Here is a 252,453-nt window from a genome sequence, read left to right on the forward strand (position 1 = left end):
TTTCTTATCCTTTGGGAATTATCTATCTTTCACCTTCTGACTAGCTCCCAGAAACTCCAGCCATTGTTACTCCACCATCATCCCCGCTAATGTTCCCTTCCAATCAGCCTTGCCTCTGTAATTCCCTTTACTCCATAGTAATACTGATTCTTGGTAACTGATGTTATGATCACTTCTCCTAAGGGTTCCTTTACCTTAAGTTCCCTAATCAAATCTGGATCATTATAGAAGACTGAATCCAGAATTGCCTTTTCCTTAGTGGGCTCAACCACTAGCTGCTCTAAAAAAAGCCATTTTGTAGTCATTCTACAAATTCCCTCTCTTGGGATAGAGCAGTGTTTCCCAACCTTTTTTAGCCCAATGCCTCCGTAAAGTACTTTCATACCAGCCAACACCCTCCCTAAAGCACCTTCATACTTAACAATGCCCTTAGGCACGATATACTTTCCAGCTCCACCATTGTGTAAAAACATGTCTACCACATGCTAACATGCGAAAAATGATTCTGCTTTAATTTTTTATTTGTCTTTAAACTTAGCTTACATACTATCTGTGCACTGTACAACAGCTTTGATATTAATGTGGTTTTTAGCAAGAGCTGAAACTTCTGGTTCAAGTAGTGGGAGCAAAAGCCTTAAGTGTCCACATGTAACAGTGTCCAAGGAGTTTCTATTTTTTGTGAGTATGTAGTTCACTGCACTGAAGCCTCTTTCAACAAGGTAGGAGGGTAGGAATGTAATGAAGAGCAGCTTGGCTCTTCTCGGAAGACCAGGAAACTTATCGTGCCCCCCCCCCCCCCCCAAGGATCTTGACTGCCCTTGATGGCTTCTATTTTCCTTGTTGCCCCCTTAGGACATGTAACCGCCCCCATTGGGAATGACTGGAATAGAGCAACAACTTGATTTTCCCAATCTACTTACATATTTAAAATGCTCCATGTCTATGGTAGACCTTTTTTCATGCCTTTTCTATCTCCCATTGTAATTTGTACCCCATATCCTGGCTGTTATTTGGAAGCCTTTATTTAACTCCCATCAGGGTCTTTTTTGCCTTGTGGTTTTCTTAACTCCACCAACAAGGACACTATGTTTTATATTCTATCTCACCTCTTTCCATCTATCAATCCAGGGAGGTCCTGCTTTTCAGTTTCCTACATAATTCCCTGTATTCTCTCTTATCCTTTTTCCTATCTATGTCGTTAGTAACGAGACTTCTGGCTGTTCACCTTCCTCCTTTAGAATGCTGCGGATCTGGCTGAAGTCGTCCCTGACCCTGGCAGCTGGAAGATAACATACCATTCAGCTAAAAATAAAAACACAAAATGCTGGCAGAACTCAGCAGGCCAGACAACTCCTGATGAAGGGTTTCGGCCCGAAACGTCGTCACTACCTCCTCCCATAGATGCTGTCTGGCCTGCTGAGTTCCACCAGCAGTTTGTATTTTTATTTATTTCCAGCATCTGCAGATTCACTCGTGATACCATTCAGCTGACTCTTTTACATCGACAGAATCTGCTGTCTGCTCCTCTAACTATGGAATCCCCCAGCACTTCTCTTCTCTTCCCCTCACACTTCTCTTCTTCCCTCCTCTCCTCTGAGCCACAGAGCCAGACTCAGACTCTGTGTTGCCTCAATTTTTGAATTTGGAAATTTTCCTGATTATCGTTGAAGTTGTCGAAGGTTAGTCCTCACAGGTATACTTCCACCACCCACTAATGACAGCATGGGTCAGAGGCATTGTTAGTCATAGTGGATAGCAACAAAATAATCTGAAGAAATAACTTAGCTCGATCAATATTGATGTTTCTTAATTCATGAGTTTATATGTCAGTATATTAAGCTCCACCTTTTGAGAAATCTAATTGCTCGGTTCAAGCATTGTAATAAAAATTTTCAAACAGATAAGTGTTTTTCTTGAGTGAGAAAATCTAAAGTAGGGGTTCCCGACCTTTTTTTATGCTATGGACCCCTACCATTAACCGAGGGGTCCATGGGCTAAAGGAAACATGTCCTCCCTTTATAGTTTGCCCATACCTCTGACTGAGCTAATATTTTCTTTGTTTTCTTAACATTGCATTGCAATGAGTTTTGGGATGTTGGAGACAGATGGGCACAGCTCATATCCCTCTTTATCAAAAGGTATCATCTCCTTCTTGCACCTTTCCAATTCAACACAGTCAAGACATTTTTGAAGAAACAAAGTCCGAATCTCCACCCAATTTCCTCTAGTCACACTGAATTCTACTGCAGTTTCTCTTAATGTAAACAGACATTGCCAATGATATCCTGCTGACGCCATTGATTTTCAAAAATAAATATAATGTTGTCATTGTCAAAGGAAGTGTACAAATCGATTCAGAAGATAGTTTTTCAAGATTTGAGGCTTTGTATGGCAACTGCCCTGCATGTGACTGCAAGAAAGCGCAGAGTTCTGGTCACAGCTCAGCTCATCTCGGGAACCAGCTTCCCTTCTGTGGACTCTGGCTATACTTATCATAGCCTCGGTAAGGCAACTAGCATGATCGAGAACTCCACCCACCCAAGATATTCTCTCTTCTCCACTCTCCTCCATCAGGTAAATGATTCAAAAAGTCTGAAAGCACATATCTCCAGGCGCCAGGGCAGCTTCTATCCTGCTATTATCACACTCTTGAGTGGACTTTTTATAAGATAGACTCGACCTCACAATTGGCCTCATTTTGATCTTGCACTTTATCATTTACCTGCATTGCACTTTTCAGTAGCTTTTACACTTTATTTTGCAGTATTATTGTTTTATCTTATTCTAGTTCAATGCACTGTGTAATGATCTAATCCATATAAACAATATACAAAACAGGCGTTTCACTGTAACTTGATACGCGATAATAATAAACCAGTATCACAGTCAGCTGAAGTCACTGCACAAACTGGTCAATGACACAGCTTGGATGCTGCTCAATGAAGCCAACTCAAGCCACCATGTTAAAAGTACACAGTGAAACGACTGTGTAAAAGACGAATTGTAGAGCACTATGCTCAGAGGAAAATTAACTTTCTTCTTATTTGTATTTTAACTTGCAGAGCACCATTTTTACTGAATTGATTGATTTGTCGCAATGGATTACCCATACTTTTGGAACAATCTGCCAGATTTTTCAGGTCTGGAGATAGCGCAAAGAGGCTGAGAGTTATGTCAGCCACAGGAAGCTGCAAACATATTTTCACATTTATAAGCACAAGTGCAAATTTATTTCATGAAAATACACACAAAATACCAAACATACAATCACCAGCAGCTGGTAACTGCTTTCTCCAATTGCTTTTTCTCATTTTCCATGAATTGAATTCATTGCAAGATATCAAGGACCATTTTAACTTTGGCTATGACGTGAAATCAGCTGCCCCTTATGCATATCCTTCAATTTTCACTTTTATTGACTTGTGTAAATGAAAATCAGGAGAGATGTGTAACAACAGTCTGAACAGCAAACTGTCCATTTTACACCATTCCATCTGGTTAATTCTGATCTCATTAGAAACACTGAATAAAAATGTACATCCACTGACAGACTTCTAAAAATATTTGATATGTTCTCTGGATCACAATTACATAACAAATTTTAAATTGTTTAAAAGAACATTTTAAAATATAAAGGGGTGCTAAAAATATATACAAAAGTGAGTCAAACATTGGATATTTCACTGATAAAAACTGAAGTATAATATCGACAGGTTTAGTCATTATGTGTGAGAAATCAAAAATACAAGTTTCCATATTGACAAACCCTTCAAGAGACTCGGGTCTTCAACCACTTCATTAATTTGTATTTTTTTGTTCATCACCTCTTCAACTGAAGACCAATGCCAAGTCTCCTCTTAACCGTTTAACAATAGTTGTTTAGATAACAGTGCAAAGCTTTATTTATTCGCGAACAATATCTTATACTTCTACGGAGTATTGAAAATGATCAGCGATTAAAATGCAATTAGAAGAATTAAAACTTTGAATTAAGCCACACATTTCACAACATAATGTTTGTTCAAGGTTAACTGACACACTTAATTTGCAAACAGTATGTCATGTCTTCAATAAAACTATATTTCATAATCTCAAATGGTTGACATATATAAAAGAAATACAGAAAGTGTATCAAAGGTTTACAAAGCTCTAAAAGTACGTAATTACTTGCATCTTGGGGGAGAATGATCTTTAAAAGTCTAGAAATGTGATGTACATTTTCCTTTTAAGTTTGCTGGAGAGCAACATATTTACTTTTTCAAGGGATAGCTTCTGACTTTGCAACAGGATTACTAATGGAAATAAAAAGGAGCTTAGTTAATCAATTTGTGCATTAATTAATAAAGATGTGAAGAGGATGACAATTTGTCAGATTAAGGATCAAAATAGCACTATATGTAAGTAGGTTGTTACTGAGAGACATTCCATTGAAAGCGTGTAAAAAGCTATGCCGATGTAAAGAGTTAATCCTGTGGAAGTATTGATAAATATACATGCAATGTTCAGTTTATACTATCACCACATTTTAATATTTGAATTGGCTCTGACAAAATGATCATGGGCAGAAGTTATTCTTCCAATACAATTTTGCTCTCCACAAACTCTGGTTTTGTTTGAGATGAAGGAATACTTTACAAATAAGATAATCAAGTTATTGGTCTCTGGGAATGCTTAGCTTATAAAAGTGACGATTGATATACAATAAACTACAAGGTTCCTAGAGACCGACTTTCCAATGTGGTGAATTTTGACATCTAATAATCTGTTGGAAATTCTTTACAACACCAATGACTTTAAAGCAAATCTTTTACAAGTAATTACTGCAAGTACCAAGTAGGTCGGTTATATTACAGAAGTTCTATCCTTTTCACTACATTTGACCAAACACACTCTCTAGTTGACATGCATTCAGATAAAGAGGATTGAGTGCACTCGGGCATCAGCAAAGCATTACTTCTGGTCACCTCCAATAATCAAATAAAAACCATTTTACAATTCCCAACTATAGGGCTTATAGTCCACCTGTGTTCCTCTATAGATCATCAAATCTTTATTTTTCTTAAATGTGATAGGATACTCTGTCTTGACCAACTGACACACTGTAACAACCAGAATGGATAATTAATCAGTTCCATCCTCCTTCTAAAGATAATTGCAGATGTAATTGACTCATAAATCACATTTTGTTTTAAACTGTTCAGTTCAACAACTCTTCAACCATTGAGAAAGAGGAAGATAGAATCCATTTTGTATTTTGTGTTATATTCAGTCCACGCTATAAATGGTCTATATGCTAAGTGCCCACTTTCTAAGGTACTCATTTTCCAGTTTCTTAATGTTCTCTCCATGTGATCTCTGATGACTTTGGGGAACTCAGATGTTGAGCAGGATCAGCAAGTTCTAGAAGCTTCGGACAGATTAGCTTTCGCTCTTTTCTTGTATCTCCTGAGATCCAGAAGGTTGGTTTGTTGTCTGTGTTTCTTTTTCAGCATCCCCTTCTAATAAAGAGGAACAACAGTTTAGAGTTTTTAAAATCAAAATAAACTTTATTTATAATATAAAGATATTTACAAGAAGAAATCATGTAAAATTTCTTTCATTCTGATGTTTAGACAATTACATTTTTTAAAACCAATAGCACCGTTGCCACTCATGTGGCCCCCTGAAGTGGTACCCTACTACTGTAATTAAGTGTCTTTTTCACCAAACCGGCCCCTCCCTGTCCAGTAGCAGAAGAACCCAATACTGTTTTCCTTTTGCACAGTAGGGGAATTAAGGGTTATGGAGAAACGGCAGGTAGGTGGAGATGAGTCCATGGTCAGATCAGCCATGATCTTATTGAATGGCAGAGCAGACTTGACAAACCAGATGGCCGACTCCTGCTCCTATTTCTTATGCTCTTATGTTCCCAACCGAGCCCTTGTTCAGTTTATCCCTCAGCATGTACTCCTTTAGCCTAGAATCCACCAGTTAGCAGTAAATCTTTTCATTCGCTGCTGAAAGGATTTAACCTAGGAAATAGATTTTCACCCATTATGGTGTACAATTGGCCAGTCCCTAATCACATTACAATAAAACGGGAGGTGGAGAGGGAGGGAAAGAAGTTCATGCCATCAAGACACTACATTTTATAGGTGACATCTACAACACTAGTACTTCCCTATAATTTCCCACTTTTTCCTAACCCCATCTCCTTCCATCTCCACCTCCTGCAAAGTTCAGGCACACACTGATCAACTCTCAATGCATATTCACAGGTTGATTTGCTTGAAAGCAGAAGCAGCCAGGAACAGGAGGAGGCAACAAAATGGAAAATTCTCATAGGCAAAGATGTCTCTTTAGAATGGAGGAAGATGTCCTTGAAATGTCCTTCTCCTCATATGACTTCTCCAAAAGCGAGATCACCTTCAAAGTTCAAGGTAAATTTACACGCAAAGGCTGACCAATGTGCAAAAGAAGCCAAACCGTGCAAATACAAATAATACTAATAAATAAATAGCATTGAGAACATGAGTTGTAGACTCTTTGAAAGCGAGTCCATCGGTTGTGACATTCATGTGAACAAGATGTAACTGAAGTTCAGCATTGAGGTGAGTGAAGTTATGAGATTTGTCAATCAGTGAGTGAAATTTTGGAGTGTATTTATAAAGTGAGAAAAAAATAACCTTTCAGTAGTATTGAAGTGATGAACTCAATGGATTGTCCTCTGTTTCTTTGCAGCTACCAAACAAAATGACCATCACTTTTTATAGCAATCATGTGCAATAAAAATCAGACCAGGAAAGATCTCTTGTCCCATTCTGTAAGATTACAGTTACATTTTTGGGTTAATCTGACCCCATAGACTGGTAAGAAAGACAGTGGGACTCATCAGTCAACCTTCAGCACACCAGCTAGTGCACCATCCCAACATCAACTGCATGGTTGTGGATTTGAAGGTTTTCAGAGATCCCTGAGAGATAAAAGTCTCTGACAGCACGAGGAGACAACTTGCTCAAACAGCTTCAGACATCTTGGGGTGATTAACAAAGTTTTAGACAATGTTCGCTCTAAGGTGTGCACACAAAGGAATTTAAACTGTCACCCTCTATCCTGTTGGCACGTTAAATATATTTCACGATGGTACAGAATCACATTTCCTGTTTCAGTTTCTGATGCAGACAGTGTTGACAACGTGGAGGTTGCAACGATTTGCCTGCAGATTTTATAACTGGCTTTTTATACTGTTTTTATTGAAGTGATTATTTAGTGCATACAGGTCGTTGTCACTGGGCAAAAAAATTGCACAGCACAAGACTTTTGAGCACACTGGTCATTACAAATTAGAGGGAACAGTGATTATAGACTACTTGCCGAAAAGGGGTTTGCTCTGACAATTTTCTGAGGACTGTAAGGCAAGGGAAGGTAGGGGGAGGAATTGGGAAGAGTGAGGAATATGGAGGGGAGGTGGTGTCTGGAGAAAAGAGAAGAAGAGAGAGGTCGAAGGATGGAACAAAGAGCTAAGCAGGAGGAAGAAAGAGAGAATGGGGAGAGGAAGGGGGACTAGAGGGAGGGTGAAGCAGGACACAGAAGAAATGAAGGATCTCCATGCATGACAGCAGGCATCCATGCTCTTGTACTATGATCCATGTCAAAATCAACTTAACTAGAATAGAAGAAAATCATGCTTCTTCTTAAGAGATCATCATTGAAGTAAATATTAGAAGGAAGATCAAACCAGAAGTCCATCTAAATATAGCATTTAACCTCTAGCCTCTTTATTTAACAAACCCTGATTTAAAGACCAAATGTTACTAGAGTTTTAATTCTGAACTTCTCCACCAGTTTACAGTGATCACTCTACATGTGTCTTCAAAGTCTGCTGCCCCCTCATGGCCCAACTTTCTGCCATTGGGAGAGTATTGTGGTTTAGTTTTCTTACATCTTTTCCTTTGAACAAGCCACGTCCTTTCAAGCTTGCATTCAAATTCAACCAAGAATGATGGTATTATGATCCCCTCCTCCTACTGGCCACAAGGACCTGTATGTGTTGATTTTCATACTCAGGTTTGGTCCTTTTACATATTTGTGTTATACAATGTACAAATGTAGATCTTCATCATTACTCAAAGGGAGCTGGAGATGGGAGATACAAAATGTATATCAAAAATATCCCATATCCAGTCAGGCCATAGCTCTTTACCCAATGTAAAAAAGTGAAAAAAAAAGCTTAATTGTCCCCTCGAATACTCCAGTGTTACATATTGGTATGATCAGTATTAATGATCAGTACCTTGTATGAGAATAACTAGTGATGGATCATCTGAACCCCTTGACAGATTTATAATGTTAAACACTGGTTACAGCCTCGTGATTTAAAAAAAAGCAAGATTATAGTTTAACTGTAAGAACGTGAGCTATAAAGTTCAAAGTTCAAAGTAAATTTATTACCAAGGAATGTATAACATATACAACCTTGAGATTCAATTCCTTGCAGATACCCACATGAAAACTGAGAAATACAATAGGAGCAGGATTAGGCTGTTTGGCCCATTGAGTCTATTCTGCCGTTCAATTTTAGATTTTCCCTCAGCCCCATTCTCTCATCTTCTTCCCATAACCCATAACCCCCTTACCAGTCAAGGATCTATTAATCTCTGCTTTAAAAACACCCAATGACTTAACATCCACAGCTATCTGTAGCAATGAATTTCAGATTCACCATCCTCTGGCTGAAGAAATTCCCCATCTCAGTTCTAAGCAGACATCTTTTTATTTTGAGGCTGTGCCCTTGGATCTCAGACAGCCCTACTAATGAAAACATCCTCTCCATATCTACTTTATCAAGGCCTTTCAGCATCCAGTATGCTTGAATAAGATCCTCTCCCACCTCCCCATACTTCCAAACTCCATCGATTACAGGCCCAGAGACATCAAATGCTACACATATATCAAGCCATTTGTTCCCAGAATCATTCTTGTGAACCTCTTGTAGGTTCTCCAGGGCCAACACATCTTTCTGTAGATATGGGACGCAAAAACTGCTCAGAGATGATTTACCAGGTGCACCAACAGTTAAAAGAGCTGACATTATAAATAATCCTCACCTTTTTTGTCAATGTTCAGTTCTGCTAATTTAAGGCTTAAATCACTCGTGTTTACACCTGATGGAGAACCCAGGATGTCATGAAGTGCATTTCTCCGGCCTGTTCGTCCTGAAGCAATGAAGTCTGCATACGAGGTTTCAACATCAGTCATTGCTGACGGGTTTCCACATAGCAGTACCTGGAAGTCAAGTGCAGTAAATACATGATCAGAGCTGACGCAGAGTAAACAACTGGCTTACATTCCTGAAATGGAGATACAAAATTAGAAATTTCATGTGTCCCAGAATGATAATTCAGGCAACAGGCTGTCGTCAGTAGTGGTGGAAGCCTATTCGATTGCAACATTTAAAAGAAATTTAAATAGGCACAAGCATGGGAAGGTTCTGGAGAGCTCTGGTCCAGGTCCAGGTCGATGGGACAAAGCAGAATAACAGTTCATTAGATGTGCCAAAGGACTGTTACTGTGCTCTGGGGCTTCATGACTTTATGACTCTAAATACATTAAACATCACTTCTACAAAACTTATCAGACTGGCAGGAAAGTCTATCTGATGTCTGACAAAAAAGCAGATACAACTTGTGTTACAGATGTTACTTTAAATTTAATAACTATAGCATTCTGAAAAAACAAGAACATTATTAATGAAGTGTACTTTAGGAAATCATTCTCTAGTATTTGATCTGCAACTGCCAGTTAATTATCTCCACGATAACAAAACAATGATCTTTCCCTGTAAAACCCTACTTTCATTTTCACCAAAATAATTGATGATCTTCAAACTTAATGATATGTCAATTAAGTTTGAAGATCATCAATTCCTGATGCATCCCCAAATGCTGAGATTCCTTTAACACTGAGAAATATGTCAATCTGTTTAGAATGAAGACCATGAACAGGTCCACACGCACCTCCTTTGGAGACTCAGCAGCTGAAAGAATTTCTTCCCATTTCAGTCCTCCAAATAGCGGAGGGGGAGGAGGAGGAGGAGAAGAAGGGAGTGGGGAACATCTTAGAGTCAAGGAGTCATAGAGAAGTACAAGCACAGAACATGTGGACCATGCCAAAACCATTTTTATCTGCCTACTCCCATTGGCCTGCACTGGAACCATAGCCCTCCATACTCCTACTATCCATGTACCTGTCCAAACTTCCTTTAAACACTGAAATCCAGCTTGCATGCTACACTTGTGCTGTCAGGACATTCCACACTCTTACTACCCTCTGAGTGAAGAAGTTTCTCCTCATGTTTCCCTTAAACTTCTCACCTTTCACCCCTAACCCATGACCTCTGGTTGTAGTCCCACCCAACTTCAGTGGAAAAAGCCTGCCTGCATTTACTCTATCTATACACCTCATAATTTTGTATACCTCACTCAAATTTCCTCTCAATCTTCTATATTCTAAAGAATACAGTCCTAACCTATACAATGTTTCCTTATAACTCAGCTCCTCCAGACCCAGCAATATCCTTGTAAATTTTCTCTGCACTCTTTCAAAGCTTGTTTACATCTTTCCTGTCGGTAGGTGAACAAAACTGCACACTACGCTCCAGATTAGACCTCACCAACATAACATCTCATCTTTTGTGCTCAGTACACTGATTTACGAGGGCCAATGTGACGAAAGCTTTCTTTATGACCCTATGGAACCATTCTCATCAGAAGGGGAAAAGAGAGGGATCAAGTGTGTTGCATGTTACAAAGCAGAGATTGGGTGGAGACTGGGTAAAGAGCACTCTCTTCATGTGCCACTCCCCCTCCCTCCAGGAATATAAATTCCCCTTGTCATGGTCTTCCCCTCCATCCCTCTACTCCTGCAACAAACTCAAGAGAAAATCTGCAGATGCTGGAAATCCAAGGAACACACACAAAATACTGGAGGAACTCAGCAGGTCAGGCACAATCTATGGAAAAGAGTACAGTCGACATTTTGGGCCGAGACCCTTCAGCAGGACTGGAGAAATGATGCCGAGTAGATTTAAAAGGTGGGGGAAGGGAAAGAGAAACACATGGTGATAGGTGAAACTGGGGGCGGAGGGGGCAGGAGGGATGAAGTAAGGAACTGGGAAGTTGATTGGTGAAAGGGATACAGGTCTGGAGAAAGGGGAATCTAATAGGAGAGGACAGAAGGCCATGAAGAAAGGAAAGGGGGGAGGAACACCAGAGCGGCGTGGTGAGGCAGGGGGGCATTACTGGAAGTCCGAGCAATCGATGTTCATGCCATCAGGTTGGAGGCTACCCAGATGGAACATAAGGTGTCGTTCCTCCAACCTGAGTGTGGCCTCATTGTGACATTAGAGGAGGCCATGGATCTACACGTCAGAAAAGGAATGGGAAGTGGAATTAATTAAAATTGGTGCCCGCTGTAACATCCCGCTTTTTCTGGCGGATGGAGCGTGGGTGCTGGGTGAAGTGGTCTATGTGCCAGTCAGTGGCAGATTGAATATAATGTAGGGAAGTGTATGGTCATGCACTTTGCTAAAAGGAATAAATATATATTTTCTAAATGGAGAGAAAATTCAAAAATTTGAGGTGCAAAGGGACTTGGGGGTCCTCGTGCAAGATTCTTTAAAGGTTAACTTGCAGGTTGAGTTTGATGGCAAGGAAGGCAAATGCAATGTTAAAATTCATTTTGAGAGGACTAGAATATAAAAGCAAGGATATAATGCTGATCGCACTTGGAACACTATGAGCGGTTTTTGGCCCCTTATCTCAGAAAAGACATGCTTACATTGGACAGGGTCGAGAGAATGTTTCTGGGAATGAAAGGATTAACATTTGATAACTCTGGGCCTGTACTCACTGGAGTTTTGAAGAATGAGGGAGGATCTTACTGAAACCTGCTGAATATTGCAAGTAACGTTCGAGCCATGCAAATGCCAGGCAATGGCCATCTCTAACAAGAGCAGCTCTAACAATTGTCTCTTGACATTCAGGGGCATCACCATCACCGAATCCCCTACTATCAACATCCTGGGGATTACCATTGACAGGAAAGTGAACTGGTCTAGCCATATAAACACCGTGGCTACCAGAGCAGATCAAAGGCTAGGAATTCAGTGGCATGTAACTCACTTCCTGACTCTCCAAAGCCTGTCCACCATTGACAAGGCTCAGGTCAGGAGTGTAATGGAATACTCGCCACTCGCCTGGATGAGTGCAGCTCCATCAACACTCAAGAAGCTTGACACCATCCAGTACGTGGCAGCCCACTTGATTAATACCCCTTCCACAAGCATCCAATCCCTCCACCATCGACGAAGAGTTGCAGCAATGTGTACTATCTACAAGGTGCACTGTAATAACATACCAAAGTTCCTAAGGCAGCACTGTCCAGACACACAACCACTACCATCCAGAAGGACAAGAACAGCAGAAACCTGGGAACACCACCACTTGGAAATCCCCCTCCAAGTCACTCACCATCCTGACTTGGAAACATTTCGCCATCCCTTCTTGTCGCCAGGTTAAAATTGTGTAATTCCCTCCCTAACCGCACTGTGGGTGTACCTACACCTCAGGGACTACAGCAGTCACCACCTTCACAAAAGCAGCTAGGGATGGGCAATAGATGCTGGCTTAGCTGGTGATACCCACTTCCCTTAAATGGATAAATAAAATAAAATGTCGATAGGCCTAGGTAGAGTGAATATGGAGAGAATATTTCATATAGCGGGGGAGTCTAGGACCAGAGGGCACATCCTCAGAAGAGAGGGACGTCCCTTTGGAACAGAGTTGAGGAGGAATTTCTTTAGCCAGAAGAATGATGAATAAGTGGAATTTTGATTCTATGGGTGGTGAATCTATGGAATTCATTGCCACAGATGGCTTTGGAGGCCAAGTCACTGGGTATATTTAAAGTGGAGGTTGATAGATTCTTGATTTGTCAGGGCATCACAGGGAGAAGGCAGGAGAATGGGGTTAAGAAATCAGCCGTGATGGAATGGTGGAAAAGACTCGATGGGCTGAATGGCCTAATTCTGCTCCTATATCTTATATTCTTACCGTATTATGGTTTTCTGATTGTTAATATCATATTTTTTGTACAAATGACCATGATCATTTGAGAGACAGAAAGGCTGGCAAGCCCACTTTGACCACATTTTTGGTATAATTCCCATTCGCTACACATGGCTATTTGCCGGCCACTGTTGTAGTGGCACCAACACTGGCCTTCGAGACGAATGGTCCCTGGTTCGAATCTGGCTGGCTCCTTCCATTCGTGCTGGGCTGAATGCCGAGCTAGCAATTGGCCCCGTAATAAATTGACAACAGTTAAGGAAATGGCAAAATAAAGCCACCCAAAGCGCCACAAGGCGCGGAAAGGAACAACACATGATTATTCACAACTACATGACTACTGTACAAGGTATGACTGCAAGAATGAAGGTTCAAAAATATATTTTGAAATAAAAGTTACAAAACCCCACCAAAATTATAGACAACTAAATGGCGATGGGAAAACAAATACAAATTGTGTATCAGGACAACTCATTTCAGAAAATTGTATCAGAATATTCAGAATATAGTTACTTTGCCCTTCAAAGTCTGGTAAGTGCTTTGAGAAGATGCACTAATAAACTGTTGATGCAATGTTCAAAGGATTACTTTCCCACTGTTTAATTTGTTACTTTGCAAAGGATCACATTGTTCGTGACCTGTGGTCTTGAGGTATTGGTTTTCTAACCAATCAGCGTGGGATTGGGTTAAACTTTGACGATCAGAGGTATAGAAAAATAACTACTGCCTTTTCTACATTTCTGTGCTAGAAGTCGAGACATGTTCTGGGACTAATCAACCAAACCTGACCCATTTTATGCCCAGTAATCACACAGTTCTCAGTACCAACAAGGTTCTCCCAGCAATAATCACATCAAGCACCTAGGCTGTTTTTTTCTGACCTTAGACTTGAGATTGGATTTTTAGCTGTCTACAAGTTTGGTTTTATTACAATAATCATTTTTTCCAGGTATAATTAATTAATTTTCCTCTCATTTTGCGCTGTGTTTAATGTAGAACTTTGGAGTGAACCATCTATATCAGGAGTTCCCAACCTGGGGTGCATGGACCCCTTGCTTAATGGTATTGGTCCATGGCATAAAAAAGGTCGAAAACCCTGATCTATAGCTTCAGCCATCATCAGGACTTTGAGTTCAGGTCATTTAGTGGATTTTCACTTATGTCTTTCTTATCCTTTCACTCAATGACAATAATTTTGTCTATTGACCCTCTACTGATTCAGACATCTTGCTGTTCTATAGCACTGTTCATTGTGATTCTACTTTCAAGTCCTACCAACAATAAGCTCTTCCTGTATCCAGTCTTTTATTGTTAATTGACTTTATTTCTTACATCCTTCACATACATGAGGACTTATAATCTTTACTTTATGTCTCCGTCTAAATGTGCAATCATAGTAATTTATATTAAATAGAACAGTCGATGTAACATAGAAATACACTCAAATCAGCGTGAATTAATCAGTCTGATGGCCTGGTGGAAGAAGCTGTCCCTGAGCCTGTTGGTCCTGGCTTTTATGCTGTGGTACTGTTTCCCGGATGGTAGCAGCTGGAATGGATTGTGATTGGGGTGACTCAGGTCCCCAATGATTCTTCAGGCACCTTTTCTCACACCTGTCTTTGTAAATCTCCTGAATCATGGGAAGTTCACAACTACAGATGCGCTGGGCTGTCCGCACCACTCTCTGCAGAGTCCTGAGATTGAGGGAAGTACAGTTCCTATACCAGGCAGTGATGCAGCCAGCCAGGGTGCTCTCAATTGTACCCCCGTAGAAAGTTCTTAGGATTTGGGGGCCCATACCAAATTTCCTCAACCGTCTGAGGTGAAAGAGGTGCTGTTGTGCCCTTTTCACCGCACAGCTGGTGTGTACAGACCACGTGAGGTCCTCGGTGATGTGTATGCCGAGGAACTTAAAGCTGTTAACCCTCTCAACCCCTGATCCATTGATGTCAATAGGGGTTAGCCCACCTCCATTCCCCCTGTAATCCACAACCAGCTCCTTTATTTTTGCGACAATGAGGGAGAGGTTGTTTTCTTGACACCACTGTGTCAGAGTGGTGACTTCTTCCCTGTAGGCCACCTCGTTATTGTTTGAGATTAGGCCAATCAATGTAGTGTCATCAGCAAATTTAATTAGCAGAGTTGAGCTGTGGGTGGCAACATAGTCATGTATATACAGGGAGTAAAGGAGGGGACTTAGTACACAGCCCTGAGGGGCTCCTGTGTTGAGAGTCAGAGGGGTGGAGGAGAAGGAGCCCACTCTTACAACCAGCCGGCAATCTGAGCTACTATTGCCTTCCTGTCAGCTTGAACCAGTCTGGCCATTCTCTTCTGACCTTTCTCGTTAACAAAGTGCCTTTGAAACACAGAATGGTTTTTGTTTCTTGCACCATTCTCTGTAAACTCTAGAAACAATTGTGTGTGAAAATTATAGCAGATCAGCAGTCTCTGAGATACTCAAGCCACCCCATCTGGCACCAGCATTCATTCCACAGTCAAAGTCACTTAGATAACATTTCACCCCCATTCTGATGTTTGGTCTAAACAACAACTGAATCTCTTTTGAGTTGCTGCCAGAAGATTTGCTGATTAGATATTCGCAGTACAAGCAGGTGTACCTAATAAAGTGGCACTGTGTATATTGTGGGATTTGTTGTTTGCAGCAGCAGTAAAGTACAGAAAGTATTATAATTTACATTAGATGTAAAGTGGTCCCCTAACTAAACTTCTGTCACCTGCCCTATCTCATTCGCTAAAAGGAGATCTAGTACTGCACTCTCTCTAACTGGGACTTCTACGTACTGATTAAGGAAACTTCCTGGAACATATTTGACATACTCTTTCCCATCCAGCCCCTTCACCCTATGGAGTCCCAGTCAATATGTGGAAAGTTCAAAGCATCTTATGTTTCTTGCAACAGTCTGCGATCTCTCTACAAATTTATTCCTCTAAATTTTGGGTGGTCTATAATATAATCCCATTCATGTGGTCATACCTTTCTTATTCCTAAAGTCTATCCATAAAGCCTCACTAGATGAGCTCTCCATTCTGTCTTGAGCACTGCCATGATATTTTCCCTGACTAGTAATGCCACCTCTTCCCCTTTAATCCCTCCTGCTCTGTCAGCTCAAAAACAATGGAATCCCAGAACACTAAACTGCCTGTCCTGCCCCACCTGTAAAAGAGTCTCACTAATGACTACAGTCTCATAATCCCACGTGCTGATCCATGCCCTAAACTCACCCACCTTACCTGCAATACTCCCTGCTCAGAACATTAGTCCCACTATGCTCGATCTTTTGATTCCTGACTTTGTACGTAGGCTTAACAATGTCTTTCTCCCCAACCATCATCTCTTCTGCTGCTGGTTCCCATCCCTCTGCAACTCAAGTTTAAACCCTCCTGTGAAGTACTAGCCTGCTCGGACATTTGTCATTTGTCCCTGAAGATATATGACCTCTGTGATCTGTCATCTCTATGAGATGATGTGAGGATATATCATCTCTGGGATATATCCCCAGAAATCTTGAGCCCAGAAACTTGAAGTTGTGCATTCTTTCCATTGCTGATCCCTTGCTAAGGATTGGTGTACATACCCCTGACTTCCCCTTTCTGTATAATGAGTTGTTAATTCAGAGGTCAGATTGAGATTCATTTATTTCTCATATGTACATTGAAACATACAATGAAATGTGTTGTTTACACTAACAACCAACACAACCTAAGGATGTGCCGGGGGCAGCCTGCAAGTGTCACCACACATTTTGGCACCAACATATATATTATGGTTTCAACAATGAGGTCAAAGAAGGGAGGTAATGAAAACAAATCTCAAGTGTTCATTGAGGATGCATTATTGAAGGCTAGGTAAGATACAGATCAAGAAGAAAGGTTAGTGGAATGGAGGTAATGGTCAAGGCAGCCAGCGTTAGGTTTCTGGTGCAATTTGATCTTGCACAGTTTGCAGAAGGAGAAAAGAAAATGACACAGGTTTAGGTCTTCAATGGGAAAATCAGAAATGGGGAGTTTGTTGATGAGTAATTGGTAATGGAAGGAGTGGGTCTGAAATCGATGAAGTACAAAGGTTCATCATGGTTGGAATTAGATACTAAGCTGTGAAGGCCAAGAAATGGCTGTACCAGAGATAGGTGGTTACCTGGTATATGACTTTGCCAAGCTGTTGTAAATGGTGAATAGTTGAGAGAAACTTCATGGGATACTGGGAAAAGGAGCCGGCTGAGGGAAGCAGGACAAAATGGACCAGGACAACCTGTACCATTAAGGTTAATGATCCTAGACAAAAGAAGCTGGGCGATGTTACAGTAATCCCTGTCCATGACGTGTTGAATTAAAATCTAGTGAACTGGAAAGACTGTTGTGGCACAGTAGTTGAGCAGTACATGCATACTTTAACAATAAAACGAACCTTTGTTGGATGACATTCACACGTATAAAGTCTAGCTACTGCAAGGCTTACAATCACCATTGATTGATTATTAATAGATGCATGGCAATAATCATTCAATAGTTATTAAATTTATCTCTGCAGAATACATCTTCTTTTCAGCATTGCAAGCACCTTTAACCATTTTGTAGAAATGCTTCCTTCTGTAGGAATAAAATACCCTCTGCTGTAGCAGGCATTTACCAGCAGAGAGAGCTCTTTGCTGAGCCGCTCCTCTAGTGTCAATATTAAAATATTCAAAATGGGTGAACAATACCCTAGCAGCTGTTTGACTAACTGGTTTAGGTCCCCACCGCTGCTCACCTCCTCAATGTATGAAAATCCAGTCTGTTAGTTATCAGCGTCAGCACTCAATTCTGCCAACACTGGGGTGCTTGGGCTACGAATAGGGCAGAATTTCTAACTGTGGCAAGGACCCGGGATTTTTGACCAACTGTTGCAATGTGCACAAGTTCCAATGTTACAATGGCTCTTTAATTCCTTGAGAAATGGCTCCGCGGCAGAGCAGGCTATTTGGCCTATTAAATTTGTGCTGGTTATTTCAAACAGTGACGCAGTTAGTCTGAGCATCCAATGTCACTGCAGTTATCTGTAAGTACTCATCTGCTTCCGTTCAGAAGCTGGCCAGCAGGAGCCATCTCTGCTCTTCAAGACTGCTTTGAGCACACTGACTGGCACATGTTCAGGGAGGCTGCAACCGATGGCGACTCTACCAACTTAGAGGAGTATACGGTATCAGTGACGAGCTACATCAGCAAGTGCATCGACGAGGTCACTGTGTCCAAGACCATCACCAGAAGCCACGGATGACCGCAAGGTGCGTGCGCTGCTGAGGACCCGTGACTCTGCCTTCAGAGCAGACGACAAGGCAGCCGTAACAGCAGCGAGGGCCAAACTGTCCCGGGCCATCAGAGAGGTAAAGCGTGCACACGCCAAGCGAGTCCACAGCCACTTCCAGGACAGCGGCGACACGCGGCGCATGTGGAAGGGCATTCAGGACATGACCAACTACAGGACAACATCATCTGCCTGTGCGGGTGATTCCTCCCTCCCAGATGAACAACTTCTACGCTCATTTTGAGGTGGAAAATGACGTGGTGGCGAGGAAGACCAGTCCTCCTCCTCCCAGTGACCAGGTGCTGTGTCTTACCGTGGCTGACGTGAGGAAAACTCTACGCAGGGTCAACCCAGAGGCAGCATCTATGGAAATGAATAAACAGTCAATGTTTTGGGCTGAGACCCTTCATCAGGACTGAAAAGGAAGGTGAAAGACACCAGAATAAAAAAAGTGGGAGGAGGGGAAGGAGGCTAGCGAGGAGGTGATAGGTGAAGCAAGGTGGGTGGGAAAGGTAAAGGGTAGGTGAAGAAGGAATCTGATTAGAGAGGAGAGTGGAACACAGGAGATAGGGAAGGAGGAGGGAACCTGGGGAAGTTACAGGTAGGTGAGAAGAGGTAAAAGGCCAGACTGGGGAATAGACTAGGGAAGAGGAAGGGAAAGTTTTTTTTTAACTGGAAGGAGAAATCAATATTCATGCCATCAGGTTGGAGGCTACCCAGATGGAATATGAAGTGTAGCTCCTCTGCCCTGAGGGTGGCCTCATCTTGGGAATTCATTGCCATAGGCAGCTGTCACGGTAGGGTAGCAGTTAGCTCAGTGGTATTACAGCCAGAGTTCGGAGTTCAATTCTGGCAGCGTTCAGTAAGAAATCTCTGTATGTCCCTCCCGTGGAATATGCGGGTTTCCCCCGGGTCCTCCGAACTCCTCCCACGGTCCAAAGACATACCATGTAGGTCAACTGGTCATTGTAAATTGTGCCGTGATTAGGTTAGGGTTAATTGGATTTGTAGGGGGGCTGCTGTGGCCACTACCTTCGAGAGATGGAGAAAGGGCGATGGCTGTCAAAGGAAATCAGGGAAGCAGAGAATAATAACATCACAGTCAACTGGATAACGAAATGGTACCTGAACATCTGCCTCTGGATTCTCAGAAAGGTATTTGCTTTGATAGCTGCAAATGTGAGCTTGTCAATCCCACTCACAGGCAAATTCGTCACTAACGCTTTACTGCGGTTGCTAAGCAACGCCAGAACCAACCTACAGTTGCATTTGCAGAAACACAAGGTTAAAGTGTTGCCTTCTCACATCGGTTGGCTCAGCTCACATCCCACATCGAGACAATGCTGAAGAGGCTGGTGGGCATGGCTGCAGTTTACCGAGCGTAAAATTGTAGAAACCACACTATTTAACAGTAATGGCCTGCATCCAATTTATGCAGACACAGGCTCCTCTGTTAAAAATGCGGGTCCCAGATTTTAGGCATCCTAGACGTGACAGCATACTTTTGAAATACTGGTGAGTGGGACCCAGCTCGGGATCCTGTGTCCAGCAAGAGAAAGCAGGCTTTTTTTTGTGTGTAAAACGTACGTAAATAAAATCACATTGTTCATGGGTAGCTGGAGAGGAGCTGTACCAGACTCAAGAGGAATCACAATCATTCTCTTCGCATTCCGCCCCCATCCTCACACAGCCTGCTCAAAAGCCTCACTTCCCCCAATACTCTTCCGGGACCCTCTGTCAACTCCACAACCGAGGAGGACCACCGTCTTTGAGGCAGGTAACCTAGAACTGACGCAAGTTCAAGGACAATCCCTCTGATTTGTACAGAATGTGAATGACTCCCTGGAACAATCTACCTTCATAGAACATGGGCCATCGAATACTACAGCACAGCCCTGGCCCTTCAGCCCACAACCTCTGACCTACTCTAAGATCAATCTAATGTTTCCTTCCTACATAACACTCCATTTTTCTATCATCCATGTGTCTACCCCTAATGCCTCCACCACCACCCCTGGCAGCGTGTTCCCTGCACCCACCACACTTTGTGTTAAAAAAAATACCTTTGACATCCCCCCCCCTTATACTTTCCTCCAATGACTTTAAAATTATACCCCCTTTACTAGCCATTTCCACCCTCTCCCTACCCCCTTCCCTCTCTGGGAATTGTGCGTGGCAAGTCTGTGTCTATTAAAATGTTCAAAATTTAATGTGGAGGTAGGATCCAGGTCAACGAAAATCTACATGGGGTGGGTGGGAGGGGAGTGGAAGTTCTAAGAATGATCCCACTCATCCCTTTAAGACTCTGACACAAAGGCTACAGAAACAGAAACCCCGGGAGTCAACTATCCTCTTGCCCTTTCCCCAAGCCTCTTCACTTACAGCTACATCAAACGAGTGGAGACCCCTTTGGACATTCACAGAAAATTCTGGATTGACGGGATTCAGAAAGGAATCAAGTATCTGGTAATGCAATGCTAAATACCAATACTAAATATAGGAACGTGTTACTCGGGACGATACACAACAAACATAATTTACGATCAGCCAGCTGTTGAAATGGGGCCACAAGAGATCTGAGTGATGCATGATGGGAAGCCATACTTATAAATGAATTAAGGGATTTCCCAATGACCCCGGTTAATAGCACTACCTATACTTGAATGCGCACTGAATCTTTTTTTGTGGGGGTGCGGTGGGGGAGGGTACAGCATCTAGATGTTCTGTGAAAGAAGGCCAGAGTGTGCTGAACCTACGTGTACTCTAACAGATACCGATGACTGCACTACCAATCCAGGGTTCTTCTTTTACAGGCTTTGACAGTCTGTGTGCAGTTTCAGTTTATTTTAAAAATATGTTTTTGCTGCTTCTGTACTTGTTGCATATTGAAGTTGGTAATTTATAGCTGGTGACGGAAGCAGTGTTCCTATTCTGCCAGACTCGCTGTGCTTCCATTGCGATGTGGCGGAGTGGGAAGGAATTGTCAACCAAATCAGCTGTAAAGAACACACAACTTTACGTAAACCATGAAGTTTGCTCTCTGAAGCAATGACCTTTAAGTCAGTTGGCTTCTTGATAACCTTCAGGGTACAAGCAACATATAGTACCGTGCAAAAATCTTAGGTACATATGGTGCTTAAGACTTTTGCACAATACTGTATTTGTCAACATGGAGTAGAGAGTGAGTTTGTAAATCTGGCAGGAGCAAAGGATGTTGGAAATGGCGAGGGAGGAGCAATGTGGGAGGGATGTTAGACAGTGGGCAGAGGCGAGAGGTTGGAGCAGGTGCAGACACACCCAGACCCGAGACATCAGGCAAGGACATTCGATTCCAAGTAATTGGTTTACTAATCATTAGCAAATATCTCTCTGGTAATTCCCACTACCTACCCCCCTCCCACTCCACAACAGAGACCCAAATCATAATCACTCACATCTGTTCATGAAATTTGTTTTTTTTTGCAGCACTAGCACAGTGTAATACATAAAGTTATAGTACTGTGTAAATATGTATATGTGCGCGCGCGCGCGTGTGTGTGTGTGTGTTTGCACAGTACTGTAGAATCAGCAAAAAAGGTCAGGAAAACCTGAATATTTGTCTACTGTTAAAGCTTAAATAACTGCACTTTCCATAGCACACTACAAATGTTGCAAGTTTGTGAGATTCATATCTCATTAACATGGATGCAACAGTGACCGACTAAGGATTAATTTCATTTAAAACATGACATCCATTTATGCTGTGTGATGTGTGGTATGAACTCATTACAAATTGGCATTGGGGGGGGCAGGGCTGCTTTCCTGTTGGTCTATTAAAGGAGACTGATGTGATGTCTCTTCCTTGATAGGTTTAGCTGAGCATGTTGCTCAAATGTGAAGTTCCATAGAATACCTGTGATTACACTAGACAAGAAATTTTTCAAAAGTGTTGCTTCCTTAGAATTTTATTTTGTTTATGATTCACTGCTTGAAACTGAACACAAATATAATTTCAGACTACTTGCATCACATAAGAATATGGAGAAATAAGAAATTAACTTTCATTGAATATAATGCATTTAATTGCATAATGGTGCTGACACTTTGCAATAGTTCAATTTGGCTATAAAGTTTTGTTGATGATTTTCCTTTGTACTCAGTGTCTGAGGCTTCTTGCTTAAATATCCAACAATAATCAGCCAGCATTGATGGATTCCAGTTGCCCTGATACCATTTTTCCATGTCCGTAACGTCCTGGTGAAGCCTTTCACCACGCTCATTACAGACAGTGCCAAGATTTCCAGAGAAGAAGTCTAAATGGGAATGCAGAAAATGAATCTTTAGTGTCATGTTGTACCTCATGGTTTTGTATGCTTGAAGCATGTAGTTTGGTGCTCTGTAGTTGCCAAGAAAATTTTCAACAACATCCTTGAATGTCTTCCATGCCATTTTCTCCAGATCCACTAGAAGTTCTTCAAATTGCCTGTCATTGATTACCTGTTTGCTTTGTGGACCAACAAAAATCCCTTCCTTAATCTTGGCATCAGTTATTCTGTCTTGAATTATGAATTGAAATAACAAATACAGGTGATTTTTTTAAAGAGGTGCATTAATAGGGAAATTTCGTGGTGATTTCCATGATCTGCGGTCCACAATTCATAAGATATAACCAGAAGTATTTAGAAAGCAAAACCTTTGTTGTCCAGTGGTATTTACTGTACATGGAATTACATACGTCCTAAGCTCTTGAAAACTGATTAAAGTGTATAGCACATGCAGCCCCATAACAGCAAGGGAGGGTGAAGTTGACACATCCTCAGACTAATGATGCACCCAAGATTAGGCTGCCAGTGGTGATTAGCAAAAGGACAACATAGCTACCCATTATTGGATCTGTTGGGAGTCTCCATATTAATGTTGAGCTTAAGTGATATTCTGTTCTTAAATTGAATGAACTCACTTAAGCTTCAAAGTGGTAGGAATTGAACGAGATAATGACATTGAGAACCCAAAATGATGGAACATGTCACGCAGTGAAGCGGCACGGTAACATAGCAGTTAGTGTCACGCCAGCGATCGAGCTTCAGTTCTCACCGTTGACTGTGGGGAGTTGTACACTCTCCCTGCAACCGTGTGGGTTTCCTCTGGGTGCTCTGGTATTCTACTACATTTCAAAGGCGTACGGGTTGGTGTGGAAACCTGGTGACATGCTGGCTGTGTCGGTCAAGTGGAAACACTTGAGGGCTGCCCCCCCCCCCGGCACATCCTCGGACTGTGTTGATCATTGAGGCAAACAACACACTTCACTGTAGGTTTTGTCGTTTTAACGTACATATGACACATAAAGATAATCCTTAAATGAACAGGCTACGATTAGCAAATGACATGCTGTGAAATCTTACTGAGCAAAGCAACATAAGAAATGTCACGTTTAAAGATGTTGTGTGAGAATCTGAATCTGTTGAGGCTACTGAAGTATAAGCACGATGAGACAATTATGAGTATGTGGACTCATTAAGGAACTTAGCCCCGTAGTGCCACTTGAGATTTTGTTGTGTATGGGTTTACATGGAGACAGGGTAATGAATGCATTCAGCCACAGTTGAGTATACACAGCTTTTCAGGTGAACTTGTACATAAAATGATGGAATTGGTATCCAAGGATACTAGAGAGTGTTGTCACCATTGAGTGACTGGTATAACAAGTACACAGAAAAGAGTAGCAAGCTACAGAACAGAGTCTGAAGTATACAGGCGGGACCAGTTCAGCCAGTAGCGACTGTTATAATGGATATTACCTACGACGCTATTGTCCATCTGGAATAGAAAAGTGTTGTTATCAAAGGATCACGTTTCAGCAACCTGCAGATCCAAGTCTAATGCCAGCACGCTAAAGAATTTAAGTGGTAATATGAAAGAAAGATCAGTCTGGAAGTACATTCAATAAGGAACTGGAACTGTATTTATGCCAGAGGCAGTAGTGGGTGAAAAAAAAGAGATTTTCAAATCAAGATTTTGATTTAGAAGTATTACATTGACATGTTAATTGATACTTCACCAGTGTTAATACACCCTAGTAAATTTAGCCAGATCCATTGATGGAAAGTACCCATTATATTGGAACCTGTTGTGTTTTGTAACTCCAAAACATATACCTAACTGGAAGAAAAACAAGGGAGTCCATAAAGTGAGTCTAACTCCGTGTTTACAAAGGTATGACGTGGCAGCATATGCAATTCACGCTATTTTTACATATAACCTTAATAAACTATTTAAAGCAACAAAAATGCTTAATCAAACAATACATTTGCAATAATACTCAAATATTACTGGAATATTAAATATGTAACACTCCTCCTTGCTTAGCTATAAACTCAATATCGACTACAACTCAAATTAATGACTTAATGTATTGTTCTAAAAATCACACATATATACATGCACAGTGTACTATATGATCCACTACTACATACATATCTACAGCATAGTAAATCTTAAATTGTCCCATAAAGATCTAAAGATGAAATCAATGTGGAAGATTTCTTACTCTTGTGGGATAAAGACTTCCTTGATGGGGGGCTGGGTGTCTGTCTGCTTGGCTGTTCTGGGGCCTCCTCTGTGGTTGTAGGAGTTGACTCTGTGACTGCAGGAAGTGGTTCTGACAGCTCCAGCCACCTTTTATCTGGACCTGTTTGCAACTGGAAGAGTGCATGGCCAGCTTCCCTGATGATGTGAATCATAATGTGTGAATGCCTGACATCATCACTTCATTGGCCTTTTGGGAAGCCACCTCACACTGCCTTATCCATTGCCATCTTCCTGATCTGCAGTAATGCATTCAAAGGGCGCAGCAGAGTAGCCAGATTAGGCAGGAACCTGTTATTGTAGTTGATAAGTCCTAAAAAGGACTGCAACTGTGACATGTCCTTTTGCCCTTGGAGCATCCACTGCTTAAATTTGCTCAGCACACTTGAGCAATTGTTGAATAATGGTGCGACCACAGTAAGTGATGCTTGGTTTAAAGAATTTATACTTGTCGTGTCATGCTCTGAGCCCATAATCTTCTAATCTTTTTAACACTAACTTGAGGTTTTGGAGTTGTTCACTGTAATCCTTACCAGTAACAATGATGTCATCCAGGTGGCACTGAGTGCCTGGGCAGTGTTGCATCACCTGGTGGTCCATAGCTTTCTGCCAGACTGCAGGGGCAGATGCTACTCCAAAAATAAGCCTATTATAATGATAGAACGCTTTGTGAATGGTTGTGGCTGAGAAACACCATGGATTCTTCTTCCACCTCCATCTGCAGGTAGGCCACATTTAAGTCCAGTTTGCTGAAGTGTTTCCTCCAGAAAGGTTGCGAAGATATCCTCTATCCTGGACAGAGAGTATTGATCAGCCTGGAAGAAGGGCACCTTCGGGGTGCGGCCTAGTGTGGCCCTGTGGATGCAATTCTGACCGGTGTCACGAACTGAGCCACAACATTGAGACAATGAGTGCGGCTGTTGGAGGCCTCGGCCCTCGGGCAATCGCTCTCGCTCTCTCTGTCTCTCGATGGTGATTGAGAGTTTGCTGCTGGTTCTTGAGTCGGAGGGAACTCAACATAAAAGAGCACTACAGACTGTAACATTGAAACAGCAACTGGTTGTCTCCCCTCACGCTGTAGAAGGAGTGATACTTCTCTCTCCCTCGTTAGTGAGAGTGAGAGAGAGAGAGAGAGCCCGAGGGAGGTTGAACTGTTGGGATGAACTGTAGATAGACTGTAGACCATGGTCTCTCTTTGGGGCTCTGCTGTTGCTTGCATGGTGGGTGGTGGGAATGCTGATGCCGCTTACACATGGAAGGGGGCTTTGGGGTTCTCACATTTTTCTGTCATTCATTTTCTGGGGGTTTCCTTCTGTTTTGAGGATATCTGTAGAGAATAAGGTTTTCAGGCTGTATACATTCATTGACATTAAATGGTACCATTGAACTGGCTTGATGGTGGCCTTAAAATCACCACAGATCCTGACAGATCCATTCTTCTTCTCTAATATGGCCACTGGCATTGCCCATAGGTTCCACCTCAACCGTGGAAAGAATTTGTTTAGCCCCCATGTGACGTAGCTCACTGGTTACTTTATCACTGATGATATAAGGAACCAGATGGACTTCGTAAAACTTGGGTGTGACACTTCCATTTAACACTATTTTACCCTTGATATTTTTGAGTTTTCCAATGCCATCCTTGAACATTGATGTGGCATCATCCAGTACCTTTCTTAATTCACTTTCAGCTGACTCTGTTACAGCGGATGCGGCATGCAAATGGTGGGTGGGTCGCCAATCTAGCTGTGGTTGCCTCAGCCAAGCACATCCCCGCAGTGCTGGCCCTCCTGTTTTCACTACATACAAGCCCAATGTGGCTTGTTGGTTGTTGTATTTCACTGTTGTGAATGTCATCACACCAGAATTATCTTTTCTCCAATATAACCTCTTAGTTGGCTTCAGTTCAGTACCTTTGAAATGTTTATCACCTGCCACCTTGTACATCTTCCGCCACTCCCCACACCTTCTTGCTCTGATCTCTCATCCTGATGAAAAGTCTCGGCCCAAAACATCGACTGCTTATTCATTTTCACAGATGCTGCCTGACCTGCTGAGCTCCTCTAACATTTTGTGCTTTGTGATTTCCAACATCGGCTGATTTTCCTGTGTTTGAAATGCCTTTCAAACTCATTTTGTGGAGCAACTGAAACAGCCAAGCCAGTGTCCAATTCCATTTTAATTAATTTTCTGTTCACTTCTGGGGCAAGCCATATTGCTTGTCTATTGTTAGTTTTCACATTGTCAATCTTAAGGCTACTCAGTCCTCTGCCACTCTCATTATTATCAGATTTTTCGTCAATAGCATGCTGATTAGTGCTCTTTTTGAAACTGCAACTTGACTTTTTTTTTCTTCCCTGAGCCGTCTATTTATCTTTGACTGCCTGACATACTATTTTAATGTGTCCTACTTTGTTACGTTTTCTGTAAGCTTTGCCTTCAAATCTGCATTAGTTTCTGTTTAGGCACTGCAAGTTTGTTCATGCTCACTTTCATCCCAGAATGCAACTCAACAGTGACTCTGTCTGCTGTTTCCATTGATACAGCTATTTCAAAGATTCAAAGTACAGTTATTCAAAGTACACTTATTATCGAAGTATGTATGCACTATACACCCCTGAGATTCGTCCTCCCCAGGCTTTCCTAAAACAAAGAAAACTATGGAACCCATGCAAAGGAAAACATCGGATTCCCTTCTTGACCTCCAGGCCTCACCCTCTGCTTGAACTCTCGTTCAACCCCCTTGGAAACAGCAAAGCACCAGATCACTCGATCGGCCCGAAAACACACACCCAAAGTGTAGATCACAGGCTCCAACAGTAGCAGAACCACACATAAAAGGAAAACAAAAGTGGAAGTATTAAAAGCAGTAGTTTTGTGAACTGTCGAAGGGATGTCGCCCTTGATCACATTGTTTATCATCATCTTCTTCAAAAGATTGCTGCAATTCTTCTTCTAACTGTAAGTTGTGCTTTGGTTAGGAGCCGTTTTTAAATGATTTCTTATAAAATTCTACAAACTAAATGATCTCTCAGTGCATCATCAAGCCCATCACTGAACTAACTAACTAATGCTCAGACAACTTCTTCAATTCAGCCATGTACGCTCAGATGGACTCACCTTCCTTTTGATTTTCAAAGGTACAAAAGTTGATTTTATTATCAATGTATGCAGAAGACAATTCTGAGATTTGTCTTCTCCAGATAGTCATAAAATATAGAAAAACCATATAAGCAGTTGAAAGAAAGAGATCAATCCCCTTGCATGAAAAGAGGAAGGAAAAAATTCTTGCAAACTCCAAACACCCCAACCCCACCCTCACACAAAACTAACAGATCACCAAAGGCCCCACCCCACCGGTCCACAGCAAGAAAGAATGGGCGAGAACATGAGAAAAAGGTCGAACTGGAAGAGGCCGATATGAACTACAGCTGTTTAAATTACAACCAATTCACAAATCTCAGAATTTCGATACCATTTTAGAGGGCAGTGACTTGAACGAGTGACCCCTCCGACAGCAGTGACTCAAACCAGTGGCCTCTCTGAGGGAAACGATCCATTCTGTTCTGCAATCAACAATCATTTTGGTTCTAAATTCTCCTGCATTATTTTCATGATATTAGCAAAGCTCATTTTGGCTGGTTTGGTTGGAGCAGTTAAACTTCTAAGCAAATGTTAAGCTTTTCCACCCAATGCTTCAAGAAGACTGGTACCTTGTTTCACATTGACTATTAAGTTTGCTTTAAAATACTATTCAATTCGCTTAGTATACAGGTGGCCCCCGTTTTTTGAACGTTCGCTTTACGACAGCTCGCTGTTACAAAAGACCTACATTAGTACCTGTCCTCGCTAACCGAAGAGAATTTTTGCTTTTACAAAAAAAAGACGCCCGCTTTATACGTGTGTTTACCCCAAGAAAGACTACCATGACCGTGAATCCTTGTGCGGGCAGTTGCGTGCGCATGTGTGTACGTGCATAGGTGTGTACGTGCCATTTTTTTCCCTTCAAATCGATTTTGGCTCGCTGTCTTCCCGATTCTGATAAGTGAAACTACACCGTAATACAATATTTCTACTTTATATAGGCTGTATATTTAGCATATCATTCCTGATTTTACTATATGTTCGCGTTATTTTAAGTTTTATGTGTTATTTGGTATGATTTGGTAGGTTATTTTTTGGGTCTGGGAACACTCAAAAATTTTCCCCATATAAATTAATGATAATTGCTTCTTCGCTTTATGACATTTCGGCTTACATACGGTTTCATCGGAACGCTCTACCTTCAGATAGCAGGGGAAACCTGTATAACAACCAGTTATTTTAAGAGCAAACACGAGGAAATCTGCAGATGCTGGAAATTCAAACAACACACACAAAATGCTGGTGGAACACAGCAGGCCAGGCAGCATTAAAAACTCAATCGTGTCTTCCCTCCCGAAGAACACATGCTGCGATATATTTTTTAACTGAATTCTCTCACTGTGCTTCAACAGGTAGGAGGCCATCTTGGGTTAGTTTTAAATCTTACACTTCACCACTTTTAAGTTTTGTGATGCCAAAGCATAAGACTAATTGGAAGAATAATAAAGGAACTGGAATGTGAGTCTGACTTCGTTTTTACTTTAAGCAAGGCACACACATGATGTGGTATCGTCATGACTTATGCAATTTACATATAACCTGCAATGAATTATTTAAAAGAACAGGAATACTTAATCAAAAATATATTTTAAATATTACTCATATATTACTGCAATATTAAAAGCAAAACAGAAATCTCATCAGGATGAGGTTCTGCAGATGTTATATGAACATCACTGCAGAAACCTGCGAAAGTTGTTCACAATAATGGAGAAGGGCAGGTTAAAGGTTTGTACTGCTGCCATGGAAAAAAAAAACAAAGTTCACAACATAAGCCAGGTATAATACCCACACTGTTTAAAAAGTAGTGTTCCACAGGGGTCAGTACTGGGTCTGTTTCTTTTCACGTCAATGGTTTGAATAACGGAATTGATGGCTTTGTGGTCAAGTTTGCAGGCGACACAAGAAAGGTGAAGGTGCAGGTAGTGCTGAGGAAGCAGGGAGTCTGCAGAAGGATGTGGACAGATGGGGAGAATGGGTAAAGAAGTGGCAGATGGAATATAGTGTAGGGAAATGTACGATCATACACTTTGGTAGAAGGAATACGTGCATAGATTTTTCTCTAAATGGGAAGCAAATTCAAAAATCAGAGCTCCAAAGGGACTTGGGAGTCCTTGTGCAGGATTCCCTGAAGGTTAACTTGCGGGTTGAGTCAGTGGTGAAGAAGGCAAATGTAATGTTCCATTCATTTTGAGAGGACTAGAAGATAAGAGCAAGGATGTGATGCTGAGGCTTTATATGACATTGGTCAGACTGTACTTGAAGTATTGTGAGCTGCCCCAGGCACCTTATCTAAGAAAGGATGTACTGACACAGGCGAAGGTACAGAGGAGGTTCATGGGAATGATAGGTTTAGTGTATGAGGAGTGTTTGATTGCTTCGGGGCTGTACTCACTGGAGATTAGAAGAATGAGAAGGGACTTGATTGAAACCCATTGGAAGGCCGAGACAGAATGGTTGTGGAATGGATGTTTCCTATTGTGGGGAGTCTAGGGTCAGAGGGCACAGCTTCAGAGTTGAGGGATGTCCCTTTAGGGCAGAGATGTTAAGGAATTTATTTAGCCAGATTGTGGTGAATCTGTAGAATTCATTGCCAAAAACAGTTGTGGAGGCCAAGTATATTTAAAGCAGAGTTTGATAAGTTCTCGGTTAGTCACGGAATCAAGGGTGACAGGAAGAGGGCAGGAAAATAGCATTAAGAACGATAATAAATCAGCCATTATGGGATGGCAGAGAAGACTCAAAAGGCCAAGTGACCTTATTCTGCTCCACTGTCTTCTGGTCTTATGAGTTTAGGGTAAAAGGTGAAATGTTTATGGGGAATATGAGTGGGAACTTCTTCGCTCACAGGGAGGTGAGAGCATGGCACGAGCTGCCAGTGGAAGTGGTGGATGTGGGTTTAATTTCAACATTTAAGGGAAGTTTGGGTAAGTACCTGGATGGGAGTCGTATGGAGGGCTATGGTCCAGGTGCAGAATAATAGTTTGGCACGGAGTAGACGGGCCTGTTTCTGTGTTGTGGAACTCTATAACTCTCTGAAACTTTGAATCAAGAAACACGGGATGGTGATGTTGAGGCTTTGGTCAGGACACAATTTAGATGGGTGGTTGCACTCACTGGATGGCGGAACAACACAATACTCCCGTCCTGCCATTTGCTTCTTGTGGTCTTTGGCCAATGTTGCAGCATGTCCTGGTATAACACACTTGACTTCCTGGGGGCACCTACAGAAACCATTCATTTGCTTTTTGTAGAATGTGGTGGTTGCTGAGATGAACATTGTACTGACTGCCTCTCTACCCCCCAATTCCCAATGGGTGCCTCCCCACCGTGCCTACCTGTCGCTCCCAAACCCACTGCTGAAACCAGCACCTTCGATAATGAGTCACTGTAAAACCAGAGCCTCTCTTTTAGCTGTTGATGTCCGAAGGTGGCATCGGAAACTGTATTCCCCTACCCCAGTGCCTTAAACTAATATGTAGTTGTGTCTTGCAAGTTGCCCTTCTAATGGCTCAGAAACAAGTCATCACCAGATACTCAAGTCACAACAAAACTAATGCTATTGCACAGCAAAACAATGCGACTATAGTGGGCAGAACTTTGACTGGTGACAGAAGTGTGTACGGGAGGGAGATTTATCAGCGAGATGAATGGTGTCACAGTGACAACCTTGAACTCAAGACCAAAGATTGGTCTGTGATTGTGGATTTCAGGAAGGGTCAGATGAGGACACATACACCACCAGTCCTCATAGAGGGATCAAAAATGGAAAGAGTAAGCAATTTCATATTCCTGGGTTTCTGATGCACCATCAATAACTCTTGGAGATGTGAGTTGAGATAGGCTTTTATTAGCTGGAAGAAAGCACCGTCAGCAGCAAGAGCCCACCACACAACATCCTGGAGACTGAGGGAGGAGCAGTGCCTCCAACCGCCTTTATACAGGGGTCTGTGGGAGGAGCCACAGGAGCAGTCTGCAGGGGGCGTGTCCAGACAGGTATATGTAGTTCACCACATTCACCCCCCCTTTGTTTTAAAAGAGAGTCCCCATGTGGCGAAGTTTCTTACAAGTATATTTACAGGTTAAGTCTATCAGGTGGTCGAATCTGTCGCTGCGATCTACGTAGCACTGGCTGTGATTGTACAGGTGCCGGAGGTGGTGATTGCACCGGAGACGGTGGTTGTGCTGGTTCCGGCCTGACTGGAGGTGTCAGCCCACCAGGCATCAGTGATCCCTCATACGTGTGCGAGGCGCCCGATATATGCGTGTGCGAGGCGCCCGGTATGGGAGTGTCGTGAGGAGTCTGTGTAGGGCTCGGTGTGCGCGGTGTCAGGTGGGTACAGGGTTCATAGTTACCATGGAGTGTTTGGGGTAGTGGTCTGCTGCTCCTGCGGGCGCCAGGTCGCGGACGGAGACCGTGTCCTCCCACCCATCAGGTAAGACCATGTAGGCATACTGGGGGTTCGCATGTAGTAGGTGAACCCTCTCGACCAGCGGGGAGTATTTATTGCTCCGCACATGTTTCCGGAGCAGCACTAGCCCTGGGGACGTCAGCCAAGCCGGTAGGGTGGTCCCAGTGGCAGATTTCCTGGGAAAAGAAAATAGGCGCTCATGAGGGGTGGCATTGGTGGACGTACATAACAGAGAGCGGATAGAGTGGAGTGCCTCGGGGAGGACCTCCTGCCATCAAGAGACCGGCAACCCCTTTGACTTAAGGGCTAAAAGTGTGGTCTTCCACACTGTGGCATTCTCCCTCTCCACCTGTCCATTTCCCCGGGGATTATAACTCGTGGTCCGACTAGTAGCAATGCCCCTAGCCAGCAGGTACCGGCGCAGCTCGTCACTCATAAAGGAGGACCCCCTATCACTGTGGATATAGCAGGGATATCCGAACAGAGTGAAGAGCTGGCGCAGGGCTTTTATGACGGACGTGGCAGGGGATGGCAAAGGGGAACCACGAGTACTCGTTGATAATGTTGAGAAAGTAGACATTGCCGTCGGTGGAGGGAAGGGGGCCCTTAATGTTAACACTCAGTGCAGACTTGGCAGTCCCTGGTCATCATCCTAATGTCCTCAAGGGAGTAAGGCAGGTTCCGGGCTTTTACGAAATGGTAAAATCAGGTGACCCCCGGGTGGCAAAGATCTGCATGGAGGGCGTATAGCTGGTCAAGCCGTGCGCTGGCACACGCTCCCTGGGATAGGGCATCAGGGGGCTCATTGAGCCTTCCAGGCCAGTACAGGATATTATAGTTGTAGGTGGAGAGTTTTATTCTCCACTGCAAAATTTTATCATTTTAAATTTTGCCCCGCTGTTGGTTGCTGAACATGAACGCAACTGAGCGCTGGTCGGTCAGCAAGGTGAATCTTTTGCCGGCGAGATAGTACCTCCAGTGCCTAATAGCTTCCACTATGGCCTGGGCTTCTTTCTCCACCGCGGAGTGCCGAATTTCAGGGCCTAGAAGGGTACGAGAGAAAAATGCCACTGGTCTACCTTCCTGATTGAGGGTAGTGGCAAGCGCGAAATCGGAGGCATCACTCTCTACTTGGAAGGGAATGGTCTCGTCCACTGCATGCATCGATGCTTTGGCAATGTCCCCTTTAATGTGACTGAAGGCCGCGCGGGCCTCGGCTGAGAGGGGAAAAGTGGTGGACTTGACCAGGGGGTGGGCCTTGTCTGCATAATGGGGGACCCATTGGGTGTAATAGGAAAAGAAGCCCAGGCACCATCTGAGGGCTCTGAGGGTGGTGGGAAGAGGGAGTTCTAACAGGGGGCGCATACGGTCGGGGTCAGAGCCAATGTCCCCGTTCTCCACGACATACCCAAGGATAGCAAGTCGGGTGGTTCCGAACACACACTTGTCCCTGTTATAAGTAAGGTTCAGAGCTTTGGCCACTTGGAAAAATCGTTGGAGGTTGGTGTTGTGATCCGGCCAGTCGTGACCACAGATGGTGATGTTATCCAGATATGGAAATGTGGCCTTCAGTTGGCACTGGTCCACCATCCGGTCCATTTCTCTCTGGAAGACAGAGACACCATTCGTGACACCAAAGGGGACGTGCAGGAAGTGATAGAGCCTGCCGCCCGCCTCGAAGGCGGTGTAGGAGCAGTCCTCCGGGCGGATGGGGAGCTGGTGATAAGCGGATTTCAGATCTATGGTCGAGTACACCTTGTACTGAGCTATCTGGTTGACTATATCCGCGATGCGGGGTAGGGGGTACGTGTCAAGCTGCGTGAACCTATTGATGGTCTGGCTATAGTCCATGACCATCCTATTTTTCTGCCCGGTCCGAACAACAACCACCTGGGCCTTCCAAGGACTTGTGCTTGGCTCAATGATCCCTTCCCTGAGCAGCTGCTGCACCTCTGACTGAATGAAGGCCCTGTCCCCCGCGCTGTACCTCCTGCTTTTAGTTGCCACAGGTTTACAGTCGGGGGTCAGGTTGGTGAACAGCGGTGGGGGAGGGATCGTGAGGGTGGAGAGGCTGCAAGTGGTGTCAGTAGCGCAGCTGTCGGCATGGTGCTGGGCGGGATGTGCGGGTCGGTGTGTGTGTGTGGTCAGTAGCGGGGTATATGATGAAGTCCCACCAAACTGAGGATTCCTGACAGTGAGTGGTGGGAGGGGCCCGTTATATGCCATAGTCACACTTTCGAGATGGCTCTGGAAGTCCAGCCCCAATAGCACAGGCGCGCACATTTGAGGCATGACCAGTAGCGCAAAGTCCCGATATTCTGTGCCCTGCACCACCAATGTCGCTACACAACCCCTCCGGATGTCTGTGGAATGCGACCCAGAAGCCAAGGTGACCCTCTGGCTTACCGGCCGTGTCACAAGTCCGCAGCATTGCACCGTGTCCGGGTGAATAAAACTCTCAGTGCTGCCCGTGTCAAACAGGCAGCTAGTCCTGTGCCCCTCCACCAGGATGTCCATCATTGACCTTGCAAGTTGGTGTGGGGCGCTTTGGTCGAGGGTTATGGAGGCCAGAGTTGAATCGCTGTCTTGGTGCCCGGTAAACACCCGTGGGTTGGAGGCGGGGCGAGGTGGCGCCGACAAAGATGGCCGCCCCCATGCCTCACACGAGGCGGGCATGCTCGTGGTTTAGACTTATAGACCTTGGTGAAATGGCCCTTCTTTCCGCAGCTGGAACAGGTCGCTTCTCGGGCCGGGCAGCGTTTTCGGGGGTGCTTTTCGAGTCCGCAGAAGTAACACTGGGCAGACTTGCGACTGGCAGCAGCTGTGGTCGGTTTCGGGCAGTGCACGGACTCACGACTGGCAGCGGCTGAGGTCAATTCGCCGGCGGGTGGCGGGGTCTGCAGCATCCACGGAACCGGCGGGAGATCGCGCGGCTGGACAGCGTCAGCATTGTGCAGAGCAGCCTCCAGCGTGTCGGCCAGCTCGATCGCCGAGCAAAAGGTAAGATCAGCGTTTTCCAGCAGCCGCTGGCGCACGTACACTGACCTGATCCCCGTAACGTACCAGGAGCTCCGCATGCTGTTCCGCCGTCAGTCCCCTGCAGTCGCAGGCCCGCACGAGTGTCCGTAGGGCCCGGACAAACTCAGCGCTTGACTCTCCGGCCCGCTGCTGCCGTGTCGCTAAGCAATGTCTTGCGTAGACGGTGTTCACCGGCTGCAGGTATTGTCTTTTGAGGGCGTCCAGTGCCCCTTGGTAGGTCGGCAGGTTCCTGATAAGGGAGTAAACCTTCGGACTGACTCTGGAGAGGAGGATTTTGTGCATGATAGCAGGCTCAGTCACGGGAATCTCTTCCAGGTACGATTGGAAGCATGCAAGCCAGAGTTCAAAGGCAATAGCTGTTTCTGGGGCTTGAGGATCAATGTCCAATTTTTCCGGACATAAAATACTTTCCATGTTTTAAAATTTCCAGCTAATAAAATTGATGCACCATCAATAACTCTCTGAGACGTGAGTCAAGGTAGGCTTTTATTAGCTGGAAGAAAGTACCGTCAGCAGCAAGAGCCTACCACACAACATCCTGGAGACTGAGGGAGGAGCAGTGCCTCCAATCACCTTTATACAGGGGTCTGTGGGAGGAGCCACAGGAGCAGTCAGCGGGGGGGCGGGGGGGGGGGGGTGTCCAGACAGGTATATGTAGTTCACCACAGTTTCAATATCTCTGAAGATCTATTCTGGTCCCAACTTATCGATGTGGCTACAAAGAAGGCACGACAGTGGCTATATTTCTTTAGGAGTCTGAGGAGATTTGGTATACCCCCAATAACATTTGCAAATTTCTACAGATGTACAATGTACTGGCTGAATCAGCATCTGGTATGGGGAGGACTGGTGCTACTGTACGGGATTGAAATGAGTTGCAGAAAGTTATAAAATTAGTCAGCTCCATTACGGTAGCCTCAGTAGTAACCAAGACATCTTCAACGAGTCAGCTCAAAAAGTCGGCTTGCATCATTAAGGACCCCCATCACCTAAGATATGTCTTGTTCTCATCAGGAAGCAGGTACAAAAACCTGAAGGTGCACACTCAACAATTCAGGAACAGCTTCTTCCCCTCTGCAATCCAATTTCTGAATGCATGTCGAACCCGTGAACACTACCTCACTTCTTTTTTTTAAATTTCTATTTTCTCAGTACTTATTTAATTATTTGATATATATACTTACTGTAATTCAGTTTTTTTCTATCATGTATTGCAATGTTCTGCTGCTGCAAAGACAACAGATTTCACAACCTATGCCGGTGATATTAAACCTGATTCTCATTCTGATTCTGACTATTCTCTCCACTGGTAGTGTCTCAATAAGTTTTCCCACCTTCTTATTCTGCTTCCCCCTTGCTTTCCAGTCTTGATGAAGGGTCTTGGCCCAAAATGTCAACTATTCATTCACCTCCATAGATGCTGCCTGATCTGCTGAGTTCCTCCATAATTTTGTATGTGTTGCTCTGGGTCGCCAGCATCTGCAGAAACTACTGTGTTTGATATTTACGACATGATCATAATTTGAAATCATTTAACAGATTTCTTTAATCTCCGGAGATTAAGTAAAATAAGGGAATGTTTCCAAATATAATCAAATTAATTAAGAACAATAAGCTGCCATTTTGAGGATGAGCATGGATGCCCCTCTACAAATCAGGTCCAGCTATTTAGGTTTCCAATGTGTCAAAACCTTACCAGACTGCTTCAAAAATTCTGTAGGTTTCCTTAGGCAACTGTAAATATTTTTGTCTTCAGTCAAGTACTTCCCAGAGTTCAAAGCTCCTGTTCTATTTTAATTTATTAAGATCTCATCACCTTCCCTTAAATTTGATGCAGCTGTCTCCATAACTTGCCAACACTCATCTAAAATAGTAACACCTCTGGACAAATCACCTCATTGCATAAAGTTGTTTTCAACATTGCAAAACTTTTGTTTATTCCAACAGATAGATTGCTTCACAGCAAATGCAAATTCTATAAGAATATTTATGAATGGAGAAAGGCCAAGAATAATTATAAATAATTACCTTCTGACACAGGCTATTTCTGAACTCTACATTTAATAATTAATCATTCCAATGTTTTACACTCACTTCATCTGTCCTGTATTTTATATCATTCAGCTACAAGACACAACTATTCTGGAAAATTAAGGTATTAACATTTGCTGGCTGTTTGCATCTGGATTAAATAAATATATTTAATATTACAGAAATCTGATGCTACTTTGTCACCTAGGTAATTGCTTCTATTTCATAATAATTAGGGCAGCATGGTAGCGTAGTGGTTAGCACAACACTCTACAGTACAGGCAACCTGGGTTCAATTCTCGCTGCTGCCTGGAAGGAGATTGATTGCTGCTTGTGATTGTGTGTGTTTCCTCTGGGTGCTCCAGTTCAAAGACGTACCGGCTGGTAGGTTAATAGGTCATTTTAAATTGTCCCATGAGTAGGGTAGGATTAAAATCGGGGGATTGTTGGGTTGAAGGGCTGCAAGGGCCTATTCCATGCTGTATCTCAATAATAATAAAACAATTAGAGACTGATTCTGGAGTAAATGTGTATGAAACTTTATCAATCTCAAAGCTGGCGTGCAAGGTATAGGAAGCATTTTAAAGTTACCAACAGAGTTAAAAGAGCATTATTATTGCAGAACAGTCCCAAGTGCAGTGGTTTTAACGAAGTACAATGCAGCAATATAATTGGTAAAAATATTGTTATATACTTCTGGGATTAAGTGCAGCCATTTTCTGCTTTACTGGAACTTCCCTGTTACAGAACCAGTATAACGCAAGATAAGATGTGACCCTGAAGGATATCTGGAGGAACCACAGCAACGCAGAAAGACAGCACAGCTGACAAGGGTAATGAATGCCTTGACTCACACCTGGGGTTTGTTATTTTTAGCTAATAAAGTTAATTAAAAATTTCAGCCTGTAAATGTACTAGAGTTGGAGGCAGGGCAGTAGAGATTCACAAATTCCTGGTATGAGTGCGGTTGCTCTTTGAGGACAGTGAGTGACACTTGTGGAGTTTAGAAGAATTAGAGGTGATCTTACTGAGATACACAAGATTCTGAGTGAGACAGACATGTTGGGTGCACCAAAGCCATTTCCTCTAGCAGGGAATCTAGAACTTGACGACAAAGGATAAGATGTCAGCCACAAGACATGGTAGGGGAAATTGCAGAGTGCAGTTAATCATTGCAGCTCACTATCCAAGAGGGCACTGGACAGAACTCCTGAACAGCAAGAGAATAAGAATATGGCAAGTGGACAGGAGAAAGGATGAGGCAAATGTCAGCCAAAATGATGTTGAAGCAGATTGGAGTGGGTATGTGGCCGACTCTTGCTTCTGCTTATAATCTGCTTTAAATTTGGGGTCACTGAAGGGTCACTGAGTGGGACCGAGACGAGTAGAATCCCAATCCCTCAGGAGTATGGGTTATAGACTTTGGAACTATTGTTTAGTTCTGCATAAAACGGTAAAATTGATTTAGAAAAAAAAAGTGAAGCTATTTTACCTCAATAATGCTGGAGACAAGTTCAGAAACTGTAAAACAGAAGACATTTCCAAACGGGCTATTTCTCCTCCTAAAAATCTTGGTGTCTTGATATTGTTTAATTTGCCACATTAGATACTGCTCAACACATCGTGAAAGACTTGCGGCATTTCATTATTCGATCATTAAAATGCATAAGTACAATCTATTATGCCAAAATCAGACATATTATCCCTGGTGTGTCTGTATTTCCTCAGTTTCATTGAGTTAGCATTGTTACCCCAACATCTCACTTAACCTCTCTTTCCAGGCCCCTCCAGCACCTGTCCACAAAGCTAAACCACTTCGCAATCCTATACCGATTTCAACTCTGAAACAGTGAAAACTTCAGCATCCCTAAAATAGGTCGCTTTGATGGCATGGATTGTGAAAATATTTTAAAACAATTCTAGTCTAATTTAACTTGAAGCCAAACACATGATTTTAAATGTGCTAGAACAGGAATAGATTATAGTAATCCAATTTTGGGAAACTGCTAGAAAAAGCTGTAGAACCCATTGCCACACTGTGGTTCATCTATCTAGAGTCACCAAGGCTTAAGATGCCCTTTCAGCAGTTGGTGAGGACTGCAACGAGTTTCTCCCAACATACCTTGACGTCAGGAGCTTCAACGTCTCTGCTTTTCCCTCCAGGTTTACTGAAAACTTTTACCCTCACCACCATTCTTATACTCATCCTCAGCCAGGATCAAACCCAATCAGTTTCAATTGAGAATCCTGACCTCCGGGCACAATGATTAATCCAGCTGCAGGCTCCTGGCCTGCCCAGAGTTGTGGCCTCTCAACAATCCCCTCTCAAGTGAGAGGCAAGCCTACCTGTGTGGTCCTAATTAATACTGGGCTGAGCATTCAGTCCATGATGACAGATGAGAAAAACTCATTTAACTCAACAGCCGCTCTTATTGTGAAAGGCACAAAAACAGACCAGGTGCTATGACCTGGGAAGGGAGCCGGCTCAGTCACGTACAGACAGGGGAGGTGATTATTACACACCCCGGTTACAGTCAGGGTAATGCACAAACACACAGGCGAATAACTGTATAACCCAAGCTAAAATGTAACAGTAAATGAACTTGAACATCCCACCATAATCCCGCAAACGCATTTTCAAACAAAATCAATAAATAACGCTGGCCACTAGGAATGCTGGGGCGGGCTGTTGACCATGACCCCCCTCCCCCCACACCTGGAGAGCTACACCTCCCTATCTGAGAGATCAGTAATGTGGCAAATGAACTTATCCCCTCTGGTTCAAGAGCCTGATGGTTGAGGGGTAATAATTGCTCTTGAACCTGGTGGTGTGAGTCCTGAGACTCCTGTACCTTCTCCTTGAAAGCAGCGGCAGGAAGGGAGCATGATCTGGGCGGTGGGGGGGGGGGGGGTCCTGGATGATGGCTGCTGCTTTCCTGCGACAATGCTCCATACAGATGTGCTCAGTAGTGGTGGTGGTGGGGCTTTACCCGTGATCGAGTAGGCCATACCCACTACTTTTTGTAGGATTTTCCACTTAAGGGAATTAGTGTTTCCATACTTGGCTTTCATGCAACCAGTCAATATACTCTCCACCACAGATCTATAGAAGTTTCTCAGAGTTTTAGATGCCATTTTAAACTTATGGACTGTTATGTAGCTGTTCAGTCTACTTAAGAACCAGTTGCAGTGCCTCTCTCTCCTTCACCCTCACCTAACAGGCCAATTAGGAACACAAAAGCAAGAGACAGTTCTTCTACGAGAATCTTACTGATAGCTCAAAAGGTCAGTATGGTTAGTCCAGCAAATATTAAGGCAACCATTTATATAAAATCTTGAAAATAAAATCTAACAAGTTTTGGAGGTTGTGCTAGATCTGGCACATGCACAGACTCAATCTGTTAAACAAAATAGCTGTTTAGGGCTGTTAATCTGTCATTCATTTACTGTATCTAATCCAGAATTAACAACTGCAATTTACTACATGCCAATCTGAGGCACTGATCTGAATTGCTAACTTGCTACCAACACACACACAGCTACTGCCGATTTTCGTAGGACAAGCTCGCTTTGCAACTTTCACATTTAACGTCATTCTTACATTCGTATCAATATTTAACATTAAACAGCAATGTACTCGTGACCTTGATTACTAATTTGCATTAATTACTGATAATTTAATGCTAACCTGTTATTTTTGTCTTCTTTCTTTAATGATATCATTCTCTCATTAGCATTCTAGTTAGAGATTGGTTGTATAAATGTGAATATAAAATTAATCACTGCAAAATAAAAAATAAATTCCACCATTGTTGGGTTCATAATCCCAAAATCATTCTTTGAATTTCTATTATTGTTTCTGATAAACATATGAGGTATGAATTTCAGTTTACCTTTATCCTGGTATCTCATTATCACATAGCTCCCAGTTACATAACGTGATTCACTGGGCTCCATTTCAGCCAATCTAGCGATCATATCCTGAATACTGTCACAGCTATCAATCAAAACCATCAAACTAAATCCCCAAACTACACTTCCTAAATTCTTTCCTCACTATTATCAACAACTATATCCTTTTTTTCCCTCTACAATTAATGGTTGGCTCTCAAATCCACGAAGACGTATCCCGCAGCACGTATTTTGGTTGTGAGAGGAAGCTAGATAGACAAAACAGACCAGCAATGTCAGAAGAAACATCCATGTTTTACATAGGGGAGCCACAAGGTCAAGATTGAACAGTAGATCACCAGAGATACGAGGCAGCACCTCAACAAGCTGCATCACTGTGTCAACACCAAAATTCTCCACGTAGACGCTTTCTCTTGTCTTGACATTTAAATGGCTGGAGCTGCCTTTATCTGTGCACCAATTCTGCCTGTTTGTCCGTCCATCGCCTTTGTTTGTCCTTTGTTCTTTCACCAGCAAAACAGTGAAAGATTAAATCATCATGTTTAGTCTCTGCAGTATATTCCATAACTGGTCAGTCACCAGCTCCGACTAAACAGATTACTGAAGTTCACTAGTCTCATGATCCCAAGCTGAGTTTCTGTTTTACATGTAAACAACAAAATGCTGGAGAAACTCCAGGGATCAGGAAACAACTGTGGAGAGAGAAGCAGAGTTAATATTTCAGGTAGCTGACCCTTTGATCTGAAACGTGAACACTTTCACTTCATAGATAGCAACACACTCACAAGATGCTGGAGGAACTCAGCAGGCCAGGAAGCATCTATGGAAAGGAGTAAAAAAAAGTAAACCCTTCAGTCCTGATGAAGGGTCTCGGCCCAAACATTTCCTCTATTCCACAGATGCTGCCTGGCCTGCTGAGTTCCTCCAGAATTCTGTGTGTGATTTCCAGAATCTGCAGATTTCCTCATGTTTGTGTTTCTCTGCATGGATGTTGACTGACCTGCTGTGATCTTTGGCATTTTTAAAGTTACAGATTACTATTCAATTTCTCATTTTGTGCTTCTCCATCACAATGACTCACTACTTTTGCTCCACCAACCACTGCCCTATTGCTATTGAATATCCCACCATATTGATCCAGTTATGAAGAAGGGACTCCAGCAGCTATGCTTCATTAGAAATTGAGATTTGTCATGTCATCAAAGGTGAATTTCTACAGATGTACTAGGGGGACCATTCCGACTGGCTGCATCACCATCTGCTATGGAGACACCAATCTGGAGAGGCTTCAGAGATTTGTAGACTCAACCAGTTCCATCACGGGCCCAAACCTTTCCACCATTGAGGAATCTTCAAAGGGTGGTGCCTCAAGAAAGGGCATCTATCACTAAGGACCCTCGCCATCTGGGACATGCCCTTTTCTCATTGCTACCAGGAGGGAGGAGGTACAGGAGCCTGAAGACCCACACTCAACATTTCAAAAACAGCTTCTTCCCTCTTGCCATCAGATTTCTTAATGGACAATAAACACTAAGTCACTACACTTTTTGCACTACTTATTTAACTTTATATATTATATATATTTGTTACTGTAATTTAGTTGTATTATTTATTGCTGCATAACAACAAATTTTACTACATATGCCAGTGATATTAATCCTAATCCTGATTCTGATTCTGATGTGCTTGTCCTGTACTACTGCCACAAAACAACAATTATCAGTTAATCGCATGAAAAGCCCTCCCCATCACTGAGCATATTTACCAAGGAACATATTGGCATCCATCATCAAAGGCCTTCACCATCCAAGCCATGCTCTCTTCTCACCGCTGCCTTGGGAAGGAGGTACAGGTGACTTAAGTCCCACACCACCAGGTTCAGGAATAGTTAATAACTTTCAACCATCAGACTGCTGAACCATCATGGATAATTTCACTCACCTCCACAACGAAGTGATTCCAGAACCTACTGATTCACTTTCAAGGGCTCTGCAACTCATGTTCTCAATATTTATTATTTTTTGTATTTGCTCAGTTTGGCTTCCTTTGCACATCGGTTGTTTGTCTTTGTGTGTAGTTTTTCATTGACTCTACTGTGTTTCTTTGTATCTACAGTGAATAGCCACTAGAAAATGTATCTCTGGATAGTATATGGTGTTATATACTTTGAACTTTGAATATCATGACAAGTGTCAGCGACAATAAACCTGATTCTGATTCTGATCTTCTCATTCAGAACATCATCACTTCCAATTTTATTATTCCAGCATTTTGCTCAGAACTAAGTTTAATATCAATGGCATATGTCATAAACTTTGTTGTTTTGTAGCATATATACATGTGTATATGTATACATATTTTGTACATGTATATAATAAAAGTTATAAATAAGAAATATATACAGAGAATTCATTTAATTGCGTTATCAGTTAATCGAGGCAGCCAATCATTTGGGACAAATCTTAAGGAACAAAAGCTAATCAAAAAGAATAGAAGGGATTCCCTTCATTTATTTGGGACACTATGCTGCTTAATTCAGACACTATTCCATGCTTAGAACAAACAATTTTTAAATAGCACCATTTGCATGATTTTTGTCACTGCTAGTTGGCAAGCAATAGGCAATAATATAATTCAGAACTATTTTCCTCTCTGTGGTTTCAAACATTCAGGTCTGGAGATGCCAGAAATGGCTGGGAGTGAAAATGAAATGATTTCACTACTTCAACAAGTTAGGCACTATGAAGAATTTGTAGGTATGGCTGGGAGTGAAAATGAAACAATTTCACTACTTCAACAAATTAGGAGCAACGAAGAATTTGAATGTTACAATCTTGAACATATTCATCTTGAATGTTACAATCAAAATGAATATTTGGAGGATGCAATAATTGATAGAATTGTATGAAGACAGTCAATTATCTGCACAAGGTGTCTACAATGATTTTGTTCATTTATAGTCAACTGAAAGAACAGGGCAGTGTACACTGGACGAATTCCTCTGTCAATAACTATGAGGAACTAATACACAGTTTTATAATACTGTAGTGGTATTGGTGGTGTTCTAATTTGTTCTGAATTTTATTTAAATACATAATTTATTACTCAGTTAAACAGTAACTTAACTTTTTTATATCTTTTTAACTCTTTCCCTGAAACTTCGGCAAATTGGGGCAGCTGCTTAATTGAGACAAAGTGTACTGGTGACAATGTTTCCCAGGTAACTGGAATCACTGAATTAAAAAATAATAAATGAAATAAGAAGTGCAAAAAGAGAATAAAAACATAGTGAGGTAGTGTGAATGGTCTCTCTGTGTACTCAGAAATCTGAAATTCCTGACTGACTTTCTACTTCCTTTATCCAGCTGCTGCCTATTCACCATCTCATATAAGACCAACACAAAAAATGCATGTTGATAATGAGTATGGAAAGTTTTATAGAGACATAATTGTTATTTTTACAAAGCTTTAAGGTGCTTGTTTCTATTCCATAATACTAAAACATTATTGTCTGGTAAGCTGTGAATTCATACTTGGACCACATGCACTGCACCCCAAGGATCAGAAAGAAGGAGCTGAAGACACTGTGGAAACTTTAGATTGGCTGACTGGCAACAAGCAAAGAGTGGGAATAAAGGGAGTCTTTTCAGGGAGAAAGTTCAGAAAATAGATAAGTAAATGCACTTGGGAGTTCTCATGCAGAATTACTAAAGGCTAAATTTTAGGTTGAGTCAGTGGTATGGAAGGCAAATAAAATGTTGGCATCCGATCTTCTATCCATGCTTGTATCTTTCCTGTAATACATGGAATCTTATCTTGTTTAGTACCCTCATGTGTGACACCTGAAAATCCAAGTAAACAACATCCAGTGAATTCCTTAAAGAAGCCATGCTGACTCTAGCCTATTTTATCATGTGTCCCCAAGTACCCTGAAACCTCATCCTTAATAATCGACTCCAACATTTTCACAACCACTGGTCTATAATTTCCTGTCTTTTGCTTCCATCCCTTCTTAAAGAGTGATGTGACATTTGCAATTTTCCATTTCTTCTGGAATCCTTCTAGATTCTCGTGATTCTTGAAAGAGCACTACAGCAACCACAGTCTCTTTAGGGTGTAGTCCATCTGGTCCAGGTGGCTTATCTACCTTCAGTCCTTTCAGCTTCCCAAGCACCTTATTCTTAGTAATAGCAACTACACTTACCCTGCCCCCCAACACTCTTGAATTTCTGGCATACTGTTGGTGTCTTCCACGTTGAAAACTGATGCAACAGATCAATTTGATCATTTTAGGATGACTGCTTCCTAGGAGTTCCTTTACCTGAAGCTCCCTAATCAAATCTGATTCATTACACAACTTTTTCCCAGTGGGATCAACCACAAGCTGCTCTAAAAAGCCAACAGGACTGATGAACTGTCTCGGCTCAAAAAGTTGACTCTTTATTCCTTTCCACAGATGCTGGCTGACCTGATAACTTCCTCCAGAATGTTATGTGGGTTACTCCCGATCTCCAGCATCTGCATAATCCCTTGCGTTTGAAATTTTCAGCCTTGTTTCCCATCCTTCCTGAGTGCTGCTCCTCCCTCTCTCTTGATACTCCTCCAGCTTCATTCAGCTCTGTAGAACATACATTGCCCTGAATCTGGGCATTTAATCATCTCTGAATTCAAAATTATTCAACTGTTGGCATGTTTGGGTACTGAGCTTTCTAACATGGCAGATGACACTATAGAAGTCAAAGAGTTCTTTTTGAGTCAGTTAAACTTCCAACCCACATACTTTGTTCAGCTTCTTGTCATAAACGGGAGCCAGTCTTCAGTTCTTAATGTAAATGGCAAGCATTAATCAGACTAAAGGTTAAAAGGACAGCTTTGCAAACACTGACTATATAACATGGACTGCTGGCCCACAGCATGAAGATCACAGCTCAAGAGATGCAGTGTAAGACAATGGCTTATATTAATTGGCCTGTTTTGAACCAGATGACACTGGCTAAGTTATTTAATTCAAGGAATCTTGCAGGCCAGATGGATACTACCACTTAGCAAATAAACTAACTGATTCATTGATAGTTGGAAGGTTTGTATAAGCAGAGCTTCACAGCATTAATTGTAGTTATCTGGGAACTCTTGTCTCCCAAAACTTTTATATCATTTGTGTAAAAAGTTATATGAAAAAAAAACACGTGTGAAGTCACCCAATTTGCAAAAAATACATATATGTTAGAGTAGTCAGGCTTGTGAGAAACGATCAAGAAACAATAAGGAGAATGACAGAAAGGTGGGATAACTAGAGTCTGTTCTTCTGTCTTTGACTTTTGTGATGGACAACTTCACCCTCTGTAACTTGGTATGTTTTTCAGCTTATGGGAATTGTACCTGTGCGTTTTGGAAATCCTTTGTCTTTTAAATATCATTTGTAATTTGGAAGTCTTTTAAAGACAGAAAAGCTATGTTCTTTAAATGTGTTTTAAGAATTTTGCCTGGATTTAAATGTATGTCACTAAAAATAAATGAACTGTGATTAAACTACTTTGGTGTCTGGAAGCATCTCTTTCTTGTTGGTTGGGGAGGGGGACCCATCACTCAAATAGTGTGTTTTGGCAGCTGAACTCACCATGGAGGATAAACAGAAGAGTGAAATAGCTCTTGAAGAGTAGTTGGTTACAGTATAACCTCCCTTTAGTGAGGGTACCCATAGATATCTATATCAGACAGGGCTTAAGGTCTTTGTTTAGGTTTAGAACTTTGCAATCAGCAAACTCAATACCATCACAGAGCAATAATTTTATTAACGCCACAAGTGACTGTGTTTACCTTGTACAACACAAATGGTTACTTGTATAAACCAAGAGGACTTTACAGAAGTGTTTTGTGATAAATGCAACGTTTTATAACAATATGACTGCTCCATCAATTTAAGGAAGAAGCAGCATTAATGTAAGATGACACCTAATGGACTGTTTAAATTTCAGAGCCAAGGTAATCACTAGAAGAATTGCAGAGCAAGGCATTTGTACAGTGGAGAGCATAATGCCTGGTTGCATCGCTGCCTGGTGTTGAAGTTCCAATGTGCAAGATTGAAAGAGGCTGCAGAGTGTTGTGGACTCAAGACACCTCCACTGAGGACATCTTCAAATGGTGGTGTCTCAAGAAGGTGATATCCATCATTAAGGACCTTAGCGTCCGGGACATGCCCTCTTCTCATCGCTACCATCGGAGACTGGCTGCAGGAGCCTGAAAACCTGCACTGATTATTTTAAGAACACCGAGTCTGAGTCTTCAAGCTCCTGTACCCTTCCATCAGCAGATTTCTGAATGGCCGGTGAACTCATGAACACTAACTCACTATTCAGCTTTCACAATATTGATTGTACATTATTGTTTTTAATGTCTTGCACTATACTGCTGCCACAAAAAAATCTAATATCCTGACATGTTAGTGATAATAAACTTGATTCTGATTCCGAGGCAGCTCACCACCACCTTCTCCAGGAGTGGGCGAGTGTTGGTGAGGTCCAGATCTTACAAAGAGTAAATAAACTGAATAGGTTGTTGGGCACTTTTGGTTGGTCCAAGGTTGTGGAATGCATAATAATGCACAAATCTGTTTTTAAAAGAAATGGCAGTAATCAGTTTCCTTCGCTATACGTCAGGCTGTTAAGAAACAAATTTACTGTTTAATGTGGAATTAGAGGGACAGCTGCAGCCAATACCCCAGTAAGCATCAAATAGTAAGTCCACTGTTGGCTCTTGTACTTCTAAACAGATTGCAAACCATGCATCTTATGTTTGATTTCACTTCAGATGCCCATATTAGATAACAGAACTGAGATCATCTGTATTTCCTGCTACTTTGGACACTTTCCAGTTGGCTTATCACTCAAATTGGTCCCCTGACAATGCCACAGTCTCTGCTTTCCACTCTGTCCTGTCCAACCTGGAAAATGGTAGCACATTAGCCAGGATATTGTTTATTGTCTTCATCTCAGCAGTCAATATGATCTTCCCTCGGAATCTGGTTGGTAAACTGTCCTCATTGGGTCTCAACACCTCTCCCTCTAACTGGATCCTGAACATCTTGACAGAAAGGCAACAGTCGGTCCCTGTTGGCAGAAATATCTCTAAGCGCCATCACGCGGAGCACTGGTGCGCCCCAGGGCAGTTTGCCTAAGCCCACAGCTGTTCAGACTGCTGATGCATGACTGTTTAGCTAGATCCAGTTCAAAAGCTATCATCAAGTTCGCTGTTGACACAACAGTGCTTGGCCTCACCAACAACGCCTTCAGAAGATGACAAGCAGATGGTAGAATGGTGTGAGCACAACTACTTGAGTCTCAATGTGGACAAGACCAAAGAGATGATTGTGGACCTTAGGGAGGTGCAGACTGACCACTCCTCAATGCATATACACCGCTCCTCCATGGAGAAACTTAGCAGTACCAAGTTTCTGGGCGTGCACATAACGGATTATTTCAACTGGCCCCTCAACTTCACCTCTGTGGTCAAGAAAGCACACTAACGTTTCCACTTCCTAATGAGATTGAGGTGATTGAGGCTTTGCACCCCCTCCCAATTTAACCAATTTTTGCAGAAGCACCACCAAGTGTGTATTGACCAGCTCTATCGTTGTCTTGTAGGGGAATTGCAAAGCATTTGACAGCCAGTCCCTACAAAGGATTATGAGAACTGCTGAGAGGATCATTGGGGTGTCTCTTCAACTCATTAGAGATATTTATATATTTGTTTATTTATTTATTGAGGTTCAGGAGTAGGCCCTTCTGGCCCATCAAAGCATGCTGTGCAGCAATTCCCCAATTTTTTTAATGCTAGCCTAATCTCAGGTCAATTTTACAATGACCAATTAGCCTATCAACTGGCACGTCTTTGGACTGTGGGAGGAAACAAGAGCACCCAGAGGAAACCTGCGCAGTCACAGGGAGAACGCACAAACTCCTTACAGGCAACAGCATGAATTCAACCCCATTCACCTATACTGCAAAGTGCTGTGCTACTGTGCCACCCCAAATCAGGAGTGCTGCGTACGCAGGGCTCTGAGTATTTTCAGTGATCCTTCCCATCCATCGTACAATCTCTTTGACCCCCTACCATCAGGCAGGAAGTACCACGGCGTTAGGACAAGAACTGATAGGATGGGAAACAACTTCTTCCTCCAGGCCGTAAGACTACTGAACTCCTTGCCACCACCCAGGTCTCATCACAGATTAAATGCCAGTAGTGTTATACTGTTTACTTTTTAACTTGTCATATATGCACCTTATTATTTGTGCTAACATTACATTATGTGTTATGTGTGTGAGTTATATGTAGTGCATTGTCTTGTTTGGTGGTATACATGTGTACGGTTGAATGACAATAAACTTGAACTTATTTCATTTTGTATTATTCAAAATACTCACACAACATGCTGCAATTGAGAGGGTCCAGAGGAGATTCACGAGAGTGATTCTGGGAATGAAGGAGTTAACTTTTTTTTGATTTCCCGGTATTGATTGGCATCTTCCTAGAGCAAGAGGTTTAGATGGAGTGAGTTTGTTAGGTGCGTTCAGGAAGGTTTCCTGACACAATATGTATATAAGTCTACAAGAGGAGAGGCTATACTTGATCTAGTATTGGGAAATGAACCTGGTCAAGTGTCAGATCTCTCAGTGGGAGAGCATTTTGGAGATAGTGATCATAATACTATCTCCGTTTACCATAGCATTGGAGAGGGATAGGAACAGACAAGTGAGGAAAGCATTTAATTGGAGGAAGGGAAATATAAGGCTATCAGGCAGGAACTTGGAAGCATAAATTGGGAACAGATGTTCTCAGGGAAATGTATGGAAGAAATATGGCAAATGTTCAGGGGATATTTGCATGACATTCTGCATAGGTACATTCCAATGAGACAGGGAAAGGATGGTAGGGTCGGGAACTGTGGTGTACAAAGGCTGTTAAAATGTAGTCAAGAAGAAAACTTATGAAAGGTTCAAAAAACTAGGTAATGATAGAGATCTAGAAAATTATAGAGTTAGCAGGAAGAAGCTTAAAAAAGAAATTAGGAGAGCCAGAAGGGGCCATTAGAAGGTCTTGGTGAGCAGGATTAAGGAAAACACCAAGGCATTCAAGGATCAATCAAGTGTGACAGTGGAAAAGTGTGTATGGAACCGGAGGAGATAGCAGATGTACTTAATGAGTACTTTGCTTCAGTATTCACTACAGAAAAGGACCTTGGCGATTGTAGCGATGAATTACAGCAGACTGAAAAGCTTGAGCATATAGACATTAAGAAAGAGGATGTGCTGGAGCTCTTGGAAAGCATCAAGTTGGATAAGTTACCGGGCTCGGATGAGATGTACCCCAGGCTACTGTGGGAGGCAAGGGAGGAGATTGCTGAGCATCTGGCAATGACCTTTGAATCATCAATGGGGACGGGAGAGGTTCCAGGGGATTGCAGGGTTGCAGGTGCTGTTCCTTTATTCAAAATTATAGACCAGTGGTTGGTAAGCTGATGGAGGAGATCCTGAGAGCAGGATTTATGAACATTTGGAAAGGCATAATATGATTAGGAATAGTCAGCATGGCTTTGTCAAAGGCAGATTGTGCCTTACGAGCCCAATTGAGTTTCTTGAGGATGTAACTAAACACAGTGATGAAGATAGAGCAGTATTGTAGTGTATATGGCATTTGACAAGGTACCCCATGCAAGGCTTATTGAGAAAGTAAGGAGCCATGGAATCCAAGGGAACATTGCTTTGTGGATCCAGAACTGCCTTGCCAACAGAAAGCAAAGTGTGGTTGTAGACGAGTCATATTCTGCATGGAGGTCGGTGACCAGTGGGGTGCCTCAGGGATCTGTTCTGGGACCCCTTCTCTTCATGATTTTATAATTGACCTGGATGAGGAAGTGGAGGGATGGGTTAGTAAATTTGCTGAATACACAAAGATTGGGGTGTTGCAGATAGTGTGGAGGGCTGTCAGAGGTTACAGAGGACATCGATAGGATGCAAAACTGGGCTGAGAAGTGGAAGGTGGAGTTCAACCCAGATAAATGTGAAGTGGTTCATTTGGTAGGTCAAATATGATGGCAAAATATAGTACTAATGATAAGACTCTTGGCAGTGTGGAGGATTAGATGGATCTTGGGGTCCGAGTCCATAGAACACTCAAAGCTGCTGCGCAGGTTGACCGTGTGGTTAAGAAGGCATACAGTGCATTGGCCTTCATCAACCATGGGATTGAGTTTAAGAGCCAAGAGGTAATGTTACAGCTTTATACGACCCTGATCAGATCCCACTTAGGATTGCTCAGGTCTGGTCACCTTACAATAGGAAGGATGAGGGAACTATTGAAAGTGTGCAGAGGAGATTTACAAGAATGCTGCCTAGATTGGGGAGCATGCCCTATGAGTATAGGTTGAGTGAACTTGACCTTTTCTCCTTGGAGTGATGCAGGATGAGAGGTGACCTGATAGAGATGTATAAGATGATGAGAGGCATTGATCGTGTGGATAGTCAGGGGCTTTTTCCCAGTGCTGAAATGGTTAACATGAGAGGGCACAGTTTTAAGGTGCTTGGAAGTAGGTACAGAGGAGATGTCAGGGTAAGTGTTTTTACACAGAGGGTTGTGTGTGGTGGAATGGGCTGCTGGTGATGGTGGTGGAGGCAAATATGAATGGGTCTTTTAAGAGACCCCTGGATAGGTTCATGGAGCTTAGAAAAATAGAGGGCTATCGGTAACCTTAGGTAATTTCTAAAGTAAGTACGTTTGGCACAGCATCGTGGGCCGATGGGCCTGTATTGTGCTGTAGGTTTTCTATGTTTCTATGTTCTATGTAACTTATGAAGAGCATATGATAGCTGTGGGCCTGTACTCACTGGAGTTTAGAAGAATAACGGGGGATCTCATTGAAGCCAATCGAATATTGAAAGGTCTAGATAGAATAGATGTGGAGAAAAACTTTTTGCCAGATGGTGGTGAATCTGTGGAATTCATTGTCATGGACAGCTATGCAGGACAAGTCATTGAGTAAACTTAAAGCAAAGGTTGATCTATTCTTGAATTCTTGATTAATCAGTGTGTCACAGCTTATGAACAGATGTCAGGAGAATGGGGTTGGGAGGGATAATAAATCAGCCATGATGAAATAGAAGAGCAGACTCAATGGGCCAAATAGCCTAATTCTGCTCCTATGTGTTATGGTTTTACAAAGTACATTGGCTGGGTCAGACATCTTCTGTTTCACTGAATGTCCTCAATCTAGTGAATATACTGAGAAATGTTAAAATAATTTTCATCACAAACTGGCCAGGAAATGTGTATTGAGTTAATCTTTATAAGGTTTAGTATAATCTCAATATTAATAGACAGTGTATGTAATTTATGCCCAGAAGAAATATATTATTGACACTTGCCTCAAACTACTGATCCATCTCCAATGTTTCCATCCTTGATGTATTATTCCCTTCCTAAACTGTGGTCATCAATTCCACAAACCAGTCTGTGTATCTTTTATATCAGGTTTCTGCCCCATTACAGCACTGAAATTTGAGAAAAAATAGCAAAAGAGGAGATAATTCTGATTTTTGAACATTTCTTTCCTCGGTAAGGTCATAGCTGACCTATGAGCTAACTCAGAAAGTCTTTGCCCCAAGTTTCTTTTTGCCTTTGATAAATAAAAATCTGTCACAGGTTATGCATACTATACTTCTAAAGCCCTGCTTCTAAATTCAATTTTGAAGGGTTGGGAGAATTAGTCATCAATCACCAGCACTGAATATGGATGAGTGTATCTGCTGCTTGGTTCTTCTGGAACTGAATGTCTCAGGATAGAGTACCACTAATATAATATGCTGGACCACGTGTTCAAGGTTCATAAGGAAATTTCTGCCCCATAGTGAGAAGTTTAGGAATTGCTTTGCTCATTAATCAAAGGGTTACCGCATGGTGGTTTATCAGTGCTGGAAAATAAGGTGCTGAGGTTTCAATCATGACCCTAGCTTAATGCATACTCAATGGGCAATGCTCCTTAACAAACGAAGATATGCATGGGATGATACACTGTCATTGAATTCTCCATAGCTCCTGCATTTAACCTCAGATCTAACACACCAGCCTAAGAAATGGTCACCTTCATAAAGCCCCAGTGTGATCCCTGCTATTGGCCTTCTGTTAGAAGTAGCAAGTGAGAGAGAGTGACATCTTGCAGGGTGGAAATAGCAAGTTTCGCCTGGAATTAGTTGCTGTTTGAAGTATTGAGTAAGAGAGCAGCATCTTGCAGTGTGGGAGCCACCTGAAAACAAGTCTAGTTGGGAGCGAGTCACTGTTTGAGCCAACAAAAAAGGAAGTGTAAGCAGAAAGGCCATCACTGGAGTGGGACAATGTTAGAGTGGGTTGGCTTTGGCTCACCAGGCTTCAGCAAAAACAGGCGTGGATAATCACAGACACAGCTCAGTAAGTTTCCAGTATTTTTTCCTCTGTTAGTACATAGCTAGTGTGCTGGGAATTGGTCCAGAGTTAGTGATACATTACTTGTATGAGATTTGGGAACTTTGGGGAAGTCCAGTCTCCCTGATAACTACATCTACATGAAAAGCACTGACCTGCCTTTCATTAGAGACCGTGTTAAGGAAATGGAGCTGCAGTTTGATGACCTTCGGCTCATATGGGAGAATGAGGTGGTGACAGATGGACCTAGAGGGAGGTAGTCACTCCTAAGTTGCAGGACACAGGTATGTGGGTAACTGTCAGGACAGGGGAAGGGAGTAGGCAACCAGTGTAGAGTATCCCTGTGTCCATTCCCATCATTAAAATGTATACCGCTTTGGATACTGTGGGGGGAGGGGGGGGGGTTTGACCTACCAGGAAGAAGCCATAGTGAGCATGTTTCTGGCACTGAGTTTAGCTCTGTGGCTCAGGAGGGGATGTTGGGAAGAACAGGAGAGCAGTAGTGATAGGGAGTTCATTGGCTGGGGAACAAAAATGAGGTTCCATGGATGAGAAACCGATTCTTGGATGGTTTGCTGTTTCCTGGGTGTCAAGGTCAGGGGCATCTTGGATCAAGTCCACAGCATTCTTAAGTAGAAGAGTGAATAGTCAGGTTGTGCTCCATGACATGGGTAGGAGTGGTAACAAGGTCCTGCAAAGTGACTTCAGAGAGTTAGGTGCTAAGTTAAAGGACAGGAACCCCAGGATTGTGATCTCAGGATTGCTACCTGTGCCACGTGCTAGCCAGTCTAGAAATAAGACGAACGTACAGTTTAACACATGGCTAAGGAGTTGGAGTATAAGGGAAAGCTTCAGATTATTAGATCATTGGGTTCTCCTCCAGGTAATGTGGGACCTGGACAGAAAGGAGGGTTTGTACCTGAACTGGAGGGGGACTAATAAGATAGGGAGTGTAGTGGACAGCAAAGAAGACTATCAAGGCTTGCAGCGTAATCTGGACCGGTTGGAAAAACGGGTTGATAAACAGCAGATGAAATTTAAAACAGACAAGTGTGAGGCAATGGTCTTTGGAAGGACCAACCAGGGTAGGTCTTACATGGCGAGTGGAAGGGCACTAACGAGAGCGGTAGAGTACAGGGATCCAGGAATACAGATCCATAATTCCTTGAAAGTGGTGTCACAGGTAGATAGGGTAGCAAAGAAAGCTTTCGGCACATTGGTCTTCATAGATCAATGTACTGAATACAGGAGTTGGAATGTTATATTGAAAATGTATAAGATGTTGGTGAGGCTTAATATGGAGGACTGTGTCCAGTTTTGGTCACCTACGTACCTACAGGAAAGTCAGATTGAAATAGTACAAACAAAATTTACAGGGACATTGCTTGGACTTGAAGACCTAAGTTACAGGGTAAGTTTGAATATGTTAAGATTTTATTCCCTATAACATAGAAGATTGAGGGGAGATTTGATAGAGTATACAAAATTATGGGGAGTAAATGTATGCAGTCTTTTTCCACTAAGGTTGACAACTACAGGTCATGGATTAAGGGTGAGAGTGGTGAGAGTGTGGAACAAGCTGCCAGTGCAAATGCTGAACGTGGGGTTGATTCCAACATTTCAGAGAAATTTGGATAGGTACACGGATGGGAGGGGTATGGAGGGCTAAGGTCTGGGTGCAGGTCGGTGGGACTTGACAGATTAATAGTTTGGCACAGAGTAGATGGGCTGAAGGGCTTGTTTCTGTGCTGTAGTGTTCTATGACTATGACTATTCTGAGAGACACTTAGTGGACAGATAACCTCTGGTCCTATGCCCGATAAAACACAAAGGTTTTCCTTCCAATACTGCTCTTTCTCCAGCCTTCTCATTTGATTATGTTGAAAGACTCCAAAGTCAGTGACTCATCTGCTCATGCGAGTCTATCCACAGAGGTTGCTGATTTTGAAATAACAAGCCTAATAAACATGGGTTACTATTTTAATTTCCTCAGCCTGTTTTGAAGGACCCGAGTTTTGTCTAGAGCCTAAAGATGGCAAAGAGAATGACTCAATAGGGCTTTTTGATATTTCTGCAAACCTGTTGGATTGACAAGCTCAAGGTTGGCCAAGTAAATTATTTGCCATTATTTGAAATATTTTTCTATAGAAAACCTCGTGATCTATCTTAATGGCAATTGCTTATCTTGTAATGTCTGGTACTGCAGACAATTTTGATAATTACAGCCACCTCCAAATCTAATTACTTTCTTTTGATTTGTCATATTTATGAAAAATTTCTTCATCATTTTGTTCCAAATGCTGATTGTTACCTTGACAGCTTTGGTGTGTAGATACATTCCCCTGTTCTTTACATCTCTGCCTCTCTGCAACTTCACACTATTCCCGCTTCTGAAGAAGGATCCTGACCGAAAAGTCAAGTTGGTTTCTCTATTTGCCCTGCTGAGTTTTTCCAGCATTTTCTGTTTTGTCTATCATGTCTGATTGAATTCCTTGAGGCTGCACAACGCAGGGAAGTAAATAATTTGAAATAATACTCTTTGGCTGATGAGAAACCACACTGCATTTTTCCAAGGTTGATGAGCTATGGTTCTGAATGATTTTGAGAAGTTTCTCCATAATTAACAGCCATGGTGAATTGAGAGCTGTATCTTGGTGGATGAGGCTGAACAAATGGGCAATGTTATTTTTATGCACGTTAGTCAACAGAGAAACATTTCACTTGACAACATTAATTAAAGTCTCCCAAGTCAGACCTTCAGCATTCCCAAGTGTCATACATGAGGATATTCTTTTTCCAAATATTTTACAGGAAATAACTGGGTTTCTCCTTTCCTTTTTAATAACATATTTTGAATGAACTGTCAACAATTCCCAAGATATCTGGAATGCAGTAGATGCTCGTAAATCAGTGAAGCAGCTAGCTTTCACTTTCCTGGGTTGTTAACACTTCAAAGTAATACCATTAAGACACAGGAGCAGAATTAGGCCATTCAGCCCATCAAGTTTGCTTAATTATTATTTTTTTAAATATTCTAGTCCTCTTGAAATGAATGCATTTGCCTTCCTTACCACCGACTCACTGCTTCCTCAACACTACTTGCTTCTACACCTATCTTCATATTGTCCACAAACATGACCACAAAGCCATTAATTCCATCATCAAAATTGTAGGCATACAGTGCCTATAAAAAGTATTCACCTCCCCTGCTTGTAAGTTTTCAGGTTTTATTGTTTTACAACATTGAATCACAGTGGATTTAATTTGGCTTTTTTGACAATTGGTTTTAGAAGCCACATAATTAGTTAAATAGAGATCTGTTTTAGGAGACCTGTATGTAGTCAAGGTGTTTCATGGATTGTAGTAAAAATATACCTGTATCTGGAAGATCCACCTCCTGGTGAGTTAGCATTCTGGCAAAAACTACACCATGAAGACAAAAGAACACTCCAAGCAACTCCTCATAAAGATTTGTGAAAAGCACAAGTCAGTAGATGGATACAAGCAGATTTCCAAGTCAATAACTATCCTTTGGATAACAGTTAAGTCAATGATCAAGAATTGGAAAGAATATGACACAGCTGTAAGTCTGCCTAGAGCAGGCCATCCTCAAAACTGAGTGACCGTGCAAGCAGGGGACTAGTGAAGGAGGCCACCAAAAGACCGATGACAACTCTGGAGGAATTACAAGCTTCAATGGCTGAGATGGGAGAGACTGCGCATCTGTTGCCTGAGTGCATCGCCATTTGTAGCTTTATGGGAGAGTGGCAAAGAACAAGCAACTGTTGAAAATAAACTCTCATGAAATCTCAGTTAGAGTTTGCCAGAAGGCATGTGGGAGACTCTGAAGTCAACTGGAAGAAGGTTCTATGGTCTGATGAAACCAAAACTGAGCTTTTTGGCCATCAGTCTAAACACTATGTCTGGTACAATCCAAACACTACACATCATCCAAAACACACCATCCCTACCGTGAAGCATGGAGGTGGCTGCATCATGCTAAAGGATGCTTCACTGCAGCAGACCTGGAAGGCTTGTGTAGGTAGAGGGTAAAATGAATGCAGCAAAATACGGGAAAACCTGATGCAGTCTGCAAGAGAACTGCGACTTGGGAGAAGATCTGTTTTCCAGCAAGACAACGACTCCAAGCATAAAACACAGGAAACATGGAAATCTACAGCACATTACAAGCCCTTCGGCCCACAATGAGAAATCCTAGACACTGCCTAGGATTTCCCGGCCGCACAGCCCTCTGTTTTTCTAAGCTCCATGTAACTATCTAAGAGTCTCTTAAAAGACCCTATTGTATCTGCCTCTGCCACCTTCACCAGCACAATTTGTCTTAGATAAGGGGCCCAAAACTGCTCACAATACTCCAAGTGAGGCCTCACCAGTGCCTTATAAAGCCTCAAATTTACATCCTTGCAGTTATATTTTAGTCCTCTTGAAAAAAATACTAACACTGCATTTTCCTTCCTTACCACTGACTCAACCTTTAGGGAATCTTGCACAAGGACTTCAAAGCCCTTTGCATTTCTGATTTTCTGAATTTTCTTTGTGTTTAGGAAATAGTTTATGCCTTTATTCCTTCTGCTGAAGTATATGGCCATACATTTTCCTACACTATATTCCATCTGCCATTTCTTTGCCGATAATTGCAATTCATTCCAGTCCTTCTGCAGCCACTCAGCTTCCTCAACACTACCTGCCTCTCCACCTATCATTGTTTTGTCTGCAAATGCAGCCATAAAGCCATCACTTCCATCATCCAGATTGTTAATATAGCCTGAAGTGAAGCAGTCCCAGTACCAGAACATGCAGAACACCACCTGCCACCAGCAACCAACCAGAATAGACCACTTTGTTATGCCTCTTTGCCTCCTGCCAATCTTTCCTGCAAAACCATGGGCTCTTATCGTCCTAGCAGCCTAACGTGTGGCACCTTGTCAAAGGCCTTCTGAAAATCCAAATAAACAACATCTACTGACTCTTCTTTGTCTAACCTGCCTTTTATTTACTCAAAGAACTCCAACAGAATTGTCAGGCAAGATTCCCCCTTAAGGAAACCATGCTGCTTTTGGCCTACTTTATCAGGCACCTCCAAATCCCTTGATTCCTCATGCTTTTAATGGACTTCAATATCTTTGCAACCACTGAGGTCAGGCTAACTGGCCTGTAACGTCATTTCTTCTGCCTCCCTCCATGCTTAAGAGTGGACTGACATTTGCAATTTTCCAGTCCTCTGGAACTATTGCAGAATCTAGAGATTCCTGGAATATCAACTAATGTCTCTTCAACCTTTTTAGCTATCTCTTTCAGAACCCTGGGGTATAGTTGATCTGGTCCAGGTGACTTATCCACCTTCAGACATTTCAGCTTCCCAAGCACCCTCTCCTTAGTCATAGCAACTACACTCACTCTGACCTTCTGATACTCTTGAATTTCTGGCATACTGCTAGTGTCTTCCACAGAGAAAACTGATGCAAAATACTTATTAACTTTGTCCACCATTTCTTTGCAAACCATTACCATCTCTGCAGCATTATTTTCTAGCAGTCCGATACCCACTTTCATCTCTTTTTTTTAATACATCTGAAAAAAATTTGGTATCCTCTTTTACATCATTGGCTAGCTTACCTTCATATGTCATCTTGTCTTTCCATACAGCTTATTTTAGTTGCCTATTGTTGGTTTTTAAAGCTTCCCAATCCTCTAACTACCCACTAATTTTTGCTAAACTATGTCTTCTCTTTGACTTTTATGCTGTCTATGCTGTCTTCCCTCATCAGCCATGGTTGCATCATCCTCCCTTTAGAATTCTTCTTCATCATTGGGATGTATCTATTCTGCACCTTCCAAATTGCTCCCAGAAACTTGAGCCATTTCTGTTCCACCATCATCACTGCTAGTGTCCCTTTCCAATCAACTTTGACCATTTATCTCTCATGCCTATAATAATTCCCTTTACTCCACTGTAATACTGATACGACTGACTTTAGCTAAAATTGCAGGGTGAATTCTATCATATTATGGTCACTGTCTCCTAAGGATTATTTTACCTTAAGCTTCCTAATCAAATCTGGTTTAATCCAGGATTTCCTTTTCCCTAGTGGACTCAACCACAAGCCTCCATGACAAACCATCTCGTAGGCATGCTACAATTCCATCTCTTGGAATCCAGCACCAACCTGATATTTCCAATCTACAGGTCAGCATTTAATACCATCATTCTGTTTGAGAAGTTATAGAACTTGGGCCTTTGTACCTCTGTCTGCAATTGGATTCTTGACTTTCTAACCGGAAGACCACAGTCTGTGCCGAATGATGATAACATCTCCCTCTCACTGACGATCAACACTGGTGCACTGCAGGGGTGTGTGCTTAGCTAACTGCTCTACTCTCTATATACCCATGACTGTGTGGCTAAGCATAGCTCAAATACTATCTAAGACTTTGCTGATGGTACAACCATTGTTGGTAGAATCTCAGGTGGTGACAAGAGGGTGTACAGGAGTGAGATATGCCAATTAGTGGAGTGGTGTGGCAGCAACAACCTGGCACCAATGTCAGTAAGACAAAGAGCTGATTCTGGACTTCAGGAAGGGTAAGACGAAGGAACACATACCAATCCTCACAGAGGGATCAGAAGTGGAGAGAGTGAGCAATTTCAAGTTCCTGGGTGACAAGATCTCTGAAGATCTAACCTGGTCCCAACATATTGATGTATTTATAAAGAAGGCAAGATAGTACTATACTTCATTAGGAGTTTGAAGAGATTTGGCATGTCAACAAATACACTCAAAAACTTCTGTAGTTGTTGTGACAGGCTGCATCACTGTCTGGTATGGAGGGGCTACTGCACAGGACCGAAAGAAGCTGCAGAGGGTTGTAAATCTAGTCAGCTCCATCTTGGGTACTAGCCTACAAAGTACCTAGGACATCTTCAAGGGGAGGTGTCTCAGAAAGGCAGCGTCCATTACTGAAGAACTCCAGCACCCAGGGCATGCCCTTTTCTCACTGTTACCATCAGGGAGGAGATAAAGAAGCCTGAAGGCACACACTCAGCAATTCAGGAACAGCTTCTTACCCTCTGCCATCCAATTCCTAAATGGACATTGAACCCTTGAACTCTACCTCACTTTTTTTTAATATATATTATTTCTGGGTTTTGCATGTTTTTTAATCTATTCGATATACATATACTGTAATTTATTTATTTATTTTTCTCTTCTATATTACACAATGCATTGAACTGCTGCTGCTAAATTAACAAATTTCATGACACATGCAGGTGATAATAAACCTGATTCTGATTCTGATTCTATCAGCATATTGAAATCCCCCATGACTATTTCACATGCCTGTTCTACCTCCCGTTGCAATTTGCATCTCACATCCTGGCTACTGTTCCGGGGTCTGTTGATAACTCCCTTCATGGTCTTTTTGCCCTTGGAGTTTCTTTACTCAACCCACAAGGATTCTCCATCCTCCTATCAGATGATACCTCTTACCAAGGATTTGATTTAAATTTTTACCAAAGGACCTACCCTACCCACTCTGCTGACCCACCAACCTTTCGAGACAATGCGAATCCTCTGCTCCCAACTATGACCTTCTGTTGTCCATTAATTTGTATACTGTGGCATATGCACTGAAAATATTTTGCATCAACATGGAAAACTAATTCTGTCATCTTTAGTTCAGGAAATTTACCCCTGGGGAGGAATCACAGCATGACAGCTTGAAGAACGCCAGTGCCTCTATTCCCAGTGTAATAAAAGCTTTAAATACAGTAAACACTTGCAAAAATCCACTGAAAAATAAATCAGTGTCTCCTCATCTATTATGGCAGCCAGAGAAGATTAACATGTCTCGAGAGTCAGGTGCACAATGGGGATTTATACAGCATGTTAATGAATGCTTCATCATAGGCCTGCTGCTGGGAACCTCAGTAGCAACAGCAGGGAATGAGCCATGGCCTTGAAGGCACTAGAAGTGAATTGCTCTTTTACAGTGCCGAACTCTTGCCACTGAGACTCAGGCTGGATCCTAGGAGCTGGGCAAGGCAGCGGGAAAGGTGGGAGGTGGAGAAGAGAGGATTGGCAGCCATTGGCTGGAGATCAAGCTGAGTCACCAGGATGAAGATCAGAAAGATCAAAAGCCAGCAATGAGCTGGCAAGGTTTGGGCCCCAAGTACAGAGACTTGAGAATAGTTAAGAATCAATCACTATGGATAGGTGAAAGGGTAGTGTTGTTGCCATGGTAGTGAAGGGACACTATAAGATCGAATTTTGGTAAGGGACTTAAATTTACTGGAGCTTAAAAGCAGAACTGGTCTATTAAAATTGTGCTGTGCCAAGCATGGCCAATGATAGAACACCATATAAATTCCTGCATGCTCCAAAAGGACTACACTGTGGATCGTGAGATTATCTGATACAAAAGAAGATCATGGTTGAAGAATGGGAATTAATCTGGGAAATGTCCAATTTTTGGAGCAACTTGAAGAGACCAGTATTGGTTCCCATAGCAATTAACGTTAAGAGCCACTTTTCAATTGCACAGAGGTGGCAAAGTGCCGTATCCAACATATCATTCTCCGCAACTTCCTCCACCTTCAACAGGATCCTACCACCGAGCACCTCCCCTCCACTCTCTGCTTTTCGCAGTGATTGCGCCCTTTGTGATATCCTTGTCCATTTGTCCCTCCCCACTAATCTCCCTCCTGGCATATATTCCCTACAAATGACAGAAATGCCAATTTACCTCCTCCCTTACCTCCATTCAAGGCCCCAAACGCCCTTCCAAGTGAGGCAACACTTCACCTTCAAAGCCGCTGGGTTCACCTTTTGCATCTGGCGCTCCCCACACGGCCTGCAGCACATTGGTGAGACTTGACCTAAATGGGGGGGGGGGGGGGGACCGCTTTGTCGAACACAGAATTTGCTGGTGGCGAAGCATTTTTAATTCCTATCCCTCCTCACTTCCTCCTCTTTTGCTATGCATCACTCCTTTCTTGTCCTCACCAAATGTAATTCAGGAAATCTGCTTTTACTCTCAGGGTGGAGGGGCAACACCTCGTGTTCCAGTGAAGAAGCCTCCAACCCGAACATCGGCTTCTATTTATTTACTGAGCTACAACACGGAATGGATCCTTTTGGCCCTTCAAACCACAGCTTAACCCTAGCCTAATCATCAATCTAAAATGACCTACCAACTGGTACCTCTTTGGACTGTGGGAGGAAACTGGAGCACCCAGAGGAAATCTATGTAATCAAGAGGAGAACATGCAAAGTCTTTACAGAAGCAGCAGAATTGAACATGGGTCACAGTTACTGTATAGCGTTGTGCTAACAACTGTGCTACCATGCCACCCTGTTCATCATCCAGTAAATTTTATTTTTCCTTCCCCTTTCTCTCTTCTTCTATTCCCCACTCTGGCCCCTTAACTCTTTTCCTCACCCACCTATCACCTCCTCCTCCTCCTTCCCTTTCTCCCATGGTCCACTCTCCTCTCCTATCAGATTCCTTCTTCTCCAGCCCTTTACCTTTCCCACCCACCTGGCTTCACCTATCACATTCTAGCCAGATCTACCTTCCCCCCACCCACTTTTTTATTCTGGGTTCTTCTCCCTTCATTTCCAGTCCTGAAGAAGGGTCTCAGTCCAAAATGTCTAATGCTTATTCGTTTCCATAGATGCTGCCTGACCTGCTGAGTTCCTCGAGCATGTTATGTGTGTTGCTCTGGGAAAAAAATACTATTCTGTTGAATCTATAAAGCTTTTGCATATTTGGGTGGGATCCTTGAACACTTCTGACAGTATGGGGTAACTCAGATATATTGTCTGACTGCCAATATATCTACAGATAAACTGCTTCAGTCAAAAATCAGTGTTTACAGCTAATAATATGCATTAATTAAAAATTAGATTTTTTTCCCACACTTCTCAGTCATACAATTCATGTCTATGAAATATATTTTTGGATGAATAAAGATGGAATTAAAGAACAATTCTTTTGCTTCTGGGATTCAAACCAAGTCTGAAACATTGCAACTTCACTCTCCAAATTGAGCAATAAATCAGGGTCTGAGTTTAGTTATTTATATTCTCTAAATTACAGCTGGACTAAATGAGGGCAGCAGCACTTTGGAAACTTATGGATCAGAGATAGAGGGCTGTTTCCCTACGAGTTCTCGAGCTTTACTTGGCCAACACACGAGCAGTTTTCAGTTGGGGCTGCATTAGAGTTATTGGACCAAGGTTCCTTGGAAGCTAACAATGCATTACAGTATTAGTCATTATTACTTTGCTAAAAATACATCAATTTGCAAATATGGTTTGGAATGAGCTGTGATTTACCGCAAATTGTTAGTCAACTTGCATCACTCCTTTCTTGTCCTCACCAAATCTAATTTAAGAAATCTGCTTTTACCATTATGTTTTCCCATAAATTGCTGATTATGAAATGTATATCTGAATTATACAGGAATTTAGGGCTGGTAACTGATATAGTGAATGCCCCTATTAATCACATTGGGCTGCCTGTAGCCCGCTGCCCAAAATTGGCCTTGCTTCTCTGCACTAACCTCAAGGTTATGGAGGGTGCATCAAGCTACCTATTTCATCAAACCGTATTTAGTAGTGAGTAGAGTGTAGACGGGAAAATCCAGGGACTCTTGATAGGATCACAAGACCATAAGGCTTAGGACAACAATGATGTCAATCAGCCTATTGAGTCCACTCCGTCATTCTATTATGGCTGATTTGTTATCCCTCACAACCCTCTTCTTCCACCTTCTCCCTATAACCTTTGACATCCTGATTAATCAAGAACCTATCAACCTCCATCTTAAATATACCCAATGACCTGCCCTGCACAGCCATCTGCAGCAATGAGTTCCACAGATTCACTACCCTCTGGCGAAAGAAATCTTCCTTCATCTCTGTTCTAAATGGATGTCCCTCTTCTGAGGCACTGCCCTCTGGTCCTATACTTCCCCACTACTGGAAACATCCTCACCACATCCACTCTATCTAGGTCTTTCAATATTCGATAGGATTCAGTGAGATCTCCCCCCATTCTTCTAAACTTCAGCAAGTACAGGCCGAGAGCCATCAAAGACTCATATGTTAATCCTTTCATTTCTGGGATAATTCTTGTGAAACTCCTCTGGACCCTCTCCAATGCTAGCACATCTTCTCTTAGACAAGGGGCCCAAAAGTGGTCAAAATATTCAAATGCAGTCTGACCAATGCCTTATAAAGACTCAGCATTACATCCTTCCTTTTGTGTTCCAGTCCTCTCAAAATGAATGCTCACACTGCATTTGCCTTCCTTACCACTGACTCAACCTGCAATTTAAACATCAGGGAATCCTGCACAATGATTCTCAAATCCCTTTGAACCTCTGATTTTGGAATTTTCTCCCCACTTAGAAAATAGTTCACTCCTTTATACCTTAGAAAACATAGAAAACCTACAGCACAATACAGGGCCTTCAGCCCACAATGCTGTGCCGAACATGTACTTACTTTAGAAATTACCTAGGGTCACTCGTAGCCCTCTATTTTCCTAAGCTCCAAGTACCTATCCAGGAGTCTCTTAAAAGACCCTATTGTATCCACCTCCACCACCGTTGCCGGCAGCCCATTCCATGCACTCACCACTCTGCACAAAACACTTACCTCCGATATCCCTTACCTCAGACATTGAGTATAGGAGTTGGGATGTAATGTTAAAATTGTACAAGGCATTGGTGAGGCCAAATTTGGAGTATTGTGTACAGTTCTGGTCACCGAATTATAGGAAAGATATCAACAAAATAGAGAGAGTACAGAGGAGATTTACTAGAATGTTACCTAGGTTTTCAGCACCTAAGTTACAGAGAAAGGTTGAACAAGTTAGGTCTTTATTCTTTGGAGTGTAGAAGGTTGAGGGGGGACTTGATAGAGGTATTTAAAATTATGAGGGGGATAGATAGAGTTGACGTGGATAGGCTTTTTCCATTGAGAGTAGGGAAGATTCAAACAAGAGGACATGAGTTGAGAGTTAAGGGGCAAAGTTTAGGGGTAACACAAGGGGGAACTTCTTTACTCAGAGAGTGGTAGCTGTGTGGAATGAGCTTCCAGTAGAAGTGGTAGAGGCAGGTTCGATTTTGTCATTTAAAAAAAATTGGATAGGTATATGGACAGGAAAGGAATGGAGGGTTATGGGCTGAGTGCAGGATGTTGGGACTAGGTGAGAGTAAGCATTTGGCACGGACTAGAAGGGCTGAGATGGCCTGTTTCTGTGCTGTAATTGTTATATGGTTATCCCCTCTGTACCTACTTACAAGCACCTTAAAGCTGTGCCCTCTCGTGTTAGCCACTTCAGCCCTGGGAAAAAGCTTCTGACTATCCTCACATGATCAATGCCTCTCATCACCTTATACACCTGCATCAGGTCTCCTCTCATTCTCTGCCGCTCCTACCACAATGCACCACCATGTTCTTCCTTACACTTCCACACCTGTGAAAAGAAGCATTGCTAACACTGACCCTTGCAGAACACTAGTCACTGGCAGTCAACCAGAAAAGACTCCCTTTATTCCAATCCTTTGCCTCATATCAGTTAGTCAACCTTCTATCCAAGTTAGCATCTTTCCTGTAACACTATAAGCTCCTATCTTGTTCAGCAGCGTCATGTGCAGCATCTTGTCAAAGGCCTTCTGAAAATCCAAATAAACAACATCCACTGACTATCCAGCCTGTCATTTCCTCAAAGAATTCTAACAAATTTGTCAGGAAAAATTTCCCTTTAAGGCTTTAAGATTTCCCTCTAAATAGGTCAACTTTGGCCTGTTTTGTCATGTGCCTAATAGTATACCAAAACCTCATGTTTACTAATAGATTCCAGCATCTTTCCAACTACTAAAGTTAAGCTAACCATCCTATAATTTCATTTCTTCTGCCTCGCTCCCTTCTTAAAGAATGGAGTGGCATTTGCAATTTTCCAATCCTCTTGTACCATTCCAGAATCTGGTGATTTTTAAAAGATCATTACTAATGCCTCCACAATCTCTTCAGCTACTTCTTCAGAACCCTGGGGTGTAGTCCATCTGGTCTGGGTGTCTTATTTATCTGCAGACTTTTCAGCTTCCCAAGCACCTTCTCCTTAGTAATAGCAACAAACACTTCTGCCGTTTGACACTCTCACATTTCTGGCATTCTGTTGGTGAAGACTGACACAAAATACTTAATAAGTTTGTCTTTCAATTCCGTCCCCCGTTGCTACCTCTCCAGCATAATTTTCCAACAGATTCGTCTCTCTTTTATGGAATATAGCTGAAATCTTTTTTGTATTATTGGCTAGTTTACCTTCATATTTCATCTTTTCTCCGTATGGCTTTTTTTGGCTGCCTTCTGTTGGTTTTCTAAAGCATCCCTATCCTCTACCTTCTCACTAATATTTTTCTATATTATATTCTCTCTCTCTTGCTTTCATGCAGTCTTTTACTTCCTTTGTCATCCACCACTGCCTCATTCTCCCTTTAGAACCCTTCTTCACCTTTGGGTTGTATCTATCCTGCACTATCCAAATTGCTCTCAGAAACTCCAGCTACTGCTGTTCTGCATCTTCCCTGCTAAACAACCTGGTCGGCTCCTATCTCATGGCTACCTTTCCTCCAATATAATACTGAGACATCTAATTTTAGCTTCACCTTCGCAAACTGCGGGTGAATTCTATCACGTTATGATCACTGCCTCCTTAGGGTTCCTTTACCTCAACTTCCCCTAATCAAATATGGGTAATTACAAAATACTGTACCCAATCCGGAATTGCCATTCCCCTAGTGAGCTCAACCGTAGACTGCTCTAAAAGCCATCTCACAGGCATTCTATAAATTTCCTCTTGATCTTCTCCTTTGGCAGCTCACTGTTGTTGCTTGAATAGTTTTAAAATTTACAGCCCAGTAAATCTTTCTAAGGTCAGACTTAGCTGGAAAGGTTGCAGATAGTGTTGTGTTCAACTGTCTCTTGTCCAAATGTTGATAGGGGTCCAATGACAGCTGTGGAATTTAGACAAATGGGTTATTGGTAGGGTGCTGATAGGCACTGACTGAATTGACGGCTGGAGTGAGTGCGGCAGATTAGAGGCCAGAACTCGGTCAATTTTGAGATTAAGATTGGGCAGTGTTGGTGGTTGGTGAAATGCAGGATTGAAGGGGTCAGGTGCAAATTAGGAAGGTTCCCAAAAGTTTCACTAACTGGGATTTTCCTGTTGTCAGAGACAATCAGCATGGTAACATGTCCACCTTGCCCATGCCTTCCTTCAAGAAGAATCAGATTCAGAATCAGAATCAGGTTTATTATCACCTGGCAAGTGGCAGCAGCAGTTCAATGCAATACATAATACAGAAGCGAAAAATAATAATAAATAAAATGAAAACAATAATATTAATAAATAAGTAAATCAATGCGTATATTGAATAGATTTTAAAAAGTGCAAAAAACAGAACAGATTATCCAACGTATAATCCTCCGTAACTTCCGGCACCTCCTACGGGATCCACCACCAGCCACATCTTCCCCTCCCCACCACTCTCGGCTTTCCGCAGTGATCGCTCCCTACGCGACTCCCTTGTCCATTCATTCCCCCCATCCCTCCCCACCAACCTCCCTCTGGGCACTTATCCCTGCAAATGGAAGAAGTGCTACACCTGCCCCCACACTTCTTCCCTCACCACCATCCCAAGCCCCAGACAGTCCTTTCAGGTGAGGCACCACTTCACCTGCGAGTCAACTGGGGTGATATACTGTATCCGGTACTCCTGATGTGGCCATTTATACATTGGGGAGATCCGCAGCAGACTGGGAGACCATTTCACCGAACACCGGCGCTCAGTCCTCCAGCAGTGGCGGGATCTCCCTGTGGCCACACACTTCAATTCCACAGACCACTCCCACTCCAACATGTCTGTCCATGGCCTCCTCTACCGTCAAGATGACGACACACGCAGGTCGATGGAGCAATACCTTATCTCTCGCCTAGGTAGCCTCCTACCTGCCGGGATGAACATTCAACTCACAGACCTCCGTTGATACCCCTGCCCCCCCCTTACCCCATCCCTATCTATAATTTTAGTCTGGTTCTCTTTCTCTCTCTTTTTCCCCCCTCACTACAATCTCCCCCCCAGCCCTACCTTTCTTTCTCTTTTATTTCCCTTAATTCTCCACCTTCCCCCTAGCCCAATTCCCTCCAGCCTATCACTTCCCAGCTCTCTACTTCATCCTTCCCCCCATTTCTTATCTCCCCTCGACCATCCCATGTTACTTCACTCCTGATGAAGGGTTTCGGCCTGAAACGTCATCACTACCTCCTCCCATGGATGTTGTCTGGCCTGCTGAGTTCTGCCAGCATTTTGTGTTTTTATTTATTTCCAGCATCTGCAGATTCACTCATGTTGTCAAAAAACAGAAATACTGTTTTTATATTTAAAAGAAGTGAGGTAGTGTCCAAGGGTTCAATGTCCATTTAGGAATCAGATTGCAGAAGGGTAGAAGCTGTTCCTGAGTTGCTGAGTGTGTGCCTTCAGGCTTCTGTACTTCCTACCTGATGGTAACAGTGAGAAGGAGGCATGTACTGGGTGCTGGAGGTCCTTAATAATGGACGCTGCCTTTCTGAGACTCTGTTCCTTGAAGATGGCCTGGGTACTTTGTAGGCTAGTACCCAAGATGGAGCTGACTTGAGTTACAACTCTCTGCAGCTTCTTTCGGTCCTGTGCAGTAGCCCCCCCCATAAAAGACAGTGATGCAGCCTGTCAGAATACTCTCCACGGTACAACCATAGAAGTTTTTGAGTGTATTTGTTGACATGCCAAAGCTCTTCTAACTAACTCCTAATGAAGTATAGCCGTTGTCTTGCCTTCTTTATAACTAACTTTGATATGTTGGGACCAGGTTAGATCCTCAGAGATCTTGACACCCAGGAACTTGAAACTGCTTACTCTCTCCACTTCTGATCCCTCTATGAGGATTGGTACGTGTTTGACCTGTACTGGTTGATTGTTCCCACAGTTGGCCCAAAGCCTTCTATGTGTTTCAAATATTCAGCTAAATATTTCTGAAACGTTTTAGAGTACTTGTTTTCAACTCTCAGCAGTCAATGCATTCCAAATCTTCTCTCTGCTTTAAGTATCCTCTTAATTTCCGGCCTTGCACTCTGATTACTGCCATCTCGGCACAAATTATATTGATGCATTGGAGAGATGGAATTTACATTTTAGAAGGGCTAATACAGGAAAGAATGACTAATAGGATTATATACAATAAATGGTGGGATCCTAGAATATATTGAGGAACAGAGGAACCTAAATGTACAAGCCTAAAACTTCTTAAAGGAGTCAAGACTGATAGTTGTGGTGATAAAAACATGCTTGAAGGTTGCTTGCATTCGTTATTTTGGGCACAGGAGATCAGGCAAGAAAAATTATGGAACGACTTTACAAGTCATTAGTTATACCAGAGTCGAAGTGTTCTATGAGTTTTTTTTAAACTTTATACCCTTGGTCTTCTCCTTATAATTTGAATACAGCTCTGTCCCATCTGACAAAAACAAACCCAGCCTATCCAGTGCCTCCTCATAAATGAAACACTATCTCAGGGAATATCCTGATGAATGACTCCTCTGCACCTTCTCCATTGCATTTACCATCCTATAATCTGGTGGCCAGAATTGCATTCAATACTGAAGTTGTGGCCCAAATTATTACTTGTAAATTTGTTCCATAATCTTTCTTCTCCCATATTCTAAGCTAATGAAAGCAAGTATCTTTCAAGAACATGAGAGGTTTTATAGATGCTGGAAATCCAGAGCAACACATATGAAGTGTTGGAGGAAGTCAACAGGTCAGGCAGCATCAATGCAAATGAATGAACAGTGGACATTTTGGGCTGAGACCCTTCATCGGGACAGGAAAGGACAGGGGATGATGTCAGAATAAGAAGTTTGGGGAGAGGGGAAAGAGGACAAGCTGAAAGGTGATAGGTGAGGTCAGGTGGCTGGGGGGGGTAGATGAAGTAAGAACTAGGAAGTGATAGGTGGAAAAGACAAAGATCTGGAGAAAAAGGAATCTGATAGGACAGCAGGCAGAGATGAGTGGACCAGAGACAAAAGGAAGGAGGAGGGGTATCAGGGGGAGGTGATAGGCAGCTGAGGAGAAGAGGCAAGAGACCAGAGTGAGGAATAGAAGAAGAGGGAAGGGAGAAGGAATGAAATTACCAGAAGGAGAAATCGATGACCATGCCATCAGGTTGGAGGCTACCTAGATGGAATGTGAAGTGTTGCTCTTCCAAAGTAAGTTTCAAATATGCCTTCTTTATCACCTTATCTACCTACCCTGCCTCCTTTAGGAATTTTTAGGCATGTACATCAAGGTTTCACTGTTCATCACTACATTCTAGCATCCAATCATTTATTGTATATACTGTATACTTCATATCCTAACCTTATTAGTCATTTACAAAGTGTAAATTCCATCCTTCCAACATATTAGTATCAGTCTCTAATCAATATTTACCCTCCTCTTCATCAACACCATCACATTCTGTGTCATTTGCAGACTTCAGACCATAAGATATAGCAGAATTAGGCCATTTGTTCCATCGAGTCTATCCTACTATTTCATCATAGCTGATCCATTTTCTCTCTTAGTGCCAATTTTCTTTCCATATTCCTTCATGCCTTGACTAATCAAGAATCTATCAAACTCTGCCTTAAATATACCAATGACTTGGCCTCCACAGCCACCGGGGGCAATGAATTCCACAGACTCACCAATCTTTGGCTCAAGAAATTCCTTCTCATCTCCGTTATAAAAGTAGGTCCCTCTTTCTGAGGCTGTGTGCTCTGGTCTTAAACTCTCCAACAGCCTCTCCACCCCCACTCTACCGAGACCTTTCCCCATTTGACAGACTTAGTAATCATACCTAGATTTATGTTCTATCATTAATGCATATAACAAACAGCAGAGTTCGCAACACTGGTCAATGTGGTACATCACTGATCACAGGCTTCCAACTGCAAAACCAACCACCAGCCGTCATCCTCTTGTCCCATTACCAAGCCAATTTTGGACCAAATTTGCTAAGCCGACCCATTGGCGTTGGTTGATTATTGTCACATGTACCAAGAGATAAAGAAAAGCTTACTTTGCTTACAGCTCATACAGATCAAATCATTACACAGTGCAGCAAGGCAGAACAATACAAGTGTAGAATAAAATGTAAAAGTCACAGAGAAGGTGCAGTGAGGATAAACAATAAAGAGCAAGATCATAATGAGATGTGATCTACCTTGATCCTAAATCCTATGGCCTCTTCAAATTTATTTATTTATAACATGTACACTGCAACATACAATGAAATGTGTCACACAAACTGCTGGAGAAACTCAGCAGGCCAGATGGCATCTGTGGAAAAGTGCATACAGTCGACATTTCCGGCTGAGACCCTTCATCAGGACTGGGGAAAAAAGACGAGGTCAGAGTGAGAAGGCAAGGGAAGGGGAGGAAGAAGTACTGACATGTTGGAATGGGAATGGGAAGTGGAATTAAAATGGATGACCACCAGGAGATCATGCCTTTTTCTGGCGGATGGAGCGTAGGTGCTTGATGAAGCAATATCTCAATCTACGTCGGGTCTCACTGATACATAGAAGGCCACACCAGGAGCACCGGACACAGTATATAACCCAAACAGACTCACAGGTGAAGTGTCCCGTCACCTGGAAGGACTGTTTAGAGCCTGGAATGGTAGTGAGGGAGGAGGTGTAGGGGTAGGTGTGGCACTTGTTCCGCTTGCAAGGGTAAGTACTGGGAGGGAGAGCAGTGGGGAGGGACGAATGGACAGGGAGTCGTGTAGGGAGCGATCCCTGCTGAAAGCAGAAAGTGGGGGGAGGGAAGGATGTGCTTGGTGGTGGGATCCTGTTGGATACGGCAGATGTTATGGAGAAGAATGTGCTGGGTATGGAGTCTGTTGGGGTGGTAGATTTTCTCTTGTTAATGAAATGTGTCGTTCTGTTTAACCACCAACACAACCTCAGGATGAGCTGGAGGCAGCCTGCAAATGTCGTCACGTGTTGCAACGGCAACATAGCATGCCCACAATGTTCAGCATAACAACACAAACAACAGCACAACAGCAGCACAAGCTCATTTTCTGTTGCCGCCCATCCACTCGCACACAAAGGCCTTGAACCTCAGGTCAGGGCACCATGGGCCTCTGACTCCCGGACACACCTACCAAGGGCCTCAATTTCCTTTGTTTCCCTTCAGAGCACATCAAAAACTTTATGGATGCCACATGGCAGGAAAGCATGAAACCAATGGAATGGTGAAGATTTGTAGTATATACTTAATATAGGAGAAATGAATGCTGGTATCACAGTGTGATAGGGACAACAGGACACAGAGAAGAAAGGCCAAAATAATGAAGAGAAACAAAAAAAATCCAGCACAGATTAATAAACTGAATGTGTGTTAGAAATCATGGACATATGCGATCTAAAAGTATTCACCATACTAGGGAAACATTGAATACATGCACAATTTCGGCACTGTATAGATTCCTCACGGCAGTCGAGTGGTTACATTAGGTGCTTCCCACGGTAAGAAAAAGCAAGTTATTGAGTCACAGACTGTACAACAAACAGCTGGTTAAAATTCAGCATGGTGTAAGCATCCCTTCACATGAAATGCTTCAAAAAAATATACATAAAGTTCATGCAACACACACAAAATGACGGAGGAGCTCAGTAGGCCAGGCAGCATCTATGGAAAGGACCAAACAATTAGCGTTTTGGGCTGAGACACTTCATCCGGACTGGAAAAAAAAACGATGAGGAGACAGAGTAAGAAAGTGGGGGGAGGGGAGGAAGAACTGCAAGGTGATAGGTGAAATTGAGGTGGGGGAGGTGAAGTAAAGAGCTGGAAAGTTGGTTAGAGAAAGATACAGGGCTGGAGAGATACAGGGAGAGTCTGATAGGACAGGACAGAAGGCCATGGAAGAAAGAAATGGAGGACATGCACCAGAGAGAGGTGATACCTGGCCTGCTGAGTTTTTCCAGTATTTTGTGTGTGTTGCTTGGATTTCCAGCATCTGCAGATTTTCTCTTGTTTGTGATTACACAAAGCTCATGCAATTTTCTCTAATTTTCATGACTAGGTCTTATGTAACATACGATATATTAGTTATAAAAATCCTAAATTTAAAATATAAATTACATCTCTGAAATATTTCAATTAACATTAAGTATAGAATGATTATCAACAATTGTTTCAGAAGAAATTAATGATTAGTCCTTCAAAAGCAATCAAGCACATCCTTTCTCATGTTAAATCTGTTTCTGTCTGTGTAATTGTGGAAAACACTGAGAAAAGACAGATGATACATGTCTTCTTCTCCCCTTAAGACAAAGCAATCAAGAGGCAATTCTTTCTGAAACCATAATCTGCTGTGATATTAGTAAATGGAGCTTGAGGCTGTGACCTCGTGGAGTTTAGAGTAAACTTTGAAACTCTGAAACATGAATAAAGCATTGGGTAATTGACAAACTATTTTACATTAACTGAGCAGCAAATAAAAATCAATGTTCTGGCTCAAGATTCTTCGATTTTACTTGGGAAAAGTAGTTTTAACAAGGTGGTGAGGCTCTGAAGTAAACTTCAAAGCCTTTTGTAACTCATTAAAACTGTATCTAGGTTCTTTAACTTTCAAACTGGGTGGCTGAAGATTTTAGAAATGTTTGCTGCTATATTTTGTAACTCTATATACTAATCAAAGGAAAAACACGGGAGATCCGGGATTAAGGTGTGTGCTTCACTTTTGGTAGAATAATGACATATGTGATTCACACACATAACCCGTAATAAATTATGTAAACAACCAAGAATGCTTAATGAAACCATATACTTACAATATTACTCAAATATTACTAATATATTATGTACACAACAGCTACCAGAAGGGCTAACTACCCATATCAACAGGTTGAACATCTGTGCAAGCACCATGCAACAGCTCTTGTTCTAAGTAAGAACTAGAATTTGTTATTAAACAAGGTGGGAAAGTGGAAACCTGTCTAACCAATCAGGAGGGATGGACTATGGGGTTATAAATACCACTGGTTAAGATGTATCCAGGCATCATCTCTGAAGAAGGTGGCAGAGTTTGTCGTCGAAAAGTTAGTTATAATCTATAATTGTACCAGGCTGGAAGCCCAAGAAGAAATTATCAGCATGCAACAATTCACGTCCACAATCCCAAAAAAGTACCAAAAGTTAAATATCCCAGTAAATTTTGAGGAAACACTGCCTCTGTGTCCCTGCTTGCCAGTGCAGGGAGAGGAAGGGGAGGAACGAGGAGGGAGGGGCAAGGGGAACAGGCAGACATAGGCTGTTTTTCATTGCCAACAGGCCTTGAGAGTTCAACAGAATCAGAATCAGAAGCAGGTTTATTATCACCGGAACGGGATGTGAAATTTGTTAGCTTAGCGGCAGCAATTCAATGCAATACATAATAAAGAAGAGAAAAATAAAAATAAAAATAATAATTAAGTAAATCAATTACAGTATATGTATATTGAATAGATTAAAAACATGCAATAAACAGAAATATTGTATATTAAAAAAGTGAGAAGTCCAAGGGTTCAATGTCCATTTAGGAATCAGATGACAGAGGGGAAGAAGCTGTTCCTGAATCGCTGAGTGTGTACCTTCAGGGTTTTGCAACTCCTACCTGACAGTGAGACAAGGGCCCTGGGTGCTGGACATCCTTAATAATGGACGCTGCCTTTCTGAGACACCGCTCCCCGAAGATGTCCTGGGTACTTTGTAGGCTAGTACCCAAGATGGAGCTGACTAAATTTACAATCCCCTGCAGCTTCTTTCAGTCCTGTGCAGTAGCACTCCCATACCAAACAGTGATGCAGCCTGTCAGAATGCTCTTCATGGTACATCCATAGAAGTTTTTGAGTGTACTTGTTGACATGCCAATCTCTTCAAACTCTTAATGAACTATAGCCACTTTCTTGCCTTCTTTATAACTACAAATGTACATCGATATGTTGGTGCCAGGTTAGATTCTCAGAGATCTTGGCATCCAGTAACTTGAAACTGCTCACTCTCTTCACTTCTGACCCCTCTATGAGGATTGGTATGTGTTCCTTCGTCTTACCCTTCCTGAAGTCCACAATCAGCTCTTTCATCTTACTGACGTTGAGTATCAGGATGTTGCTGCGGCACCACTCCACTAGTTAGCTTACTACAGTAGTAATGTTTGGTATTCATGTATGAACTCTATCCTAAGAAGCTTTTAGAAAAGTTGACATGTAGGAATGGTATGATTTCATTGAGCGTGTCTTTAGTTTGGTTGAACAACAAACAACAGATTCTTAGGGGATTTAAAATTCTTATGTTCTCACCTAAAAATACATCCCATTTTAAATGTTCATTCCTTTTGATTCACTTTCATAGCTGAAAAAAATATTTATGTAACTTATTTAACTCCTGTAATATACTTGATCACCATGAACATGAAATTAAGATTTGGTCGGATTAAGTAACATATTAAACAACTTACAGCAAAGACTAGAGGAGCTGAAGAGTGCTGGCTTAGGCAGGAGCAGAGAGCGATTGCAACACAATCTCAAGTAAGACTAGCCTTTTCTTGTCATTTAATAATACCCTTAGTCATGACTTCTGCAGTCAGTGGGAATTCAATTACCGCACTGATGTAAACGTACACAGGCTGCAGGAGTCTGGGAGCAAAACTTGGCCTCCTGTACTGGAGGCCAGGCACTGTCCAAGTTTATCAGAACCAGAACTGCACCAGAAGCTCCACACACATTTCGATTAAAACCTCAAATATCCAGCATTTAGGAAAAAACAGAAACATGTTAATTTTGTTTGGACTCATTGAAAAGACAAGATGACCCCAGTTCTACAAAATCACAGAAGGCCACGATCTCACCCTCTGCTTTGCACTCCTCCAATTACTGGCTGGCGTCCCAGCTGACCAACTTTCCTGTGGATGGAAATCTGCCAAGAACAAAATTGTCATCTGTAGCGATCCACAGCATAACTTCCAGCTGAAATGAGGCTGAGGCCTCAAAGCTCAGAGCTGGACCTTTGTTCAGTAGTAACAGTTGATTAACTGACGACTGAAGGCCAAAACAAACTCTAACTGATCATGAGTATTATTCAAAACCAGTAGGAAATAGGTGCTCAAAATAAAGCACATTGCACATTTCCTCAAAGCTTTGATTTTCTTCCTACTGTAACTTTGCACTCCCAGCATTGCATTTCAACCTGACGAGGCAGGTTGCAGACAGGGCTTGTTGCGGATGGAATCTTACCCAGCTAGGTTGACACAAAATGCTGGTGGAACACAGCAGGCCAGGCAGCATCTATAGAGAGAAGTGCTGTCGACGTTTCTCCCTATAGATGCTGCCTGGCCTGCTGTGTTCCATCAGCAGTTTTGTGTGTGCTGCTTGAATTTCCAGCATCTGCAGATTTCCTCATGTTTGCCAGCTAGGTTGAGTGAGGTACGGCATTTCTCTTTGGAGGGAAAGAGAATGAGAGATGACTTGATACAGATGTACAAGATGATAAGAGGCATGGATCGAGTGAACAGTCAGAGACTTTTCCCCAGGGCAGAAATGACTAATGGCATAATTTTGAGGTGACAGGAGGGAAGTATTCTTTCACACAGAGAGTGGCAAGTCCATCAGAAGTCCTGGCAGCGGTGGTAGTAGTGGAAAATACATTGAGGAATTAAGAGACTGTGGATGATAGGAATGTGGAGGGTTATGTGGGGAGGGGTGGAAGGGCTTTATTGATCTTAGAGCAGGGTAAAAGGTTGGCACAACATTGTAGGCCGAATGGCCTGCACTGCATTGTAATATTCTATGTTCTATGCCTCCTCTTCTCAGGAGCCAGAAATTCTGAATTACTTTGGTGATCACTGATACTTGAGGATTTTTCCAATGGGAAGTCACGGAACTGCTGCTGACATCTAGTTGTGGCAAATCATCAACATCTGGAGCCACAGTGTACTAGACAGATGGGAATTTCACTGCCCTGGTGAACTCTCCATAGGGAAGGCCTCTCACTACTCAAACTCACACCTGGTTTACCGATTTCAAGCAAAAGCAGTCGACTCTCCCAAACGCCACCTCCTCCATAGACTTCTCCCCTGTGCCCAACAGCAGGCATACCATGATCTTCCACAGACTGGCCACTCTACAGGTTCTCCACTGCCTTGGGCACATCTGGTCTTGACCATGAGAAAGTAAATTAAGCCACAACAGCAATATATAGAATGAGCACAAGCGTGGGAAGATTTCAGGGTGTCTTAACAGCAAATAAGAAAGCAACTGTTATCCAAAGGCATTCAGCCCATAACTTATGCTTGCTTTTAGAAGACTTCCATCATTCCCATTCCTCCATTAATTTCCCTGGATTTTCCTGTCATCTGCCTACACTAGGAGCACCTGGAGAAAACCCACCCAGGGAGAACATGCAATGGAGTTGAAGAGCAAACACGAGGAAATCTGCAGATGCTGGAAATTCAAACAACAACACACACAAAATGCTGGTGGAACACAGCAGGCCAGGCAGCATCTATACTGTCGACAGTGCTTCTCCTATAGATGCTGCCTGGCCTGCTGTGTTCCACCAGCATTTTGAATGGAGTTGAAGAACCTGGGTTGAAGAAGCTATGCAGAAATTGCTCCTCCTGAATTCCCCTGTTGTTTTCAGGTACACCCACACTTTACACAAGTAATCCTGGACAACATTCACTCTAAACTCTGTGGTTGTTCCTTTTATGGTGCTTGGAGGATCCCTGGGCTCATCAGATGGAAAAACTGCTGTTCCATATCCAAATAATATGGGCCAGCCAAGTTGTCTTAACACCATTTAGATAAATAAACTACAATTACAAAAATTTCATCAGTTTTCTGATAGGATTACCTCAAAAATCCACCCCAAGATCATATATTGCAAAATACTTTGCAATTAATAAGGCACATTAGCCAAGGAAGCCTTTTACTTCCAAACTGCAAACTTCACACCCTTACTAAGTAGCCACAGTCTAAAAGGATCCCACATCCTTGCCTCAAACATTCATGCTGGTAACACTTATCAGCTGTTGGCCACTCTTTCATTTGCTCTTTTTCCTTCTCCTATATTATCAAAGGTGCTTTCTAATTAACTATCAGCCACCAAAATATAGACAATAGGCAGTAGGTGCAGGAGTAGGCCATTCGGCCCTTCTAGCCAGCACCGCCATTCACTGTGATCATGGCTGATCATACACAATCAGTACCCCGTTCCTGCCCTCTCCCCATATCCCTTGACCCCGCTATCTATAAGAGCTCTATCTAACTCTCTCTTGAATGCATCCAGAGACTTGGCCTCCACTGCCTTCTGGGGCAGAGCATTCCACATATCCACCACTCTCTGGGTGAAAAAGTTTTTCCGCATCTCTGTTCTAAATGGCCTACCCCTTATTCTTAAACTGTGGCCTCTAGTTCTGGACTCACCCATCAGCGGGAACATGCTTCCTGCCTCCAGTGTGTCCAATCCCTTAATAATCCCTAAAATGATACCTTCTGAGATAAATATGAGAAAAGTCTGCAAATGCTGGAGGAACTCAGCAGGTCAGGTTGTACCTATAGAAAAGAATAAACAGCTAATGTTTTGGGCCAAGACCTTTCTTCCTTCTGAGATGCTCCTCTCTGACCTGGAAGAAAATTCTGCTTTGAGTCAGTTTGTACTCACTTTCAGGATGGCTGATGAGGCTGAGAGAGAAACAATGGGGTTTTTGCAATAAACCCTTGTAATCAGAAGTGATAGAATTTAGGAAGAAAACTATCTAAACACTTTGCATGTCCATTTCTCACTGTTACCATCAGGTAGGAGGTACAGAAGCCTGAAGGCACACACTCAGTGATACAGGAACAGCTTCTTTCCCTCTGCCATACGATCCCTAAATGGACATTGAATCTTTGTACACTACTTCACTTTTTTTTAATATACATTATTTCCATTTTTGCACTTTTTAAAAATCAATTCAATATACGTAATTGATTTACTTGCTTATTTATTATTATTATTTTTTTCTCTCTGTCCCATTTTTATCCGAACGTTTCTCCACTTTGTAATAAATGCAACTCTGCTGATGCCTCTTTAATTCATATGTTTTGGTTTTGCCCTAAAATTGAAAAGTTTTGGCAGGAAGTATTCCATACTTTCTCACAACGTTTTAAGATATCTGGGGACCTTTCCTAAAGTACTTATCCAATTTATAAAGTTTAACAGTGCACAGACTTTTATGTATATTTCTATCTTCCCTTCTTAAGCGAATATGTTTTTTTTCTAATTATCCATTATCATCCATCAGCTTTTTTCTTTGGTAGTTGGTAGGGGGTTGACTTTTTTTATATATAAGTTTTTAAAAAAAAACAACAAACAAACAAACAAATTTCACGTCACATGCCGGTGATAATAAACCTGATTCTGATTCTGCAGACATCATATCAGCTTCACTGATCAGACAGATGAACATTGCTCATGCGGATTCCCATTTATCAAGTAAATGCTATGTACTTTGAGGGAGAAGAACCCAAATGTTGAAACCAATCATGCCTTGCCAGACCCATTGAGGTGGCGCGTGTTCCCTGCCATCCAATATGGTATCTGTCATTCGACAACATGGTTTCTCCAGTCTTTATATTTCTATGTAGGACTACTTTAATGCCCTGGCAAAAGCTTGATAATGCCTTTTCTTGCATTTCATTTTGTGGATGGCTTTTATTTTACCCATGACTCTGTTAGGTGCTTCATTGAAGTCAGCCTACATTTTTCCCTTTCTCTTGTGGCTCAAAATGGAACAACAGCCAGGTGCAATTTCTTACATCCACACACAAGCTGATAAACTGCAGCAATTTACACTTGCTTTGCTTCCACAACTTCCAAGAGGACCGCAACCTTGTCATGGTTTGGAGGCTGGAGTCAGGGCTCTATGCTTTGGCTCTTAGTAGGGTCACCCAGGTCAAAAAAGGAGTGGAAACAGAGAGGAAGCTACTGGCATCACAAAGGAAGATCTGAACACTGCCAAGAAGATGGAGAAACTTCATTGCTGCCCTAAACACCAGCTGCATAATGGGCAGTAAATAAGGAAGTAAGTTGCTTCCATAAATCACTCTTAAGATCTCTTTGCATACAGTATGTTTTGACATGATAGAGACAATTTCCAGTGGAAGTTTTGTCCAGCAGAAGACTGGACCAGATTCTTCTGGGCATGAATTCACACTGACTATTGTAGGATATTATTGGCGTGGTATTGGTGAAACTGTGGCCACCTACACTGAAGGCACATATGCACCTCCCTTGGGTTTGCACTTAGTCCCACGACAGCCTTCTTTATGCTATAGGACTGAGGCTGCCATGGAGAATTCTTTCGGACTGTGATCTCCTTCCCTAGATCCATAGCGGCAAAGGACCAACAGCTGCTTGTTTCATACAGCAGAGAGTGTGGGTTGATTATCCTGGATAACTTCATTGTTAATGAAGACTGGCGCACTTTCCTGTCAGTAGCCGTACTGACCTGAAGCGCTGGATCGCTTGTGTAGCTGTCCTCCATTCTTTGCAAGCTTACATCCTGGTGAAATGGTCTTGCTTCTGATGAATGGAGCAGAATTAGGCCATTTGCTCTGCCATTCAACCATGGGTGATTTATTATTCCTCTCAACCCCATTCCACAGCTTTCTCCTCAGAACCTTTGACATCCTTACTAATCAAGAACCTATCAAACTCCGAGAGGACCATAAAACATAGGAGCATAATTAGGCCATTTGGCTCATTAGATCTTTTGTTCCTAGTCTGTTTTCTCCACTCTTTAAGTCGACTTTCATTTTGTGCAAATTAACTTGGTTTGGTGGATAATGGACAGTTTATTCTGATTTTCCACATTCATCCTATCCACTGCCAACTCAAGGGTATTACAAGATTTTTAATTGACCCTCAAACATTAAGATGGTGGGAATTAATTGAATCAACTAATTTAATCTAACAAAGAGTCAATGTAAGCATAGTGGCCGGAATAGCCTCCTCTATCCTATAGCATTCTATGATTTCAACCAAACTTTTAAAATTTGCCTTCAATTTTGGCAATTTAAATGTTATCACTGTAATTATTAATGATGCCTATTAAATGGCTCAAGCTCATACGAAAAAGACTTTTGATTACTTAGATGCCCTTTCAAAAAAATCAATTAGGTTAATTAGACATGATCAACCTTTCAGAAATCAGTATCATCTCTCTGTAAACAGCTGCTATCTCTCTGTAAATAGCTGCAGTTTCTAAGTGTTCTATCCTTAATTATATAATCTAGTAATTTACCCAGGATGGATTTTTGAGCAACGTATCAAAAATGCCTTGACATGTGGATGTTTATGCAGCAATACTCTTGATTTTACTCATTACTTGCCTCGATGTTTTTCTCCATTAATGTTATGACAGTCAATCGCATATTAGGCCGGATTAGGCAAGGATGGCAGTCATCCTTCCTTTAAGGACATTAAAGAATTTATTTACTCAGATCCAGCAACATCAATATTTTTGACATTCTAGTAAAGATTTAACTTAGTACAGAAAAAAAGAAACCCATGTGTTGCCCCTAGGATTTTGAAAATGATTATTATTTGAAGACATTGAAGAACGTATGTATATACTGTACATATAAAATTAAATAAGCAGAGACAAAAGAGGAAAGTATAGTGAGGTATTGTTCATAGGTTTCATTGTCCACTTAAAAGTCCGATAGCAGAGGGGAAGAAGCTGTTCCTAAAACATTGAGTGTGTGTCTACAGGCTCCTACACTTCCTCCCTGCTGGTAGTAATGAGAAGTGGGCATGTCCTGGGTGATGGGGATCCTTAATGATGTACGCTGCCTTTCTGAGACATCGCCTTCTGAAGGTGTCCCTGTTGCCAGGGAGGCTAGTGCCCATGATGAACCTGGCCGTGTTTGCAACCCTCTGCAGCTTTTTCCAATTTCGTGCAGTGGCTCCTCCATACCAGACAGTGATGCAACCAGTTGGAATGCTCTCCACAATACAGCTGTAGAAATTTGAGAGTCCTCAGTGACATACCAAATCTCCTCAAACTCCTAATGAAGTATAACCACTGCCGAGCCTTCTTTGAGCCTACTTTGGATCCTGCCAGCACATCATTTCTTAGATATAGGGCCCCAACTGCTCATGTTCTCCAAATGTGGTCTGACGAATGCCTTATAAAGTCTGAGCATTACATCGCTGCTTTTCAGTGGGAATGTTGTGCTTCTTTACAGAATTTTGAATACATTGTTTTATCTTTTTCCCTGTCTGCTCAGTAATATTTTCTTATGATAGAGCTCACAACAGAGAACTTCTTTCAGGAGTCAATGTGGCCTGCCCAATGTTACCAACTGAGGGTAACTCAGGCATAAATGCTGGGGACATTAGCCGGAGAGAAGAGCTGATGTCTGTTTGGTTATCCTCCTGGCCAATATGGAGGGTTTTGAGGAGCTATTTTCTAATGCCTAGAAGCGACTGCTGGACGTAGCCCAAACATCACAAGCATGAACTTTTGAACATGAGACAATGAGATTGACGCCAGGTCTTTAGAATTGGAATTGGAATTTTTTTCATTGTCACATACAATGAAAAGCTTGTTTTGTATGTTGTTCATACAGAGACCATTAGATAATGCATTGAATCAGAACAAGGTGAAACAACAGTAACGTAGAATGAAGAGAGTATCAGCTGCAAAGAAAGTACAGTGCAGTAAACAATAAGGCACAAGATCAGAATGGGGTAGAATGTGAGGACAAGAGTCCATCTTATCATGCTATGTGACCAATAAAAGTGGGGGCAAAGCTGTCCTAGACCTTGGTGGTATGTGCTTTCAGGCTTTTGTAACTTCTGCCCAATGGAAGGGGGAGAAGAGAGAATTTCTAGAGTGAGTGGGGCCTTTGATTCTGCTGGCTGCTTTAGTGAGACTGCAAAAAGTATAGACAGAGTCCATGAGGGGAGGATAGTTTCAGTGGAGAGCTCTGTGGGATTTAAATTTGAGACCCCTCACGCCCAAAGTGAGAGTCATACCCCTAGCCATACTCCTAAACTGTTTTCAAATTCTTTTTTCCATAATTGACCAAAGGCTCTACTGGCATTTCAGACAGGAGGAGTGATTATCAATGTCTGCCGTTGTTGACAAGTGGCTCCACAACCTGAGAGGGAGAGCATGTATTCCAGGATCTTGTCATGAACCCATGCTATCAAACAACAGCTTATTGTGTGTCGGTAGTCCGGTCCAGGTCTTGCAGGTGTTGTGTGTGAGGCAATTCTCTCACAGGCTACAATTAATCTGATCGCAACAATTTTTATGACTTTAGAGATTGTAGAAAATGTCTAAGTGTGTCCTCTGGATTTTATCCAATAAATTAATAGTTTGTGCTAATGTTTCTTACTTAACTGTATAGCTTTGGTGATAATTAATCATCAGGTTTAAGTATTAGAACAAGCTAAGCTCCTTCCAGAAACCTGGATGCTATTATTGAAACCAGTCTTCATCAGGGGATCAGAGGTGGAGAGGGTCAGCAACTTTAAATTCCTCAGTATTATCATTTCAGTGGATCTGTCCTGAGTCCAGAATGTAAGTACCATTACAAAGAAAGCACGGCAGTGCTTCTATTTCCACAGAAGCTTGCGAAGATTCAGCATGACATCTGAAAATCTGATAAAATTCTATGGTTGTGTGGTGGAGAGTATATTGACTGGTTGCATCACAGTTTGGTATGGAAATACCAATGCCCTTGAAGGGAAAATCTGACAAAGATAATGGATATAGCCCAGTACATCATGGGTAAAACCCTCCTTACCATTGAGCATATCTACATGGAGCACTGTCACAGGAAAGCAGCATCCATCATCAAGGGCTCCCACCATCCAAGCTATGCTCTCTTTTCACTGCTGGCATCAGGAAGGTGGTACGGGAGCCTCAGGACTCACACTACCATGTTCAGGAACAGTTATTACCCCTCAAATATCAGGCTCTTGAACTAAAGGGGGTTATTTCCCTCAAATTCATTCACCCCATCTTGGAACTGTTCCTGCAGCCTATGGACTTACTTTCAAGAACTTTTCATCTCGTGTGCTGGATATTTATTATTATTTTTTTAATTTACAGGTTGTTGTCTTTTGCTCATTGGTTATGTGTCCATACTGTTGGGTGTGATCTTTCATTGATTCTATTGTGCTTCTTGGATTTACTGTGTATGCCCACAAGAAAACAAATCACATGGTTGTATATGATGACAAATACTTCAATAATAAATTTAGATTGAACTTTGAATATTATTGCTACTTAATGGTAGAGAACTTGGTGTGGAAGATCACAGCTTTTTTTCTGTTGAGTTTCAATAGCTTCCACAATCCCTTTTAAAATCTAAACTTCCTTCTGACTTCTAAAGTCAAGTTGAAAGTTTTACATTAGCTTCTCAACATCAAAGCATTGCTGGAAGCAGTTTGATCAAACAGTAATTTCTAATCAGTGTTGGAGATTCCACTTTTAAGTCTACAAACACATCTGTCCAAATAATGATCCCCAGGAGATTCATCAAATTCAGCTTTTTTTTTTTAAAGGTTGTTCATCATAGATCAATTTCCAGCTTTCCAAGGATTAAACCACATGTAATATTTTTATACATTGACTGTAAAATGCCAATGCTATGTTTTGTGAATAATTCTTCAGATAGTAATTCAGGTTAAAGCCAACAGACAGTGTTGATGGTTTAAGATTGCTAAATTTCCAATGAAGACAAATGCTATAATTTGTTCATGATTTCTTTTCACTTCACATTGTATTACTGCCAGCTTTATAAATAGAATTGTTAAACCAGTGGTGAATGTTGGGAAAAGTCCAACACAGTGCATAACAGATTACATTGAAAAGAAGAAATTCACTATTAAACTCACGACGGATATTGAAACACCGGCTACCTGCACAGTCAGAAGGGACTGCCTTTTTATCGCTGGTGAGATCGCTCTGCTATGGAGAGAGAGAGAAAAAGTTGCCCTGGTTTTCCACGTTTTGGATGTGGACGTGGACTGTAGATTTTTTTTCAGGCTTATGGCTTTTTTGTATTCTGTATTTTTCACCTGCTCGTTCTCATTTTTTCGTGTGAAGGGGAGGGGGATTTGGGGGAGGGTCATGAGCTTGTTCCATTTTTGTTTGTTTTTTTGTGTAGGGAGGAGGGATTTGGGGGTCGATGATCGTGCTGCCTTTCTTTTCTTTCTTGGTTTCATGGCTATCTGGAGAAGAAGAATTTCAGAGTTGTATTCTTTGATAATAAATGAATCTTTGAACCACTGAAACTTAATAGTGTACATGGACACTCAGCTAATTATGAAATCTAACACACCGTAGTGGGGGAGCAGTGCGGAGTTCAGAAGGGTCAGACCAAATCAATTCCAGGTTGTAGAATCATCAGGTCTTTCCATCGCAAATCAGCTGGCTAGAAATTCCATTTCACCTTCCCTTCCGCCCACCCCCATTGACAAGCTAAGCAGATGCCAAGTTGAGCCCTAACACCCCATTAGGGACCCTTCAAAGAAACTGCTAAACTGGTGAAATCTATCACTTAGGAAAATAAGCTTTCTGTAGTGCTCTTCCCCTACTTTAGTGTGTTAGATCATGGCCCACATGATCATCATGGTCCTTGTTTCTGGAGATGGCTGAAGTCTTGTCATTGCCACTGGGAGTCTAAACAGACCAGCAATTCTACATACGGACAGAAGAGAAAATGCAGAATGTGGCATTGGGGATGAAGATTCATCTCAGCTCTGTCTAGCTAAGACTTGTGAGGTGCCTCCCTGACATGCACACACACTCCTTCATTCCCACACTGCACCAGGACCCAGCGTGAGCTTTGTTTTCATTATGCAAGCTAAAATGAGAGCAGTGATCTGGCTACAGGGACTCCCTCACACACATATGCCTCACAAGTGTGTACACACACACACACACACACACACACACACACACACACACACACACACACACACACACACACACACACACACACACACACACACACACACACACACACACACACACACACACACACACACACACACATCAGTCAGGAAAGGATGCACCAATGTCCTTTAAGCACTTCAATTCATTTCTCACTGGCAATGTGGTGGGGAGTTTATTCTTGGCAGTCAGAAAGGGAGAAAGCAAGTCATTAAGTGGCATATTGTTGTATCAACATCAATTGTTAATGAAGAAAAGGGCATCATGTCTGTGATGACCCCATGATTGACATAAATGATGCTCAGAAAATGATGGCTGTACTAAGGTGAAGAAGTGCCCAGTCCAATCTCTCAATACGCAGAGCTTCAACCAGAAATGATTGCTATCAACTTGAGCTCGCCTAAGTATTTTTAATGAACATTTTCTTTTTAAAAATGGGAACAACTGGGTCACGCTGGCTCCAGTGTATGGCAGAGCTACCTCAACTCATTAAGAACAGCCATATGGGAAGGCTCTCACTCAAAAATCTCTGAAAAAATCCCACCTGTGACAATAACTGGAAAGTGAATGTGACAATTATCTTCAACGTAACTTTCATGTGGCCTCTTTCTAGGCAAGGGCTTTTCAGTGGTCCCTGGCATCCCTAGTGATATAGCATGCATTTAAATAGAGCACTGTGCAAAAGGCTTAGTTAGGGGGCCCGACTATTTCACGCTACTGTAGTAATTTTACGTATTAATTGTAGTAATTTTACATATTACACTGTACTGCTTCTGCAGAAAATAAATTGACGACATGTGAGTGACGATAAACCTGATTCTGATTAGTGTGTCTGTGGTGGACTGAGAGAGGGAAGGGGGTAGGGAGAGGGAAATCATTGTTGGGAAAAGGGGGAAGGGAGAGGGGAGGCAGTGGGAAGCACCAGAAAAATATTCTGAAATGATGAATAAACCAATTGTTTGAAATCAAATGGCCTTGCCTGATGTCTGTGGGCTGAGTGTGTCTGCACCAGCGCCACCCCCCCACCAGCACTCCTTCTCTACCGCCTGTCCCACATCTCTCCAGCTTCACCATTCCCAACATCCTTATCGGAGAGCCAGATTTACAAACTCACTCTCTGCTCCACGCTGACAAAGACAGTGCTGTGCAAAAGTCTTAGGTACCCTTCAGTGTGGCCTCCGTTGGTCGTGGTCGACCATGGGTACTGCGCCTCTGGTAGTCACCGGGAGTGGCCTCTCCAGGACGCAAGCCAGGGCAGAGTTGATGTGGAGATCCGTCTGTTGCCCATGCGGTGGGACTCCCCCTCTCCATGCTGATGACGGGTCCAAAGGAACGATGAAAGTTGATACAGTTTGGTGCCAGCAGCATGGCAGCAGTTGCCGTGCCGGTGCTGGGTACAGCAGTCAGTCGTCTTCAGGACTCCGACTGCGGATTTTTCCTCAGGGTTTACTCCCAAAGCCTCTCCCGTGAGTGGGTATTGCCGCAAGGCAGTGGAGGCTTGAAATTGGAGATTTCCCTCTCCTAGATGAGCTACCATTCGTGGTTAACGAGCCCCATCTGCCCGGAGCAACTGGTTTTAAGGTACCCTAGCTCCTGTATATGTATGTGCCTAAGACCTTTGCACAGTACTGTATAGGAAATAGAACTAGAAGGTGCAACACAGCACAAAGACGTTCAAGGAGGTGCAGCTGAGAATTTCAATACAATACAAGTCAGAGTCGTAGCATCATAGAACAGTGCAGTATAGGGATAGGTCTTCATCCCAACTGGTCCATGCCAACCACAGTGCCCACCCAACCAGCCCCAATTTCCGGTATTCAGCCCAAATCCCAAGTGCCACCCCTCCATGTACCTATCCAAGTACTATTGTGTCTGCCTCAACCACATCTATAATAAGAAACAATAATAATAAATAAATAAGCAATAAGTACATGGAGACATCAATTAGCATGCAATGCAAGCTTGACATCATTGTTGCAACAGTACAGATTGAGTACACACCAAATACCATGAACGGAAAGGAGCCCTTAACGACAGAATGACAGGCTGCTTAAACATGCCAGGAAAGCCCATACATAATCTGAACTGTTGCCAGGGAATTATAAATGCAGTCAATCATAAATGCATACTGATATATCAGATAGTCCAATCGTCAAGGCGCAGACTTCTTACTTTGACATGACAGATGAGGGGTCGGTGAGGTCAGCCTCCCTTACACTTCCCGCGGGTATCTAGGTATTCCATTTCATCATCCAATCACATATGGGGAGCAAGCATCACATTCCAGACGTCTATCTTGAGATAGCTTCCATTGAGAACAATCTCTATCAGAGCTTGTATTTATAAGCTCATAATTCTGGTGCCAACTTTGAAATTCTGTTCTTGGTTGACCCTTTCACTAAAGAAATTCTCATACATTACAATTTATTTGTCTACTTTTCAAAATATACTGTACATTCTGGCATACTTTGTTTTGGTTTTCAGACCGTTAGAAAAAAAGCTCACTGCCATGGTGTTCCATTGCTGAGACATCCAATTACCCTCTGATTCACAAGTGAAAGAGCAGGACAGAAACGTCGACTGTACTTCTCCCTATAGATGTTGCCTGACCTGCTGCGTTCCACCAGCATTTTGTGTGTGTTGCTTGAATTTCCAGCATCTGCAGATTTCCTCATGCCTGTGTAGGAGTTAAATCCTCCTATTTTCTTGTTGTCTATCATTCCTGGCAGTGAGTCTAGATACAAGGCCCAATTTTATTTCTGAAGAGTCCATAAAAATTGATGTCCACTGAAAGAATTGTTAATATAGATCCAGCTGATTTTGCCAATCTATTGTTGAATCAATAAGTAATGTAAACTTAAAATTTACAGTCAACACACACAAAATGTTGGGGGAGCTCAGCAGGTCAGGCTTGCCGAAAGGTCTCAGTCTGAAACGTTGACTGTACATTTTTCCATAGATGCTGCCTGGCTTGCTGAGTTCCTCCAGCATTTTGTGTGTGTTGCTTGGATTTCCAGCATCTGTAGATTTTCCCTTGTTTGTGATTGAAAACTGTGCAAAACTCTAAGATGCTGTGTATATATATATATATATATATATATATATATATATATATATATATATATAGTGCCTAAGAATTTGCACAGTACTGTAGTAATTTTATGGATTGAACTGTACTGCTGTCACAAAAAAAACAAATGTTGTGACATATGTGAGTGATGATAAATCTGATTCTGATATGGGTCTCTATTGTGGACCGAGAGTGGGAAGGGACAAGGAGAGGGGAGGGAGTGGGAAACACCAGAGAGACTTTCGGTAGTTGTTTGAAATCATATGACCCTGCCTGGTGTCTCAGGGCTGGGTTTGTCTGCACTCGTGTCAGCCCCCATACCGGCACTCCCCTGCCAGTGGTCCCATACCTCTCCCGCAGCACGCCACCCTCGCCATTCCCAACATCCATGGTTCCCGTCAGATTCACAGACACACTCACCACACAAATACAGTACTTTGCAAAAGTCTTGGACACCCTGACTATATATATATATGTGCCTAAGACTTTTGCACAGTACTGTATATTAGAATCTATTCAATTCCATTCATGTATTTTTTCATTAGAGGCTCATTTTAAATTTATATATTGTTTTGATTACAATTTCAAACCACTTACTTACTTTACATCAAAATTGCCAATGTAAGAGTTACGCTATTTCATACTCTTAAGTGTGTCATCCATAGAACAACTGTGGCCTTCAAGCATGGAACACAATACTTGCCTATTTAAAGAAAGGACGTCTACAATTACCTATAAAGAACGACAACTATTTGGCAGCACTGAGATCTGTCAGAAATTAAGTCAGCGAGCTAATAGTGCATAATTGCACTAATTAAAAGGCAAGGGGGCTTTTCACCAGACTGGTGCCAATCCTGGTCACTACACACTGTTTTTTTTTGGCCTTATGATTGTCCACTTATTGCATTTTCGAACATTAATGTTTCAAGTCGAAGTAGTTTTGATATTTAGCCTCAATTTGATTGTATGGAACAAAGGTTTAAAGAGGACAGTTCCCACAGAGAGTAGATAAGGTTTTAGTCTAATGAGCTATCTGGCAGATTAATACCACAAGACAATTTTTAACCAACTGCAAATACAAACATGATTAATGTAGGTCTCAAATATATACCCCGAAGATAAAATAATTTGGAACCCAGTTGTACCACCTCCTGTGTTACATGTAGTTCTCTTTATTCTAATGTGGTAAAATGTTTTGAAAGGTATTTCAATCACAGTGACATCTTTTGTCCTATTCTTAGTATTGAACTAACAGGATGACTAATCTCTGGTAATGTAAATGCCTGCTTTTACTACACAATACAAACATTTCCCAAATGATTTTTCACATTTTCCCTTTTATTTCCTATCTTTTGTGCTCCTTTGGTTAAACTGCTGATGTTTTACCAGCTGCAGCTCATCCATCAGTGTCCAAAGAATAAACACTATCCTCCTGAATTTAGTTTGGTATTTTTCTCTCTTCGTTTTCTTACCTCCTTTTCTCTGGGTATGGTGATGCACGCCAACTCTTCTAGCACCTGGCCCAGGCTGCACTCTTCCTGAAAGCAAAAAATTCTGGAACAGCTCCAGGCTTTCATGTTGTACTGCACTAGTGGGGTTTCTAGCCTGTGGTTCACAAACCCCTGGCTTAATGGTATTGGTCCATGGCATTAAAAAGGTTGGGGCCCCTGCATTCTGGAATGGTAGTATCAATGGGAGAGAAATCGGGCTGCTTTTATGAGGCATAGGCACAGCAGTGCAGTAAGAAGAGCCACAGTCTTACAGTGCCAGAGACCTGAGTTCTATCCTGACCTCAGGTCCTACTTACTTCTGCATGTTCTCCATTGGCTTCCTTTGGAAGCTTTGGTTTCTTCCAATGTCCCAAAGACTTGTGAGTTAGTAGACTAATTGATCTCTGTAAATTGTCCCCAGTGTACAGGCAAGCGGTGGTATCCATCGGGCTAGGGAGTTGATGGGACAATGATAGTTGCAATGGAGCTAAGGGCCTGTATTATATCTATCAATGACTTTGTGGCAAAGATAAAAGGAGTAGTCACCATTTAATATGATCATGACATACCTGTCCCAAGCCTCACCACCATTTTTATGTCAGTTCCCCATTGCCCTCTATTCCTTAATATTTCAAAAACGTATCTACTTCCTTTCTAAACACTCCAGTAATCTCACCTTCACAAACTTCAGGGGTAGAGAATCCCAGAGATTCATTCTCTTCAAGTTCTAACTCTTAAACATCTCAGTTTTATGGACTGACCCTCATCTTGTCTTTAGAGACACCCCTACTAGTCAAAGCATTTCAGGATGTACCCTAGCATGTCTGCTTAGAAGCTTATGTTTCAAAGCGATCACCCCTCTAAGTTCTTTCCCAGAAATTAGCCTGATGACCTTCCTCTGAGCTTCCTAATAAACCTCTTCTGCGGAGAAGTTCCACAAGCCCTTCACGGCCAGCTCTGACTGTGTTCATACACCTGGCTCCATCATTTGGTGGATTTAGAATGTTGCACTGGTCCGGGTACTCGAATACAAGAGCCTAAGCTGGTGCAGCAATGCATACTGAGTACGGTTAGAAGTACATTCTTCAGGTGCTCCTATCAACTTGCTGCAAAACATCTCCTTAGTGCTCTGACAAATGGAACCTTGCCATTACCCCCTCTGTTCTACTGCGCTCCTCAGTGCCCTACCGCTCACTGTGTAAATCCCACCCTGGTTTCTCCCCCCAAAGGGCCACACCTCACACTTGTCTGCATTAAATTCCATCTGTCATTTTTCAGCACATTTTTCCATCTGGTCCAGATCCCACTACAAGCTCTGATAGTCTTCCCTACTGTCCATTACACCCCCAGTCTCAGTGTCATCCACAAATTTGCTGATCCAGTTTACCACATTATCATTGATGCAGATGACAAATACCAATAAGCCCAGCACTGATCACCAGTCACAGGCCTCCAGTCAGAGAGGCAACCATCTACTACCACTCTTGCTTTCATCCTGCGTGCCAAGGAAAAGAACCTTCTTGGCCAACCTCCCATGCACAACCTTGTCAAAGTCCATGTAGAAAACATCAAGTTTCATCGTAACTTCTTTGAAAACTATATGATTGGTTAGACACGACACACCACACTTAGTCCTGCTGAAGGGTCTCGGCATGAAATGTTGACTGTACTTTTTTTCCATAGATGCTACCTGGCCTGCTGAGTTCCTCCGGCATTTTGTGTGTGGTACTAATAACTTAATAATGGACATTGATGGATGAGCTGCAAGTTATAAAACATCAGCATTGAACTGAAGTCAGGCTCACCAGCCTGCAATTTCCCGGTTTGTTCTTCGAGTATTTCTTTAACACTGGAACATCATTAGCTATCTTTTCATCCTCCAGGGTCTCACCCATATCTAAGAATGTTTTATATACCTCTATATGGGCTCCTGCAATTTCTGCTCAGGAAGAACACCTTGTCAGGCACTGGGGATTTATCCATCCTAATTTGCCCCAAGACAGCAAGCACCTCCTCCTCTAAAATCTGTTTACAGTCCATGACCTCACTGCTGTTTTGTCACACTTGTGTAGAGTCAGTGACTGTCTCCCAAGTAAATACAGATGCAAAATATCCACTTCAGGTTTCCCCCATCTCTTTCATCTCCATGCATAGATGGCCACTCTGATCATCAAGAAGATTTTGTCCCTTGCCATTCTTTTGCTCTTAACATATCTGTGGAAGGCCTTGAGATATCTGCAAATAAAAATAAATAAGTAATACCAAGATCATGAGTTGTAGCCCTTGAACATTAGTCTGTAGGTTATGGAATCAGTTCAGAGTTGAGATAAAAGAAGTTATCCACACTGGTTTGAGAGCTTGACGGTTGTAGTGTTCCTGAACTTGGTAGTGTAGGACCTAAGGCTCCTGTATCTCCCGCCCAGTGGCCATATTGAGTTGAGAGCATTGTCTGGATGGTAGGGTTCTTGATAATGGTTGCTGCGTTAATGTGTAAGTGCTCCTTCTAAAAGTGCTCAGTGGTGGGAAGGGCTTGTCTGTGATGCACTGGGTTGTATCCACCACTTTCTGTAGTCTTTTCAGTTCCAGGGCACTGGTGTTTCCATACCAGGGCATAATGTGATCAGTTAGAATAATCCTCACTGTGCACCTACGGAAGTACAGCACATCTATATAAAGTAAGACCTCCTTTATGATTGGGTGGCTAAAGGAGACAATTATGCTCTTAAGCCCTTAGCAAATGCAAAACAAGGAAGGTTGGATGCTTTTAAAGAGTTATCTGTGTGATTCTCAGAACATCTTAGAAAACATGGATTAATTCCTCCAGGAATTATCCAAGAGGATTGCAAAGGGAATAATGCTATTAACAGTCCTGATGAAGGGTTTTAACCCAAAACATTGGCTGTTTATTTATTTCCATAGATGCTGAGTCCCTCCAGCATTTTGTGTGTGCTATTAGCTTTCTCTTCATTAACCCGATTTTGGCCAACTCATCCAGAACTTTCCGATATGGTTAAGAAACACTTCTTCACAGAGGTTGGTGGAAATCTGAATATTTGCAAATGACAGTAGATGTAAGGTCATTTCGCTTTAAAATATATATCCATCTGATAAAATCTTGTAAACAGAAAGTCTTCAGTAGTAATACTGGGTACTCAATCATATATTGTCCACTGTTTCATTAAATTTCATAGTGGGATTTGAGATATTTAGCCCAACTACCAATCTTTCATGAAACTTAGAATGATACAATGCTTTTATCAATTCAAGGAAATAAAGAGCAAATTCATGGAAGTCATTGAATATTTTGAATAACTCGTTAATTCTCTGAAAGGGAGGAATTCAATGTCCTTGTATCTTGCAGTGAATTCTGCAGCTATGTGAGACAAGACAAGCTAGTGACAACATTTACAGATAGTTCCTAGAGTGGCACAGAAAACATAAGCATCTTCTCCAAATCACTGCTGGAACTGCCACATCATATGTTGGGTTATCAGCATTCAACAAAACTATCATCTATCATTGGTCTCAGAATCACTGGTATATGTTGTAAAATTTGTTGTCTTTCTGGCAGCAGAATATATATTGGGGAAAAAACCTGAATTTACAGTAAGTACTGTATACATATATTAAATAGTTAAATTAAATAAGCAGTGTAAAAATAGAAACAAAATGATAGTGAGGTAGTGTTCATGGTTCAATGTCCATTCAGAAATTGAATGGCAGAGGGGAAGAAGCTGTTCCTGAAATGCTGAGTGTGTGCCTTCAGGCTTCTGTACCTGCTTTCTGATGGCAGCAATGACAACAAGGCATAACCTTCCAATCCATTTTTAAACTCTGGTATCTTTTTCAAAGGTTACTGCACAGTCATAAGCAGTTAACTTCTAAACATATACCAAGCTAGACAACATAAACTGGGCTTACAATTTACAGAACAGAGCAGCTTAAGGAGTAATTTGCCTGACGCTTTTCAAGATGATGATTTGTGTGACTAAAAATAAACCTCTTCATTGATAACAGCCTTGATCGCCGATCACCCAGGAGAAGGGGGATACACTTCATTGTACAGCTGGTGGTAGGACTGTGGAACACTGCCACAAAGAGCTCTGTTGATAACTTTAGCTATGAGGTTGATATAATTTATTTAGCTGACCGTACCAGCTGGGTAAATTTGTTGTGATCTTGCATCGTATCATCTACCTGCACTGCACTTCCTCTGTAATGTAACACTTTATTCTGCTTTCTTTCATTTATTTACTTGCTGACCCGAATACACTGTTATAATGAATTGATCTCTATGGATTGTATGCAAGCTTTTCACTGTGACAATAATGAAACATTTTGCCAATTTCATTTAATATCAAAGACTTAGAGCTCACAAAGGTCCATGGAGATCAAACGTATCCACATTGAACGTCAAAAGAGGGCTGGAACGGTCTACTGCTTTTACACAGAGGCACCATAGTTGGTGCTGCTGCCTCGTAGTTTCAGGGACCTTGATTTGCTACTGACCCTGGGTTCGATGTGTGGAGCCTGCACCTTTCTCACTGACCATCAGGTAACCCGGCTTCCTCCTACACCTCAAGGAAGTGTCAATTATGGAAAACCCTGAACATCCTCTATATAGCACCATCCAGAGACAGAGAAGCAGTTTCAGCGACAGGTTACTGTCGATGCAATGCTCCTCAGACAGGATGAAGAGGTCAATACTCCCCAATGCCATTAGGCTTTACAATTAAACTGCCAGGACTTAAGAACTTTTTTTAAAGCTATTATTAATGCTTTTTGAGTTAGTGATTTAGATGCATATCATATTATTACTGAGTTAAGTATTGTATGTAATGAGTTTTTGCTACAACAAGTGTATGGGACATTGGAAAAAATGTTGAATTTCCCCATGGGGATGAATAAAGTATCTATCTATCTATCTATCTATCTATTAGCTAGCCAGCATCTTTTTCCCGTGGCGCCAATGGCTAATACCAGAGGGCATCTGTTTAAGATGCTGGGGGGAGAGGAAAAATGTTTACTTTTATGCACAGAGGGTGGTAACTGTCTGGAATGCACTTCTGGGAATGGGGGCAGAGGCTGAAACATTAGGAAAGAGTCTCTTACATAGGCATAGGGATGAAAGATTGGGTAGATAAAATAAACAGCCAGGTACAATTACAACATTTGAAAGACATTCGGACAAGTATACGAATAGGAAAGTTTTAGACCATTAAGATATAGGAGCAGAATAAGGCCATTTGGCCCATTGAGTCTGCTCTGACATTTCATCACATCTGATTCATTTCCCTCTCAGCCCCAATTTTCTGCCTTCTTCCCATATCCCTTCATGCCCTGACCAATCAAGAATCCATCAAAATCTGCCTCCACAGCCACATGTGGCACTGAATTCCATGGATTCACCACTCTCTGGCTGGAGAAGTTCCATCCCATCTCTGTTGTAGAAGGACACACCTCTATTCTGAGGCAGGGTCCTCTCAGGCTGGGTCTTAGACCGCCCCACCTTAGCAAACGTCCTCTCCAGAACCACTCTATCGGTCTTTCAACATTCGGTAGGTATTAATGACATCACCTCTCATTTGTCTGAATTCAGGTGAGTAGAGGCCCAGAGTCATCAAACGCTCCTCGTAACACAAGGCTTTCAATCCCGGAATCATTTTTGTGAACCTCCTTTGAACCCTTACCAATGGAAACAGTGAGGCCACACCCTGGGTACTGTGTGCAGTTCTGGTCTCCATACTTGAGGAAGGATATACTGGCTTTGGAGGTGGTGCAGAGGAGGTTCACTGAGTCGATTCCATAGTTGAGGGGGTTACACTATGAGGTGACATTGAGTCACCTAGGACTACTTGCTGGAATTCAGAAGAATTAGAGGAGATCTCATAGAAACATATAAAATTATGAAATGGATAGGAAAGATAGAAGTAGGAAAGCTGTTTCCACTGGTAGGTGAGACTAGAACTAGGGGAAATAGCCTCAAGATTTGGGGGAGTAGAATTAGGATGGAGATGAGGAGGAACTGCTTTTCTGTGAAATTCTCTGCCCAGTGAAGCAGTGGAGGCTACCTCAGTAGATTTATTTAAGACAAGGTTGGATAGATTTTTTGCATAGTAGGTAATTAAAGGTAATGGTGAAAAGGCAGGTAGGTGGAGATGAGTCCATGGCCATCTCCTGCTTCTATTTCTTATGTTGTATATAGCTCTATGAATCTATTCACAGTATGACTACCCTGGGGAGCTATGCAGAAATCAGAGGGTGAGCAACCAACGCTGGAGACACGCATGACTGGTTCTCAGCACTCAGGCAACTGTTATGAGGCTGGCTGGTGCAAATGACAATTGGGCAGGAGTTGAGGGCAAAAGAGATTTAATGCTTCCTTGTGACTTTCAGAAGTTGGATCAACAATAAATCACACAGTCGCAAAAATAGCTCAATTTCTTAACCTTTCTTTTTTGGAAGTGCTGAGTTAGCTCTGGTAATTACTGACTATGTAATCACGTTACAGTTGCAACAAGGACTTAATGATATCATCAGCTCTAGTGCCTGAGTTAGAATTCAGTACCTGGGGCAAGAACTTCTGGTGAAACCCCAAACACTAGTGCTTCCTGGTTTACCAATAAAATTAACTTGAAGTAAGTTCTCCCATACATTTTTAAAACATTTTTGAAGCTAGTTATAATGATAGTTTCATGTCATTTATTAATGATTATATATAGTATACGCTGTGTGCATACACCTACTGATGCTTCTGGACACATCATCAGTGATGTTCCTGGAATCATCAGGTGTTTCGGGTCTTTCAACATCATACACCCTTCTCCAGGTGACCCAGCCGGGGCTGATCAGACCCCAGCTTGTGTCCAGAGGGCTAGCTACACATGACTCCATGGCTCCCTTCTCTTGAGCCACAGCCACCTTGAGGCCCTCTCTGCCACATCCGTGATACTGAGGATGGCTCTTCTCTTCCTCGCTTCCTCGATGCCCAAATTGCTGAAGGCTCTGGCTAAGGAACGGGCTGCGAATATATAGCATTAACTTAACTATGGGTGGGGTTAGGATGATTATTCAATCAAATAAAAGAATTATAGTGAACGTATATATAGGTCTCGGTCTGAAACATCGATTGTTCATTTCCCTCCTGACTTGCTTAATTCCTCCAGAATTTTGTGTGGGTTGCTACAGAAAACAGCTGAATTACAGAGCAAAATCAGCTTAGGGACAGTTCTCAGGAACAGGACCCTTGTGAAACATGGGCATTGTACATTTGTTAAAATGAATGACCGTGGGTGTAAGTGTTGGGGCATTGCTGATAGTTTAGTCATTCAATATCCCACTCTCACCAGGAATGGAAGGCAAATATAAGCCTTTTATTGACATTGTGGCAAATTCATATTTTATGCAATTTGCTCCCTACTTCCTGAGTACTAACAATCTACCACTAATCACAAAAGACTGGACAAGATCAAATTCCAACCTACATTACAAATAATCACTCATATCAGACTGGAAAAGGATATTCACTAAATGACGTAAACATTGAACACATACCAGAGACATTATCTCTTTAAAGTGTCAGACATGGATTTGTTGCCCTTAATAATCGGTTCATACACCACCTTTACAAAATTTGACATATTTATTTATAGTCATTTGTGTAATAATTTTAATTCTTCACAGATCACATATTTATGTCTTTTTCGTAACAGCAATATTAAAATATATTGTTGTACCATAGCAACAGAATCAGAATCAGGTTTATTATCACCAACATGTGTCGTGAATTTGTTAACTTAGCAGTAGTAATTCAATGCAATACATAATATAGAAGAATAAAATAAAATAAAATAATAATAAATGAATAATTAAATCAATTACAGTATACATATATTGAACAGATTAAAAATCTTGCAAGAAACAGAAATAATATATATTAAAAAAGTGAGGTAGTGTTCAAGGGTTCAACGTCCATTTAGGAATCAGATGGCAGAGGGGAAGAAGCTGTTCCTGCATTGCTGAGTGTGTGCCTTCAGGCTTCTGTACCTCCTACTTCATGGTAACAGTGAGAAAAGGGCATGCCCTGGGTGCTGGAGGTCCTTATTAATGGATGCTGCCTTTCTGAGACACCGCTCCCTGAAGATGTCCTGAGTACTTTGTAGGCTAGAACCCAAGATGGAGCTGACTAAATTTACAACCTTCTGCAGCTTCTTTTGGCCCTGTGTCATAGCCCCCCTCCCCCCCCCAGGACCAGACAGTGATGCAGCATGTCAAAATGGTACGTATATAGAAGTTTTTGAGTGTATTTGTTGACATACCAAATCTCTTCAAACTCCTAATGAACAACATGTAAATCCAGAGAAAGCAGATGATCCAATTGATACAGCATGTGATACAATTTACAAATTTCAAAATTAGCTGAAAATATTACAAACTCAATGAATGTGGAAATTAATTATGCAGTTGACACAATATATGTTATTGATTTATTTGGACCTAGCTTTGCTGAATTATGCAGGAATTTTAGCATCATATGTAAAGCCTCCAATCTGGTGAAGTTGACTGTTATTTCTAGATGTTTAGCATTACCAACTACTGTACCAATATTTTAAGTTAGTATCTGCTGTGTATGAACATACATCATCTATATGTTTAATCCAAGGCTTTACTTTCCAGTTAGCCTGTAGATCAGGGGTTCCCAATCTTCTTCTATGCCATGGATCCTGACCACTAACTGAGGGCTCTGAGGATGCCAGGTTGGGAACCTCTGCTGTAGACATATTTCTATTTAGATACAGCTTATGTAATTGTTGAAACATTAAGGATACACTTTAATTGGGCTGAGCTTAAGTAACATACAGGTATTTTATGACTCATTCATCACACACTGTAGCTGCAGGTGTTTAATATGAAGACATTTCAAACATAAAAACCCCATCAACATCTCGCCCATTTACTTCATAAACTGGTGGCAAAGTAAAATTACAATTTGCTCAATCCGAAAACATCTACATTTTGAATAATTATGATTGATAATCCGTCCAGTGTCATGGGATTCCTGATATCTAGATGTTAATCCATTGTGTCTGTGCTGATTAGGTATTCTACTGGACTATAACAATTCCTATTTTCCTTTCCTCTCTTATGTTTTAATATTCTTCCTTTTCAAATATTCATCCTGTAATAATTACATTATTGCACCTGTAATTATTATTTAAAAATCATTCTACATGCTCATGAAAATAAATTTGTGTCATCTTACCTCTACTACTTTAATTAAAGTACATAATTCTTTAATCACAAATCACAATTATTGCTAACCTATTTTGCTGCAAACTCCAATCTCAAAGATTCACGACAGTAAACAGCATGCAGAACAGATCACCCTCAGGGCATAATATTTTGCTTTTCTTTTTTGCTTAATGCACCAGAAAAGGTGTAAGTGAGCACAAAAGATACGCAAGAACAATGAAACCCATTATTTATACATTTAGAATTCAATTCTGAACTATGCCAGGGTACAGTTCATCATTTTAATGGGAGATGATGAATTCTGAAGTTGAACTTTGAACATGACTTCTCTTTGATGATGGCAAGTATTTTGGAAACAAGAATGTCTTCATTATGGATGAATTAATGGGATAATAAACCAACGTCTCCATGTAATGGTAGAATCCATGCAGCAAAATCTGACTTCACACAAAATATATTCTGATCAATGTCTGGAAAGATCCCTTCAATTAATTAAAAAGTCTGACCTCATCTGGCAATATTATAAATGGCTAGGCTGGTAAAGAAAAAAAAGATTCACTATGAAGTAACGATAGATTAGTGATAGAATTACAGGTTTTTTTTACCCACCTCTTTACAATACTATAATCCACAGAGGATGTTTTTAACTTGGAAATGTGCTTATTCCTCTAAGGTTAAGGAAAATAGCAGTGTCACATGAGGGATTTTAATTAAAATGATCTCAATCACATTACCTCACTTTATGTTAACCATATTTTTCTCTCTTCAATGTCTTTCCAAATTATATTCGCTGTCTTGCAATAAAGTTCTACCGCTAAATAAATGAAAATCCTCCAGCTTCCTTTCTTTAATAATGACAACCTTCAGTCTACTCGGGAGTGGACTCATCAGCCATTGAATATAATATTTCAGTAATTTATCAGTTGTTCCTATTTCTCATTGGAATTTTTAAAGAAGGCTTTTTTTTTTAATTACAAGCACAAGCCTGGAATCATTCCCAGAAAACCTCTGAATATTCAGATATCCATCTTACAATTGAAGTGACTGAAAGCGCAAGCAAAATTTTGGCTGTGGTCTAACCAATGACTTGTATGGATGGTATTTCATTCAATTATCTCTTAATAAATATCTAATCCAGAACTACTATAACAATTCTCGAGAATTTTTTGTCTGCATTTTTGCCCTTAAAATGCCCATACTGCAGAGATTCTTTCTTCTCATCCTCTTTCTTAATCAAACCAATGAGAGCATCTTGCAATGCAACATAATTTTTAGCCAATGTGCTGCACCATTTTTCTCTCCGTTAAGCAGCACTACTATCTTGTTTGCCTCTTGTTGCACATTCTCCCACTAAGAGCACTCTCTCAGCATGCCCTTGCCCAAGAACAGTCAGAAACTTCTAAGCATTCTTCCTGTGTGCTGTCTCAAATATTTCCATAAACCTCAAAGCAAATAGAACCGTTATGCACTCATGCCAATTAAAATACATTTGCTTCCATCTGTTTCTTGAATTCTTTCCTTTAACGTTGTCTCCATTCATCATATGTATGTTTTTGGGAAGATGTCCAAAAAACAATGGCTGATGATCAATAAACTGCAATGGGGTCACATTCAAAGTTCAAAGTAAAATTTATTATCAGAGTACATACATGTCACCACATATGACCCTGAAATACTTAGCAAATCTACAGAACAGTAACTGTAAACAACAGGAACTGTTGACTGTAAACAAACTGTGCAAATGCAGATACAAATAGATGGAAATAAATAACCAGCATGAAATAACAAGATAACAGAGTACTTAAATGAGTCCTTAAGGGAATACAGTTACCCCTTTTGTTCAAGAGCCTGATGGTTGGGGGTTAGTAACTGTTCTTGAACCTGGTGGTTTGAGTCCTGAGGCACCTGCACCTTTTACCTGAAGGCAGCAGTGAGAAATCAGCATGGCTTGGTTGGTGATGATGGAGGCTGCTTTTCTACAGCAACGTTTCATGTAGATGTGCTTAATGGTTGGGAGGGTTTTATCCATGACGTACTGGGCTGAATCCACTATCTTTTGTAGGATTTTCTACTCAAAGGCATTGATGTTCCCATTTCAGGCCATAATGCAGCCAGTCAGCAGCCTTTCTACATCTACAGAAATTTGCCAAGGCTTTCGATGACATGCCAAACTTCGACAGACTCCGAAGGAAGTAGAGGTGCTGTCGTGCTTTCTTTGCAATAATATTTATATGATGGGTCAAGGACAGGTCCTCTGAAATAGTGACACCCAGGGATTTACAGTTACTGGCCCTCTCCACCTTTGATCCTCTGATAATTACTGGTTCATGGACCTCTGATTTCCCTCTCCTGAATCCACAATCAGTTCCTTGGCCTTATTGACATTGTGTGAGAAGTTGTTGTTATTACATCACTCAGCCAAGTTTTCTGTCTCCCTCCTGTATGCTAATTCATCATCCCCTTTGATACAGTCCACAACACTGGTGTCGTCAGCAAACTTGTATATGGTTTCGGAGCTGTACTTAGCCACACAGTCATAGATGTAAAGTGAGTAGAGCAGGGGGCTAAGCACACAGCTCTGTGGTGCTCCTGTGCTGATGGAGATTGTGGAGGAGATGTTTTTGTCAATCTGAACTGACGGGTCTATAAGTGAGGAAATCCAGGATCTAATTAAACAAGGGGGTATAGATACCCAGGTCTTGGAGTTCACTGATTAGTTTTGAGGGGATGTTGGTGCTAAATGCCAAACTGTAATCGATAAAGAGCATCCTATATGTAATTCTGCTGTCCAGGTGTTTCAGAGTTGTGTGAGAAGCCGATAAGATAGTATCTACTGGTAGACCTGTTGCTTCATTATGCGAATTGGAGTGGATCCAAGTCATGATTCAGATGGGAGTTGATATGATTCAACACCAGCCTCTCAAAACGCTTCCACTGTGGACTTAAGTACCACTGGGCGATATTCATTTAGACAGGTTACCATGCTCTTCTTGGGCACCAGATGACTGAAGCCTGCTTGAAGCAGCTGCGTACCATATGCTGCTGGAGTGAGAAGCTGAAGATGAATACACCAGCCAGTTGATCACTGATGCACCATCAATAACTCACTCTGAGACGTAAAAGTGAGGTATCGGCTTTTATTGACTGGAAGAAGGAACAAGCAGTGAGTGACCACCATACTACATCCTGGAGACAGAGAGGCTGGGCTCAGACCTCCATCGCCTTTATACAGGGGTCTGTGGGAGGAGCCACAGGAGCAGTCATCAGGGGCGTGTCCAGACAGGTATATGTAGTTCACCACAATCACCACAGGTCTTCAGTACTCGGCTAGCCTCTCCGTCTGGACTGGATTCGTTCCTTGGATTCAGTTTCTTGAAGGCAGCTCACACGTCGTCTTCAGATACTGAAACCAAAGGATCATCGGGGGACACGGGGCTAGGGTGATTGTTTCTTCCCGTTCTGGTGGTGAAAGCGAGCGCAGAGCCATTGAGCTCGTCTGGAAGTGAAGCTCCGCTGTCCCCTATGTCGCAAGATTTGACTTTGTAGGAGGTTATGGCATTCAGACCCTGTCACAGCTGTCGAGCATCCTTCCTTGATTCCAGTCTAGTCCGGAATCTCCACTTCACCTGAGAGATCATAGCTGCACCTCTTGTAGCATTCCCGATTTCCAAACCTGAATGCCTCTTATCTGGCTCTCTGTAGGTTCGGATGTCATTGTTCATCCAGAGTTTCTGATTGGAGAAAACCCTGAATGATTTTGTGGGGATACACTCATCCACAACTGTTTTAATAAAGTCTGTAATGACCCTGGTGTAGTCATTCAGGTCCTCAGACGAGTTCCTGAACACAGCCCAGTCCACTGAGTCAAGAGGCAGATGAGGCTGATCTCAGTTGTTAGTTGCACTGAAACTTGGTTAAATGTGGATACACCAGATACACCCTGTAACCATTCCTCAGACTCCCATGACCACCTCTTAGTTGTCTTGACCTCTGGAGCCTTGCTCTTGAAGCTTTGTCTGTATGCGGGTAGCAGTAGTATAGCCGAATGATCTGACTTGCCAAAATGCGGTTTCGGGAAAGAAATACAGGCATTCCTTACCGTAGTGTAGCAGTGATCTTGTGTGTTAGGATCTGTGGTGCAACAGGTTTCGTGCTGGTGATAACTGAGCAGGGCTTCCTTCACACAGGCCTGGTTAAATTTGCAGACTATAATTTGAAATGCATCAGGATGGGTGGTTTCTTGTTTATAGACACCATCGTGCAATTTTGTGAGTGCTTACTTATAATCCGCCACTGGTGGTATGTAAACTGTGGTCAGGATCACGGATGAGAACTCACGAGGCAAATAGAATGTTCTACATTCAATCGTTAGTTGTCCTAAGTCAAGGGAACAAGAAGCTGGCATAACCCCAATGTCCGAGCACCAACAAGAATTGACTCAAAAGCATACACCGCTGCCTTTTTCCTCGCCAGGATTCGAGGTCTGATCCATTCTGAAAATCGCAAAGCCTTCTGGTCGTATCACTGCATCTAGTGTATCCACATTTAACCAAGTTTCAGTGCAGCTAACAACTGAGATCAGCCTCATCCGCCTCTCATTCAGCAGCCTTGCTCTGGGATTGTCAATCTTATTTTCAAGTGACGGTAATTTGCCAACAAGATACTCGGTACAGGAGGCTTCGTCCCCCTGCGCTTCAGCCTGGTTTAAACCTCGCCTCTCCTGCCGCAATTTCAAACATGGCGTTGATCCTTAAAGGTGCCGCAATGTGACTGCTCCACACTTGACCATCAAACGTGAGATCTGAAGATTGTTAATGTAATTTTGTAGTCTATTGTTCATGGTATAAACAACCAATGTGCAAAGGACAAACTGAGCAGATTTAAAAAGAAATAATACTGAGACCACGAATTGTAGAGGAAGTTTACACGCTGCAGATGGCAATGAAAGTAGGTCAAACGGAGTATAATTAAAAGGAAAAGCGATACAAATTCCTGCAGCCCGCAGAGGGTCACCAAAGAACCCCAGCACCATCTTGGCTCCATATAGGCTAGACTGGGTGACTCCCATTTTCTTAAGGTATACAAAGATTGTTTTTACTATTTATAGACAGTGCACTTTATTTTCTTTTGATTAAAACTATTGAACCAATTCAGTGGAGCCTGATCTGCTCCTTCTAATATCCTGTACAGTTCTCATATGGTCTCCAATGTTCCATTAACTTAATCCAATATTCTAGGTAATGGGTTTCTCTTCGCTCATCAATATTTTATAATTTATCTATTTCCTACACAAAGGAATAACATTTGCTCCTCTCTAGAATATTTTGGGGATTTGGTCTTTAATCATCACGTCATTCCAAGAACCTAGTTTTCTGGAAGATATAACAGAAAGGTTAGTAAAAGACTTTGATGAATTTAGTCCCTTTTTGATCTTAATTACTCTACTGTTTCAAAGTCCAGTAGTCAGTTATTTTCTGTATCCTAAAATACCTCAATAGTACTTTCTTTATCAAAGTCAATTATCTACGTATGTATACTGAATGTCACTGTATACTAACTTGAAATTAATTTTCTACAGGCATTTACAGAAGATAAAGAAATACAATAGAATTTAGGAAACACTATACATAAACAAAGACTGACAATCAATGTGCAAAGGAGAAATTGAGCAGATTAAAAAAGAAATAATATTGAGACCATGAATTGTAGGAACCCTTCAAACTGAGTCTATCGGTTGTGGTCTTGCCCATCGAGCCTGCTCCGCCATTCAATAAGATAATGGTGGATCTGCCCACGGACTCATCTTCACCTACCTGCCTTTTCCCCGTAACCTTTAATTCTCCTACTCTCAAAAACCTATCTAACCTCGTCTTAAATATATTTTCTGAGGTAACCTCTACAGCTTCATTGGGCAGAGAATTCCACAGATTCACCAGTCTCTGGGAAAAGCAGTTCCTCCTCATCTCCATCCTAAAATCTACTCCCCCAAGTCATGAGGCTATGTCCCCTAGTTCTAGTCTCACTTACCAGTGGAAACAACTTTCCTGCCTCTATCTTATCTATCCCTTTCATAATTTTATATGTTTCTATAAGATCTCCTCTCATCCTTCTGAATTCCAGCGAGTACAGTCCCAGGCGACTCAATCTCTTCCTCATAGTCTAACCCCCTCATCTCTGGAAACAACCTGGTGAACCTCCTCTGCACCGCCTCCAAAGCCAATATATCCTTCCTCAAGTAAGGAGACCAGAAATGTATGCAGTACTCCAGGTGTGGCCTCACCAGTACCCTATACAGTTGAAGCATAAACTCCCTGCTCTTAAATTCAATCTGTCTAACAATGAAGGCCAACATTCTATTTGCCTTCTTGATAGCCTGCTGCACCTGCAAACCCACCTTTTGTGATTCATGCACAAGCACTCCCAAGTCCCTCTGCATAGCAGCATGCTGCAGTTTTTTACTATTTACATAATAAACCGCTCTTTCATTTTTCTTCCAAAGTGGATTAACACACATTTACCAGCAACGTACTCCATCTGCCAGACCCTTGCCCACTCATTTAACCTATCTATATCTCTCTGCAGACTCTTCATATCTCTTGCACAATTTGTTTTTCCACTCAACTTCATTTTATTTGCAAATTTAGATACACTACACTCGGTCCCCTCTTCCAGATCATTAATGTATATCGTAAACAGTTGCAGGCCCAGCACCGACCCCTGCAGCACACCACTCACCACTGAACGCCAACCAGATTAACACTCATGTATCCAAACTCTATGCTTTTTATTAGTTAATGAATCCTCTATCCATGTTAATACATCACCCCCAACTCTATGCATCCTTATCTTATGGCTGTCTTTCATGAGGCACCTTGTTGAACGCCTTCTGGAACTTCAAGTAAATAACATCCATCTGTTCCCTTCTATCCACTGCACTCATTATATAAGAACATACAAAATAGCAGCAGGAGTAGGCCACCTGGCCCATCGAGCCTGCACCACCATTCAATAAGATCATGGCTGATCTGTCTGTAAACTCAGCTCCATCTACCTGCCTTTTCCCCATAACCCTCAATTCCCCTACTATGTAAATATCTATCTAACTGTATCTTAAATATATTTAGTGAAGAAGCCTCAACTGCTTCCCTGGGCAGAGAATTCCACAGATTCACCACTCTCTGGGAAAAACAGTTTCTCCTCATCTCTGTCCTAAATCTTCTTCCCTGAATCTTGAGGCAATGTCCCCTAGTTCTATTCTCACCTACCAATGGAAACAACTTTCCTACTTCTATCTTACCTATCCATTTCAAAATTGTGTATGTTTCTATAAGCTCCCCTCTCATTCTTCTAAATTCCAGACAGTAGAGTCCCAGGCGACTCAATATATCCTCATGGGTTAACCCCTTCATCCCGGGAATCAACCCAGTGAACCTCCTCTGCACTGTCTCCAAAGCCAGTATAGCCTTCCTCAGGTATGGAGACCAGAACTGCACACAGTACTCCAAGTGCAGCCTCACCAGTACCCTGTATAGTTGCAGCATGATCTCCCTGCTCTTGAATTCAATCCCTCTAGCAATTAAGGCCAACATTCCATTTACCTTCTTAATAACCTGTTGTACCTACAAGCCAACTTTTTGTGATTCGTGAACAAGCACTCCCAAGTCCCTCTGCACAACAGCATGCTGCAATCTTTCACCATTCAAATAATAATCTGCTCTATTATTCCTTCAAAGTGGATGATCATTGTCCTTTTAGAATCTAGTGACCTATGTGATTTTTGCTTTTTACTTTTATGCACTCTACTCTTACTATTTTTCTTCACTAACTCCAGCTTTGGTCTCTGCATCACTTCCCTCTTCCCATCCCCCTGCCATATTAGTTTAAAACCTCCCCAACAGCGCCAGCAAACAATCTCCCGAGGACATTGATCCCTCGAAGAACTCCAGTAAGTTTGCCAAACAGGACTTGCCTTTGCTAAATCCATGCTGTGTCTGCCTGATAGAACCATTTCTTTCCAGATACCTCACTGTTTCTTCTTTAATGTTTGAAAAATGAACGATCGTGAGGGGGGCAGGAGATCGCGAGGGGGAAATCGTGAATTTCTCAAACATTTTCCCATCTACAGATGTTAAAAGTAATTGGTCTTTAGTTACCTGCCTTTTGCTACATCCTTTTTTGAACAGTGCTGTGACATTCGCCGTCTTCCAGTCCTCCAGGACCTGCCCAAAGTCCAGAGAATTTTGGTAAATTATCTCCAAACCCTCTACCATAACTTAGGCCATTTTTTCAGTACCCTGGGATGCATTCCATCAGGATCGGGGACTTATCTATCTTCAGGCCCATAAGTTTGCTCAACACTACCTTTTTAGTGATAGCTATTGTATCGAGGCCCTCACCTCCCGTCTCATCCATAACATCTCTCTTTGGCATGTTAGCTGTGTCCTCCACTGTGAAGACCTACACAAAGCCTCAGCCATTTCCCCATTACCCAATATCAATTCCCCTCTCTTGTCCTCTACGTTCACGTTAGCCACTGAACCAAAGTTCAAACTTCAAAGTAGATTCATTCCTTTACTGAACCTCTGCAGTCCTCCTAGGACTCCTACCCATGCTGTTGTAGGAGGTTCTCGAGGTTATTTATTTATTTAGCAATACAGCGCAGAGCAGACTGGTCACAACAGCAACCCCTGACAACCCCAATTAAGCCCTAACTTAATCCTGGGATAATTCAGTGACTAATTAACCTACCTGGTACGCCCTTGGACCGTGGGAGGAATCTGGACCCCACGCATTCCACCAGGAGGACATACAGAGACTCCTGACAGAGGATGCCAGAATTGAAATCTGACACCCTGAGCTGTAACAGCATCACGCTAACTGCTACACTACCGTGCTGCCCAAGGATGTTATGGCCAAGAACAGTATCTGTCCTGCTGTTATCAGACTCTTGATCTTATAAATCACCTCGTTATGATCTTGTTTACCGCACTCTCACTGCAACTTTTACAGTTCATTCTGCGTGACATTGCTCTATTCGTCACATGTACACTGAAACATACAGTGGAATGCGTTGTCTGCGTCGACAACCAACACAGTCCATGACGTGCCATATGGCATATCCATAACTTGTACATATATCTTTGTAATGTGGGGGGGGGGGGGGGAGGGGGAGGGATCCCATGCAGTCACAGGGAGAACATACGAAACTCCTCGGTGAGAATCGAGCCCCGATCTTACAGCTGGACTGTAAAGCATTACGGTAACTGCTATGCTACACATCCTTGTTGTTTTACCCTGTTTCACCTGCGTGCACTGTGCAACAATTTCATCACAAGACATGTGACGGTAATAAACCAACTGTAACATCAACAATGAAGGACTGCCAGAATATTTCTCAAATTAGGGTAGTGCGTGACTTGAAGGAGAACCTGCAGATGATGGCGTCTCCTTATCTATATGATCACAGTGCAGTAGCATGATAGTATTTATCATGACTACAGGAATGTATATGAATTAGAGTGCTAGCATTGTCTAATATGGTATTTACACTGTTCTTCCCCCACCCCCCCCCCCAACACAAACAGTAAGCATTATTTTCTGATCTTCTGATGCGATGGTATTATCTATAAGGCCTTCGTGACATAAGGATTCCTGGCCAGGTTGGAGCCAGCTTCACTGAAGAAGTCAACATGATCCAATAAAGACAGGTGTTGTCTTTGCTGATGCGCTCACTGCTGCTGGAAATCCTTGGGCTTTTGAGTTCACTGCACAGTAGGGAGGCACAGCACCTTACCATATAGGCAACCAGGGTACAAGAGTCTGCATGTTCTCCCCGTGACTGGGTGGGTTTAATAGCATGCTCCGGTTTTCTCCCACAGTCCAAAGACATACCAGATGGTAGGTTAATTGATCATTGTAAATTGATCCCGTAATCAGGCCGCGATTAAATTGGGGGACTGCTGGGCACCATTGCTCGAGGGACTGACTCCGCACTGTATCTCAATAAATAAGTCAATGCAGAATCACAAACTTGCCCCTGTAGCGATGGCCATTAGAGCATTAAATCTGTACCAGTTCTAGATACCCCCAGAACAATTGAGCTTCACTCACTTCCTTGCCTTTTTCCCTTAAACAGTATGAATTATTTCCCTTTGGATGCTTATTCAGCTCAATTTTTAATACTACGTATAAATCTGCCTCTACTACTATCCCTGGCTGTGCATTCCAGACCCTAACTCCGTACTGCAGTTTAAAGCTTTTCCTCATGTCAACTTACATTCTTATGCCAATCAGCTTCAATCAATATTCCATTTTCTAGACTTTAATTAACACTATTTAATTTATAAATACTCCAGACCCATGCAATTGCACAATGGGCTCCTCCAGCTGCTGAATATTCCTATTGATAGCTATTATTTCCAATCAATTGAGTCTGCAAGTTGCTTACTATACTTTTTCCTGAAACACTGCCACTTGTACTCTGGTACTTTGGATGCAAAGCTCATTCAGGGTTCTTGACATCTAACTCACAATATATACAACATTCTCACTGCTTTATTGTTCTTTAACATCATTCTGTCTCTTAACAGTTTGCTTTGTAGAAATGTGGTATTCCTTACAACATCACCTGCAGGAAGTGTCGGTCTTCCTTATCACATGGTTAGCCTCTGCTAACCAGGCCATTGACAGAAGAGGGAAGGACGTTAATTGTATTCATGCTACAAAAAGAACCCTATAGTATATTTACCTGGCAATAAACTTAAAAGTCAAAAATTGCTGCTTATTGATGGATGAATATTTAATATACATTTCTGTTATGATACAGATTACAAGTCATTTAATATTAATTTAAAATCACCACTAAATATGGACACAGGAATACCAAAACTATAATGCACTAAAAGTACTTGGCAATTACTACAGAATGAATTACTTAAAATTTGTTTAATATGTATACATAAAAACCACAAACAATTTTACATGATTCTAATACAGTAAAATTATAATGGGAGTTTTTATTTTTGTAGAGTATTTCATTTTTTATGCTGTACAATTAATGGTTTTAGTCTGAAGTGCTTAAAGCAGCAGTACATGTAACAAACAGGTTAAAATCTTTATTTCAAATAATCTTGAGAAGGAGGTACAGGGTTGCAATTGTGGAAACAACAATAACAATTTTACACTTTTTAAAAAAAAGAATAGATCAATAGTTTTAAATTCCTTAGGTAGGTAGTTGGTATACACAAAATATTTGCTGGATTTATTCAGTAAAAATGTATGCTCTTTAAGTAGCATTAAAGGAACATCCTGAAAGGGAAACACTAATCATGTCAGGAACGTGATTTCTATCTTTTGAAGTATTAAGATGGCTGTGATGAGAGACTAAATTTCCATTTTCACTGAAACCAAACAAATCTCAACTATGAAATACTGAATTATTCTTATTTTTCAAAGGAATTAACAGCTAATCCTCTTTCTGCATAGCTCTTAATTCTGTTTGGATTCACAATTGGTATTCAGTTGCTCATGAGAAGATCTCTGTCAGGGATTTCTTGCCAAGTATTGCCCCCCAGAGATGCAATTGTTTTTTTTTTAATCTTTGAAGTGCTTGACACGTCTATTAAGAAAAGTATTTCCCCCCCCTGTAATGGTGCTGGGCTCTCTGGTTCTGTCTAACACTTGAAGTATAAACATGTGATTAAAACAGAAAGAGCTGGAAATTCTCAATAGGCCAAGTGATATCTACAGAGAGAAAAATAGTACAAACATTTCAGACATGACTTTTCTTCAGAACTGGCAAATGGAGTATCTACAGTAGTTTTAATTCTGGAATAAGTGTGGTTAGAATCAAGATTGGTATTTTGTATGTTGATATGAAAAGCCAGTTCATTTGGGTTCTCAGAACATTCCCATCGGTTCAACTCACCCATTAATATTCTTCAAACGTCTGTTCCCTCATCCAGCCATAAACTTTCAGTTCCCTCCCACCCACTCACACTAGTAGTTATGCTCAGTGGCCATGCTTAAAGTATGGAAAGAATCGAGAGGAGTCGGGAAAAACTCACAGGTCTCTGGATGAATGTGCAAGTTCTACACAGTCAGCAGTCAAGTCAGAATCAAACCCCCGTGTCTGGAGCTGTGCCATTGCAGCTCTATCTGCTGCAGTGCTGTGTGACCATTAGTCATTTTAACTTGCACCAATTTGGTTTGGTGTTTGTAACTTATTATCATTTCATAGGCTATAATTGCTATGGAAACACAAGGCACATACTTCATATTGTTAGAGGCAGGTTAGTTTTCTGTCACCAGACTACCCAAATGATTTTTAGACACCCTGCACATCGCTGTTTGCTCTCTCACTAATTTCAGGAATTCATTATTGCACACAGTTCCAACAATTACTCATTCAAATCACACTGAGTTATTATCAAAAGCATAAGTGCATTTGGCGTTTATGTGCATTACAACTTTAATTGTAATGCTACAACTCCACTTCAACCAGGACATCAGAAAAACTTTATATATTAAATAGCTGTGAAAGACATAGATTGTACAGAACCATAAATTATTTATTGACAACATTTCTAAATTGGTATGGTAGTGCAATGATTAACTTACTGGTTTGGGATGCAGAGCCCTGTCTACCACTCTGGAGTCTAGACTTTCAATCCTACCAGGGTAACTCAGCAATTTAAATCAAATGAATTAAAGAATTTAGGAATAAAAAAGTATATATTTGTTGGTGATGATGATATTACTGGATTATTGAAGGAATCCTTCCAGTGCACTGTTGTCTTTCAGGGCAGGAAGTCTACCATCTTCACGCCGGTCTGACCTACAAATCATCCCAGATCCACAGCCACTACCCATCTGAACTAAAGAAGATAGCATTGAAAATATTCAACAGGACAGGCAGCATCGATTGAAAGAGAACAAAGCCAACATTCAGATCAATGTCCTGTTAGAACTGAGTAGATGCTGGCCAAACTGGCAATGCCTGCCCTTGCTGAATCATCGCCTTCTGTGAAATTCTGTCAATATGCTGAAGAAAGCAGCAGTATCAAAAATTTTTTTTTTGAGAAAACATAACTGAATCTGCTCATCTCTGATCAGCTGCACATCACAGATGTCTCCTGTCAAACTAAAGAACATAAATGTCTGTGTTAATTTTAAGTTTTTTATCCTGTAAATATTCTGATCTATTCCTAACCAGTTACCCAACTATTATTGAACAAAGTCACATTTTATCAGTAGTCATGTTCGTTTCACAGGCACTTCTTCTGGCTTTTAGCTTCAAGTTTATTGTCTGTGGATTCACGTACTTCTTAATTTTGCATGACAAGCTAATGTCCCTGAACCAAAGTGCTGACTATCCATTTGCCACTGCAGCTGCTAACTGATCTGTTGAGTTCCTCCAACAGTTTATTTTGCTTTGCTGGAGATTCCAGAATCGACAGTCTCTTGTATCTTACTCTTTTCAAGCTAGTAAGTTTATCTGCATTATTGTCTTTCAATACAATAAAAAAGAACTCCTTTTTAGTCTTATTTTCAAGTAACTGCAGGTTGTGGCCACTTACATGGAAATAGATTTCATCAGATCAGCAAGCTGTGCCTCTACGTGATCTAAAATGAACCCCTCTGACTTGGTTCGTGATTGTGAAAACTAGACTAGAGCATCGATACGCCTGTTGGGAGATGCCTTTTAAGGTTACAGCTCCATCTCACTGCAGCTATTTATCAGTTCATGACTTTGCCAAGCCTCTAACTGATTCCATCCCCAACATTACTCCAATCTAAATTTGAGGAATTAAAGATTAGCTTTATTTGTCACATGTACATTGAAACATGCTGATTGCATCAAATCATCGTCGATTGTTCTGGGCAAACTGCAAGTGTTGCCCTGCTTCTGGTGCCAACATAGCATGCCCATAACTCAGTAACCTTGACCCGAATGTGGGAGGAAAATGGAGAACCCGGAGGAAACATACACAATCACAGGGAGAACGTACGAATTCCTGACAGACAACAGTGGGATTTTATTGCTTGCGCACTGTAAAGTACTGCGCTAACCGCTAAGTTACCATGCTGCCCAGAACCTTAGGCTCATGCCCTGTCCCCAGTAACTGAACCGTGAGCTTACCCACCTCTCATCACCATTATCATTACAAACCAAAAGACCCTCAGTAACATTCATCATCTCTCTGACTCCAACGTGGCTTCCTCTACCAGCTCTGCATTGTTGGAGCTAGTAGAGGAGAGGACTTCATGTTTATCTTCATCCACAAGGAAGTTCTGTTGTGGATGGGAGGGGAAGAGAAACCACACATGAACAATGCGATTTCTTTTCCCTGACAGATCAATGCACACCAGCAGCTAAACAAATCTTTAGAGGTGCAACATTATTCTTAGATCAATGCCAAATAAGGTAGATGCCCAAATTTACACACATTAATCTATATGCCATTACTATTGAGTTGCACAGGATTAAAATAACCTGTGTTAGGTTATAATTGGATGCATTGCAACATCATGTGAAGCACTGCAGTGGGTGAGAAGAAGATGCTGTATAGGTTGGTTGCAGCTTTGTATGCTGATATTATACTGATGGAGGAGAGGACAGTTGCTTTGCCTTTCAAAGATGGGTGGTGGGTTGGGGGCAGTGGTAAGGATTTGTACGTCAGCAGAGTGGGGAAGCTGGGCTTGGAATTGTGGGCTATTTAGAGTACTGGTGCAAATTTGAGATCTGTCTAATAGCAGGGTCTTGTTAGAGGTGTCAAGGCTAATCTGTTGAGCATTGGGGATGGTCTCTGGGGATTAAGTGCACTGTCCTTTTTCTAACTGGCAATCCAGCTTCTTGGAGCAACAGTGCTTCATAGCTCCAGGAAGCCAAGACGTTATAATCCTGACCTCAACTACTATCTGACTGGGGCCTGCACGTTTATCTCCATGAACCCAGGGGCTTCATCTGAGTGCTTCAGTTTCCTCATACACCCCCAGGATCTGCTATTAGCTGAAATATCTGGTATAGCTTTTCATTTAAACTAAGAATCAAAAAATACAAAAAATACAGATGGTGAAAACCTGTGATACAAAGAACGTTGGCAAGTGGTAAACCTTTCTACCATTTATGCTTTATCATGCATTGAGCTTCTTATGGTTTGGTTTCAGCAACAAATATGTTATATTTGAAATACTTCTCATGCTTCCTGCAAAATAATTAATACCAAGCATAACAGGAGTGGCAATATACTCAATCCGTATCAATGAAAAAGCTGGGATTCTGGAATAGACCTTTCTGCAAGTCAACAAATTTTCACTTTCACACATTGCCTTCAATTACCAAACCAGCTGCAAGAGTCAATTTAACACCAAGTTCTTGAGCCCTAAATGTCCTTCAACCATCTTTTGGATGAGGTGTCAAATTGCAGTCTAGATTTATTTTTCTAATGGTTCAGACAAACATCATGATCACTTATCACTATTCAGAAGGGGATTTCCCATCTTGTGCTGGCCAACATTCCTCCCTCAATCTGATTCAGCAAAAACAGATCAACCGTTCAGGTATCAGGTTGCGAGCGTTTCGCAGGAGGCATTTGCCTGTATAACAATCATGGTACTATTTTTGTTATTGAAAATTACCTTCTTGTACTTAGAAAAATGCAAGTAAATTACAGTAATGGCAGCTAATTATACTGATCAAATCCCCTCAGTTGTGCAATATTAGTCCATTTCTGCTGCTGCTGCACAAGTCTAGGTGCCCTGGAAGTGATTTCTTAAATTACAACATTTCCCCTTGGCTTCATGACTAAAAACTCAATGTCCAATAAAAAATATTTTTCCTGGTTAAAGCTCAGCACTGTTATATAAACCTATCAAAACAGTTAAATTATAACAACACAATTGTGAAAGGCTGGGTTGTATTTGCTCAAGATTAGTAAAGATTAAGGGGTGATTTTACTTGGAATATGAAGAACTAAAGGAAAATAATGAACAAGAGAACATAAATATAGGATTGGTTTCAGGAAGCAGCATTCCATATAAGGTGTCACAGAAATAAAGATATGGATGCTGGGTCAAGTGGAGCTAGCAAGATTTGAGGTGGAGATTGACTGTTATGAATTCCATAGGATCGAACCTAAACAAAACCGAGGCAGTGAGACAGGATTGAGCTACACGCAGAAGAATGGGGTTGATAGGGAGAATAAATCTGCCATGATGAAATAGCAGAGCAGACCTGATGGGCTGAATGGCCTAATCCTGCTCCCATGTCTTATGGTCTTATCCTGCTGAATGGCTGAGGAGGGTTGACAGACTGAATGGTTCATATGGGTTCATTTGCACTTTGTATTGCTTGACTCACATCCCATTTCTTTACAAATGGTGAGACTTATTTGCTAATCCAGCATCCGCACACATAGGAAACATTCTGCTTTATGTGAGTTTATATTTTGTTACAAATCAAGAGTTTCCCTGTTTGAATAGGTGAGTGGCACCTATTAGGTAGAGGAGTGGAACCCAGTCTGGTCACCTGCAGCTGTAGCCCATCCATCTCAAGGTTCGACACATGCATTCAGAGATGCTCTTCTGCACACTACTGTTATAATGTGTGGTCGTCTGAGTTACTGTCACCTTCCTGTCAGGTTGAACCAATCTGGCCATTCTCCTCCGACTTCTCTCATTAACAAGGCACTTTGATCCACAGAATGCCACTTGCTGTGTGTATTTTGTTTTCCACACCATTCCCTGTAAACTCTAGAGAAGGGGTTCTCAACCTTTTTTTTATTCCATTAAGCAAAAGGTCTGTGGACCCCAGTTGGGAACCCCTGCTGGAGACTGCTGTGCATGAAAATTCCAAGAGATCAACAGTTTCTGATATACTAAAACCACCCCATCTGGCACCAACAATCATTCCACAATCTAAGTCACTTAGATCACATTCTGCTGTTTGGTCTGAACAACAAGTGTATATCTTGACTATGTCTGCATGCTTTTATGCATTGAGTTACTGCCACATGGTGTATTAATGAGCAGGTGTACCAGTGTACCTAATAAAGTGGCCACAGAGTGCACATGACCCTCTGTTCCAGAAAGAATATTCATTTCATTCAGAATGTCAGCCAAGATTTTTCAATATTCTGCCCAGTCATAATCTTGTAGAAACTGCGGTGAACTCAGCTAACCATGGAGTCACATTGACAGAAAATAGTTAGATAAGCAGCAAACTGGCTAAACATTTGTAGGAGCTTAACCCTGTAGCACAGCACACCAAACATTCTATCACAAGTTCTAGAAACCCATTAGATCACTAGTTATTTTCAGAACAATCCAATTTACAGTAGCAACTACTATAACCATTGTTACAATAAAACATTTTTATTGATATTTTATGTTATGCTCCCTGCTAACAATTTATCTTCACCATTTTTGCACACATTTTGAAATACTGGAAACCTCATATTAGGCAGGGCAAATCTCACCAATTTGACAATTAACAGTTGGAAGCGATGTTACATTTATTAGCGCTATACTAGCTCCCAGAAATAACACATGGTATAAACTGTAACTGAAAGTCTTACACGGTTTTATGTCCGGCTTATTTGGCTAAACACCCAGCTTTGTGTAGTTGAAGAGGGAGAAAATATGGCAACATCAAAATGTATGCTACCCATCGTGTGATGCGTTTACCTAAGCAGAGAGCTGACATTACAAAAAAAAAGTAAATGCATTCGAGACACTGAAAGCTCGTGACACACTAAGCTTCCATAGTAAAGAAGCCTTTCTATTCTAAATTTCTAAAATGCGATATCTCAGACCAGTTCCCCGACACTCTTTGTGCTATGAAACAATAGCCTGCTCACCAGATGTTCTGCTGCAAAACCACGCCTTTAAATTCGCCCAAAATTCCTATAGAACCAACGATGTCCTTTACAAAAAAAAACCCAGGAAATAATGACAAAATGTAATGCGAACGCACTGAATTCTTGCTTCGTTAAAACTGCCGCTTAAAAGTATCTGCATTCAATTCCTGAAAGGCAAAAAAATGTTGTTTAAAATTATAAACTCACTCACCCCTCTTTGAAAAAGGTTAAATACGCAGGTGGATTAAACCATTCCGGATATTTTGTTGACCTGAAAGTCAGCTGCTGTCGAGCTCTGCTATTGCATCTCTTCGCCGTGTTTGGTAATCCAGGGAAGCGGGGCTGTGGGCAGCTGCAAACTGGTTAGCTGCATGACATCAAGTGGGATTCAACCACTCCTCTAGACACTGGGGTTCTCCTCGGCTCTCGCACAATGCAACTCATTATCATTCGAGAGCTGCTACAGCTACTGCGGGTTAGGGGCAGAATTCTACTTTTCGTGTGCTCTCCCTTCTTATTTTTCAGTATGCTGAATGCGTTTTTTTCTCCCTTTTATTGCACTGGCTTGCTCTCTTTCCTCATCGTTCTCTTTCCCTAATGCGACCGGCCGCGTGAAATCTCTTGCACTTTGTTGGACGAATAAAGGAAGAGATCTGGTGGCATAAAATGAACGAAACCGTTGCACGACGGCTGATTAAGAGAGGATATTTCACTTTAGTGAAGAGTTTAACAAATTAGCACCTCTCCTATTTGACTGTCCCTCCTGAATGGACAGCCAGCGCAGTGAGCCCCTGTGGCCGTTCCCCTCAATTAGAAGTAGTATATCGATTTGGGGTGGGTGGGATAAAGCCACGCTGAGTCTGGCTCTGTGGCTCAAAAGGGAAGGGGGAAGAAGAGGACTGCTTGTAGTGATGGGGGAATTTCACAGAGGAGCAGGCAGGAGATCCAGTGGACGTGGAAGAAACGCGCGGATGGTATGTTGCCTCCGAGGTGCCAGGGTCAGAGATCGGGTCCACAGCTTTCTAAAGGGGGAGGGCAAGCAGCCAGGAGTCGTCGTACATATCGGTACCGACGACATAGGTGAAGGGGCGAGGTCCTGAAGAGAGAATATAGGGAGTTGGGCACAGAGCTGAAGAGCTGGACCTCGAGGGTGGTAATTTCTGGATTGCTGCCCGTGCTGCGCGCCAGTGAGGGTAAAAATAGATGAAGTGGTAGATTAATGCGTTTCTGAGCAATTGGTGCAGGGGGCAGTGTTTCAGATTTTTGGATCATTGGGATCCTTTGGGAAGGTATGACCTTTACAGAAACGACAGGAGCAGTATTCTTGCGGGCATGTTTGCTAGAGCTGTTGGGGAGGTTTTAAACTAATTTGGCAGAATGATGGGAACCGGAGTGATAGGGCTGAGGACTGGGTAGTTGGTATACAAGTGGATGCAGTGTATAGTGAGACTGAGGAAGAACAGGCAGATGACAGGGCAAAACTGCGGTCAGTGGGATGTTAAAGTATAATATGGGGGCAAAATCAAAAATGTGTGTTGAAGACGGGACTCAAGGTTTTGTACTTGAATACGCACAGTATGCAGAGTAAGGTAGATGATCTCGTAGCACGGTTAGAGATTGGCAGGTATGATATAGGCATCACCCAGTCGTGGTTGAAAGAAGATTATTGTTGGGAGCTTGACATCCAAGGATACAGATTGTATCAAAAGGACAGGCAGATAGTGACAGAGGGAGTGGGCTGGCTCTGTTGGTAAAAAATGAAATCAAATTCCAGTGAGTGACATTGGATCGGAAGATATAGAATCTTTGTGGTAGGGTTAAGAAACGGCAAGGGTAAAAAGAGACAAATGGGAGTTATATACAGTCCTGCAAACAGTAGCTGGGATAAAGAGATTATGGAGGCATTAGTAATGATCCTTCAAGATCACTAGATTCTGGAGTGGTTCCAGAGGACTGGAAAATTGCAAACCTCACTTCTCTCTTTAAGGGAGGCAGGAGAAAATAAATCATAAGCAGTTAGCCTGATTTCAATGGTTGGGAAGATGATAGAGTCCATTATTAAGGATGTGGTTTTGGTGTACTTGGAGGCATATGATTAAGTGGGCCGAAGTCAGCATGGTTTCCTTAAGGGGATATTGTGCCTGAGAAATCTGTTGGAATACTTTGAAACAGGCAGGATAGACAAAGAAAATTCAGTGGATGATGTTCTCTTGGATTTTCAGAAGGTGTAGAATGTGAGGCTGCTTAACAATGTAAGAGGTAAAATACCGGCATGAATAGAAGATTGGCTGACTGGCAGGAGGAAAAGAGGGGGAATAAAGGGGTCCTTTTCTGGTTGGCTGTGGTGGCTAGAGGTATTTGTGGGGATCTTTTCACATTATATGTCAACAATTTGGCTGACATATGTGATGGCTCTGTGGCCAAGTTTGCAGACAATACAAAGATTGGTGGAGAGGCAGATAGTGTTAAGGAAGCAGGCTTCTGCAAAAGGACTTGGACAGATTGGGAGAATGACATTGAAGTGGCAAATGGAATATAGTGTAGGGAAGGGCACTTATTGATGCACTCTGGTAGAAGAAATAAGGGCATAGACTATTTTCTAAACAGGGAGAAAGTTCAAAAATCAGAGGTGCAAAGGGACTTGGGAGTCTTTGTGCAGGATTCCCTAAAGGTTAACTTGCAGGCTGGAATCAGTGGTAAGGAAGGCAAATACAATGTTAACTTTTATTTGCTATATAGGAATACAATATAAGAGTAAGGATGTAATGCTGAGGCTTTATAAGGCATTGGTCAGACTGCACTTGGAATATTGTGAGCTAAGAAAAGGCATGCTGGAATTGGAAAAAATCCAGAAGAGGTTCATGACAATGATTCCGGAAATGAATGGGTTAATGTTAGAGGAGCATTTATTTAGCCAGATGGTGGTAGAATTCATTACCACAGCCAACTGTGGAGTCCAAGTTAATGGATATATTTAAAGCAGAGGTTAATGGGATCTTGATTAGTCAGGGCATTACAGGGAGAAGGCAGGAGAATGGGGATAATAAATCAGCAATGGTGGACAGGTAGAGCAGACTCAATGGGCTGAATGGCCTAATTCTGCTCCTATGGGTACAAATGATAATAGGAGATAGAAAGGGCAATATAATTAAAATCATGTTGGTGCTAGATCCCAAGAGAGGAAATTTGTAGAATGCATATGAGATGGCTTTTTAGAGCAGCTTCTGGTTGAGCCCACTAGGGAAAAGGCAATTCTGGGTAGGATGTGTGTAATGAACCAGATTTGATTAGGGAGTTTAAGGTAAAGAAATCAGTAGGAGGCATTCATTATGACATGACAGAATTCTCCGTGCAAGTTAAAAGAGGGGAGGTAAAGTCAGAAATATCAATATTACAATGGAGGAAAGGCATGAGAGAGGAGCTGGCCAAAGTTGATTGGGAGGGGAGACTAGCAGGAATGAATGCTGAGCAGCAATGGCTGGAATTTCTGGGAGCAACTCAGAAGTCAAAGACAGTATAAAAAGAAAAAGACACTGCATATAATATTGCAAAAATTAGTAGGAAGTTGGAGGATTGGGAAAAACCAATAGAAGGCAACTAAAATGCTATAAGAAGAGAAAATTGAAATATGAATGCAAGCTAGCCTATAATATAAAAGAGGTTACCAAATCCAGATGTCTCTTTCACATAGACAGAATCTCCATAAGACATAGGAGCAGAATTAGCCCATTTGGCCCATTGTCCGCTCTGCCATTTCATTGTGGCTGATTTATTTTCTGCAGTCTCAGGCCTTCTCTCCGTAACCTCTGACTCCCTTATTAATCAAGAACCTATCAACTTCTGTTTTAAATATACCAAATGACAACCTCCATAGCAGTCTGTGGCAATGAATTCCACAGATTCACCACCTTCTGGCTGAAGAAATTCATCCTCATCTCTGTTCTAAAGGGACGCCCTTCTATTCTGATGCTGACCCCTCTGGTCCTAGACACTAGACACCCCCGCTATAGAAAGCATTTTCTCTATGTCCACTCTTTTAATATTAATAGGTTTCAGTGAGATTTACCTCCTTCTCCCCATTCATCTAAACTCCAGCAAGCACAGGCCTAGAGCCAAATACATTAACCCTTTCATTCCTGGAATCATTCTTGTGAACTTCTGCATCCTCTCCAATGCCAGCTCATCCATCTATGCTATATTTTATAATCCAAATGTCACTTCTTTGTCCATTCTCATAATCAGTCTAAGTCCATCTGCAGACTCCCTGCTTCCTCAACACTATCTGGCCTCCACCTATCTTTGTATCATCTGCAAATTGGCCACAAAGCTATTGATTCAGTCAAACAAATCTTTGACATATAAATGTGAAAAGAAGTGGTCCGAACACTGACCCCTCCTGAACACTACTAGTCACTGGCAATCAGGCAGAAATTCCACAGATTCACCACCCTCTAGCTGGTGAAATTGGTCTTCATCTCAGTTTTAAACTGATATAATAATATTGTGACGCTGGGGCCTGGAATTCTCCTATAAAGGAAACATCCTCTTTGAATCCATTCTATCCAAAGTATTAAGTATCCAGTAGTTTTCAATAAGATTCTCCTCATCTTTCTCAAGTATTATAGAAACATAGAAAAACCTACAGCACAATACAGGCCCTTCGGCCCACAAAGTTGTGCTGAACATGTCCCTACCTTAGAAATTACTAGGGTTACCCATAGCCCTCTATTTTTCTGAGCTCCATGTACCTATCCAAAAGTCTCTTAAAAGACCCTATCGTATCCGCCTCTACCACCGTTGCTGGCAGCCCATTCCACACACTCACCACTCTCTGTGTAAAAAAAACTTACCCCTGTCATCTCCTCCGTACCTACTCCCAATCACCTTAAACCTGTGCCCACTGGTGGCAACCATTTCAGCCCTGGGAAAAAGCCTCTGACTATCCTCATGATCAATACCTCTCATCATCTTATACACCTCTATCAGGTTATCTCTTATCCTCCGTTGCTCCCAGGAGAAAAGGCCAAGTTCACTCAACCTGTTTTCATAAGGCATGCTCCCCAATCCAGGCAATATTCTGGTAAGTCTGCTCTGCACCCTTTCTATGGTTTCCACAGCCTTCTTGTAGTTAGGTGACCAGAACTGAGCACAGTATTCCAAGTGGGGTCTGACCAGGGTCCTACATAGCTGCAACATTACCTTTCAGCTCCTAAATTCAATTCCACGATTGATGAAGGCCAATACACCATACACCTTCTTAACCACACAGTCAACCTGCTCAGTTGCTTTGAGTGTCCTATGGACTCGGACCCCAAGATCCCTCTGATCCTCCACACTGCCAAGAGTCTTACCATTAATACTATATTCTGCCATCATATTTGACCTACCAAAATGAACCACCTCACAGTTATCTGGGTTGAACTCCATCTGCCACTTCTCAGCCCAGTTTTGCATCCTATCAAGGTCGCGCTGTAAACTCTGACAGCCCTCCACACTATCCACAACACCCCCAACATTTGTGTCATCAGCAAACTTACTAACCCATCCCTCCACTTTCTCATCCAGGTCATTTATAAAACTCACGAAGAGAAGGGGGTCCCAGAACAGATCCCTGAGGCACTCCACTGGTGACCGACTTCCATGCAGAATATAACATGTCTACAACCACATGCCTTCTGTGGTAAGTATTGTCCCAGTCTCATCAAACATTACTCATACATTAAGACTTTTCATTCCTGGAATCATTCTTGAGAACCTCCTCTGGACATTGTCCAAGTCCTTCCTTATGTACGGACCACAAAACTGCCTGCAATATTTCAAAAGAGGTCCCACCAATGTCTTTTAAAGCCTCAGCAGTACATCCTTGCTTTTATATTCTAGTCCTCACAAAATAAATCTAACAAATCAACACATACAAACAAACTGGATGAACTCAGCAGGTCAGGCAACATCGTTGACTGCTCATTTCAACGGATGCTGCCTGACCTGCTGAGTTCATCCAGCTTGTTTGTATGTGTTGATTTGACCACAGCATCTGCAGTATACTTTGTGTTTGAAATCTAACAATTGCATCTGCTTTCTTTGCTAGTGACTTAACCTGAAAATTAATTTTGAAGGGATCTTGAGCTAAGACTCCCAAGTTCCTTTGTACATCTGGTTTCTAAATTCTCATCCCATTTTGAAAATAGTCTACCTTTTCTCTTCCTACCAAAGTGCATAGCCCCACTCTTACCTATGCTGTAGTCCATCTGCCTCTTCTTTGCTCACTTCCCCAAACTGTCCAAATTCTTCTGCAGATTCCGTGCCTCCACAGCGCTATCTGTTCCTCTACCTACCTTTGTATCAACTGCAGACTTGTCTAAAATGCCCTCAGTTCTTTCATGTAGGCAAAGAGCTAAATTTTCAGATGAGGTGCAGGTGGCTGTCTTGTCATCGAGGCAGCACTGATCTAGAATGGGATCAGGGAATGGAATTAAGGAATGTTTAATTGTTAGAGACATACTGCAGCTGGCACAATGGAGGTGCTGTGAATGATGGAAGGCAGCCAACGCAATGTATCCCAGCAGGTTCTTCAGGGTAGGTCCCTAAACCTAATTATTACCAGCAATTTCAATGAGTCATAAAGCACTGCAGCACCTTTGGCTCATCTAGCACATGCCGAACCATTAATCTGCCTGGTCCCATTGACCTGAACCCAAACCATAGCCCTCCATACCCCTGTCATCCAAATACCTATCCAAATTTCTCTCAAATGTTGAAATCAAACCCACACCCACCACTTACACTGGCAGCTTGTTCCACACTCTCACCATCCTCTGAGTGAAGCCATTCCCCCCTCATGCTCCCCTTAAAACTTCCAACTTTAATCCATGGCCTCTAGTAGTCTCACCCAACTGCAGTGGAAAAAGCCTGCTCACATTTACCCTGTCTATACCACTCATAATTTTGTACATCTCTATCAAATCTCTCAATCTCCTATGTTCTAGGAAAAAATGTTCTGACCTATTCAACCTTCACTTATAACTCAGGTCCTCAAGCCCTGACAACATCCTTGTAAATTTCTCTGCACTCTTTCAATCCTACCTGTAGGTAAATGACAAAAACTGCACACAATACTCCAAATTAGGCCTCACCAAGGTCTTATATACATAGTTTCAACATAATATCCCAACTCCAGTACAGTACTCAATACTTTGATATATAAAGGTCAATCTGCCAAAAATATCACCAGAGATTTTCCCTTCAACAGAAAATCATACTACTCCCTGGCTGAGAACATTGACTGTTCTTCATTAACAGTAGGGTAACAACTAAAAACTCCTTATAAACAATATGCCACATGAACTGGAGCTATTCAATAGTGCACATTACCACCACCATTAGAAATGCTGAGAGGGTGCTCGACATCCAATGAAAGAATACATTGCAAAAATAAATACAGCAACTCCTACATCTCATGAAATCTTTTGATAGAAAGGAGTGCAGCTACTCATGGCATTGCAATGTGTTGGAGGGATTTGGAAATGCAGGCAATGTAGGTGAATAGATAATTATTCCTTGTGTAATATCATTAGAATTATTCAAATTGCCTTTAAATTAATACAAATAGGGAGTAAAATGTTATTCATAGGTTTATCATTTATCATTTTAATTTTAGAAAAGAATGTGTATTTATTTATCTATTTCATTCACAATTAAACTATAATCAAGGGTTTAATGGATATACATTTTTGTTTTAATGCAATGGTATAAATTTACACTAACGCCATCTTGTGGTTATTTATACAAAATTTTAATATGGCCTCACATGATATTCCTCTTTCTAATGTTTGTCTGATATCATTGTGTATTATGTATTCAACCAACAATTTAATACATATTCTTAGTACCCTGAGAATACAAATTGCGCTGAAACATTTGTTAGAACTAGTAAACTCTTAACTAATTTTGCACAGATCTACATTTCCTGTTTCTTTTCCAGTTATTTCACACGTGCAAGGAACAAATCTGAGCACCCTCACAGGCTATCTCATCCACTTCCTTCTTGAGCTGAATGTCCTGAAGATTTTCACTTGATTTTGTGCAGTAGTATCATGGCAGATATTGAGACAACACCTGTCAAAGTCGAGGGCCAGACAAGTCGTCACTTGTGGCAGGGCTTACCTGCTATAACGGATTAAACAAATCAGAATCAAAATCAGGTTTATTGTCACTGACATACAGTACGTTGTGAAATTTGTTGTTTTGCAGCCTGCAATACAGTGCAATACATAAAAAAATGCTATAAATTACCATGTTCTTAATACTCTTCTTTAGCCAGAGAGTGGTGAACGTGTGGAATTCGTAGCCCCAGGTGGCTGTGGAGGACCAACCAGTCATTGGGTGTACTTAAGGCAGAAACGGATAGATTCTTGATCAGTCAGGGCTTGAAGAGTTGTGGGCAGAAGGCAGGAGATTGGGGCTGAGAGGGAAATTGATCAGCCATGATGAAATGGTGGAACAAACCCAATTCTGAAGGATGGGGGGGGGGTGGAATCTCATTGAAACCTTTCAAATGTTCAAAGGCCTAGACAGAGTAGATGTGGAAAGGATGTTTCCCATGGTGGGGGAGTCTAGGACAAGAGGGCACAGCCTCAGGATAGAGTGACTCCCTTTCATAACAGAGATGCAGAGAAACCTCTTTAGCCAAAGGGTGCTGAATTTGTCGACACATGCAGCTGTGGAGGCCAGGTCGTTTGGCGTATTTAAGGCAGAGATTGATAGGTTCTTGATTGGACATGGCATCAAAGGTTACAGGGCGAAGGCCGGGAACTGGGGTTGAGGAGGAGAAAAAAAAGAATCAGCTATGATTGAATGGTTGAGCAGACTCGATGGGCCAGATGGCCTAATTCTGCTCCTATATCTTATGTTCTTAATAAGAAATATATGTTAAAAATAAGCAGGTAGTGCAAAAATTGTGAGTTAGTGTTCATTGGCTGTTCTTAAATGTAATGGAGGAAGCTGCTTCTAAAACATTGAGTATGTGTCTTCAGGATCCTGTACTTCCTCCCTGATGGTGGAAGTGGTCATGTCCTCGATGGTGTGCATTCTTCATGATGGTTGCCGCATTTTTGAGGCATTGCCTTTTGAAGATGTCCTCAATGGTGGGAAGCCTAGCGCCCATGATGGAGCAGGCTGAGTTTACAAGCCTCTTCAGCTTTTTCAGATCCTGTACAGTGGCCCCTCCATACCAGACTGTAACGCAACCAGTTAGAATGCTCTCCACGAGATACCAGTAGAAATTTGCTGGAGCCTTTGGTGACATTATCTGCTGGCAAGCCTTCTTTGCAATAGCATCAACATGTTGGGCCCTGGATGAAACTTCTCACCCAAACTTGATTGCTGTCAGGCAGCATTGCTGACAACAATGGCCTCAATGGAGTCCATTGCTCTATCTGTATATTATACACAGATCAACCTTAAGGTGCATTTGCAGACATTTCCAGCTTCTCCCTGCTTCAATTTTTGGTTTCCACCTGATTTAAGAAAAACACTAATCTTCGAGTATCTTAAAAAAATCAAGGTAACTTGCCTTAATGACTACTGCCTGTGGCACTGACATCTGTCACCATCAAGTGCTTCAGAGGGCTGGTCATGGCTTAAGTCAACTCCAACTTCCTAGACAACTTCAACACACTTCAATTCGCCTACTGTTTAAACAGGTCTATGAAGGGTGCCATTTCCCTGGCCCTACACTCATCTCAGAAGCATCTGGACAGTAAAGATGCCTATGTTAGACTATTTTTTTTACTGAGTAAAGTTCTGTTTTTAATTCGATAGTTCCAAGTAAACTTATCTCCGAACTCTCAGGCGTGGGTCTCAACACCATCCTTTGCAAATGGATCCTTGACTCTCTGACCAACAGAACACAATCAGTAAGGATAGGCGGCAAAATCTCTGCAACAACACTGGTGCCCCACAAAGCTGAGTGCTCAGCCTCTATATCACTCCCTATATACTCACAACTGTGTGGACAGATTCTGCCCTAAGTCCATCTACAAGTATACAAATGATGCCACAGTAGAGGGTTGTATTTCAAATAATGATTAGTTAGAGTAGAGGAAGGAGATAGAGAGCATAATAGCATGGTCTCCTGATACCCTTTTCCTCAATGTCAGTAAAACAAAAGAACTGGTCATTGACTTCAGGAAGGGGGACGGTCTAAATGCTCCTGTTTATATCAATGGTGCTGAGGTGGAGATAGTTGAGAACTTCGGGTTCCTAGGAGTGAACATCATCAAATAGCTCATCCTGGTTCAACGCGTAGATGCCACAGCCAAGAAAGCTCACCAATGTCTCTACTTCCTCAGGGGGCTAAAGAACTTCAGCATTTCCCCTTTGACCCTCGCCAATTTTTAATCGATGCATCGTAGAAAGCATCCTAACTGAATACATCACGGTTTGGTGTGGCAACTGCTCAGTCCGTGAACACAAGAAACTGGAGAGTGTTGTGGACACAGCTCACCACATCACGGAAGCATGCTACCCTCCTCAGACTCTGTGTACATTTCTTGTTGCCTTGGTAAAGCAGCCAGCATAATTAAACACCCCACCTACCATGGGCATAGTTTCTCCTCCCTCTTTTGATTGGTCAGAGAATACAAAAGTCTGAAAGCACATACCACTAAGCTCAAGGTCAGCTTCTATTATGTTGTCATGACACCACTGAATGGTTCCCTAGTATGATAAAATGGACTCCTGACCTCATGATCCACCTTGTTATGCCCTTGTGCCTCATTGTCTTCCAGCAGTGCACTTTCTTTCTAACTGTAACACTTTATTCTGCACTCTGTTATTGTTTTATATTACTCATTATGTCGATACACTGTTGTATTGATCTGTAAGAACGGTATGCAAGACAGGTACATCACTGTACCTCAGCACATGTGACAATAATAATTCTATTTTCCAATTTAGCAGAAAACTGAGGGTGAGTGGGGCTACAACCACAGGTCGTGGGTTAAGAGTGAAATGTGAACATTTTAAGGGGAAAATGAGGGGAAACTTTTCACTGAGGATCACGAGAGTGTGGAGTGAGCTGCCAGTACAAGTGATACATGCAAGCTCGACTTCAATGTTTAAGAGAAGTTAGGATAGGTACATGGATAGAGGGGTATGGAGGACTATGGTCCTGGTGATTTAAAAGAGGCTGGAGAAGTAACTTTTTTATGTAGGAGGTAATCAGTACCTGGAATTTGCTGCCAGAGGAAGTGGTTGAGGCGGGTACAATTACAACATTTAAGAGGAGGGGACTTAAGAGACTGTTTAAAATATCACTTCAAATGACAATTCCACCATCTGGTACATTAATTTTGTTGCAAGGATTTCCTTCCTGATGGTAATTCTGATGGAGTGAAAGGTTTCAAGACCTGAATATATTGGGTATTGAAAACATCCTGGTGGTTTTTGAGAAGAAAAATTACACCTCCCTTGATTTCAGAAATAATTCAATATTCCACAACAAAAACTTACAAATGAGGCACAACATCAAACCAAAAAACAAAAAGTAAAAACAAAATATGTTATTTTTGTTCCTTTGATAATTCTCTTCTTAACTTGACCCATCACTGAATTGATCCCACAACGTAAAGACTCACTTTCAAGGACTCTTCATCTCATGTTCTCGAAATGTATTGCTTATCTATCTATCTATCTATTTATTACTTTATTTTTGTATTTACACACTAGTTGAATAGCCCATTTGGTATGGTCTTTCATTCATTTTATTATGGGCATTATTCTATTATGGATTTATTGAGTATGCCCACAAGAAAATGAATCTCAGGATTGTATTTGGTGACATATATGTACTTTAATAATAAATTTACTTTGAACTTTGAACTAAAGCAGAGATTGATAGGTTCTTGATTAGCCAGGGCCTTGAAGTTTGGGAGAAGGTAGGAGAATGGAATTGAGAAGGATGATATATCAGCAGTAACAGAATGGAGGACCAGACTCGATGGGCTGAATAGCCTAATTCTGCTCCAATGTCTTATGCTCTTACGGTCTTTAACCCCTATTCATCCCATCACCAGGGCAACCACTGGCAGACAGCAATGGTGTGTCTCCTTCCAAACCTGTGTAGAGACTATTAGTGCTTCTTCTGTAGGGATCTTAATAAGCTAATTAAACTGAAGTTAACAATTTTTAAAAGTCTAAATATTTCAAATGATTAAAAAGAATGAAATTAATTAAAAGCTCATTAAACAAATAAATGAAAACACATAGTAAATTGTAACAGAGTAAAATAAAGACAAATAATTGAACAAGACCGATTGTTTCTGAGCGGAGGGCCCCATTGAATGAATGGTGTCTCCAGTTCTGACACAGATATACCTGACATAGGATTACACAGGCTGACTCAGCAAGACTAGCCTCTACATTTTGATTTCTCGTGGTAACCAGCAATGAAGTGGAGTGATAGATGCAGGAATTTCTCTCATTGTGTCTACAATTGTCAGAAGATCTGTGTAAATCCAGGACATACCTGGGCAGGTTAAGAGCAAAAAAAAATGCTGGAAGCGGCCAGCTGCTTAGACATCACCTGTAGAAAGATAAACAGAATTAATATTTCAAGTCAAAGACTGGTTTGCAGAACTGACAAATGTAGAAAATAAGTTAATTTTAAATTGCAGAGGAGGTGGACAGGAGAGTAGAATGGTTAAGGCAAGGGAATATATGTATAGGGTGGTGCCAGGATGGTAAGACTTCGATGAACCTATCTGAATCATATATAATTGAGGACAGTTAAAGAAAAAGCAAAGGGATGTGTACAGGATGAAAGATCAGAGCTTTAGGAAACATCCAACACAACAGGCAGCATCAGTGGAGGAATAAATACAGAGTAATAGAGATGGGTAACCAACTCCAGAGCTCAACGGTTCTGATACAAACTGATAAAGCAAGTTATCTAAATGTTCAAATGGTGAAAAATAAGTACTTCTGGAATATCCCAGGCACAAAGAAAGAGGGTGAAATAATGGAAACAACTGTAAAGATCTATTGTCATCTCTTACACGTTTCAAATTAAACATACTGTACCATATATTAAGAAGTTTTTTTGAATCTTTACTGGCTGAGGAATTGGTGCAGTGGGCAAGGGTTCAGATTTATAGATCATTGCTAAGTAGATGATATAATATGTAACATGAACATAAGGAAAGACAAGCAATGATGGGTACAACTGCAGACAGAACAAAGAGTTAAGTTGCACCACAGAGGCAAAATTCATAAGGGTGAAGAATGTAGGACTGAAGGTGCTGTATTTAAATCTATGTAGCATTTGGAATAAGGTAGATGAACACGTGGTGCATTTAGAGATTGGTCAGTATGACGTTGCAGGCATCACTGAGTCATCTCTGAAAGAAAGTCATTTTTGGGAGTTTAATGTCAAAGGAAATATCTTGTGTTGAAAGGACAGACAGGAAGGCATAGGAGGTGGTGTGGCTCTGTTGGTAAGAGATGGAATTACATCTTTAGAAAGAGGTGACATAGGGTCAGAGAATATTGAATCTTTGCGGTGGAGTTAAGAAACTGCAAGGGTTAAAAAAAATATGTTATAGGAATCATTTATAGGCCTCCAAATCATAGCCAAGATATTGCAAAGGGAACTGGAACAGGCATGTAACTAGGGTAAAGGCACAATTTTAATGGGGGACTTCAATATGCAAGGGGACTAGGATTCAGGTTGGTGTTGGATCACAAGAGAGGGAATTTGTGGAATGCCTACAAGATGGCCTTTTAGAGCAGCTTGTGCTTGAGCCTAGTAGGGGACTGGCTATCTTAGATTGGTTGTTGAGCAATAACCCAGATTTTATTAGTCAGCTCAACGTAAAGGAACCCAAAGGAGCAAATGATCATAATATGATTGAATTCATACTGTAATTTGAGAGGCAGAAGTACAAGTCACATGTATCAGTATCGCAATGGAATAAAAGGAATTACAGAGGCAATGAGAGAGGAGGTTGCCCAGGTGGATTTGTGGGAGATACCAGCATGGATGACAGCAGAACAGAGATGGCTGAAATTTCTGGGAATAGTTCACAATGTGCAGGATAGATATGTCCCACGGGAGAAGTTCTCAAATAGTTGGGCAAGGCAACCATGGCCGACAAGGGAAGTTAAGGACTACATGAAAACCAAGGAAAGAGTTGTTTGGGAGGGTTTAAACTAATTTGGCAGAGGGATGGGAACTGGAGTGATAGTGCTGAGAATGAGGTATTTGGTTTATAAACAGTATGCAGTGGGTCTGCTAGCAAGGAGTGGCTGATGATAGGGCAAAATTGCAGTCAAGAGGATGAGTTGCAGTGTTAAAGGCAGACAAAATTGAAAGGCGTGAATACAGGACTGAAAGTGTTATATTTGAATGCAAAGAGCATATGGAATAAGGTAGATGATCTTGTAGCGCAGTTAGAGACTGGCAGGTATAATGTTGTGGGCATCTCTGAGCCGTGGCTTGAAGAAGATTAGAGCTGGGAGCTTAATGTCCAAGGAAACACATTGTATCAAAAGTACAGGCAGGAAGGGAGAGGTTGTGGCATTGTTCTGCTGTTAAAAAATTAAATCAAGTCATTAGAAAAAGGTGACATAAGGTCAGAGAGTGTTGAATCAATGATGATGAAGCTAAGGAACTGCAAGGGTAAAAAGATCCTGATGGGAGTTGTGTACAGACCCCCAAACAGTAGTAAGGATGTGGCCAACCACAAACAAGAGAAATTCTGCAGATTCTGAAAATCCGAGCAACACACACAAAATGCTGGACAAACTCAGCACCTATGGATAAAAGTACAGTTGACGTTTTGGGTCAAAACCCTTTGGCAGGACTGGAGGGAAAAAAAAAAGAGAAAAATAAAGAGAAAACACAACAAACTTTTTAGAGCAGTTTTTGCTTGAGCCCACTAGGGTATCAGTTATACTGGATTGGATGTTGTGCAATGAACTAGAATTAATTATAGAGCTTAAGGTGAAAGAATCCTTAGGGGAAAGTGATCATAATATGATAGAATTCACTCTGAAATATGGGAAGGAGAAGCTAAAGTCAGATGTATCAGTACTATAATGGAGTAAAGGGCATTACAGAGGCATGAGAGAGGAGCTGGGCAAAATCGATTGGGAAAGACCACTGTTAGGGATGATTGCAGTGCAGTAATGGCTGAAATTTCTGGAAGCAATTCGGAAGGTGCAGGATATATACATCCCAAGGAGGTAGAAGTATTCAAAAGGAGAAATAACACAACTGTGGCTAATAAGAGAAATCAAGGCCAACATAAAAGCCAAAGAGAGGGCATATAATAGAGCAAAAATTAATGACAAGTTAGAAGATTGGGAAGCTTTTAAAAACCAACAGAAAACAACTAATAAAATCATTATGAAGGTAAAGATGGAATACAAAAGTAAGCTAGTCAATAATATTAAAGAAGATTTCAGAAGTTTCTTCAGATGCATAAAGTGTAATAGAGAGGTGAGAGTGGATATCAGACTGCTGGGAAACAATGCTGGAGGTAGTAAAGGAGAACAGGTAAATTGGGGACAAGTGAATAAGTTTTTTGCATCAGTCTTCACTGTGGAGGACACTGACAGCATGCCAGAAGTTCAAGTGTGTCAGGGAGTAGAAGTGTATGAAGTTGTAATTACTAGGGAGAAATGTCTTGGGAAACTGAAAGGTCTGAAGATATATAAGTCACCTGGACCAGATGGTGTACATCCCAGGGTTCTGAAAGAGATTGTGAAGGCTTTAGTAATGCTCTTTCAAAAGTCACTAGATTCTGGAATGGTTCTGGAAGACTGGGAAATTGCAAATGTCACTCCACTCTTCAAGAAGAGAGAGAGGACAAAAAAAGGAAATTATAGGCCAATTAGGCTGACATCAGTGGTTAGGAAGATGTTGGAGTCGATTGTTAAGGATGTGGCTTCTGGGTGCTTGGAGATAGATGATAAAGTAGGCCTTAGTCAGCATGGTAAAATCCTCAAGGTAAAATCTTGCCTGACAATCTGTTGGAATTCTTTGAAGAAATAACAAGCAGGATGGACAAAGGAGAATTGGTGGATGTTGTCACAGTCATAGAGACGTATGGAAACAGGCCCTTCAGCCCATCTAGTCCATGCCAAAACCATGGCTAGTCCATCAACCTACCATACCCCCACTATGCATGTATCCATCCAAACTTCTCTTAAACGTTGAAATCGAGCTCGCATGTACCAATAGTGCTGATCACTCATTCCACACTCTCACAACCCTCAGAGTGAAGTTGCTTCCCCTCATGTTCCCATTAAACTTTTCACCTTTCACCCTTAACCCATGACCTCCGGTTTTACTCCTACCCAACCTCAGTTGAAAAGCCTGCTTACATTTCCCTTATCTATACCCCTCATAATTTTGTTCATTTCTATCAAATCTCCTCTGAATCTTTTACACTCTAAGAAATATAGTTCTAACCTATTTAATCTCAGGTCTTCCAAATCTGACAACTTCCTTGTAAATTTTCTTTGTACTCTTTCAATCTTATTTACATCTTTCCTATAGGTATGTGACCAAAACTGCACACAATACTCCAAATTAGGCCTCTTCAATGTCTTATACAACTTCAACATAACATTCCATCTCTTGTACTCAATACTTTGATTTACGGTCAGTGTGCTAAACCCTTTCTTTATGACCCTATCTACCTGTGATACCACTATCAATGTTTTATGGACCTATATTCCCAGATCTCTTTGTTCTACTGAACTCCTCGGTGTCCTACCATTCACCATCTAAAGACCTACCCTAGTTGGTCCTACCAAAGTGCAATACCTTGTACTTGCCTGCATTAAGTTCCACCTGCCATTTTTCACCTATTTTCCCAGCTGTTGCAGATTCCACTGTAAGCCACGATAGCCTTTCTCACTGTCCACTACACTCCCAATCTTGGTGTTGTTCGCAAATTTGCTGATCCAGTTAACCACATTATCTAGATCATTGATATAGGTGACAAACAGCCATGGACCCAGCACTGATCTCTGTGGTACACAGCTAGTCACAGGCGTCCAGTCAGAGAGGCAACTATCTACCACCACTCTCTGGCTTTTCCCATAAAATCAATGTCTCATCCAATCTGTTACCTCATCTTCAATGCTGAGGGACTGAGCCTTTGACCACTCTCCCATGCGGGACCTTGCTAAAGTCCAAATCGGCTACTCCACTGTTTTGCCTTCATTCGCTTTCCTGGTAAAAACTTTACAAGATTGGTTAGACATGACCTACCATGCTCAAAGACATGCTGACTTACCTTAAACAGTCCATGTCTATCCAAATACTTACATCTTCTCAAGCTTCTGATCTCCCGCTTGGATCTTCAGAAGGCCTTTGACAAGGTCCACACATAAGGCTGATCAGCAAGATAAGAGCCTTATGGTATTATAGGAAAGATACTGGCATGGATAAAGCGTGGCTGATTGACTGGAGGCAAAGAGTAGGAATAAAGGGAGCCTTTTCTGTTTGGCTGCCAGTGAGTAGTGGTGTTCCACAGGGGTCTGTTTTGGGACCACTTCTTTTTACTTCATGTGTCAATGACCTGGATAATGGAATTGATAGCTTTGTTGCAAAGTTTGTGGACAGTACGACGATAGATGGAGGGGCAGTTAGTTTTGAGGAAATAGGGAAGCTACAGAAGGACTTAGGTGGATTAGGAGAATGGGTAACGATGTGCCAGATGGAATGTAGTGTCGGGAAGTATGTGATCATGCACTTTTGTAGGAGAAATAAAAAGGTAAACGATTTCCTAAATCTAGAGAAAATTCAAAAATCTGAGGTGCAAAGGGACTTGAGAGTCCTCGTTCAATATTCCCTAAAGGTCAATTTTCAGGTTGAGTCGGTGATGAGGAAGGCAAATGTGATGTGAGTATTCACTTCAAGAGGACTAGAATATAAAGGCAAGAGAGTAATGTTGAGGCTTTATAAAGCACTGGTGAGGCCTCATTTGTGAGTATTGTGTGGCCCCTTATCTAAGAAAGGATGTGCTGACTTTGGAGAGGGTTCCAAGGAGGTTCACCAAAACGATTCTGGGATTGAAAGGTTTATCATATGAAAGGTGTTTGTTGGCTCTGTTCCTGTACTCACTGGAACTCAGATGAAAAAGGGTTGACCTAATTGAAACCTATTGAATGTTGAAAGGCCTCAATAGAGTGGATGTGGGGAGGATATTACCTATAGTGGTAGAATCTAAGACCAGAGGACACAGCCTCAGAACTGAGGGGCGTTCTTATAGAATGGAGATGAGGAGGAATTTCTTTAGCCAGAGAATGGTGAATCTCTGGAATTTGCCACCACAGGCAGCTGTGCAGGTATATTTAAGGCAAAGGTTGAAAAATTCTTGATTAGTCAGGGCATGAAGCGATACAGGGAGAAGGCAGGAGATTGGGGCTGAGAGCAAAAATAGACCAGCCATGATGAAATGGTGGAGCAATCTCGATGGGCCAAATGGCCTAACTCTGCTTCTGTACCTTATGGTCTTAAGTTAAATTTCCTGCTTCTATTGGGAAAAAAAATACAAATTGAAAAGTAATTTGCCTTTTTGAGAAAAAAGTAATGCTTTGGAATTTGAACATCAATAAAGCACATAGACAGGTATAATATAATCAGTGCTACATTGAATAATTGAACCAGATTCTGTTTTACCTCCCCTGCTGTCTGAAAGGAAAATACTTTTGAGATCTGCCTTGTGACTTTCTTTGGAGTTAAAGGTTGAAGGCAACTTTGCTGCTTTTTAAACCTCCTCCATCAGATCAAGTTTCCAAAACTGACATCCTGTTCAAGTGTACACATTAGGTGAAGTCTGGTGTGTTATGGTCCATTCTTTTAGTCTTGCTAATCTATAATGTGTGATCTATATATCATGTTTCAACACTTAAATTCCAGAAAGGAAACGATTGTTACAGAGAAATTATAATAAATTATTTTTCAATGTTTGTTGTGCTTCGCTCTATGTAACTTCTCTTCAAGATTTCTCTTGTTTCTTAATTTAGACAATTTTGCTGAAGTGAATGCCACTAATCAGTTCCAGATTTGATGCAGAAAGACCTGGACAACCTACCAGGATGATTGACAAGGACAGTTTGCTTCAGTGCCAGACAATAATCAGCTTCAAGTAAGAAGAATCTAATGTCCCACCCATTCACAACATTGATATTGTCTAAGTCCTTTCCTCATTAACTTCCTAAGAACGATCACAGATAAAATCTTAACTGGTCTGTAGCATAAATTCTGCAGTGGTTCCAGGAGCAGGTAGAGGACTGGGTGGTCTGCAGCAACTGACTCCACAACATCTCTCTACCATATGGAATATATTGGTTATGAATTTTATCATAAGTTGAAAAAAGTTCAACCATACATTTATTATCAAAATATGTATACATCATTATATATTACTTGGAGATTTATTTTCTTGCAGGCATTCATTGTAGATACAAAAAAAAAGGAAAACAACACACAAAAATAACATGGACAGGTAACCAATGTGCAAAGGAAGATAAAACTGTGCAAATACAACACTAATAATAACAACAGCAACAACATGGATGACTTGAAATTATATATTCCATCAGTAAAGCAATTAATTCAGATAGTACAATTACTTTCTAAAGACATAAATATGAAGGTGCAATAGAGCTAATAAAATACAAAACAGAGCAGCAGGATACAATACAACTGATGGATGAATATGAAACACATACTGTAAGTATCTGGGATATCAACAAGCAAAGAAATTAGGTCATAATGTGATAAAGTGAAAACTTTTACCTGAAGGGTAAAGGGTACCTACAAGGGTTAAGAAAATCTGCCAAACAGAGCTCAACAGTAAAAATATAACAAAGGCTATAAACACTTTGTCTATAACCATAATTAATGTAGTTTTTCATAATATCTTGGTCCAAAACAAATCTGGAAAACTTACAAGGAAAAATAAGAACTGAAAGACAAATTTTAGAAAACACTCAAATGTGCTTTGAATAACATGGCCAAGACAGAAGGAGGAAGAGGAATAAGAGACATAAAAAAAATTACATAACAGTCAGGTAAAACTGCTAAGGATGCAGTTTAATCAACAAAAACAGGATTCAGCACTCCACATAAGCATATGCAACTTTGATATGTACACACCACTAAACTTTAATGAAAGAACAGCCCAGAAAAATGAAGGATTTATCACTACAGAAGAAAAGTTAACCAGTGGAAGAGTGTGATCCTCTATGGAAGACATCCCCATGATCTGAGCAGACTAGATGTTGACACGGAAGCATTGAATGCTTGGCTCAGAGTTGGAGACCTTTGCCCAGAAACACGAAGGTTTCTTGTCGCAATACAGAACCAGTGGTGAATACAAAAAGTTATCAAAATCCATAATAAAAGACCAACAAATTCAAGACAAAAATTGCAGAAAATCACAAGAGAAACCAGAAACAGTCCAACACATTACAGGATCCTGCAGCAGTTTAACTCAATCTGATTACTTACATAAGCACAGTCAAGTGGTAAACATCATTCACCAAAATCTTGCTTTCAAATACAAGCTCATAAAAGAAACCTTACTAAAAATAAAAACCTGATCTAGTTTTAGAGTTTGTGTTTTACAAATTATATTATGACCGATCTGTTATTACATTTAGGACAACCCATTATAAATATCTGGATATAATATTAAACGATTAACAGATACAACCATTCCAAACACACAAAACATACAGAAACCAATAGGTGTAAAACACCAGAAAAATGCTGAATTAAAAGAGGCAATTGGAAGATTATGGAACATGAAGAGGGTATATATTATCCCAATAGTAATATCTACAGCTGATACCATACCAAACATACCACACAATAGCATTAAACAATTAATTGGTTGGAGCATTGTGGGCTAAACTATTACTTAAAGATAATAGGAAGACATCCTACTGGATTATGTGACTGTGGTAGTCCAGAGACAGTTCAGCATGTTTTGCTGAGTTGTAATCGATGTAAAATTGAGAGAAGCATATAGTTCAAGAGGCTGTCTGACTTAAATGTATTTTGTTTTTCTGTTAAATCTTTGTTTGGCCACCAAGAGGACCACCATCTGATTGAAAAGTTTATTATTCTGTTTCTATGTGTGACTAGTGTATACTCAAGAATTTGAGTTTCTTGGAACTCTGTAATTATACATCCTGTGGAAGGCAGTTATACGCCTAGATGCGTCTAAACTGCTGGAAATGGAAGAAAAAGAACAATTAGTGCTACACAGCAATATCTAGGTAAATCGCCAGAAAGCCACAATACTAAATACCAAACAACACACACAAAATGCTGGTGGAACACAGCAGGCCAGGCAGCATCTATAAGGAGAAGCACCGTCAACGTTTCGGGCTGAGATCCTTCATCAGGACTAACTGAAAGGAAAGATAGTAAGAGATTTGAAAGTAGTGGGGGGAGGGGGAAATGCGAAATGATAGGAGAAGACCGGAGGAGGTGGAATGAAGCTAAGAGCTGGAAAGGTGATTGGCTTCTCTAACTTCCGTTAATGCCCCTCCTCCCCTTCTTACCCCATCCCTGACATATTTAGTTGTTTGCCTGTTCTCCATCCCCCTCTGGTGCTTTCCCCCACCTTTCTTTCTCCTGAGGCCTCCCGTCCCATGATCCTTTCCCTTCTCCAGCTCTGTATCACTTTCGCCAATCACCTTTCCAGCTCTTAGCTTCATCCCACCTCCTCCGGTCTTCTCCTATCATTTCACATTTCCCCCTCCCCTCACTACTTTCAAATCTCTTACTATCTTTCCTTTCAGTTAGTCCTGACGAAGGGTCTCGGCCCGAAACATCGACAGTGCTTCTCCTTATAGATGCTGCCTGACCTGCTGTGTTTCACCAGCATTTTGTGTGTGTTGTTTAAATTCCAGCATCTGCAGATTTCCTCATGTTTGCACACTAAATACCACTAGAATAGTCCGAAAGTTCCTAGCAATTGAGAAATGAGTGCACTTGGCTGTGTTTAAACCTCAGGTTTTTACAGCTTCAGTTGATAAAAAATAAAACTTATAAATAAGCAATAAATAATACTGAGTACGTGAGTTGTAGAACTCTTGAACGTGATTCCATAGGTTGTGGAATCAGTTCAGTGTTGAGGTGAGTAAAATTATCCACACTGGTTCAGGAACCTGATGGTTGAAGGGTAATAACTGTTCCTGGATCCGGAGATGGAATATTCTGTATTTGCTTTAAGAAGCAAATTTAGTTCCTCCACTTCACATTGCATTCGCAGTTTGTACGCCCTGCAAGATGCACAGCAGACATTCAAAAAGATGTCTCCGACCGGACCTCCCAAATGCTTGATTTCTGTCATGAGGAAGGGTAAGGACAGTAAAGGACATTTTTCACAGCAGCTTCCATTCCATCATAGTTGGAAATGTATTCTTCAGTGTGACAGGGTCAGAACTTATTCTGGAACTCTCCACCCAAAAGCATTGTGAAAATAAAACTTTATCATGTGGAGTGTAATGGTTCAAGAAGGTAGCATGCTGTCACCTTCTCAAGGGAAATCCTGGCTCTGTAGCAATGACTACAATCTGTGAATGAACGAATAAATACAAAAGGAATATTATGACTAAACAGTAACAAATGGCATTTATACAACATTTTTAACATATTGAGAATCCTACACCAGTTTCCAGGAAAGTTATCAGACAAAAATTTGATAGTGAGCCATACAAGGTGATAAGGGGGTGGATCTTAATGTTGTGAATGTCAAGGTATTTGGGCTTTTAGTTCTTCATGGTACATTAAGATGAGGGATGGGAATAAATATTAATTTTGTCGGCAAATCCAGATGCCAAGTATGAATTACAAAAAAAACTTCCCAGCAAACAATTATAAGGAATTTTGCAGCATAGCTGAGTTACATTGTTGACCTTTTAATGATATTGTAAAAGCAAAGCAGGCGAGTTATTTTCAAACTGGGGAGAGGAGGGAGTGGGGATATTTTAAGGAAACCCACAATCATTTGAGAAGTTGTGAGCAAAATATTCTAAGGGGGTCTGGTTTTGATTTCCATAGATATTAACCCACAAGAGAAAATCATTCCAGTTACTCCTCTGCAGTGACTATTGGGGGGGGGGAGGAGGGTGGTGGAAGATTTATTTCTGGGAAGTGGAGGTTTGGGAAGAATGGAAGATTTATTTGTGTGATCAGGGAAGGTTTAGCAGTGCCGAGGGGAGGGGAGGGGTGAAGAGAGGAGGGGAGGGGAGGAGTGAAGAGGGGAAGGGAGGGGGCTCACACCTGGCTGACGTCAGGAAGCGCCAGCTCGCACGCTCGTCCAGTCTCTGCCAGACTGCAACAAAATGGGCTGGCGTCTGGTCTCCACCATCGGCAGCTGGGTGAGCACACGGGGCTTAGCGCGGCCACCCGGGCTCCGGCAGTGAAAGGGACGAGCTTCCATGCGCCGCCGCGTCCCATTTATTTCCTGATACTTATTGTGTGTGTACGTGCATGCCTGTTTGTGGGTGGGTGTTTGTATGTGTTTTGGTCATTTTGTGCGTATATATGGTTATATGATGTAGTATTGTGCAGACGTGTTTGTGGGGTGTGTAAATGCGTGAGTGTGAAATGTGGAGCTCTGTGTATGGGGTGTGAGGTGTAATTATCGCTGTGGGCGAAGGAGTTGTCTGAGGAGGAGAGTGGACGTGTGTGTATCACTGTGTGGGTGCGGGTGTGTGTATGGGAGTATGGTGTCTGTATTAGTGTGAAGTTTGGTGTAGATGAGCATGGGGTATTGAAGTATGTGTGCCTTTTGGAGATTAGGGTGACCAAGCTCGGTAGGAGGTGAGGAGGTGCGTTTTGAAGTCACCTGCCTCTCGTGAAACAATATTGGGAAATAAGGGTGGGGGGAGATAGTGACAGCCAGCATTTCAAAATCGAACTTATGTCGGTAGATAATGATCACAAATAAGTTGTTTTTTGTTGGTAGAGTTCGATTCTTTATTATATTTATTCTCTAGTCAATAACGTCTATTCAAATATCTCCACCTTGCTCGAAACCTCAAGGCAGTTGTTTCTAGCCGACAGCCGCCCGGTGAGCTCTGATTTCACCTACAGCATTGCACGGATCCGTTTTCAATGTCAAGATATTTTATGATCATATTTACAATATTTAAATACGGCTATCCATCTGTACTTTCATGACCTACTGAAGTTAATGCACCAACTGATTTGGCAGATTCGGTCACCCAGTGATATCAAATATTGGCGTCCCTTCCTCTGCAGATGTCACTGCTTCGGCGTCCTTTTGTGTGTGTTTAAATGCCCGAGATACAGAACAGGACAATAGCATCAGACCTGCCCGGGCAGCTGCTATAATGTTTGGAATGGTAGTATAATGCTCACTCAGTTCCCGTCTTATTTTCCAACCGTTTTCTTCACGTCTTCACTCCCGCTTACTTTGTTTCCCACCTTGATCCACCCTCTCCTGTCCTCCTCTACCTGCTGCGCTCCGCCACCCGCTGAGGGACCTGCTGTGAGGAAGCTTTCTGCCATCTTCGCGCGGGTGACGGTGTTATCGAAAATACACTGATTTATAACGTCGAGGAGACCGGTCATACGTTATTAAAGCAGGAGCTGATACACTGAGGGGTTAAATTTACGCATGGGTGACATCCGGTTTGGCAATTAAAATGCCCCCCCCCCCATCCTGTTGCCGTGATAATTGATAATTACGCCGCAGGAAAATAAGCAGGCGTTAGGATAATTTTGCCAGCAAGTTTAGCTTTGGGGTAAGCGTAGTGTTCGTCGATGGCTCAGAGTGGGACCATCCAGATATTTGTGAGTTTCCTGAGGTTCATTTCTCCTTTCCAAGACTTATAAAGACTTTTGAGGAGCTCTGAAGTGATCTTATCCTGTGATACAATGTATCTTTGGCAAGAGTCTGAATTAATCTGGTGAATAATCTCCATCACCAGAAATAAGCCTTATTCTGGGTTCTCTCTAAATGAATGTATACCAATAAGGCTATTTCGCTTGTTAAAATTCTCTTGAGACCACGTCTTTACTGAAGTCAGTCTCCAGCTAATTGGATTGACTCTGTGCGTTATGGTTGAGAACATTGGGAACAGAGGTGTGTGACCAGACAACATCCAGCAGTGGTAATGAAAACCTTCACTCCAGAACTACCTGCACCCTCATTTAACACTGACATTTACCTGACAAATTGCCCAGGAATATCCCATTCCCCCCAAAAAATCCAATCCACCTGATTCCTAAAACCCCACTTGCCAGGATGAGTGCAGTTCCAATAACCCTCAAGAACCTCACCACTGATTGGTACTTCATTCAATTGATTGCCCAAGATTGTGCTGGCAAGAGACGATGACTTTTTGCGGGCAGTTAACAAAACTGTCAACTGTTCTACTAAATATATTTTTTTCTGGACTACCATCACTGCAATCTTCAGCCTGCAATTTCACTTTGGGGGTTGTATTTTTGAACCGTCAGTATATCTGTATATCACAATATACCCATGAATAGAATCAGTAAAATACTGCACCAACTATCTGTTCAACCAGTGTGTAAAAAACACCAAACTGTCTGTGCAAGTATGAAAAGAAAGAAATAATAAATAAATAAATAAACAATGGATATCGAGAACATGAGATGAAAGTGAGCCAATAGGTTGTGGGAACATTTCAGTGATGGAGCAAGTGAAGTTGACTGAAGTTATCCCCTCTGGTTCAAAAGCCTGATGGTTGAGGGTAATAACTGTTCCTGTATGTAATGGTGTGAGTCCTGAGTTTTCTGTGCTTTCTTTCTGATGGTAGCAACGAGAAGAGAGCATGTCCTGGGTAGTGGGGGTCTCTGATAATGGATGCTGCTTTTCTGTGACAACGTTTCATGGATTGACTGGGCCTTATCCACTACACTTTGTAGGACTTTCCATTCAAGGGCATTTGTGTTTCCGTACCAGGCTGTGATGCAACCTGTCAAAATACTCACTTTGGAGAATCTGAGATGCTGAGAATGTTGTGGATAGCACACTTAGTGAATTGGTCACACCGCAGTTTAAGGATCTAAGGGAAGATAGGGAATGGGTGACCAGCAGGAAGAGTAGTAGCAGGAAGATAGTACAGGAGTCTCCTGCGATCATCTCCCTCCAAAACAGATATGCGGCTTTGGAGTCATTTGGGGGAGATGGCGCATCAGATGAAGGCAGCGGTAGCTAGAATCATGGCACCATGGGTGGCTCTGCTGAGCAGGAGGACAAGAAAAAGAGTGGCGGAGCTGTTGTGGGAGGGGATTCCATGGTAAGGGGAATAGAGAGGAGCTTCTGTGGCCGCAAACGGGACTCCCGTATGGTGTGTTGCCTCCTGAGTGCGAGGGTCAGAGATGTTTCGGAGAGGCTGCAGGGCATTCTGAAAGGGGAGGGTGAGCAGCCAGCTGTCGTGGTGCATGTAGATACTAACAATATAGGAAGAAAGTGGGATGAGGTCCGACAAGCTGAATTTAGGGAGGTGGGAGATAAATTAAAGAGTAGGACCTCAAAGGTAATAATCTCAGGATTATTACTGGTGTCACGTGCTAGCCAGAGTTGGAATAGCAAGATAGGTAGGATAAATGATCATCTGGATATGATCTTTGCATCATCAACGGGGACGGGAGAGGTTCCAGAGGATTGGAGGGTTGCGAATGTTGCCGCTTTATTCAAGAAAGGGAGCAGACATAGCCCAGGAAATTATAGACCAGTGAGTCTTACCCCAGTGGTTGGTAAGTTGATGGAGAAGATCCTGAGATCAGAGTTTTCCTTCTGCTAGATAAGCTGCCAGCCACAGCTGATGATCCCATCTAGCCAAAGTGACTGGTTTTAAGGTGCCAATAACTTGCCTTTGTCCCTTCTCCTGTCAGTAAAAACTGTTGTGCCCAGTAACTAAGCCACGTGTGAAGGCCAGGAGGTGGACTTGGTTGTCAGAGGCTATTTGAGATGCACACCATTAAGAACATTTTATAGGTATTAGGACAACATCCCTGGAAGTGTGCTCAAGGAATGTGCTGATGTATTAGCAGATGTCCTGACAGATATTTTCAACATCTCCCTTAGTTAAGCCATTGTCCCCAGATGCTTCAAAATCTTCACAATCATCCCTGTAGCAAAGAAGTCAGTTGTAGCCTGTCTGAATGATTACTGTCCCGTTGCCCTGACCCCCATAGTGATGAAATGTTTTGAACGGCTTGTCAAGTCTCATATCACAGCCAGCTTCCCCTCATCGCTGGATCCTCTACAGTTTGCTTATCGTCCCAACCGCTCTACAGAGGACACAATATCCACCACACTGCACACAGTTCTCTCTCACTTGGACAATAAAGACACTTATGCCAGAATCCTGTACATTGATTTCAGTTCAGCGTTCAGCACCATCATTCCCCAGAAACTAGTGGTGAAACTGTCGCTGCTTGGCCTTAACACTGCCATGTGTCACTGGATTCTGGATTTCTTGACAGAGAGACCACAGACAGTCCATGTTGGCAGGAACATCTCTGACTCCATCACACTAGCACTGGATCCCCACAAGGCTGTGTGCTTGGCCCACTGCTGTTTACACTGCTAACACATGACTGTGCAGCCAGATTGAAGGGGAACCTGATCATTAAATTTGCTGATGATACCACAGTGATGGGGCTCATCAGCAAAAATGATGAAACAATGTACAGGGAGAAGGTCAAACACCTAGAGAGTTGGTGCAGTGACAACAACTTGATGCTTAATGTCACCAAAACCAAGGAGATTTCAGATGGTCTCAGCCTGAGCACATACCCCTCAGCATTAGCGGCTCCACAGTGGAGAGAGTGGAAAACATCAAGTTTCTTGGGGTGCAGATCTTGGACAATCTCACCTGGTCCAGGAACACTACTGGGATTGTGAAACGGGCCCAGCAGAGATTGCACTTTCTGAGGAAACTTAAACAAGCACCACTGCCCACTAACACCTTAACTGCATTCTACAGAGGCGTGGTTGAGAGTGTGCTGACCTTTTGCATCACAACCTGGTACTCCAGCTGCAGTGCTGCTGACAAAAAAGCCTTGCAGAGGGTGGTTAGGGGAGCAGAGAAGGTTATTGGGGTCTCCCTACCTTCTGTCCAAGACCTCTTTCAGAGTCGATGCCTCCAGAAGACACGGTACATCATTAAAGACCCCTCACACCCTCTCCATAAGCTGTTTGTTCTTCTGCCATCAGGCAAGTGTTACAGGAGCATCAAAACAAAAACCACAAGGCTACTAAACAGCTTCCTCCCACAGGCAGTCAGACTGCTAAATAGCTGCTCTACCTGACTCTGTTTTGGACACTTTTAACTTGCACTGGACACATAACTTGATTTTAACCGACATGTGGCTGTTGTGTTTTACTATTTATTGTTGTGTTTACTATTTATTGTTACATTTGTTATGTTATGATTGCACTTGCCCCTGGTAAACGCTGTCTCATTCTGTCCTGCAGAGCTGATGTATGGTTGGAATGACAATAAAGTTTTAAAATCTTGAATCTTGCATCTAGGAGCTTATCCCTACTACCTTCCCTAGCTATAACAACCTTAAGGAAAGTATGTATATGACATACCTACTTTGATAATAAATGGACTTTGTCTGTGACTTTGACCGCTATGCACAATGAACTGCACTGTGTATCATCTACAAAAGGCACTACCATTACCAGTCCAGGCTACTCCTCACAAACCTGTGATCTTCACATTCACAAAACACATGGGCATCAAGTTCATGGTACCACCACCACTTACAACTTCATCTCCAAGTTGCACACCTTTCTGACTTGGAATCATATCACCAATCCTACATCATTTCTGTATGTAGCCTCCTCCATGATGGGAGTTCGACAAACAATTCACGAGAAAGGTTTATGGGATCCTTCCTGATGTTGCTACCCCTTTTCCGGAACCTTTTTGTATATATGTCCCTGATGGTGTTGCATTGGGCAGTTTTGGCTACCTGTTGTGCAGCCTTGCTGTCTGCTGTAGTGCAGTTCCCATACCATGATATGATGCAGCTTGTTAGCATGCATTCTGTTGCACGTCTGTAGAATGACATGAGTATAGATGTGCGAAGTCCAGCTCTCTTTGGCCTTCTCAGAATGTGGAGACGTTGGTGAGCTTTCCGGATTGTGTAGAATGTGTTCTGGGCCCATTTTGTCCCAACTTCAGGTTGTATTGAAATTTACTGGTTTTGTAACTGAAATGATCTCTGGCCGCTGCTCTAACACCTAACTAGTTTGAATGGATGGATTAAATCTATTTTTCATTCCTCTACTATTAATTCTATTTGCAGTTAGTTCTGGAATCAATGGAATTGATTTTTATCTGCAGGTTAATCCATATTAAGTTAATTAATAACAGCTTAGCTCACCCAAAATGTCTTCAATAAGACAAATTCAATTCTTTGCCTAAGATAATTTGAGTGAATGTTTACAATCACAGGTGTAAATGCGGGTCTAATAAAATGAAAACTGCAGGAAAATGAAGTTTAAAGGATGTCATGATTAAAAGAATAGAATAGAACTTTATTGTCAGTCCTCAAAGTAAGACTGCAATACAACTCCAGTCCATTCAAAACAGATACTTACAATTTATGTGGTACAGCTTAATTAAAAATCCCATATTTACATGCAACAAGTGATTCTAATAGTCCATAACACTCAAAGGCCATTGGCAAGCTGGGTTGTGGCACTGCTGAGCTGCACAACAGCCCTCGGGAATGAGCTGATTTTCATTCTTACTGTCTTAGCTAAGATGTGTCTGAATCTCCTACCAATGGCTTAAGAACTTTTTAAAGCTATTATTAATGCTTTTTGAGATGGTGATTTAGATGCATATCATATTTTTTTTTTACTGAGTTAAGTATTGTATGTAATTAGTTTTGCTACAACAAGTGTATGGGACATTGGAAAAAAGTTGAATTTCCCCATGGGGATGAATAAAGTATCTATCTATCTATCTATCTTAAACAGACACTGCTCGGATATAGGATGTTACAAGTACACTATCGGCATCAAGAGTTATAGATTGGCTCCAGGTCCAGTAATTGAGTCCCAATGATGCGCTGAGCCATCCTAATCTCCTGTTGGAATGCTTTGTGATTTGCCTTGCTGTAGCTAGAGTACCACACTGTCATTCCATATGTCGGCATGCTCTCTATCGCACATCGATAAAAGTTGGCCAGCAATTTTCAGGGCAAGTTAGCTCTCCTTAAGCACCTCAGGTGATACAGTCACTCCTGTGCTTTCCTTACTGTTGAGGTAGTGTTGACAGACGAAGAGAGCCCCTCAGCGATGTTCATCCTCAAAAACTTGGAAAAGGAGATTCTATCCGCTACCACACAATGGGGCGTTGCCTTCCCAATGTCAATGATCGTTTCTTTTGTCTTCTTGATTTTGACTGCTAGGTTGTGGTTCCTGCACCAATCAGACAGCTTCAGAATCTCCTCTCTACATGCAGATTTGCTATTGTTTGTGATTAGGCCAATCACAGTTATGTTGTCTGCAGATTTGATGATTAAGTTTGTAGCATGTACAGGAGTGCAGTCATAGGTTTTAACGGTACATTTAATGTCAGAGAAATGTATACAATATACATCCTGAAATGCTTTTTCTTTGCAACCATCCACGAAAAACAGAGGAGTGCTCCAAAGAATTAGTGACAGTTAAATGTTAGAACCCCAAAGTCCCCCCACAGCTCTCCTCCCTCCCGGCAGCGAGCAAGCGGCAGCAAGCAACGATCCCCCCTCACCACACCAGCAAAAAAAAGCATCGGCACCCACCACCGAGCACTCAAGCGTGAGCAAAGCAACAGCAAAGACACAGGCTTGCGGTACTTCAAAGACTACATTGTTCTCTCAGCATTCAGCATACCATAGGCTCGCTCGCTCTCTAATAATGAAGAAAGAGATGTCTCCATTTCACAGCGAGAGGGGAGGCATAACAAACAACTTGCTGGTTTACAATGTTAAAAGTCCGTTGTGTCGCTTTTTCCGAGCTCTGTGCCCAAAGATCTCAGGTCTCTGGGCACACAACCAAAGATCTTCCAGCTCCCATGACACATCGGTCTGTTGGGACACTGACCTTCGATCCGCCGGTCTCCAGAGCCTCGAGATCCTAGGGCTCCGAAAGTGAGCCGAGCTCTTAGGCCACGCCCTTGGCATGTTAGATAACGGCCAGTTGTGAAACCCCGAGAGCGGGTCCCATTCCTGCAAAGAACCAAAGTCAGCATGTATCTCCAGGTCAGTGACTTCAAAAGAACCTTGAAAAGTAAAACTAGAGGTATTAAAGACAGAAATGGACCTGTTTCCGAAGCTGCAAGCAGAGGAGTTGCTGTTTAGCGCCATCTTGACTAAGCTCTGCCCTCCAGGTGAAGAGAGTATAGAGAAGTGGGCTTGGTTCACTGGTCTTCAGGGTTAGTGGGGGTTGATGTACACTTGAGTAGTTTCACCGTCTGGATACAATTAATGAGGAAGTCACGGTGACTGTGTGGGTTTCCTCTGGGTGCTCCGGTTTCGTCCCGCAGTCTAAAGATGTACCAGTTAGTAGGTTGAATGGTTATTGTTAATTGTCCCATGATTAGGCTAGGGTTAATTCAGGGGACTGCTGGGTGGCATGGCTCCAAGGGTTGGAAGGGCCTATTCTGCAGTGTATCTCAATGAAGCATGGAGCGACCACTCCCCGCTGAACATCGACGGCTCCTCGGTAGAGATCGTTAAGAGCACCAAATTTCTTGGTGTTCGCCTGGCGGAGAATCTCACCTGGTCCCTCAACACCAGCTCCATAGCCAAGAAAGCCCAGCAGCGTCTCTACTTTCTGCAAAGGCTGAGGAAAGTCCATCTCCCACCCCCCTATCCTCATCACATTCTACAGGGGTTGTACTGAGAGCATCCTGAGCAGCTGCATCACTGCCTGGTTCGGAAATTGCACCATCTCGGATCGCAAGACCCTGTAGTGGATAGTGAGGTCAGCTGAGAAGATCATCGGGATCTCTCTTCCCGCCATTACGGTCATTTACACTACACGCTGCATCCGCAAAGCAAACAGCATTATGAAGGATCCCACGCACCCCTCATACAAACTCCTCTCCCTCCTGCCATCTGGGAAAAGGCACCGAAGCATTTGGGCTCTCACGACCAGACTATGTAACAGTTTCTTCCCCCAAGTCATCAGACTCCCCAATACCCAACACCTGGCCTGACAGCTTGCCCTATTGTCCTGTTTATTATTTATTGTAATGCCTGCACTGTTTTGTGCACTTTATGCAGTCCTGGGTAGGTCTGTAGTCTGGTATAGTTGTTGTGTGTGTTTTTTTTTTCTTTTTCTCTGTGTTGTTTTTTACGTAGTTCAGTCTAGTTTTTGTACTGTGTCATGTAACACCATGGTCCTGAAAAACATTGTCTCATTTTTACTATGTACTGTACCAGCAGTTATGGTCGAAATGACAGTAAAAGTGACTTGACTTGACTTGAATTAATCAATAAATTAACTCCAAGATGCAAGATACAGGTTGATGTGCTGAATTCTAGATTGTGGAGTTTGAGAGTCAGCTTGTTCGGTAAAAAGTGCTAAAGGCTGAGTTGTAATCCATGAAAAGCATTCTGACATAGGTGTCTTTGTGCTCCAAGGGTTTCAAGACTGTATGAAGGGCCATAGAAATGCTGTCTTCAGTTGCTCTATTTGCCTTGGAGGTGGTCCAACGTAGCCAGAATTATGTCCTTGATGTGTGGCATAACCAACCTTTCCAAACACTTGGCCACTTGGGAGTGAGTGCCATTGGTCTGTAGTTATTAAGACATGTTGCTCCTGACATGTTGAAGCATGCAAGAACCATAACCTGGGATTGGGAAAGTTTATAAATACCTGTCAGAACTTCTGCCATCTGGTCCTGCTGCTTTGCATTTATTGACTTTACAGTGTCGGAACAGCTCCTCCATGCAATATTGAGGCCCTCACCACTGGTTCCTCATTGTCTACAACCATCCCAAAGCGAGCAAAGAAGCTGTTTAGCTCTTCAATTAGTTTGGCATCACCATGAGAAGAGAAAGACAAGCACTTCAGCGAAGCAAAGGAAGCAAGCTTTTGACAGACTTTAAAAGAAGTTCATTATGCCAGAATTCTTCACAAAGCAGAGAAAGCTGAAGAAATGGCAGCACTGGTGACAACATACAGTTCACATGCAAAACGTGGCATCAAACAGTGAATACATTAAGAAAAGTAACAAAGCTTGTCAAAGACTTTGTTCAAGAAATTGCTTTAAGCCATCTAGTTCTGATGTTTACAACAGCACTCTCTCTCATCGTAGCACTGTAAAAGTTGCAAGAAAAACACAGACTTCAATTGCAAAACTCGCAGGACTGTTCGGCTTCCCAGTGTAAATCCATGCTGAAACTTACATTGTCGAGATGAATACATTATTCCCTATTGTTGCAAGTTCTCACAGTTGTCTGCATGAGACACAACAGGTATGATCTTGGTAGCTAAATCTTAAAGGTCCATGTTGTAAATCGAGCAAGCAAGGGCTTTTCTCTTTGGAGTGAAGAGCTGACTTGATAAGGTGATAGGAAGCATAGATCAAGTAGACAGCCAGATACTTTTACCCAGGGCAGAAATGGCTAGTATGAGGGGGGCATAATTTTGAGGTGATTGGTGGAAAGTGTAGGGGAATGATGGAGCTATATTTTTTACAGAGTGTAGTGGGTGTGTGGACTGTGCTGCCATGGAGGTGGTAGAGGAAGATGCATTGGGGGCATTCAAGGATGATAAAAAAAAATGGAGCGCTATGTGGGAGGGAAGGGGTAGATTGATTTTAGAGTAGGTTAACAGTTTGGAACAACCTCGTTGGCAGATGGGCTGTTCGATGTTCCGTGTTCTACCAGATACAGGGGAGTGCTGCTGTTGACTGAATGGATACAGCAATGATGGAACAAAGTGGCAGAGTACTGTCAGGGGGTTAGAACAATCTGGACAGTCTATTGAAGATCAATGCCCACAGGAGGCATTCCAGAGCTAAAGCAGCACACACAAAATGCTAAAGGAACTCAACAGGTCAGACAGCATCTATGGAATAAAAATGATGTTTTGGGCCAAGACCCTTCTTCAGAACTGGAACCGACGGGGGAAGATGCCAAAATACCACCATCACACTGAGCACGGGGGCTCCCTAGGGCTGTGTGCTCAATCCACTGTTGTTCACTCTGCTGACCCATGACTGTGCTGCAACACACAGCTCGAACCACATCATCAAGTTCACCGATGACATGACCGTGGTGGGTCTCATCAGCAAGAACAATGAATCAGCTTACAGAGAGGAGGTGCAGTGGCTAATAGACTGGTGCAGAGCCAACAACCTGTCTCTGAATGTGAGCAAAACAAAAGAGATGGTTGTTGACTTCAGGAGGGCATGGAGTGACCACTCCCCACTGAACATCGACAGATCCTTGGTAGAGATCGTAAAGAGCACCAAGTTTCTTGGTGTTCACCTGACGGAGAATCTCACCTGGTCCCTCAACACCAGCTCCATAGCAAAGGAAGCCCAGCAGCATCTCTACTTTCTGTGAAGGCTGAGGAAAGTCCATCTCCCACCCCCCATCCTCATCACATTCTACAGGGGTTGTATTAAGAGCATCCTAAGCAGCTGCATCACTGTCTGGTTCGGAAATTGCACCCTCTCGGATCGCAAGACCCTGCAGCGGATAGTGAGGTCAGCTGAGAAGATCATCGGGGTCTCTCTTCCCACCATTACGGACATTTACACTACACGCTGCATCCGCAAAGCAAACAGCATTATGAAGGACCCCACACACCCCGCATACAATCTCTTCTCCCTCCTGCCTTCTGGGAAAAGGCACCAAAGCATTCGGGCTCTCACAACCAGACTATGTAACAGTTTCTTCCCCCAAGCTATCAGACTCCTCAATACACAAAGCCTGGACTGACACCTTGCTGCCCTATTGTCTAGTTTATTATTTATTGTAATGCCTGCACTGTTTTGTGCACTTTATGCAGACCTGGGTAGGTCTGTAGTCTAGTGTAGCTTTTCTCTGTGTTGTTTTTTACATAGTTCAGTCTAATTTTTGTACTGTGTCATGTAACACCATGGTCCTGAAAAAACGTTGTCTCATTTTTACTCTGTACTGTACCAGCAGTTATGGTCGAAATGACAATAAAAGTGACTTGACTTGAATTGGTAAAAAGGTGGGGGCAAAGGAGAGTAGCTAGAAGGTGACAGGTGAAGCCAGGTGGGCAGGAAAGGTTGGAGAGAAAGGAATCTGATAGGAGAGGAGAATAGACTATAGGGGAAAGGGAAGGAGGGGAGGAAGCAGGTGAGGTGATAGGCAGGTGAGAAGAGGTGAGGTCATAGTAGGGAATAGAAGAAGAGAGGAGGGAGGAAAAAATTTTATTGCATGGAGAAACGATATTCATGCCATCAGGTTGGAGGCTTTGCAGACAGAATATAAGGAGTTCCTCCACCCTGGGGGTGGCCTCGTCATGGGACAAAGAGGGGACCATGGACCGATATGTCTGAATGAGAATGGGGATTGGAATTAAACTGTTAGGCCACTGGGAAGTTCCACTTTTGAAAGATAGTGCAGAGGTGCTTGACGAAGCGGACCCCCAATTTACAACGGGTCTCGCCAATGTAGAGGAGGCTGCATCGGGAACACCAGATACAGTGGATGACCCCAGCAGATTTGTAGGTGAAGTGTTGTCTTTCAGAACTAAACCTTGGTTCTCCTGGTAAGAAGTTGATGGAGAGATCCCTGTAAAACCATTAAAAGCATGACTAAGATCCATAAATACTTGGTATTTGATGAAGTTGGAAATGTTATCAACACTTCCAGCTCCTGTGAGCTGAAGGAAAAGTACATGAAATCTTTTCTCCTTGATTATGGATTTTTGTGACCTCCTTAATACATAAACGAGCAGCAAAATCTGTAATGTGATACAGGTTAGTAATAGCAGCCTGGATTAATCCTGAGGTAAGGAAGTCAAGAGTGACCATGGGCAAAGCAATGAGGGCACAAATTTGTATTTGAAGATTTAAGGGTGTTATAGATCTAGGGAGGACAAAAATACAGTTTGAGAGTTGGCTTTTTTAAATAGCATAGTTTCAGGGATGACTTAATCTTTTCTGTGTGTGGGAATTTTTATTTCTCACACTAAGATCGAGGTCTCACTGGAGATGGATTTTGCATGTTACATGAAAGGGGGCGTCACATTGGGATGTTTTGCACGAGAAAATCAAGTATTAGGGCAGATGTAAATCCTGTCAGAAAATGGTGAGGCAAATTTCCAGTTGATTGAATCTCAGAGATATATGAATTTTGCTCTGCTTAAGTTCAGTTTCAACACTTTACTTTCAGGATAATTGAATGTGTACCACATTAACTTCAACAGGCAAGTAAACATATGGCAGGCTTAGAAGTTTCGATGGACAAAGATGTTGATGTTTGCTGTGAGTTGGATGCATACTGGAAGAGATTTGATGCAGTTTTTGGATGCAGTTGCAGAGATTTAATGTGGTTTTTGCATGCCATTATTCCCAAGAACATTCAGCAATTTTGGCTATTATTGAGGCAGTTACTGGGAAATTGACATGTTTTAAAATTCAAAGTATATTTCTTATCAAAGTACATTTATGTCACCATATACAACCCGGAGATTTATTTTCTTGCAGGCGTTCACAGTTAATACAAAGAAACACAGTAGAATCAATGAAAAACTGCACACAACAAGGCAGAAAAGCAAACAATGTGTAAAATGCAAATACAAATAAAGCAAAATAATAATAATAAATAAATAAGCAGTAAGTATTGGGAGCATGAGATGAGGAGTCTGTGAAAGTGAGTCCAGAGGTTGTAGGAACAGTTCAGTGTTGGGTAAGTGTAAGCGTTCGGCATGGACTAGAAGGGCCGAGATGGCCTGTTTCCGTGCTGTAATTGTTATATGGTTATATGGTAAGTGAGGTTATCCCCTCTGGTTCAAGAGCCTGAGTTTTGGCATTCAGTGACATTGAATCTGAATTTGTGAATGAACTGGCAGGGCTAGGTATGGAGATTAAAGGATACAAAATATAGAAAAGTAATTCTACTCTCTGTACCTTTCCCAGACTTGTGAAAGTTGTGAGTGCACTCTATTTACTTTCCTGCATGCACAAGGTTGTCAACTGCACTGTTTCTCTCACCTGATTATAAAGGAACTGTAAATCAAACCATACTGATGCTTACTAAGATGCTAATTTCCTAAATGTGATCCATGGTTAGTATTAACATCCCCCTTGTCCATCTGTGCCATCAAGTATGTAATTCCAGTGGCAGCAACCTATGAGGTATCTATTGATGAAAGGGAATGAAGATTTCTGGGAGCAGGGCTCAGAGTTGGCTTCATTATAGGCTGTGCCCCTTTGGGATCAGGGGCAACTGGCTATGTTGCAGACTCACCAATCGTTTGTACAAATTTATGGACAGACAATTTAGAAAGAGCAACGGCTTCATCTAAATAATTTTACAAGCATTTGTAGATCATTAAGCTATGGTAACTTCTGGATGTTAGATGAGCAGAGAAAAGTAACTGGCCAAATCAGGGCGAAACTTGGGAAATCCCACTCAACCCTTTTAAGTCAAAATAATCATAATTGTTCATGACGCAAGCTCAACTGTCTGTAAGATAGTTTCAGCAACTGGAACACCTTGAGATATATTAACCATTTAACAACACCTCTACTGGGCCTTAGCAATTTATTCTTAAAGGTGATGTCGCTGATTCAATGAATACATTCCGGCATTCATGTTAAATCTTGCCTTTTAGATTTGATATGAATATTCTTTGGTTCCAGTATAAATGGTGCTGGTGCTAGCAGCAAACTCAGCTATTAATTACCTTATTACTCAAAAACTCTTTTTCTCGAAAACTTTCACTGCAATCAATGGCCTGTTACTTTGCTTTTGGATTTGAGCTTCTGAGCTCCCTGTTTTTGCGGTGTGATTTGAAGATTTAAAGGTGCAGGGTAGTCATGGTGTAGTATGCAAGAGCAGAATTGAGGCAGCGGAGCCCAGACCCAAGAGCAAGGAGCAAGCCAATGTTTGGCTTTTGCTAGAGCCGGCTTGGAGGCGATCGGAAGTGGCAGAAACAAGGCAGGGCAGAGTCCAGGTGGTAGGCCATGCCCAAGAGCGAGGAACAAGCTGATGTTTACCAATTTAAGCACAGGGCCAGATTGGAAAGGTGGATTATGGGCTGAATCGAGGTGGCAGGGCCCGGGCCAGAGAGTGTATCAAAGTGGCAGGGCCCAGGTCCTGAACTACATCCATGTTATCAGTGTGTCTTTGTATAAGTTCCAACAGACTCTGTCTCAATTCACAGAACTCCTCCTGTTGGCCACACTTCATAGAGAGCAACTCCTCCTGTTGGTTTGTGTCGAACTGGTGCTGTTGTTCTGACCTTGGGGGCTGTGTGGTCTCCCCATCTTCCTTTTTATTTTTCCTCTTCAACTTCGGCGAGGATAGTGAGACATTTCTGATTTCCAGTTTTTAACTGGAAGTTGATTAGAGGCAGATTTTGCACCACAGCTGCATGATGTGGAAGCAAGACTGGCGACGACCTCTTTGCGATCACTCTGTTCAGCACTGGCATCCTGACTGTCATGCTGGTGTTCCTGGTATGAGTGTCCATGGAAGCTGGAGTTCTTGTTCTTCTCTTGCATGACCTCTCTCGATCTCTCATAGATGCTGTTTCTCAAGTTACATCGGGTAAGCATCCAAGCCCCTCAAAGACATCTGTGTATTCTTTATTGAGTTTTGCCTGGTCGCCCTAGGTCTGTGAAGCCACTATGAAAACTCTTTCCACCAGTTTGAGCCTTTCACATGTAGTCAGACCTAATATTGCCTGTACTCTCTTTCAACAATCATTAGCTGTGCCTTTAGGTTCTGTCCCTTGTGCCTGAAGGTTACTGCACAGGCTCCTTTTACTGGAACATTCTCTCCAGTATAGTCTGCCACTTTTAACTTCATTGGCTAAATCTTACTCTTTACTTTGAGAATCTTGTAATCATCAACTGATAACAGATTTACCTGAGCTCTGGTGTCAAGCTTGAATGGAATTACTGTCTCATTCACAGTTATTGGAACAATCCATTCTGTTCTACCAGCACCAGCGGCATACAGAGAATCTGCAAAAACTTTCTCGATTTCCTCATCAACAGCATGTACCTTCCCCTTGGTAGCGCCAGCTTTGCAGAACTTTGAAAAATTATTTTTCTTCCCAAAATTATTGCAGGACTTTCCATAAGCAGGACATGTTTTTGGGGATGTGCCTGCCTCCACATTTACTGTTTGATTCTACCTCTTTGCTTTGCTGTTATTTTGGGAAATGCCTTGTGCTCTGTCCTGTTGTTTTCACAGCATGCTGTGTTGTTTCCGTATTGTGCAGCTCCTTGGTTTGTGCTCATGTGGTCTCCGCTGCCCTGCAAATATTCACAGCCTTTTCTAGTGTCAAATCTTTTTCACAGAGCAAGTTTTATCTGAACCCATTATCTGGGATGCCGCAAACTATTTTGTCTCTGACTAGTGAGTCTCTCAAGTCTCCAAATGCACAGGACTTACTCAAAGTGTGGAGCTCAGCTAAGTATTGGTCAAAGCTAACACCTTGTTTCCATTCACAGGAAAATAATTTACACCTTGCAAATGTGGCGTTTTTACTTGGAAAAAATAATCCTCAAATTTTTGTCAATTTAATGTTTGTTTCATTAATTTGAAAGCTGTTGTAGATGTCCATTTATGTGTAGAAAGCTAGACGCTTTCGATTTTTTCTTCATCTTGCCGGCTCTGCTCATGCCAAATATATGTTGAATTGCTGTTTGAAGCGTTTCCAATTATCAGCTAAATTGCCGGTAAACTCCATAGCTTTGGGGGGACTTAGGTTATCCATTATAGAATTTTAGGGCTCTCACCTGGTATTCTCTTAGTGAATCCGGTGAACTTTGTCAGCTTCAAGATACAACATGCTTTCTGGTCCACAGCTTCTCTCTGACAGAACCTAGTGTCTCTTTCTTAGTCACCTCTGGCATTCAGTTATGCTTTGTATTTTGATCTCATACTGATTTCTGACACCATGTTATGTTTGTTCTTAATAATGACAAATTTACATGGGTAAAAAGAATTAACACTCAGTTTATTTACAGAATGGCTTCAGCTCAACCACACTTGACTCGGGATGCTCCTGCCCGCCAAGAGTGTGTATGACCGGTTCACCAATGTCACTTCCAGTTCCGGGTGAACCGCCTGCACTGCACACTGGGAGCTGAAAGTCTTTATAACATGCACACATGGTAACACACTTCACAGCCTGAGAAGGCCTCTTCAAAAGAAACATGTCAGCCAGTTTTTCTGTGGTGTCATTGTATCAATGGACTGAAAAATATTGTCCACGACAATGAAGAAAACATAACTGATTTTCTTTGATTTATTGCCATGAAACCTTTTGCCCTCATGTGGGAGTGGGAAAGATTTCATCCAGAAGGCAGTACCTCCAAGAGTGTAGCAGATTCTCAGTACTACACTGTAGAACTTCTGAAGCCAAAAACATAACTGAGCCGACAAATTTCAAATAAACTTTCTCATCTGATCCACTCATCGTGATACCAATTATTTACTTCTCAGCTAACATTTATTCAAAGTGCTTCCAGATGGAAATTCCACATACTGTTAATGCTGTGGAAATTATGTGTACCTCTCCTCTCACCTCCCATTAGTGTTCTGGAAATTATGTATCACTCATCTGAGTTTCTGACTATGTGCTTTCTCTACAAGTGGAATTCCTGGCTGACAATGTAGGATCTCAAAGTGATCTCTTTAACATTATTCTAGTTGTCCTCCATTTGGACTAATTTCTGGCATCCGTTGATTTTATAGTACTAACCTGAGGTCACATCTTGCTCATTTCAAAATTATCTAGACTGCATCCAATTCCCTTTTTATTTAGAAGCTAATCATATCCTCAGCAAGCCTGCGTTCTGCCAATGTAAATAAAATAAGAGTTCTTCAAGCATATTGATTCCTCCGGTGCTGCCTATGAGGACTCCTGGCTCAGGAAGTAAACGATGGTGCATGTGCATCTTTAATACTGGGTTCAGATCCAGGTCAGGATATCAATGCCTGGCATAGTTTGAGGGTTGCTGGAAAACCCATTACATTGCACTCATTATGCTGCAGTTTTTGCTTTCTTTCTCACAAGTATCTCTTGGATTGTATACTCATCTGTTCACTGCTTTCCTGATTATATTTGCTTGTAGTTTAAACTTTCAATTAAGCAGCACCCATTGTTTATAGTTAATGTTGCACACTTGTACATGGTTCCCACTGCTCTTGCCAAAGGGGACGCCAGAGCCTTTAAACATCAACAAGTTATGATCATATAAAACAACTGATGTCAATGCTAGCTCTCTGGGCATGAATCCTTATGTATCAGCATGCTGCCAAATACCAGAGGCAAAGTTATATCACCAGAGTTCATAGAAAAGTGGGTAGGCTTCATTCTGCAGACTATTGGACTCATAGTTGGGGTCGTAGCCTCCAAATGTATAAAGTTTTCAATTACCTGCAACGCAGCAGTGCTCACTTCGAGTGGGTGGAGCGACATGACTTGGAGGCCTGGCCTGCAGCCTCCCCTGGGGCGCCATGGTAACGTAGCGGTGAGAACGATGCTACTACAGCTTGAGGTATGGGAGCTTGGAGCTCAATTCTGTCATCATCTGTAAGGAGTTTGTCCGCCCTCCACCATGACCACATGGGTTTTCTCCAGGTGCTCTGGTTTCCACGTACAGTCTAAAACCATACCAATTGGTAGGTTAATTGGTCATTGTAAATTGTCCCATAATTAGGCTAGGGTTGAGTGGGGTGACGCAGCTCGAAGGGCCAGAAGGGCTTACCACACTGTATCTCTAAATAAATAAAAGGAATAAATAAAATTTCTTATTCTGGTTAAATGCTTTGCATTTGCTCCAACTTTGGATCTAGGTGACAGAGTTAATATACATACTATGTTAAAATTAATTCTTATCTTCTTGTTTACAGATCCCATGTCTGTGCAGTGGTGCTCCATGTCTGGTGTGCTCCTGTTGCCCAACTGGGAGAACTTCAATTGTAACACGACTGGTTTACACAACTATACTATTGATTGGTACATGCGTTGCTGGCATCATGCTTGTTCCTGTGGTGGAAGATCAATTGATGAAGGTATGGTGCAGGATCATATCTGTAAATAATAAGCTATTTGTCTGAAGTGATAGTAGATGGAGGTAATTATCCCTAGATGTTTGTTAAAAGGAGAACGGATTTCATGAACATGGTTAGTGGGTTGCCCACAAACTTAAGTTTCCGCATCAATTCCATGCTTACAGTAGTTTAGAGGGTGCCCATCAGGAAAGCCACACTATCTGAGAGTGCCTGAGATAACCTGCAGTGCACAATCTTTTTGTGCTGTTCATCACACCACAAGGAATATGACAATGTGATGTTCTAAAGGCAGTTTTCCAATTTCAAGGGGCTGTAGTATTTCTTTCCAGACGTAAGAAAACTGGGAGAAAATGATGCCTACTGATACTACATCGCTAACTACAGCTGTCTTCATGAAATGGGTGCAAAATCCTTTAATGCTTTTCCTAAAACATCTGAGACATCATTAGACAACACACACAAGATGCTGGTGGAACACAGCAGGCTAGGCAGCGTCTATAGGGAGAAGCGCTGTCGACGTTTCGGGCCGAGACCCTTTGTCAGGAGTAGACACCATTAGATTAGTTCTATTTTTCACATGTGTATTGAAAACCATAGCGTTCAGTGAAACGTGTTGTTTGTGCCAACTGCGGACACAGTTTGAGGATTGTGTACCCATGGTTCCGGCACCAACATTGTATGCCCACAACTTACTAATTCTAACTCGTGCGTCTTTGGAATGTGGGAGGGAGCCAGAGCACCTGGAGGAAACCCACGTGGTCACAGGGGGAATGTATAATCTCCTTAAAGACAGTGGTGGAATGGAACAGAGGTCACTGGTGCTGTAATAACTGGTGCCTAACTGCTATGCTACTGCGCCAGCCTGTATCATGAGGATAATGAACATCTTTGTCTGATTTGACTTGGTTTAGTGGATACAGTTTGCCATACATATACAATGTGGTTGGAAGTAATACATGGATAATAAATGGGGCTGGGGTCACACAACACAGACCCCTCTATCCCCCATGACCCTGTCAGCCTTCAACTACTCATCTACTCTGTTCCAACATTCCAGCAATAGGCCCGTGACTTTCCAAGCCTTGGCATTTCAAGTGGTCAATTAAATGCTGTAAGAGCACTTAACTTTCTACCACCCTCAGGATGATAAACACTTTCCTCACTTTCTTTCTAAATCTCTGAACCCTTGCTTTAAACCTTTGCTCACTGGTTATAAACAGTTTGCTAAGGGATTAGAAAGTTTTTCACCATCTACCCAACCTATGCCTGTCAGAAGTTTTTGTTTGTAATCAGGCCCTCCTACAGCCTTTACTACTCCATGGTAAGTTAATGTACCCCAACCAGTATCTTCTCACTGATGCAATGTTCTGTTCCAGACAACATCCTAGGGTATCTTATTTATATCTCTTTTACAGTGTAATGACATCTTTCCTATGGTGTGGTGACCAGAATTGTGAATGGTATTCAGTCATTGGCCTAAGGTATAGTTATATCATAATAGATTTAAAGTTTGGCACAACATTATGGACTGAAAGGTCTATACTGTAATAAAGTATAGGAGGAAGTTAAAAGTAGGTTTTTTTGAATCAGAGAGTGTTAATTAAGTGAAACACATTGCTGGGGTGGTGGTAGAAGCAGATACATTAGGCACATTAAACAGGCTCGTAGATTGGCACATAGATGATAGAAACATGGAGAGCTATGTGAGAGGGAAGGTTTAAATTGGCCTTAGAGTAAGTTTAAGGGTTGTTGCAACATCATGGGCCTGTTCTGTTCTATGTTAATGCACTTGCTTTTACAATCTATGCTCTGGCTAATGAAAATAAATATCTGGTATATCTTCTTTAACTGTCTTCTCTTTCTGTAGCGCCATTGCCGACAGAAATCCTTGGACGTACACTAGAATTAAGATCAGGTTTATCACACTGTCTTCAATGATATGAAATCTGGTGGTTTGTGGCAGCAGTAGGGTGCAAAGACAGAGATGACTACAAATTACAAAATAAATAATGTAGGAAGAGGACTAATGAGGGTTAGTGAACCATTAAAATCTCTGATGGCCGTGGTGACGAAGCTGATTCTGAATGGATGAATGTGGGTCTTCAGGTTCCTGATGCTAGTGTTGAGAAGAGGGCATGTCCTGGATGGTGAGGGTCCTTAATGATAAATGTCTTTAGGCAGCACCACTGCCTATGATGGTGGGGAGTGTTGTGTTGTGTCCTTGATGGAACTGGTTTAGTCTGCAGCTCTTTGCCGGGTCTTGTGATCCCGTGCATCGTGCATTGCAGCCCCCGTCCCAGTCTATGCTGCAGCCAATCAGAATGCTGTCTACTCTTTATCCGTAGAAATTTTCAGGAGTCTCTGGTGATATTACCAAACCTGCTCCAACACTGAATGGATTGCCTGATTTCATGAATAATCAGTGTGTTAGGCTGAGGATAGATACACTGAGATGTTGATGCCCAGAACTTAAAGGCTACTTACCTTTTCCACAGCTAATCTCTCATTAAGGACTGGTGTGTGTTCTCCCAACTTCCCCTTCCTGGTCTACAGTTAATTCCTTGGTGTTGCTGATGTTGAGTGTGTGGTCATTGTTATAAAGTTGCCCAACCATCCAATCTATCTCAATACTGTATGCCAACTCATTGCTATGTCTCTGTTTTCCTATTAAAGCTTTACTGAAATATATTCAGATTATGTCAACCACACTACCCTCACTAGTCATCTCCTTGAATATCTCAATCAAATTAGCCAAACAGTATCTAACCATAACAAAACCTTGCTGACTATCCCTGATTAGCCCTGCTTTGTCAAGTGCAGATTAATCCCGTCCCTTACAAACATTTTCTAATAATTTTTCTACCAATGAGTGTATGCAATCAGCCCATTCTTATTTTATTCTGAGTGCATTGCAAAAGCTGTGGCTATTCTCCAAATTCAGTGAAGACAATCATTCCTCGTTACGTTGCTCATTAATGAATAAATGGTCAAAACTGCCTGTTTTAGTTCATTTCACCCACTCTTACTTTTATCCAGTTCCCAATGAATAGCAGGGGATAATATAGGGACTTTTGTCGCTTTGTACAATTCTGTCATCTATGTTAAGGAATCCATTCAAACACATGTGTGCTTCTTTGTTACCGATAGCATAATGTTCTTGTACTTTATTACCCATTTTAACTTTGATCTTTCAGCGCAGAGTTAGAACATTGAGAGCTCCCGTTCCAGACAATTGAGCACATTTAATATTGACATCTCAATCAGGTTTTCCAAGGGGTTGCTGCCTTTTGAAAACACACTTGTTGTGTCCGTACAACTACAAATCAAACAAATAAAAGCATGCACACAGGGAATGAGGTTAACTGGTGCTTTCACATTGCAGAGAGAGAGAGAGAGAGAGAGAGAGAGAGAGAGAACAGAGTAATGTGCATGTGTAGACAACAGATCAGTACACAGAGGTAAGTTATCAATCCATAAATAATGCTAAGGGGAGTTGTTGCTCTAAAAGAAATGGATCCATACATTACGATTAATGTTAAATAAAACTGCATATGTAACACAGCATTCAACTTCCCTTTAACAAATCATACTCAAATAAATGTGCTTTCACATAATAGTCCATAACTAACTTCACTATACTAAAGATTTAGTCTTTTGGATGGTGATCTGTTTCTTTCTGGATAGTGCCTTTGGGCCTGCAGAGTGGCATTAGGTTTGGCAGGTGTCTTGTCTAAGACAACTTTCTCTGTTGCAGGTGCCACTTTGCTGTTAGTGACATGATCATCACTGAGAGGTAGGTCCAATGGCTGTAATATGCCCGTCTTGTTGGATGCAGTTGACTCAGGTGTGTTCTTTGGCTGAGCGTCCAGTATCTGGTCTAGATGAGTCTCCACATATGATCTCCAGTATCAACGGTCCAGTTGTTGTAGCTGTCCTACGGGGTGTCCTCTTGTCTTGTCTGTAATCAGGCGTTAGGACTTCCTGTCCAACCTCGAAGCTCCTTGCTTATTCACTTGGAAACTGACTGAATTGTTACTGTTTGTTCTGCACTTCCCTCCAGTGATCTGGGTTCAGGAGGTCCATGCGAGATCTCGGATTTCTGCTCATGAACAGCGTTGCAGGTGTATGATTTGTCATCGCATGGACAGCATTCCAATACACAAAAAGGAAATTGTCCACCTTGTGCTGTAGAGAAATGTCCTCCTTGCCCATAGTTTTAATGGACTCCTTGAAGGTTTGGATAAAGCTTTCATCTAACCCATCTGTTGCTGGGTTGCGAGGAGATGATTTGAAATGTTTAATGTCAATTTTCTTCATGAATAGTTTGAACTCTTCTTACATGCATTGTGGTCCTTCGTCACTCACAATTCATTCAGGTAAGCCATTTCTGGTGAAGACAGTTCTCGGAGTGGAAGCAGTCTTCTCTGAGGTGGTTGACTTCATTGGCATGACCTCTGGTCACTTCGAATGAGCATCCACAGCAAGCAGAAACATGGAGCTCATGAATGGCCCAGTGAAGTCAATATGTACTCTTTATGGCCACTCCGATGGGTGTAACAGTGCCTGTAGGGGTGCTTTTTGAACTTTGTGCCATCCCGAACAACTTTTGGTCAAGTCTTCAGTCTGTCTATCTATTCCTGGCCACCATACATTGCTCTGGACAGTACTCTTCATCTTGACTGTACCCAGGTATTCTTCATACAGGTCCTCTAACTCTATGGTGCACAGCTTAGAGGGAACCACAACACGAAATCCATACATCAGTGATCTTTGACATACAGACTGTTGGCCTCGTCCCACTGAGAACTCTGGAAACATAGCATTACCATGAGCTGGCCATCCTTGCATGACGATGTCATAGACTTTTGACAATGTCGGGTCATTCTTTGTTTCTATTTGTATTTTAGAATTTGTTACTGGCAACTGGTCCACGAATACTGTGTGGAACACCTCTGCTGGGTCACAGTATGAAGACTTCTTCATTTACCAACAGTGGAAGATGTGACAAGCTGTCCACATTGAGATTGAAAATGGACACAAGGGGTTGGTGATCTGTCACTAGTGTAAACTTATGTCCTTAGAGATAGTGGTGGAACTTCTTTATTCTCCATAATGAGCTAAGGGATCTGTGTGTAGTTGCATTCTGCGCTCGTCAGTGATCTTGATGCAAATACAATCAGATGTTCAGATCCATCTTTCATAGTGTGGGACAAAACTGCAGCAATGCCATAAGGAGATGCATCACACACCAGTCTGATGGGCAGAGATGGCTCATAATGGGTGAGCAGTTCATCTGATATTATTACTCTCCTCGTTTCCTTGAATGCTCTTTCATATCTTTCTGACCATTCCCACTTTGCTCCTGTCTACAGCAGTGCATTCAATGGGTGCAGCACTGTAGCAATGTTTGGGAGAAACTGGTGATGGTAGTTTACAAGGCACAAGTATGACCTGAGTTGTGACACATTTTCCAGTTTGAGTGTCTGCAGCACTGCTTCAGTCTTCTCATGTGAATTATGTGAGTCATGCTTGTCATATTTCTCTCTCTTTGTGTGCAGACCATACTCACTCAGACTGGTAAGCACTTTACCAAGGTTCTGGAGGTGCTCTTCATCATTCTTGCCAGTCACAATGATGTCATCAAGGTCACGTTCTGTTCTTGGGATATCTTGGAGCACTTGGTCCATTGCTCTTCGTTAAATGGCCGAGGCTGATGCGACGCCAAAGACGAGATGATTATACTGGAACAGTCCCTTGTGAGTGTTGACTGTGAGAAACTTCCTGCTTCTTCATTTGCAGATAAGCTTATAACAAGCGAATCTTTGAAAACTTCTCCCTGCCTGCCAAAGATGCAAAAATGTCCTCTATTCATGGCAGGGAATTCTGCACAGTACACAGGCTGGAGTTGATGCTCACTTTGAAGTCCCTATAGATGTGAAGAGCTCTGGCCTTTCTTGATTACTGGGACAATGGGCATGGCCCAGTCTCTCCACTTAGCCTTAGAGAGAATGCCAGATGCCTCCAAGCTCTGAAGTTCAGCATCCACTTTAGGATGTAGTGCGTAAGGCACAGGACACACTTGATGTTGCTGCTTATTCCATTTCATGCTGGCCTTCATGCCTTTGAGTTTAGAAGTCCCCTTCTCAAACACCTTCTCATTAGCATTAAGCAGCTGTGACAACATCTGGTTAGTGCTACTGTTTGGGCTGCAGTTGTCTGTTGATGACATATTAAGTGTTTTGATTGTGTGCTACTCTAGTTGGATTTTTTTCAACCATTCATGTCCGAGAAGTGCTGGCCCTCCACTTCTCAGTACATAAAGCTCTTAACTGCTATCTTTGGCCTCTATGTATCAAATTCACTCTCAGTTTGCCTTTGGGAGACACTTTTTCACCTGTGTAAGTCTTCAGCATCACTGAAGACTATTTTAATGGTAGCTTAGAAAACAGTCTGTGGTTGTCAGCCATTGAAATTACAGACAAAGCTGACCCTGTATCCAGCTCCATTTTCAGTTTTACACCAGACACATCTATTGTGATCCATATGTTCTTGTGATCTGATTCAGTAATGCTATGCAGTTCTAGGCAAGACAGCTCGCCTTTCTCAGACTCTGAGTCTGATTCTTTTTCACATTTAGTCACCTTATGCATTTGTTTAGTTTTGTGTTGGAAACTGTTCATTCTTTGTGGTATTTCTCTTTGGTTGTGCTTTCTGTCTGACATGCACACTCACTATATGAACTTGTCTGTGACACTTCCTTTGACAACTTTTTCTTTGAACCAGCAGTCACGGGAGGATTTGCTACATTTTTAGCTTTTTGCATCATTCATGGATATTTTGTGTATTTCACATTCTAAACTTTTTTCTGTAGTTCTGCCACATCTTTTTCTGCAGTCTTTATTGATATTGCAATGGTCAATGCCCGTTCGAAGGTTCGATCTCTTTCTGACAGTAGCTTCTTTTGAGTGTGTTGACTATGCATGCCGCATACAAGCCTGTCCCTTAGTGCAACAGAAAATCCACCTCTAAAGTCACAGTACTGGGAAAGTGTGTACAGTTCTGCGATGTATTAGGAAATGCTTTCATCCTTTGACTGGTTTGTTTTGTAAAATCTAAATCTCTCAGCTATATTATGGCACGGCAACAACAAATATAGAATTGAGACAGGTTTATTATAACAAATAAAACATTTATTAAACACTGCTCAAAAAAAAACCCCCAAAAGTAAACAAACAACTAACTTAACTGGAAGTCTGCTGCTATATGGCAGCTGGAACAGTTCTTAAAGCGATAATGTAAAAACAGTTCTTAGAAGTAGTAATCCAAAAGTCCAAATGATTTACACAGTCATTAAGGAGAGCTTTTCCTAGAAGTAATGAATTCCTCACTGATGTCACAACGTTACTGATGATCCCAGCTGAAATATGCCTTGCTCGAAGAATTCACGGCGAAGGAAATAAAATGGCTTAAAGGCACTGACCTTTCCTTGGCGAAACACTGCATCCAACTCTTTCTGCTCTTTTAGCAGGTGCTATCTTGGACCACAGGTTACTAATTCCTTCCCAATGAAGACTAACTAAGGTCAAACCTATTTATTGCCGTCAACACCAACTTTTTTAGATCCTTCGGGATTTCCGTACTTCAATAAATTCTTCACTCTCCGACTGGACTAAACTGGCAGTATTGTAGCAAAACTGCCGGCAATAACCTTTGAGACTTAAGACAGAAAGTAAAACTTGACTTTAAAACAAAACTGTGTCATAACATCGAATATGCAGTAGAACGGAGTCACTGATGAATTCAACCACGAACTGCCCTGCGTCACAGGGAGGGGTTCTGCTTTTATACCCTGTTGAAAAAAAACTATCACATGACCTCTCACTGGCGGGAAAATGACATCACTCCACTATCACAAGGCCATTACATCATGCCCAGCAGAGCCTCAATTACATCATGGTCATTTCACAGGCACAGGATACCCATGGGTAAGTAACAGCTATTACCAGCAGTATAGGGCTCAAGTGATTTTGTAAATAATTTTGTTGAATGTTGCTTTCTGGCTTTTCAGGAGTTGTGTAAAAGTCTGTTTGTTTTAGCACCCATTAAGCTAAGAAGCATGGAGGGTTTCTTTTCCTCTCCCACGTCGTTCGCAGTTCAACCCTCTCAATATATGATTTCCAGTCCTCATTAGTGCTATTGAATTCTTCAACGTTCCCAACTAAGGCTTTCATCAGGTTATTTTCACTTTAGCTTTGCTAGTTGTGAGTCGCTCATTGTATCCGGTGCACTGCTACTCACGTGTCCCTTTGTTAGCATCTGTTGTGGCCTTCTCTGTACTGTCTAGCTCTCTCCTCTTGCTGTCCCTCTCCCTTCCTCCAAATTCTGTCGTCTTGTAACTGTCGGTGCAGTTGGTGATATTTGCCAACATTCAGGCATTCAGGTTCATACTCGTCACCAATTTGCTGTGTCTGTACAACAACATATCAACTAAATAAAAGCACGCACGTCGGAGATGAGGTTAACTGGTGTATTCATGTTGCAGAGCAAGAGAGAGAGAGCAGATCAATGCACATGTGTAGACAACAGATCAATGTGCCTAGGTAAGTTAGCAGTCCATACGGATTGCTAAGGGGAGTCATTGCTCTAAAAGAAATAGATTTATAAATTACAACACTATTTGAATTTTATGAGGAAATGCCAACAATTTCACATGGAACCTCCTCAATTTCCTTATAGAAGTGCCAGCAGACTGACATTTTGCATAGCTCTGCATCAATGTGCATGTCCCAGACTTGCTTGTCACTATTCGCTGGTGCTTTGCTAATTGCACTTGATATCGGACACCACATCACTACAACCTCAGACTCCCAGAGCATTTGTATAGACACCATGCCATTTATGATGGCAAGCACATTGGAAATGGCCTAAGAAATTCTTTGACATTGATTTCAGAAGAAGAATAGCTCTAAGTATTAGGAGATCTGACATAATTGCAAAGGAGTAAAGTAGGAGATAGAATTTAGATAATTTTATTTTTTTAAGTTTATTAAGTTTATTTAAGTGTTTCAAGTTTTTAATTTGTGATATATGTTGTAAGTATTTCATTTTTAATATATTGAATACTATGTAAACTCTTGGGTGGCAGGATGAAGATATGTCTGTACCAAAGAAAGTGTAAGGTACTCCTTCCCTCTGCTAGCCTGCTGGTCACCCTTAGGCAAGGTGTAGCACCTGCTTAGCAGGCCCCCCTCCCTCCTCCCGCCAATCTGAGTCACATGAAGCCATGGGAACAGGTGGTGGATGGTCGCATGAGCAGCTGGTATACATCACAAGTCCTGGTTATGCAACCACAGACGCCAGGCATACAATCTGAAGAGTATTGGTGTCATCCATCTGTAAAGACACTGCCCAGAAGAAAGCAATGGCAAACCATTTTTGTAGAACAATTTGCCAAGCACAATCATGGTAATGGAAAGACCATGATCGCCTATGCCAGATGTTACGAACCCCGTAACTGGGTCACTTACCAGCAAAGATAGAGAGGTCCGTTGAAGTCTGATGGTACTATTTTTAAAAGTTTTTATTTATAAAGGGGCACAAAAGTAAGGTTAATACAAACATTCAGATAATATACGTCATCAATACTCAATCTAAAGCGCGGGTATAGTAATAATCATCAATAAGAAGTAGCTCTATCGTTTTGTCTGGGGTAAAAATATTGTCCGATGGAAATATAAAAGTCTCTCAAGTTCATGCATGCTTTAGCCTTTTGGGGACCGCTGGGTTTCACTTGTTGGAGAGAGAGAGAGAGAGGTTTTGTGAGAAAAGAAACTTGCCCAGTCTTTTAGGACACAAACCGTTGAATCGGGAACGTTGGTTCCCCGTTGTTAGTTCGAAGTCCTTTTTCGGTGTTATCAGCCACCCGCTCCCCAGGCCAGGGGAAAACGGAATGCACGTGGCTTCCGAATAGCTTCCCGTTATCACGGGAGCGATGAGCGATGGTGTCTCCTTCTGGTGCGTCGCTAGGGGACTGCCCCCTGCAGCCCCTCTTTTATCTTGTCTTGCAGGGTTGTAGATGTCAATCAGGGTGGGGTGATGCAATCCCCAGCCCACATTGCCCGAGGGTGTACACGTAGCCCAGTCCACGTTGCCCTGAGAGCTGGCACGTAGTATAGGATCACAATCCACAAAGGTGTCTCCAAGAAACAATGGCCAAATCCGTCGCTTTGTCTTGCTGAGGATTCTCTCTCATTTCCTGGGTCCAAGTCCCGAATTAATAGCGATCTTGCGATTCTCAAGAAGGAGGGGGCTGGGATCATAACACAGACAACATGGCACGTAACAAACGAGGTAAACTCAGACAACACACACAAGATGCTGCAGGAACTCAGCAGGCCAGGCAGCATCTACGGAAAAGAGTATAGTCAACGTTTTGAGCCAAGACCCTTCAGTAGGATAGTCATTGCAGAAGTTGATGATATAACCAGAAAGCACCCAACTGGCTGGAAGTACTGGCCCTATAACCCCAGGTGCAATCTGCTAGACATTCAAAGCAGGTTCTGCTATGACAGACTCCTTGACAATATTATCATATTCATGAGTAGTGCTTGAAAAAGTGAAAATAAAGAATTGGAATCTAGTTCAAAATCCAAACAACTCTTGAATATGTAAGGAAAGATTACCTTGAGGGCAGGAAAAGTTATTTGTAAGAATTGTTACATTTGGGAGAAATAATCAGTGAGTACTTGAAAGAGTTTATTGCATAGAAAGTTATTATCACCCAATAATATTAATCATACAAATGGAAATCAGAAATTCTAATTTGTCAGATTTTCTAATATGGTACAATACTATCAAAAGCAGCGGCACATTGATTAGAAAATGAATAAATTGTGGCTGAAAGTTTGTGACATTTGCGCAGACATAAAATTATATAATTCTACAGCCCAATTGGAGCCCATTTGTCCCATTCAGTCTATTTGAGCTCTTTGAAGAACTACTTGCTTTGCTCTTTCTCTCGTGATTTGTCTAATGGCAATAGAGCAATGAACCATAAATTGATTTAAAATGTTGGGTTGTACTACCCCCTAATAAATCAGAAGAGATCTTCCAAGAGTGGAACAAGTTTAAATCTGCCATAAATACATCAAGCAATGTAAGGCACTTCCATTTACACTCTCCATCTCCCGTCAAGAGTTTCAGCTTGCGATGCACTCAGTGCTTTGAGTGAGATTCACTGAACATGGTTTTATTAATGCAATTGCAACTGGGGATAATGAACAGTAGTTTGATTATTAAAAAGTTGCAAGTGATACTGTAGAATTATTTCTAAAATACAAAAATGTGGAGTGGCTGGATGTTCAGTAAACTGAGAATCCTATTAACTATCTCTTCACTTGTGTAAGCTGCTGGGTTGCTAATTATTTTGAATCTGGGAGAAACAATTTTCAGTTAATCTTATTAGCTATCTTTTGTTTACTTTTTTCCATTCAACCTAGCTATCAGCCAACTAGAGTCATTGAGAAGTACAGTGTGGAAACAGGCCCTTTGGCCCATCTTGACAATGCCTAAACCATTTAATCTGCCTACTCCCATCTACTTGCACCAGAACCGTAACCCTCCATACTTCTACTATCCACGTACCTCTTCAAACGTGGTTTAATCATTGAAATCGAGCTCACATGTACCAATTGTGCTGACAGCTCATTCTACACTCTCACAATCCTCTTAGTGAAGAAGTTTCCCCTCATGTTCCCCTTAAACTTTTCACCTTTCACACTTAACCCATGACCTTTGGCTGTAGTCCCACCCAACTTCAGTGGGAAAAGCTTTGCATTTACCCTATCTATAACCCTCATAAATTTGTATATCTCTGTTAAATCTCCTCTCAATCTTCTATGTTCTAAGTAACAAAGTCCTAACCTATTTTCTGCCCATTTTTCTAGCTTATGCAAATCACTCTGCAAGCCATGACAGCCTTCCTCGCTGTCCACTACACCCCAATTTGGTGTCATCTACAAATTTGCTAATCCAGTTAACCACATTATCATACAGATCATTGATCATAGATGACAAATAGCATTGGATTCAGCACCAATCCCTGCAGCACACCACTAGTTGCAGGCCTCCAGTCAGTAAGGCAACCATCTACTATCACTCTCTGGCTTCTCCCATAAGGCCAATGTCTAATCCAATTTACTACCTTATCCTGAATGCCAAGCAACAGAACTTTCTTGACCAATCTCCCATGCAGGACCACATAAAATGCCACGCTAAAGTCCATTCAGACAACCTCCATTGTCTTGCCTTCATCAACATCTATAAGATTAGATAGATATGACCTATTATGCATGAAGCCATGCTGACTGTCCTTAATCAGTCCATCTCTATCTAAATACTTACATATATAGTCACTTAGAATACCTTCCAATAATTTTCCCACGACTGATATCAGACTCACTGGCCTATAATTTCCTGGTTTATGTTTAGAGCCTTTCTTAAAAAATAAAAATAATTGGCTATCCTTCAATCCACTGGTACTTCTCCTGTCGCTAAGGATGATTTAAATATCTCTGCTGGGCTGGCAATTACCTCACTTGCTTCCCGTAGGGTCCAGGGGAACACCTTGTTAGGCCATTGAGATCTAACCACCCTGATCTGTCTCGGGATAGCAAATACCTCCTTCTCTATAATCCATAAGGGGTCCATGAAGTTGATACCACTTTGCCTCACTTCTATAGATTCTGTATCCATCTCTTGTGTAAATACAGATGCAAAAAAATTTACTTAAGATCACTCCCATCTGTTTTGGCTCCACATGTGGAATACCATTCTGATCTTCCAAAGACCCAGTTGTGTCTCTTGCAGTTCTTTTGCTCGTAACATAGCTGTAGAATCCCTTAAGATTCTCAAAGTCTGAAAATTTAATCCTTTAAAAATTTATTCAGTTTTTTTTTGTGGTGAAATGTTTGAACAAAATCCAACAATTGTTTCTTTCCATTTTATTGTTCCAATTACGTTCTATCTTACAACAATTGCATAAATTTTTGTTTATGTTTTTCTTGTGGATATTGTGTATCTAATGCTATGTTAGCTTATTTAGAACATAGAAACATAGAACATAGAAAACCTACAGCACAATACAGGCCCTTCGGCCCACAATGATGTACTGAACATGTACTTTCTATAGAAATTACCTCAGGTTACGCATAGCCCTCTATTTTTCTGAGCTCCATGTACTTATCCAATAGTCTTAAAATACCCTATTGTATCTGCCACCACCACTCTCACTGTAGCCCATTCCACGCACTCACCACTCTGCGTAAAAAAAATTAACCTTAACATCTCCTCTGTACCTGCTTCCAAGCACCTTAAAACTGTGCCCTCTCGTGTTGGCTATTTCAGCCCTGGGAAAAAGCCTCTGATGATCCACATGATCAATGCCTCTCATCATCTTATACACCGCTGTCAGGTCACCTCTCATTCTCCGTCTCTCCAAGGAGAAAAGGCCAAGTTCATTCAACCTATTCTCATAAGGCATGCTCCCCAATCCAGGCAACAACCTTGTAAATCTCCTCTGCACCCTTTCTATAGTTCCCTCATCCTTCCTGTAGTGAGGTGAGCACGGTTCTCCAAATGGGGTCTGACCAGGTGGCGGGGGGGGGGGGTTATCAATCATGGTAAGCTCATCTAGGAGAAGGAGAACCCTAATTTCAAGCCTCTGCTACCTTGAGGAAGACCCACTCATGGGGTAGTCCTCAGGAATAAACCCTGAAGAAAAATCTGGACCCAATAAGGCAGTCCCACATTGAATTCAGTGCTGACTGGCAACTCCTGTGATGCTGCTGGTGCCAAACTAGTCTCTGCCTTTCCTTTGGATTCATCAGCTACATGGAGAGGGGGAGTCTCCTGCATGGGCAACAGCTTACTCTCGATATTGTACTGCTCTGGCTTGCATAATTGCATACTTGCGTCGTCAGCTAGGATGCAACATCCATGCTCAAACCTGACCAATGGAGGGCCTCCTTCTATTGCTCTGTGCCTGTGATTCTGCTGCCAGTATACTTTAATTGAACCTGTACATACATGTGTTCTTGCAATTAACAACAAACCTGACTTTGACGTTGCGTAGGAGGAACTTCGGAATCATCAGGTAGGCAAAAGAGTGATAGGTGTTGTAACCAGAGAAAACAGATGAATTGGCTTACAAGTCCATCAGAGATAGGTTTGATCTGAGGTGGTGCAGAAAGAGAGTGGTGTAGTGATGGTCATTGCATGGCAAAATTTAAAATTGCTGTCTAGACCCTGAAGAAAGCAATGAATCAAAGAAATTGTAAAACCTGTTCTGAACCCAGCTGGTGACTATCTTAGCAACTGCCTGGAAAAAAAGATCTGCCGTTTTCCCTGGAAAAGGAGTATGACAATATTTTAGGCACCTGCTGCTCTAGTCATTGGGGTCCTGTGCACATTAGACAAATTAATTAACATCCCTGCGACCTTCAGCACAATGATTTTTGGAATCAGTTTTGGAAGTTGCCGGATGGTGTGGATTTTGCGTTGCCTGTAAGATGGGCAGCCAGTGTGTTTTCTGGCGCAAATGCATATGGGCAATAAAAAGGAATGGAATGTTATGCATGCATCTCTGAAGTATGTGGAATAAATATATGACACAGATACTTCAGACATTTTTAAAATATTTTAAATGGTGTTAGTCTCTGAAACAATGTCCCTGAAATATTGTCTTTTAGATTCCAGGATTCTGCGAGTTTGGTTCTAATACCCAATTGCCTGAAGAGAATCCTGCCATATGCAGAGTGTTAGTTGGTTACAAGTCCGTGTATCGCACCTGTTTTGGAATGGCCACTTTCTTTTTGCTTTTAGCTTTGCTTATGATCAATGTCAGAAATAGCAGAGATCCAAGGGCCCTGGTGCATAACGGGTAAGTTTTCCTTTGGGAGTTGCCTTTTGTATTAAGTTTTGGATCAAGTTTTTAATCATTGCATTGGTTTTAAAAAGAATAAGCTATATTTAAAGACTCATTCTTGACAGAAATCCTTAACTGCATGCAACATAATTTGTAATTTCAATAATTGACTTAGGTTGATGGAATTTAAAGCTCCTTTCAAAGGTATAGGATTCACTAAGAATTTGTCAATGCTTATTATTTACTCTTTTGAATACCAAACAACTCCTAATATTAAAAGGAAATTCATTTTGTATAAAATTAAAATACATGTGAAGTGTGATTGACCTTTGTTAAAATAACCTAAAGGTTTCTTTTACTGTTTGAGTATAAATTATGACACATACTTAAAACATTTTGGATAGTATAACAAGGAATGTTGTGTATAATATAAACTCATTTATAACTAGTAATTCCTTTAATATTTTCCTTTCAGTTTCTGGCTATTCAAGTTTGGAGCACTTGTTTCAGTTATGGTTGGTGCATTTTATATCCCTGAAGGATATTTCAGCCGAGGTAAGTGTAAAGTTGCTCATTGTGAATGGACTTGAAAATACTTTATAGTACTTTTACATTCAGTATTTGAAACTAAGCTGTGTAAAACTACTATGTCTGAAATCAAAGACACTCTGTGCCAGTAAAGCTCTGTGGGGAGTATTGTAAATCAATTAGTGATTTTAAAATATAGGTTGTAATAGCATGAAAGAAATATTTATGCTCTATAGAGCAAGATTGTTATGGAAAGTGTACTTTGATGAAAGCAGTTTGTGGTTACATCAGATTAAATAGTGTTTAATGTTTGATTTCAGTTATATGATTTTAATTGGTTATACTGTATGTGGCAGAAATAGGAAATATGATGAACAATCAAGCTACTACACTACTGTGGCACCCTTAGTTTGTCAGAAAGTACATTTGGTGGATCCCTTCTAATGAAGAAGAAGATGAAGTTCTTACCTGCATGGTTATGCAATTTAGTAATTTATAAGACCATAAGATATAGGAGCAGAATTAGGCCATTTGGCCCATCGAGTATGCTCTGCCATTTCTCTGCTACTCAATCCTGGAATCATTTTCATAAACATCCTTTGAACCTCCTCCAGATTCAGCACATCCTTTCTAAGATAAGGGGCCCAAGACTGGTCACAATACTTAAAGTGAGGCCTCACCCATGCTTTATAGTCTCAACATTACATTCTTGCTTTTATATACTAGACCTCTTGAAATGAATGCCAACATTGCATTTGCCTTCCTCACCACAGGCTCAAACTGCAAGCTAAACTTTAGGGAATCCTGCAGAAGGACTCCCAAATCCCTTTACACCTCAGTTCTTTTTTTTTTGTATTTTCTCTCCATTTAGAAAAAAGTCAACCCTTCTATTTCTTCCACCACAGTGCATGACCATACACTTCTGGGCATTGTATTCCATCTGGCATTTCTTTGCCCATTTTCCTAATTTGTCTAAGTCCTTCTGTAGCCTCTCTACATCCTCAAAACTACCTGTTGCTCCAACTACCTTCATATTGTCTGCAAACTTTGCAACAAAGCCATCAATTCTATCATCCAAATCATTGACATATAATGTAAAAAGAATCAGTCCCAACATATACTCCTGTGGAACACCAGTAGTCACCAGTAGCCAATCAGAAAAGGCTCGCTTTATTCCCACTCTTCGTCTCCTACCAATCTGCCATTGCTTTACCCATGCTAGAATATTTCCTGTAATACCATGGGCTTGTAGCTTGTTAAGCAGCCTCATGTGTTAAGGGCCTTTTGAAAGTCCAACTACACAACATCAACCGACTCTCCTTTGTCTATCTTACTTGTTATCTCTTCAAAGAATTCCAACAGATTTGTCAGGCAAGCTTTTCCTTTGAGGAAACCATGCTGACTATGGCCTATTTTATTATGTTCCTGCAAGTACCCCGAGATGTTATCCTTAACAATCGACTCCAACATGCTCCCAACCACTGAGGTCAGACTAACTGGCCTATAGTTTTCTTTCTTCTGCCTCTCTCACTTCTTGAAGACTAGAATGACATTTGCAGTTTTCCAGTCCTTTGGAAGCTAGTGAATCTTGAGAGATCATTACAAATGCCTCCATGAACTTGTCAGCAACCTCTTTCAGAACTCTGGGATGTACACCATCTGGTCCAGATGACTTTTCTACCTTTAGACCTTTCAGTTCTCAAGAGACTTCTCTCTAGTTATGGTAACTCCACTCACTTCATGCCCCAACACCTGGAACTTCCACCCATGAAGACTGACGCAAAATACTTATTCAGTTCATCTGCCATTTCCTTGTCCCCCATTACTACCTTTCCGGCATCATTTTCCAGTGGTCCAATCACCACTCTCACCTCTCTTTCACACTATGTATCTGGAGAAACTTCTGGTATCTTCTTTAATATTATTGGCTAGCTTACTTTTGTATTCCAACTTTACCTTCTTGGTGACTTTTTTAGTTGCCTTCTGTTGGTTTTTAAAAGCCTCCCAATCCTCTAACTTTCCACAAATATTTGCTCTATTATATGCCCTCTGTTTGGCTTTTATATTGGTTTTGAGTTCTCTTGTTAGCCATGGTTGTGTCATCTTTTCTTGAGAATAATTTTTCCTCTTTGGGATGTATATATCCTGTGTATATTGCAAATATGTACCGTGGAGTGTGATGATGTCACTGCTTGTAAGGCATGACTACCACATGAAGTTTGACTGTACTTAGTTGTGATCAATCAGTTACTTAATATGTCATGTCTTTTTTGAGTAACTCTAGTAGTCTGTCTTTAGAGATGATTACCAGAGAATGGAATGTAATAAAATCAACCAGCAGTTCATGAAGCAATAGACCTGTTAATCATCAGCTTACCTCTGGACTATGAATGATTGCTAGGTATTCACAAGTTTGCTGACAAAAGATTCTGGAAATCAGTATGTAGACCCCATTGACAAGAAAGATGAGCATGTAGAGAACATGGTTACAAAGACTTGAGTTCAGCAAGATAGCATTTTTGTACTTTTAAAATATAATATTCTTCCACTTAGGATTCCCTTTGTTGTGATGATATAATGTGCTTGTCCTATTCCAACCCTAGATACCTCTTTGGAGAACAACTGTTCTGTTTGTTGTCATGCACGCTGCTGATCGTTAAGCAGTTTATCATAGACCACATCCAGTGGTATAATGTCCATCCATGATTTGCATTCCTTTCATCCTTGGGCTTCATAGTTGGAGTGGAATTTAAAAGGAATCTGTCTCTTATGAGCATCATCACATAATCTACTCAGTCCTGTTGGGGCTCTCTCCTGCAATTCTTCTGCCTGGACATCAATGGATAATTTGTTGTGGCCTATTGCACTGAAAAGAAATTACTTTTCTACCCTGCTCTCTCTTTCACGTAGTCCATCTCATTCCTTCCTTTGTACTGATATTCTTTATGTCATGTCCATTCCTTCTCCCCACCTACATGCAGTTTAAAGCTCACTTATTTTCTCTCTTAACCATTTCATTGTCAGACCTGCACAGCAGGCACCTCCCAATCTCCATCCAACTAACATGAGTCACCTGCCACTTGTTTACAACTTGTCACCTGCAGCCTATTTAAACCCAGCTCTAATCCACAGTCTTTGATCACCCATCAAACTAGTCACCTCAAATAGTTGCTCCTATCCTTCAGTTCTCTTGTTGTTTTAGATATCTGTTCTCTCTTGTTTCGTGGCCCCTCCTGACTTATTATTTTTCAGTTTATTATTAAAAAGATCACTCACCGCTAAATTGTCTCTGCTACTCTGTATTTGAGTCAACCATCCTCTATTTCAGAGTATTTGCCCCAGAATATTAACACTGTTTTGATTTACTTTAATTTGCTTGATTTTCTAAGTGTTTCCAGCAAGTCCCACCTATCCTTTGATTTCTCACTTGGCAGCTCTTCAGGGCTGGGTCAGAAGGCTTGATTACCATAGTGTAGCAGGGAACAACTTGCAGTTTCTTTCAAGTGGAAGATACTTTCAGTAAATGCATTTTGGACTAGTTATTTACAAGATCTTGAAATTGTACCTTATTTCTAATGAAACTGCACAGAAAGTGGTGGATACAGCCCAGTCCATTACAGGCAAAGCCTTCCTTACCACTGAGCACACTTACAAGAATTGCTGCCACCAGAGAGTAGCATTCATTATCAAGGACCACACATTCTTCTCGCTACTGCCATCAGGCAGGAGCTACAGAAATCTTAGGCTTCACACCACCATGTTCAGGAACGGTTATTGCCCTACAGCTATGACGCTCTTGAAATGGCATAGATAACTTCACTCATCTCTACTCCAAATTGATTCCACGACCTACAGACTCACTTTCAAGAACTGTACAAGTCACGTTCTCAGTATTATTTATTTAATTTCATTTGCACAATTTGTCGTCTTTTGTAAATTGGGTTGTTTGTCATTCTTTATTTATGTATAGATTTTCATAAATTCTATTGTATTTCTTTATTTTCCTGTAAATGCCTGCAAGGACTTGAATCTCAAGGTAGTATGTGGTGACATATATGTACTTCGATAATATTTACTTTGACTTTAAATATACTTAACCTAGCCCCATAGTGACTAAATGTTTGTTTGCAAAAGTAAACTTCATATCTCTCAACCATCTCTTCAAGATTTTTCCTGTGTCTTTATAGTATCTTATCTGTAGTTTGTGGCACTAGGAGATTCGCTGACAAATATGACAGCTGTAATGTATATTCACCCAATTAGCATGACTGAATTTCATCCCTCTTTGAATTCTTCAATACCACAACACTAGCTTCTATTGAACTGGACCATCATGTCATTGCACAGAAAAAAGGCCCTGGTTCTGCTGTGAGGAGGAAGAGAGGGCAAGTATTAAAATGATTAGCTGTTTGTAACATGTGCATCAAAACATTCTGTGAAGAGCATTCATGAGGAAATCTGCAGATGCTGGAAATTCAAGTGACACACACAAAATGCTGGTGGAACGCAACAGGCCAGGCAGCATCTATAGGAAGAAGTACAGCTGACGGTTCGTGTTGAGATCCTTCCTCAGGAAAAGCATTTATGACCACATGGTCCAAATGTGTGCTGGGGCAGCCTGCAAGAGTCACCACATTTCTGGCGCCAACATAGCATGCCCTCAACTTACTAGTGCTAATGTCTACATCTTTGCCATGTGGGAGGAAACTGGAGCACAGAGGAAATCCATACAGTCGGGGGGGGGGGGCGGAATATATACTCCTTACAGATGGCAGTGGGTATTGATCACAAATTGTTGATCAATAGCTATTACCATATATTAATAGCTATTAAAGTTAAGATTGATAGTAAATTCTTCCTTGTCCTTGATGACCATTATTGCAATTCTGGAGTTTTAGGATAAATGTTCAAAGTGGGGTCCCAGAGTTGTACTGTATTTCCAAAGATATTACAAGTATACAAGATATTACTAGTGAATGATATCCATGCCCAGCACATGGGAATTATCCACATATTGATGGTGGCCTATGGTTGCTTGTTGGTTCCTAAGGTTGTCATAGCTCGGGGTGACAGTGGGGATAAGCTCCCACTACCTATAATGTGCTCCTAATGGCGTGCCTCTCTGACAGCCTCTAACGACCAAGTCCAACTCTTGGCCTTCACGTGTGGCTTGGCTACTAGGCCCAGCAGAACTGTTTCTACTGATAAGAGATGGGGCAAAGGTGGACCATTGGCACCTCAAAACCAATTGCTTTGGGCAGGTGGGGCTCATCAGCCTTGGCTGGCAGCCTGCATATTGAGAAAGAAAACTCTGAGTTTAAACCCCTGCTGCCTTGCGGCCATACCCACCCATGGGAAAGGCTTCGGGAGTAAACCCTGAGGAAGAAATCCAGAGCCGGGGCCCCTAAGGCAGTTTGATGTTGTTTGGCACCCTGGCACCCTCTGCAACAACACTGGTGCCAAGCTGTATCGGCGCTTGCCCTTCCCTTGGACTACGTCAGTGACGTGGAGAGAGGAAGCTGCTGCATGGACAACAGCCGGTTCTTCAAACCTTGCCACCCAGGCTTGCACCCTGGAGAGGACACAGTCCACCAGAGACACAAACACATGATCCCCTGGGATTGATGTCTGCCTACTACTACTAGTGGCCTTCAGTGTTCAGGACATTGATGATCTCCTGAGGCCGCTCTCAGTGTGCAAGGACTACAAGCACAGCTGTCCACAGATGCACTACAAACATGGCGTTGGCCTGCTCATCCCTTCCTTTCAGGAACAGAGTGGTTGGTGATGCTGCCATTTGGGTCATGTACCTATGCAGAGGCTCTGTGATCAGTTCCTGCTAGACCTGGGCTCCCAAATCAGAATCGTATTTATTATCATTGACTATCATGATGTGAAACTTGTGATTGTGTGCCAGTAGTTCAATGCAAAGATATAAAATTGCTGAAAATTACAAAAAAATGCAATTAGAATTCATTAAGGCCTTTAAATAAATTGCAAATCTGCAGCAATCTGTCTTCACCTTTAGAAATCTCTTGTAATACTCTATGCCCCTTCTGTCTCTGCCCCTATCCTCCTTGCTCAGCTTTTCCAGGAAGTCAGTTGAACTTCCTTGTGAGTGTTGAATGTTCTGAAACTATTTATTCATCTCCCCCCTTGTTTCTAGCTGTATCCACACATTTGCAAGCCTTAAAACATCTTGTTACTGAAATTTCACTGATTCAAATTGCTTTCCACTGGCAGAAGACCAGCAGACTATGTAGGGAAATGGCAGAAAGATCTGTATCACCATTACTTTGAAGATCCCCTAATCTTCTTGTGGAGTTGAATGCTGTAAAATTTTAGATTCTTCTTAAAGTACTCTGCTTTAAGTTAGAAAATAGTACTTTAGGTGATGATGAGTTTAGTAGGTTGGATTATTGTTTCCAGACATATCTTCAAAGTTCAATGTAAGTTTATTATCAAAGTACATGTATGTCACCATATACAACCTTGAGATTCATTTTCTTATGAGCATACTCAATAAATCCAATAACCATAAGAGAATCAATGAAAGACTGAACCAACAGGGCGGACAACCAGTGTGGAAAAGACAACAACATGTCAAATACCAAAAGAAAGAAATAAAGAGAAATAATAATAATAATAAATAAAAAAGAAATGATTATCAAGAACATGAGATGAAGAGTCCTTGAAAGTGAGTCCATAGGTTGTGGGAACAGTTCAGTCATGTGTCAAGTGAAGTTCAGTGAAGTTATCCCTTTTGGCTCAAGAGCCTGAGAATTGAGCAGTAATGGCTGTTCCTGAACCTGGCCATGTGAACTCTGAGGCTCCTGTACCTTCTTCCTGATGGCAGCAGTGAGAGGAGTCTATGGCTGGGATGATGGAGGTCCCTGATGATGGATGCTGCTTTCCTGCGATGACACTCTGTGTAGATGTGCTCAATGGTGGGGATGGCTTTGCCTGTGTTGGACTGGGCTATATCTACTACTTTTTGTAGGATTTTCTGTTCAAGGGCATTGATGTTTCCATACCAGGCTGTGATGCAGTCTGTCAATGTACTCTCCTTGACATATCTATCGAAGAATCTTGGGAATAGAGCAAATTTGCTTTCATCAGACTAATGCTCGTAGATTATGCCTTTAATTTTTTGATGAAGTAATGGATAGAGTTGATAAGTGTAATGCAGTTGATGTAGTGTAATGGACTTCTAGAATGCTTTTAATAATGTGCTACTTAAAAGCTTATAGGTAAAATTGAAATGCATGACAAAATCAGAGAGTAATAACATGAATATGAAATTAGGCGAGTAATAGAGCACAGAGGATCATGGCGAATTCTCGTTTTTCGTTCTGGGGAAAGGTTTGTCATGGCAATTCCCAGAGATTAGTGTTAGATCTCTTGATTTTTAAAAATCTATATTAGTGGTCTAGACTGTGTGTGCAAGGCAATATTTCTAAGTACAACTGACAGTATGGTGATTGCAATATATTGAAGAGAATAGCGATATTTTGCAGAAGGGTATAAATAAACAGGTAGAATGGTCACATGAGGTGATGCATTTTACTGGGAAGAATGGGAAGAGGCAACATAGAATAAAGAATGCTATTTTAAAAGTGTTGTAAGAAACAGAGAAATTTGTACAAATTATTGAAAGAAGAAGGTCAGATTGAGAAATTGATTTCTGGCCTGGCCATGGCCTGTGTCAAAAAGAAGCAGGGAATATAAAAATAGGATAATTATGCTAAGCCATTATGGTACGCTAATATAACGGTTAACATGATGCTTTACAGTGTTAGCTGTAAGATCAGGGTTCGATTCCCACTTCTGTATGTAATAAGTCTGTATGTTCTCTCCGTGACTGTGTGGGTTTACTCGTGGTTCTCCAGTTTTCTCCCACATTCCAGAGATTACTGCTTATGGTGAGTAAGATGTGGGCATGCTATGTTAGTGCTGGAAACATGGCAAGGGTTGTGGTCATTGACACAAACAGTGCATTTCGCTGTATGTCTCGATGTACGTGACAAACAAAGTTAATCTTTACCTTTAAGGATGTGAAGGCACTAGAGGAGGTCCAGAAGAGAGATACAAGAGCAGTTCCTGGTATGAGGCACTACAATTACTTTGATAGGTTAAGGAAACTGAGGCTGCTTTTTGAAGAAGAGAATGCTGAAGGAGATTTGATAGGTGTGGATGAAACAAGAAATGGAAATAGGGAATGGAAACAAGAAAGTAGGGGGAGGGGAGAAATTACTGGAAGTTAGAGAAATCAAGGTTCATGCCGTCACGTTGGAGAGTACTCAGATGGCATATGAGGTGTTGCCTCTCTAACATCATTGTGGTAGTAGTGGACCGACATGTCGGAATGGGAATAGGGATTATAATTAAAATGGTTGGAAATCCTGCTTGTTATGGACAGAGTGAAGGTGCTGGACAAAGCAGTCACCCAGTAGCCCATGCACAGGTTTCCATGTTCATCGAATCCTATACCATGGCCTTATTGTTAACTCCACTTTCCAGTTTCCCAACATATACTGCTGACCTTCATATCAAAACTATTATAAATTTTAAATGTTATAAATCATCAAAGGGAACAGGCAATAAAATCAAAATTTCATCCCCAAAATTTCTTATGGGTTGAAAACAATGAACTGGGGAAGGTAGAATGGCAGGAGGACCAAGTTTTGCTAAAAGCAATATTATATTAATGTAATAATTCCTAATTATAGGATTATTAGTCCTTGCTTAAATGGTGTTGTTATTCTGAATCCTACACGAATTCTCGTAACCTTTTATGAGTAAGGTCATTGGCGTCCTGGATGGATCTGTTGGTTTAAAATTGATTAAAAAGGAAATGTAACCTATTCTTCTTTCATTTCCTGATGCACTTTTGCACTAAATGCTTAATTGAATACCCTTGTGCCTATGGCAAGGACAGTAAATTCAATTAGTGGTTTATAGTATCTGCATTTTAAGTTAAGTACTGGAAGTTGATATGACACTGAAGTGAAAGTCTCTTTGTAAGACATGCATCAGATCCAACTATTTCGGAAAATCAAAGCTGTGTTTTCACTTTGTGGACGGTTTGTATTTCAGTGGTTTCTCGTCATTTGTTCTCATATTTTAAATAAGTGAGTCGATCTTTTGTGGGTTTACATGGTCTCCCACGCACACCTCCAACCTTCCTACATCTACAAATTCCAGATGCTGTTAAAGTATTGTAATCTCAACCCAAGAATCAAGACATTTGCTTACTTTCAAAATTATTGATCAGATTGCATGAAAAATACACCAAAATAGTTATTTTTCTGGGGAAAAAAAACATTCATTTTGACAAACCAGAACTAACGTGCTCCTCTGACCAAAAGCCTGTCTGAACTAATGAATATTTTCATCTGTTTTATTACCCCCTTTAACCTACTCTGAGATCAATCCAACCCTTCTCTCTCACATAGCCCTTCATATTTTTATCATCCATGTGCCTATCTACGAGTTGGTTAAATGTCCTTAACGTATCTGCCTCTACCACCACACCAGACAATGCGTTCCACACACCCACTGTAAAAATGAAGCTACCTCTGCATCCCCTCTATACTTTCCTCCAAACACCTTAAAGCAATACCTCCCCCCCCCCCACACACCCGTATTAGCCATTTCTATCCTGAGAAAACATCTCTGGCTATGCACTCGATCTGTGCCCCTTACCGTCGTTTACACCTCTATCAAGTCAACTATCATCTCCTTTGCTCCAAAGAGAATTGCCTTAGTTTTCTCAGCCTACTTTCATATGACATGCTGTCTAATCCAGACAGCGTCCTGGCAAACCTCCTCTGCACCCCCTCTAAAGCTTCTAAATCCTTCCTATAATGAGGTGACCAAAACTGAACACAAGTGAGGTCTAACCGGGGGTTTAGAGTTACAACATCACCTCATGGCTTTTGAACTCAATTTCTTGACTAATGAAGGGGAACACGTCATATACCTTCTTAATCACCCTATCAACCTGTGAGTGGTAAATTGTCCTGTTCTTACAAAAGACATACTTCATGATTGCAGCAACTGTTTGGAGTTTTATGTTCAAAGTTGAACTAGTACTGTGATACCTTGAGCAGTGGCTGAACAGTGAGACAGAATTCATCAGGATTTTCAGGTAATGCAGTGAGAGCTTTGGTGCAGGACAAGAAGGATACTTGTCTTGTTGGTAATGAGACACGAAGTCCAAGAATATTCACTCCTTGATAAGATGTAAGGCTGGCAAATGCCAGTTCTGGAAGTACTGCTCAATTGCAGAGCAATGTAGGAAGAGATACAGCCTTTCCTAATTTGCTACAGTTTCTGTGTTCATGGTATACCAATTACATCATCCCTCAATTCATTACAATCATGTCAACTGTCTTTCAAAAATATTTTGTCAGTCAGTTCTCACCTCAACTGCACAATTCATTATTTCTCATACATGGATTTAGTTCTATTGCAAGCATAGCCATAACTGATGGCTTATCCTCACTAGAAGTTATTCTCCCAGGACAAGTCACAGTACCCAAAGATATTCTGTGCTTTTCCATGGAACACATCCTGCTTTCTTCCAGGGTTAGAGTGCTGCTGGGTGGCTGGGTGGAGTTATGTCTCTACCAAAAGAAGAGTAAAGCGCTCCTTCCCTCCGCTAGTCTGGAGGTCACTCTTGGGCAAGGTGTAGCTCCTGCTTAGCCACCACCTCCCCATCCCCTCCCTGCCTCAGTCTGGGTCACGTGAAGCCATGGAAGTAGGTGGTGGTGGATGATTGTATGAGCAGCTGGTGGATATCACATGTCCTGGTTATGCGACCACTGACACGAGGCAGACAGTTTCTGAAGAGTATTAATATTGGCTGGGGTCACTTGTCTTGTAAAGGCACTGCCCAGAAGAAGGCAATGGGAAACCACTTCTGTAGAAAATTTGCCAAGAATAATCATGGTCATACAACCTGGCACATAATGAATGCTGGTGCATAACAGCAGGCAGAAGCAATGAACGGATTTTTAGCCCTCAAGGAGGAGATAGTGGTGGCCATTTTGGGAACAAGCAGCACTAAGCCTCTTCTTATAGTGATGTTGAAAAGGTTGACAGTGAGATATCACGATATAATTCCTCTCTCATCCCACTTCTTTCTCAGCCCTCAATCTGCTCTGGACATCTAGGCGAAGATGGTAAGTGCAAGCACTTCTTCGCCTCTCACCATTCCCCTCTTCATTTTTGTGTGTTATTTCTGTTGCCCAGGATGTGATCAACCTAATGGTGGAAAAATGATAAGAGCGAAGTCAAGATGGAGAGACATCATGACTTTATCTCACAGTTTGACTCTGGAAAACAAGGAGGTAGATACATGTTGGAAAGATCAGAGAATAGAGGGAAATGTGGAACTGGCACAGGAGGCAAGATGAAGCATGGGGTGGAAGAGCCATGATCATAAATGGCAGTGGAGGTTTGAGATACAAAGCGACAAACTCCTCTACCTCTGTTCTCATATTAGAGGACAGGTTATGGGAGGAATCTGCAGCTTTCCAATACAGTGTTTGTGTGCTTAGAGGAGATTGGCTATAGGAGAGAAGTTGGCAGTAAACTGCAGGGTGACATTGCAATTTGGTTGTGCCTCAGATGTAGAGGAAGATTGTAATGGGGTAGGCTACAGATGGTTGTGTAGTGCCGAAATCTAAATGGTTGGTGCGATGGGAAATATGGAAAAGTCGGTCAGAAAGTTGTCACGTTGCTGCTGCACTTTTCCATGTTTGCCATTGACCATCGGACCATAATACCGTAAGACAGGATCAGAATTAGGCCATTCGGTTTATTGAGTCTGCTCTGCCATTACATCACTGCTAATTCATCATTCCTCTCGACACCACTTTCTTGCCTTCTCCCTGTAACCTTTAAAGCCCTTACTAATCAAGAACCAATCAACTTCTGCCTTTAAATATACCCAATAACTTTAACTCCATAACTGTCTGAGGCAATGAATTCAACAGATTCACCACCCTCTGGCTAAAGAAAAACCTCTTCATCTTTGTTCCAATGGGACATCCTATTCTATTCTGAGACTGTGCCCTCTGGTCCTAGATTCCCTCATAACAGGAAACTTCTTTTCCACATCCAGTTTGTCTCGTCCTTTCAAATTTCAATAGGTTTCAATGAGCTTTCTCCTCATTTTTCTAATGTTCTTCTTCATTGCATCCATACTCTCAAGCATGGAGTTACTGGTCACCTCCACCAGGTCATTTTAGGAACTCAGCATGAAGCTGTTTGTTTACCTTCCATTTGGTCTCTTAGCATGAGTGTTTGTGCGAGATGTGCACTGCAGGAGTTTGGAACTGCTCTGCCGCTGATGTAATGAGGGGTGTGCACAGTGTGACTTCTTCTGAAGTTGTTAACTATCTCCTTTGTTGAGTTGACACTGAGGAAGACGTTATCTGCCTGGCACCAGGCCTCAAGCTCCACCACCTCCTTTCCGTAGGCCATCTCATCGTTGGCGGTGGTGAGCCCCACCACTGTTGTGTCATCGGCGAACTTGACAATGCGATTGCTTCAGTATTTGGCCGTGCAGTTGAGTGTGAGCATAGTGTACAGTGACAGGCTTATCTCACAGCCCTGGGGGCAGGAGTACCTGTGTTGAGGATGATGGGGAGGGAGGATCATTTGTGCATCCTGACTATCTAAGGTCTGTTGATTAAGAAATCCAACACTCAATTACCCAGTAGACCGAGGACTAGGGGTTTGTTCACCAAGGTCTGTGGGACAATTGGGTTGACTGCCGAACTGAAATCCAGAAAGAGCATTCTGAAGTAAGTGTCCTGGTTTTCTAGATGTGTCAGGACCAGGTGCGTGACAAATGCTGTAGTAGCTTTCGTGCGGCGATTCTGTCAGTAAGCACATTAGTGACTGTCTAGTGTAGCACAAATGGAGTTTTTGGTATTACTTGCCGTTCCAAGCACTTTATGATGATTGGTGCCGGTGCCACTGGCCACGGACAGATGTTCTTGAATTTTTTGTGTATAGGCATTCTTTGCCCTCTTGCTGAAGTTTCTCCTGGCAGTTCTGAGAGCTGTGTTCTGTGTAATGCCTTGATGGAATACATGAATTTGAATTGTGTCATTAATTTTCAATTGTATTTTTGTTTATGTTTTTGGGAAGAAGGTGACATGACAGTCAGTGATAGGTGAAGAAATGTAGGAGGGTTGAAAAGGTCAAGAGTGCTGTTGGACTATTTGTTCAAAAGAAGTCTTAGAGTCATAGAAGAGTACAGCGCAGAAACAGGCCTTTTGGCCCATTTAGCCCATGCTGAGTCATTTAAAAGGTAGTGAGGACTAAGTCAGAGAAGGAAAGATTTAAAATGCTGTGCAAAAGCAGCTATTGAGAAATAAGGCATGTTTTCACAGGTAATAGGTGCCAGCTGTACAAGACAGTATACTTTATCTGCTGAGGTTAAGATAATTAAAGAAAATTGATCAAAATGAGAACATATGTTTTTGTTCACAATTTAGCATGCTTCTGTCCAAGTTTTAGTATGTAATAGGAATAAAAATGAGCAATTTCTACAGCTGTGAAACAAAAGTGAACTGGAGGTTGTAAGAGGGATGAATAAAGGCCACCACCATGAGCATTGAATAAAGAATGATTGATGCTGGCTGGATCCCAATCTCTCAGTCTCATGAGAACGATCTGGCAGGGATACATTTGCAGTACTGGATTCTGATAAACATTATTGAGACTTAGCAACAATTTTATTCTTTAGCTTTATTACTGGTCATATTAACTTCGTGCAAAACTAAACCTAATTAATAGCAAGCAGATAGGTACAGTTTACATCAACTTTCCCATCAAAAAAATCTTAGGAATTATTTTACTATCAAGGTACATACATGCCACCATATGCAACCCTGAGATTCATTTTCTTGCAGACATTTACAGTAAGTACAAAGAAACACAATAGAAACAATAAAAAAAGGCACAGGACAAGACAGACAGCCAATGTGCAAAAGACAACAAATTGTACATATACAAAAAGAAATAAAAGTAAACAAAATAATAATAATAATAATAATAATAATAAAATAAATCAGTAAGCAATAAGTGAGATGAAGACTCTTTGAAAGTGAGTTTATAAATTGTGGAAACAGTTCACTGTTGGAGTGAGTGATGTTGAGTGAAGTTATCCCCTCTGGTTCAACAGCCTGATGGTTGAGGGGTAATAACTGTTCCTGAACCTGGTGGTGCAGGTCCTGAGGTTTCAATACTTTCTTCTTGATGGCAGTGGTGAGAAGGGAGCATGGCTTGGATGGTGAGGGTCCTTGATGATGATGCTGCTTGCCTGTGACTGCACTAGAAGATGTGCTCAATGGTGAGGAGAGCTTTGATGGGCTGGGCCATATCTACTAATTTTTGTAGGCTTTTATGTTCAAGGGCTTTTGTCTTTCCATACCATGCCATGATACAACCAGTCAGGACTCTCTCCACCGTGCATCTATCAACGTTCATCAAAATTTCAGATGACATGTCAAATCTTTGCAAACTTCTAAGTAGAGGCACTGCTGTGCCTTCTTTGTATGGGGCTTACATACTGGCCCAGAAGAGGTCCTCTGAAATGATAACACCAAGGAATTTAAAGCTGCTGACCTCTCCACCTCTTATACCCAAATGGGGACTGGCTCATGGACCTCCAGTTTCTTCCTCCTGAAGTCAATAACATGCTCTTTGGTTTTGCTGACATTGAGTGAGAGGTTATTGTTGTGGCACCTCCCAGACAGATTTTCATTCTCCCTCCTATACATTGATTCATCGTCACCTTTAATTCAGCCGATAGCAGTGGTATTATCAATAAACTTAAAATAACGTATTAGAGTTGTGCTTAGCCTCATGGTCATAAGCACGAACTGAGTAGAACAGGGGGCTAAGCACACAGCCTTGTGATGCACCTGTATTGATGGTAATTGTAGAGGAGATGATGTTGCCAATCCAAACTGACTGGGGTCTGCAAGTGAGGAAATCAAGGATCTAGTTGCGTAAGGAGGCATTGAAGTTAATGGAGCTTATTGATTAGTTTTGAGGGAATGATGGTTTTGAAAGCAGAGCTGTAGCCAATGAAGAGCATTCAGATTATATGCATCTTCACTGTCCAGATATTCCAGGGTTGAGCGAAGAGCCAATGGAAAGGCATCTGCTGTAGGACAAATTGATGTGGATCCAAGTCACCCCTTAGGCAGAGGTTGATACGTTTCACCACCAACCACTCAAAGTATTTCTTTATGGTGGATGTCAGTGCTACTGGATGATAGTTATTGAGGCAGGTTACCACGCTCTTCTTAGGCAATAGTATAATAGAAGCCAGCTTGAAGTATTTGGGTAACTCAGACTGCCGAAGCAAGAGGTTAAAGATATAAGTGAACATTCCATCCAGTTGATCAGCACAGGCCTTCGGTACTCGGCCGGACACCCAGTCTGGGCCAAATGCTTTGTGTGGGTTCACCCTCCTGAAGGATGCTCTCATGTCGGCCTCAGAGACTGAAATCACAGGGTCAGTACTCTTATATTTTTGAATGCTATAAGTTTATCAAAAGCCTGGAAAAGTGTTTGGGGATCAGACCATTGAATTGGTTAATGGTCCTGTGATTCTGGGAGATCAATGGCTTCAAAGGTACATTTAATGTCAGAGAAATGTATACAATATACATCCTGAAATGTTTTCTCTTTGCAACCATCCACAAAAACAGAGGAGTGCCCCAATAGATGAATGACAGTTAAATGTTAGAACCCCAAAGCCTCCTCAGCTCCCTTCCCTCCCGTATGTAAGCGGCAGCAAGCAATGATCCCCCACACCCCCCCACCAGCCAAAAAAGCATCGGCATTCACCACTGAGCACTCAAGCATGCATCAAAGCAACAGCAAAGACATAGACTTGCAGTACCCCAAAGACTACTCGTTCACCCGGTATTTGACATACCACAGGCTCTCTCCTTCCCCCTAATAAGGGAGATAGAGGTGCCTCTGTTTTACAGCGAGAGGGGGGACTTAACAAACAACTCACTGGTTTACGATGTGAAAAGTCTGTTGCATCACTTTTTCTGTGCTCTGTGCTCAAAGATCTCAGGTCTTTGGGCACACAGCCGTGATCTTCCGACTCCCACAACAGACCAATATCCTGCTGGGACACCGACCTTCGATCCACCCATCTCCAGAGCCACAAAATATCGGACCTCCAAAGGCAAGCGTAGCTCTTAGGCAGAGTCCTCGGTATATCGAGTAACAGCCTGTTGTGAAACCCCGAGAGTCGGTCCCATTCCTGCAAAGAACCGAAGTCAGTGTGTAACTCCAGGTCAGGGTCTTCAAAAGTACCCTGAAATGGAAAAACAGATATTAAGGGTGGAAAGAGAGCTGTTTCCGAAGATGTGAGCAAAGGAGTCGCTGTTTAGCGCCATCGTGACTAAGTACTATATGCACTATAAGTGCACTATAGGGCATTTTGTAACATCACTTTGTCAAGTGGCTTCAACAATAACCCAAACAAGCTGAAAACAGAACAGACTGCTCTTACAGAACTGCCAAAATGAAATGCATACAGCATAACAATAAAAATATGAACCAGGACATTACATATGTATGATTTTATGGGCATTGCTGAATCATGGCTAAAAGAAGATTATAGCTGGGAACTTAACGTCCAAGGATACAGATTGTATCGAAAAGACAGGCAAGAAAGCAGAGGCAATGGCATTGTTCTGTTGGCAAAAATCAAATCAAATCATTAGAAAGAGGTGACATAGGATCAGAAGGTATTGAATCAATGTGGTTAGAGCTAAGGAACTGAAAAGGCTCCTAATGGGAGTTGTATATGCAGACTCCCAAACAGTAGTAAGGATGTGGTCTACAAGTTACAATGGGAGATAGTAAATGCATTCCAAAAGGACAATGTTACAATAGTCATGGGGGGGTTTCAATATGCAGGTAGATTGAGAAAATCAGGTTGGTGCAGGATCCCAAGGGGGAATATTCTAGGATGCCTATGAGATGGCTTTTTAGAGCAGCTTGTGCTTGAGCCCACTAGGGGATCAGCAATTCTGGATTGGGTTGTGCAACGAACCAGAATTGATTAGAGAGCTGAAGGTAAAAGAACCCTTAGGGAAAAGTGATCATAATATGATAGAATTCACTCTGAAATATGGGAAGGAGAAGTTAATGACAGATGTATCAGTACTATAATGGAGTAAAGGGTATTACAGAGGCATGAAAGAGGAGTTGGCCAAGATTGATTGGAAAAGAACACTGGCAGGGATGACGACAGAGCAGCAATTGCTGGAATTTCTGGAAGCAATTCAGAAGGCACAGGATATATACATCCCAGAAGAAAAAGTATTCTAAAGGCAAGATAACATAACCATGGCTAACAAGAAGTCAAAGCTGACATAAAAGCCAAAGAGAGGGTTTATAATAGAGCAAAAATAGTGGGCCCATCTTCTATCCTGCCTCTTGAAAGGCCTTTGAGTTGTCGACTTTTATTCATCTGTGTGGTCATTGACAGGTGTCTCTGCTATAAGAGACTAGTGGGTTGGGTGACTAACCGCCATTCCTAGTGCAGATTTTCCTGAAGCTATCCAGTCTTTCCTGGACATCCTCCTGTCTTCCCTGGACTCCAATTGCTGCCTACTGCAACAACAACAGTGCCCTTAGGTCAGCTGCAGGTCATCAGCTGGGGATCACCACTCATTGACTTTTCACTCCCTTAGCCCTGGTACATCTCCTTGTGGTGGAGCAGTGGCAGGGACATCTCCCTGCCACCCCCTGCAGTTTCCAATGGGGTTAGTCAGTTCCCCATCTTCTGTACTTTCTCCTTTGACACAGCCAACAGCTGTCTTTTTCTCCCTCTTCAGCCATCTCTCTGGTGGCCCTCCCGAGCCTCACTCCAGTCACTGCCATGTCACGGAGTAACCTTGACATTGATGTGCCAACGAAGCCCCCAGCACAGGGTAGATGATGGTTCTCTGACCAGCTTCCTTACACTCAGCTGCCAGTCTGAGTACTTCAGCTCTTCTGCTCGTGGGCAGCCTCCACTCCTTCCTCCCATGGGATGATTAACTCAATGAGGAGGACTGTCTTGGCAGCCATGGACCACAGTCCTATGTCTGTGCGAAGAGATATGGACAACATTGAGTTGAATTCAGTGAAAGGTGAAAAAAATGTTGCTAATTGGAAATTAGTATTTGTGGAAGTAATGGAAAAGTTTAATTTATATAAAGAAGCATAGAACTATCAAGGGTTGTGTTAAGCTAATAGAGTCTTGTACAGGAGATTGTGTCATATTGGGTGAAGTGGAAACAGACAGACAGACAGACATACTTTATTGATCCCGAGGGAAATTGGGTTTCGTTACAGCCGCACCAACCAAGAATAGTGAAGAAATATAGCAATATAAAACTACAAATAATTAAATAATAACAAGTTAATCATACCAAGTGGAAATAAGTCCAGGACCAGCCTATTGGCTCAGTGTGTCTGACACTCCGAGGGAGGAGTGTATCTATTCGATAGTTAAGTCTATTATTTGTGATGTCCATGTTGGCCATCTTTAGCTCTGTCATGTTGAGCCCTGGTGCCCCCTAGGGCTGCATGCTCAGCCTGCTGCTGTTCATGTTGCTGACACTCAACTGCACTACCAGATCCGGCTCTAACCACATCGTTACGTTCGCTGATGACATAACAGTGATTTGGCCTCATCAGCAACAATGATGATAGAGAGGCTTGTGGACTGGTTCAAGCACAGCAACTTGATTCTCAGTGTAGACAAGACTAACGAGATGATCGTGGATTTCAGGAAGGTGCAGGCTGACCATTACCAACTGTACATCAACAGCTGCTCCATGGAGAGTATCAGGAGCACCAAGTTTCTTGGAGTGCACATCGCAGATGATATCACATGGTCCCCCAATACCGCCTCTTTAGTCAAGAAAGCACAGCAGCGCCTCCACCTCCTGAGGAGATTGAGATGAGCGAGGCTCCTCACCCCCATTCTAACCACATCCTACTGGAGTAGCATCGGCAGCAGCTGTATTACTATCTGATATGGGAACTACAAGGCATCTGCCGCAAGACCCTGCAAAGTATTGTGAGGAGTGCAGAGAGAATCATCGACGTCTCAATCCCACTCCCCCACATACAGCAGAAATACTGCATCTGCAGAGCCCTCAGCATTGTGAAAGACCTCTCCTATTTGTCCTACAATCTTGTTGACCTCCAACTCTTAGTCAGAAGGTACCGCAGTATAAGAACAAGAACTGTTAGGCTGTGAGACTTCTGAATATCCTGTTGTCACCCAGTGCACATTATTAATGGCAGCACCAGTAGCATTATACTGTTGTTTATTTAACTGTATGTTCTATATGTACTTTACGTCAACTTTTACATCTTTGGAATATTTTTATTATCTATTAATATTATTGTTTTAATATTATTTTTGTGCTGTGTGTGATTTATGGCAAAATTGTAGAGGGAACTGACCATTCTGACTACCAGAGGGGATTTTAGATTTGTAGCTTTTGCTGTAACTTGTTTTTTTTATACATGTGCTATCCTTATTTCAATGTGCCTGCTTCTTCAAAACATTAATACCCAGATTCTAATCCTAAGCCTAAAAGTCGAGTTTACTGTCATATAGAAGTCAGACCAATGTCAGAATAGTTTCCTTAAGGAGAAATCTTGCCCGATGAAACTGTTAGAATTATTTGAGGAAATAACAGGCAGGATAGACAGAGGAGAATCAGTAGCATAGAAACATAAAAAACCTACAGCACAATACAGGCCATTTGGCCCACAAAGCTGTGCTGAACATGTCCTTATCTTAGAAATTACCTAGGGTTATCCATAACCCTCTATTTTACTGAGCTCCATGTACCTCTCCAGGAGTCTTTTAAAAGACCCCATTGTATCCGCCTCCACCACCATCGTCGGCAGCCCATTCCACACACTCACCACTCTCTGTGTAAAAAACTTACCCCTTACATCTCCTCTGTACCAGCACCTTAAAACTTTACCCTCTTGTGCTAGCCATTTCAGCCCTGGGAAAAAGCCTCTGACTATCCACACAACCAATGCCTCTCATCATCTTATTCACAGTAGATGTTGTTAACTTTGATTTTCAGAAGACCTTTGACAAGGTGCCACACATGAGGCTGCTACACAGAATCAGAACCCATGGTATTTCAGGAAGGATATCAGCATCGACAGACAATTTGCTGTCTGGCAAGAGGCAAAAAGTGGGAATAAAATGGAACTTTTCTTTTAGCCACCAGTGACTAGTGGTGTTCCACGGGGGCTGGTGTTGTGACCATGTCTTTTCACATTATATGTCACTGATTTGGATGATGGAATTGATGGCTTTGTGGCCAAGTTTGTGGGCGATATTAAGATAGATGGAGGAGCAGTTAGTTTTGAGGAAGCAGGGAGTCTGCAGAAGGAAATAGATGGATTAGGAGAACGGGCAAAGGAGTAACAGATGGGATACAGTGTCAGAAAGTGTATGGTCATGTACTTTGGTAGATTGAATATAGACTATTTTCTAAACATGGTTAAAATTCAGAAATCAGACATGCAAAGGGATTGGGAGTCCTCATGCAGGATTCCCTAAGGGTTGACTTGCAGGTTGGGTCGATGGTAAATTACGTCACAGCTACCCTCCAGATCTTGCAGTGACTGAGAAGAAAAACTCCATTGGTTAGTATAGATATGGTGGGACAAATGGCCTTTTTCCATGCTGCAGGACTCTTATCAATTTAAAAGCCAAATGCAACAACCAGAATCATGATGGGACATTTCAAAGGTTCAAGGGTCCAATTTAATGTCAGAGAAATGTATACAATATACATCCCGAAATGCTTTTCCTTCGCAACCATACAGGAAAACAGAGGAGTGCCCCAAAGAATGAACAACAGTTAAACGTGCGAGCAGCAATCCCCCCTCCCCCATGAGCAAAATAAAAGCAAGTATCAGCACCACCACCGAGCGCAAACGTGAGCTAGGCAATAGCAAAGACACAGACTCGCAGTTACCCCAAAGACTTCACATTTCATCCAGCATTCAACAAACCACGGGTTCTCTCTCTCACTAATAAGGAGAGGGAGGTGTCTCCCATTTTCACAGTGAGTGGGGAGGCATAACAACAACACGTTGGTTCACGATGTTAAAAGTCCGTTTCGTCACTCTTCTACAAGCTTTGTGCCTGAAGGTCGCAAAGATCTCGGGTCTTCAGGCCCACAGCGAAAGATTTTCTGCCCTCCCCCGACAACACACGAGTCTCCTGCCAGGACACTGACCCTCGATCCACCTGTCTCCAGAGCCCCGAGATCTTAGGCTTCCAAATACCAGTGGGACTCTCAGGCCGAACCCTTGGCATTTCGGATAATGGCCAGTCCTGAAACCCTGAAAACGGGTCCCATTTCTGCAAAGGACCGAAGTCTGTGTTTAACTCCAGGCCAGGGTCTTCAAAAGAACCCTGAAAGGGGAAAGTAAGGATATTAAAGATGGAAATAGAGCTGTTTCAGAAGATGCAAGCAAAGGAGTCGCCATTTAGCGCCATCTTAACTCCGCCTCCACATCCGGGTTTGATAGAATAACTTAGAATGTTGAGAATAAATCCTGTTGCTTCGGAGTGTGTGTGTGTGTGTGTGTGTGTGTGTGTGTGTGTGTGTGTGTGTGTGTGTGTGTGTGTGTGTGTGTGTGTGTGTGTGTGTGTGTGTGTGTGTGTGTGTGTGTGTGTGTGTGTGTGTGTGTGTGTGTGTGTGTGTGTGTGTGTGTGTGTGTGTGTGTGTGTATATATATATATATATATATATATATCCAGGGAGATGAGATGTTCCATTAAATGACAGAAAGATTATTCTAGATTGATGCATATTGCACCATTACAATATACATTACTGTGGAATAATGTGGTAATAGGAGACTATGACAGGTAATGGCAAGAAATGATACTCAGTTTTAGCCTAAAGAGATGCCCATGGATTCACAGAAATACCAGATAGAAAGAATCTTGTGGCAGGTCATAGTTGCTGAGACCTTCATTTATGTGGTCATTTTACATAAAAGTAAAACTTGAGGATGATGTGGATTAGTATACTGCATTTGCAGTTTATTTTAATGAAGATTAAATATTATTCCCCATTTAGTGTCATTTGGAATTGGTTCAGCTGGTGCTTTTTGTTTCATCCTAACACAACTGGTCCTGCTGATCGACTTTGGCAACTCCTGGAATGAATCCTGGCTGAAAAAATCAGAAGAGGGTGGATCGCGATGTTGGCATTTTGGTATGTACCCTTATTATTTGTTATGCACTGATGATGTTTCATCAGCGTGAAGCATTTTGACAGTCAAGATAAAGGACATTATGTTCTAAATTGTTAATCAATTAAAACATAAGTAGAAAAAGATCTATTTCATTTTTGTAAATAGAAAGTAAATGGACATCAGATAATATGATCAATCCTTAACTGCATAATATAAACTTAGTCCAAGAATCAATTTATTCATTTCTATTAATGCAAGTCTTCAAAAGGTGACAAAAGGTAAAATCTCAGTTGGATGTTTCAAATACACCCAGCTTGCCATGATAAACTAACTAAAATGTTTTACTGAGATCTTTTAGTCCATTCCGGTCATATAAAATATCCTTTAGCATTAATTACTAGCATTACAAACTTAGCATTTTTTTTCCAATTTGCAAATCAAAAGCAAATTAACAATATCTCAAGGAAACAAAATTTCCCATCTCCGTTTGACCTTGTGTATGTGATTCTGGAGTCACAGCAATGTACTGACTCATAATCGCTCTCTGAAATGCTTTTTGTCAGGGCCCACATTCCTAGAGGAGTGCATCCTGACCTTAACAGCAATGTAAAGGAATCAAAGACAGTTAAAGTTCAGGCAGGAGAGACTGCAGAGGCTGGAATAGAGAGCAACAAAGTGATGGGGGAACCCAGACAGCATCTGTGGAGGGAAATATACAATCTGTGCTTCAGGCTGAGATCCTTTAAGATGAATTGTCTCAATCTGAAACATCGACTGTCCATTTCCCTCCATAGATGCTGCCTGACCTGCTGTGTGCTATCATGCTTTGTGTACTTTTATTAACAATGCAGATTCTTCTCACAGTTTTAAACATGAAGTGAACAGAAAATCAGGGTTGAAATTTAAAGAGGTGCTCATAATTAAAGGAAAGTGTCAAAATCAGGACCGAATTCTACAATGCAAAAGTCTGCAGGGAGCAAACGAAAATACACTTCAGGACATGAGTCCCTTGTTCAGTATGAGATTGTTGAGATGTATGGGATTGTTGTTCAGTGTGAGATTATCATTCTGTATGAGACTGTTGTTCTGTGTGAGATTGTTGTTCAGTGTGTGATGCACCATCAATAACTCACGCCGAGACTTAGGAAGTGAGATATCGGCTTTTATTGACTGAAGAACAACACTACATCCTGGGGAAAATGAGGGAGAGCAGCAGGCCACAGTCGCCTTTATACAGGGGTCTGTGGGAGGAGCCACAGGGGCAGTCAGCAGGGTCTTGGGAGGAGCCACAGGAGCAGTCAGACAGGTATATCTAGTTCACCACAGTGTGAGATTGTTGTTCTGTATGAGATTGTTGTTCTGTGTGAGATTGTTGTTCTGTATGAGATTGTTGTTCAGTGTGAGATTGTTGTTCTGTATGAGATTGTTGTTCAGTGTAAGATTGTTGTTCTGTATGAGATTGTTGTTCAGTGTGAGATTGTTGTTCTGTATGAGACTGTTGCATTCACTCGCCATTGCATAGTAACAGTTGCATCCTGCAGAAGGACACGGAGGATTTTTCAAAACTACAGCTGCATATATCAGCTAAGTGATTAGTCTGTCACATGGTGGTTGTATATGACCTTTCAGGTGAAAAATGCCAGAATTTTGTATCTGGCTAAGTATATATGTGCCGTAGAGAAAACAGTTAAATGTGTTGTTTTGTGACGGGAGTACAGTGCAAGACATGAAAATTACTGTAAGTTACAAAATAAATAAATAGTGCAAAAAGATAAACTATGAGGTAGTGTTCATGAATTCATGGACCATTCAGAAGGGTTGGAAAAGGTTTTTAAAATGTTGAGTGTGGCTCTTCAGGATATTAGTGTTAAAGTGTAATCCAGAACTGAAAATCGATTTCTCCTTCTGATGAACAAAGATTCCCCTCCCCCTCTACTACCCACTCTAACCTTATACTTCTCAGCTGCCTATTACTTCCCCCTGCCCCCCTTTCCTTTTTCCTATTGTCTACTCTCCTCTCCTATCAGATTCTTTCTTCTCCAGCCCTTGACCTTTCCCAACCAGCTAGCTTCACCTCCCAGCTAGCCTTCTTCCCCCCACCTTTTAATTTGGGCATCTCGTCCCTTCCCTTTCAGTCCCAAAAAAGGGTCTTGGCCTGAACTGTTGACTGTTTGCTCTTTTCCATAGATGCTGCCTGACCTGCTGAGTTCCTCCAGCATTTTAAGTGTGTTGCTTTAAAATTAAAAGCGGATAAAAAGAAGAAATTGGGTCCCAATGGAATGATCAAAATCATTCAATCCTATAAGTATTCTTCACCCTCCTTGTAATGCCTGTTATAACTAAGGCTATCTGCCCTGGTGATGATCCAATATCTATAAACTGCTGCTGAAATGGGAAGCGTTTTCCTTTGGACTGATGAATGAGAAGTCCAAGATAAGTGACATCTATTAGCTAACATCATAGATTTCTCTATTAGGATCCCCAGCAAGATATAATGAGCATAATTGATCCACAGTGAGATATGGCAAGATGAGGGTGACTACAGTTTACAGCATCACAATATACAAAGCTTTGTGGCTTCAGTTCAAATAAGGTCAGGGAAATGTTCTCATCCTTACCTCCTGTCACACTCAATCTTTTCCAAGATCATCATCACAATTGAAAACAACCTCTCAGTTCCGTCTTTTGTGTAGGTGATCAATAGCTCACAGAAGTCTCCATCCTGAAATTTAACACAGAAGTCTTGGCACACTTAGTGTTTCTTTTCCGTTGTCACATACCAACTTTTCACTCCCCAGAAGTTAGGGACACCACCTGTACACCAGGGACATGTGACAGCACTGTTAATATTTCCAATCATAAAACATAGGAGCAGTATTAGGCCATTCAGCTCATCATGCCTTTACCATTCAATCATGGCTGAGTTATTGTCCCTCTCAATCCCTTCTGCTACCTTCTCCCCATAACTTTTGTCTCCCTTGCTAATCAAGAACCTATCAACCTCCACTTTAAATATACCAATGGCAATGAATTCCACCCTTTGGCTAAAGATATTCCTCCTCATGTCTGTTCTAAAGGGACATGCTTCTATTCTGAAAAACAGGGAGGCGGGATCAGAATGACCTGCTCCGCTCCTCGCTGGTGGGAAACTGTCTTTCAGGAAACCTGTGCTCTGAAACATTGAATAGATGCTGTGGGAGGAAAAATACATATCAGGAGAGTAAAGTTCACAGTTTTGCATTCTTTATTACAACTGGGGCATTGTTAGCCTGGTAAAACTGAATTGTGGACTGCTGCAGTCTCAGGGATAAAGCGAGCAGAAATTGAAGACATTTCTTCTCCTTTGTTGCTGAAGAAAAACTGAAACGCTCACTCTGAGTCTTAAAGCCTTGTGCAAATATTTTTTTCAAAACTATGCTCAGAATAAGCACTGTTGCCTGAAACAAGACACATTTATAGACACAAATGTTTCACTGTTTGACTGCTCCTCAGTTTCTTTATTTGATTGGACCCTGTGTCCCTCTCCAGGAGAAAGCTGGTGGGATATCTACTCAAAGCTCAAAGGAAGCTGCCCTGAATTAAGCAGGAGTCATCAGCAGAGAGAGTGGGAAAACTCAGTATGAGGTTGTTATGTTAAATAAAAGAAATAAAACTTTAGTGCTGATAGATTTTTTTTTACAGAACATTGGAGGGGCAGGTAGTGTTGAGGAAGCAGAGGGACTAAGACAGATTAGGAGAATGGGCAAAGAAGTGGCAGATGGAATACAGTGTCGGGAAGTGTATGTTCATGGACTTTGATACAAGGAACAGAAGTGTAGACGAGTTTCGAAACAGGCTGAAAATTCAAAAATCTGAGTCTGAGGTACAAAAGGACTGGGGAGTCCCCGTGCAGGATTCCCTAATGGTTAGTTTGCAGGTTGAGTTGGTGATGAAGCAAGCGAAACTGGTGAGTACAAAAACAAGGATGCAAAGCTGAGGCTTTGTAAGCAATTGTAGTATTATGAACACTTTTTGGGCCCCTTAGCTAAGATGTGCTGACTTTGCAGAGGGTTCAGAGGAGGTTCATGAGTACAATCCTGGGAATGAAAGGTTTATCGTATGAGGAGTGTTTGATGGCTGTAGCCCTGTACTCGCTGGAATTTAGAAGAATGAGGGGACATTTGAATGTTGAATTCAAATTGAATGTTGGCGTCATTCAATGTCTGTAGTGAGATGCTGAAGATGTTCTATAGGTCAGTTGTGGAGAGCGCCCTCTTCTTTGTGGTGGCGTGTTGGGGAGGAAGCATTAAGAAGAGGGACGCCTCACGTCTTAATAAGCTGGTAAGGAAGGCGGGCTCTGTCGTGGGCAAAGTACTGGAGAGTTTAACATCGGTAGCTGAGCGAAGGGCGCTGAGTAGGCTACGGTCAATTATGGAAAACCCTGAACATCCTCTACATAGAACCATCCAGAGACAGAGAAGCAGTTTCAGCGACAGGTTACTATTGATGCAATGCTCCTCAGACAGGATGAAGAGGTCAATACTCCCCAATGCCATTAGGCTTTACAATTCAACCGCCAGGACTTAAGAACTTTTTAAAAGCTATTATTAATGCTTTTTGAGATAGTGATTTAGATGCATATCATATTTTTACTGAGTTAAGTATTGTATGTAATTAGTTTTGCTACAACAAGTGTATGGGACATTGGAAAAAAGGTTGAATTTCTCCATGGGGATGAATAAAGTATCTATCTATCTATCTATCAATCTCATTGAAACCTATTGAATATTGAAAGGCCTAGATCAAGTGGATGTGGAGAGGATGTTTCCTATAATGAGGGCGTATAAGGCCAGAGGGCAAAGACTCAGAATAGAGAGATGTGTATTTAGAATGGAGATGAGGAGGAATTTATTTAGCCAGAGGTGGTGAATCTGTAGAATTTGTTGCTACATTCAGCTGTGGAGGCCAGGTCAGTGGGTATATTTAAGGCGGAGGCTGATGAGTTCTTGGTTAGTCAGGGCATGAAGGGTCATGGGGAGAAGGCTGGAGAATGGGCTTGAGAGAGAAAATGCATCAGCCATGATGAACTGACAGAGCTGACTGGATGGGCCAAATGGCCTAATCCTGCTCCTGTCTTATCGGTCTAAAGCATTTTATTTTCCTGAACAAACACCAAACACATGTCTAAAATTGTCTTGTATCCTAAATTTGGTGTTAGTATCAACTTTGCAATGATCTCTGTGACAAAATCAATAATAGGCCTTCTGGAGTTTTGTTCCTTCTAATCAGAAACTGATATGTAGCTGATGGCTATTTACTGACTGATAACGGAGAAAGAATAACTGATTGATCATTCAGAGCAGGGTCATCTGACAGAGCTGTTAAATTCATTTCATGTGCCTACAGATATAGAAATGGCAGAACTTTGGAAACAAAACAGGCAAAAAGCATAAGAACTTAACCATTTAAACGTTTTGACTTGTGAATGCCTGAGAGTCATAATCCCTTTCGTAGAGACATTAGTGAAGATCTTCCAGAATTTCCTGGATTCTAGAATGGAATCAATAAGTTCAATATCACAGTTTAGGGGAAGAAGGAGAGAAAGATTAGGGAATTATGAGCCAAATATCATGACAACTTTTGCCAATGACATGTTGGAATCCATCATTAAGCACTTAGGAACAAGATATTTGAAACTCTTAATATGATTAAACTGCATCAAAATGGTTTTATGAATGAAAAATGTAATCTGACTAATCTAGTTCTATAAAGACGTACAAGTGGAAGGTGTGGGTTTAATGTATCTGGATTTTCTGAACGCATTGATAAGATACCACACTAGCCTTTTTTTATGAAACTCAGGAATTATTTGCACTTCAAATGATTGGAATAGTCTCTTACCCTCGGAAGGTCAGTCAGTTCCTCATTGCATTGCCTTCTCACTCTTAACTACCCACTCACCTGGCTTCACCCATCACCTTCTAGCTATCCCTCCCTCTCCTCTGCACATCTCTTTATTCTGATATCTTCCCCCTTCCTATCCAGTCCTGAAGAAGGGTCTTGGCCCGAAACTTTGTCTGCTTATTCATTCCGGTCGATGCCTCCTGACCTGCCAAGTTCCTTCAGCGTTTTGTGTGTGTTACTCTGGACGCTGCCTTTCTGAGACACCGCTCCCTAAGGATGTCCTGGGCACTTTGTAGGCTAGTACCCAAGATGGAGCTTACTAGATTTACAACCCTCTGCAGCTTTCGGTCCTGTGCAGTAGCCCCTCCATACCAGACAGTAATGCAGCCTGTCAGAATGCTCTCCATGCTTACCATTTAAGTGACAATATATAATAATTATAATGAACAGCAAAGCCCAAGCTTTGATGTTTATGTGCTGGAATCTCAGGCCACAGAAAATTAAGTCCATGAAAATAAAAGTAAAAAATTGCAGACACTGTAAGTCCAAAACCAAAATAGTAAATGTCAGAAGCACACAGAAGGTCTGGTGACATCCATGGGAAGAAGAACAGAGCTTAACATTTCAGCTGGAAGACCCTTAGTCAGAATTAGAAAAGAGATTTTAAAAAGTTCATTAAGGTGGGTAGGGGAAGGTGCTCTCTCTGCTTGGATAACCAGAATAATCATGGGGATAATCTGGAAAAGAAACTCATTTTGTATTCCAATATCTTCAATTGCTGAAAAGTAACCAATAGTGTTCTAATTTAGAATTTACAGTCACTGGACCTCTGTCCCTTCTTCTAATAGTGCAAAGCTCAAATATTGGGCAAGATTGCTCTGGGCTTGAGCTGTGTCTCACATTCACCTTTCACATGATACCTGTGACAGTACTTCTGCTGCCACGTAGATATTAAATACAAAATGTCCCGATGAAGGGCTTTGACCCAAAACATTGACTGTTCACTCTTTTCCACAGATGCTGCCTGGCCTGCTGAGTTCCTCCCACATCTTGTGTGTACTACTTTGACTTCCAGCATCTACAGATTTTCTCTTGTCTGTGACATTGATATTAAATCCCGATAACTTCATTGCTGCAGCCCTTTGGCCAGGCAGAGTGAATGGCGTAATTTATCAGGCCCTGTCCTGGTGTTGCCCTGATGGCTTTCTGACCCTAAGTACTTTTCAGAGACTGTGATATAAAGAGTTGAAATTTATTTAAAAAATTAAAAGATATAAAATATTAATAAAAACCAATAAATTAATTTAAAACAATATTCAACATCAGTAAGTTAAAAAGATGAACATTTTAAACTGATTTTTGAACATTCTACAAATATTATGGCACACAATGTATCCATCGTACTTAAACAATAAGAAGTTATTTAACGAAACACATGTAATTGCAAAGGTTAATTGAACCTAAAATTCAACTGCTTATGTTCTTAAAACAAATGAATGAAGTTACTTTTCCTGCACCAACTCTGACTTGTGGAGGTTTTTAGGCACAATCCCTAGCATAAGCACTGTAGCTTTTTGCTCTGCATCTGCCCTCTGAGAACATTTCCCTGTCAAAGACAAGCGATAGGGCATTTGGGCTGTCCTGGAGCTCGGAGTTCAATTCTGGTGCTGTCTGTAAGGAGTTTATATGTTCTCCCCATGACTGTGTGGATTTCCACCAGGTGTTATTGATGCACCATCAATAACTCTCTGAGACATGAGGCAAGCTATCAGCTTTTATTGACTGGAAGAAAGAACAAGCAGCAATTGACCACCATGCTACATCCTGGAGACTGAGGGCAGGGCTCAGGCCTCAATTGCCTTTATACCTGTGGGAGGAGCCACGGTCAGTGGGAGGAGCCACAGGAGCAGTCAGCGGTGGGGGGGGGGGGCGGGGGGGCGTGTCCAGACAGGTATATGTAGTTCACCACAGTTATTTAGCAATACATCATGGAATAGGCCTTTCTGGCCCTTCATTCCAGCAATTGTAGACTTCAGAAAAGGTAAGATGAGGGAACACACACCAGTCCTCATTGAAGGATCAGAAGTGAAAAGAGTGAGTAATTTCAAATTCCTGGGGGTCAATGTCTCTAAGTATCTAGCCTGGACCCAACATATCAATGCAGCTAAAAAGAAGACATGACAACAGCTATATTTCATGAGGAGTTTGAGAAGACTCAATTTCTACAGAGGTACCATGGAGAGAATTCTCAGTGGCTGCATCACTTCCAGCATCTGCAGAATCTCTTGTGTTTGTCATTTCGAAACTTGTGCTTTTGGAGACGAGAGAAAATCTGCAGACGCTGGAAATATGAGCAACACACACACACAAAATGCTGGAGGAACTCAGCAGGCCAGACAGCATCCAGGAAAAGAGTACAGAAAAGGTTTTCCGCCCGAAATGTCGACTGTACTCTTTTCCTAGATGCCGCCTGGCCTGCTGAGTTCCTTCAGCATTTTATGGGTGTTGTATTTTTACAAGTTGTTTTAATACATATCACCACAAGATGTCACCACATAACATGTTCAAAATCTGAATCTGAGAACTTGCTGCTTTTGACTCGTGAGCCCCAATTTTCCTTTGCTGGGCAACATCCCAGAACAAAAGCTGAATGTCTGCTTAATTAGTGTCTTCATGGAAATTTCAGACACTGCAATACTTTGTTTTATTACTGGCTAAAGCTTTATGGCATGCTGCACCTTTTTTTTTGCCTCCTTTTTAGGGAATGTTTAGATGGAGGTAACTTGAAGAATGGGCAGTATAAACAAACTCCACTCTTAAACTCAAAAAGATCCAACTAAGAAAATGCATCTGGAAAAATGGAAGCCTCAATAATATACCTTATATTACAATAATATCTTTAGATCTGGTGGTCATCTAGCTGATTGCTTAGAACCAAAATTGGGCAGCCCTGCAGCCAGATTAGCCCTTCTCCCCACATGGAGCTGGTTGTCTCTGCTGTTGAAATTGAGCTTGATGTGTTAAAGGATTTAAACACCAGCCCATACAAAGCTAAATAGTTCAAACCGGAATGGATCAGCTAAAGCCCGGCTTTGCAGGGCACACACCTGGAAATCAAGCATCTCTGCACAAGTGAATGAATTCAGTCAGAAAATTGAGAATAAAAAGGGAAGGAGAAAAAAAATGCTTATGTGTCATGAAAACCCAATTAGTTTCGAGAATAGCTGAGAGGATCTGGCAGCAGGATAAAACATACAATTATCAGACAAGGTCTTCAAGATTGGGCAATATTAAAGTGCACTTTTAGTTTGTGCTTTGTCATCCTTTCTAATGAATAGTACAAAGTGGCATTTATTTCTTCTGCATAATAATCTGTGATTTAAAGACTTTGTTCTGAAATTATTGGTGTTGTCATCGTAACATTTTAATCGCACTATTCTGTGTTCTGTCTTTTCAGCACTTCTATCAGTTACCTGTCTTAACTACGTTTTGTCATTAACCACTGCAGTCCTCTGCTACGTGTTTTACACTGCAGTAGATGGCTGTATTGAAAATAAATTTGTTATTAGCTTCAACACACTTATTTGTGTTGTAGCTTCTTTAATATCAGTTCATCCAAAGATTCAGGTAAGCACATTATATGTATTAATCCCATGATGTCTTTTTACATGGCTGTATTTTAAAATGAATACAGGACACCAGTAATTAACACAAGCTTTATTTCTGAAAATATTGCATATTTTAAATGGATTTCTTTAAGATTTTTCTTTGTTTAAGAATTGGTATGATGATTAATAGATAGAAAGATGAGAGAATAATTTATAAATTAAAACAAAGTTTTTGCTCCTTAATAGTTGACTTCTTACCTGAATATAAGGAAAGTAATGATTATGAGGACGGTGACCTAGGTATTTTCAGCAGGATTTGTTTGATAGCCTGTTGATTATGGTATCTTGCCAATGAAATGAGCGAGGTTCATGGGATCATTTCCAGCTTCGCTAAATAATATGATTGATGTTTCAATACAGTTGGTAAAATTTCTGACTGAGAAACACCATTAAAACATCTAATTCACTAGTGCCTTCAGGGTAGGGACCATCCTTTCCCTGTGCTGTCTCACTTGCATGTCAGTCCAATTGCAGACAGTATGGTTGGCAGTTTATACCTTCAAGGCAACTAGGGATGAGTAATAAATGCTGCATTCCCAGTCTTACTGATGGAATAAAAATAATACTATGCTTTCTGTAGAAAAAAAATGACATAAGATTATGACTCCTTCAATTAATTTCCAGCAAAAAGGAAAATATCTTGAAAATCTTTATAATAAAATTTGATATATTTTCTCATAGATAGCTTCTATAGCAACAGACGGGAGAACCACAAAGATCTTAAAGTATGAGGCTGCAGCTTGGATTGGGTAGGAGACCCTTTCTTCGGCTGTGCAACAGAAAATTGATGTTAGAATAAATTGTGAAAGCACAATAATCATAAGTTCAGGCGATGTAAGCAGCATCTTGCTGTCAAGTTCGGCAGATGGAGCACACACACGATGTGCACAGAGTACTTAAAGAAAACACGGGATTCTTCCACCATGTGAAGCATTGGCCTGTTACACAGGCATGTGAAGTGCTCATTACCTCAAAGCGAAGTGTTCTAAAGGGCCACAAACAAATCTAACAATCACCCTGCTGTCTCCTGAGAATATTAAGAAGCCCACTTGCTGCTATAGAAGGCTGGCACCATTGACCACAGCGATGCTGAGTGAGGACCATTGTAATTTCCACATATTGCCTCGGATCGCCGGAATGCTGCACGACCTGGATCTGCAGGTCAGATGTCGAGGGAGGGCAGTTACGCACGGCTGCTTTGAGGGCGAAGGCATCTGCAGAACCTACCCTTCAAGAATGTTTGTGGAACCGTATTTCTTTCACAAATCTACAAGAAGCAGTGAGTCCATAAGTTGTTTACCAAAGCCACTGCTGAAACATTTCTGGGATCTTCTGCAGACATGCCTGGACTGTTCTGCCTGTTGTTACGGTAGTCATCTTAATCTCGAACCTCTGGATTGTTATGGCCCATGCTCTATTTGTAGTTTGCCTTGATCTTATTTGTTTCAGGAGCAGTGGCTTCCTCGATTGTTCCTTCAGTGGAGTGGATTAAGCTGAACTCTACACACAAATCTGTGAGCACTGTGGCATCATAAAGTCTTTGGAAGTGAAAGACTTAACACTTCATGTGTTTCAGCCTCTGTACAGAGTCCAAAGCACTTTATAAATCCAAAAGACAGAAGTTATTATGCACTGAACGCAACACTGAATGGCTGATCTTATGAAGTGATGTGTCATGGTATCTAAGGAGCAAAAATGACACCTGTTTTAAAGTAGTTTGCTTTCCTGCTATACTTACGTGGCCACAGACTGGAACTCATCATGTTAGATAACTGCTTGTGCATCTGAACAGGTTTAAAATTTCAAAGTAAATTTATTATCAAATTACATATTTGTTACCATTCACTACCTTGCAGGCATTTACAGGAAGGAAAGAAATACAATAGGATTTATGAAAACTTGTGCACAAACATAATTTTTAAAATATGCCTCTGAGGGTAAGAATAAGATGATTTGGCAGATGAGTGCATGGCTGAAGAATTGGTACAGGGAGCAGGGGTTCAGATTTCTGGATCACTCTGATCTCTTCTGGGGAAGGTATGACCTGTACAAAAAGGATGAGGTACACATGACCTGAGGGGGATCAAGATCCTTGTTTGCTAGAGCTGTTGAGGAGGGTTTAAACTCATTTGGCAGATGGGTGGGAACCAGAGTGATAGTGCTGAGAATGGGGCAGTTGGTTTACAGTACAACTAGTTGCAGTGTGTAGTGAGACTGTGAGGAAAGATAGGGCAAGTTTGCAGTCAGTGGGATGCGTTAAAGTGTAACAGTGGGCCAAAATTGAAAAGGGTGATGAATACAGGACTGAAGGTGTTATATTTGAATGCACACAGCATACAGAATAAGATAAAGGATCTTGTAGCACAGTTAGAGATTGGTGGTATGATGTTGTGGGCATCGCTGACCCATGCTTGAAAGAAGATCATAGTTGGGAGCTCAACATCCAAGGATATACATTGTATTGAAAGGACAGGTTGTAGGCTGAGGGGGTGGGTGGCTTTGAAATCAAATCCTTAGAAAGAGATGACACAGGATCAGAAGATGTAAACTTCAAGAAACTGCAAAGGTAAAAAGAATCTGATGGGAATTATATACAGGCATCCGAACAGTAGCCAAGGTGTAGGCTACAAATTACAATGGGAGATAAAAAAAATGCATGTAAGAAGGGTATAATGTTGCAATGGACGTGGGGTATTCAATTTGCAGGTAGAATGGGGAAATCAGGTTGATGCTGAATCCCAAGGAAGGGAATTTATAGGATACCTGCGAGATGGCTTTTTAGAACAGCTTGTGGTTGAGCCCACCAAGGGAGTGGCAGTTCTGGATTGAGTGTTAGGTAATGACGCAGATTTGATTAGGGAACATAAGGTAAATGAGCCCTTAGGAGACAGTAATTTCAATATAATAGAATTCACCCTGAAGTTTGAGAAGGGGAAGCTAAAATTGAATATATTTGTATTATAGTGCAGTAAAGGGAATTACAGAGGCATGAAGAGAAGCTGGCCAAAGTTGATTGGAAGGTGACATTAGCAGGGATGATGGCAGAATAGCAATGGCTGGAATTTCTGGAACAACTCGAAGGAGCAAGATAGATGCATCCCAAAGATGTAGAATTATTCTAAAAGGTGGATAAGGCAACTGTGGCTGACAAAGGATGGCAAAAGAGAGGGCATATAATATAACAAAAATTAGTGGAAAGGTGGAGGATTGGAAAGTCTTTAGAAGCCAACTGAAGGTAAATAAAGTTATAAAGAGAGAAAACAATGTGAAGGCAAGCTAGCCGATAATATAAAAGAGGGTACAAAATGTTTTTTACAGATATTTTAAAAGTAAAAGAGAGACAAGTGTGGATATTGGAGCACTGGAAAACAAGGCTAGAGAGGTAATAATGGAGGACAAATAAATGGCAGTATTTTGCATCTGCCTTCACTGTGGAAGTCATTTGCAGAATGCTAAAAAAATATGAGAGTGTCAGGGCAGAAGTGAGTGTCATTGCTATTACTAAGGAAAAGGTGCTTTAGAAGCTGAAAAGTCTGAAGTGAGATAGGTCACCTGGATCAGATAGACAGGATTTAAAATCCCAGGGTTCTGAAGGAGGTAACTGAAGAGGTTGTGGAGGCATTTGTAAAGATCTTTCAAGAATCACTATATTCTGGAATGGTTCTTGAGTTTTGGAAATTGCAAATGCCACTCCACTCTCTAAGAAGGAAAGAAGGCAGAAGAAAGGAAATCTTGGACACTTAATCTGACTTCAGTGGTTGGAAAGATGTTGGGGTCATTAAATGGGTCAAAGTCAGCATGATTTCCTTGAAGGAAAATTTTGCCTGACAAATCTGTTGGAACTCTTTGAGGAAACAGCAGGCAGGATAGACAAAGGAGATTCAGTCTGTGTTGCTTATTTGGATTTTCAGAAAGTGTTTGACAAAGTGTTGCAAATGAGGCTGTTTGACACAATAAGACCCAGAGGTATTACAGGAAAGTTACTAGCATGGATAGAAGATTGGCTGACTGTCAGGAGGCAGAGTGGTAATAAAGGAAGCCTTTTATGGTTGGCTGCCAGTGTTGGTTGGTGTGCCACAGGGGTCGATGTTGGGACTGCTTCTTTTTACGTTATATGGAGGAACTGATGGGTTTCTGGCCAAGGTTGCAGGTGATATGAAGATAGGTGGAGGGGCAGGTGGTGTTGAGGAGGCTGGGTGTCTGCAGAAGGACTTAGACAGATTGAGAGAATGGACAAAGAGGCAGCAGATGGAGTATTGTGTAGGATGAGGAAACCATAGAAAGAGTGCAGAGGAGATTTACAAGGATGTTGCCTGGATTGGGGAGCATGCCTTATGAGAATAGATTGAGAGAACACAGCCCTTTTCCCTTGGAGCAACGGAGGATGAGAGGTGACCTGATAGAGGTGTATAAAATGATGAGAGGCATTGATTGTGTGGATAGTCAGAGGCTTTTTCCCAGGGCTGAAATGGCTAACACGAGAGGGCACAGTTTTAAGGTGCTTGGAAGTAGGTACAGAGGAGATGTCAGGGGTAAATTTTTTGCAGTGTGTGCATGGAATAGGCTGCCAGCGACAGTGGTGGAGGCAGAAATGATAGGGTCTTTTAAGAGACTCCTGGACAGGTACATGGAGCTTAGAAAAATAGAGGGCTATGGGTAACCCTAGGTAATTTCTAAGGTAAGGACATGTTCAGCACAGCATTGTGGGCTGAAGGGCCTGTATTGTGCTGTCGGTTTTCTATGTTTCTATGTTTCTCTGTAAGGAAGGGCATGGCGAAGCAGTTTGGTAGAAGGAAAAAACCATGGACTATTTTCTAGATGAGGAGGAAACTCAAAAATCAGAGGTTCAAATTTTAATATCAGAGAATGTATAGAGTGTACAATCTGAAATTCTTACTCTTCATAGACATCCACAAAAGAAGTGAAGAGAACCCCAAAGAATGAACAACAGAAAAGCATTAGAACCTCCCACGCACAAGCAGGTGCAAAAGGACTTGGGAGTCCTTGTTCAGGATTCCCAAAATGTTTTGCAGGTTAAGTCAGTGGTAAGGAAAGCAAATGCAATTAATTTTGTGTGGACTAGAATGCAGAACTAGGATATAATGCCTAGGCTTTATAAAGCATTGGTCAGATCACACCTGGAGTATTTTGAGCAGTTTTGGGCTCCTTATCTAAGAAAAGTTTTGCTGGCATTGGAGAGTGTCCGGAAGAGGTTCACGAGAATGCTTCCAGAAATGAAATCTCTAACATAGGGTTTCATGGCACTGGGACTGTACTCGCTAGAGTTTAGAAGAATGAGGGGGAGTCTCATTGAAATATATCGAATATTGAAAGGTGTAAATAGAGTGGTTGTGGAGAAGATGTGTCCTGTAAAGGAGGAGTCTAGGACCAGAGGGCACAGCCTCAGAATAGAAGGACATCCATTTAGAACAGAGAAGAGGAAGAATTTCTTTTGCTGGAGGGTGGTGACCTGTGGAATTCATTCACATGGACAGCTGTGGAGGCTAAGTCACTGAGAATATTTAAAACAGAGGTTGATCGGTTCCTGGTTTGTCAGAGTGTCAAAGGCAAGAGAATGGGGTTGAGAGTCGACATTCCAGGCTGAGGATCAGAAATTATTCATCTTTTTGAAGGGAATCAACTATTTATTACTCTCCATTGACGCTGCCTGATCTGCTGAGTTCTTCCAGCATTTTGTGTGCGTTGTTTTTATACTTAATCCCTTTTTTCCAGTTCCCTGATTTTAATTTCCGTCATTAAGTATTATTTTTTTTCTAAAACAGAAACAGTGGCTAGCTTCCAGTAGTGAAAGAAGTAAAATGGACAAGTTGCATTAACACACGTGCAAATGCAATTATGAGACACCCATCATGCAGCTTAATCAGATCCTTTCTTCTTATTTAGTATTTAGTTGTCATTGTGATGCAAAGTTGTTGTCTACTGTTCATGTTACATAATGCAACCAAATTTTGAAACATCACCCACTGCTAAGTTGCATTCCTTGTGAGCAGTGAAGGGTGAATAGGTTACACCTTGCTTGGTGTGATAGTTTTTGATCCATTTCCTAATCCAGGAATGTACATGTAAACCATGGTTGAAACTTCAGCATGGGAGTGTTGCATTATGAGAGACATTTTCTTTATCTGTTAATTTAAAGTAATGTTGCTCTGTTTGAGTAGATATAAAGGTTGGGCGTCATGGTATAGCTTAGCAGTTAGCATGGCACTATTACACCACAGTGCGTCGGAGTTCAGAGTTCAATTCCAGCCTCGTCTGTAAGGAGTCTTTTCAGCCTCTCCATGGAATACATGTGTTTTCTCTGTCGTTCCGGTTTCCTCCTATAGTCCAAAGGCATATTGGACGTAATTCGTCATTGTAAGTTGTCCTGTGATTAGGCTAGGGTTAATTCAGGGAATTGAGGGTGGTGCAACTCGAAGAGCTGGAAGGGCCTATTTTGTACTGTATCTCAATCAATCAATAAGTAAATAATCCATAACACCAAAGGAATTCAGATGATGTCTCCAGAGTGACTTTCTCTCTTGAAGGTTGCCAACAAAAACAGATAACTGCTGATTTACTTAATAACTGTTCGTAAGGCCTTACCGTGCACAAGGTAAAAATCACAAAACGGTGTCTTTATTTCAGAGAAAATCCAGTTTTATGATAAACAGAGAACAACGTAATAAAACCACTTGAATGATTCCATGTGCAGCAATATTGATTTGAAATTTAACGCTGCTGTTTTAAAGCAGAATATTTGCAAAAGTCTACCGAAAGCGGTGGACGTAGCCCAGAGACAAAGCCCTCCGCGCCTTCGACCACGTTTACGTGAAGTGCTGCCACAAGAAAGCAGCATCCATCATCAAAGACCCCCACCATCCGGGCCATGCTTCCTTTTTATTTCAACCATCAGGCAGGGGGTGCAGGAGCCTTAGTTCCCACACACCAGGTTCAGGAACAGTTATCACCCTGTAGCCATCAGGCTTTTACACCAAAGCGAATAACTTCACTTGCTTCAACTCTGAATTGCTTCCACAACATACAGTCTCACTTTCAAGGGCTCTACAATTTCTGTTCTCCATTTTACTTTATATTATTTGCACAAGTTGCCTTCTTTTGCACATTGGTTGTTTGTCTAGTTTTCTTTAAGTCCCATTGTATTTCTTTATTTTCCTGTAAATGCCTGCAAGAAAATCTCGTTAGTATATGGTGAAGTATACATAATGAGATCATAAATTTCTTACAAACTTTGAACCTTCAGTTATGCTGCAGACACTTTTTTGATGCTGGTGCATCAGCGAGGTCACTGAGTCTATCTGCACGCCGCATCTCCTCGCCCAGCCGCAAAGTGAAAAGGGATGATAACGCCCTTGCACCGTTCACCACTGTGGTGCAGTGCACTCTGGATTGTGTGCGTACTACATCCTGTGCTTTCTATAGTTAGCCTGGCAGCTTCATCAACTGATGGAATTCTTTGGCAGGGACGCAGCCATTGAGCAACCAAAAGCAGAGTACATAGGTGTGTGCTCCTTATCCCAGAAGCATCATCACTCATCTTGCACTGCTCCTCTGCTCCGTGCTAATTCTGACATGGCAGGCATGTTAGAATCATGTAAGACCCAATAAGGTGAGAAAATTAACTCAGAGTTCTAGAGCTGTACAACTTTTGGCCCTTTGGCCTATCATCTCCACACTGAGCACTGTAGCCATCTACACTAATTCCACTTGCCCACATTAGGGACATAAGCTTCTCTAACTTGACTATTCATGTACCTGCCTCGCTGCCTCCTAAATGCTGTTGTTACACCATTCTCCACCACTTCCTCTGACAGCATTTTATAGATACACTCTAATATTAAATAATTACAAAACATTTAATGGAAACTATTAAAATCATATCCTGTGTGTGTGATTTTCTTTCTCTGATAGTTCTTTTTATATGGAATAAAATAAATGCAGTATTCATCATCATGGCTGCTCATTTGCCCTCATTTTTACCTGCTCTGGTGCTAAAGTGGCAGACCTGATCATTAAATCCTAAAGTAGGAATAGGTTTGGGTAATGCTGTTATTGATCAAGTCTACCCTCAGGGTTCTCAGGATGAAAATACCAAAATCTAAAAACTTAAAAAGGCTTACTTCTTACTAAATGTAAATAGAGATTGACCATTTTACCAGACTCTGCCCACAGCTCCACTTTAACTTCCAACGCACACATCTCAGTTCATTTTTCAGGACAGCCTGAAAGAATTGGATATCCTGACAACAAGGAAACAAATAACTTGCATTGATCGATCAGTCAAGTGAGCAGTTGGGATTGAAACCAATCTGGTGATGGTTTGTAGCATTCCATAGATTTTCAACTTCCTATAACCTCTTCCAATCTTCTTGTCAGCCCAGCCTGGTTTGTCTGACCCATTTACTTCGAAGACCACTTGCCTAATTCATGACCTTCCTAACTCATTCTTGTACCTTCAAGCTTATTTGCCTGCTAGTTAGGAGCTCTTTCAGCCCACATTCTCCCTCTTTCTGTTAGAGCGATTCAGAGCAGAAACCTACCAAGTCTTCTCAGAGCCAGTCCTATCTTTGTCTGTGCCTTGATCCAATACTCCAGTCCCTCTGTCCAGGTGTGTACATTCCCTTCTGTGTATTTTCTCTCTCATTTTCAAAACATTGCTTCTTTGTGACTATAGCTGTTCACATCCTCTCTCCTTTAGTTTGATTTGGGAAAACATGAAATTGTTCAGAAAAAAAATAAAACAGAAGCATTTTATCTACATGGTGAGGGATCACAGAGGATGGATATTATGATGTTTTGGATGTGTTAAGGAGGTTCAATGGTTCATTTAGTATTAAAGAATGTATGCAGTATACAACTCCGAGATTCGTCTTCTCCAGAGAGCCGCGAAACAAAGAAAAAAATGTGGAAGTCGTTCAAAGAGAAACATCAAAACACCCCCTTTGCACAGAAAAAGAAAGGCAAGAAATTCATCAATCTCCCCACCAAATCCCCTCCTCCACACATAAAACGCAACAAGAATATTGATCCCCAAACCTCTCCTCCTTCACAAAAAAAACTAGTGCATAATTCAAAGAAATCTAGCATGCAAGTAGGGAAGGCTCACAGAATTTATTGCTAGGGGTTTGAACACCCAAGCGAAGATGTTATGTTTCAATTCTAAATGGCCTTTGATTAAACTTCAACTGGAGTACCTTGTTTTTTGTAAGGTGAAATATGTTAGAAGATGCTTAGAGAAAGATTAATACCTGAAAGGAAATCCTATGACAAAAGGTTAGAAATGCTCTGCTCCAATAAGCTCCAGGAATTGATATTTCCACCTTTGGAAAACAGACTCTGAATGGAGGATCTGAGTTATAAGGAATGATTAAATAGGTTAGGTCTTTATTCCCTGGAATGTAGAAGACTGAGGGGAGATTTGATAAAATTATGAGGGATATAGTTAGAGTAAATGCAAACAGGATTATCCTACTGAGATTGGGTGAGACAACTAGATGTTACGGGTTAAGGGTGAAAGTTGAAATGTTTGAGGGGAACATGATAGGAACATCTTCATTCAGACAGTGGTGAGAGTGTGGAACGACCTGTTAGTGGAAGTGGTGGATATGACTTTGATTTCAAAATTAAAGAGAAGTTCAGATGGGTATATGGATGGGAGGGCTATGGAAGGCTATGGTCTGGGAGTAGGTGGATGGGATTAAGGAGTTTAAATGATTTAGCACAGAATAGATGGGTCAAAGGGCCTGATTCTGTGCGGCGGTGTTCTATAACTCAATGACTCTCCACCATATATGTGCCTCTCGTAATTTTGTATACTTCTACACAGTTATTGTCTCACACTCATGGGGTTGGTGGAATAACTGTACCCAACCAGTTGCACAGCTACAGATAACAAGATGAGTGAGAGAAAGAGTCAGGGGGACTACAATGAAGACAGTGTGACGAGAAAGGCTTGTGATCATCTTACATAGTACATGGACGAAAAGGGTGGAAGACAAAGATATTCACAGTAACTTAAATGGAAAATGGGCAGGGAAGTGGCAAAAAGAGGTGTTTATTTGTTGACTTCACAAGAATGTCATTCATATCAATTGTAGCTAAGTAGATTAAGTGTTGCATTGAGCCACTGCCGGGGATCTCCTTTAGTTTAACTTTTATATTTTAGATTTGTTCATAATACTAAGTGTTTTTCAGAGTTGTTAAATTACATGGGGAATTTCAAGAGTCAGTTTAAACAATATCTTAAAATGCTTTGGTGTTATATGAGAACCATTACATGTTAATTTGCTTGGCAACTTTTACTCAGAGATTGCACAAGACTGCAGTGAGTAGCGAAGATTGCGATCAATAACATTTGAAAGGATGTCATTTGACTTACTGTCATATCCTGAAAGTTAAAATTAAGAATGCTTCCTATACATAATAATGGTCTTGACTGAATTTTATTCAATTGTAGGAATTCCAGGTTTGTACTGGCCTTCAGCCCTCCATCATCTCTCTGTATATTATGTACCTTACTTGGTCAGCAATGACAAATGAGCCAGGTAAGTAGCTTATTTTCTCTAAAGATGATCATATCCTCCTGATTTTTTTTTTGCTGCAAGGCTCATTTTGATAGCTTAAGTTAGTTATACATGCCAAGAAAATAATGTCTTCTACATGAATCCTCCTCCTGATCTTCTTTGCTTTGTAATATTTAACTTTCTTTCTTAACAAAAAAAAATAAAGCATTGTTATTATAGTCTAAAATAAAAAAAACATTGATGCACATTGGATAGTGTGCAATGTAGAATAGCAAATTGATTTCTGGGAAACCAATCACGTTTTATAGTCATAGTCACTGGAAAAATGTGGGCCGGGAAATCCAGCAATTATGTTGCAGTTGTGCCTGCCGGGAACAATTACCTGGTTGAAAGGAAATTATAGTTTTTAGATTGTGTTGCAAAATTCTTAACCAGCTTATCTAAAATTGCACTGACTGGGTAAAATAATCACATCATTATTTGCATCTATTCAGTAAATTAAACCAAAGAATATTGCATAAGTTAACAACCATGACAGTTAAATTAGATCCTGCTGCCAGCACTGTAGATGTTCAGAGAAGGTGCTTTTCTGAAACACATTCCAACATGATGAAATAGTTTTAATTGTTCAATATCAGCTTTTTTGAAGCTACCCAGTTAGTTATCAATGACCAAGCCATCATCAGTCAAAAATGTATTGACCAATATAGGATTTAATTATGTGTTAATGGTTATCATCACTATTTCATTCGCTTCTTTTCAAAATAAGCATTTTCTTGTACTTCTCAAAAAAAGAGAGGGAAAGGATATGCTCATGAACTTAGAAGAATTATCAAAACTCTGAGATGTACTTTGGATGAAAATACAAAATGTTGTGGATGAAAGTACTGAAGGGATGCATGCTAAATTTATTGATACAAACATGAGTCGGAAAATAAGTTGGAAAGAGGGCTTGTGGAAACTGCAAAAGGCGTATAGAGAGGTCCAGTGAATGGACAAAGATCTGGGAAATGGAGCTCAACATAATGGGGAATTATCCATGTTGCCAGGAAAAGAAAAGAGAGAGAAGTGCAGTGGTAAGTGTTTGTAGAAGCTGGACATGCAGAGGGATCTGAGTGTTCCAGTGTCTGCTGCACAAAGAGCTTGGATGTAGTTACAGCAAGTAATTTGGAAAGTTATTTTATTATTCAATTTAAATGGTGGATGCTTATGCTTCAGCCATGTTATTAATATCCCAATCTACTTTTAATTCACTTTTTTTTTAGATATTACACGGTGGTATAATAAATGTTTAACTGAACCAGGGGAACTTAAATAAATGATGGGAAACAAAACCTAGTAAGTTTAAAGGGAGAGAATGAAATAAAATAAGTTTGGGATGGAATCCCATATAAAATAACTGCCTAGAATATAGAATCCCAGGCAATTAATCTGATCAACCATTCTAGTTAGCTTCCCCAAACTTCCATCTATTACCCCCATCACTTCATTGCACTGGCAACACTTTAAACCACTTTTTACAATAGTAACACACACAAAATGTGTTCAGGAAGGTTTCCTGACACAATATGTAGATAAGCCTACAAGAGGAGAGGCTGTACTTGATTTGGTATTGGGAAATGAACCTGGTCGGGTGTCAGATCTCTCTGTGGGAGAGCATTTTGGAGATAGTTATCATAATTCTATCTCCTTTACAATAGCATTGGAGAGAGAGATAGGAACAGACAAGTTAGAAAAGTGTTTAATTGGAGTAAGGGGAATTATGAGGCTATCAGTTGATGGAGAAGATCCTGAGAGGCAGGATTTATGAACATTTGGAGATGTATAATATGATTAGGAGTAGTCAGCATGGCTTTGTTAAGGGCAAATTGTGCCTTATGAGCCTGAATAATTTTTGAGGATGTGACTAAACACATTGATGAAGGAAGAGCAGTAGATGTAGTGTATATGGATTTCAGCAAGGCATTTGATAAGGTACCCCATGCAAAGCTAATTGAGAAAGTAAGGAGCCATGGGATCCAAAGGGACATTGCTTTGTGGATCCAGAACTGGCTTGCCCCCAGAAGGCAAAGTGTGTTTGTAAATGGGTCATATTCTGCATGGAGGTTGGTCACCAGTGGGGTGCCTCAGGAATCTGTTCTGGGACCCTTACTCTTCATGATTTTTATAAATGACCTGGATGAGGAAGTGGAGGGATGGGTTAGTAAGTTTGCTGGTGACACAAAGGTTGGGGGTGTTGTGTATAGTGTGGAGGGCTGTCTGAGGTTATAGTGGGACATTGATAGGATACAAAACTGGGCTAAGAAGTGGCAGATGGAGTTCAACCCAGATAAGTGTGAAGTGGTTCATTTTGGTAGGTCAAATATGATGGCAGAATATAGTATTAATGGTAAGACTCTTGGCAGTGTGGAGGATCAGAGGGATCTTGGGGTCCGAGTCCATAGGACACTCAAAGCAGCTGAGCAGGTTGACTCTGTGGTTAAGAAGGCGAATGGTATATTGGCCTTCATCAATCATGGAATTGAATCTAGGAGCCGAGAGGTAATGTTGCAGCTATATAGGACCCTGGTCAGACCCCACTTGGAGTACTGTGCTCAGTTCTGATCACCTCACTACAGGAAGGATGTGGAAGCCATAGAAAGGGTGCAGAGAAGATTTACAAGGATGTTGTCTGAATTGGGGAGCATGCCTTATGAGATTAGGTTGGGTGAACTCGGCCTTTTCTCCTTGGAGCAACGGAGGTGACCTGATAGAGGTATACAAGATGATGAGGGGCATTGATTGTGTGGATGGTCAGAGGCTTTTTCCCAGGGCTGAAATGGTTGCCACAAGAGGACACAGGTTTAAGGTGCTGGGGAGGAGGTACAGAGGAGATGTCAGGGGTAAGTTTTTTACTCGGAGAGTGATGAGTGTGTGGAATGGGCTGCCGGTGACGATGGTGGGGGTGGAAATGATAGGGTCTTTTAAGAGACTTTCTGATAGGTACATGGAGCTTAGTAAAATAGAGGGCTATAGGTAAGCCTAGTAATTTCTAAGGTAGGGATATGTTCGGCACAGCTTTGTGGGCTGAAGGGCCTGTATTGTGCTGTAGGTTTTCTATGTTTCTATGTAAAATGCTGGAAGGACCCAGCAGGCCAGGCACCATCTATGGAAAAGAGTAAACAGTCGACATTTTGGGCCAAGACCCTTCATCAGGACTGGAAAAAAGAGGTGAGAAGTCAGATTAAGAATGTGAGAGGAGGGGAGGAATAAGTATAAGGTAGTAGGTGATAGGTGAAACTGGGAGAGGGGAGGGGGTGAAGTAAAGGACTGGAGAAGAGGGAATCTGAGAGGAGAAGACAGAAGGCTCCTCAACTACTTTCTGTGCTGATGTAAATCACATAAAGACAAGAACACTTGGTGTGTTGATTGAATCAACTATCAGCAGAAAGACCATTTTTTGAAAAACAAAGAATTGTAGATTAAGCTTCTTCAAGCTGAAGCACAACTTTGTCCCTTTTTCTGCACTCACTGTCTGGCACGTTGAATGTATGAATGAAAAAAAAAACCCAGAAAGTAAAGGACTGCTTCGTTCCATATCCAACGTGCTCTAGCAAAGGTTCACCCAGGTATTAAAGCTGGACTTAAGGTTGTGGAAGGCATGTGAACTTGGGATCTGTTTGTGCTGGAGATAAGGAAGTTGAAAAATGTGCAATAGAAAAGAACTGCAGCATTCTTTGCAAACCTTCATTCAGATATGTATCACGGATCAACTTTATTCACCATATATACATTTACGTTGTCTATATTAGGAATTTGCTGCGGTGTGTTGATCTGGGTACACCATGCAGCTAAAAAAACAGCAACATTTAACAATGATAAGAATTACGTTAAAATAATGTTACAAGTTAAAGGACAGATATAGATCAAAACGTGCATAAATACATGAATACCAGCAAGTATTATAAAAGGTGTTGTAAACAGCATTATCAATAGCATAAACATTATAAAAGTTTCCCTGCCTCACCTTATCACCTTGCCTCCCCATCACCTCTGTCTGGTGCTCCTCCCTCTTCACTTTCTTCCAAAGGGACAAAGTTGTGCTTCAGCTTGAAGAAGCTTAATCTACAATTCTTTGTTTTTCAAAAATGGCCTTTCTACTGATAGTTGATTCAGTCTGGTTAGGCCACAATGGAGTACTGTGTCCAGTTCTGGTCGCCTCACTATAGGAAGGATGTGGAAGCATTGGAAAGGGTACAGAGGAGATTTACCAGGATGCTGCCTGGTTTAGAAGGTGTGCATTATGATCAGAGATTAAGGGAGCTAGGGCTTTACTCTCTGGAGAGAAGGAGGATGAGATGAGACATGATAGAGGTGTACAAAATATTAAGAGGAATAGACCGAGTGGACAGCCAGCACCTCTTCCCCAGGGCACCACTACTCAATACAAGAGGACATGGCTTTAAGGTAAGGGGTGGAAACTTCAAGGGGGATATTAGAGGAAGGTTTTTCATTCAGAGAGTGGTTGGTGCGTGAAATACACTGCCTGAGCCTGTGGTGGAGGCAGATACACTAGTGAAATTTAAGAGACTACTAGACACAACATTGTAGGCCAAAGGGCCTGTACTGTGCTGTATTGTTCTTTGTTCAACACAGCAAGTGTTCTTGTCTTTATGTGGTTTACATCAGCTTAGAAAGTAGTTGAGGATTTCAGAAGCAGAAGCCTGACTTAAATTTCAAACAAATGATTAAATGATTAATAATACAGTACTGTAGAAGCATCTTAAACATTTTAGGCACATATATATAAAAAAAACTAAGGTGCCCAAGACCTTTGCAGACCACTGTATTTGTCAAAGTGGAGCGGGGTTTGTAAATCTTGCAGGAGCAAAGCATGTTAAGAATGGTGAGGGTAGAGTGCAGCAAGACAGGTGTGGGACAGGTGGCAGAGAAGGAGTGCCAGGGGTGGGGGGTGGCACGGGTGCAGACACACCTAGCTGTGAGACACCAGGGAACGTCACTTGATTCCAAACAATTGGTTTATTGATGTCTCTCTGGTGCTCCCCACTCTATCCTCTTTTTCCAACCATGATGCCCCTCTCCCTGCTCCCTTCCCACTCTCAGTCCACAATAGAGACCCATATCAGGACCAGGTTTATCATTGCTCACATGTCATGAAATTTGTTGTTTTTTTTGTGGCAGCAGTACAGTGCAATGCATAAAATTGCTACAGTTCCATGTACTACTATATATATACCTAAGATTTTTGCACAGTACCATACAATTCATATTTATAATATATTTTCTAAAAAGGTAACAAGCAATATTCTGAAATATTCTTTCAAATGACCTGTTTCTTTTTTTTAATCTACTATCTAATTATGGGAGCTAATTGATCAACTGTATCTTTTGATTAAGATTTCAGTTGCTGAAATAAATATGACCATTGTAGATCTCCTCTGCTAACTTAGCTTCTGCACATAAGCTGTCAAACTGTTGCTAAGTTTGGTAGATTTTACTAACTAAAAATAACCTAATTGCAACACATAAACAGTATGTAGGTACATCATACTTCAGTATGTGTGTCAGGGTTGGATTCTCTGCTTACTGCAAATGTGTATTGGCTTAGCAACTGACAATGGATACCTTTTGAACTTTATGTATTGTAATTGAAAGTGAAAGATTATCTGGCAGACTGGAAAAATAAATCTATTTTATTTTTATCAGAATTATCTCAAAATTCTGATCTTTCTCACAGCGAGTTCAGGAAAGCACTTGAATTTCTGTTTGCTTATCAAAATGAAATTGCTTTCTCTCAATAGAAATTCTTGATTGGTCAGAATTAAAGTCCAAATGAATAACCATCAAGTAATTTTAATTACAAACAAAAAAAATCTGTTAGCTATTATTTGTAATGAAATACATTGTAAATACTCTCTGGCTTCTTTGGCCTTGGACTTAAAGCTAACTTTTGCATAATGAACACGTTACCAAAAGGTACTTATGGATAGAAAACATTAATCAAGGGAGTATTAGCCAACATAAGATATTTTTGTTGATTAAAAGATGAACTTTACTTCAGAGTAAGTGTAACCTTTGGTTGTGTTTTGTTTTCAGATGATAAATGCAATCCCATCATAATGAGCTTCTTTGAACAGACAAATCCCAGCTCTGACTTAAATAACAACACTGCAATCACAACTAATGCCTTAGACAGAGGATTAAAATGGGATATCCAATGCATTGTCGGATTAGTTTTATTTCTTATTTGCATCTTATATTTGAGGTAATCATGAGTACTATTTACTTTGGTATTTTATTACAAATGTAATACAACACTGGCCTTCAGCATTATTTTTGACAAAAGCCACAATGTAACCAGTATTTTTAAGAAGTCAGACTAATTATATCGGGAAGATACAGGAAATTTGGAACATGCTTCAAGTTTGTTTTGTGGTGAATTCTTCATAGCTGATTTGTGTATAAATGTCAATTCTGACCCAGTCTCCACAACATTTTACAGGGAAATTTTCCGACTATCACAAAGCTATGCTATGAAGATGTGCTTTCTGACTCCACAGTGGTCTAATACTCAAAATTACATTCAGGTTGTTAATCATTATTAATCTATGAATATAAATCTATGTGCTAAGACATACATTTATTGGTCAATATATTTTATAGATGGAACAAGGATCACTTCTCCTCTCCCCTCATTGATGATGGACTAGAATAAAGGATACAGTCTTATTTTGAGGTTTTTGGAGCTCTACTGTCCCTCTGGTATTTAGAACTTACCAATTTTCTCAGCCCTGTTCAGAACCCCAACAGTCTCTGCAACCTGTCCTAACAATTTGCCACTTTTAGCCTTTGTGCCAATCAGGTGCATTATTCTTCCTGGGAGAGAGTGCCAAAACCTGAACTTATTTTTCCCAGTGCATTCTCACCAGCTGCATCTGAAGTTGGATTCTGTGATCTCCAGCAGTATTTTTAGTAAGAACAATCCATTGGTTTTTAAAAATGATTCTTGTGTGGATCCATTGTCTCCTGGCAATGTGTGTGTATTTGTGAACACCTCTACCTTTAAGCTTCTCTGCAGTTCCTTCACCTTCCTCAGTTGAGGCCAGAACTAGTGATCAGCTTCGTTAGATAACCTTGCTCCACTTTGGTCTTGCAGAAAATGTAGACCAGTGTTCATTTACTGCTAACCATTTTTGTCGGAGAGGGCACACTCTACTCATTCTGGCTTCTATAAAGTACATTTAAAATGGAAAGCAACTCACTGGAACTAGGTCTTTCTGATCTGAAAGTTCGAAGTACAGATAGAAACAAAAGGACAATAGCAGTCCATTTCACATTGTTAATTCAGCTAGCATCAGGTGAGTGCACAACTTAGATTTTTGACTAGGCTGCACAGCCCAGAGTAGTATAAAAAGAAGGTGACGTAACTATTGAATATAGATACCTTGACTAGTGCCTGTGTATATTTCTGGACAAAACATAACTACAGTGATATCCAGGAAAGATTGAAAAGGCTGATGTTGTTTCTCTTTCAAGAGATAAGATTCAATGGAGTTTTTATTTCAGTATTCAAGCTTATGGAAAGAAGAGGTAAATATATATGTGAGATTCCTACAAACTGAGCACTCAAACACAGATAGAAAAGGAAAAATGCATATGTAGTAGCAACTATGAACAACAGGTTGTCCAGTGAGTAAGACTGTGGGAAAAGATTAAAGGAAGACCAGAGAGATACTAACATGTAGATTAGGGGTATAGGGCTGGTTAGGCAGACTTAAACAGTTCATTCATTCAGTTCCTTTCCAGAGCTGCAGTCTTCTAAGTTCCTAAGCCCTTTACAATCACAGCTTATTAAAACTGAGCACTATTGATTTCTTAACTAATTCTATCGATATTGTGTTTTGTCAGCATTAGGAAGTCGAGCTGCACACAGAGGCATGGCCACTCCATCAATAATATAGATGCCGGATCTTTGGAAAGTGTATCAATCCAGGAGGGCTGTGAAGAAGTACATCGATTTCAGGACAATGAAAAGGAAGGAGTTCATTACAGTTACTCATTTTTCCACTTCATTCTTTTCCTGGCATCTATGTATGTTATGATGACACTAACTAACTGGCATAGGTAAGAAAAAAACTCTACTTTTGAGGCATATTCTTAACATTAAACCTATAGATTCCAAGTATTCAAATATTTACCATCTTAAGGCCCTGTATTCTGTGAAGTCTCATTGATCAGGTCTGGGCTGCAAGTTTTTGATGGGAATTCAAGATTCCAGTGTCAATTAAATGTGAGTGTTTCACTCCTCTTAGGAAATGCCAAGCCAATATGTTTGGCCAAAAGTCCAGTTTACTCTCTTTTAACCCTAATCTAAAACGATCAATGGTTTGGTTGGAATATCAGGCACATTATTTATTTGTTTATTTACTCATTGAGATACAGCACGGAGTATGTCCTCCTGGCCCTTCAAGCTGCACTGCTCAGCAACCCCCAATTTAATCATATGGCAGGGGGGTGGGAAGCAGCATGATAGAGCTGAGGATGGGCCAGCAGGTTTACTAGTAGGTGGTGGATGTAACATGAATGTAAGGAAGGACAAGCCAATGATTGGGTACAAATTCAGACAGAGCAAAGAGCTAAATTGCACCACAGAGGCAAAATTCGAAAGGGTGAAGAATGCAGGACTGAAGGTGCTGTATTTAAATTTGTGTAGCATTCGGAATAAGGTGGATGAACTCGTGGCACAACTATTCTGAGAATAGTTCGGAGGTGCAGGATAGATACGTCCCACAGAGGAAGTTCTCAAATGGCAGGGGTAGGCAACTGTGACTGAGAAAAGAAGTTATGTACTGCATAAAAGCCAAGGAAAGGGCATATAATGTAGCAAAAGTGAGTGGGAAGTAGGATGATTCAGAAGCTTTTAAAATCCAAGCAAAGGCAATTGAAAAAGCTATAAGAAGGGAAAAGATGAAATATGAGGGCAGATTAGCCAATAATATAAACAGGATACCAAAAAATTCTTCAGTTATATAAAAAGTAAAAGGGATGTAGAGTTGATATTGGACCACTGGAAAATAATGTTAGTGAGGTAGGAAAGGGGGACAAAGAAATGGCAGATAAATTTAATGGGTACTTTGCATCTGTCTTCACTGAAGAAGACACTGGCAGTGTGCCAGACGTCCATGAGTGTCATGGAGCAGGAGTGAGTGCCATTGCTATTACAAAGGAAAAAAAATACAAGGCAAAATCAAAGGTTTTAAGGTGGATAAGTCACCTGGACCAGATGGACTACATCCCAGAATCCTGAGAGAGGTTGCGGAAGAGATAATGGATGCATTGATCATGATCTTTCAAGAATCACTTGAATCTGGCATGGTTCCAGAGAACTGGAAGATTGCAAATGTTACTCCTCTTTAAGAAGGGAGAAAGGCAAATGAAAGAAAATTATAAGCCAGTTAGCCTATAGTGAATCTGTGGAATGCTCTGCCACAAACTGCAGTGGAGTCCGAGACTGTGGGTATATTTAAGGCAGAAGTTGATCGTCTCCGGATCGGTCAGGGCATCAAAGGATATGGCAAGAAGGCATGTGTATGGGGTTGAGTGGGATCTGGGATCAACCATGATGGAATGGCGGAGTGGACTTGATGTTCTGAATTGCCTAATTCTGCTCCTGTGCCGGATGGTCTTATGGTCTTAATCCTGGTGGCACAATCATGGGACAATTTACAGTGACCAATTAACCTTCCAACTGCTACGTCTTTGAACTGTGGGAGGAAAGCGAAACATTTGGAGAAAACCTATGCAGTCACGGGGAGAAGGTATAAACTCCTTATAGACAGTGGTGGGAACAGGTCCCGGGTCACTGGTACTGTAGAGTCCTGTGCTAACCATTACGCTACCATGCTGTACATATTATGTGTTTGTATCCAATTACTGTGCAGCGTACTTTCATGGCAGTAGTTTATAAAGAAGTTTAACTTTTACAAAAAAATTCACTTTGGTTTCATTTATAAATGATAAAGCCATTTATCGGATCAACTTCTGGAAAGTTTAAGATAATCTGTAATAACTTTCTTATATTCTACGTTCAGTCACAGACCTGATTTCAAGAGCATTTCAAGCAGCTGGATTGCAGTTTGGATGAAGTTTGCTTCCATATGGGTTTGTAGCTCCCTTTACATCTGGACCCTTCTGGCTCCTTTGGTTCTTTCCAAGCATGAGGATTTTGACGAAAACATAAACTGAGAATGAAGTGGGAAAAGCAGGCATTGAAGAAGAGTTCACTTACTCTTACTGTGAGATACTTAATACAACCTTTCTTATAAACAACAGCTTTATACCAATCTAAATTAAGTACACATACTCAAACCACCATTAATCTTTGTGGCTCAAGGATGTGCATCTGTTGTTATTGATAAATAATCATTTAACCATGCGTAACCTGTTCGTCAGATTGATAATGGATTATCAGATGAAGTTCCATTGTGAGGAATAAACATTCCGTTATTCGTGCAACTATGTGAAGTAATTATATATCTATGTGTATTTATATTTATGTCTGTAGATACAGTATGCAGCAGCACTAGCAAATACATTTGCAAAGATTAAGAGAATAATAAATTATGAAACAACATAGAACATAGAAATGTCACATAGCTTGACAATCAAATTTAGTCACTATGGCCATTAATACTTCTGAGATTTGTATTACCAACTCTAAACTTAACTTGGAAAATGTGTGACTCGGGCGGTGTGATGGTTGGGTTGCCAAGATTTGAGAACAGCTCAATGCAAATGAATTGCCAAGATTGGAGAACAACTCATTCTTCTCTAAATTTGCTTGTATCTGTAGTCATCTTCTTCTGGCTTGTAATAGCCATAATGTCTACCAAAGTGATATTGCTATCAAGTATATAGCAATAAAATATTCTATTTCAGTGCTCAGTGATTTTAGCTGCTTCCCTTGGGATTGAGGGTGACTTGATTCCACTCTTGTGAGTTCTGAGGTGAATCATGAGGCCAGTGTGTAATCTGCTGGTGCTGCCACAGCCAGGTCAGGAGAGCGAGTGAGTTATTTGAGTAGTTTAGTGCTCCTTCCATTGCTTACACTGGGCTTTCCAGTGCTCTGAAGGAATAGATTCTAAGTTATCTGTACCCCATTGCATGCTTCTCCATTTTGAGCAGTGTGGTCCAGAGTTAACTACACATTAGTGTGAATATTAGAGTCTCTTAACAAAGTTTGAGTCATTTCCTCTGTCCAGGTGGTAATGTTGACAGGACAGGGCTTAGAGCAGAAGGTCCACTTCAAATGTCTGGCTTGGACATGCTTTCCTTTTGGAGCTGGTTGAGTGTAATTAGATCCCAATATTGGGAGTGTTGGCCCGAGAGAGTGCATTCTGTATTCCATCTCATTATCATAAAAATTTTAGATTTAAACATATTATAAAACATCATGACAACAGAATCTTTCCTTTATGAATCTTTTCTATGGATTTAAAAGCTAGTAGATTTAGGAAAACATCTCAGCAAACATACAGGTATTACATCTATATCAGAGAATTTCTGTTCCAAATTAGAATTAGTGTTTAATGCTGTCTGTTGTTCAGTATTTCTGTGAAAGTATTGAGCATAAAGAAAGGTATAAGAGTTATTTATTGGGCCCTACTGTATGATTTGGTAAAGACCACTGGAACTGATATTTTTGTAAAGCTTCTTGTCACGCGGTAAAGCTGAAGAACCTAGGCTACAATAGTTCCTTTCATAGTGCAGCTTAGAAAGGCAGCACTCTGTCTCCAGTGGGTTTCATTGTTTTTTAATCCTTTCTTCGGATGCACTGTAGGAGTCAGTTAAACTAAATTTACAGATCAGGCTCAGTCACACTGAAATGGTTGTGGAAGTTGTGGCAAGGCCAGGGTTAACATCATGTCCAGTCAAGGACGGATTGCGGATAGCCAAGGCAAGTAAGGCCTTTGAAGAGCATTTGCACAATGGGGAACTGGAGCCATTTTGGCTTACAGAGACGAGATAAGAATGCATTCGAAGAATACAAGGAGCACCCGCACTAACTAAAGGACAATTACTTTACCAGCTAGTATCATTATTTGTTAGCTTGTACTTTATAATGACTTTTAACACTTGTGCTGTGAATGGCAATTGATCTTGTAAATAAAGAACATGAACATACATACTGTTACCCGTAACTGCGAGTCAATTCTGTATAACGTGTAATTTCTCTGTTCAGACTTCAGACCAGTCTGGTGTCAGGGGCCATGCTTTTTTCTTTGTGCACAACTAAATAAAGTCTGGTTGAGGAACAAGTGTGAGTTTTCCGAGTCCGGTTAATCAGCAATGGCAGGATTTCTTCTTGAATTACTTCATACCATTTGACTTCAGCTGAGCAATTACAAATGGACAATACCAGGTTCTAATTACGTCACATGAAGGTGCACTTAAAATTTCTATGTTCTCATGCACCTCCTGGAGTCTTTCTGGTGGAAGCCATTTGCATTTATGACATAACTGAGCCTGAATAAGGTATGTTTAGGATGGTGGATGGTGGCATTCATTCCATAGACTGCTTTGTCTGGATGATGTCAATGTTTTGTCGCTATCCCTACTTACCATTGCATTTTGGATTTACTTGAACTGTTCACTACAGTATCTGACCATCTCCTGTATTCACTGCATTTATCTCAAACTAAGCTTTAGGTCGATAGCAATAACATTGAACTTGGTGATAGTGGATGCCATTGAAGTCCTGCTCAACCTAACCTCAGCTTCTTACACAAGGTGTAGAGACAGCTTGGGGCACATTAGCACTTTAAACATGGTGCTGGTTCCTCTCATCTATTCAGAGAAATTTCTCTTCCCTATCAAGCTTCTCATAATGGTATACATCATGATTAAATCTCTCTTCAGCCTTCTTTGTCCCAAAGCAACCAATGGCAGGTCAGCTGAGCAGTAAAAACCTTTAAGGGTGGTGAAGAGAGTGCCTTGGCAAAACACTGATTTAGGTTATTTAACACATTGCATCACGTTGGTGCAAGGATCAAACCCGAGAAAGGTGAGGAAATAGTTATTGCTCATCTCTTCCGTGAAATGGCATTACTTGTAGTTTAAAATTCCTGGTATAGATGTTGGACAGGCCTTGCTGAATGTGTTCATTGACCGGTTTATTATCTTAACAATTGAAAACAAAGCTGAGTGCTGCGCAAGTAATGCTGGGCATCGCTATTTCTCACCTTGTGATAAAGGGTGTCTCACTGGGTGAGTGAGATCGATAAACTCCTATCCACAGCTCTGGAGAAGGTCAACACTTACAATAAAAGCTTGGCTGTAACATAAACTTGAAATGAGTTTTATTGAATTCTTGAAATGCTGCCAATCTGAATCAGTATTTGTGTTTCCTCTCCAGAGATGCTTCCTGAACTGCAGAGTATTTTCAGCATCTCCAGTTGCAGCTGAGAGTAATTGATGCTGTTTCTTTGCCTTGTAGTGAGATATTTCTCTGTTCCCTAAACAAACGCAGATATTCATCATTTCCTGAATTCCCATATCTCTAAAGTTGGTGCATATATCAGGGTGCTAATATTGAAATTTCCATTTGTCAGCAAAGCATTGATTATATTGGTAACTTTAAAAAGCAATTTCTTGAATAATGAAGCAAACCTTTAATAAAAATTTAATATTTTAATTTTTTTCTTTATTTTATTTGACTGCAAATATTTTTGCTTATTTAATCAGTTAGTAATAATCTTCATATTTACCTACTGTTTATAACTTTCAGATTTTAACTTTCTCCAAGGACCACAGGTTATGCAGAGTGTCAAAGAGAATGTGATTTTATTGTTCACTAATAACTGACCGTTGCTATAATTATGCTAGTATAACATTACAAAATATACAACTTCAATGGACATGATCATTCCCTTGCATTGAATTGATCAGTCAGTGATTCTTAGACTTCAAATTCTGTAGCAGTCAAATCAAGAGAAGCTCCGTGTGCTATTGTTGTGTTCTTTATACGTACTGTGGGTTACTAAGAACAAACCATATTCTGGAAGAATATAACTAGAACTTTTATTTAACAGCAAATAGCAACTACGTTTAAACCATACAAGTTTCTAGATCATTCTGTCATTTCTGTGCATGCTCAGAACTCAGTCCAATCACATTCTTACACGTGACACGTGATACGTGATATCACCACAGCTATAGCAACAATAGCATGAGATTCATGGCCAGTTTGCCGCAGATCTCTTGTATCTTAGTCGTTTGGATGGGCCTCCCATGAGGGAACTTGTCAAAATCCATGAAGCTAACATCCACAGCTCTTCATCATTCACCCTCATCCTCATGTCAAAAAACTCAGTCAAGTTAATTACAATCAGGTAACTAACTCTGCAGCTTGAGATAAAGTCATATGTACATCAGTAAAGGGAATTACAGAGGAGCTGACTGAAGTTGATAGGAAGGGGACACTACAGGGATGATGGCAGAACAGCAGTGGCTGAAGTTTCTGGGGGCAATTTGGAAGGTGCAGGATAGATACATCTCAAAGATGAAGAAGTATTCTAAAGGGAGGATGAGGCAAACATGACTGACAAGGGAAATAAAAGACAGCATAAAAGCAAAAGCGGGCATATAATATAGCAAAAATTAGTGGAAAGTTTGTGGATTGGAAAGCTTTTAAAAATCAATAGAAGGCAACTAAAGAAAACCATAAGGGGAGAAAAGATTGAATATGAAGGTAAGCTAGCCACTAATAGCAAATGATACCAAAAGTTTTTTTTTCGGATATAAAAAATAATAGAGAGGAAAGAGTAGATACTGGACCACTGGAGAATGATGCTGGAGAGGCAGTAATGAAAGACAAAGAACTGGTGGATGAACTTAATAAGTATTTTGCATCAGTCCTTATTGGCAGTATGCTAGAACTTCAAGTGTGTCAAGGAGCAGAAGTGGGAGTAGTTGCTATCACTAAGGAGAAGGTGCTTGGGAAGCTGAAAGATCTGAAGTCATGAAATACTGCAGCCAAAACTGCAACATGCAAAATGCATCTTCATATAACCAACAAGCAATGTACATCACTTTGTGATGGAATATATATGCTAAAAAAAAAACTAAGGGGCAGTATGGAGCATTATGTGGTAGGGTTTGGAGTTTTGACTGGGCAGCTGAGAGTGGTGATGGGATGGTAAGTTATGGTGCTGATTTCACTTGTTTTATAATAGTGAAAAGTCTAAAGGAAACTTAGAAGTAGGGGAATGTTCTTTACTTGTAGGGTACTGGTATTGGTTTATTATTGACACGTACCAAGATACATGTACAAGATACAATCTCTCGGAGAGATTGTTCTTCCTTATGAAACTTCTCAGGGTGTATCCTGATGAATTTTTACTCAGCCATCTTTGAGAGTTCTGTGAGCACCACCGTCGCTTCCTCCCTCTCCAAGTCCAGGTTGCAGTGTGGTCCACTCAGCAGAGAAGATCATTTGTTGTTAGCTACCAACTTAAAAAGGCCTGTTCATCACCAGAGCAACAGAAAGAGCTGAAAAAATTACTGCTGACTCCACCCACCGTAACAATCACCTATTCACCAAATTGCCATCAGGAAGACCCTACAAGTCCATCACCACCGGGACTACACATTACCTTCAAAGCTTCTTTCCTGTAGCTATCGAGCTCCTCAACAAAATTCACTCTAGTGTAATACCCTACCTGTCCCCACACAGCATGTGTTAAATGGTCTTCCCCGCTTTCCTTGTTCTGTTGATTATTACTGAGTCTGTTCATATGTTCACTTATTTAAGTTTGATTATTGATATTTGCATATGTTATTCTGCTGTTTGTTGATTGCTCATGGCTGTTTTCACTATTGTCTTCTAAATTGCTGGTGTCTATTGTGTTGTCAATAGACAATAGACAATAGGTGCAGAAGTAGATCATTTGGCCCTTCGAGCCTGCACCGCCATTTTGAGATCATGGCTGATCAATTCCTATCAATACCCGGTTCCTGCCTTGTCCCCATATCCCTTGATTCCTCTATCCATAAGATACCTATCTAGCTCCTTCTTGAAAGCATCCAGAGAATTGGCCTCCACTGCCTTCCGAGGCAGTGCATTCCAGACCCCCACAACTCTCTGGGAGAAGAAGTTTTTCCTTAACTCTGTCCTAAATTACCTACCCCTTATTCTCAAACCATGCCCTCTGGTACTGGACTCTCCCAGCATCTGGAACATATTTCCTGCCTCTATCTTGTCCAATCCCTTAATAATCTTATATGTTTCAATCAGATCCCCTCTCAATCTCCTTAATTCCAGCGTGTACAAGTCCAGTCTCTCTAACCTCTCTGCGTAAGACAGTCCAGACATCCCAGGAATTAACCTCGTGAATCTACGCTGCACTTCCTCTACAGCCAGGATGTCCTTCCTTAACCCTGGAGACCAAAACTGTACACAATACTCCAGGTGTGGTCTCACCAGGGCTCTGTACAAATGCAAGAGGATTTCCTTGCTCTTGTACTCAATTCCCTTTGTAATAAAGGCCAACATTCCATTAGCCTTCTTCACTGCCTGCTGCACTTGCTCATTCACCTTCAGTGACTGATGAACAAGGACTCCTAGATCTCTTTGTATTTCTCCCTTACCTAACTCTACACCGTTCAGATAATAATCTGCCTTCCTGTTCTTACTCCCAAAGTGGATAACCCCACACTTATTCACATTAAACTTCATCTGCCAAGTATCTGCCCACTCACCCAGCCTATCCAAGTCACCCTGAATTCTCCTAACATCCTCATCACATGTCACACTGCCACCCAGCTTAGTATCATCAGCAAATTTGCTGATGTTATTTTCAATGCCTTCATCCAAATTGTCATTATGTTATTATCCTGTGTTTCATGCTTGGCACTGAACCTCAATCAATTCTGGTATGTTTCGCAAACTGGCAGCAAAGTGATTCTGATTCTGTTACAGTGAGAAGCTTGTCTTACATACTGTTTATCCAGATCAAATCATTACACAGTGCATTGCGATAAAACAATAACAATGCTGAATAAAATCAGTCCGGATCGGAAGCAGCATCTCCAACACCATCACACTGAGCACAGGGGCCCCCCAGGGCTGTGTGCTCAGTCCACTGCTGTTCACTCTGCTGACCCATGACTGTGCTGCAACACACAGCTCGAACCACAGCATCAAGTTTGCAGATGACATGACCGTGGTGGGTTTCATCAGCAAGAACGACGAGTCAGCTTACAGAGAGGAGGTGTAGTGGCTAACGGACTGGTGCAGAGCCAACAACCTGTCTCTGAATGTGAACAAAACAAACGAGATGGTTGTTGACTTCAGGAGGGCACAGAGCAACCACTCCCCACTGAACATTGACGGCTCCTCAGTAGAGATCGTAAAGAGCACCAAATTTCTTGGTGTTCACCTGACAGAGAATCTCACCTGGTCCCTCAACACCAGCTCCATAGCAAAGAAAGCCCAGCAGCATCTCTACTTTCTGCGAAGGCTGAGGAAAGTCCATCTCCCACCCCCCCATCCTCATCACATTCTACAGGGGTTATATTGAGAGCATCCTGAGCAGCTGCATCACTGCCTGATATGGAAATTGCACCATCTCGGATCGCAAGATCCTGCAGCGGATAGTGAGGTCAGCTGAGAAGATCATCAGGGTCTCTCTTCCTGCCATCACGGACATTTACACTACACGCTGCATCTGCAAAGGAAACAGCATTATGAAGGACCCCATGCACCCATCATACAATCTCTTCTCCCTCCTGCCATCTGGGAAAAGGCTCCGAAGCATTCCGGCTCTCACGACCAGACTATGTAACGGTTTCTTCCCCCAAGCTATCAGACTCCTCAATACCCGAAGCCTGGACTGACACCTTGCCCTATTGTCCTGTTTATTATTTACTGTAATGCCTGCACTGTTTTGTGCACTTTATGCAGTCCTGTGTAGGTCTGTAGTCCAGTGTAGCTTTCTCTGTGTTGTTTTTTTTATGTAGTTCAGTCTAGTTTTTATACTGTGTCATGTAACACCATGGTCCTGAAAGACGTTGTCTCATTTTTACTATGTACTGTACCAGCAGTTATGGTTGAAATGACAATAAAAGTGACTTGACTTGACTTGAAAAGCTACAGAGAAAGTTCACTGCAGGTAAACAAAAAAGTGCAAGATCATAATGAGTAAACACGAGGAAATCTGCAGATGCTGGAAATTCAAACAACACACACAAAATGCTGGTGGAACACAGCAGGCCAGGCAGCATCTATAGGGAGAAGTGCTGTCGACGTTTCAGGCCGAGACCCTTCGTCAGGACTAACTGAAAGGAGAGGTACTAAGAGATTTGAAAGTAGTGGGGGGAGGGGGAAATGCAAAATAATAGGAGAAGACCGGAGGGGGTGGGATGAAGCTAAGAGCTGCAAAGGTGATTGGCGAAAGTGATACAGAGCTGGAGAAGGGAAAGGATCATGGGATGGGAGGCTCGGGAGAAAGAAAGGAGGAGGGGGGAGCACCAGAGGGAGATGGAGAACAGGCAGAGTGATGGGCAGGGAGAGAGAAAAAAAAACAAACAACTAAATATGTCAGGGATGGGGTAAGAAGGGGAGGAGGGGCATTAATGTTAATCCCCTGGCTAACGTCATCTGCAGAACAAGAGGGTTTGTTTGATACCATTTTTCCAAATACATATTGTGGCAAAATCTTGCTCCTCTTGGGTATGGGCTGCTTCCTCCGTTTCTTCCCTGAATTGGTGGACTGTAGTCCTACTGGATCCTCAGAAAAATAATCTCTGCTCTGATGACGCAGCTTCACTGCTGCTATTATCTTTGCCCTCTCCCTCTCCTCATTTGTTTTTTTTTCTCCTCCTTCCTCTTATCCTTTCTCTATAACCCCTTTCTTTCTCTATGCAGTGGGCAAGTGAGCTGATGATTGTCCAATGGGGAGCCAGCATCGTACTGTGTGAAACCTTCTCTAGAGAGATTGTTGGTTGGGTCACATAGAGGGATTGCTCCATGGGAACCACATATGCAATCTTTTCCAAACTTTCCCTGCTCCTATGCCCTTGGTAATGAATGTGTACTGGAGCAAAGAACCAAAGGTAGTGGGTACTTCCCACAAGAACCATCCAGCTGGACAATTGAGAGTAAGACACACTGAGGACTGGATGATTAAGTCATTCATAGAATCCTTGCAACACTGAAGCAGTCCATTTGGCCAATCAAGTTATTGTCAACTTTTTGTAACAGGAATTCAATTAGGTCAATTGCCAATTTTCTTGCTCATGACCCTTTTATATTCTTTAAGTACTGACTTTATTGCATTTTGAAAACTATAATTTGAATCTGCTTCTCTCATCATTTCTGGTGAACCTATATTGCTGTGTGAAAAAGTTTCTCACCCAGTCATGTTTCAACTCTTTTGCCAATTGTGTTAAATCTGAGACCACTGGTTTTTGATCTGTACAGTGAAGAAAACAATGTCTCTTTATTCACCACTTCTAGACTCTAAATCATCTTGACCATTAATGTCAAATTACTTTTCAACCTTCTCTGCTCCAGGGAGCTTACACCTATCTTCTCTAATCTATCTAGATAACTGAAATGTTGTATCCCTGAAGATATTCAAGTAAAGCATTTGTCTGAATTAAATTTTAGCTGCCCAGTGTCAGCCCATGTCAATAGCCAACAACCTTTAGAATTTGAAAAACATCCTCACATTTACCCCATGCCCAAATTTCATATCATCTGCAAGTCTTGAAGTTGTATCCTGAACACTTAAGTCCAAACCACAGAGAAAACCAGTGGTCCAGTCACCAGTCATAGGGAATAAACACATTGAATTCTTTACCTAGCCTGAGAAAAAACAGCTGTTGTCCAGGTCTTTCTGTTTCTTATCCCTTAGTCAACTTCTTATCCATGTTCCTATTTCCCTTTGTATTCCATAAACCTCAGACCTGCTGCATTATTTATATCATTTTTATCAAGTATGCTTTTAAAATCCAAATACATGTCAACAACATTTGACTTTCCCTATTACCCCTCCATAAGTAGTACTATGATTTCAAAAGGTCTGTACAGAATCCGTTATTAATTCATGCTTGTTTCATTGGCAGTTAACTTTGTCCACTTTCTTGCAGAGAAGGCTGATGAATAAATTGCAATAAATGTGGATTTTGGACTGTATGGAATAGGGACTTAAGAAGACCCACATAAGAGACTGGTTAAAAAAGCTGAAGTTCATGGAATAAAATAACCAGTGGCAGCATAGATTAAACAATTAGCTGAAGGATGGAAAACAGAAAGTGATGATAATTGATAGCTTTTCAGATGAGAGGATTGCAGGCAGATGTGTCTCCCAGAGATCAGCCCTGGTCTACAGCTTTATCTGAAAGATATAAATGACTTGAACATGAGAGGGTGGCATAAAAATTCAAAATTTGCTGATGATGGAGATGCTGTTAAGAAGTCAGGAAGGTGGTCATCAATATAGCTAGCGGTTAGTGTAATGCTTTTGCAGCTCCATTGACCTGGGTTCAACTCTGCCGCTGTCTGTAAGGAGTTTCTACATTTTCCCCATGACCGTGGTTTCCTCCAGGTACTCCAATTTCCTCCCATGTACCAAAGGTGTACGGATTTGTAGGTTAATTGATCATGTGGGTGTAATTGGGTGGCGCAGGCTCGTTGGGCCAGGAGGGACATTTTCACGTGCTGTATCTCAAAGTGAAAATATTGAATTGAATTGAATTGAATTTACTTTATTTCTTACATCCTTCACATACATGAGGAGTAAAAATCTTTATGTTGTGTCTCCATCTAAATGCTCCATATGCAATCATAGTAATTTATAATACATACAACAGTCAATGTAATATAGAGTACACTCAAATCAGGATGAGTTCATCAGTCTGATGGCCTGGTGGAAGAAGCTGTCCCAGACCCTGTTGGTCCTGGCTTTTATGCTGCGGTACCACTTCCCGGATGGTAACAGGTGGAATAGATTGTGGTTGGGATGACATGGGTCCCCAGTGATCCTACGGGCCCTTTTTACACACTTGTCCTTGTAAATGTCCTGAATCATGCGAAGTTCACAACTACAGATGCGCTGGGCTGTCTGCACCACTCTCTTCAGTGTCTTGTGATTAAGGGAGGTACAGTTCCCATACCAGGCAGTAATGCAGCCAGTCAGGATGCTCTCAATTGTGCCTCAGTAGAAAGTTCTTAGGATTTGAGGGCCCATACCAAACTTCCTCAACCGTCTGAGGTGAAAGAGGCACTGTTGTAATATAATACAGAACAAACAAAAAAATTGGACTGAAATGATGTCATATACTTTCAGCTAGTAAGTTAAACCATGTAGCACAGTTTCAGAGGGTGTGCAGAAGCAAGGCGCAAGAAGCAAGACTTTTGAAAGTCACTGGACATGTTAAGCATATGGTACGAGGATCCTTTATTAATTCATGCCTGTTTCTGACTACATATAATTCCATGCCTCTCATAAATTTAATAAACTTCTGTAATGTCACTCCTCCATCTTCTATGTTAGTGTGATAATAAATCTCAATTTTCCAATCTCTCCTTATAAATACAGCCCCTCATTCCAAGCAACATAATGGTGATTCTCTTCTGCACTCTTTCAGTTGTTGCCATGTGTTTCTAGAAACATACCAGATAGAAGTGTACACAATAATCTATTCTCCATCTCCATCTCTAATAGGATCCCACCACCAAGCACATCTTTCACCCCTCCCACTCCACTTTCTGCTTTCCGCAGGGGTTGTTCCCTACGTGACTCCTTTGTCCTTTTGTCCCTCCCCCACTGATCTCCCTCCTGACACTTAGCCTTGCAAAGAGAACAAGTGCTACACCTGCCCCTATGCCTCCTCCCTCACTACCATTCAGGGTCCCAAACAGTCCTTCCAGGTGAGGTGACACTAAACATATACTGTGTTCAGTGCTCCCGATGTGGCCGCCTGTATATCGGTGAGGCCCAACGTAGATTGGGAGACCACTTCACCAAGCACCTACGCTCCATCTGCCAGAAAAAGCAAGATTTCCCAGTGGCCATCCATTTTAATTCCAATTCCCATTCTCATTCCAATATGTCTATCTATGGCCTCCTCTGCTGTTGCGATGAGGCCACACTCAGGTTAGAGGAACCTTCATATTCTGTCCAAACCGATGGCATGAGCATCAGTTTCTCAAAGTTCCAGTAATGGCCACACTCTCCTTCACCATTCGCCACCTCCTTTTGCCTCTCTCATCTTATCTACTTGCCTGTCCATTGCCTCCTCCCCTTTTCCTTTCTTCATGGCCTTCTGACCCCTCAGAATCCCCCTTCCCCAGCCCTGTATCTCTTTTACCAATCAACTTCCCCACTCTTTACTTCACCCCTCTCCCTCCTGGTTTCAACAGTCACCTTGTGTTTCTCCCTCCCCTTCCCCCCCCCCCCCCCATCTTTCAACTCACCTCCTCATCTTGGCCTGCTGAGTTCCTCCAGCACTTTTTGTGTTGCTACAATAATCTAAGTGTGGTATTATCAATACTTGGTACAAGTGCAACATGACATCCCAACTCTTATCCCATCAAACCTTCAGCCTACAAAGGCAAGCATTGCAAATGCCTTTTGCCCTCCATTGTTCCAGCTTTGCCACCACTTTCAGTGAGCCGTGGATTTGCACCTCAAGGTCTCTATATATTCTATACATCTCACTTGAAGTTGACTTTCTCCCCCACCCCCTCAAAATGCAACACCTCACCATTATCTGGACTAAATTCTACATGACAACACTCTGCCTGACTTCTCAGCTGCTCAGTATCTCACTGTATCATTAGACAATTTTTTTCACTGTCCACAACTCCACCAGTGTTCACATTGTCTACAATTGTACTAACTGTATCCCCTACATTCTCATCCAAGTCATTTATATACACACAAAGGTATATTACAAAGGTGTAGCTCAGATCCTGAAGTAAGTTATTTGTTACAGATTTCCAAATGGAAAACATTCATCCACTGCTACTCTTTGCATCCTATTGTCTAGATAGATAGATAGATAGATAGATAGATAGATACTTTATTCATCCCCATGGGGAAATTCAACTTTTTTTCCAATGTCCCATACACTTGCTGTAGCAAAACTAATTACATACAATACTTAACTCAGTAAAAAAATATGATATGCATCTAAATCACCGTCTCAAAAAGCATTAATAGCTTTTAAAAAGTTCTTAAGTCCTGGAGGTAGAATTGTAAAGCCTAATGGCATTGGGGAGTATTGACCTCTTCATCCTGTCTGAGGAGCATTGCATCGATAGTAACCTGTCACTGAAACTGCTTCTCTGTCTCTGGATGGTGCTATGTAGAGGATGTTCAGAGTTATCCATAATTGACCGTAGCCTACTCAGCGCCCTTCGTTCAGCTACCGATGTTAAACTCTCCAGTACTTTGCCCACGACAGAGCCCGCCTTCCTTACCAGCTTATTAAGACGTGAGGCGTCCCTCTTCTTAATGCCAACTATCTACCAACAGTCTAGCCAACTGTGGATCCAGTTTGTCAAATCATCTCAGATCCCTTGTCCCTTACCCTTCTGGAGTACACTTCCCTCAAGTTTCCTATTCGATCTGACTCAGCTCCATTTCCCTACCTGTTCTCTATAATTCATAACTACACTCAGCCTTGAACGTACTCAGTTGCTCCATTTCCACAGATGTTCAGGGTAGAGGATTCCAAAGATTCGGCATCTTCTGGAAGGAAGAATTCATCCTCATCTTTATCTTACATGTGTGACAACTTAATCAGAAGCCATGTACTTCTATATTCTCCCGCGGGGAAAATCGTCCTCTCACCATCTATTTGCTGTATGAGATGATGTTTACTCTGTGTACATGTGACTTTGTTTCACAGAGAAGGTAGCAGAGAATGCTATCCTTGAATATCCTAATGCCCAGTAATTGGATTTCACTTATTTTGATGTACAAGTTGTTGCAAAGTGAGTTCCGATAAAAAAAAATCATGAAATCAATTAAAATGACTTTTAAAATGTCTTTTGGGTCGTTTAAACCAAGAAAGAAGTTTCAGTGTTTTGTATCTTGCACAGGCAGCTCATTGCAGCTCAAAGCAATCAAAGAATCATCTTTTAAAGTGTATTGCCCAACTCAGACAGCAATACACATTATAACTACCACGGAGGGAAGGAGAGGCTGACGGGGAGAGTTATAGAGTATGGAAATAGGTCATCAGTCTATGGAGTCAGCTTTGACCATTAAGCATATATTTATACTAATCTTACCAAGATATGAAATGGCTTTTTGTGTCCCCATGCTCTTCTGCGGGATCGTTGATATTGTATTATTGTTGAAGTTGCTGTGTAGAGAGGTAACCTAGTTCTAGGATGTAGATGATGGTTTTTCAGACTCTTGAGAACGATCTTCTCTGTAGAGTCTCTTCTATTCCATGGAGCCAATGCGTACCTCCTCAGCTCATCTGGAGGTGAGGCTATTGATACTAAAGGGATATCTTCCAGAGGCTTTCGTTTCCTTCCTGATCTGATCTGACGTTCTCCAGGTTCTGCCTCACAGGCCTGAGGTTCATTGTCACCTTGATCCTCTTGAACTACTGTTTTATGGCAAGCAATGTTGTGTAGCATGCAGTATGTGATGATCGTGTCAGTGAATGACCAGAATGGTGTGGGTAATAAAATCTCATCTTCAGCAGACTATGGTGCTCTCCACTGCTATCCTGGCACTTGCGTGGCTTCGTTCCCTCTGTGCTTAGCTGCTGTGGCTGGAGAACATTCTGATGTGGACAGCCGCAGAGATAAAAGCAACGTCAGCCACTGGAAATGGATGACTATTGTGTGCTTCTTGTAACATGGCACTGACCAGAAGGGATTAGGGTGTGATACATAACCACAGGCACTTTGAGGGGTGAAAACCTATCTAGTTCATTAAACTGTTCAAGTTATTAAGGGGAGCTTTTGAGGCACATGAGCGCAATCACTGAGTGCTTTCACTCAGGAGATTATGATGCCCAAGATGCTGCCTGTTCTGCAGTGAAAACAAATAGATGAATTCATCCTGCTCAGGTATCTTCCGTGAAATATGAAAGATTTCTTCAGTGGCCACTTAGGAAGACCCAGTGGTGAGGAAGACGAGAGTCAACATGGCTAAAAACAGAAAAAAAAGATTAGCTTTGTTTGTCACATGTACAGTACATCAAAACATACAGAGAAATACGTCAAATCAAATCAGTGAAGCTTGTGCTGTGGATCCTGCAAATGTTGCTATGCTTCCAGCACCAACATTGCATGCCCACTAAGCCTAACCATGTGTACCTCTTTAGTATGTAGGAGGAGACTGGGGCACCTGGAGGAAACCCACGTGGTCATGGGGAGACCTTACAGGCAGAAGCTGGAATCGAACCCTCATCAGACACTGTAAAGTGATGAGCTAACCACTAGGCTGGTGTGGCTTTCACTTCTATAGAGAGAACAAATGTGCCTCTGAAGGCTTTGCTGCAATCCCAATGTTGTCAATTCATTTCAGAGATGACAGTAAGCCTGTGAATGGATTGCTTTTGGAGATATACTGGGTAGGATATAGTTTCTCTGATTTCTGGAATTTGGCTCCCACAGATGGTAGATGGGCTCCCACAGTTCTTTGACTCCTCCACCAAGGTCTCTGGCTCAGCCATGGCCATAACAACCCCTCCAGTCATGGAGTGCTGCCAGCAATACCACCAGTAATGCAACCATTGAATAAGTAATTCAACAGCTAAATGACGCAGAAAGCACACTGTTAATTTTAGCACAATCAGGACTTTGGAAGATATCTGCACAGAAGCTTCCTGGTGAAGAAGGATGTCAGTAGAGTGCTTCTTTAAAATAGCAAGAAAAGTAACAACCTAAGGTCACATGTCTCTTGAAATGAGACCATCTCAGAACAACTATAATGTGAAGCTTTGAATTCCAGTTTATGTTGATACAGGCAGGAAAGGAAGTTGTCTGAATGGTGACATTATTAGGCGTATAAACACAAGAAACCCTGCAGATGCTGGAAATCCAGAGTAGCATGCATAAAATATTCTGGAGGAACTCAGTAGGTCACGTGGCATCTGTGGAGTGAATAAAAACTTGATGTTTTGGGCCGAGAGCCCTTATTAGGACTATTCATCAGGATTAGCTCCTGATACTCAAAAAGGTCAGGCATGGGTGTGCAAGAAATGCTCAGATGAATTTTATGACATGTATCAGAAATGATTATAAAATGGTCTATTTCCAAAGCATGAATACCTTGTGTTTATGCATACTATACATAACAAAATAAGTGAGCATTATGCGTTGCATTATAGGTGGTTCCAATCACATCTATCAATTGTTTTTACACTACACACCTACAGAGATTGAGCTCTAGGCCAAGATATCTAATTGGACCTTGCTTCACTTAATGAAAAGTAGCTTTAACAACAGCTTATAGTGTCATCAACCAATTAAGCTACTCCCCCTATCCAAAATGAAGAAGATATTTAAGAGATGGTTGTTTATTGGAATCATAATTGGGAGGAGGTTAAATAAATTCAAAAATATAGTATTCTGTGGTCAATAAAAAGAAAAGAATTAAAGTAAATTGAAGATAAAATGGAGAATTTTTCAAATTTAGCTCTAATTATTTTTGTTATACCACCAGTTTCTCATGGGTTGCTGTTGACATAACCAGCTATTCTACCCAAGAATGACATTTTATCTTTTTTAGAGCTCAGTTAAAAAAAAAATGAATGCTTCCGCTGTGCCAGTTATTACTTTGGAAAAACAAATCGCTTTTGGCTTCAATTCTGAAATATGTGGCAATATGCAACAAAAGTGATGAATGCTTTGATTTAAGTTTGGAGTGTAAAGTATTTTCAGGCAGATTCAAATATTAGACACATTTATTAGCACTCAGTTTGTCTATTTTTCAAGCTTGCTTGTCATCTGTGCAGTAAAGCATAAATCACAAATAGAAAGATGCAGACACTAACAAGATATAATTATTGCAGTCTTTGCTATTTGCAGAAAAATACAATTTTATGGCAGTCCATTACAGTGGGTGCAATTTTGTTTTACATAATAATATCACACCGCACCACTTTTCTAAATGTCTCTGACACCCAATTTTTATAACTAATCTGCTTCTTTTTCATTTTGTCCTGTCTTGAATCCAAAGAGTTAGAATAGCATAGATCAATTTGGAATTTGAATCTTGATTATTATTACAGGATTTATATTACATTATGTCAAAATGCAAGATTTTGATTTAAAACATTACTTAATACATATCTGCTAAAATATAAGTCATGATGGTACTGCTCATCCATTGTCTTCAACTCAGGAGAACAGAGTGAAATCAAAATATGAATCAAACTTTAAAATGTGCATAAAATTTAATATTCAACAATGCAAAGACATATATTTAATATATAAATACACAGCATACAGGTGTCACAGCACACCATATCATAAATTAATATAAAACATTGCTATTATCTGTTCAATCATTTTGCTAAGCACACAGAATTGGTGAGCCAGATATTGGTAAGAGGAGATGTTTATGGAAGCTAGCAGAAAATATAAAATGAGCCTGTGAATAATTAATGAAGTATTTGTGCTCGCACATAAAATTGTTATAGCTACAAGCAGCAAGTACCAGCTCACGATAGAAATTGAGCATCTAAGCTACATGTGCACAAAAAGCAATCTGAGAAATTAAATTTTCATTTTAATTATGTAGACGTGAAGCAGATAGCTCTAATATCAAAATTACATTAAACACTGTGATGGGTATGACTGTGTATTATAACAGATAAAATGTCCCTTCAGAGACCGAGTACATTTTTTTTCCTGCATATATTTACCCCATAGGGACAAAACAACAATTATTGTATGAAGGCAAATCATCACATTGTTTCAAAATGCTTTAATGAAAAGCAGATTGTGCAGGACTTCCTGCCTTCACCAATGTTATAAGGATTCTGCAGAGTTACGCTTATGCAGAGATAGATAATTGGGGTGGAGAAATACTTCCCGGTTCTAGAAATCAATGGACAGAATCACTCCTGAATGAACTTGTTTCTTTCTGCTTAAGACCAAGTACACATTTGATCATATGTATATATTTAATTTTTATATCAGGGGAAGACCCTGCTTGTACCATGTCTGAAGTGACAACCACGTTATTACTTAGTATATGCTTATGGACTGAATCAAATTCTAATTAGAATTTATTGCTTCCAGAACTCTGTGTTGATTTGAACAGAATTGTTCAATGTTATTAATGTGAACATTATTTTGTACATTCAGAGCATAGCCATATTGAAACGGTTTACAACGTGGCATTCCTTTAGTGAAGGAATATATATCGGTTATATATGCTTATCAAGTTACCACTAGCTGAATGGAAATTACAAAAATCTAAGGCACAGAATTTCCTTTTCCTTGGTATTCACCCTGCCAGCCTTTACAGTACTATGTAAAAGTCTTAGGCGTGCGCATGTGTGTGCGCACACACACACACACCACACACGCACACACACACGCGCGCACACACACACGCACACACACACGCACAAGCGCACACACACACACACACACACACACACACACACACACACACACACACACACACACACACACACACACATGGCATTTGTACAGCACTGTATTTGTCAACGTGGAGCGGAGAGTGAATTTGTAAATCTGGCGAGAGCAAAGGATGTTGGGAATGGTGAGGGGGAGCGTCGTGTGTGGAGTATGGGACAGGTGGCAGAGAAGGAGTGCCAGCAGCAGGGGGCGGCTGGGTGCAGACACACCCATTCCTGAGACACCAGGCAAGGTCATTTGATTCCAAACACTTGGTTTGTTGATCATTACAGAATGTACTTCTAGTGCTTCCTGCTCCCTCCCCTCTCCCTTCCCCCTTTCCCAACCATGATTTCCCTCTCCCTGTCCACTTCCAACTTTCAGTCCACAATAGAGACCCAAATCAGAATCAGGTTTATCATTGCTCACATATTTCCTGAAATTTGTTTCTTTTTGCAGCAGCAGTACAGTGCAATACATAAAATTACTACAGCTCTGAATATTGAAAGGCCTAGACATGGTAGATGTAGAAACGATATTTCCCATGGTGGGAGAGTCTAGGACAAGAGGGCACAGCCTCATAATCGAGAGGTATCCATTTAAGACAGAGATGAGGAGAAATTTCTTCAGCCAGAGGGTGGTGAACTTGTGGAATTTATTATCACAGGCAGCTGTGGAGGCCAAGTCATTGGGTGTATTTAAGGCAGAGCTTTATAGGTTCTTAATTGGACATAGCATCAAAAGTTATGGGGAGAAGGCCGGGGAGTGAAGCTGAGGAGGAGTAAAAATGAATCAGCCATGATTGAATGGTGGAGCAGACTCGATCAGTCAAATGGCCTAATATTGCTCCTATGTCTTATGGTCTTATAGTACTGTACAAAAGTCTTAGGTACTTTAGCTATAGATGTGCCTAATATACATATATGTGTTTAAGACTTTTGCACAGTACTATAGAATCAAAAAATCATGCACCATAACTTCCAGTACCACAAGTGCACTTCTATCACTTGAAACATCACCTTCTCTTCTTCACTTTCTGTTGGACTATTCCTTTGGTGATTCCTTCTCTTCTGTTCTCCCCTTCTCTCTCTCTCTCTCTCTCTCTCTCTCTTACCTTCTGTGTTCAGTTTTATTATCAGCTGTAAGGTAAGAGTTGATCCATAAAGAAGGCAGTAAATGTTAAATGAAGTTCAGTGTGGATACACACTATCTACACTTCAATAAAATGGTGCCTCACAAATGCTAGGCCTTTTCAATCAGTGACATCACAGCCGAGTCCATTCAGCATCCTAATTAGCACATTTCCTGTGGAAATTATTGACTAGTGTGATAATTTTCATTTCCATTACAAGAAGTACTTACTTATTTTTTGTTCAAACCAGTTGAACTCTTAGGGTTATATTTAGTTTCCATTTTTAGCAAATTTTGTATCTGTATTCCCAGATCCCTCTGTTCTACTGCACTCCTCACAGGCACAAAGCCGTGTTGACTCTCCCTAATAAGTCCCTGTCCATCCAAATACTTGTAGATCCTATCTCTTAGTACTCCTTCCAATAATTTACCTACTACAGACGTCAAACTTACTGGCCTATAATTTCCCAGTTTACTTTTTGAGCCTTTTTTAAACAATGGAATAACATGAGCTATCCTCCAATCCTCCGGCACCTCACTCGTAGATACCGACATTTTAAATATACCTGCCAGGGCCCCTGCAATTTCAACACTAGTCTCCTTCAAGATCCGAGGGAATACCCTGTCAGATCCTGGGGATTTATCTACTCTGATTTGCCTCAAGATAGCAAGCACCTCCTCCTCTTCAACCTGTATAGGTTCCATTACCTCACTACTTGTTTGCCTTATTGCCATTGACTCCATGCCAGTTTCCTTAGTAAATACAGACGCAAAAAACCCATTTAAGATCTCCTCCATTTCTTTTGGTTCTGTACAAAGCCAACCACTCTGATCTTCAAGAGGACCAATTTTATCCCTTGCTATCCTCTTGCTCTTAAAATATCTGTAGAAGCTCTTTGGATTATCCTTCACCTTGACTGCCAAAGCTACCTCATGTCTTCTTTTAGCCCTCCTGATTTCTTTTTTAAGTATTTTTGCACTTTTTATACTCCTCAAGTACCTTATTTGCTCCCTGTTTCCTATACATGTCATACATCTCTCCCTTCTTCTTTATCAGAGTTCCAATATCCCTAAAGAACCAAAGTTCCTTATTCTTATTCACTTTGCCTTTAATCCTGACAGGAACGTACAAACTCTGCGCTCTCAAAATTTCTCTTTTGAAGGCCTCCCACTTACCAACGACATCCTTGCCAGAGAACAACCTGACCCAATCCACGCTTTTTAGATCCTTTCTCATTTCTTCAAATTTGGTCTTTTTCCAACCCGAGGACCAGATCTATCTTTATCCATGATCAAGTTGAAACTAACGGTGTTATGATCACTTGGAACCAAAGTGTTCCCCTACACACACTTCCATCACCTGTCCTAACTCATTTCCTAATAGGAGATCTAATATTGCATCCTCTCTAGTCAGTACCTCGATATATTGATTTAGAAAACTTCCCTGAACACATTTCACAAACTCTAACCCATCTAGACTTTTAATAGTATGGGAGTTCCAATCAATACATGGAAAATTAAAATGTCCTACTATCACAAAATTATGTTTCCTGCAGCTGTCTGCTATCTCAGATTCAGATTCAGATTCAGTTTATTGTCATTTAGAAACCACAAATGCAATGCAGTTAAAAAATGAGACAACGTTCCTCCAGAACGATATCACAAAAGCATATGCCAAAACAGACTACACCAGAAAATCCACATAATGTTTGGCAATCCCCAATCCAGAGTCCGGAGAGGCTGCTGCGTATTAATATCATGCTACCGTCTTAGCGCATTCCCCAGAAAGGAGCTCCAAATCCACCAGACAAACAAGACCAAAAACTAAAGCTACAAGACCTGCACAAAACCACATAGTTACAACAGTGCAAACAATAGCATAATTGATTTAAAAAAAACAGACCATAGGCACAGTAAAAATAGTCCAAAGATGTTAAAGGACTATAAGTTCAAAAGAAATCACCACACAGTTTCCACAAGTCCCCAGGGTCCTGACAGATTCACTATCCCACACCAGCGGCAGAAGGGAATACCCCTGCTATGGACTTCCAAGGCACCACCCGATTCAGCCTCACAGACGCAGCACACAATGAAAGCTCCATCGAACCCAGCCTCGCAGACACAGCACACAATGAAGCGACCTGATTGCAGCGGACTCCGAGTCCTTCGAACCTCCGAGCCGACGACCATCCCCTCCAGCACAGCTTCTCCGAGCACCATCCTCTGCCAAGTGTATTAAAATGCCCCCGCCAACGGCCATCGGTAACGCAACCCCAGGACTGGGGGCCTGTTCTTCTCAGCAGAGACCCAGACCTCACAGCAGCAGCAGCAACAAAGAAGGTCTTCCTGGAGATTTCCAGATGTTCCTCCGTGCTCCCACGTCCGTTTCCAATTGATTATGATTGTGCACGGCACCCCACTTCACAAATAACAGATAATCAGCTCCGGAGTGGCCGCTGCAAGCTGCGTCGCGCCACCATCTTGGATCTTGATCTGTCTGCAGATTTGCTCCTCCAATTCTCGCTGACTATTGGTGGTCTATAATACAACTCCATTAAAGTGGTCATACCTTTCCTGTTTCTTAGCTCCACCCATATGGCCTCAGTAGACAAGCCCTCTAATCTGTCCGGCCTGAGAACTGCTGTAACATTTTCCCTGACTAGGAATGCCACCCCCCTACCCTTCATCCCTCTGACTTTATCATGTCTGAAACATCGGAACCCTGGAACACCACCTCTCCCCACCTTTTTACTTTGGCCTCTTCCTCCTTCCTTTCCAGTCCTGATGAAGGGTCTCCGCCTGAAATGTCAACTGTTTATTTCTTTCCACAGATACTGTCTGACCTGCTGAATTCCTCCAGCATTGCATTTTGTAGGTGTCACTCTAGACTTCTAGGATCTGCAGAGTTTACTGTGTTTAGAACTTTATCAATTGAGCTTTAAGAATAAAGAAAGAAGATAGTAATGAAATGCCAGAAAATTTAAATTCAAGCAGTCATTGAAAATTTGCAATTTGAATACAGCTAGTCAGCGACAGGAACCATGAGGCCTCTGGATGTCAATGAAACGACCCCGGTCTTGGTGAAGGGTCTCAGCCTGATATGTCAACTCTTTGTTCCTTCCTATACCTGCTGAATACCTCCAGCACTTTGTGTGTGTTACCATTTGGATCACCAGTGTTTACCAAGAAAGAACTCTGATCTGTATGTGATTCCCATCTATCAACATGGTTAGAAAAGCACCAAATATTTGTAATAATTCTGCAATAAATTGTGGTCAACTATCACAACAAACAATGAAGAAGCAAGCAGACAGTAAGCAAATTCAAAGGGGAGGCTGCGCGGGAGCAGCACAAATTCAGAACGCAACGTGTTCAAGGCGCAGCCATAGACGGAGTTGTTATCGCTATCCAATCCTCTCCCAACGACACTTACCCATGCAACTAGAGGCGATGTAACACCACACCTTTTCATCTCATCCATTCTCACTAAATGAACTGAAATAGTACTTCCATGTGGAAAAGCAATGCACTTGCAGCATTTATAATCTAATGTACTGTTTTCAGTTTTCACAAAGTTGTCTCCTTTACACTGGAGAAATGAAACACCGCTTAGGCGACGGCTTCGCAGAGCACTCGTGTTCTGTCTGCAGTTCTGTCATGCCCATCAGTTTAAGTCTTCAGCCTGCTCTGACAATGATCTGTTTGTGATCTCCTGCACTGGGCCATTGAAGCTCAATGTAAACTTCAGCATGAGCTGTTTGGACACTTTGCAGCATTAATGGCTAAATATTGAATCCAACAATTTCAGTTAA

At 41.5% G+C, this 252,453-nt stretch overlaps 2 protein-coding genes and 1 long non-coding RNA gene across 5 annotated transcripts; 2 read left to right on the forward strand and 1 right to left on the reverse strand.

Moving 5' to 3' along the window:
* Positions 1 to 3,199: 3,199 nt before the first annotated feature.
* On the reverse strand, positions 3,200 to 119,393 carry pkia (cAMP-dependent protein kinase inhibitor alpha). 3 transcript variants are annotated; one of them, XM_073040096.1, is made up of 6 exons: positions 118,958 to 119,310; positions 52,928 to 53,053; positions 49,931 to 50,034; positions 18,722 to 18,771; positions 9,087 to 9,264; positions 3,200 to 5,498 (listed from the first exon to the last, which is right to left on the reverse strand). In XM_073040096.1, the coding sequence occupies exons 3-6, from the start codon at positions 49,935 to 49,937 to the stop codon at positions 5,419 to 5,421; spliced, it is 315 nt and encodes a 104-aa protein (XP_072896197.1). In that variant the 5' UTR covers positions 49,938 to 50,034; positions 52,928 to 53,053; positions 118,958 to 119,310; the 3' UTR covers positions 3,200 to 5,418. The 3 variants fall into 3 exon arrangements, with proteins under 3 accessions (XP_072896197.1, XP_072896191.1, XP_072896182.1); XM_073040081.1 differs by lacking the exons at positions 3,200 to 5,498; positions 9,087 to 9,264; positions 18,722 to 18,771 and adding exons at positions 24,366 to 26,299; positions 32,473 to 32,704; positions 33,937 to 34,133 and having other exon boundaries at positions 118,958 to 119,393; XM_073040090.1 differs by lacking the exons at positions 18,722 to 18,771; positions 49,931 to 50,034; positions 52,928 to 53,053 and adding an exon at positions 32,473 to 32,704.
* A 209-nt stretch (positions 119,394 to 119,602) lies between these two features.
* LOC140730203 (uncharacterized) lies at positions 119,603 to 126,966 on the forward strand. The gene is made up of 3 exons (XR_012099543.1): positions 119,603 to 119,720; positions 124,312 to 124,426; positions 126,728 to 126,966. It is a non-coding gene; the product is annotated as an uncharacterized lncRNA (long non-coding RNA).
* A 15,112-nt stretch (positions 126,967 to 142,078) lies between these two features.
* Positions 142,079 to 231,200, forward strand: LOC140725099 (serine incorporator 1-like). Its single transcript, XM_073040110.1, has 10 exons — positions 142,079 to 142,161; positions 160,880 to 161,041; positions 175,789 to 175,979; positions 176,440 to 176,519; positions 198,674 to 198,811; positions 208,132 to 208,301; positions 218,817 to 218,904; positions 224,980 to 225,148; positions 226,792 to 227,007; positions 228,975 to 231,200. The coding sequence occupies exons 1-10, from the start codon at positions 142,126 to 142,128 to the stop codon at positions 229,126 to 229,128; spliced, it is 1,404 nt and encodes a 467-aa protein (XP_072896211.1). The 5' UTR covers positions 142,079 to 142,125; the 3' UTR covers positions 229,129 to 231,200.
* Positions 231,201 to 252,453: the final 21,253 nt, after the last annotated feature.

Source organism: Hemitrygon akajei, chromosome 1 (assembly GCF_048418815.1).
Source record: "Hemitrygon akajei chromosome 1, sHemAka1.3, whole genome shotgun sequence".
NCBI lineage: Eukaryota > Metazoa > Chordata > Chondrichthyes > Myliobatiformes > Dasyatidae > Hemitrygon > Hemitrygon akajei.

Excerpts from the sequence above, each read along its gene's own strand:
- pkia (XM_073040081.1), bottom strand. The coding sequence starts at position 34,127 with ATGGACCGGATGGTGGACCAGTGCCAACTGAAGGCCACATTTCCATAT. Across the intron at positions 32,705-33,936 it reads ACCCGACTTGCTATCCTTGG|GAAATCTGCCACTGGGACCA; the intron begins GTATGTCGTGGA and ends TTCTTTTCCCAG. Across the intron at positions 26,300-32,472 it reads ACTACCCCAAACACTCCATG|ATATCCTCAAAACAGAAGGA; the intron begins GTAACTATGAAC and ends TATTCTCTACAG.
- LOC140725099 (XM_073040110.1), top strand. The coding sequence starts at position 142,126 with ATGGGCTGGCGTCTGGTCTCCACCATCGGCAGCTGG. Across the intron at positions 198,812-208,131 it reads ATCGCGATGTTGGCATTTTG|CACTTCTATCAGTTACCTGT; the intron begins GTATGTACCCTT and ends CTGTCTTTTCAG. Across the intron at positions 227,008-228,974 it reads ACACTAACTAACTGGCATAG|TCACAGACCTGATTTCAAGA; the intron begins GTAAGAAAAAAA and ends TTCTACGTTCAG.